Here is a 283,282-nt window from a genome sequence, read left to right on the forward strand (position 1 = left end):
TATGATGTCTGCATGTCCATGATTTTATCATCTGTTGCTTTTTGTGTCATGTTATATTAGTTGCTTTGTTTCTTCATATTTACTTGTTATGCTGTCTTTCTGCAGGCAGCACAACAAAACATTATAAGGGATCTCTGTTTTGATAAACTCCAGAGGTTTAAAATATGGCTGGACAAAAATTGTCTCAAAAGAGATGAAAAAGAGAAAAAGAGAAGAGCACGTGTCGTCTAACAGTTTACCTTTCTGCTTAATCCTGGGTGTGCATGTGTTGTCAAATGGACAGTTTACTGCCATAAATAAAGTCATAATGTTGCCTTAGTGCAGGTCAAAGGTATGATGGTGTTAAGATCACTCACCTGCCATCAACAATTGACAGCACAACTAACCGCACAGCAGACACAAACGTCATTGAATGAGTGGTTAAGCAATCATCATCTTGTACCTTAAAAGGTCTTAAAGTAGAGTTTATCTGTTTAACAGTTACATTATAGCCATGTTTAAATCTCCTGTTGAACTTTGACATCGTGTGACTCCTTAATCCTTGAAGTACCATAAAGATAGTGTTGTTACAACCCATTCCATCATATTTTGCCTCTTTATCTCCCACCTTTGTATAAATTTCCTTTGTGAGTAGGTGGTATTTAAAAGAATTACAAAATAAGGTTGTACACTACAGTATATTGTAGATAAAGGGCTCCTATTGAATTGTTGTTAAGCTCTAAATCCATTTCTTACATTCATTTTAATTTTTCAACTTAAAGCAAAGCAGAGGTAAAAATCGTGTTTCTTATCAGTTACATCAGGTTCATCATATTTACAACTGTGTCATGTGATTTTTACCTCTGTCACTTACGTAGTTGTAAATGTGACTGCTGTGGTTTGTCAGTGGTTGATTCGCGTCCTCTAAAAAGTACATGCTGACTGCACAGAGGTTAAAAGGCACTGAAACTAAAGGTTCACACAGAACTCATGAACACGAGACACTGCTCTTCTGGTTTGGTTTCCTTCACATGCAAGTAAAGTTTCAAATGTGTTACAAAGCACACTTGGCAGTCTGAACCTTTGGGTGTTAAACTGTGCTTATGTTGGTGCTGTACTGGTCCAAATACTGAATACTGTATATTTTGTCCAACACATTTACAAACTAAACAGAGGAGCTACGTGATCAGCAAAACCTTGTCATATTTTCAGTTGGAAGGCAATGATTGAATGTAACTAAGTAAATTTACTCAAGTCCTGCACTTTGGTACAATTTAGAGGTACTTGTACCTTACTTGAGTATTTCCATTTTCTGATACTTTATACCTTCACTCCAATGCGTTTTGTGGGCTAATATTGTACTTTTACTCCACTACATTTATTTGACAACTTTAGTTACTAGTTACTGGTCTGTATCAGACCAACAATTGGTCATCCCATCAAATACTTTCAGACTTTTACTCAAGTACTTTTAATATGGATGAATTTAACTTTTACCAAAATAATATTTTACCATGATATCTTTACTTTTACTTAAATATGACAGTTTTGAAGTACTTTACTGTTTCCGTTTTATGCTCCTTTATACTTCCTCTCCACCACAATTTAGAGGGAAATATTGTACTTTTTTTCCTCTAAATTTATTTGACAATTATAGTTACTTATTACTTTGCTGACTAAAAGTTCACCTTTAAAAAACAAATGATATTCTTACAAAATGCAGTAATTTGCTCTAACCATTCCGATCCTTTAAGCTTAAATCAGAGCACCTTGTCACTGTTTACATGTCTACAAGAAGAGTTCTGAGCATTTCCAGTAGAGAGACATGACATCTCCCTGAACTTCAGAGAGTTTAATTTAATAACAACATTTTAGGCCCAACAGCTAAAATCTAATATTTTAAACAAAAAGTAATAAAGGATAAAAAAGAAAAGAAAAGGTCAAAAAAAGGTTTTCTTACTTCTTCTCCTATGAGTCACCTCATAACCCCTCCCATTTCCTGTGTGATTCTCAGAAGGGAGCCCACCCACAGATTGGGAACACCTTAACGAATGGCCTAACTACATAAATATAAATGTATGCCGTATCAGTCAATGGGGCCAATTTTCAGCACAACTAGTGCTTTTACTTTTGATACTTTAAGCCCATGTTGATGGTACAATACTGATTCCAAAACAGTTGAAAGCTGCATAAAACATAAATAAAAACAGAATGCAATGATTTGTGAATCCTTTTTTGAGCCATAATAAGTGAAAACAGTACAAAAACAAGATATTTAATGTTCACACTGATATACTTTATTGTTTTTTTGTAAACATGCACTCATTATGAATTTGATGCCAGCAACATGTTCCAGAAAAGGGCCATGTTACCAGTGCGCTGCATCACATTTTTTTAATATATATTTTTTAAAGCACTTAGTTTGGGAACTGGGGCCACTATTTGTTGAAGTTTGCAATGTCAAATTCTTTCCTTTTCTTGCATGATACTATCACCTGTTACCAGTTAACCTGTTTAATAGTGGAAGGTGTTTTTGGTGAACTTAACAATTTTCCCAGTCTAATGCTGCTGCTGTTGATTGAGTGTATTTTTACAGAAAACAATAAAGTTTAACATTAAATATCTTGTCTTTGTACTGTATTCAATTGAATGTGGGTCATAAAGGATTTGCAAATGACTGCGTCCGGTTTTTATTTGTGTTTTACACAGCATCCCAACTTTATGGAATCGGGGTTGTACTTCCGTACTTTTAGAGGGTCAAGGTCAAATTTTATTTATAGAGCGCTTTAAAACAAACAGAGTTTGTACCAAAGTGCTTCACAGCAAACATGGAAACAAATGTTACGACAAATGTGAACCGTTAAGAGAGCAAGTAAAAGGTTATCAGCATTGATTGGATTTTAAATGCAGAACTTTTACCTGTAACAGAATATTTTTACATTTTTTTCTTGGCATTTCTACTTGAGTTAAAGATCTGAGTACTTCCTTTACAATGCTGAATCAACTCAACAACACTACAGCATTAGAAACAACCTGGATTGAGGTGCACAAAAACACCCACCAGGGCAAACCTACATTTTTCTACATTTCAGGTATTAACTAATAAAGATTTTTTTAAATTAATTTAAAAATCACATTCTCAAAAACAACTGACATTGAGATGTAATTCAACAGAGCTAGACAATGACTAATTTAATCATGGCCCTAATGTTTTTTTTTTTACATCTTTATCAAATTTAAGTGTGTAATAGTAATTATTTTACTGGATTAATTCACATTCTATGGTGGTTTGTATTTGTTCAGTCACAGACTGTCCACTAGTCATTGTTCCAAATGGCTCTAAATGTATTGATAATGTAACTACAAGCATTTCAAACCAACAGAGGTGCATTCATTCATCCACCTCTCACACTGACCTCACAACCCATATCCTCGTGACCTCGTCATGAGTGGAGGGGAGCCAAGGAGTGAGGGGGAGTAACAAGTGAAGGAAGCAAGGGTGTATCAATATGGAGGGAACTCAGCCAGAATGTGCTGTCTGCTCTGGGGCCACTGGATGGCGCTCTCCCCCTTCAAGAACGAAAGAAAATTCAAAGACACAAACACTGATCTTACATGTAAACAGGAGCATCTGTTGAGAACCACGAATCAAAACGCAGGTCAGAAACACAACATAACAGTCACAAATGTATTTCCAAATTTAAAGAAAAAAGAGTTGAATAAATAATGTATGCCATTATGTTTTCTTCCAAACTGTACCTGTGGTTGACGTGGTCAGCGGTGACTGGGCCTTTAACATCAGCTGCATGCTGACACACAGTGTGATGCTTACAGAATAGAATATAAGATACTGAATCTTTTCATTCATTTTGGTTTGGTGAATCAGCTTTTTAACACCTGCAGCTGAGACCAGGTTAAATTTAAGCAGCAATACATTCACTCATGAGGTCATTTCCTGTCTGACAGACAGAAGCCACTCACACCTTCATTTCTCACACTGATGACAGGCTGAAAATCATATTTTCTCTCAGGACTCCTTAATGTCAACAACAACTCCCTTTAATAACAGCATCATACTTCCGGCTGGTCATATGCACCGTCAAAATAAATTTAAGCCATTTAAATCAAAGTTGGTGTTAAGTAGTAAGAGCATCAACATGTAGAAAGAACCTCTCCGACCTGAAAAGATTGTTATAAAGACAGTTAGCCTTCTGTTGGAATCAACCAATTAACATGGGGAAATTATAATTATTGCTATTACGAACTTAACCTAATTTCTGTAATTTTACTTTCTGTAAATTACATTTTATACACAAAAGTCTAAAAAAAATTGTTGCAAAGAATTTTGTCACACTTAATGATAATAATAATAATAATAATAATAATGATAATAATGATAATAATGCAAATAATCAATTCCTAGAGCAAAGAACATGAGCAGAATCTCCCCGAAAAACTAATATGTTCATATGAGTTTTCAGTTATGCCATCTTCAAGTTTTCATATCATATCATATCATATCATATCATTTTATATCATAATATATAATTAATTGCATGATGTCATATTAAGCCCACAGAAAGTGTTTGCTGACTGATTATTCAGTTTAAATCTTTAATTTAAATGTATATCTAATACTATGCAACTGGCTTTAAGGCATGTATAAGTCAATTTACTACATTTGATATGAAGATAATGATATCTTTAAGCAATCTTAATTTATTCAAGTATGGCTTCTTGGAACTTTTCACATAACTGACTGCTTTTTCATTTCGGATATGAAGAATGAGCCTTTATTTTGAAAATTCCCGCCGGAAGCCACATAATATCTGTCTTGGCCCAGGCTCCCGTCGCTCCCCTCCCTTCTACTGCTGAGCAGCGTGTGTTCCTCGGAGGTGACGGAGACAGCTGGTCCTACCCTGGTGCAGAGGGAGCGGAGCGGGGACTGAACGCACCGCCTCCGGCCGCAGCCTCGGACTCGGGTCGGGGATGGCGTCGCTCGGCGTGGGGCTACATCTCATCCGCAAGCGGGGAGCGGGCAGGAGCGCCGCGGTGGAGAGGAGGAACCTGCTGACGGTGTGCAGGTGGGAATCCCTCACATTGATCTCTCCTTTAATGACAGGCAGGATGAAACAGCGTCTGGGTCTCTGACGGCAGATTTGTTGAGTGAGGTTATCTTGACTCCATCCTGATTTAAAAAAAAAACATGATTTAATAAGCATTTAAAACATAAAACAGAAGAAAGTGCATTCAAATATTAGAGAATGCATAAGAGATAATACATATCGTGTGTGTGTTTTCTCTTTCATTCATTCACTTTCTCCTACACACATTGACGCCCAGCAGCAGCAGCAGCAGCCTCATCGAGTCTTCATTAAACATTCATGCAATCACATTTCAGCTTTAATGACCCTCATAATTTGTTCAGTGTGGATTAGTCTGGGATTCTAGAAATACTGAGCCCAAATTCCCCCACCAAACAAGTGGATTAGCCATCAGAAAGAATTTTTCCAAAAAATGTGTTTTTGTGTTCTCGATTTCATGATTTGTATCTTTTGCTTTATGTCCCTAGTTGATGATCTGAAGACAGTTTTGAACCCCTCTTCCATTATACCAGCAGTGTATTTTTCAAGTAGATAAGTGCTCTCTTGTTTGAATGGTTTTGCTCCAAACTCAGATATATTCAGAGTCTGGTAAAGACTGCGTACATTTGGTGTTTTTCCAGAACAAACATTCAGGACTCCAACAGCGGTGAGGACACGACCTTGCTCCCCTCGGTGCATTCATAAATGATAAGCTGAGTAAAAACAAATATGGAGAAAGGCGGCAGCAGAAAGATGCTGAGGTGTGCATGCGCATGTCGCCTGCCTGTTTCTCCTGCTCGAAGGTGAAGAGCGCTCTGCTCTGAGTATTGATCTGTGGTCCTCTCTGTGCTGCTGGCAGATGTCACTTAACTACAGATGGTCCCTGTGGTTGCGTTCAGGACCACAGAGGAGTAGGAAGTGGTCAGAGAAAAAGGGAAGAAATGGAGGTGAACTTCAGAAAGCAACCTGATAATGAACCACCTGCTCCAGCTGGTGTCCGCTCAGCCTTTCTAGGGACAAGCCGTGCAGCATGCTCAGGTAGTCTTACTTCCATTACTGTCATTTAAACAGATGTAAATGAAGAGTAATTAGACGCAGGTGCTGCTTGCTGACCAGTCTGGTCCTCTCCCGTCTGTTTCTGCCTCCACACCAGCCATCAACTCTCGGACAGGCACAAGTGGAGGAGGGAAAGAGTCAGACGAGCGATGGCAGACCGGCAAAATGAAGGAAGAGAAGGTGAAAGCTGAGAGAATCAACTTCTTACATCCATTTTCACCCCAGTTAGGCTGTAGCTCTCAGGTTGTCGAGATCAATTATTGGTCAATTGCAGTTATTTCCTAAGGAATATTGTCTTATATTTACTTGTTCTAGCTTCTCAAATATAAAGAATTGAAGTTTTTTTTGATAATAAACGATGTCTTGGCCGGACAACACAACTGAAATATCAGGACAAGACGTAACAGTGAGAGAATGCTGGTGAGGTTGTGATCCTAACCTCTCACTGGAGTAACGTAGTGCAGAAACAAGACGACAGAGACACCATTCACCCTATTATGAGACGCTGTGCAATCACAATGATTCTGGAGCTGTTATTTTAAGGTAGAAAAGTTACAAGATGTTGCTTTAAACTACACAAGATGTGTGACACTGGGAGAGAAAGCCGGCCGCCTGCACATTTGACTCCAGACTCCAAATTCGCGCGCTGTATTTCGTATCTTTGGGAACTTGAGGATCTACACTTAAAGTTCAGTGGTTTTGAATAATGCCTGCCTGCACAGTGTGAGTGTGTATCGACTGGTTCATTAGCAGACTGCTGCTTGTTGGTGGGAGGGTTTAAGCTTTTGGAAAAGAGTAGATCTCCGCTGGAAGTCGACTGTAATGAAGCTGCTGCGGTCGCCTTCAACACAACTGCACAGCTGCCATCTGAAAAGGTGCCAGTTGTTTTACAAAAAAAAAGATTCTCCCAGATGCTTCTTCTCTGTTATTCAAATGGCATGTTGTTTTTCATCTTGAGTTTAGATATCTTGTCTGTTTTTATGTGGAAGAGATTCCGATTCTTCGAACGTCTTTGTCCACATAAACGCTGAGTAGGCTAGATACGCCAGCTTCACTCTCCTTCGTAAAACCCCCCGTGTTTATTCCAACCAGGCCTGATTACATCACAGTCTCTTTATTTTTGTACACACCATCAGACAGAGGTGCGAGACACACTCATATTAATGTAACAGCTAAAACCATCATCCTCTTTGTAAGTATGTGAATTAGAAATACGTTTAATAAACACATAATGAAGTTCAGTTCAGTTCTAACCAACTGGAGGGGAGTTGCAGGCTTTTAAACTCTGTGTGGTAGTGTCCTTACAGAGTCGTCAGGGTCACGTGCAACCGGCCTTCATGTGGGCTGCTAGGGCTAGGTGATCCCAGGTGTGAATGATTGGCCCCTTCTTATGTTCACTAGTTGTCACATCACGAGTCTGCGGATGTTTGAAACGTCTCTCATTCAAGAGCACAACAAAGAAATACAGAAAAAAAAATCATTCACTTTCTTTTTCTTGTTAGAAAGGGAACAAAGCTGAAGTCGTTTATTGTTTCCAGTTACATAGCAACAGAGCTGTCACATCTTCAATGCCGGTACTGTTCACTCAGAGTTTTCACGCCGTAATCACAAAAACACAACCTGAGGAGTTACATTTGAAGCCAGCTGGGCAGACAGTGTTGTGGATGTATTGAGACTTCAAATGTCAGGGATGTCGGACTCTTAAAGGACGGCTTTATTCAGGTCAGATCACTCAGTTTGACCCAACAGTTGCATTCAGGTCCCCTCAGGTATGATAGTAAAGTTGTTGTCATCATGACAACATGTAGACATTGTTACACCTAAATAAAAATGCAACTGATGTAATGTATATACAACTGCCAGCCATGACTTATTTTCTTACAGTCCCTGGCAAGGCTTTTTAGGAATAAAACACAGAACACAACACTCTTATACAGGAATAAAAACTAGGCGTGGACCGATTATCGTCCCTGGCTGATATCGGGGGCGATATTGAGCATTTTCTGATTATCAGTATCTGTGATTTTTCTGTCAGACTGCCGATAAAATGAACTAATTTAAAAAAGTGCTTCTTCAGCTCTGATACATCATCCTCTCACACAGTGTCATGCCCACAACACTATCTGATATGTATAATGTCACAATTAATAACCTATAAATACTGAATAATCTGAATCTGCAAAGTAACTAGTAACTAAAAGTATCAGCTAAATGTAGTGGAAAGGAAGTATAAAGTAGCAGAAAATGGTAATACTCAAGTGAAGTACCTCATTATTGTACTTATGAACAGTACGTGTGTAAATTTTAATTAGATTAATTCCATCACTAGTTGTTCAAAGATGTGACACAGTATGATTTGTTGTTGTTGTGAAAATCAATCCCAAATATCAGTTTTCAGTCTCCTTGATTTCTAACACTCGGTATCAGTATCGGCCTTGAAAAAGCCATATCGTTCAACCCCTAATAAAAACATACAATACAACAGACACAGACAAGCAGCCAAAGACGAGCAATGATTGTAACAAAGATGACTGATAACAACATTTACGCACAATGACTGAAGAGAAAAAAGGGAAAAAAACACAACCTGATTGCCAGATGAAATGTTAGATAATAAGGTTTCTGCAAAAGCTCCAATAAGTAAAAATGTTGTGTTGCTTTTTGTGGCACAAAAACAGTTGGTACGGTTGAGAAAAACATCATGGTTTGGCTTAAAATACCTATTTTGATCGCCACATAAATGTCTGGAAATGTCCCCAGAGCGTTTGGCAGCCCACCATTCCCTCTACCCTCCAATGTGAAAGCCAGCTAATAAGCATATAATGATAACGTGATGTGACACCTTGGACATATCTGTGGTTTGCAGAAACGTTAACTGCAAACACGATATACTGATGACATCATTATTCATTAGTGGATATGTGCAGAATAATGTACAGGTGTTTTTTCTAGTCAGTTTATTTCAGGAAATTTCAGTCTTCTCAATTTGTGTCCATGTGTGTAGATTTTGACTGTGTGAATGTTGACAGAAGTAATAACCCACAGGATAATATTCTCTACACTGAGAGGTGAATCAGTCCGTCTAATTGGCTCTACAGAGCAGGGTTGTTCTTCACAGTGTCTGGTAGTTAATATGCATGATATGTGATTAAAGCTCCTTCTCTTATCCATGGAAATAGAGATGAAATCAATCAGTTTTGTCTTCTTTCACAGGAAGACACATTGTGGTCACTGTGCTGCTAAGCAACGAGATAGAGAGATTTGAAGTCAGATTATTTGGCTGATGTTAAGCGCTCTGCACAATTTGGCAGTATTCTCTGAACACGCACACACACATCGACACACATGGCAGCCATGTCAATTTACTCTCCTTCCTGTCTAATTAGTTGAAATCAGATTAAGCAGAGTCGGTCGGTGCATGTGACAGTCATAGTGGGCGGCGCGCCACGACTGCTTTTATCACGGGAGATTGATCGAAGCCTCTTTACAGCTGTGAGGGCCAGATGTGTTTATTTTTTGGTCTGTTCTTGTTTATGAGAGAAAGAAAGTTCAGAACGATGAAAATAATCTTCAGTGGAGTTTCTGTTGTGTTGATGAAGGCGATTCTTCTTTTGTTTGTTTGGTCTTCTGTGCATTTGTTCCAATCTGCATTACCATTTTGAGTGTGTTTTCACCTGCGACATCACTCAAGTCTGAGATCAGCAACAAAGAGAGAAGTTTATCACTCAAGGGACTCTATGTAACATTTTGTATTGATTCATATGTAGAAGTCACTTTATTATGAGCCAAATGTGAGCCTGTAGACAATTTGTTTAAGTTGTTTAGTACTGCTGGTCCGTGGATTTCTCTGCAAAGAACTCGGATTTTCCAAGATAGTCCAAAGGATGCGGTTTCATGCATGTTCTTGACTCAGTACCTCTCTCCGCTCCATTAACAAAGAGCAACAGTAGGTGACTTTTGTTTAGACAAGGTGGCCGTTAACATAAAATAACAACCAGCTTCCAGCACAACACACCCTTCAACAGGGCCCCTTTAAATGTCAGTGTAAGAAAATGTGCATATGTCCCTCACACATTTTAAAGGAAGCCCACTTCAATGAAGTTGGGACTCAGATTTAAAACAAAGAATAGTAAATATATATCCTGACTTTTTAGTATATGTCAACCTCTAAAAAGTCAGGATCCTACAATTCCCACAACGCAACCAGCAGGATCTTGTCATGAGACCCTCCTAAATGCTTATAAAGCTCCTCGCAGTCTATGAGTTGAGATAAGAATAAACCCCGGTGACATCCTCTTTACTACGTTCTCTATGCATAAAATTGGTGAAGTTGCCGTTTAAGCCACATGTCCAGTAGCTGATCCTTATATCAGTATGTGCATTCTTTTCCGTGTTCAGGTTTTCAGTGAAGACTCTGCTGGACCGCTCCTGTTTTGAGACGATAGATGACTCATCTCCAGAGTTCGTTAACTTCGTTTCCATCCTGGAGCACATCCTCAGTCATCGACTCAAAGGTAAAAACAACCCTCTTCTCATCCTCACGCATACATGCAGAAGCATAACCGGCACCAAAATTGACTTTAAACACATGTGTGATATTAAAACTACAGAATGCAATACTAGTTTTACTTTACTACATCATTTGAATGTTCAGAGCAGAGGAAGTTGTGGTTATGTGTCTTTTTACTGCTGACCCATCAGGACCCAGACATGCAAAATTTGATTGTGAAATTACAATGACTCATCTCTTAAGGTCACGTTTAGATGGCTGCCGTCATCTCATTTCCCTTTATTGAGATTAGTGTCAGTAAACGGACACTGGTGGAAAGTATTCCTAGCGTGATACACAGTGTTTTCCTATTTTTAAACTACAGACTGATACCAGGCCTGACCTGTCTTTGTCTCTGTCTTTGTCTTCAACCTAACAACCACTAAAAGAAATTAAGTCTAATGAGTGCACCATTAATATCACTTAAGTGTAATTTCTGGTTAACAAAGCCCTTCACGAGCACTATAAATGAAGACTAAAGCTTGTAAAAACCTCTGTTTTTCTCTTCTCGTCAGGTCAGACAACTTGGTTTGGCTATGAGAGCCCTCGGAGTTTCTGGGATTACATAAAAACGGCCTGCAGTAAAGTCCCTCATAACTGCATCCGCAGCATCGAGAGCATGGAGAACGTGCGATCATCAAGAGCCAAAGTGAGGATAAAACTGTCCCGTGTTCAGATTAATTAGTGTAGGCGGCAAGAAGGAAGAAAAAATGTTGAAGGCCAACAGAGCATTGAAATTAAAACAGAAAAGTTACGATCTATCTACAGCACACACACATACACACAAGGTACCGTCATGCATTGTGATTTTACCTAATTGTGCTTTATCCTATTATTGCTTTACAATAGAACAAAGTAAGCAAGTTCAAAAAAATGTTAAGAAAACACATGGTCATAAAATGTGACTGAGTCTTTCCCCGAGGGCAAGAGAGCAAACAAGCGGCGCTAATATTGTTCTGCAGTCAGGCTGTAGGTGAGAAAAAAGACTTCAGTCTCACTCACACACACGCTCAGGTCATGAACTCAGCTTTGCAGTTTTAACAGAATCAGAATCAGCTTTTTTTTATGTGCAGACATTAAAAGGGATCAGACTTCTTTGAATTTGACAAGAACAGAACAAGGACCACAGAGCTGTTCGATGTAAAGTAGAATTAAACATAGAAGTATTATGTACATACAAGTAGGTAAAACAAGGAGCACATAAACATGTATATAAAAAGCAAGAGCGATCAACAACATGTGGATTTGTATTGACATTTTGGAAGTAACAGAAATTGCTTGCTGTATATGATAAATGTATGTTGTTGTGATTGATGGACCACAGATAGTAACACAGCCCAGCTGATCATCAGAACATCAAAATATCAATCAAGTTTGTCAAATCCATTGACATTTTGTCACTCTATTTTTCAATTTACAAACCTTTCATCACTGCGATTTTTTTCATGTATTTTTTGTCACCCCTGTCCTTGAGGCCACTTTCATTAATTGATACATTTTGTGTTTTGAATGGCTTTAAATTACGTAATCTCGTCACTTGATGATAAAATATTGCTTTGTCGTCTGGTTTTTTTACTTTTTAAATTCTGCACTCAGGTTTCATTTGTAAACTAGATCTTGATTGCAATGTGACTTCCTGAATAAGTATACACAGTAAAATAACTTAAATTTTTATTTCATGACCATTTCTGTCTCTATTTTTCAGTTCAATCCAGCGCAATCAATAGGTCATGAGTCACAATTCCCATCAGCCTCAGCTGCTACTTGTTTTTGTGCTCATTAGCAGATGCTAGCATGCAAACATCCAAACATAAACATGCTAACATTTTAACATAAACATAACATTAAGCAGGTGTTATGTTTAACATCGTCATTGTGAGCATGTTAGCATGCTGATGTTAGCATTTAGCTCAAAGCCCTGCTGTGCCGATGTGTAGTGTCACAGGGCAGCTATCAGGGCTGCAGACTCTCCTAGTATTATCCTGAATATCCTGTGTTGCTGATGTCTATTTGTGTGATATAAGCCTCCACTCAGCTCAGTGACATTGGTATCTCTCTCTGCAGGGCAGGGCGTGGATCAGAGTGGTCCTGATGGAGAAAAGATTATCAGAGTACATCTCATCTGCACTGAGGGACTTCAAAACGACCAGGTCTTTAATGTTGTTCATATACTGTAGTTTCCTGTTCACCCAAATCAAATCAAGTACATGTAGGATTGGTCTGTCTCCAGCATCAGTGTGCTGCAGGATACATTTACATCTTCTTATGTACTTACCGCGCATCTGCAGCTGCACCTGTCTGCCCCACTTTGTATTTAATTCCCATTCAGTTGATTTATGGAGGAGTGTGAGCTGAATGCATAATAATGTACGCACATGTTTGTGTATGACTGGAGGAGGTTTTACGAAGACGGAGCGATCATGCTGGGAGAGGAGGCGGGGCTGCTGGCAGACACACTCATCGGACTCAACACCATCGACTTCAGGTGCCCTTCGCTATCCGCCGTTTCTAACTGTTGTTCTTCAGTCCTGCTTGCTCCGTTGCAAAGCCCGTGTTTGGTTTTCCCTGCATGAGGTGGATTTTGGCAAAGTACAATCAGAAATGTAACAATCTTTTTACCAATTTAGCGGGTGAGCCGAGAGGCTTTCATCCAAAAAGAGTTGAGTATAAGGATGTGGATGGAATGAGAAGCCGCTTCTCCTCACTGATGGAAAATCATAATAGGTGAAATAGTGCAGAATATATAGAACCTAGACGAAATACCTGAAATACCAATTTTTTTTAGACTTTGGCCGACGCCACAAGATATCATTTTGCAGTATTTCAGACTAATGCATCTGCAGATCAGTAGTAAGGTTGAGTAAATTACAGTGATGCGGGCTGGTGGTCATCATTTTCTAAAGGTTTTTAAAGCAATATAAGGCAGCTACCAGAGATACCAGACCAGAGGGTTAACACAGGTGCATCACTTGCTAACGCTGCAGAATTATGTGATGGGTCAAGAGAGAACGCCTCAAATAATAAATCACATACCCAACACCAGGAAGCTCCTCAATGGTAGATTAAACACACTAAATGGGACATTTGCTGAACACTACATCGTCCTCAAAAACAAACATCAAGTAGATTCAACATTTTTGTCTCCACAAAAACAAACCTCGTCCTCACTAAGTTGGGACAAATGTGATTGTATTTACTGCAACATGTTGATACTGCCTCAGATGAGATGAGTAGAAGAGATCTCACATTTGGTAAAGCTATTGTTGGGTTCACTTCACTAGTTTGGACATTTTTATATAACACTGGACATTCGTGGACAAATGTTAAAGGCGCTCAGGTGAAATTAACCATTCCTGGAAAAGTTTTCATGTTAGATTGTGTTACAAGATTGAATGTAAACAATGAATTGTTTTTGTTCGGACTCAGACAGAAAAAAACCCTTTAAAGTCTCTACAAAGTGAAAATTGATGATGAATATAAGATACAACGCAAAATCCTCCTTGTTGCAGCCACACAAAAAGTTGACTAGAGATCGTCTGTGTGGCGTCTGTCTTTTCAGTTGTTATATAGTCGGTCAGTATTTTGACAAAACCTCCATGAAGAAAAGAAAGTAAAACTCCCAAGGATCTCTACAAGGTGACTGGACAGTTCAGGTCAGGGGAACGATGCAAGCACACTGTCGTGTCACTGAGCATCACTTGATGTCCAGTTAAATTATTCAATGCGAATATCGAGCTGTGAACCAGCTAAGAAAAGAGACTGTGCTTTGATTTTCCATCCGGTCTTCTCTCTTCAGCTTCTGTCTGAAAGGAGAGGGTGTGGACGGCAGCTGCCCCGCTGTGATCGACTACACGCCTTACCTGAAGTTCACTCAGAGGTATTCAAATAATTCTCCTCATCGTTTGTCATCAGTGTATTGTCAACAGTTAGGTTCAGACAGTATTGTTCAATAAACATGTAACATTTACAGGCAGGTTGGAAACACATTCCCTTATGTTCTTTTTTTTATGTCACAATTTTACGTTTTTGTCATATTTGGCAAGAAAATGACTCATAAACCTGATAATGATGTTCAGGGGTCCTGTTCAGTTGAATGACAGGGCCGCTGTTGACTAAAATTTATTTTGGTAAGAATAATATAACACATCTGCGCTATTGTTCTCGTAAGTTCTTTAGACATTATGCTTAACTTGCCCTTTCCACTGCCCTCCACTCAGTCTCCAAACAACTTGAAAATAACAGCAGCTTTGCATGATGTTTACGTCGGCATGTACAGCAGATTTGTTGAAACATCTACGAAATGCCAGACTTCATCTTTTTTTTCTATCAGATGTGTAATAGTTTGCTTGTTCCTCTTGCAGTGCGGACAGCATCAGCAGCGACGAGGAGGAGATGAGGACGATGGGGAGCAGCGGCAGCGAGAGCAGCACCCCCGACAAAATGGCCACCGCCGCCTCCATCTTCACCGAGCAGAGCAACTTGGTCACCAAGTGCAAACGCTTTGAGCAGAAGTATCGCATGGCGCTGGAGCAGAAGGTAGCACCTCAGTGTGTGTGTGTGTGTGTGTGTGTGTGTGTGTGTGTGTGTGTGGGTGTGTGGTGTGTGGGTGTGTGTGGGTGTGGTGGGTGGGTGGGTGGGTGTGTGACATTACTGTTATTTTGGGATAAACAAATTGTATAGTAATATATGCCAGTGTGACATTTTCCTTGATGTCTGCATGACAATTAGAAGCTGGAATTGTGAAGTGCTGGGAGGAAATGCCAGGTATTTCTCACATATACAGCCTCTGTAATGATTCTTCCCTCTGTGACTCATTCACGGCAGCCTCTTCTCTCTGGTTATTTAATTTGCTGTGAGCCAAAACAAAGATTTCAGTTGTGCAATTCAAACAGCAGCGCCTTGACGGCAGCAAACAAACAAATGAAAAAAAAAAACAGAGGATGTGTGTGCTCTGTCCGTGTGCTTTGTCTCAGGGTTACCTGGAAGAGCTGGTCCGTCTCCGAGAAGCCCAGCTGTCTGAGGCTGTATCTCATAACAAAGCCCTTCAGCAGAGCCTGGCAGACACACACCTCTCCCACTCGCTGGAGAAAGAACAGCTTGAGTACATCGTACTGGAGCTACAGGACCAACTGTAAGTTCAGGACCAACCGTGTGTGTGTGTGTTTGTTTGTCAGGGAGTGCATGTGAGGTCGCTGATGATAAGGTGGAGAGGTCTTTGCAGCAGACCCAGCTGTGAATTTGACATTCAGGGCACAGCAAGAAGCCTGGAGATTGCAGGTGGTTTGTTATTTGTGTGTTGTCGAATCAATCACAGTCAGCGCTGCTTTTAGCCACGAGGTCGAGCTGCATCAGCGTTGTGTCTCTCCATTAAGTTTAATTTTTTACGCTCCATGCCCCAATCAGTGAGAAAACGCTTTTTCTCGGTTTCGATCACTTATTCAGAGTTGGCTACGAGGTCTGTCGAGAGGATTTGTGTCACGATCTTTGGAGATGAAGCTGCAGTCTCAAGCTGGTGTGATGAGTCAGTGTACGTTTTCAAATGCAGATCAAGAGTGAAAAGCAAAGCGACATGAAGTGTGAGGCGCTGATATAAAGAGATGCTCTGATGGTGAAAACTGTCAGAGGAACGACAATGTGATTTGACCTGTTTTCACATACGAAGTGAGTTGCCCTTTTACAAATGTAGCACTCAACAGAAGATTGTCTGAAAATGGAAATACTCAGATGGGTTGGCCGTGCAGGAGGAGGAGGACGGCTCGTCAGTGATCATGACTGTTTTGGGGTGGTTACCATTACTGAAGCTAAATGGATGTATCTGAGACTAATCAAAGAAAATGTGCAAAGGAATATACAGTCAAAACCCACTCGATCGCTCTGAATTCAGTGACCTACTTTATATAAACATGCTCTTAATCGGACATTACATGGACTTTGAACTGGAGAACTGGCAGAATAAAGTCTGTTAATTGTCTGGATGAACTGGTTCAGACATTTATGTTGGAACATGTAGCTCCTCGTGGTAATGTCCGGACAATTTCAGGCTAGTAGTTCATGTGTTACAGGGGCTTCTGTGAGTATATAGACAGGAAAGGAGGGATGAAAAAAACACAATCAATTCAAAGGATCGACAGTGACGGATATGGAAGATTAACTGTGTGGGACATCTTTCAGAAGGTTTATGATTTCGTAAGGAAGGACCAGGTAGCAGATAGTCTGTAGAGCCATACAGATGCAGCATTTTTGAGACGGAAACAAATGTCTGTGACTCCGAAAATCTGATATTGATCTATCGGCTGGTGTTCTTTTCTATTTTCTCTTACGCCAATGCTTGACAGACGAGTGTAACCAAGTACTGAGGTAGACATTGGAAAAATAACTTGTCATTGCCAACTATGTATGATATTGGTGACACTTTTCAAAACTGATGTATCTGTGATTAGCTAAGAACAGCCAATAATATCACCAAGCTGATGTGTCTGCCATTAGCTTTTAGTCTTTTTTCAAGACTTTTGTCTATGTAGTTGTTGTTTTCTTTTTACATGTGTTTATTTATTTTTTTAAACGTCTTTTGTACATATATTTTTGACGGACAGTAGTGCATGGTAGAGGGAAATTAAAATCAACCAAACAAAAAGGGTGCCACAGATACTATGTTTGTAGTCTTTGCACAGCCTTGAATTGTTGTTTTTTTATGTATTTGAAAAGAAACAAAGGCAAAAATGAAAAGGTCCTGTGTGTAGGGTTTAGTAGCATCTAACCAGCTGAATGCTCCTCACCTAACCCTCCTCTTCCAAATGAGCAGGAGAACGTACAGTGCCCCCTAAAAAAGGCCGTCTCTACATCCTACACACCGGATCTTTCTCAGAAGTCACTTCTAGTCGAAGTCTTTTTATATTATTTGAGCAGGTGATTTATCTCACTACACTGAGCAACTCCCCTGCTTTTATATTTTTTTTAATAAGAGTTTATTTAGTCAATTAATGTTCTGTAACCCTGGCCACTGTCTGTTGTCTTTAGGACGGTGTTGAAGAACAACGATTTGCGGTCCAGACAAGAGTTGACAGCCCATCTGACCAATCAGTGGCCATCTCCTGTCGCCTTGGACGCCAATGCCGTTGCATTGGACACGCTGCTATACAGGAAGAGCGTGGGGGGACAGTGGGAGGAGTATGTAGATGAGTTGACATCCTCCAGTTTCCAAATTTAGTTTGGTTTAGGGCTGCAACTAATTATTAATTGATTAATTAACTGATTTATGAAGTGCTTAGATTACTCTTACCCTGCTAAAGTGTTGTTCTTAGAGAAAAACATTGCAGCTGACTGCCACTAGATTGAGATTGGTGGTGTGTTTCTTATGTAGATATATAGACAATAGTTTACTTAGAAACTTTGGAAGCAATGTTTACTTTAATTGCAACTTTACAGATTCCAAGCTGGTGGAAAAGATTCAACATTTAATTTTTGTCTGACTCAGAGTCTGAAACCCAAAAATATTTAATTTACAAGTCATAAGAAAATAAGTAAATCATCCTTTTTGTGAATCCGGGACTTTAAATGAATTATAAACAAATTAATCCATTATAGAAAACATTTTTCTATTCATTTTCTGTTGATTAATGACCCTCTATCCCCTCTTGGCAGGAAGAGTTTCCAGAGTCTGGAGCAGCTCTCTGCAGACATGAGCATCTCCCAGACGTCTCTCGAACCGTCACACACACTGAGTCTGGAGTCCAGACCGGGGCCACACTGGCCCCATCAAGGTACGTCTCCCCCTGATGTCCAGGAGGGCCTCCACTTTGATTGTCTTATTTTAGGTCACTTTTAAAAACTCAGTATTTTAGACTTGCTTTTTAAAGATGTTTGTTTTATTCTCTTTATTTGTATTTCAAAATTTAATGGCTTTTAAAAATATATTTGCATGTCAAGTGTTTTGCAGCTTGAAAAGCACTGACGCGAGTATGAATCATGTGTCGTTCAGGTAAAGAGGAAACTCCGTCTCTAAGAGGTCTGTGTGGCTCACTGACCTCAGTCGCCAGCTACAAGTCTCTGGCCAGCCTGAAGTCTAGTGAGTGTTTGGCCAGTCCAGCGACAGAGATCAGCAGCCCAGGCATCACTCCTTCATAGGGACCAGATAATCCAGGAACTTTCTAAATGTGTGTGATATTGTTTATGTTCTGTATGTGGAGCCCAGAGCTTTAAGATGGAAGTCAGATTCGGGAGTTGAGATCTGGCGTAGCATGTGTTTTGAATCGGCTCCTTCAGGCTGAATAATGTCTTATTAATGTTCCATTACAGTTCAAACAACCTCTGACTCTTCACGGAGAAGCTCCAGCTGTAAACCCATCAATATGTTTAAATTTGTTTTGTTGTTTGTTTTTTTTTATCTGTGGAGCATTAGTTTTTACCTTTCTTGGAAATAAAATATTAGAAAGTTGATGTAAGAATTACTTTACAATGTTGAGGAGACAGTGATGATGAGGTGTTTTCACCTCTATATAACGTGTTTTTTCTGTAGATCAGAACAGAGTTTAGGAGATAACACAAAATGCTGTGAGCCTCGGTCAACGTTTAGTCTCTTTGTCACTGCGAATCATTTCCTGGCGTTGACAGGGTCTTTTATCTGCTGTGCTGTTACTGCTGCCACCAATTTTTTTAAATATAGCAATTTCTTTGATTTATGGTGGTGACTTTGCCTCCACTTTTACCAGATTGTATTCAAGATTTTGCATACCGTCTCACATTGAAGTGAAAATGTCCTTGAATCTTTTTTTTTTTTATGTTGTGCATAAATCAATATCACATGATTTTGTTCTCAGGTAATGATCGCTATAATTGATATTCATCCTTCAGTTCTGGGTTTATCAGACAGACAATTATTATTATTGTTCCCTTTAAATATTCAAATGCAGTATTTCAATGGCTAGATCTTTCCTGAAACTCTGACAAATGATCAGTGTTTCAACAGATATTTTGAGAATGAGAAACATTTATTTGCAGAATATCACTGTAATGTAATTTGTACTACTGGTGACCAGCCATGTACCTCAACACTGATCTCATGACTTTGCCTTTAGCTTGTTCCAGCAGCCATTTGCACAGACATACAGCAGATTGGATTTGTTTGCCTTTTTATCCTTCGTTTTGAATAAACTCCACTTGCTCAAACAGTGAGAATTTGTGTGGCGATAAAGCTCGAACACAGTCAATGAATGACAAGTACTCAGGTATGTATTTAAACATTTTAGATGTCATATTTTCTTTGAGTTTACATACAGTCCTCTTCCACAGTCTCTTGTAAAACAGAAAATACACTCATCGTACCACTCTTTCACTGATATTTGCTTTTTGTGTTTGCCTCTGTGTCACACAAATATTCACAGCTTGTTGGAGTGGAAGTCCAAAAACATCTCTGTGTCTAGTGGGGATACACTGACTAAGAGCGACACACAGAGGAATAAAACAGACATGAATTTTACATCTCTAAAGACGTCCAGGCACAATGCACATGATCCCAGTGACACAACAACATGTGGGACCTGGAAAATTACAACAAAACAAAACTGTGGCTGCCACCTGCTGGCTAATAAATACATCTTAAAGCATTTGCTCTGAATGCTAATGAGACAAAACATTTATTTTTTTTAATTGCAGTTGTGCGCACATTATAGCTCCGATTATAAAACCCATAGAATATTAATCTATAAATACGAATAACAATCATTTAATATAAATTTTGATCATTTGATCATTAATATCTTGCAATGCAGAAATTGGTATTTTTCACTTCTATTTCTGTGTTTTTAATTTGGCACCTTATAGGTGTGTAGTATAGCAGTAGTCATCTTGGTGTTTGGTTTGGAGAGAACATGCCATGCCAGGAAAATCAAGTGCTGCTGGTCTGCAGCGGCCCGAGAATCCTCTCCTGGTTGTTTTTGCGGAAAAAGGCTTTTCCAAACTCGTAAGTGCTGATCATGATGGCACAGGCTGGGGCCACTTTGATCAGTCTGGGAAGGAAACCTGGTGACACAAAGGCGGAGGTGACTATGTGCCATTGAGCTGGATGTAACTATAATGATTCACATAATGTCACAAAACGTCTACCTGCAAACAGTCCACCAAAGCCGTGCTGTGCCACAATCCTGCGCATCACACTGAAGGTGGAGGAGGAGACCTGACTGGATACTAAGAAGGGAAAGACAGCATGAAATGACCCATTTATGTCTCAGAACAAAGGATGTAGTTCCAGTAATGTAAAGCAGTAAACTGGTCCCAAACCTTTTCTTTCTAAAATGTCCCCACAGGGTCTGTAAGCAAGCTCATCACCAGATGTGTTTATTTAAAATTATTCTAAACTATTCAACCCCAAACCCCTTATGGAACAAGGATATATTGAGATATATTAAAAAATATAATGCAGATAATAAAATTACATAATTTCTTTCTAATATAATCATTTTCTTTCTAATAGAAACTGATACTGTGTGTAATTGTATGTATAACTAAAAAGATCGTTTACAGGGCAAGTACAATATCAAATACAGTATTTCAATACAAATTAAAATGACACTAATTTTAAACATAAGCCTGTAACAGCTCTTCTTATCAGTATTATATCTAATTACAATACTTTAGGTGAAAGTATTGTCCAAACACTATTTAATTGATACAAATAACACAAGGAACACCTAGATATATAGAGTTGTATTAGTTCTATGTATAATGAAAATGTTTTATTTGCAATAGGGTTGTTACCCTATCTGCTGTATATGTTGATCTTACTCCTTAACCCTAACATTTGGATATAATCACTTTCAACAAATCACAACGCTCTCCCTGCATGGCCCCTGACACTGCAGAAGTACAGCTATCCCTGACTGGGATTCCACTTTTGTAAACATGTGTAATCTTCAGAAGCATTTACTAGTTATACAATAAAGACTTAATGCAATAATTACAATTCTTTGCTTGTAGCTCTCCCAGCTCCACCTGCCTTCTCGTCTTGACAACATCAAATGGTAACGTTACAACGGATGCAAACTGAAAGAAATTAAAATGTGTATTAATTACTACATTAATCATTTGATCAGTTTATGTATGTTTTGTGATATTCTCGGACAGGTTACTCAACATGCTCATCTACAGGTTGAAAAGCTGAGCGCTGTGTAGTTGCACTTACAGAGCCAGATGCTGCTCCAGACATGAAGGTGATGGTAAAAGTGGGTTCTCTGGTGTTATATTGTTCACATAGCCAGCTCTTGCCCTTCTCATAGTTGTACCAGTACATTGCTGAGAAGGGCACGTCTCGGAGGAGTGTGGGCCCCAAACCCCGCCACAGAGACCACCAGCCTTCTGACTGCACTGCCGAGCGGATGCAGTCGGTCAGCTCCCGGTACGACTGTTTTTGTGACTGTAGCTTGGTACGGATCAGCTCCAGAGGGCTGATAACTGTCGCTGAACCGACTGACCAACAAAGATAAAACAAAAACAAGAAGTTCAAAACACAAACACATCTTCTCTTAAAAAAAACAGGACTGTTTCTTTATGAATTACCAAAAAGGAAATTGTAGTAATCCTTACAAACTGTGCCTTTTTTTTAAAACTCTCTTTTTAATAAATGTTCACAGGCTTCATTAAAAACAGAGGGGACCCACCTCTGGGTCAAAACTGAGGGTCGAGACATTGCTTTTAAAATTAAATCTCGTGGAGGATGAAATTAAAGCTACTGATGGCTGCAGGGCAAAAAGTGTGGCTGGCTGCCCTCGAAAAATTAATCTGGAAATTAAACCACTATCATTATCATTATAAAATATTGCATAAGTTAACCAAGCAGAAATTAACTCACGATAACACTTAAGATGCTTTTCTTTTCATACCTTTTTGTTAAAAATATATTTAAATTAAATGCAAACCATCATCACTAACTGCTGTTGATGATGCTTGTAACACAAGCGACAGATGCATGTGAGAATCTTTCTTATTTTCCCCAGTAATGCAACAGTAATGGGCTCACCTCTAGCGATAGCTCCAGCCAAAAGTGGAGCCTCCTGAGAGTAATCTCCCATCCTGACCCTCAGCGCTGCACACAGCTGGTCGTAACATGTGAAGTAGATCACTGTGGCTGGGACCGCCATAACACTGGAGATAGAACATACAGAAAACACCAAAGTGACATCAAAAATACTCCAGGCAGGAAAAAAGTCAACCGTAAGAATAACGCTTATAAATGAATGTGATTGATTGATGAAAATCCCAACATGATAAAACTTAACATAAATCAATCTTTGGTAAACAGCCTTCAAGAAAACCTTGGGTGGTTTGCCACTAATTGGTACAACTTAAAACAAAAGCACCCTTAATGAGTGCATCAGCTATAGGCTAAACGACTGTCAAACAACCACATTTGCACTATAACTGGGCTTTAAGAGGAGAACAATCAGAATGAAGTGCAACAAAGAGAAACAGAAGACTTCACACTCACAGGGTTGGAGGTAGGCCGCTCCATAACGCCTTTATTCCTTCACGGTGTACGATCTTGATGAAGGCATCCTGCAGAGATGCAGAGTTACTAGGGGGTAGAGCTGTTTGGCAGCTTCTATCACAGTATGGCTGTGCAGCTCTACTTTACACACACATAAATCGACTATCTGAATGGTGACATGCCGGTATGTGAATTCTTTACCAGTGTGCCACTGAAGTGACCAGAGGCTTTGTACCAGGCTCTGGAGTTGCCGTTTTCACATACACATATGTGGTCCATAAGCCCATTGCAGTAGACAAAGCATTTCCCTGGAAGATATTAATAAAAACACAAATCTTGTCTTCTGACATGTACTTTATAAATAAACGTAACACTAGACTAACATGGTTCAAATTTATTATACCTTTAGGGAAGGGATTTTTCTGTGCTTGCAGTCGGATCTTCACAACATCTAAAGGTGTGACTGAAAAAAGGAAAACATTATGATGAGCCACAGTGTATGACAAAGTAGATGTACTTTACCTATATAATACGCCAATATTAGAGCATGTGTTAGTTAAGTATGTCAGAATCAGAATTCCTTTATGTGTCCCGCAAACAGGGAAATGTATTTGTCACAGCAGCCAAAGGACAGTAATATTACAATAAACAATATTATGTGTAAAAAAATTTACCTCGGGTGAGGTAAAATGCATTGTTATAATTTTTAGAAGGAAAACAGATTTGTGTGTGTTTTTCAACATTTCAATCAGCACCTTATGAAATGTCATACATTTAAAACTTGATCCAGATTAATGACCCATCACAGTAAACATCAAGTGTGATAGTCTGATAGAGCAAAACCAACTACATTAATAATAATAATAATAAAAAGCTACCACATGATCATTTTCGCCATGTCCATGTTTTTTTTTATTTTCTGGGTTGGATGCAGAAAAACTAAGATGTCGGTTTCCATAATGTTGAGTTAAAACCAGTGACTACCTGGAAAGACTAGTCAACAAATTATGTGCGATGAGAAACTGTTGCAGTAATGTTACATCATATGTGCTGGAAGAAGTATAAACACCACTGTGTCTCTTTAAAACACCACACATGATCACCTGTCATGTGTTATTCATTGTCTCTCACCAAACAAAGATGTGAGAATGGCTCCGGAGCAGGACGCCACCATCTGTTGGAGTGGAGTAATGCCATTGCTGGCTGACGAAGTAGAACTTTGACCATTCATGCTGCCTTCTTTAAACACAGACACACAGTTTCAACATTAGACATATTCCCATCTGTGTGTTATTATGTGTAGAAGAAATTGCTTTGCTGACGAGCTATTTAGAAGCCACAAAAACGATGTCTTGGTTCCTCTGGTATCCCAATATCATTCCAGGTGCCCTAACATTAACATTACAGAGCTCCCAAGCTAACCTGAGTTAGCCAATCAGCTAACTTCGTACCTGCTAAAGCACTTCAGCATCAACGCAGTCTTCCATGAACTTATCCCTGTTCGGTTTTCTATTTCCCCGAAATGATGACAGTTGCCACTGTCCTGGAGGGTCTACAAGGATAACATAACTTCAACACGTGTGTACGTCCAGGGACTGTAGGTTGCACCCTAGCTAAATGCCTAGTTTACATCACAGCAAACATTACATGGTGACGTAACGTAATATCAATTTCAGCGAAGCACTTTCGTTAACTTTTCAGAATTTTACGTTACATTAAAGGCAATAATTATATAAAATATAACCATTTACACGTATAGTATTTAAAATGTTTTTGTAAATGAAGCCAATTTTAGATCTATTTATTTAATTAAATTTTTAACAGCAGTGTGGAAACGTCACATTCAAACACAACCGGGGCGTTTACCAGCCTGGCGTTTATGTTTGTCCTGGGTTGCCAGGTTCGAGGAGTTCACGTAAACCACACCCCCACTTCTCAGTTTCTTAACGGTATGAATAGGACGACGTAACTTTCCTCGGAGAAAAACAGGTTCCGATCAATTATTCGATAAGGCTTTAACGTTATTACAGAACTGTTGGGAGTTGTGAGGGATTTGATTTTAAAACATAATAGTGATTATGCGGACTGGAGTGTCAAACATGGCAACGTAAACTTCGTCCACCATTGGATTTAAAGCGGGAAACGGACGTTACGAGAAGTAAGCCGTGGACTTAAACGTTTACCACAGCTGGCTGAACAGTGGTATCCGCCTGCCCATGGATAATCTTTGAAAACAAACATACCAACGCAGCTTGTGACGTTTATTAACACAGTTTACGGAATAATGTAACTTCAGCTGAACCAGGCAGCTAACCGACAGACTGTCGCTGAGGAAACGAGCCGCTGCACGGTAACGTTAACGACGCATTTAAAAGTTACCGACAGTTACATTTGTAATATGGGAATACCGTATAAGCCCTGTCTCTGCCTACTGACAATGATAATTATCCATATATTATTATTTAGACACTTTGTCTGGGTTGCTCTTTGTCTTCTTTGTAAATAATACATTTCTTTGTTTACACACAGGGGACAGACGATCACTTCCTGGGGCATGTTGACTCAGGACAAGAGGGCAAAAACACATTTATTTCTCAATGAAAGAGAATAAAATGAAACCAAAACGCAGCCTGAGGCACTCAGGAACCGACTGGCAAGGTAATGTTGTGTTGTTGACGGGTCATACTAGTATTTATTTTATTTGCTCAGCCTGTTTTGGTGTTTTCAAGTCAAGTACTGGACTTTGTCGTGAGTTAATAAACGGTTATTACGGTATATCACTAACATCATGATTGTTTTCTCAAAGACCTCTATCTATCTATCTTCTGTTAGAAAGAATTCCATTTAATTGAAATCATATACAGTCAACTTTTGGCCTTGTAATCTGTACAACATACAATTCTCTACCCTCACCCTCAAACACTTGATTCCCATAAGGAACATTTTTATATAAAACCCCCTTAACAGGAGAAATATTAGAAGCCTAAGTAAAAGCCATTTCCAGAATAGGCAGACATGCAATATTTGTCATGTAAACAACAGACGGAACTAGCCTTGATAGAGTCACAAAACTTCAAAACAGGACGACACCATTTTCACACTTGAATTTCACATAACATACAAGTTAGAATGATTAAAAACAAGCTGCTCTTTGTATTTCCGAAGCTACGACCCCTTGAAATATCTGACTACATAATCTGCTGATCAATCACTTCATGAATGGATTACCTTGTGGTTAATCTCTTCATTGAGTAGTGATGATTTATTACACTCAGCCGAGATCACATCTATATTGCCTCTCTTATTCTGTGACTCTGCTGATTGTCTTTTTAGGGAAAGGCGTCAGTGCTGGAGACAAGGCAACACTGAGTCAAGCTAAGCCAACCTCGCTCGTCCCCTCTCGTGCTCAAGTCAAACCTTTTGCTGGCAAAGTGTTTTACCTGGATCTGCCTTCAAACAGAATAGCAGAGACATTGGAGAGAGACATCAAAGAACTTGGAGGGGTGAGACACCTTTGTTTGTTTTCAAACATGTGCTTTCTCCTGCCTGGCATGTACATTAAGTTACAGATTATTGACACATAATTACATATTTTCAACAGTACCCTCAATACCACAACACATTCTCAGCCATGAAAACATTTGCTTCACCCGTACTCATCTTTCTCCTTTGCATTTAATGAACATTGTCTTGTTGTCTTGTGGTAGCATAAATTGTTACGGACTCCCAAAATGTAGCCCTTGCACTATAATATGATTCTAAATTTTCATTATGATACTATTTATGATGATTTCAACAAGTAACCAGGGATATTGTTGTTTTTTGATTTTGGCTGAATATCAGCAGAAGTATAAGAAAATTGCCCTGGCAACATATTTATTTAATCCAGTCCAGAAATGATCTGATTTAAAAGATAACAAATAAAAAAAATACAAACTAAGACATTCATTGCCAGCTTTTGGTTCCTGACAGTTTTCAAAACTATTTGTAGATGGTACCAAAAATATATTTAGATCGGATACCCACTCCTGTAAAACTCTCTGCGGTTGATACTCGTGAAGCATTTGGTTCATAGCTTTCCCCAAAGCCTTAGACCATTTTCTCGTGTTTGCCATTCAGACTGTTGAGAAGTTCTTCAGTAAGGAAATCAAGTATCTGGTGTCCAACAAGAGGGAGGCTCGATATGTGCATTGCCTCAGGCAGGACTCTCCTCTCCCAAGCCCAGAGTCTGGACAGAGTTCACCTCACCCTCCTTCAAAGCCGCACCGGCCCTGCAGCAATGGGGAAAGCATCAAAAGCAGGTCTCAGGCCCAAACAGACACAGTAAGCTCACTTTTATTGTTTCAGCCATAGTGCAGAAATGTTTTTGGGTCAATCAGTGCGGTTCCCTTCTAGATATGTTTTACTATTTATGTACTATTTTCATATTCTGTTTCTGTTTTGCAGTTTGTTACAAGTCGAGGGAAGTCTTTGGTGGAGAGAGTAGTGAAAGAGCAGGTTTGTTAAGTCATCACTAACGAGTATAGTGAGGAGCTGTAATATTATCTGTTGTTTTCTGTGCTAATACACACTTGTTTGTTTTTAGGAGAGGGTGCAAATGAACAAGATCCTGTCAAATGCTCTGGAGTGGGGTGTGAAAATCCTCTACGTAGATGGTATGTTGTAGAGGTTATATCTGTAGAGCAGCGGTCCTCAATAGGCGGCCCCCGGGCCGCATCCGACCCGCCGGCCTCCTGTTTGTGGCCCCCGAACTATTATTCCTTCACTATGTGTTTTGGTTGGGTCAGCACGTGTATACCGGGACTTGTCTCCATGCCAACGATACACAGACAGAGGGCAACTTTTAACTTTCACTTTCGTTTTCGGAGCACTTCGCGTATTCACATTTTGCTGGTGGTAAGAGATTGAATATGGCGTGTTTCCAAGTAAACTGTTATGACAAAGTGGACAGTGATAATCGGCAACTCGCAGAAATAGGATCTTCTAAGTTGCATTTATTCTGCCTCCAACCGGGACAATCTCCACGTATCTGACAGTGCAGCGGTTTTAAATACTTCATCTTACTTTACCACCTTGCGCAGTTTGACGAGTTTTAGCTAACGTTAGCGACCTCATGTATATTCAATGTTGCAAAAAGTGTAACGGACGGGGAGTTTCTCCCGGCAAACACCCTTTCACTCACGGTGCCAAAATTTGTATCATCCTTGTTAAAACGCCATTTAATCACAGAACAAATGATGTGAAATAACCCACAACCATCTTACATATCATCTTATTCACAAACACATTCACGAACCATAATTACACCAACAACAACAGAATACCCAAGATACATTGCGCCACAGTCCACAAGTGGCGTTACAATATGCCAGGAGAAGCTGTGATGAAGATTTCCAATTTGAAACGGCATTATGAGACGAAGCATAGGAATTTTGAAGAGACATTTCCTCAAAATTCAGAGATAAGCAAAACACAAATAAATGCACTGAAATCGTCATATCAAGCTACAAGCAGGATTCTTGTCACATCTATGTCACAATGAAATAAAATAATACATGACTGAAGTGATGGATACAATGTTTGAAGGCAAACCAAAAGAGGAAATATTCAACTACGTATTTTAATTTATGTTAAAATGGAAATTACATTTTATTTTAGTTCGGATTTTGTTGTTTAGAATGAAAAGGACATTTTGTTTTGAATATTACAGTATTATTGCATGTGGCCTGACCGACCTCAATACATGGACCTCTGAGTCATTCAAAAAAATCTTTGTGGCCCTTTAAGATTTGTATTTGAGTACCCCTGCTGTAGAGGCTTCTGTTCCATTACGTCAGCTGTATCTATTTTATTTTAATGTGTAATGAATAAACAATGACTCACTCTAATTGTATTTCTTTAATGGCACTTGCAGATATAATAGCATATGTTAAGAAGAAAAAAAAGTTTGTCAGCAGCCAGTTTCCTGCTACCACCACCGTCAAAACAAGTGTAAGTTTACAGGTTAAAATTTAAATCCATTCTTTACTCATTTTATGGGATTGCTTTGTTGAAAATGTTTTATAATTGTTGTGTTTTTTAGGTCAAAGCTGAGCCAGCAGCAAAACATTCAGGCTTTCAGAAATGCAAGGGTAATTTTCTCATCTGTTATTACCCACTTTTTCTGAGCTTCTGTAGCTTTTGCCTAATTTATCTTTAAGCTTTTGAAGGCACAAATGTTGTCCATTGTCTTTGACTCCTTCTAAATACATGCTGAAATTAACCATCATTTATGTTTGTGCAGGGGGTCGGATCAGTAAACCGTTTATCAAGGTTGAGGATTCAAGCAGGTAAGAGGCAGTATAGTTAAAAGAAGCTGAAATCTACCTTACTGTCTTTGAGTTGTTTACACCTTCCTACTATTAAATGTGTTTTCTTCCTCAGACACTACCGTCCAATCTACCTCACTATGCCAAACATGCCTGAGTTCAACCTGAGGACCAGGGCTCCTCCCTGTAGTCCTTTCAATGTAGAGGACAAGGATCCCCTGGGGAACAAACCGCAGGGGAACAGGTGTAGTGTTTGTTCTCTGCTTTGCTTACCTAACTTAACCTGAGAACTGTGTTGCTTTCATAATGACTTCACTAATACAGTCTGACACATTCCTATCAAGCCACCAATCAAGCATTTTAACCAGATTGTTTTTATCTTAGTGAAGAGCAAGCACACGGCCGAAAGAGGAGAGACAAGAAACGAGGTGGCTACTGCGAGTGCTGTATGATCAAATATGAGAACGTCAAAACAGTGAGTTATCACACCTGTAAAAAACAAAAACTAACAATACAATACCATGTCTGCTTAATAATACAATAATATAAAGTAAAACCAGATAAGCCAAAAATGCACACAACACAATGCATGTATATTTTAGTTCTAGCTATTTACAAAATAAAGGTAAAGTAGTGACAATATAAACATCAAAGTCAGAGAACGCTCTTTTGTGTCTTGTTTTTTGGAAGACTTAATGAATGAGGCATTTTTAAACCCTAATTTATTGTTGTTTTTTTACCCTAATTAATATACACAAGTATAGAAATATTTTCAAAGTCTATATATGATTTTGCTCAGCAGCTTGTAAATATGATAGCAGTTTGAAGTAAATGCTAATGGTAGTAAGTCACTAACAACAGAGTGACATGTAAGATACAATTTATATGGTCCTGTGTGCAGTAGTTTCACTTTAATTCAACTGAGTCTAACAATTGTGACTTGTGGAGAAAGCCATTCACAAACACAAGCTTTGTTTCAGACATAATGGAAACTGCTTAGAGTCTGTTTTCAGGATCAAACTAACCTCAACAATGCTGGAACAGGCTGTTCAGTGATGTCATTCTCTCTGGACTTTTTTTTTTTTTATACTTTTTTTTATTTATTTGCTTGTGCGGTAGAAGAAGTTGTGTGCTCAGTATACTGTACTGGACAGCTGCAATTATCAATTATTTAACTGGGTGATTTTTATTTTTGTTCAGCATCTTCAAAGTGAACGTCACAAGGCTTTCTCCAAGAGCGATGAATACTTGGTGGTGGACGAACTGGTTTCAACTCTACAATGCAACTTCATCCCCATCAGAACTCAAGTTAAAAGGTAATTCGTCCCCATACATCAAAAACTTCCAACATATTTTAACAAATAAAAACTAAATCTCCCTATTTTTTTCCCCATCAGACCAAAGTGTAGTGTTTCCTCTCTTCTGATTGCTCCTGGACCATGTGGGAAAACTGAGCCAAGGCACAAGGGAGATCTCAACACCACAGAGATTATTAAAGAAGAGCAGAACCGGACTGTTGATGAGCACGAGGGATCTAATTCAGGACACACTCTAAAAAACAGATCACTTCCTGCGGCTGCTCCTCTGATTCACAGAGATGGAGACAGGAGGAGCTATTACACTCACTCAGACAGATCCAAGCACAGATCTCTTGCACGTAAACGGCCGTGTGTACAGAATTCTTTGACATCTTGCACTCAAAAAGCTCCTGAGGCCAAGCAGGAAACGGCTCCCTCTAGAGGTGAATTTGTTGCCTCTGTTCCCTCCAAAAATACTCAGGTCAACCCTGTGGACCAAATAACGACTGAAGACATTAACAGCTTAACCACTCACTTCCATAAAAGGAAAGAACAGAATGAAGTTTCCTTAAAAAGCCTTTTAACAAATCAACAAGACGACTCTGATAAGAAACAGGATTTCTCAGCGTTTGAGCCTGTACAAGGCGGAAACATGTTGCCAGACAAAATAACTGGAAACCTCTCAGAAAAGGAAGAGACGAGCCTTCCTACCGTCTCTCCAATTCGCAAAATAAACAGGAGGATCAGAGTTTATAAACGCAAAAGACGGAAAGTGGACACACAAGTTGAACATGTTAGGCAAAGGGACATTCCTGGCGACTCCATCCTGAGACTTTGGGAGCTTTTTCAGTCAAGTGATGACATGGATGTTGAATTCCTGGGGTTCGATGAACTAAAGGGATGAACTGGACTCATCGCCTTTTCCAATACAACACATGTATACACATAACACATTCTGTGCCATGGACTATGTTAGTCACTAAATGATTTTTCTTGTCTAGTTGAAAGACAGCAGAACGACCTAAAGTGGTTTATTTTGTTTCTTATGTTGTTTTATATCAGATGCAAGGCAGCTGCTGATGTGCTGTAGCATTTTTGTTTACAGCACTGTTTTAAGATGTCAGACTTTTAGGTAACGAGCATACGATGACATTTATAAATGTCTAAACTGTGGCTTAAAATGACATTTTCCACATTCTCTTGTGCTGCAGAAATTGATTGAAAAACATTTATTTGGCTTTTAGATTCTAAACTCAACACAATGAACTGTCACAATGGACTATATTATTCCCTTGACTATCGGCACAGTCACATCTTGGTTGCCTCAAGACTTGAAAATATTCCTATAGCTCATTTGTGAGGAGTACAGGTTTAGTAATGTAGTTGCTTTAACCTGGATTCAACAGCGGTAGAAGTAGTTCAGTGTCTAAAGTAACACACAGTAATTCATGTGTACTAGTTTAATATGTTGAAATGTCTTTGAAGCACAATGAACTGGGGTAAAATGTCACCTAAAGATGACACCCAACACAAGTCCCATCACAACATATTAATGGAACAAAACTTATCTTCTGGCAGACAGTTGATTGTTGAGTTTATTCCCAGATCATCAAATACTGATGCTTTGAGAGGGCGTCTGACCAAAAATGCCAACCCAGTTCGTCAGTATTTGATGGTCTGGGAATAAGATTCAACAATCAACGATCTGTTGCCAGGAAGTTTTATTTTGTTCCTTTTTAAAGGAACCTTATTTAAGACAGCATTCAGCAGACATTACTGTGCCAACCAGATGTATTTTTAAACAAATCCATGAAATATTTCAGAGCTTACAGTCTCTGAATGTAGTCTCTTCAACTGAAGACGGACTGTTAATTTAAAGGAGCATCATATGGACCAAAGGCAGCTTTAGTCGCACAGTAATCTGATTAGTTAAACGTGGAATGGATTATATATGTATATAAGATACATAGTGGTTGTATATATGTATTAATGTGAATGATCTGCAGGTTGGATGTGTGGTACTTGACATTATATATGACATTTTAAGATTTTAAGTGCACTTTTCATGACCTAACTTGTGCTTTTTTTTTTTTTTTTTCTCTGATGCATTAGCTGAGCTTCTCCCTTTTTCTCTGCATTTAGTGCATTAGCATAGTGCCCTTGTTCTCCCTCATGCTTTCAAATGGATGCTCTGGGTCAAATGGGAGTCTCTGTGCCACTGGCATTAAGAAGAAGGCAAGAGTAACAGTGTGTTCCAAGGCGCAAGAACAGGAATGCTGCAAATAAAAAAGGCAAAACTGAATGCTGTCATGACCGTCATCTCTGCTTCTTTCGTACAGACTATTACCTTAATGTGCTTTAATGATCGCAGAGCACAAACTGTACCTGCCTCGTATAAGCCAAGCATACACATCTGTTATCTGTGCCCATTTATGTTTCTGCAGGAGTCTGTTCACCTACTATTACAGTCCGCTTTACTCTCAAACAGAATGGAACTAGATAGCACTCAGCTTTAGGTGCTCAAAGCGCCAAAGAAATGGATTTTAAAAACTCATCAGAAACCTCTCTTTCCAGAAACCATGACAGTCACTCGAGATTGAGTGCACAGACCTTGTTGTGAGAAGTTCCATGTAGGAACTATTTTCTTTTCATATCGCTGTAAAAGGAAGTGTGCTCCTGCTCAAGGACAAGACGCAAGCTGACAGAGCTAGTTAACGTTACCGCTCAGTCAAGGATGCCAATATTGTTTTCCCCCTGCGCTGTTGCTCACCAGCAGACATACTCTTCTCTCTGCGCAGTGATATGAAAATAGTTCTAGATAAACTGCTCACAAGTTCTGTGGATTATCTTGAGTAACCAGGTCATGATCGCTGAGAGACTTTGCTGTTGAGTTTTTCAAATGTACATTTTTAGCGCCACACTCAGAGTCAGAGTCTTGTTAATCTCCAGACTTCATATAACATAGTGCCAGATTGTATTGAACTCATGCCTCACAGCTATATCAGCTCCGTGAGTAAACAATCGTTATGTGTGTGAGGGGGGAGAAAAAAAAAATAATTCTCATCAGCTCATTAATTCTGTAAGATTTGCTGTGTGGCTCTGGGGCAGTTTCACACCAGGTTTAAGCATCTGGTGTGTGCTCGCATAAACACTTGTGTAGCTCTAGCGTTAAAGGAACAGTTCTCCCGAAAATTAAAATTCAAGTCAGTGTAAAAGTGTTGTATGGATCCATTTAAGTGTTTCGTTTTGTTGGTTATTTCCATTTTAACACAAGTCACCATCTACTTCAGTTGTTTAGGAGAACGCTGCTGTGCTGGCTTGCTGCGGACCTTCAGAAATGTTTTGTGGACTACAGAAATGTTTTGTGGGCTACAGAACCTCACCTAACTTTCCAATCAGAATGGTGGCGAAGATAATGACTGAATCTTCATTTTGAATTTCATTCATTTGAACTTATCCTTTAAGGAAACATTCACTGTTTTGTTCCTGCTGCCACTGTCAGCAGTTTGAAGGTTTTTGAGGAAGCATGAACAAATTCATAGAAGATAAACAACATATGAATAAAAGCCTCCATATAGGTGGGAAACAGCTATTTGACATGTTTCTATGTGTTTTCTGCAAAAACATAAAAATAAGGCGGGACAGAAGAAGAACATGCTCAAAAACAATAACACAACACAAACAGAGGGATTCGTGAATTTTCCCATGGCTGGTCAGAGCCCTGGCAGCTGATGGAGTGACTCATGGTGGTGAAAACACAGGCAGAATTGGGCAGGAATGGCGCTCCTGCAGCACCGTAACATGGAGGAGCGATGAGGAGGAGGCGGGTGTTGATTCCATCCCCGTCGGTCCTGTCGGGCTGAGCGCCGGGCCCGCAGCTTTCCTCCAGCCCGTCTCCACTCCTCGCTCATATTTATGCATTAGGCGTTTCTGCAGTGAGCCACTGGATATTGATGTGTTTTAAGGAGGCGTCCCCCAGTCCTCTCCTCCCCTCCATCCATCCCTCCCTCCCTCCCTCTCTCTTACTCTCCTCCCTGCCTCCTCCGTGCTGCTCGTCCGGCGGGGTCTCGTTGCGCTCAGACGCGCTCGGCGTTCAGACTCGTGAAGACCCCCGATGGCCCCCAACCAGAGGGACTGCGCTAACCAGACGACCAGCCCCGGCTCCGCGCTCCCCTAGCGAAGGGCAGGACGCCGAGAGCCTGCATCCTGGAATACCGCATTGTTTTATAATTTTCCAACAGGAGACGGAGAAAGAGAGAGAGAAAAGGTGGTGATGATGCGCCCGCGATGGTGGATTTCCCTTTTGTGCGTCTTTGGATTGATGCACGTCGGTCACCAGAGCAGCCCCGATGTCCAAAATGGTAACTGATGCTATGTTTCCCCCCCAGATATTAAATCAACCATTAGACGCGTTAAATCACCATTAACAGGCCTGTGTTTATTTTTATTTTATTTTATTTATTTCATTATTATTTTTTTTATTACCCCAGCTTTTTTTTTTTTTTTTTTTCATGGTCTCCACCTTAAATATGCATGTAGCCTGTAGCTGTTTTGTGTTACCAAAAGGAAGAAAAAAGGGGACCGATCGACGTTTCAGATGGCGGTGTGTGTGTGTGTGTGTGTTTTGGTGATGAACGTGTCCATGCATCACCTCCCCGCACGGACACGGACAGACAGACAGGCGGGTAGCTACTGAAAATCGGTGTTTTCCTCTCTCTTGTTTGCAGGAGACGCCTTGTCGAGCTTGAAGGCTCTACGTGACGCGGGCAGGTTCGCGGGGAAGGAGGACACGGTGCCTCTCCGCCTTCTCTACAGCAGGCACAACCGCAGCCAGATCACGCAGGACGGGCTCAGCACCAGGGTGAAAGCCAGCCCGGGCTCCGCACAGGTACACGGCGTCTCCGGTGTTGTCAGGATGGGAGGAAGAGGTGGGAGGAGGAGGAGGAGGAGGAGGGGTGATGATGGTGATGTCTACTGTGTGCAGGAGGAGAGATGCCTTCAGGAAGACACCTCTCTGTTTCCCTGAGTGTTTATGTTTGCATTGATTCATCTCCTCCTCCTGCCCCCTTGTCCTCAGAGGGAGAGAGAGAGAGAGAGAGAGAGAGAGAGAGGGATGAATCATTAGTTCATTTGCAAACAAAACAGGAGAAAGCCTGAAACATTTAGGCAGGAGCAGGCCGCACTAATGAGACAGTGTGCAGGTGCTATGTGGGTCATCAGTGCCTGCATGTGCAAAAAAAAAAAAAAAAATTAAAACTAAAGAAAAAACCAGACCACTGCATGTGAACTGATGCATCATACTCAGCTTTTGTGGTGTTTACTCTGTCCACGCTGCACATTTAAGGGGAATCGTCAACAGTCAGCCGGTCCGACCAGGGCGATTAATAATTTAGTGATAACTTGCATCTTGTCCGTCCAGCTGGGATGCTGTCCCCCAGCAGCTGCTTCACCCACACCAGCTCATATCTCACATCTCCAGTTCGGCTGCACCTCTCGTTCCATTCATGAATGAAAAGTGACCGGAACTCTAACTTATATATCTGAATGGACGACATCATTAGCTGTTTTGAGCCCATCAGAGGTGTATCTGTGTCTGCGTATATATGTCGGCCAACATGCCGAGAAGTTGCAGTAGAGAAGTTCACTTGTGTTTAATGTGATTTAGAAAAGTGGTTCTGACACAGCTTGTCCACCAGAGGGCAAGGAGAAGACAAAGGGGAATCTGTGGTATTTTTAAACCCGGGCCCTACATGTTTTGGGTGTGTAAATGATTCATGCTTACCGAATGTTTGAGATCGGCCTCAGCTGGTCGCCCTTACACGGGTGTAATGTTTGCAATGTAAGCCTTTGGGGCAACTCCAACGTTGAAGAGAGTGCTTGATTCTGCCATCGACGGGCTGAGGTTGTGTGTCTGACAACATTATAGAAGCTATTTATATGGACATAAACCTTCGATAATAAGATCCTTTTTTGTATCCAGAAGCTTGTTTAAGGAGAATTCTTATGTTGAAATCTCACGAGAGGAGAGCTGTTGCAGGAAAATCACTGTAGAAATGTAAGTCAGAGAGTTGGAGAGAGGCGTTTTGACTGCCAGTGAGAATTTCTTTCCAAAGTCATGGCTGATACTGATTTTCACAATCAAGACGAGGCAACAAGCTCACCTCGCGAGATTTCCGAGCGAGACTTGTTTGGATCTTAATCTTTAACGTTCATGTGTTCATGTGAACAATCAAGTAATGTCCACGTGAAGTGTTGCTAAAGAATGCATTTCATTCCTCACGCAGCATTAGCATAGATTTTTGGAATATTTGGAATTGTCCTTTGTCTACATCCGTGTTTTCTTCTTCATCGTCTTTTTTGGCGCATTACTGCATTCCTTTTTTGCACATTATGCTGTCAGTTGATGATTAGAGGAACAGTGTGAAACTGAAATGTTGAACCCCACTCATAAAACACTGCTAGTGGGCAGAACCTCCACAGGGTACCCTCAAATATCCAGCTGTGGTACATCAGGTCTTGAACAGGGTTGCAACTAACATTCATTCATTGCTGATGAATTTGTCAATCATTTTCACAATTAAAGGGATATTCCGGTGTAAGTTTAATCCATGTTCTAACACACCGCGACACCGAGTAGGACCCCCCACTCGAGACATAAAGTTTGCGGACCGCTAGCTTACGTAGTTCTAGCATCCTCAGAAACGACCGCACGACAACAATACATCGCAGTAAATGGGTCCAAGTATAAAACCGCCATCAAAAAGCCACAAATAATGCACAGAACAGCACCAAACTTCAGCAAAATTAGAGAACAAGAAGCCTTCCTTGTTGTGGGGAAGTCCTGTGAGTCGATTACCGAATGCAGCAGAGTTTCGCAGCTCAATGATGATCATTACTGCGGGACTCTACTGCACTCGGTAATCGACTCACAGGGCTTCCCCACAACAAGGAAGGCTTCTCGGGTGGTGAGTTTTGTTTATCTTTTCCGACAAATACGGCAACGATATCAAATGTTTGATGCCTCGAAATATGTGCTGGGACCCTATTTCTAATGTTGCTGAAGTTTGGTGCTGTTCTGAGCATTATTTGTGGCTTTTTGATGGCGGTTTCATACTTGGACCCGTTTACTGCAATGTATTGTTGTCGTGCGGTCATTTCTGCGGATGCTAAAACTACGTAAGCTAGCGGTCCGCAAACTTTATCTCTCGAGGGGGGGTCCTACTCAGTGTCACGGTGTGTTAGAACATGGATTAAATTTACACCGGAATATCCCTTTAATTGATACATATTTCTGTTTATAAAATGTGAAAGTATTGTGAAAAATGCTCATCACAGTTTCCCAAAGTAACATCTTCTTTCTGTCATCCAACCAACAGTCCAGCAGTTGATTCAATATGATAAATCACAAAATCTGCAACTTTTGAGGAGCTTTGAGGAGGAAATGTTTTTACATTTTGAGTGTTTGGATGTCAGCTCATGGCAAGCAAAACACTGTAGACTTGTGGGTAAATTAGGCTACGCACAGGCTAAACTTTGCGCTGTAGCATGTGGGTGTGGACCACCCACCAGATCTATCATGTGACACAATTATGCAGAAAGCTGTTGGCAGTTATCTAAAATCACCGGGGGGACAGCAGCGTTGTTTGACAGGGAAGCCTACCGGAGCCGTTCGGTCTGATACAGTACAATGACAGTCATGATCACTGACTCAGTTCAGTGAAGCAGCGTGTCTGCTGGGTTCATTTTCAAGAGATGAGTCAATTAGCATTGTGCGAACCTGTCATGCGTTTTTAATTTGTGCGGCTCGGGCTTGTGCAGGCTAGCCCCTGTTCGATGCTCTCAGAGAGTGGAGAGGGCTACAGATGGTAGCGTGCAGGGAGGCGCCAACCCTTTGTCTTCCTCACACCTCAGACAGAGCTGCAGCCCGATGGGTAAACAAGCTAACAGGAACCATCTGCCAGCAGATATCACTTTAATATATTTCCCTTCTGAAGCTGATACTAATCTCCATCGCTGGTTGGTCATGTGTCAACAACTGGATTTTTAAAGCCATGTAGATCAAGGGAGTAACTTTTTGACTTTCAACATGTACTCTTAAGAAGATTTGCTGAAAGCACGTCATGCCACGGCTAAAACTAAAGTATTTATAATGCGTCATTTCTGTGTAATTCCTGAGTTTTACAGCTCCAGAAATGACTTTATTTTGCTCTGTCTGAAAAATCCAGCTTGTGGTTATCAAAATAGTTCGCTTACAGGCGATTGGCAACGGCCTCAAAGTTGTAGTCAAGCAATAAAATATACATTACATGGGAGGAACGGATACAGGACAAGAGGAGGAGGACGAGCAGGCATCTTTGATTTGATGTTTTAATGTTCCGACTCTCTCTTTTTTTCTCCAGAGAGCTTGAATCTGCTCCGTGATCAGCCGTGATGTCACTCGCGCGAGGTTTGATCAGTTACCGGCTGTTTTTAGATCAACAGCCCTAAAAACAAATCTGTCAGATCAGTTCTGAGAATGTGTGACACGCGCAAGGTTATATATAGACCTCTGTCGCGTTGCCTATTTTCAGTCTCAGACGCAAACGGCTTCAGTGATGAATGAGCGGTGGGGAGTTCAGCAAAGTGCTCGCGTTGTTTTGGTGGAAAAAAAACAAAAAGCGCTTTGAGTGGAAATCAGTCTTGAGCGTGTGTGTGTGTGCGTGTGTGTGTGTGTGTGTGTGTGTTGGTTTGTATGTTTGCCTCCCCGCCTCCCTGCCTCTCTTGTCCGAGTGAGTGTGTCTGTGTGTGTGTGTGTGTGTGTGCGTGTGCGTGCGTGCAGTAGATTGATAGCACTTACAGTCATACTTGGACGGTCATGAGTGGAAAGTCAGACTCGCTATAACGCGGAAATCAATGTCAGGAGAGTCAGCGGTGGCCTCAGAACACCGGGCCCGGCTCAGTCGAACTGGGATGTGCTTTCATTAAACACAATTACTGGTACCCCCTCCCATCATGGATCCAGTCTGCCAGATTAGATTTCATCGCAAGTGTGCTGTGGAAAGGGATTGCCCTTTGTACTTGCTCACACGCGCACACACACACACACACACATACACACACACACACACACTTATCCGCTCATATATGCATAGGACACACTCCTCCAAACAATAGAGTCTCTGGCCATTGGGGACCTCACAGGCAAAGGTCATCCTTGGGTGAGCACAGGGGCACCTCCTCAAACGGAAACAAAAAGACACACACACACACACACACACACACACACACACACACACACACACACACACACACACACATACACACACACCCCTCCTCCCCTCGTTGTCATGCAGTGTCCGGTCCGTGATGAAGGTTAGCCTGTGGGCCAGGCCTGGGGTGGCCGGGGGGAGGGTGAGCTGTGTTTTAAGCTCAGCTCTGGGACTCTCCTGGACCTGCACAGGAATGATTGTGGGGAGTTCTCGTTGACCTGAGGGTTTGTAATGAAGCCTAGTACCATATGTGCCCAGAACTGGAGATGAATCATGGACCCGCATCCCCCCCTCAAATCAGTCACACAGTAACAGAAGAAAAGAGAGTGAATTTCCGTGTTTGTTCGCGGACATATAATTTCTACCAGCAAATGCGCCGTTCAGTAGGGGTTTAAAGGTTTCAGTGAATACTTGTCTTTGTGCCACTTTTGCAAAACCACTCCAGTAAACGTAAAAATTAATAGTCACTGAAGTAAAAGCACATTATGTTGCCCACATGCATGTATGTACTGAACGTGAGTGTGAGTGGGTGTTACATAAACCGTACTTCTGATTTGTAGCTCCTGAGATCCTTTCCAAGAAATTAAAATTCAGCAGAACACAGGCCTTGATGGCTCAATGAAAGCTGTCTTATTCGCACTGCTGATTGATGCTCGAAAAAGACAAAGCCGCCATCCGTCAATGTCGATGAAAATTGATCCTTGCATATGAAAATGAGCTGATCAATGAATATGATAATGACTGCCGTTAGTTATAGTAGGCTAAATAACCCATCTACTCTGTCTTTTTTTTTAGGTGAACCATGTGGCCCAAGCCAGCTTTCAAGTCGAAGCTTTCGGCAGAAAATTCATCTTGGATGTGGAACTGAATCAGTGAGTATTGTGTTATTAAACCCTTTCGTCTGTCTAGCCAGCTTTCTGTTTTTCTGGATATCTGTCTGGCTATCTAGCAGTGTGTTGTCTCTATATGAACAAAAAATGAATAAAAGCTATCTAGCTATCTGTCTGTCAGTCTGGAGATGTATTTATCTGATTAGCTAGTTAATAATGGTGTCTATCTATCTATCTATCTATCTATCTATCTATCTAGTAATCTGTCTGGCTAGCTAGCATGAACTAATGAGCTAACAGCTGTCTTTCAATCTGACTAGCTTTCTAGCTATAAGACTGCTGACTAGACATTAGCTGTCTATCTGGCTAGCAGGCAATGTTTACTTGACAAATTTGTTTGTCTGACTACCAAGCTAATATCTGTCTTTATATCTAGCTTTCTTTATGTTGACCTGGCTGTCTGCTTGACACACAGATGGCTCGTAGACAATTGCTTTTTTCAGGTTAATGGGCTGACAGCTACCTTTTTGTTTGAAAAGCTAGCTCGCGAAATGTCGGTCTGACTGGAGAGCTGTCTCTCTCTTTCAATCTGGCTCTCTGTGTGATAAACTAGCAAAAAAATGTTAGGTCTAGCTACCTGTCTGTCAGTCTGGTTAGCTAGCTAGTACATTTTTTTTCTGTCTCTGCGATCTCTTTGTTGGGCTAACACGAAAGAGTTAGATATCAGTCTGTCAATCTGGAGTGTGTCTGGCTGTCAAACAAGGCTGTGTTTAAGTTGATGTCTTTACTGTAACATATCTGTGTTACTAGCTGTTTTTATTTTTTAAATGCTATGACATAGCAACATTGTGACAATTACAATATTTTGTAATGTCCTGCATAAATGAAGGTAGATTGCATTTCCAACTCGAATGCTCACAAAATGACTCAACTGCTTGTTGAAACGATCCCAGTAAGAGTCGTTTTGACATCCTCGGGCCTAAACAACATCTTTGAGTGGAAATCCACATTATGTTCCTGTTCAGTGTAAATCCCCTAAGCACATATTGCACGTTAATGTTGTGCTGACTCCAGTATTTTTAACTGAAGTTGATCATTGTCGTACTGCTGGACAGAGGTAATATTTTCCTGCCCTCTCAGTGCTGTTTAGTGCCTGTTTTTGAGAACGCACTCTCAGGACATAAATATCTAATGTCGGTGTGTGTGTTTATATGTTTGCAGTGGGTCAGCTATTGTCTGTGTGTGTGAGTGTGTGTGTGTGTGTGTTTGTGCGTGTGATTTAAAGGTCCATCATAATAGGAAGTGATTTACGGTAAAGGCTGGAGCACTGCCCTGTCAGACACTGATATTGATCACAGTGCTGCTGATGGAAAGCGAGCAACTCTTCTCTCTCCCTCTTACTCCACCTCTCTCTCTCTTTTTGCTTCCATCCCATACACTTTTTTATAAAACCATCCTTTTTTGGCAACCTATCATATATCCTATCCTATGCATCCTCTCTAAACCTTTCCTCTGTTTTGCCTCTGTCACCCATTGTTAGCCTCTTTCAGCCCCAAAACAGAAACCCGGTGAACTTGGCACACACACGACCCGATGCTGCCTGCTCCTCACAGTGGAAGTCACTTCCCCCGCTGAGTCAAACTGTACATCACGGGAATTCCCAGGTTTAGAGGATTTGTTTCTGTAAAGCTCACGGTTCGCAAAAAAACACAGTCATGGATATGATACCCCGCCCGCACTTAAACAAATGCACACATACACACACACACACACACACACACACACACACATGCACATATTGTCACACAGGCACATATACTTTCATCAGCACTTTGATTTGATGCAGGGTCATTATTTATCCGTATGACATTGCGTGCTCACGGCGCCCTTTATCATAATTCCTTAACTGGATGTGGGTACAGGAAGTCCGTCAGAACATCCGCTGAAAGGAAACACTTAAGTGAAGTCCTGTTTTTAGCTTTTCAGAGAGTGAATTAGTGTCCAGCCCGACAGCTCCGGGCAACAGTTTGACATGTGCGGTTCTGAATAAGAATGAGAGACTCAGATCAGTGCAGTGGAGCACTGTACTGTGTGACTTTCATGTGTTTTCTCTCAAGAAATCTTGTGTTATTTGTCGGGCTGTCAGTCGGCCAGCCAGTACAAAAAAACAGCGCTATTTTGTTAATCAATTAATCATTATTGTTTTTAAATTTTCAAAAGAAATAACAAACCTTTTTTTAGTTCTAGTTTGTCAGTTGTGAGAGTTCGCAGCTTTTCTTTGTTTTATTTCATCGATAAATGAATATGTTTTTAGCTGTTTGTTCAAGAAATGCATCGAGCAAAAAGGCCTCGAATGTTTTGTGCCTCTAAGGTGAGGATTTGGTGTTTGTTTGTTTTTTGTTTTTTTATATCAATACAACTTCAGCGTCTTTGATTTTTGGACATCTTGTCGGACAAAACAAGAAATTCTGAGACATTGTGATAGGCATTTTTGGCATTTAAGTGACAAAATGCTGAGTTGATAATTAGAATGGTGATCGGTATTGTTTAAGTTGGCATATTGACCTACAGTTTTTTCCATCTTCGTCCCAGTTTCCTGTCCTTACAGCGGCAGATCTCCAGTTTCCCCTTTGTGTCTGAATGAGTTCAGGTTCCTCATCATCATCCTCCTGGTGCCCTCTTCTGTCCTCGTCACCATCCTCTACCAACAGTCCTCTGTGAACTGATCCTCCCTCTTGACGGCCACACTGATTTTGTTTACAGAGAGCTTTCATGCCAGACAGAATAAATCCAGTTGTTGATGTGTGTGGGTGCAGGAGTGGGAGGTATTTTGGCTGAATGGGCCAACATTGTTTTTTGGCTCCCAGTTACAAAAACCTAGTTCACTCATTTTGATCAATGGGCGCCTCTCTCGCTGTGCATTTTTTTTTGTGTTTAATTGTTGCCATGAGCAAAGAGGAGAGAGAGCGTTAGCTGTCGGCTCAGTCAGAAGTTCTGCAGTATGTATCATAATTACCATTGTCTGAGAGTCTTTGCCCTGAGCCTGTTCGGCCTCAGACTGTGAATAATAGGAGAGTAGGCGTTCTGTTATAAAGTCATATGTCTTGTGAATTTGTGTGTGGGGTTTGGACACCTGTTGGTTGTTATATGGACATTTTCAGTCGAGTGCATTTACTTTCAGGGGTGAAAATTTGGCTTGATATGTGTCCCCACATTTGTTAGCACTGGCAGCAGCATGGCTCCATGGATTGTGACGTCTGTAAGACTTATCTTTTGTCCACATCGAGTTACATTTTCTCAAAAGCTGGCAATTCTCATGAAATTGTGCACAGACACTCGTGATCTCGGGAGGATGATTTCTCCTGACTTTAGTGATCACCTGACTGTTCATGTAGCTCCACAATGAGTGGAAATTTTCAGTCTCTTCACCTGAAAAACTAATGATCTTATCACCAGCCTTAGTTATGCTTTGTTCTTAGAACTGATTTTCAAATGTAAACATGCTAACATGCTAAATTAAGATCACAAACTTGACTCCCATAGACTCCCAGTCTGTATTTTCAGTATTTTTCAAGTGTTCACATCACGTGTTGGACTATCACTTTGAAGCCTCAAGTTTGTCATTGACCATATTTGAGAGGGTACAGCTGGGGAGGATCTCCTGGTTGGATCAGACTGAGAACACAAGGAAACACCGTGTGCAACTTTTTAATCACAAGGCGGACATGCTCTAAAGCGTAACCTTCTATAGTGTCAGTTTTACTCACAATGGGACCATAATTTAGAAAACGAACATCATGCTATATTGAAGAAGACTTGAAACTAGCGATTGAGATCACAAACTTTTGAGGAAACTGTTCACTGAGGTAATTAATCGAGTAAGAATTGGGGTCATTGTCTCATAAGCTTACATGCAATTGTACTTCTCTTTGCAAAAAGTGGAGTTGTCCCCTCCTGGCCGTTAGAAATAAAGCAGGAGGTTTAAAGCACTTCCGCATCAGTTTCACCTTTCAGACCTGGATGCTCCTTTTTTGATGATTCAGATATTACGTGCTTATATTTTATTTTTTTAATTTATATAAAAACTTTGTTTTCTTAGATAATCCATCCCTCCTTACAGTTCACCTGATCATCCTCTTAAGGTTATCCCAGCATGATGTTTTAGAGGTTGCTATCCTATCATAGAGCATACGCTGAGACACTTTATTTAGATAAGAAACTGGTCAAAATGAGTGTCCTGTGTGGTCCAAATAATCCCTTGACAGCACTAATGTGTGCACTGTAATCGTTAGCTCTTTCATTAACAACATGCTGTATTGACATGAGCCACCCATCTGAAACATGACAGACTATGGAGAGGAAGTCAGGAGGGGGTTGGTGGGTCATGGGGTCTTCATTCCCCCCTCGCTGTCTTTGTCCTCCTCTCACTCCTCCATCTCACCGGCCGGCTGCAATTTACCATTCATGGGACTGGAGTGAGCTGGAAATGTGGAGGGGATGGGGGGTTGCCTCCCTTTTTAATCATCCTCAGCTCCAACACACACACACACACACACACACACACACACACACACGCACACACACACACACACACACGCCCACACACACACACACACACACACACACACACACACACACACACACACAAACACACACACACTCATACGTCTCCACCCTTGATTGCCCCCTCCCTCCACACTCACTCTCCATTCAGCCATGCCCCTACTACCCCTTTACCCCGCCCCTCCCACCTGCTCTCGCTGAATAATAGATGTTGCTTTAAGATTAAAGAGGAGTGCACACACGTGTGTGTGTGTGTGTGTGTGTGTGTGTGTGTGTGTGTGTGTTTAGAACGGTTTCCAGCTTGCCCACCGTGTGGTGAAAAAGTACACATGCCATCAACTCATGCACATACAAACACATGCAGTGGTACAGAAAAGATGCTTAGTAGAGAAGCTACAGTACATATCGTGGGCTGTATAGAGCTTGTGATCAGATAAGTGTGTTGAGTCATACCACTAAGTGTAGGGTGGGGTAACGCAATCAATATCTTCATATTGATACTGTGTATTAGACAATATATGAGTCCTCTACAAAATAATATAACAGGACTCCATAATGGACCCTACATCACAATATGGCAAATGTATAAAAACGTCTCCCTAAAAATAATCAAAGTTAAGATAAATGATGAATTTTTGCCAAAAATCATTCTAAACATACTCGAGCACGACTGACGCCACACTTTCAGGGCTAACGCCGTCACTGATATTATGGGGTAAAAAATTGTGACATTGACACATTTTGGCTGATTTGCACACATTTTTTGCAACGATCCCTCAAATATGGTTATCAAACACTTGAAAGTAAGAAATGGAGGCAGAGTATTTTGCAGTTTAACAGAAGAAAAACAGCAAACTTCACAGCCAATGTAATCTATAAAAATGACCTCTATATTGCAATCTCTAAGGAGAAAGTTTTCATTACAGCGCGGATCAGTCAGCACATACGCTGATGATACAATATATCTGTGTCCAATATCGGCCAGCCAACCGATATATTGTTTAGGGTCTATAACACACACTTTACAGGGAATCAGTGAGTTGGACTAAGTGAATTTAAAACAAAGTTAGTTAGAATTGTGTCAAGCAACATGATATGATTGTATTATGATAATACAATTCCACTGACAATTGATAGAATTATTAAAATGTCATCATTACACTTGCTGGCCACCTCACAAGGTACACCTGTACGATGTAATGCAACTCAGCTGCTGTATTGGAAGTGGCCAATGATTGTTAAATACAGGCTGGTACCTATCAGCTAATATTCATCATTTTTTAATAACATTCACTAGAAAAGCTCAACACACATGTTAAGATCTATAATCATCAAACTGCGCAGTTGCTGACAGCAAATGATAACAAGCCGAGAAGAAAGTAGCATCACTGAGCTGATGTGACTCCGTGTCTGTGCAAGTGGGACACGGTGAGCAGAGAGGACAAGTGTCGTTATGTGTTCATACCGTATGTATGTTATGTACAGGGTGACAATATGTAAGTGCAGACAGAGAGAGGAAGGGGTGGGCAACCCAAGTAGGACTCGAGAGTTTCATAACCTCTTCAGTGTTATGAAATAATCCGCTGCAGCAGCAGAAAGTACGAGGGCTTCTCCCTGACCTCATGTGTGATGTTGACACTGACACACACTCAGTGTATTGTTATTTCTCTACTACTGGGCTGTGTCAGCTTTCGCTGCATGCACACAAATGCTTTATGCAAATGCATAGGGTCAATTACAGGCGATGCTAAATGCATTATTCATCTGTGTGAAGGGAGGGTGTGTGCGCACAGGGGGTGACGGTGTAAGTGGGGAGGGGGCTGGAGGAGATAGAGCACTGCTATAAATGTGGGGTTCCTTCAACTGCTTATGTTAGGCTAGGAGCTAACCAAACAGGCCATGGTCCGGTGGTTTGATGAATGGGAGCATGCGTGCTGGTGCTTCTGTGCATGGGCTGGAATGTGTGTGTGTGTGTGTGTGTGTGTGTGTGTGTGTGTGTGTGTGTGTATGTGTGTGTGTGTGTGTGTGTGTGTGTGTGTGTGTTTGAAGAGAGAGGGTTGTTCCTACTGTGGCAGACGTCAATGCAGAGTCTTTGTGTGTGTCGTCTCGTTGGGCCCCAGGTGCAGGAGAGGCACGTAAAGTGTTGTCTTAATTAGAGATAACAAGACTGGATCGAAAGAAGCAAGGCTTAGATGGAGAACGGGAGGATCAATATGTAAGATGAGGAAAATTAAGAGGATTGGGCAAAAAAAGGCAAATTATTTAACTCCGGTACTTAAATTACACTCAGTCTTGTTGGCAATGTTAAGTTTTGGATCATCTTTAAAAGGATACTTGAATTCTTTTCATCATTTTCTATGACTGTGGCTGTGTCTTTAATGTCTGTGTGATTATCTGTCAGTATGAATGTGAAGCTTCTTCCATTCTCGGTGTCAGAGTTGCACAACTTAACGCTATCCTGTGTAGTTTTCCCTGATTCAAAGTTGTGTTCACTTGAATTTTTATTCAACAGAAAGCATCACGTTTGTCGGCCAGGCCTGACAAACATTTTCCAACATTTTCCTCATTGTTTCTATTGATGATTCAACTGGGAAAGTTTCTTTGCCCGTTCAGGCTTTGGAAATTCTCTAAATACCAGCCTTCTAACAGCGTCTTTGTGTAAGATGAAAGGGATTTTTTTTTTTTTTCTTGGAACCCTGGACGACCAAAATATCTCCTCCTACTTGTTTTTTAGCTAAAGAGTGGGAGGACTTGTAGATCTGAAAGCATTTTTTTTAACCCAACAATAATCAGTTGTTCACTTGTAGGACAAACAAGTGCATCAGAATGCCGTTCAGCTGATGTCATGTTCATGTTGGCTTCACAACTCTGTCTGACTTTGAGTGGACTTTGTGACTTTGGCCATTTGAGGGCTTTTGGCCCTATGTGTAGGCGTTTGGCTGCCTCGGACCGTGAAAGGTGCTGATGCTGTAGTGTTATCGGCGCGTGTCCCAGTGTTTGCGCGTGAGTGTGTGAATTTATGCACGTGCTGCTTGTACGTACATGTGCATGCAGCCTTACATCTCCACATATATATGATTAACTCCCTCTCATGTCCCATTCCAAGACAATTTATCATCCGGCCCAGTCTCCCCCTCTCTGCACCCTGACATCGCTACAGCCCAACTCTGCTCTTCTCCTCCTTTTTCCACCTCCATCTCTGTCTCTGCTCCTCAGTTCCCAGGTCTGTAATTTATTGCAGGGAGGCGTGATCTGATTTACTGTGGACTTAATGAGAAAAACACAGAGAGGGGAGTGTTTATGTGTGCGAGGGAGAGAGAGGGAAGGAGGGAGTGAAAGAAAATAGTTAAGGATGGAGAGAAAGAAGAGGACAGAGCGGGAGGGATGTGTGGATGTCCTTCAGGCACCCTTGAGTCTTGGTGGGTGGGTTGAGTCAGAGAAGGAGATAGGGAGCGATAAAGTTGTGTTCGTGTTAGTGTGTGGTTGTGTGTGTGTGTGTTAGTGTTCATGCTCGAGGGAGGTAAGTACTTGAAAGGAGTACCCTAAAAAGAAAACAGTCCCCGCTTCTTCTTTCCTCTCTCTATCTCCATCTCCTACTTTCTGCTTCTTGTTCTCTTGCCTCTGGCAGGTTTTCTTCCTCACATCTGTGTGTAATCTGACACACACACGCACACGCACGCACGCACGCACACACAAACACACACACACACACGCACATACATTTTAGCTACCACATTGGGAGTTATGTTTGTGAGTGTGTCTGTGCAAATGCAGTCCTCATAAACATTAAATCAAAGGCTGTGTTTGTTAAGTGGCTCAGCGTCACATCCAGGTCTGTGTATGTATAGTTCAGTACAGTATGTTCTGGTGTAGAAGGGAACGAGGCGCATGTTTGTGTGTATGTGTGTGTTTTGCAGACTTTGTGGAGCGTATCAGGAAGGTGGATACAGATTAATTTTACTGAGGTGAGGGAGGTTAATTTAGAAGAACAAATAGCTGCATGGATGTTATTTGAAGGTGGGCTACACTTCAGAGGCCCTGCAGGACTTCTTGAGGCACTTTTGAGAACAGATAAACACGCTGGCGTTAAGATTTAAAGGACAGGTTCACATTTCCTGAAACAAAACTTGAAAAGCCCATGTGAGCTGTTTTCTTGTTGAAGCATAGTACATCCTTCCTGTTCGTTATTCCCAATAATCCCTCTTGCAATCTCAGTATACAGCAAGTGATGGAGGAGAAATCCACAGTGGTCGTTCATGAGGGTTCATCAGTTTGACATAGACAAATCAAGTGGGCGTCTTACAAAGAACTTCAGATGGCATCTTTGTGCAGACTGTAGTTCTAGTTGGGCGGTTATAATGTAACCATGTTCACCATCGTAGCTGAGCTTGTTAGCATGCTGAGGCGAATGGGAAGGCCATTAGTTTAGCAGGTATTTGGCCATGAACCAAACTATGAAAAATGTAAGTATCGCCAAAGTTGATACAGTTCATCCTGTGGCAAACATGAACACGTGAGAACAGAATTTAATGGCCATCCATCCAACAGATGTTGAGATGTTTCAGTCTGAAACAAAGCGGTGGACATCCTTAGAGCCGTGCAACATAGGCCCGGATTTGTAAATTGATTTTTATTCATCAGTCATTTAATTGATTCAGGATAAATTCCTTAAAATCCTGAGGTTTTTACCCAGTTTCTGTTGACACACGCCAAGCACCAAAGAAAGATTTCTCCTGTGGTTAATGGTGCACTTGAGTGTACCTTGTAAAGTCAGAAATCTTTACTCCAATGGCCATAATGATTGTTTGAAATAGGAAAGTTTCTATTTTATTACATCTATCATTACTTTGTTTGTCCTTGGCTGCAGCAGTTTTGATGATTAGATAAATAAGATCCTAATATCCCATTCATTTCTCCATGTGCAGATTTTAACCAAAAAAAAAAACTCAGATTCGATTTGATATTTAATCAATCATAAATTGAAATGAAACCTTGTGAATCAGAATCCAATGGATTTGGGAAATCAGTGGCTACACCCAGCTCTAACGCCACCAGTGTAGCTAAAAAAGTGAACCCATCGTTTAAGGGAAGAGCTTGTGTTGGTAGACTTTACAGGATGTCAAGCGTTGAATTACCGGCCTTCCCTTTTATGCTCTATCATACCATCCCTGTGTTCTCCCCTCTCCTCAGCCGTCTCGACTCAGTATGCAGGATTAGTGGAGACAAAGAGATCCAGGAGCCTCCTCTGCTGAAGACAGGGACAGAAGGGAAGACTGTTGTTCTCTCAGCAGGAAAAGATACTAATGCCCCTCTAAAGGCTATTGTCTCTCATAGATTACTCCTCTTCCTCTGTCATGCTGAATAAAAAATCAATCGAAAGTGTGCGTCACTGTCAGGAGATTAACTATTTAACAAAATTTACCACTGCGCAAAATCTGATGGAGCCGGTCAGAGGAGAGCAAATTCACACACATGGTGACTCATGACGGAGAGTAATCTCATCGGATGAAGATAGAAAGTAAACAAGTCGTGATGACTGTATGGGGCTCCAAAGGTCCGTCTCTCAGTCTCTCTTGACCCTGTTAAGATGGCGTGGAGTTCACTAATAATCCACGTGTTGTCACAGATACAGATCTGCATGTTCTGCTCTATGCCCACAACATCCTCATCCACTGCATAATTCAGGACTCAACTCTATTTGGAGTGTAAGTTGCGTGCTATAGACACGACTGCATAATGGACCCAAAACTGCAGAGAGCAGGAATATGAGCGTTGAGTTTTATTCTGCCTTTTTTGTTTTGTTTTGTTAGCATGAGCGTATCTTGATTTGTTTGTCAGTATTCCATGTGCAATAAGCGAAGAGACCCAAGTGATTGGAGAGTGAATGAATTATAGCCTGGAGACCTTTAATGAGGCCTCAGTGGGAGGGTGGTTGAGCCTTGAGAAGGGGGTGGTGCTGCAGGTGAGAGCAGTTGCAGCTTTTCCCAAAGAGAAAACCTCCACCTCGACCCCCCTCCCTCATCTCTCCTTCACTCCTTCTCAGATCTTTATTATTTCTCTCATCCACCTTTCCATCTAGCTGCAACCCCCAACACCAGCCACGTTTCCTTTCCTTTTCTCCTCCGCTCTCTTTCCTCAGCACTCCCCCATCCTCATTACGGACACCTGACACAGCACATGTTCGGTCCTTTGTGTGCCGGTGCCCTTTTTATTACAGGGTTAAATGGCAAAAATCCATATATGGAGGAGGAAGAAGTCCATTTGATGACTGCCGTGCCCGAGTGCAGATGTACATGAATGTTCTTGTGTGCTTATTTTACTGTGTTTCGGCATGTTGGGTGTATTTAGGAGGGTATTTGAAAGCAGCTAGATTTGCCTGTGTGAAAGCAATGAAAAGCCTGCTGCCCCCAACACTTGTGCCAATCCGCTCACATACACACACACGCACGCACACGCACGCACGCACATACACACACACAAACATTAGTCCTGCCAATCTGTCCTTTTTGTGCTGTTTTTCATCCCAGGCGACACAGATCGTGAGAGGAATTTTAGACCTCACGGAAACTTTGTTCGTGTGTGTGTGTGTGTGTGTCTGTGTGCATGATTCACCTCAGGAGATCGAACTGGGTTGCCATAGCAGATGTCTTCGTCCAGTGCAACTCACAACAAAATGCTTTAAAGGAAGGATGGAGTTTGATGTGATTGACAGCCAGGCGGACTCAGTGCACTGGCAGCTTCTCACCGCTTCAGTCAGTTTTTACCTCCTCAGAAAGACCCTCTTAATAAAGTTGAATAAGTCTTTTCACAGCAACATTTTCCCAGCTCTAGCAGTGCTCTTAGGTTTGTGTGTGTGTGTGTGTGTGTGTGTGTGTGGGCTGTCTGACATTAAAAGTGTGGCGAAAGCGAAAGAGGGATGTGATTATATGGAAATGGCTGTATGAAACATTGAAAGCTGCAAGCGTTGAGCGTCTGCGGATCCACCTCTGAAATCTCCTCCGGGCCTGATTGACAGCTCGGATGCAAGCTCTCAAACAGATGTTGCTGCGGAGACGGAGCCAAGAAGACTCTCTTCCAGTATAGCGGAGGATGAGGCAGGCTGTTTAAAAAGGCACTGAGCTGGGAGAATGAGGGTAATGGACACTGAATATGATGCAAAATGAGCGAGAAAGGTGGCTGCTGTCATCCTCTGTTTCAGCCACAAATCTGTCCTGAGCACCTTTAGGCGCCAGATGTCACACAAATTTGTCTGAAATTAGAAACTATGAATCCTCTTTTAAGCTCTTGAATGCCTTGATGATAAATGATAATTTATTAGGCCTACATTTACGCTTCTATTTCTGTTTTCCCTCATCCCCTCTTCCTATTTATTCTCTTTAATGAAGCCCTCAGCTTCCCTCTGATCATCATTTATGTTGAGAGTTTGCAGTGTTTATCTCCACAGAGAGAGAGAGATCACATACAAGAGCGCATGAGAGGAGCGCTCTGTTTATATTTTTTGTTTCCATATCAGAAGCTACAAAGAGGTCACTCGCAGTTATACATTTATACATAAGTGTGTATGCATGTTAACAGGAAGAAGGAGAACTATATCCGTCGGTGGGGAGATCTCTGCACTTGTGTACGTGTCAGTGTGGGGGATGGGGTTGAGGCTGAGTTTGCGTCTTTTGTCTGTCATATAAATTATTTAAATCCCCCCAACAATTAAAGCTGAAATCTGTTATCAGCGTCCTCCATTAGAGGCTTGTGTGTCTGCCTTGCTGCCTCAGTATGCTCCTCGCTTGTTCCCCCCTGTCTGTGCTCAGCGTGGAGCCGGATAAAGATCACAAGCTCTGAATCTTAAACACACATCCCAGCAGAACAAAGGCCAACAGCGCACGCCTGTGACCCAGGGACTCATGCACACACAGAACGTCTTCATCACGGGAGCGTATGAATATTTTCACGACAATCCTTTTTGATGCAAAATGTTGATAAAATGTCACTTGTGTCTCAGGAGTCATGGAGGGTTTAATTTGCACAATGTTGTCGTAAGTCTGAGGTAATGTGAGGGATGTGATGTGTGACCTGAGGTTGGAAGGTGTGAAGTGTGACAGTGGGGGTTGCGAGTTTTATAATGTGGATTTTTTTTATTTTTTAGGAGAGAGCTTAATTGCAGTGCATGGTGGGATGTCTGTTAGAGCCCTGGAGCCTCATTACAGAAACTCTCTTAGTCTGCAATCCTGTTAAGGAGAACATTTAAGGTTTTTCTGGTGTTACAGAAACATGTTTCCTGACTGCATTTGGGAAAAATCCAATTTAATATTTGGATAAGAACACAAAAATATTACGATTGACAGGCTACTGAAACTATAGCTTTAGGAAAAACAATGATAATGTGTTAGAGAAGCTTCTGATGTTAGCCTGTAGGAGAAGCTAACATCGATGTTAGCCTGTAGGAGGGTATGACACCGACTCTAGCCCGTTGAGGAAGTTGCCATTGATTTCAGCCTGCTTGGAAAGCTAACGTATGTTAGCCTGTTGGAGAAGCAACAGTAATGATAGTCTATTTGGGTTTTAACATCAACTTCAGCCTGTTGGAGAAGTTAACACTAATGTTAGCCTGTTAGAGAAACAAACAACGATGTGAGCCAGTTGGAGAAGCTTAAACTGGTGTTAGCTTGGTGTGAGTCGGCTGTTGTCATGGATACAGGCAGTGTAGGATATACTCCAATCACAGACACAGGCATGACAGAACAAGTGACGATTGAAGAACCAAGTTTTCAGATCTAGTTAGGAATTCTTAAGATGAGATATGTGGTCTAAGATAGGATGAGACACAGCCATGAGTTTAGGAATTACTTCTGCAACATGAAGATTTTTCCTATCTTCGAAACTTAAGAAAGGACAGGCAGTTGGGAAATGTTTCTGAAACGAGCTCTCTATTCACACCTTGCTTCTCCGTCTCTTTAACTTTCACGGCTGCTTTCCTGCCCTTTGTCTCATTACTCCCCCCTTGATGGCCATTCTCGCCCTCTTTCATTTTTACCTCACTCTCCCCTCTTTCCCTGCAAATTTTCATTGCTGTAGCAAAACGACCATTAGTCAACTTAGAAAGCAGCTTCTGTCCCTGTGCATGTATATGTGAAAGATGATGTCAGTTTCATTCAAATAATATATGTTATGCCTAAATCATCTTTGGAAAACTTTTACTTGCTGAAAGAAAACTCAGTTAATATTTAAAAAACACATGATGTGTCTGCCGTCAGAAGCAAGACAGTTCTCTACCACCTGTCTTGTTATGACTCATTACTGTTACAGATTTCTCTTTGCTCTCAGCAGTCTGTCCTTTTGTCAAATATCTCAGTTTTTGAAGTGGAAGATATAAAAAATCTATCTATTAATACCTAAAGCTGCTCCATCATGACATTGACTCATACATTGGACATAAATCCTAAAGCAGTGTTACCAAAATTCAACAAAAATCCACGTATGCACGAATTGATATCGCTCTTGTTTCTGTCATGGTTTGAGTTTTTGGTTCAGTTATTTCCTGTTTTATTTTGAAGTTATGTGTCATGTTTTGCTTTTCACTTCCTCCCTTTGTCATTTTCCGGCCTTTTTTCCTTTTCACCTGTGTTTCATTTGCTAATTAGACCCTGACTACATAAGCCTGTGTTTCTCTGCTTCTCTTTGTCAGTTCGGCTGTTGTTGTCATGCGTGTCCTGCGTCCCTGTTCTGTATCCCATCGTCAGTCCTGCGTCTGCTATGTTCCTTGTGTTCCCAGCGCTCCTTTAGTTTTTGTAATTCTTGGACTACTTAATTCTTGGATTTGCCTGCTTTATTTAGTTTTGTTGCCAGCCTTTTCTCGCAACAAAACCAAACGAATAATTGAATGTGTTACTAAATATCTCTAGTCTTTTTCTATTCTTCATTGAGTCCTATCAAGGCAACTAAAAGCTTAAATGTCATCTCCATGTATTTTTACTGTAAATAAGACGGTTATTGGAAATAATGAGAACTAATGTTAAAACACTAATCAGCTATTTTCTTTGCTTTGAATGATTTACTATTACATTTGTGCATTCTTTCTCATGAGTTCACTTTTTATCTGTATAATAATTGTATAATATTTTTCTCTAGTTTCATTTATTTGTATATCTCTCAACTGATGCAGTGAGATGATTTTTCATTGTTTGGGGAAAAACAATCAAGTCTCCAACTTTCACCCACATTTGACATCCGTCACTGAACACTGACACTGAAGAAGAGGCTGGTTTGTTTGATGAGCAAACTAGATGAAAATGTATCCCGCCTACTTGTCTGTTCTTGATGTCTGGATTTTGACAGGAAGTTGGAGTTGATTGATGGCTCTCTGGTTGAGTGTGGAGAGCGGCCCGCTCAGATACCCTTGTTACTGTTTTGGTTGCACATTTTTGCGTCAGATTCTGTCCTGACTAATACACACAGCAGGCATTGCAATTTAGTTGCATTGGAAAGTATGTTAAGACTCCTGATTCAGCAAATCTGGGATGAATTTAATCTGATGACAATTAGTTTGTAATGCTGATTGTTCCATTTGATTTTTATGCTGCTCTTTTCTGGTGCAGGGCTGGCGTTATTTGTTCTTACTATTTTCATTGTGTGTTTGCTGTTTTCTGTTTTTGTGTATACACGCCTCAGATTACTGTACTGGCTCTGGCACTGCTCGCTGTACAGTACATTTAAGAAATAAAAGCCAACTCCTACACTGCACAAGTGTGTGTGCATGTGCATGTTCAGGTCACCTTTTTGTGAGATAAGAGGCTAAAACTCAGCTGTGTTTTATTATTTTTTAAAAACAGGCTGAAAAAGTACAAATCCCCATTCATATGCCGCATTCCCCTGTGTGTTTGTGTGCGTGCGTGTGTCTCTGTGTGTGTGTATGTATGTGTGTTTGAGAGTGTGTGTGGCTTTGTGTGCACTATAGCTCATACATCTCTGTCTCAGATTGGGCCTGCAGTGTATATCTCCATTGGGATTCTTGGGTCTAGCTCTGCTGAGAAAGCACACACAGACTGATTTCCTCTTATTTATGCCAGTCGTCCTCTTTCTCGCTATCTCAATTTATTTCCTTCCTCCTTTCCATTCTGCCTGTGTCGCCTCTTTTACACCTTACTGACCTTCACTTGTCCTTCACTCCTCCGATAGTCACACATACACACACACACCCCAGACATTTGCTAGAAGGCTGGATTTGTATAATTGTGTTTGTGTGAGTTTGTGTGCTGGAAATAGCCTCGTCCCTGTACGCTGGTCATAATTAGCTGGACTGATGCTCTGAAGCTCTGTGCTGCCAAGACGGAACACAATCCTCCTATAAAATACAAGCACACTTGTGTAACTGAGTGACACTTGAATGAAAAATCACAAATTTTCTAACTTTAATTCCCTTTTTTCTTTTCCTCTCTGTTCCCAGTGATCTGCTGTCTTCGGGGTACGTGGAGAGGCATTTGTCAGAAAAAGGGAGGACTGTCATCACCAATGTAAGATTCTGCAAATCATCTCTCCTCATGCACACTCACACTTTCACTGTTGGACTATTTGCAGTTTAAGTGGAAGTGACAGTGTTAATGGTGTCTTAACATTACGACCCCATTAACCCCCTGACATGACATGTAGTTTGTATCTGATTCGTTTTTGGGATAAAAGCATCTTAACGCAAGTGGTAAATGTTTCAATCAGCCAGATCACATCTGGAGAAGCCACAGCGAATCATCACTCGGTTGTTCCCTGAAGCTGTACTGAACAATTTAACATATTTCAGCTTAATGTCTTGGTTTCACAGTCCCCAACTGTAGTGTTGTGGTTCACTGCTCTTATTCGAATTGTTTCCAGCTGGAGCAGACAGTTGTTCCTGTGAAAAAGATCTGATGAACACACAGTATGTTACTTTCAGCACTAAACGACAGACAGACGCATTTAGCAACTAGCTGTTAAAAATAGAGGAGTATTATAATGTAACAAGGTTTATTTTTTGGAAGTTAGAAATGTGTAATAAAATGCCAGGATGGTGTATGTTAAGCTGACTCCAAAAACCGCTGAATAGTGTTGCCTTCAACTTGCAGCAATTTCCTGCCCACCCCACAGGTTCTTCCTCCTCCCTGAGCCTTTTATTGGTTAATCAATGCGTTACTTTGCACACACAGAGAAATCACAGCCCTCCGGTCTTTGTTCAGCTAAGATTTCAGAAGGCTGAAATGAAACTGTAGCTGTGGCCTAAACCTTCAACTAACATGAAATTAAGATTGCTGTGATAATCCTCTGGAATCTGGACTTCAGTTACAGGACACCCACTGAGGAGTTCTGTTACATCACATAAGTGGAGGGAGGGTTATAATGGTCAGGATTTACTCAGCTAAGCAGCAGATTAGTGAGATATTAGATACTTTACAGAGAGTGATCCCAATTATTACACCACATATACTGTGATATGGTCTCTTGTAATTATGGAACTTATTATAAAGCGATCTCTCTGTGCGTGAATTAATTCACCTTGTAGATGAATATCCAGAATGTACTCTCTCTATTGTCATGCTTTGCTTCTTTTTTTCATTATTTTTATTAATGGCTGCTGTTCATGAAGGTTAATATGAGACAAGCTCCTGTTTGTTACTCTGCTCACAGAGGTCAATATGTCAGCCATCATAGCACAGCTGCTGCTCTGCCTCAGAATCCCCTCTGTTCATGGAGCACATAAGTAATAAAGGTAGCACGTAGTGCTCAATGTGGTAGCAGTTCTGGCTTGCTGTCCACAGTGAGATTTTATTTCACTGAATGACGGACAATTTCCAAATCCTTGTTTAGCACAAAAACTAAAGGTAACGCGATACTGCGTGTGAGAAATGATTGCTACAATAACCCTTAATATACAAATGAGGATAAAAAGACAATGAAAGAATGAACCTGACTGAAAACCTTTGGACTAATGTAGCATCACTTTGGCTTACATATTTGTTGCCAAACACAGACACAGAGATGTTACCAAAGATTAAATATATATCAGTACCTCCATAAATAGTGTAACAAAATGTAACGTTTCTATTGTTTGATGGTGTATTTTGTCATATCGCCCAGCCATGTGCATTAAGTAATTCATGAGTGGTAATTGGGGATAGACTGAGGTCATTCTTAAGCTGTGAATACTATATAAAGACTCCATGTTTGCACACGCATTTTTTTTCCTTCCTTCTTTCCGTCTTTCCTTTTTAATTATCTAATTGCTGAAACTTTCGCTGACTTTCAGAGGGCAGAGCGTCCTACTTGTTTACCAACTGTCTGACATCGACCTTTTCATTGTGCATTGTGATGTCCAGATTACATAATTAATCACTCGTATATGGGTCTAAGGAGATCACAGATCAGACAAATATAGCAACACACACACGCGCGCACACACACACACACACACACTTTGAGGATGTACCCACAGCACTGGGTTTTGGGTGTTTCTTGCTTTGATGAGAAGTGGAGCAGAAGGTTCAGGGCGTCAGGGGGAGGAGAGACGCCGGGATAGTAGAGCACAGCAGCACTTATAAATAGCCCTCTCTGTCTCTTCATTTCATGCTCACTCTACCCACCTCTCTCTCTTCATATGTAGCTCCTGTAGCTTTATTGACCTAACATGTACAACTTCTTCCTTCCCTTTCACAAGTTTATATATTCCTCAATTCTGGTTGTCTTGATGTGATATTGTAGAAACAGAGAAAAGAGAGTCAGGGTTGAGGTCAGTATGATACGTACCTCAAGCTCATGGCTTGTTTTCTTCGTCCTGTAAGAATCAGATTTAGAAATGATCGCTAAGAGTAATGATTTCGACTGAGAGTGAGAGCAAAGAACCGTAAAGTCAAGACAACAGCAGAAACAACAAAACAAATCAAACTCGGCATGACTGATGCAATTTCGCTCGTTTCATTCAATCATAGCAATTCATACAGATGAGTTCATCACAAACACACATTTTGTTACTGTTCATTCATGAGGATCCCTTTTCACTACATTAGTTCGACTGTTCATAATGAGACCGCTTAACCGCTGGGTGCGCCTGTGGAGTAGGTCTGAGCGGCCACCTGGCAGTCAGATGTAGTACATGTATAAAAAAAGTGCATTTCTGTGCCTTATGCTGAAAAGTTGAGAAAACTTTTACTATGAAAACCACAAAAAATGCCAGTTGTGCCGTACCATAGGAACACAATGGTTTCTCTGGTGACGTGTCTCAGTGTGATTGGCCACATATTCCCTCATATCCTCGAATAGCTTTTTAAGGAGTGATCCTTGCCCATAATTTGTGTAATTTTGTTTGTTTTTTTGGTTTGAGAAGGAAGAGGGAATTATTAAAGGAGTAGTTCAGGTATTTTGGGAAACACATTCACTTTCCTGAAAGATGTGTGTATAATAAAGATAAAGCCACAGAGATCGTGAGCTTAGCTGAGCACAAAGACTAGAACAGGGCTGTAACTAATGATTAATTCTATTATCGATCAATCTGTTTATTATTTTCACAAGTTATTGATTCATAGTATTGTTGATCAAATTTTTAAAACTTCTGAAAAATCTTCATCAACCAAAGAGGTTTCTCTTCCCCACCCAAGAGTCCAAAACTCAGAGACCCTTCCTCTAGTATCATAAATGACAAAGACAAACAGCCAGTATTTACATTGAAGAAGCTGAAACCAGACTCAAACAATGAATTGATGATCAAAAATAGTTGCAAGAAGATTTTTTTTTTATCAACTAATGGATCGACTAATCATTACAGCTCTAGATTAGAAACAGAAGAATCAGCTGTCCAAACGTGACAAAGTCTCCTTACCCAAACCTTTTTAAACTCACTACTTAACACATTGTATCTCAATATCGATTTAACTGATTCAACAAACAAAGTGTGAAAGCAACAGTCAACAATTCACTCTCTGGAGTCTCCACTGGTTGTCCGGCAACCTCTTGGTGATGTTAAGACTGCAAACGAGATGTAACATATTGTTAAGTGAGCTTTCAAACTGCGGGGTTGGCTAACTGATTACCCCCATTTCCAGACTTTTTGCTAAGCTAAGCTAACAAGCTGCTGGCTCCCACACTTAACATACAGACAATTTCTCAACCAGTTCTCGGCATGAATTGGGATAAACGTGTTTCCCAAATTGTCTGAAAATATTAAGGCTGTGGTTATTCAGAGAGTGTGATGGCAGCCTTTGCAGTTTCAATATGACATTATCCATGTGAACAAATCCAGGTAGAAATGGTTTTAAATTCTAGGGTGGAAGAATTTGGCTGGCTTGCACAATCCTGACCCTAAACCTATCTAATGACCACATCAGGCGCCAACCTCACCAACCTGTGAGCAAGTTCCTGCCGTCGTGAACCAACATCTTCAGGTTATAAGTACTTTTTTTCAACGTAGTTTAACAACAACGACAACAACAACTCCATACATGCATCTTCCCCAAAAACCTATAAGACAGACATGGATTGAAGTAAGAGCGGACGAAGCAGTGCGTTGCTGCTGTGCGCAGCTTCAGACTGACGAGCAGAAATTGATCCTCCGATAAAAGCTAGGTTTCCTCGGGGAGACCGGCTTCCTGCCTAATGGCTGTTAGGCAACAAGAAATGGACCAGGAAGAGATGGCCTGCAGAGCACTTAGACACTTAGACATCATACACGTCTATAGAAAATAAATGTGTGTTTACGCTCGCAGAGAAGGGAAGAAGCACACACACACACGCACACACACACACATACAGTATATATAGACAGATGAAGATAGAGGGTGAAGAGTTGATGGTGAGTGGTGACAGAGATGGAAAACTTTTTTTTACGAGTGGCTGATGCTGTGGCTTCCTATCGTGTGGGCAGAAGTTGTAATGGAGGAAGGAGAAGTTAAAACACAGATGGTTGGATGTGACTGAATTAAGCTCAGAGGGCAAAGTACCACACACACACACACACACGTACACCACACACACACACACGTACACCACACACTTGCACTCTGTGTGTGTTCGCAAACGAATTCTGTGTGATTGATCGCTCTGAACTCATTTCCTGATGGAATATGGTAATAAAAGCAGTGAGTGGAATATTTCTCTTGAGTGTGTATGAGACATTTTAGGAGGAAACTGTGTGTGTGATGTCAATCTGTGGGTGTTTGTGTTTTGCTCACAGGGAGGGGAGCACTGCTACTACCAGGGGACGGTCAGAGACATTCCTCACTCTTTTGTGGCTCTCTCCACCTGCCATGGATTACAGTAAGTACAAATATTATGTGTTTATGTGACTTTTTCTCCGCAGCCAACATTGCTGCTCGTGTTTGTCCAAGTCCTGGGCTTCGCTCCCGTTCATCCATTAAGTCAGTGTAATTAGTTTTTAGCCAGCCCTTCTCTGTCTCTCTGCATCTTTCGTCACGCTGGTTATCATTCATTCGGACAGGAGCTGCTCAGACGCCTTCTCTTTGTTTTTTTTTTCCCTCGCGTCGGTATTTTTAGAGTTTGTGCTCCAACGCAGTGCTCTGTCAGAGAGATGGGTCGGACATTAGGCCTGCTGGGAGGAATGCATGTACACTGTAGATGCTTGTTAGGGTATTTGTGTGTATGCTTTAGGTGTGAAGCGTGCGAGCAGCCTTCCTGCAGGGCAAATATGTATCGTGCTTGCATAAAACAGCACCTGTGAATAATTAGGTGTAACACATGCGCATGTATTACAGTTTTTCACAGGTGCTTACACACATTTCCTGAGACGAAAAACCCACAGTGCTTTACCCCAGACTCTTAACAGACGGCACTGTATATTTTGTGCTTGCCATTTTTTTTTTTTTAAACATTAATTAATTAGGGGTCTTTGGTAAGTAATTGCAAAAAAGTAAAGAAAGCAGAATTTATAGCACTAAAATCTGTAAACAAGTAAGAAAAAACTACTAGAAGAAGCTCCTTGTCAGCCTGATCCATGGCTCATTCATTAACAGGAATCCGTATATTCATGATGTGACTCATCATGCTTGTTAGTGTTTGGACCTCTGAGGACTGCATTTAATTAATGTTAAGTTGTAATGACTGGACATATTTATACTGGGTAACAGGGATTTCTCTACGGAAACAGAGAGATACAGCTAATAGCTTTAGTTTTGCTTGCAAGTAAAAGAGACAGTTTCACCAAAAATTCATACTTTTCCTCTTACTTGCTGTGCTAATTATCCAGTGATGGAGTGTAACTCAACTAGTACATTTTCTCAAGTGCCGGACTTAAGTACAATTTTTAGATACTTTTCTTTACTACATTTATTTGAAAACTTAAGTTCGGTGAAGCTTCTTGTCCGTGATGCACTTCCCTCTGTGTGGTGGTGTCTGCTGGGTGTAGTTTGGTTAAAAGAAAATAGTTCCTAAAGATTCTTGCACCAGGGTCTGTGGATTATATCGACTTACCGAGTCATGATGTCTGGAAAGAGACATTGCTGTTGAGCTTTTCAAATGTTTATTTTGGTGCTCTGAACACCACAAGAGTGCCATCTTGTTCTAGTATGTTTGAGAAAAGGCAGACATCTCTACATCAACAAAAACATCATGAAGACTGTTGCTGAAACCGTAGCGAGTGTATACAATCATTCACACCTGCACATTCTTGACAGCATATACGAGAACATCCAATTATTATTAATTTTTTTTTTTTATAGTTGTTCCTGAGAGCGTTGTTATTCCTTCTCGATCCATTACACCTTATTAAGGCTCGATTCAATCCAATATATATCTTCCCTCAATATAACGTTGGGCTAAACAAACCAAATAATCAGTGCAGGAAGTAAATTCAGCTAATTAAGGCAACCAGATTGATACTTGCTGAATAAGCTGAACTGAGCTCCGGCTTTTAATAACGTTTGCATATTTCATATGATTGTGGCAACATGTTTGTCAGCAGAGCAAATTAAATAGCAGCGCTTACAAAATAATATAAAGTAGGGCATGAATTAATCGAACCCGAATGAGGTAAATGTGTTGCACACATGCAGACCAGTCACATTTATAAGACAGAGTAGGATATAATGTGACTGAGTAGATTCAAAGTGTTTCCTGCAGACTTCCTGTTATTTGGCTAAAGGGTAATGTGTTACTGCCACTCAGTTCAAATGTGACTATGTGTTTGTATTTACTTGATTGAGGCCTCAGGTTTTCTGGGCTTTAAATTATGATTGTCTTACTGGAAAGACATACGCATGTTGACATTATATAGGAGACAGAGACACACCAATCATATGCCCCTGCATGTGTGTGTGTGTGAGTGCATGCGTGCGTGTGGGTGAAAGAGGAAGGGAGTTTAGGGAGTGCATAGTGGTGTCGAGGGGTTAGACATTAGAGGGAGAGTATTTCCCTTATGCTGAGTCAGATATTTACCATAATATACATCCTGCTCCCTCCTCTTTATACACACACACACACACACACACACACACACACACACACACACACACACACACACACACAAAGAAACTTTACCCCGCAATGCAATAGGGTTTTAACTGTATACAGAGGGATAATGCCCTCAGCTTAATCCATCATGTCGCCATTTACCATCACATGAGCTGTAAACAGCGAGGCGTTGACTCAGGTTTCCTGTTTCAGCCAATCCTCATACTAATTAAGAAATTTTCAACCTGGGCATTTCACCACCTCATTTCTTAAAAGGACATAACTTCAGATTTTAAGCTTTTTAATTGAACCATAATGGACTTGATGGTGTTGCTTTAAAGCCCTTCACATCTTAAGTGAATAAGATAATTCGGATAAAAGAAAATATTAAAAATGCAGTAATCGTTTATTTGGCCACTTGAGGTCATCACCTTTGTTGAGTATTCATACAACCATAAGTAACTGAGAAACCACTGATTGTATCAGATGATAACTCTCTGTAGATTCATATCTATTCATTGATATATTGTCGAAGATATTGATTATACCTTCTTTACAGCAACCTATGTAATTTTTGCCCCTTTAAAATAATAGCTTTGAAATCATTTTGATGGTTCAGTTTCTTGCAACAGGGTGAATGGTGTCTCTGTCTCATCTATCACTTGTTTCTGCACTATGTAACTTCAGTAGAGGGTAGGATCACAGGGTTACATACATGTTTATTACAACATACACATTTTCAACACATAAGAATTGAGTGTTGTTTGATTTGTGTGTCCATGCAATGCAGAGAAAATTAAAAGTAGACACACGTGCAGAACAAAACGGCTCACATGTGTTTTCTCTCTTTTTTTCCGTGTGTGTAATCTGCTGTAAGTGCAATGTTGGACGAGGATGACGAGTGTGTTGAAGGTGAATTCTGTGTGTTGAAGGCAATAAAGAGACAGTTGGAGGTGAAATACAGATTGTGAGTTTGACCCGACCAATCTCCTAAAAGCTTCGGATAGACTTAATTAACGGATCATGTCCGTTTTTTTTTTTTGTGCACATGCGCACAGTCAGGCGGGCAAAGACAAGGAGACCTTCATCTGGCCGCTAAATGAGAAATTGATCTCTGACTTTTTAAAATGATTACTTGGTCGAAATGACGTGCGTGACATTGCCTCTTTCTCTGGTACCTTCATGTGCTGAATGTATTTCTAAGTGCATGTGATGTCTTTACGTCTTTCAATAAATGTTAGAGGATTATCAGGATTTTCTGCTCAAGCACACTCTTTTCAGAGATGCTTTAGTCACTGCAGGTTATGGTCAACTCTTAGTCATTGTTCCACAGATAAACCTTGCAGTAGGTGACCTTTAAGTTTTTGCTGTGTGGGGGGGGGGGGAAATCTCTCGCACGATTGGATGACCTTTTGTTTCACATTATCCTCCACCCCTCCTAAGCCGCACATATGCCAAATACAGCAGTCAGGCCAGTGGAGGAGTCTGTCCAAAACTGCACCTTGTAGGAGTGCATTACAGTTATTATTCTGACAAATGCTCCAATAATACCATAACCCCCCTGTGGGCAAGCACAGAAATGGCTTATCTATCACACTGATCGCTGAGGAGGAGTTGAATTCAGATGCATTATTCCTTTTAGTAATGAATAAAACAACAGAAACTGGTTCTGATCTGTGCTCTTCTCTCTCCCCCCTCTCCCCTCCTCTGTCTCGTTTTTCAGTGGGATGTTTTTTGATGGCAATCACACCTACATGATTGAACCTGGAGGACAGGGCAGCAGAGATGTAAGTACTCTAATCTACATGAAAATGTATGTACAGGCGCTGGTGTGAGCTTCTCACAGAGGGGTTTATTAACTAATTGATTTAATTATTTCTCTTCGCCTGGCTGCCTCTCATGTCATGTTGAATTGAACCCTGATCAGTTATATCGGTGGTTCCCAACCTTTTTCCCACACAGCTGCCCACTGCCCGACATCTTCCATATGTGTTCTTGATGTTAAACTGGATGTTATTTACACTATTATACTGTGAGTCAATTACAGTTGGTGGACAGGAGCTTCACTGGCAACTAGTTTGAATATCGTGATCGGAACGTGATAATAAACTTTATTAATGTAGCACAACAAGGTCACAAAATCCTTCACCAAAAGGAAAAGAAAGCAAAACGAACAACAGCTAAAACAACACTAATGAAAAGCAACACACGCTAAGAATACAACAAAAGGATAATAAAACATTGTGGGATAAAATAAAATGAGTAAGAGTAAAAAGATAAAACCCAGCAACCTATTTAAGAGTTCATGAATGTCATTCTATAAAAGAAGGGTTGAAGAGATGTTTTTATCACGAATCAAACAAAAAGGCCAAACATTTGCCAGGATTTGATGCTTTTCCTTGAAACATTGGTTATTAAACCTAAAGGAGACCTAATATCTTTTAGCGTTTTATCCTTTCCGTCAGTTTTTGATATACTGTTTGTTCTTGTGCATGTAAAAATTCTTGAAAGTTAGAAGAGTGAAAGTCCACAGAAGACGCTGCTCCTGATACACGTCAGCAGCAGTATATATTATAATGATATACACAAAACAAGACATATGAGGAAGTCAGCTCGGGCTTTGGGAAAGAGATTTACATGTTTCAACATTGTTAGGATCGAGCAACTAACCGATTAATTAGGAAAATAATTGACAGATTAATCAAGAATGAAAATAATTGTGAGTTGTTGCCAATTTTGCGTGTTTGTTTGTCTTCCAAACCAATTTTTTTTTTATAAAATCCTGAGCACTACTTTACTTACAATCTATAGATGCACCTCCTGGCAGCTGCAGACATACGCCCCCTCTGGCAGGAAATCATTGCCCTACAGAACAGGGTGTGCAGCAGATAATGAGTGAGAATGAGTTTTCTGGTGTTCAGGATTCACACAGGGGTCAGTTATTGTCCTGAGAGGTGGTTGAGACAAAAACCGAATCAGTTACGGATCACATACCAGTCGCTGCCACCCTGAGTACGGCTCATGGGTCTCAGGACAGGGAGATTTGCAGGATTACAAAGCCTGCAGACAGCAGAAAAGCCTACAGCCAATTAGATAATAACAATTACAGGCATTATAGTCAGAACAAAAGGACAGATCTGAGATTGTCTAAAGACGCCTTGAGCATGAGAGTGAAAGAACAAGCAGCTAAAACTGTGTGTGTGTGTGTGTGTGTCCTTTCTGCTCTAATTAAAACGTCCACAAGAAGTGTGTGTCTGGTGTTAATCAGTGAGGGACGAAAAGGAGACGTGATAAGAGAGGTCAGGGATTTGTGTCTGTGTTTGTGTCCATATGTGTGTGTGTGTGTGTGTGTGTGTGTGTGTGTGTGTGTGTGTGTGTGTGTGTTCTTGTGTGAAAGTGTGTATGTGCACCTGGCACACAGAGCGACTTGAGATTCTTCCCGGTATGACAGCTTTAGTACCAATGGTGTTGAAGAAGAGGAAATAAGGAGGATGGACATTAAGATCGGACTGAAAAGAGGAGTGTGGGCTGAGGATTAAGTGGTTAGGAGGAGGCGGATACACAGACGGAGATGGAGCAACAAAATAGCAAAAAAACGGAAAATTGTTTTGTATTGAAAAGTAATAAGATAGCTTGTTATTGTATCTTTTGCAGGGAAACTTTGAAACGAGAGAGACTAATTGGTTTAAAATGTAAGTTGCCATACAATTATGAAAGAGGAGAGGAAATCCAAAGTTAATGAAAGCAAAAGAGCATTCTGAATTATTGATAAAAGAGCAAAAATGAGAAACAACGATGCTTCAAGCCCTCTAGGTTTATTGCACTGTTGTCAAAGCTCTCTCCTCCCTTCAACATCTTCTTTACTCCCTCCTTTTCTGGCATCTTCCTCGTCTCCCCTCTGCCTCCATCATTCCTCTCCATGTTTTCTGGAGGGACTGAATTATTCAAGCAATGAGAGACACGGAGACAGAGACAGAGAGAGAGAGATCTTAACTCTGAATATTGCTGCAGCGCACGTCTTCAGAGATACAGTATCTGACTCGGTAGCCCTTTTTTAGATCATTCACACAGACACAGTGACGTAAAATGCACATAAAAATTCGAAGAGGCTCTCTTCTAGTTTAGTTTTTATTCGAGTGGAAGGAAGAGCCCAAACACTGGTGATAAATCTGATGAACTGACAAAACCTCTAGATATTGCCTGTTTTATTCCGAACATTGTTCTCCCTTCTCAAAACATGGTGCCTACATTACCCAAAATGCAACTTAGGGTTAGGGTTTGCTCCACCTTGATCAGCTAATGCCAAAATACCTATTGATGCTCAATGATAATAGTCTTAAAGTATATAAGACTATATATGTATTCACATTATGTTGCCTAATGAGTACTTTTACTTTGACACATTTTGCTGATAATGATGTTACCTTAACATGAACTGGCAAATGTCAAGTATTTTGACTTTATGTATCATTATGAAATAAATGTTATTACATAATATGATGACTATAGAATAAGGTCACCGCCTGTGTTTACTATAAACCTCGCCTTTACTGTGCAGTGTTGTCTGCCACCAGACACGAAATCTTCTGGGAAAATGAAGGCTGACTGGGGATCCAGTCCGACTGGCAGCCTGACACCATTTCTGTCTGCTTTCACGTCTTAATTATAGCCAAAATGAATAAATAAACTCATGTGTTGTCCCGTTTTGTTATCTGTGACTCTGAAAACTGGAAAACTGAAACGATCCAGCTGTCTCTGTGACAGCAGCGCCAACAAAGCCATCACTTGGTGTCTGTTTCTACGTTAAGTAACATCTTGAATGCAGGAATTTAACTCAGCGGCTAAAGGAACTTAATTCTTATTTGTCACTACACATTGGACACATTGGCTGTCCCCTTACATTGTGAATACTATATTTTTTAGATTAGATTTTTATTTCCACTTAAACAGATACAGGTCAGTGCAGGAATATTTGTGTGTCTCTCTGAGTCAGCTTATAATAAAATGTGATAAATACACACCAACGTGTAGAAACATATACACTTAATGAATAAAGTACAGTACAGTACGTGTACCCTATGAATTATATACATTTACCATAATGATAATAATAAAATACTAAAATATTACACTGAATAGAACTAATATATATCACACAAGTGACTCTGTATGACAAAGATATTGTGTACTTTGCAGATCGTAACTGGGCTTAAATATCTTATTTTTGCCTAATATTTGGCACGTAGCCTCTTTGGCAGTGTTGCTTTTGGCTTGTCAGGTGGGGGAATCCTGTCTGCATAACAATGCCTTGTACGGCGCTGCCCCCGAGCCGCCGGTGGCTGTCAGTCTGTCAGCACTGAGCTGTGGATGTGTGCTTCCCGTGGGCGGTGGTCCTCACTGACTGTCTCGTCCCCTCTGCATCTCTGGGCTCCTCCCGGTGTATCTCTTTCTCCATTTCACTCTCAGTCTGTGTGTCTATTTGAGAGTCGTCTTGGTCTGCAGGTCGTCACGCCGACACTCAGCTGCCAGCTGCTGTAAAAACCTGATTGGTCTTCATGTATTCTTAACAAACACATACAGAGAATAATGTGTGTTTGACTTGATTTTAAAGGTTGTATGCTGAGTCGTGTTCTTGTTACAGCCTGAAACAGCTGCATACATAACACTCATCGGTTAGAACGGTATTTAATGTAGAGTCTTCGTGTCCTCTGTTGAGCCAATATTTGTAGCTGTTATGATCTAGTTCAAAGTGATGGAAAAAGACACGGGGGGACAGGGTGTGTGCTGAGATCGAGAGTCGGCAGGACTCCTGTCGACCATATGGTAAAGCCCATCTGCCCTTCCTCCGCCAAGGCAGAAAAAGTTATGCAGGACATTAGCTAAGTGTGTCCTGAACAAGCTGCTCTTGTCACCTTCTGTGGCTGAACTGGTCTCAAAATGTCTCATCGCGTTATGTAAAAAGGCGTGTGAACAAGCAGACTACAGTTGTGAGCGACACAGAGTGCCAAAATTAAAGTTCACAAGCTAAGAACGTGATGTACTCGGGTGTTACGTGGCTGATAAATCTTGCACTTCTTCAGTAAGTGTCTGTGTGAGCGTGTGCGTGCAGACGACTCGGAGTGAGGATGCGAGATGCTGGCTTGCATATGCAGAAAACACCATATGTAAGGCCCTCTTGTTGTTTTGGACACCTTTCCAACCTCACCTGCACCTCAGGGCCTCTGCGGCTCCGTCCTGACAGCTCTTTCTGTTCGCTTTCAGGGAGGAACGAGACAACATGTTGTGTTTTTTTGATGGTGCAGTGACCATGAGTTCGGCTCTGCAGCAGCTATGAAGGCCAAAGAACAAAGACAGAGCAGTTTTTTTTCCTGCTTTGCATTTTTTTCTCATTGTTACATATTTTATATGTGATGAAGTGATCACTTCATCGATTAGTGGATTGACAGAACCATAATCACAATCTTTGATTAATTGCTTAAATCATTTATCAAGCAGCAAGACAATGTGTCCCTACTTGATAAGAATTCTGAGCAGGATTTCAGCATTTTAGTTATAGTGTATTGGCCCTTTTTTTAAAATAAAACAAGTAAAGCTAGATAGTCAATAAAAGAAAATACATGTGCAGGCGAGACAGAAACCCATTATGGGCTTATCTAAGAAAAAAAGAAAAAAGAAAAACAAAACATACAAACGTAGTTGAGGACACCTGCACTAGGTTAAATATTAAGGGGTCACCAGTCATCCTCTGAGGACCATAAATGTCCGTCTCCTTCAGACAGTTGTTGAGATATTTCAATCCGGACCAAAGTGGTGGTTCAGACCTATTTTGCCATTCATGTGGCTAAAAATGACTTTCCTCTGATGCCAGCTTCCCAAATGTGAGGATTTGCAGTTTTTCCGCTGTTTCAAAATGATTTCAAACTGAATATTTATCGGAGACTCATAGCATCTGTGTTAAATATTCCCGTTCGATCCTAACTGGTTTGTGTTGTAACGGCTGCGGTTGTCACATTCCATGTGGCGACCTGCAGTTATAGGCTGAGGAGAGGAGGTTGAGAGGGTAACTGAGGAAGAGGGGGTGGGGAGTTGAGGGAGTGATGGAGAGGGTGTGATGATGGGGGTGGTGGCAGGTTGCAGGGTGGGGGTGTTTGCATAAGGTGCCAAGAGGAGGATTTCTTAAACCAGAATGAACTGGGAGTGCAGCTCAGTGATGGGATTAAGAAGACGCGGGTCTCCCTGTGGCCTGAAGCCAACCTCATATTGCTAAACCTGGACCAGTTCATTCACACATGCATAGAGAGAGAGAGAGAGAGAGAGAGAGTGAGAGGGTGAGACGCGTGTTACCCCTCCCTGCTTTATATTCATAAGCCAGCAGTCTGTGTCTGAGGTACCATCACCCTTGGCAACCCAGGCTCCGCCCCCCATCTCTTTGTAGCACAACATATGAAAGCCATCTGTGTTTAGACCCCCAGATCTCCATCCATACACACTCCCTGCCGAGTCTATATGCTGGTGGCGATGATCCGGGGAACAAAGAAGACGCTGGTCAAGAAAAAGCTTTACTTCAACAGTTAATTCAGGAGCAAAGGAGCCGCTCCGATAATGATGGATGGTGCATGTGCTACACACAATACAAAAACAGACACATGTCAGACACTTCCATTAAAGTCTTATTAATCATCAGCTGATAAACTCCCAGTCAACATGAAAGTGTCACATCAAAGACGGAGTTGGCTCCAATTATGACTGCTGCTATTAAGGCTGGTGGCTGTTAATTCAGATGCTAGGTCCACGAGGACTACATCAAAGATAAGACAAAACACTGGAGCGCTAAAAGACTCATTTTAATAGAGTGCTCACTGTTCTTAATTGGGTCTGGGATCTCTCCAGAGCCTACGAGGTGATAACTTCAATATCGACGCACAGAGCAGATCACGGTACGGGACAAAAGTTTTATATTCTCAGAAATGTTTTTAAGTGCAAAGCAGAAGAGTTTTGTTTTGGTCACATATTAGAACACAGTGTGTTAATGATCAGTCGAGCAATCGTAGCAATTTTGACAACCGATTAATCATTTAGGTAATATACAAACTCCACTATATGTTTCTAGCTCCTCTAATATAATTTTTAAGGCTAATTTGTCTTAAAATATTTGGGTTTTAGAGTGTCAGTCGGACAAAACAAACTGTTTGAAGACCATCTTAGACTCTCTTTGTTATTGATTATTTTTAATGTACATGCCGACCCAAGACAGCAGTTTTTATACCAGGTAGATTATCCTAAACATTAATTTTATTCTGTAAAGTAATCCTCATAAAAGGAGTACAGTAAAATTACCTTGAATTGTGAGAGCCAATTTGAACATTTTCTAGTACTTTGTTGGTAACATTTTGGATTAATTATTTATCCTATAGAGGACTATAATGAACCTAAAAATTAGCTGACTGCATTTCATTTTCACTGAAAAATATAAATGGGTAATGATGATGTGATTTTTTTTCCAGGGCCTGTACCAAACAAGCAGGCTCCCTAACTCCCTAACCTATTGCAGTAACTACTAGCCGCTGTTAGGGAACATATTTACTGCAAACACCTTTAGGTCCATTTATCACGTACAGATTGAACAGGTCTACAGCCTGACTGCTTCGCTCGCGGGTCAAAGCTGACACCTGCACAAATAAAACTCCTATCATAAACCTACACAAGAATGTGATTTATATATAAAGTGTGAATGAAGCTACCAACTGATGCAGTTGTGCAGTATTATGAAAACTGTTCTTTGGAATTGTTCTGTATAACAGTAAGCTGCAGGGAGCAGCAGATGAACACTAGTAAAAACACAAAACAACCTTTATGAGTGTAACTTTTAGTCGGAAGTCACCTAAAGGCACAGTCCCTGATGCAAATATAAAACAAACCAGGACAAGCTAGGTGTGGCCTCAGTATCACTGGTACAGACTGTCAATGACGTATGAACAACTTTTATATCCCTCACTGAAACAAGCCATCATGAGGGAATAGAAAGGGAGCTGTAACATCTTTATGACCTCACAGGTCACCGATTTTATCCAACAATTTATCAATTAAACTGTTACAAACTCTGTTTGTATTTCTGTTTGACAGATGTGATGTTGTTTTATATTTTTGCTGCAGTTACACATTATTAAGTAATTTCAAGCTTTTAGTAAATTGTTTCTATTGTTACACCAAGACATCGAAAGGCAAACAGATGCATTGTGATGTATGTTTTAATAAAAATAAAAAATAATGCCAGTGTAGGAAAAAAAAAACATCTCATTGACCTCAACATTGTAGAATAACGATAATAATGATTTACACATTAGATATGTGAAAACATATTGATCAGTGCTCATTATGCAAAACATAAAAAAGATTTAAGCTGTCATTTACATTTGGCTTAATCACAAGTATTACCACTGAACAACCTTACAAAATTACCTTTCTAACGAAGTTGGCAAAAGTTGAATTATCTGCATTCTCATTCCTGAATTTTCTTTTAGTGTTTTTAACATTAGCAAATTTCTTAGTTCCAACTTTTTTTTGACAAAAACACTTATTAAAAGCACATGTTGCAATAAAGGATTAAGTAATATGTTAGAAAATACTCAAGGCTAATAAAGTCAGTGAACAAAGGCAATGTAAACTGGCACAGTATTCACAGAATTAGTGCATTAAAAACATTAACAGCTGCTCTTCATGGGGCACTGCGACATTAAAACAATACAATAATAACTTGTGTTACACATACAGGTTAGTGATTCATTCAGAACAACAGCATTTTTAAGTTGGTGACAACCAGTGTTAAGTTCAGTAGTGATAACAGAAGGCCTGCGTACTTTACGCTTTACACAAGCAAAAGTGACTTAAGGATAAATGTAATGTGTCCAATGTAAACAAATGAAACAGAAATAAACTGATTTAGCTGACTAGCTGTCAGAAAAGGCTTCTTTAATCCAAAGTTAAAGTGGATATTTACATTGAACCACATCCCAAATGCTGGTAACTATTCTCGTCTCTGTCAGGTTGGTCCGTTGGCCACTTAAGAAAGTTAGGAGCTACTGTTTGATGGTCCTACTCTGCTGGTAAAAAAGTGAAAAAAGCTAGTCTGTTGAGGTGTCCTTCAGTAGTTTGGCTGTATTATCTTCCCTTTCAACAACTGAATACAGTGTTTTTGCATCAATGCTTTAGTGATCTTTGTTTAGGAGAAAATCTCATCCTTCATATAGTATTTCCAGGCTCTCGGCTTCTATAATCTGCAATTTACAGACCTGGACTGACTGACTGAATTCTCGAACCTATCACTCTATGGGCTGTAAATAGCTCTCATATTATTAACTTTCATCTATAATACTCTATTAGTGTTGTGGTGCCTTCATTATGCTGAGGATATCAGCTTCTCTTCTCCTACTGTCCCTGTGTCAGCACAGGAATGTCGATCTCTATGGCAGACATTCGTGAGCGGCTGGAGTAGCGGTGGCCTGCATAGGTAGATGTGTAGCCCTGAGAGGGAGCGTAGCTCTGTGAGGGAGCGTAACTTTGTGAGGGGGCATAGCTGTAGGCCTGGGTCCCTCCCACCTCTGAACCGTACCCGTCTGGAGCAGACATCTGAGACATGTATACCTGTGGTGGTGCAGGGGCGACCACACTTTGTGCATAGCCCTGGACAGGCAAATACGGCTGGGTGTCGATCACTGTGGGGGGATAGGTCTGTGGTGGGAAGGGCTGAGGACCATAAACTGGGGAAGGAGGATATCCGTTGGCGGTGAGAGGCTGGGCAGATAGAGAGGTAGGCATGGAGGGCAGAGGCAACCAGAAGGGTGAAGGCAGCTTTTTACACATACAGTACCACATTAACATCAGCAGGGAAGCGAGCATCAGTCCTCCAGAGCAGCCGATAGAAACATACACAGCAAAGCCGTCAGAGAAGATGTTGTCGTATCTGGTGTTCAGTTCCTTGGTGCGAAAGAGGAACCACACAGAGGGCATGATGGCGATGGCTCCGCCGAGGAACAAAAACATTGCTGCCACCAGATGACAGCCTGCGCTGTTTACCAGGAATTTGAGGGTCTTAATGTCCGGCTCAGGCTTGTCTGAGCAGCAGCAGGTCTTACACATCCCTGCCATGCACAGCAGCAAGGCCAGAGAGCCGAGCAGCAGGCCTATAGGCAGGCAGAACTGCAGGAGCCGCAGATCCAGCTGGTCCACCTTAGAGTACCACTAAAAACACAAGAAGACAGGATTTCTGTGAGAACAGTTTAGGATATTGAATAAAAAATCAAAAGGAAGAGAGAGCATATATCTCAAAGTGATACCTCTGAATCATAGTAGTAACATCCTGAATAGCCATCCTGCTTCACACATTTAGCCCACAGCCCATCATACACGCTGATATTCTTGGCATTGCGATTGAAGGTGACGAGTCTCGTTACACGCCACTGTGGGATTAACGCTGCCACAGCAATCCCTCCCACAGACACAATTGCAATGATGAAGGCAAAAGCGTTTGTAGCGTGGATGTCCCGGCACGACATGGTGGGTGCTGACAGGAACTAAGGCCACAAGGAGAGCTCCTGTTTTAACAGATGGAGAGAGGAAGTCAGACAGAAAGAAGTGACTGGTGGAAGTGCAGTGGAAAGCAATGGGGCCGTATTTTAAATATAATTTCTGTTCACGTAACTCCTGATTATAAGAAAACAGGCATGGTTATACAAGTTCCTCCAAATGGCCCCATTGCTATTGAAGTACGCTAACTGTGCCACAGACTGACCTAGCTATGGGCAACCCCCCTGTATTTATATTCACCACAGCGTAGTTGACCCAATATCTGCTGTCCCCGAGAAACAATGCTCTCATTTCATTAGCAAACAAAGTGAGAATGACTCCAGGGCTGAGCTTGCACGGCATGAGTGTCTATACTGCAGTGCATTACATAGTCTGTACAGCTAAACAATGAGCAATTGAATTACAGTAGTATGCTTGGGGGATCTTAACGTGACAGCGTGCAGCAGAGGCTGATTGTGGTTGTAAGTGAAGTTTACTTTGGGAAGTTCCTATAAACTATTTTCTCATCACATTTAGCTATTTGCAATTTGTTGTATTTAGACGTGAGCCAACAAAGTAACATGTGAAACAAAATGTAGTCCCTCAGCTTTGAACAAATTCAAAGAGACAAGCTCAGAACAGCCCTGTTATAGCTCTTCACTGGTCATCAGACAGATCTGAAGTTGATTTAAGATTTAATGCTTGTGTGTAGAGCATCCTTTCATTAAGCTGGCTTAATGAGAGGATGCTGCATCAGAGCCAAAGTAGCACAATTTTTAATTATTTTATTTTATCAGCAATTCGACAGAAAACATTTCTGGGCTAGATTTCAGCCCCAAAATTGGTCTAATTGTATCCATTGTATCCCATACTAGCTAAAGTGAAGCCTCACAAATATAAATAACAATAATAATAATAATAAAAAAATTATAACATTTGAAATATATCCTAGTTCTAATTTAAAGGTGAACAGGCTTATGCAATAAGGGCCCCCCAGGTCTGTCATTTGTCCAGTGACAAACACAGATAAGGCTTACCAGTTTCCGTTTAATTTATATTGTTTTTTCATCCCGATTTACAAATGTACATACAGTCATCATGATAATAAGTGACCGAAGACATCAGCAGAGGTTAATGATGACTGCATCAACATAGTAATACTGGCAGACAATACGCTGACTGAGATGGCAATATGCACTTATTATATTTAGCAGTTTTACATAATAACCGAGTAATAACAGGTATTTAGGAAGCTGTCATATCCAACAGCTTTCCAGATGACGTTAGCCTGCCAGGTTAATTAGCTAGCTTACATCGCTCTTTTAGCCCGTTGGTTTGTTAATTATAGCTGCATATCTTGTTAGCTGAATCGACACATTTCTTTCGCTGCTAGCTATCGTCAACATATGAAGATACAAACAAGAACTGTGAGGTTCGTGTGAGCTGACTAACCACTTATATTAGCCACAAAGCTAGCTAACTGATAGCTAAAAAAGTTAGCATGACAACAACCTGTTGCGCCCCGAATTCCTCAATGCGAAGCTCAAACACGATACATACATTAAACACAGACTACGGTACCTTATATAATCAGCAGTTAAATCAAGTTTAGATCGATGGGGGAGGCATTTCAGCCTGGTCTTTCTTGACACAGTCGGACCTTAAACACACCAGCGCCTTCTCGATGAAGTACAGTAGAGTGAGGCGAAAACAGGGTGTGTGAGGTATTTCCTCCCTCAGCGTTGTCTCACAGGTGGTTCGCGCATGCGTCGTCGATATCTTTGTTCATCAAAATAAGTGTTTTTCCCGAAATGATTCGTCAGACACACACACACACACACACACACACACAGCATTAAAACCATAGAGATGATAAGATTAGATTGCATATTATGAGTAGAATAATCATCAAAAATTGTTCAAGTGAATAAATAAAAAAAAGATATTGCCCAGAAATAGATTGATAATATGGAAATAGTCTCTATGGTGTAATCTGCAAATCATATAAATTGGTCTGCTACTGACATTAACATTTGTTATAACAGAAACCATATGTGGTTCTGTCCAATTATTTGTCTGATAATTCTCTTGGGTACTCGTTGCTCTCTTGTTGCTCTGAGTCTGACAGACTAAAACACAGAGGCCCCCCTGGGTAGGTCTGTGAGTACAATATTAGCAAAATTGACAGTCCGATAAGATTAACAAAGGCCTTCAGGTCATCAATATGGATTAGACAGAATCAAACAAGCTGCATGGACATGTAATATAATTTCCAGATGCTTTACCTCAGGTGAACTTGAACGCAGCTGCTCAACTCCCATCTGTACCTCAGACACTCGGCTGTAATCTGTGATTGATTTGCTCTTTTTTTGTCTTTCAGGGAGATGTCCACATTCACATTATCTATAGATCTGCAGGGCAAGATGGATTTAGTGATCTCTTTAATGGTAAGATCATGACCGAAGACATGAGGAGAAGTGGAATTAATTTAATCATGCATTCTTGTTCATTCTCAACAGTGTTTGACTGTTGGGTTAGTTGATGTACTGTGCATTATTATTGATATCAATGAATGTGTATATTCTCTAGGTGATCTTCCAGAGCCGCCTTTTCCCAGCCCTCCGTTTCCAGGGTCGAAAGTGGTTCACAGGAGAAAAAAAAGACAGGTATGACTCCTCCTCAGGCAAATTAGTTTGGGAATCATCATCATTAGCAGATGGATGCTGATGGACTGAGGTTGACTTCACTTTATGGTGTGCACATTTCTGTTAGTGTGAGTGCAAAATAAAAAGATGATTATGCTCTCAGTACTTTTTCTCCAAACTTATTCAGCTGCCTGTGTTTCTTATGTTAATTCACAAAGCTGAAGAGAGAGCCCTGTTTCCTTGCTTTCCTCCCACACAAAAGCTCTCCACCCCTCTCCCTTCTTCTATTCCTCTTCTTTGTCATGAAATATTTACCTTGAGAGTGGAGGCTGTTTCCAGCTTGTCTTTTCTCAGACACAGTCAGATGTCTGCAGCTGCCTGTCTCTCAGGGCTCAGAGCTGCTCTCATCTTTATTTGGAAATTGGCAAACAGACAAACCTGGTTTAGCTTTGCAAAGTTCATCCTTATTGATTTGTCGCGTCTTGTCTTTTCTTTTCTCTGTGACGCAAGGGACATGAGTTGATCTTTGTGTTTGCTGTGTCTGTATGTTCTGAAATTGTCCTTGATGTCAAAAAGTTGGTGTCTATCTGTTTTTATTTGAAGACTGTGTGTTGTTTCTTCTTAGGCTCCACATGCGTCACGAAGTGTGGCTGATGAGATCAAGTACATTGAGCTGATGGTGATCAATGACCATTTAATGGTAAGATTTTTACTACGCAGATATAGTGTGGATGCACAATTATTTTACAGTGTATGAGTTTAAAATATAAAAAGATTATCATCTGAATGTAAAGAAACTAGTATTGACATTGTTTCAGTTATTTTTTTGCATTGTGTTACAGGGATACCTACTGTTAGTTAGCATGCTAACCAGCTAGCCACTAGCCACATTCTACCTCAAGAAGTGATAGTCTGATAATAAACAACACCAACAGTAAGACGGTGTTAGAGCTGCCAGTTTGGTCAAAATAGGATAATATGAGCTTACAGTGGCACAGAGAAGAGAAAATTCAGCCCAGCTAAGACAAAGGCCAGCGTATCCCTCATAATTTTCTGTTATGTAAATTGATTTTTGGAAAGGTTTCCTCCTTGAATTTATGGACCTGTACATCCTGGGTGTTGTCGCTGTCTAGTGTCTTGAAAGCTTGTTCGGGCCGGGCGCCATTTGGCACAAGAAACTCAAACAGATCAATCTCTTATATTACACATATCTATATATAAACTATAAGGCTAGCATTATATAGTATTCTTCTGACCCCCATTAAAAGACCAAATCTAGGAATTAACAATGTGTTAGTCCATCTAAGTACTTTTCAAATCTCATTAAGCCTCAAGCATGTTCTTTAAGAATTGTCACAAATATGTAGTTTTACTTTTTATGAAGACTAAACAATTTCCAATGACACAGAGGAATAAGCTTCACCTGGCTTTGGCTTCACAGGCGATACTTGATAATAAGAACTTATATTTGTTTTGGGTCTTTTGATGGGATTTGTTGACAATAAAAACAAAGTATAGAAGAACACTTCTCATTTAAATTGCTGCGAGCTTGTGTCAGTACAGGATGGTGGGTGAGCTGAGAATCAACACTGTAAATGAAGAACTGTAAGCTCTTGTACTCTTGAGACGCTCCAAATACGACCTTTATTGTGCATAAAACACAAGTGCCTGACTAAAGTCCACTGGGACTGAAATGATTTTAAACACAATAAAGGCAATATTTGAAACGGGCTCCTTTATAGATTTGAAAGGCTTAAAATGAATTTGTTCCAGATTATAAATCCCTCTTTTATTTGTTTCCTCTCCATCCCTCTGTGTCCCTCTCTCTGTCTCTCTCCTCAGTACAAGAAGCATCGGCTTTCCGTTGGGCACACGAATAACTATGCTAAGTCAGTGGTCAATATGGCTGACATGGTAAGAATTGTATTGATCCTCTTCTTGGAAAGCTTGCCACAAGCACTCCCAGGTATTGGAGCTGAGTGCACATAGCACTGATTTCTCATTTAACCAGCCTACTCTCTACATTTCGAACCTCTCCGGGCCTCATAATATGCTGTGAGCAGCCACTAACCAGCCAGTCATGAGTTTTCAGGTTTCAGAGGACTGAAACAGCAGTGGCCCCCTGACAGTACTGAGGCCGATATTTCTATGTTTCATTATTCGCAGCCACATCTGTGTGCTGTGCAACGGAAATCTGACCTGGTACAGGGTCATGACTGTAAGCTGATAGGCCGCTGGAGCTGGAGAAAGGTCATGCTTTTTTGTCGTGTCCTTGAAGGGGATCGTATGAGGCAGACTCTATTTGGGACGTTCACATTGATTTCCATGTGTGAGCATCGTTGCCTTTTTTCCCAGCTTATGCCCTGCTGCACTCAGGATGTTTAAACAAAGAGCCACAATCATTAAAAAGAGCAACTTTATAAATTATACTCAGTAAAATGTGTCCTTGCTTGGAGAAAAAGGAGAGTTGTGGTCCTCTTCCCAAACCAGTCTCCACCCACTACGCAGGAAACATCTGTCTCCATGGATACAGACAGATGCCAAGCTCATTTAGCTGATAAGTGACAACACATTTTGTACTATAACTATATAACACTCCCAAAACAATTAGCATGCATTTTGAAGTTGATAGTGCATTACCTTTCAATTGAAAAACAAATATATTTAGTTGGTACAATAATAATGAATACATTCTGAGTCACACAGCTTAACATCCGAATATCCCAAAAAGTCATGCCTGAAATTCATTTTCAAAGAAAGTTGTTTGACAACACTCACTGTTGTTTTGAAGGCATTTCCAGAATTATGAAAGAGTTTTCAAACCATCTGAATGAACATTTTTTCTATTACCTGCACAATAAGAAAAAAGAAGAGTTTTAGGCAGGCAACCTAATACCACTGAATCCAGTAAGCCAAGCTGAACATACAGTTTATCCTCACTCTTTTTGTAAACTCAGAAATGTTTTTCAGAAAATCAGATGCTTTGCTCTGTGACTCAAATGCATGGAGGCACAAACCGGGCTAGGGCTAGGGCTTCATGTGCACAAACCGAGTTGGAGCGGGTTGGGTGGGGTTGCAGGAGCACTCCCACTCTGCTCTGCCAGCTTCGTTATGAGACTATTGGCATTTAGCTTAAAACAAAGAGGCTTTGCTCCCATCCTCTTCTCCGCTGTTTGTCTGGTAACCTGAGAGATTTCCATCTCATAAAAGCTAACATTATTATTTGCCATCCAGTTTGCTCTGTGTTTGTCCTTCACACTCTTGCCCTTGTTGCCTCCGTCTAGCCGCCTGTAATGTGCTGCTGACTGGTGGCAGGATCATATCGATCACACCCACTGTTTGACCACTGCTGTTGTGACAGAACAGCTGGAGATGTTAATGAGAAGGAAGCCTGTCAGTCAGTTTCAGTGTCAGGGGATTGTCATTTGATGTTTTTTTTTTTTATTGACACTCACACAAGGACTTTGCGACTTTCATGAGATAGTTACATTTACATTTACATTTAATTCTCCAGATTTTCAAGGAGCAGCTTAATACCCGGATTGTGCTGGTCGCCATGGAAACGTGGTCAGCCGACAACAAGTTCAATATCGACGACGACCCCATGGTGACCCTGAGGGAGTTCATGAAGTATCGAAAAGACTTCATCAAGGAGAAATGTGACTCTGTGCACCTCTTCTCGTAAGTCTGACTATTTTACAATGATTTTCTTTTGTTCTCAGTGCACCGGCCTCTTTTTTTTCATTAAACACAAACTTTTTATTCTGTTATCAGAGGGAATCGTTTTCACAGCAGCTGGGGAGGTGCTTCTTACATGGGAGGAGTTTGCTCCCTGACCAAAGGAGGAGGAGTCAATGAGGTGAGTGTTGAACCATAAATCAATGATCACAGATTTTACAAAACCTACACTGAGCAGCACCAGCCTGTGCAACTCCTGTTTGCTCTTAATACATAAGCATATTGGAATATTCAACATGTGCACACTGAGCATATATTAATGTTATATCCAGTAGTTTAACGATTTAGTTTTAATGCCTTTGCACAGTCCTCTGTAACACTATTTATGTTCTCTAAACTTGTCTGAAATGTTGTTTATTTTCTGTTATCTGTCTCTTCAACAGTACGGCAAAACAGATGAGATGGCCATAACGCTTGCTCAGTCTCTTGGACAGAATATTGGCATCTTCTCTGACAAGAAGAGGATCCTCAATGGTACAAAGTTAAAACCTTAGAGTTAAAATTAAGGTTCCTATTTGTGAGAAAAGTTGATTTTTGAGTCTCATTCACAACTCACAGCTCACAACCTCTAATGACTCCTTTATTTCTTGCTTTTTCTGACACACATTCAATTGTAAACTATCTTTTTGTGCGTATGAATAAAGTAAATGTTTTTCTTTTCCAGGCGAGTGCAAGTGTGATGATCGCTGGTCGGGCTGTATCATGGATGATGTTGGGTAAGTTACTTTTACTGTGTATTTCCTCATCACGTTATGAACCTAAAGCCACAACAGAGGCAGACAACAGTTTCAAAACAAACAAACATGGTTCATTTGAATAGATTAATGTTTTATGAATGTCATCAAAGTTTTCACAGCAACATCAGTTGGGTGCAGTGCTGCACTTTTTTAATGTTACCATCGAATGAGGATGGGTACTGTCACTGAAGAGAAAAGAAAACTGACCCAGTTAAAAGTTAATAATCAGATTAATTGCGGACAACTTTATTTATAATTTGAACTAGATAATATTGTGTGTCTCCAAGCCCTCTAAAGTTAATTACATGTTATTATTTATGTAAATTAAGTAACATTAGTGTTTGCTTGTAGAAGGTTTTTATTAATTCAAGTTATTTGGAAGGGACTGTGTGCAATATTAAAAATGTGATGTATTGCACCAGAGTCTTGCTTGGCAGGTCACTCATTAAAATCAAGATACAAAGTTACACATTGTAGCACATCACAAGCATGTACACACACAATGTCAGCAAGAACTGTGCTGTTAAAGAAATTATTAAGAGCTTTAAAATTCCATCAAGATGCATCTATGTGTCAGCGTATGTGCTGAGATCCTCTGGAGTGTTATTGTAGTGTGATAAGTCACCACTAGGTGTCAGCCTATGTTCATCTTCATAATGGCTTGTTTATATAACTCCTCTGGGCTTCTTCCAGCAGTAATCTGTTATATAATCTGTTGCTCGCTAAGATTAGAAAATAGGTGATGATTCCGTCTGTGTGTATTCTGTTTTTCCAGTTCCATGCAGGAATCATGACAGTGTTTGTCTCAAAATGTGTTTGTGTACATCTGCAGTGTTTACTCTATACAAGCTTGGCATTGTGCCACTGTGAGCACACAATGTGACTGTGTCTTGCGTGTGCAGTGTGTGTATGTGAGTGTATACCCCTCTTCTTAAACACCTCTCGCATTCCCCCTCCTATCCCGAATGGGACAGCAGGTGAGCAGAAGCTTGGCTAAAATGTTGCCTGTGCTGTTTTTCGAACCAGCCGGCTGCCTCGGAGGGGTTGTCAGTCACCACAACCTTTCCCGTTTCATCCAACAGCACTACAGCCGCTGTGGCCCCAGCTTTACTTTTTATTCAAATGATGTGAAAAAATACAGTCTGATGTCCCTTTATCATACACTGGCTATATTTTTCATAATCATTTTTGTACAATTTCACATGTACTTCATGTGTACTCTTCAGTTTTTGGCCCGACTGGTCAACCAGGAAAATGTTACAATTTGATTAGTCTAATTATTTAAAAGCTCCCGCTCCTTCCTGCCCTCTGACAGTCAGGACTTTTCATCTCTTCCTTTTGTCCATGTCTAACCGATTGATACAGTCTGCAATGTCATTCTCATCTTAGACCAATATTTGTCATTTCCCTGTAACAACAGTACACCCCCTCTCTAACACGTCCAGATTAATAAAACTGATTTATTGTCACAAGGACAGGTGACTCTGCACTCTCGTGAGTCTGTCACCTGTGAATGGCCCAGATGTGTATTCTCTCAAATCAAGTCAATGGTATTTCAGACGCTTGTATTCAATGAGCAAACTTCAGTCATGTCCATTGACGGATTTCTTTTTATTTCCCTGCATGTCTGATCAGCCTAACCTGACCACTAACTATATTCACTACTTTTCACAGGGTTTAGCTATTGTGTGTGTGTGTGTGTGTGTGTGTGTGTGTGTGTGTGTGTGTGTGTGTCTGTGCTTGTGAGTGTGTGAGTGTGTGTGTATTGAATATATTTGTTTTATAAATATGCGTTTATTCATATGCAGTATGTGTGGCAGTGTTGTCACGATACTGGATTGTCTAACATTAGTACAATAACTTGAAAATGTAGATATTTGTTTCCGTGTTCGATACCATAAGGAATAAACAATATGGGCATAATATTTTCTATTTTTATTACAAGAAAAATAAAGCAAAGCTTGTTTACCCTGGCTTAAGAACAAAGCATGTAAGGTTATGTATTTAGAGTAAAAATCACTGCTGGTATTGTTGAATAAGCTATTTTTTATTGTAACGGTGCAACTGATGTTTATAATACTTTATGAATGGTTAATGAATACTGTGTAGTTTATCTACAAATATTTTTTAGATGGCCATTGTTTAATTGTGCCTGTTTTCAAATCTTTATTGTTTCTTGATAAAGCATCTGATTGTTTTAAACAACTATAGGCTAGTTTAATAATCTTTAAACTAACCATTTATTAACGATGGTTTCTATAAATTGTTACTGATGTTTTTTTAATATGTTTTGCCGAGAACATACCAGGACAAAACCTGACCTGTGTTCAATTGAGTATTTTCAGATTTAATGATTTAATGAATAAAAATAGTCTGAAACAGACTGTAACAAGGACCTACAGACAAAGCTCAGACACTGCAATGTCTCCTAACCACCACTAGGTGGTGAGAGGCTGACTGAATGAATGAGTGGATGAATGAATGAATGAGTGAATGAATGAAGAAAGATTCTGGTAAAGGTAAAATTAAAAAGATCTACACACTACAGAGAAATAATCCTGTGGTATTTATGTTTTAATCTTCAGAAGTGTGTATTTTCCTCTCATGGTCTGAGATGATAATAAAATTTGTCCACATGGTAATGACTGTACTGCTGTGACCAGTGAATCATTCAAGCACGTTCCATCTTCTTTTCAACCCCTTATTACAGTTTAATAGGGGGAGAAACACTACAAGATTTTGACCAAATTAAGCAAATTTCAAAAATCCCACATGCTTTTTAAACCTGATTATTTTAGGCAATCTACCTGAAATATTGTAGTGTGCTTCATCCATCATCTAAGCATCATTACCGGCTCCTTGTACGGCCATTATCCCTGTAGGTGGCTCCATTTAGTGTCATTTCATATCAAATAATGAGGACCTCTCACGGCCCCCTGCTCTCACTGTGTCTGTCTGTTATTGCATTGTCTCCTGTTTTAGTCCTGATGAGCCACACGACCAGACATGCATAATCAGCATTAAGCCTGATTGTGCAGCTGAAGATAATAACATTTTAGTGCCGTGTGAAGAGCATCAGAATGAACGCACGACATTTGATTATAATAGATATGCTCAAGTAGTCAGATGCTGATTGGGCTCCAGTCAAACAAACATCAGACTGTGTTTGATATTTTTTACTGTAAGTGAATCGAAGAGATCAAATGGAGTATTTATTGATCTATCCAGCTATTTTCTGCTCTCTGAGTGTCTCCTGAACACTTGTTTAGTATTGATGGGACTGTTTAAAGTTACATGATAATGCAATAACTGCTCAAAAGTGAATCGAGTTAATTTCCAGGGCAAATCCCCACATTCATCCTCCTGTAGAATTCATTTACATCCTCCACGTATCTCCACATGATCCTCGCAATCTTAGCTCTACTGTATGTCTACCTCCATGTTATAGTAAGGATCTCCTCTGAACTGTAAGTATGGTGAACCTGTCATAAAACCTAAATTAATCACGTGTCCGTAAAGTAATACAAACCTGTTATGGCATTATTTATAGATGTGAGGCATAAAAAGTCTAGTTGTGTGAGTAAAAATGTTTAAAACATATTTTTTCCACCAGTTGTAAAAGGGTCCCCCCCCCCCCCAACGCTATAATCTGAGTATGATTTGGCATTTACAGTTTCTACCTGCCCAAGAGGTTCTCTGACTGCAACGTGGAGGAGTACCACAACTTCCTGAACAGCGGTGGAGGAGCCTGTCTGTTCAACCAGCCTCTGAAGGTATGCCACACATATATACCTATATACTATATACATACACACTCATATACTGTATCTACACACACGTATTTCCTCAGTAGTTTGAATGTTTATTTGGTTGTTTTCTCTCCTCAGCTGTTGGACCCCCCAGTGTGTGGAAATGGCTTTGTGGAGCCAGGAGAGGAGTGTGACTGTGGCAGCCCAGCTGTAAGTTTTAAATATCAATAATGATAATAATAATAACTTTATTTATATAGCTCTTACCTAAACAAGGTTGCAAAGTGCTTCACATGATATACAGTTTAAAGTAAGCTTCACAGAATACATGAGAGGAAAACAAAAGTTAAGAACACGGACCACCATTGTTATAGATAAGAACAAATAAAAGTCAAACTACCGTAGAATTTACAGATCAGCCGTTTAATCACCTTGCTAATAAAGTGACAAAGACGACTACATCCTTGTTCATTTTGGAGTCAATCCATGCAAACTCACTGAGGCCCTCAAATTCATGTAAGGGATAAAAAATCCAAACCAAACCCCAAATCCTTTTGAAGATATGAATTACTGAAGTTGTGATTGTTGGTTTGTATTCTCGGCCTCAACACTTTCTCATATTTTGTCGGATTTTTTTTCTTCTAATTTGTCCTGAACATCCAAGAGACTTTCAGGAAACTTGGCATGAATGTATTCATTGAAATTGTGCTTGCAGAAAAGTTATAGTAATCCAGTTAATAACAATGAATTGTTTTTTTTTTACGCAAATGAAGAATCTTTCATTTTTCAAAAATTAAGATCTCCACTGTATTGCAACCAGATTTTGGTTCTGTGCAGTATTAATATAGTTCTATCACACCTAGAACGTAAATGTTCCTGCATGAAACATGGAGTACCACAGATCTTATTCAATATAGATTTGGTGCGGAAAGTTCACTTTTTTAATATCTTGAATGTAGATTTAGCCAAGAATGATTGTTTTAATTTCCTTGAAACTTTTTTATGAATGTGTTAATATTCATTGCATATATGAATTATGTATTGCACATAAAGATTTTATATTACTTCTTACATCTTTTATCATTTGTTTTGCCCATTCTTCCTCCTTCTCTCTCAGGATTTAGCAAGGTCCCATGTATTTAATAGAAGTTTTTACACACACATTTTTGAGAAAGTCTATGACATGAACTAAAGTTCTGAATTCTGGGTTGGTTGGCGTGGAATGACCTTTTGGTCAGCTGTAATTTGGGTGAGAAAATCCTAAATAATTCAATAAATGGCTCTGGTTTGATCAGCCTAGTGGAAAGTTTCAGATGAGACCTGATGAGTGCTAATAGGGAGATTTACGAGCCTAAAGTAACTGGATAATCATCCAAAGTCAATTACCCATCAAAAGAGGCGCCTGCTGTGTCAGACTTTGAGTTAATTTAAAGTAATGAAGTAATTTCATTGGAGAATTACAGGCGCTGGATAAACAATGTTACAAGTTATTACATGATCACAGACATCTGTTTAAATGGATTAAACTTGTGTGAGGGGATAATGTGTTACACAAAAGTCACAAGCAATCTGCATCAAATCAGAAGAAAAACAACTGAGAGCACTTTCTTGTTTGTCTTTTAGGAGTGTGCCAAAGAGGGGGGAGCCTGCTGTAACAAATGCACCCTGACCCAAGGATCCAAGTGTAGCAACGGACTCTGCTGCAACAACTGCCAGGTACACAACAGATTCATCCTCTGCTGGGGTGTCAAATGCTAACAGCTCATGGCAGCAGGCTGAAGGAGGAGCCCCCTAAAGAATATCACTGTTTTGGTCTTCAAAAGGCCATTTTCACTCAGATTCATTTGAATTCCATTCTTCTCTGGTTTTGAAGCAGCCAACTAAGACAAAGTGAATGAATAGACGAATGTCAGTGGAGTCTGTTTGACCTTTATCATATGCTCCCTCAGATGGAGTTCATGGGAGTGGTGTGCAGAGATGCAGTGAATGACTGCGACATCCCAGAAAACTGCACAGGCAACTCCAGTCAGGTGAGCATCAGCTTCTCCCCCACCGGAGCTCTAAACTTAATATTGGCTCATTCAGTATGTCACAGCATCTCTTTTTTTCTTTGCTATGCAGTGTCCGCCGAATGTGCACAAGATGGATGGCTACACTTGTGAAAAAGACCAGGTCAGATGTATGAAAAGTGGTTCCCGGATCTCGCTGAATTTTATGTTTAAACTAGAAAAAAATGGTTTACTTGTGCGCCGGTGATATCTGTAACACTGTATTTATCTCTGCAGGGTCGCTGCTTCAAGGGAAGGTGCAAAACCAAAGACAGACAGTGCAAGTACATTTGGGGAGAGAGTAAGTGCAATAATCCAATGTGCAAATCAGTCCAGGATTAACTCCCTGTGCTCGATTCTGAATGTTCACCACATGTCTTTGCGTCTCCCTCAGAGGCGACAGCGGCCGACAAGTTCTGTTATGAGAAGTTAAACATCGAGGGGACGGAAAAAGGCAACTGTGGGAAGGACCAGGACACCTGGATCCAGTGTAACAAACAGTGAGACAGTCCTTTCTGATCCCTCTACCTGTTTTGTTACCATTGAGTTTTGCTCTCCTTGACTGTAGGCTACGTGTTTGTGTTTCAGGGATATTCATTGTGGTTACCTGCTGTGCTCCAACATCTCACCTGCCCCGCGACTGGGAGAGCTGCAGGGAGGGCTGACCTCTTTCTCTGTAGCCCGACACAGTGCTTCTCTTGACTGCAGGTACAAATCACTGAGGAGAAACACTTCTCAAAATACTCAAAGCCAAAACCACCTAAAAAAACTACTTTGTGTGCGATGTATCTTTTGTCTTACGGAAGTTTTGTTGCCTGGGTGTTTACTGCTCACAGCTGATATCAGTCACTGTCATAGGAAAGCTCATATCTACTGTGCTACAACATCCTCATGCTTTTTATTCCAGCATTCATGTGCATTCAACACAGTCTTACTCTCGTTAAATGAGCCGTGTTGTTTGTTTTCCAGTGGTGCTCACGTGGTGATCGATGGAGACACTGACCTCGGATATGTTGAGGACGGAACGGCCTGTGGGACGGACCGCATCTGTTTCAATCACAAGTGTCTCCCCATCCAACAGTTCAACTTCAGCACCTGCCCCGGGACCACCGACAAGACCGTCTGCTCCGGACACGGGGTACACAGACATTTATTTCTACTTTTTCCAAATATGTATAATGTAATGTTTACAGAGAATATTCAAGTGTTTCGCTCAGAGACACAAGAGTTTTTTTCTTGTAAATGTATGACTTTAACCTAGATCTGAATATTACACCTGTCGTCCATCTCTGCTGTTGTTGTTTTTTTTTAACTAGTGTCCCCAGTGCGCTGTCATATTATAGTCACACAACATTTTTTATGTTGTCCGAGTGTCTTGTGCCACACTTGATTTTAAAACTCAGAAATCCTTTCAATAAGTCAATAACGTCATAATTTAAACCTTGACAAGGTTTTATAACCCTACAATAGCCCTTTTAAAACTCTCTTGACCCCAGAATGTCACAAATTTAATATATTGATTACACAATTTAAAACATTAGCATTACTTCCTTAAACCTCAAACTAGGTACTGAATGATATACCAGTATTGAGTTGTAGCATATTATTTGTTTTCAGGAAGTGAAGCACTCAACTTTTTCTTTAAATATTTTGGCAGCAAGGCAATACAAAGTGCTATCAAGGGAATTTAACTGATACATGTTTTTATTTCAGATCATAATTTTATATATTTTTTGATTTTTGATATTGGACTTTAAAACGTTTTTTTAAAAACCTGAGACCTCGCAGTTATGAGGCAGATGATGTGTTGAACCTGGTCTCTCTGTGTTCACGCTGTAGGTGTGCAGTAGTGAGCTGAAGTGTGTGTGTTACCTGGGCTGGGCAGGAGAGGACTGTAACTCCACGTCTCCTCTCAGTTATCTCGTGGTCGGACCCACAGCCTCAGTTTCAGGTACAGGTGTCGATGCTCTCTCTCTCCACACCTCCTCTCTTCATCTGCACCTCCTCTCCCTTTTCTCCATTCATTCTTCTCAGCTGTCCACTTCTCAGCTCTCTCCACCACTTCATCTCTTTCAGTCCTTCTTTTAAAATCCCTCCCATTCACAAATGTTCCGTTGAATATTTCAAGCTTTATTTTTGTGCTTTTTTGTTGCATTATTCACCATTTTAGCGTCCGCGTTTCACGTCTGCTCATTAAAACCAGCCGCATTTGTATTCACTGAACCATGCATGTCATTCTTTTTGTTTGTCATTATTTTCACACTCATTCTTTGTCGACAGGCTGATGTCTTTGACGGAGTGACTTGAGGTCAGATTTGAGTTCCTTTTCATTGTGTTAGTCCTGTCTTTGATGTCATTTCCTGCTCCTCTTCCTCTCTCACCCCGACTTCAGCTCACCTTGATCGGTTAATTCTATTGCTGAGTTGAAAAATATCAGATGTTTTTAATGTTTTTTCCTGAACGGGAACCTACTGCACATGTAAGTTCCCCTCAGAGTCGTGCTGAGCTTGTTCTCAGTTTGTCCCCCTTCTTCTCCTTTTACACCTTTCCTGCTAAATGTACTGTGTTTTTGTGCTCTGCTGCAGTGTTTTGTGGTTTGTGTATCCCCTTGTGTCCACGTGACTCAGGAAACAAGAGACGCACATCAAATTAACACACCATTCTGCTCCACACTGTCCTCTCTTCCTCTGTCTCAGGTATCACCAGTACCAACATCATCATCGGGGCCATCGTCGGCTCCATCCTCTTCCTCGCCCTCATTATGGCTGCTACAGCCTGGTGTTACAAGTGAGTGTCCCTGTAGCCTGCACGCGTGATGTTTCATTTTCAAGCGTTGTGACTTGTGAGATGTTTAACAGGATGCTAGTGAAAAAAAGCATGTTTGTGCGAGACAAATTGTTTCTTTTTCAAGACTTTGCTTTTTTATGTTGTGAATTACACAGTAGTTTATATTAAGACTCCAATGACCTCTAAAAGTGATTTAAACAAACCCAAAGAATTAAATTATTTAATGATTTATTGTATTTGGTTGAAGTGTTCACAATAAACATGTAACTGTACAGTACAACTGTGCTACAGTTGGACTGAGGATACTCCTTCTTCTCTTCACAGGACCTACAAACAGAGACGCTATGTTGAGTCGGAGGTTCATCGACGATTCTGCCGGTTGGCTTGCTTTAACTCTATTTTCAATGTTTTGCACTCAAAGAACAAAAATGATTTGTCCAACATCAAACATATAGCGATACAAATCTTGTTTGGATTTTTCCCGTAATATATTGTTCTTTCTTTTCTAAAAACATTCTTCTGTATGTCCAGGCAAATGCCCCCAGGCGACTATGTCACAAAGCCTGGGGACGCAGACTCGTTTTACAGCGACATGCCTCCGGGTGTCAGCACCAATTCGGGCTGCAGCTCCAAGAAGAGGTCAGCCTGTCTGTCGCACCTGCAGATTTGCACCCTGTCCTTCACCCCCTCCATTCCATCCATTTCTCAGAACATCTCACTGTTTGGCTTCAGGTGTGCCATCTCATCATCACTCATTCATTCGCTGGATAATTGTGTGTGTATGTGCTCTCTGAATCACCGGCGTGTTCATGTGCATTCATATCATGCTTTTTTACCATCATGCCTTTCATTATGCGCCTCTCTCTCTCTCTCTCTCTCTCTCTCTCTCTCTTTCTCTCTCTCTCTCTCTCCCTTTCTCTCTGTGAACATTTTTGCACAGAACCAAAATGTTCATGACAGAGAATGGAGCAGAAGATGCCTCAGTGCTGCGTCCTCATATCATGTCACATTCAGCTGTCATGGTTTTGTTACATGGCTCATAACGTCGCCATCTGCTGCGATGGTTTCAGCGTCTCCTTCGTCTCCACCAGTGCAGCGGGAGCAGAACAGCATTTAGTGATTTGTAGCAGCTTGGAAGAATGACGTTGAACTGATCATTTTCTGTCCATGCCGTCCGTGTGTGTGTGTGTGTGTAGATCTAACGGCCTATCCCACTCATGGAGTGAGAGAATCCCAGATGCCAAACACATCTCTGACATCTGTGAAAATGGGAGACCGCGGAGCAACTCGTGGCAAGGTAACACACAGATCCCCACTCGTAGATCATTTTCTCAATAAGTTAATTTATTGATTGATTGTTTGAAAATTAAGTGCTGCCTCTTTTTCTTGATATATAGGATACAAACACATTGCAGCCCAACTCATACATGTCCTCTGTTGCCCCATCAGTAAATATTCTGCACGATATTGTATGTGTTTGTATTTGAAGTGTGTGCTCATGTTCTGTCTCTCTCCAGGGAATTTGAGTGGTAATCGTAAGAAACTCAAAGGAAAGAAGTTCCGCGCTCGCTCAAACTCCACAGAGTAAGTTCCGTCTGGCGAGTCGGTCGTGTCATGAGATCAGTGTTCGTGTGATATGCACATAAGGAGCAGCACTAGTGGCAAATAGACTAATCAGGATGAAACTGGCTTTATTCTAGGTTTTATGTATTTTATGTCAACAAACCACATGAAAAGACAAAACCAAACAATGTTTTAGTCTCTCTTTAGTTCCTACCTTTTCTGTAGCATAAAAGAGCCAGTTGATTTGTGCTGAAGACGCAAATCAGTAACAAACATGTCAAAAGCTCAGCTTCCAATGTCCTTTACAGGAAGGAAAGAAAACAGAAGGGTCAATCTGGTTTAAAAATCCTTAGTATACCAGTTATACCACAAATTGTTATGTCATATATTTTTGAATTACACTTTGGAATTACTGTAGATAATCAAATGTACATGGTACCGTGATGACTGTACTTTTTCATACCATGGGCAGCAATCCTAACCTATATTGAATTGCTTTGTTTATTTAAGTGTCCTGCAATAAATAGTGCCGTCCCACAGGCTGACAAGACACAAACACAAAGATGGCCACATAACATCTCATGATACACAGTTGCACAAATTCAAAATTAAATGCATTAAAACACGTTTATAGGAAGAGACTCAAAACAGACAATAGTGCCTGAATTAATTCCAACATAATGTGTTTGAATCGGTTTGAATAACAATTCAGCTCAGTTGCACAGAGGAGTAATTGAGTCTGAGTCAGTCTTTGGCTTTACAAACAGCAAGTTCTAGTTGGATCAATTGCTGGTTTAAGTCTTTTTTTGAGATTTGTTGACAATAATAAAATAAAGTATATTACTGTCTTTATCCTTTAGAGGTAAGGCATAAAATCCAAGCAAATGCTTGTCTCAAATTTAGCATCAAAGATACAGAAAGGTTAAAAGAGTCACAAAACAGTGAGATCCCATCGTCTCTTGCAGTGTGAACTCTGTTTTTTTGCATACAGTACATGCCTGTTGACTGTGAATGAACAATGTGCATCGGCTGCCGCCCAGCCTGCCGTGTCGGTTTGTTTGTTTGTGGGTTTGACAATAGTCTGCAGTGCCCCTGTTCTCGTTACGAGCATGAGACTGACTGAGCAGCGAGATGCTAACTGCTTGGAATGACGTAACTTGTAACCAATATGCAACTGAGCCTGTGACACACGACACAGTTGTTTGTGATTTTCATGGTGCCGTTTTCATCTGAAACCACACACAGGTCTGTCTGCCATCTTTCTCACCATTTTCTCAATTGCATCTTGGTGTTTGTTCAGAATATCTTTGCTCTGCTCTGCTTTCCTAAAATATTTCCTCTTCCTCTCTCCCCCTCCTCCAACACTTACGCTTATTTCTGGAGATTTTGTCCCTTTTTTATTTATTTATTATTTTTTTTCCTTCCTTCCTTTTCTCTCTCCTCCCCCCTCCTTGTGTTGTGTCTATCACCCCCCTCCTCCCCCTCCCACAGGTATTTAACCCCTCGCTTCAAAACAGAGTTTTATGATGTAACTAAGTGGGTAGAAGATGTGAATAAAAACACTGAAGGACCTTACCTTAGGTATTACCTCAGACCATGTCCTGTACCCCACACGCTTGTCTAAAACCCCCCTCACTTTTGGTTTGATTTGTTCGCTTGGTCAAGGAAAGTAACACTCAGCTCCAGTCAGGTGTTTTTTCTGTGGACGTTTAGAAGTAATACTGTAGAGAAAGAGTTAGTGACAGCTGGCATGTTGCGACTTGACTTTTCCAGAAGGGGTTCATGAGGTTTTTCTGCTTCACATTACAATGTTTCCTGATTTTTTGTCATTCTTCCTTTTAGTTTGAGTGAAAACTAATTTCTTTTCGATCAGCTGCACTTTACTTTGCAGATTTTTCTTTCCTGCTGTCTTGTATTGATAATGGCTCCGACTGCCTGTGCTAGTGTTACACTTACAACACAATCATGTTCCTCCTGATTTCTCCTTACTTCCTTCTTTGCTTCTCCCACTCAGTCTCTTGTCGCCTCTGCATGTTGTGTGTTGTTCTGTCACCGACTGTCTGTGTGTCTTGCTCGTTCCCAGTGACCTCACGTGCGCCAGTGTGATGTCAATGCCGCGGCAAAATTTGCGGGCTCGGCGCTGGCATCATCACTGTGCCGCTGTGAAAAATTGTAGGCCCACGGTCGACTAGTGTTCAGAGTCTACAGATGAACACAAACTCACAAGGTTTTCTTGACAAGAACAAGGAAGCTGTAGTGCGCTGGTCCCATGTCAACGCAGCAACTGTTTCTTCACTTTTGCAAGCTCAATGTCACTAATCAGCACTGTGATCTATAGACCTCCACTTCACTGTGGACAGGAGCACATTCCTGTCCTCCCTCCCCTCCGCCAATACCAAAGGACAGAAACAGTCCGAGAGAGTGGAGACAGAACTGAGAATAACATCTCACAATGTTACATGACATTCAGCCTGATCATTTTCAGCACAGAATGCTCCTCCTCAGTCTCTCCATTACTTGGACCTTTTTAGGTGTTTCCAACCACCAGGCAGCAGTGGTATAAACAGGCTGCTGCACATGGGCCGGGCTCTCTGTGGCTACTTCACTGAACAGGACCTTAGTCTGTAGTTCTCACCCAGCTCCGGTCTGGTCTGTCGTCCCAGTCGCCTCTTCACACTCACTGCTCCATGCATTCATCATTTAAAAACACACATGGATTCAACTTTTAAACCAAGAGTACACACCGGTTCAGCTGGCAGCAGAAGTTACCTTCACCAGCAGCTGAAGGTGAATTGTGTGTCGGTGTACGAAGATGAAACAGTGATGCTGTGAGTAGCAGGAAACTATGACTACATCCACACCGCTGCTGGGAACAGTGTACTGCTCTATGCAGAGGTTGCCCCTAAAAGCTGAGCACAGTTTTTTTTTTTTTTTTACCAGATTTCATGTTCTCTTTGTCTCTGTGCTTTTGGTAAACAGCAGTAAAAGCTTTTAAGATCAACCTCTCTCTGTAGGAAGGTGAAAACTGAATAATTAGAGCAGCCGAAGGAGGATGTTGTGCAAAGCCACAGATCTAATATTAGCTCAACTTCCTGAATCACTCACCTCATTTATCCATCTGTGTCTTTGGCCAACATAATCCTGAACCAACCACTACATAAGAGCCGGTGTTTTAATACTGTCCCTTCCTCTTTTCCTCAGGACGCTATCCCCTGCCAAGTCTCCCACCTCGTCCACAGGATCTATTGCATCCAGCAGGAGATACCCGTACCCCATGCCCCCTCTCCCAGACGACCAGAGGAAAGCCAACAGGCAGAGCGCCAGGGCAAGTATCAGACAGGATTACATTACACCATGATGACTTATTTTTAAAACAGTGAAGACTCTACAAAGTGGTTCAGAGTAAAATCTCCTGCTCAAGACTGAGCTGCAGACCAGCTGAGGTTCAGTTTTAGAGAAAGATGTGGATAAATCTGAACCTGGATCTGTAGCTTGAGCTGGTTGCTGAAAGAAACGTCAGATCTACATGATAAATTTGTCATTTGAGAAGGTAATTTTGTCAGATAAGCTGATTATAGAGTCATCAATTGTTGTGATGATTCACGAGGCAGATTGCACATATGTACTGTTGGACCCAAACCGATCAAGGCTTTCAGTTTTTCCAGACTTGCGTGTGGTGATCTGTAGATGCTGGTATCAACTTCACTCTTCATCCTGACAGCACCAACTCTGAATGTTTACATTTTTCTGAATGAAAGTCAACTTGGCCATGAAGGTGGATGCCAGTCTTTAGAAATCGTAAAAGTCTTCATACTTGGTCAGTGTATGGCAGTGTGAAGGATACTAAAACACTGCTAATTGTATTTAAATAACAATCACAAAGATTTTCAGTTACTGGAGAATCCTGGGGGGCAGTAAAACAAACTATTATCAGGATGTTGTTTTTTTCCATCATCTGATTTTTTGCCTCACAAGCATCAGGACACAATAAAAAAAATCTTTTTCTAGATAACAAATGGATCTGCTGTTAAAAAATGACAGTTGTCTCATTCTGTAAATGTTTCTTTGAATGAATGAATGAACAGCAGCAGCAGTTCAGTGTTCAGCTCACTGACTGCTTTGTTGCATTTCCTGTGATCACTACATGATTAAAGTCAACTCGTGTTCCACCAATTAAATGTTTTTAATGGGAAGCTGCATTAGGAGGAAACGTTCAGTTTGAATTAGCAGTAACCTAATACAGCTTTTTTCCAGGAATGTTGAGACCGACAAGTCTGTAATGCTGCAACTGTATAAATATTTCTATACTTTCATCAGCAGGCTGTGGTGTGACCGCTATATCGGCACCAGACATTCACTTAAGTTAAAACCTTAGAGATTTTCACTTTAAAGAATGAGGCTGACATAAGTATGTCCTTTATCTTAATACCATCAGGCTCGGTCTACAGAGGAAGTGACTGACCCACATTGAACTGTGGCAAATATTAAAATGTCTTTTCTTTCATTTCCCCCCCCTCTCTCTTTGTCTCCTCAGCTGTGGGAGACGTCAATATAACAGCTGTTTTACCCACTCTGCAAAAGACCTTAAGGAACTACACTTGTCTCTCCTTTTCTATGAATGAAAAACACAAAAACGAAACAAAATTGACTCTAAGCGTTAAAAGAGAAAGAGAGAGAGCGCCCCCCACTGGAGTGGAAACAGGCTAAAGGTGTGTGTGAGTAAGTGTGTACAAGCATCTCCGAGGCCGCCCTGCCAGACGGCGTCACTCAGTGTCTCTCTACAAGACGATGCGGAGTGCCGACGGAGAAATCAGCTCCACATCCACTCCGGACTCAGCTGGAGCTCAGACTGAGCTGTTCCCGTCTGCTCAGGCCTCACCTGTGGGACTGGAAAACCCAACCACTCCTCCTCCTCCTCCTCCTCCTCCTCCTTCCCACCCCACCTGTCCTCAAACCCTCCGCACATCCTCCTCAGCTCGGCTCTGATCATACTCACGTCAACGCCACCTTCCCCACCTCTTTTGAGTCTCTCGGAGCAGCGGAGTCGGGAGCAGCTCATCCTACACGTCACACTGCTGCATTGCTCCATTTGTCGGATCATTTTTCTTGACGCACGTGAATCACTGTAGAAACTCCGACACTGTATGCATGAGACAACCCTGTCTATCAGTGACCTCCTCCTACTGAAAAAGAACAGTTGTCTGATCTGAAAGGAACGCATGCGAGGGGGCAGTGATTTTATACCTTCTGTAGGCTTAGACGCTTCCTCTCCATTATAGGTAACCCATATTGTATCACCATTTATAGCCCATAACCCCACGACATGGACCCTCCCCTCCTCTCCCCCCCCCCCCCTCCCTCCCTCCCCTCGGTTTGTTTGTGCGTGTGTAAATATGTACAGTAAGATACACACAGAGTATGTTTCCGCTTTAATTTTGAAAAGAGAGCGACGCCTCCTCTCTCTTCTCTTCTCTTCCTGTTGTGTTGTGTTGTAGGCAGAAGTGGATTTCTGTAGATTAAGTGTAGAGACGACCCCGGCACTCGTCCTTCTGTCTGTGTTTCTATTTTTCCTCTCCTTCTGGCTTCTCCTTCTTTTTTTTTTCCTGTGTGACTGTGACCTATATAGCTTTCTCCATCCACAGCAGAATGTAAAAGTGTTTTTTATATTATCTGGGTTTCATCCATCTCTGGGAGAAATACAAACACGGACATCCAGTTATGACTGAGGAAGTATTGGTGAAGATTTTTTGGAGAAAGATGCGGCCGTCGACGAGTATTATTTAGGAGGAATTAAGATAGTTTTATGTGCCATTCCTGAGTGAAATGGATGGGATGTGTTTGGTGTAGTTATAGACGTGGCCACTTTTCGACTCATGTGGAAATATCCCCATTGATGATAAGACGTATTTAGTTTCCACCTGATTCTACACTTGAGATGAGAGAACACAAAGTCAATAACTCGAGAATCTGGAAAAACTGTGATTTGAAAAATGTGCATTTTGGATTTAGCTGTGATGATTGAGATATTTAGCCTTGTAAATGATTAACTATGCTGTACAGTGCTTGCTGTTTGAGCTTGTGAAGACCGACAGCATGACAGTTCTATATCAAATTATTTCTCTGGTAGGCTATTTGTGAGATCATAATGGGTGACGAGCATGCCACTGAAAGACTTTTTTTCCCCCTCATTGCCCGTTTGCCGTCGTCTAATTGGGTTTGTGACTCATGGCAGGAAGTCACAGGGTTTCAAAATGATTGAGAGAGGAGTTTTTGCGCTTCGACTGACGCCAGTGTAGCTATTTTAGGTGGATTTACTTAGGAAACTGATCCCATATCACTCCCTAAAAGCAAATTGTTTGTACAGTTACGACTCATCGCTCTACCTTGTGTAGAAAATTGTTGTCTTAAAGGCCTCCTGTTTGTCATTTTACTGTTTTCGTTCCAGTGTGGGCACTCATTTGTAATTCATGTATGCATTAGGTCTGTATAGGTAATATGATCTTCACAATATTGGACTAATATTGCTACTAGTATCTTTTTTATTAAGTACCTTTGTAACGTACACTTTTTTCTCAGCATTATGTACAGCATCGATTCAAACAGTAATTAAGTGCATTATTGTAATTAATGTGTGTTGATGAGTTTGAATGGAGACAGTTTTTTTGAAACACATTTGGGGCCAATAGAAGCGGTCGTTCCTCCGGCATGTGCTAATCTGTATCATATAACTTTTTTGGACACATAATGTTGTAAATGAGATCTGTATGGGCTCATGATTTGCCTTCTACCAGAGCCTTCTTCTTTGCCCTGGTCTTATTATAAGTATTGGTAAGTGTCGACTGGCTCAGACATCTTTCCTGGGCTAATAAAAGCTGTGGAGAGCATCCTCTCAGAGCCCTTGAGTTACATTTTTAACATCAATCTGTGCAGCAGTGAGACCTTTGTCACGGTGTCATGGATGTTGCCCTCTTGAGGACTCCCCGCTCAGGATGGGACCATGCAGGCTGCAGTGATTTCTGTGATTGTACAGCCGTCAACCTTCCAAACATATCTGCTGTATCTGCTTGCACACGCGGTTGGACCGACAGATCCTAACAGGGCGACGACACGTCCCCGCAGATGAGCTGTCTGTCTCTGTCTGGCCAGAGACTTTGAATGTATTCGTGTACTGGAGCCGACCAGCCGCCCAGTTCTCCACCATGTGGTCCCATCCTGCCAGACACATCAGCACTCTGATGCAGGAACCTTTGAAAACCCCCCACTTGAACGAGTTCAAATCGAAATACTGCAGTTGCTCTCTGTTTTTTTATTTTTTAATTTTGCCTGTGTCCTGTACAGACTGATGATGCAAAAATCAATCCCCATATTTTTTTCCCTCTTAATCATTCAGTATTGTAATATATTTAATATAAAATAAAACTTTCATCAACACATCTGCCTATGCTGACATTTTCTAATAGCTTCTGGTTTTTCCACTTTAGCTCACTGGTTCTGAGGATCCCCAATGTCCACTAGGGGTCGCCAAAGCCTAATGTGAGCTTGTGAGGCCTTAAAAAAATGTATACATAAGCCCTGTATCTCAGTATTTAATTCATATCTGTGAAGGAAAACTAAGTTAAATTGTACTTTTTAAGTTTAAATCATTAAGTGAAAATGGAAAACTTTTCAAAATCCCCTCCTGAGCATTTCCCCGTCTTACATCTGTGTCACTGTTACAAAAACAGTTACATGGCTACGGCTGGCAACAACCATAACAATCCAAATTTGACCTACAAATCTTGATCTGAAATTGGTGATATGAAAAGCATAGACACCAAGCTGTTTTAATCAGGACGCGGTTTTGTTACTTAATGATGAAGTAGAAACGGGTTTGAACCATCTCATGTGACAAGGGAACACCAGCAGAGTTCTTTTTCTTTCGCGGTGTAGTTTTCACGGCTCTTCCAGTAGGTCAACTGTAACCAGGAGATCGCAACTAGGGGAAAGCAATGCCTCTTCCTGTTTTGGTTGCGCAATATCAGATGCGCATATTTCTACAGCCATTGCACTCCAGGAATTGTATAAAAGGTTCCAAAAAAAAATCCTGGAAAATTCATTTCAGAGGCAAAATTCCCAGGAAATAATCTGCTCATTTTATGCAAAAGCGTCCGGCTGTTATTGCATTCACTATTTGTCTTAAATGTACAGATTATCAGTTTTTCTGTGCTGTTATCAGTTATATTGAATATTATATGAAATAATATCCATAAGATATGTCACTCAGTCAGGGGTTGTCAGTCCCTTGAGCAACGGGGTCACTTGGGAACCACAGCTCTGACTTGAAGAGGAAACGCAAGTCTAATGGACAACTGCCTCCATTTATTACTTGTTTTGTGTACCAATACAGTCAATAAACAACACACTTGAGATGCACTCATACAATAAAAGCCTTATTTAGTGAAAAGGGTCTCAGCCAGCTGCGACCGATCGATACAGTCTCACATTATACGTCTCAACGGTATTATAAAGTTCAGTGTTTCCGCTATCAGTTACATTCAGTCACGACAGGCTGCAGACTCAGTTTGGTGTGTCACACAAATGTCTGGCCTCATGTTACCTTTAAGAAAATGACTGTTGTGAGTTTTTCTCAGGAAACCTACAGATTATAAACTTAAGGGGAAGAAAGAGCACTGATATCGGATAGGTACTGGCAGACATATCTGGCACTGAGATGTGAGAATCGTTATCTGGTGAGAAAAAGTTGGATTACTGCATCCCCACAACACACATCAATAAAAATAAATACAATCTTAATCGCTGTGAGCAACCAGATCAAACAGAAACTGCACAAATAGTACATATGCGCCTCTGTCTAATTTAATGAATCTGGCAAGAAAGCGACCAACATCTGTTCACCTGTCGATTTGGGATGTGTAATTTCTGCATAAAGATGGACCCTATTACTGTAACAGCGTCTTATATTTTGATAACATCCTCTGACCAAACAAGCGACGATTCACAGTGTGGTTCAACTCGAGCAGAACTCCTGGAGCCTCGTGACAATGGCTGTGAGAAAGTCATCTATGGCCAAGGCTTCACCGACACCACAGAGTTTGTCTTGTTGCAGGTGTTTCCTCAGTGGATGATGTTCATCCGCCATTAAAGTTCCCCAAGTTTGAAGGGTTTTACTTGGCAGAATCACCTTCGATCGTACACTGTAGTTTCCACTTAAATGTGTGACACTTTCTGTCTATCCCAAATGCTCATGTCATTGGTGCCTCAGTGCCTGCAGTCTTTCTTGATGGATGGCTTTTGTCGCCATTTCCGCATCTTCATCAAGAGATTCTCGGATGCAGCTTTTCAAATGTTCGATCCCAAACCCAGTGGAGGCAGAGACGGGAACCACGTGTCTGAAGTTCAAATAGTTCTTCGGTATCATGTCATCAGGCAGCAGATCAGAGAACTCTGCAGGAAGGAACAACAACAGACTAAATATCGAAAATCTAAATATTAACAATGTTAACATATTCACAGCAACACAGATGTAATTCTTTGCATGTACCCTTTTTGGCCTATTGATATTTTGGTTAACCCGTTTAATTGTTGCATTTAGTCCCTGTTGCACCTCTTCATCCTATTTCATCCAAATTGGAAAATACGACAAATATTACATACAAAAAAACCTAGATGCATCGAAGTAAAAAACAAATGTCCAGATTGGATAGCATTTAGCATGTTAGCACAGTTTTGCCACTACAATTGATTCTGTGTCTTATAAGATGTTTACTCGAAAATCTAAAAAAGTTTAAGGAAAGATTTGCTTTAGTTTTTTCTGAGCTCAGGTTATAAACGTATTTACTTAAAGATCCACTTGAATTAAAACCATTTTTTTTCTATGCGGGGAATACCTTCAGTATGATTTTGGACACCAAATTTTTACTGAAACAGGCATAATAATTTGTAAATATCCGTCAAATTTACCATCTGGGTTTTGTAGTTGCTCCTTTAGCTCTTCTAGTTTTCCCTCAGCATCAGGCAGGTCCATCTTATTCACCACCAGCAAAGCAGGCTTCAATACGAGCTCTTCTTTGTACAACTCCAACTCCTTAAGACCATAGTGAGTGGAAGAGGAGGAGAGGATGAAGATGGTACATTCAGAGAGAAGACTGTGAATAAGAACCAAAATGTCACAGTCATATCTATCAGTCTTACCTTGGTGAGAAGTTGAACAGCTTCAAAGGCCGACCTGAACGGTGTGTTATTTGCCAGCTGGAAACCGCAAACATCGACCTGCAGTCAGACAGATTAAACTCTGTTATCAAATACAGGCATCTTTCAGCTGGTTATTCTGACACACTCAAACATAAATCCTCAGCTTGTGTTACTACCACTACTCACCACAAACAGCAGCTGCTTAGTCCTCTCCACATGTTTCAGGAACTTGTGGCCCATGCCTTTGTTTAAGTGAGCTCCTTCAATCAGTCCAGGCAGATCAGCAACAGAGATCTAACAAAAATAAAAATGATAAGAACACCACCACTCGGTGAGGGGAAACCGCATAAATAATGCAATGGTCCCATACCTGCTTGTAATCTTTGTACATCAGTTTGCCGATCTCCGGCTTCAAGGTCGTGACTGTGAAATAACAAAAAGGTTTGTAAAAAAAAAAAAAAAAATATGAGCATATTGACCATAATAATTATTTAACTCAGACAGAAAATAATGAAGTGTGTAGCATTATATACTCACAAGCATAGTTGGCTATCTCAGGTGTGGCGTTGGACAGGGCAGTCAGGAGAGAGGACTTTCCTGCATTTGGGTACCTGACGATGAAGCCACACAAGAAAATCAGATATTTAGAGAAATATTTCAGCCTCAACTGAAATTAACCAACGCGTTCATGTGTGTTTCCATTCTCACCCAACAAGGCCCAAGTCGGCGATGAGTTTGAGGTCCAGCCGTATGTTTCTGACCTGGCCTTTACTTGGCTGGAAAGCAGAATGCATGGAGCCACCAAATCCTCCTTTTGCCACCATCAAACGATCACCCTCAGTATTCAGGTCACCTTGGAGGTGGATAAACATGAGGTCAACTTTTCACTGCAACATTAGGTATAGGTATACCATTCCACTTTGATTAATGATAATGCCAAAAATGTAACACAAATTATGTTTGTTGACCCATAAAAAACAACTATCCTTTGCTCATATTTCAAAGACAAACTCTGTATTAAATTTGTGTTGACACGTATGTGATAACATTTTATCAATGAGTGCTGACCACGCACTGTGCACAATTGAGGTATAAAAAATATGTTTAACATACCAAGTGTTTTTCCTTTATCAGTGGTGACTGTGATACCAACAGGAGCTAAGATCTCCTTGTCCTCCCCCTTCTCTCCTTTCAGCGCCCGTACACTGTCAAAAAATACAATTCACGCTCAATTAACAAAATTGCTCTGACAGACATGAATCTATTCTGACTTGGCACTTGACAGGAAACTTAAGATTGTCTGTTTGGGAACAAACCTGCTGTTGGCTCCTGCTCCACCTAAGAAACGTTTCTGGGGGTACTTGTCCTTGATCCTCTTTAAGGTCATGTTCTTCGCAGCCACCACCCAAACATCTCCCCCATTTCCTCCTTGTCCTCCGAGACGGGGTAAACCCATGCCCCCACTGCCTCCACGGACATACAGACGGAGGTTATCAATGAAGTTTCCATACTGCATGAGGCCGAAAAAAGGCATAACATTGATCTGAAATGTGTCCAAGTAACTTCACAGACAATATTTTAAGATTTGCAAACAACATTTATTTACATGTGGCAGATTTGTCAGAAAGAGCTTAGCGCATATGTATTGTCTTGAGGCCGTTTTTAAATTTTTTTTAATACAACACACTTCATTTTCTTAACATAGATGTTTCCTCTGCCTCCTGGCCAAGGACTACAGACGTAAATGAGCTTATAGCCAACTCTGGAAGCTGTTCCCTGTCATATAAACAAACAAATACTATGAAAATAAAGTGTATTCACTCATCATATAAGTAATAATGTAATTTAAAAAATGTTTTTTTGTGTGCTTTATTTGCAATTTGACTTGGACAGTTTTTATTAACAGTCATTTAGTCGTGTCAATAATTGTTTTCCATGTCAACAGATGCATCCTCAGGAAGACTAAAAGTCAAGATCAAAAATAAACTGGTACAGTAAGTGGACCTTGAGTTGGGAGTGTGAAACTACCTCAAAGAGTGAGAATGAACCGTCTGTAACGTTATATCCTTGTGGTCAATGCATTTAACCTACACATTTAGTATCATAACGCTGTGAACACATAGTAAAACTAAGGTGCAGATATCTAACATCAATCACAGTTCGTTCTTATACTGTTCAGTCACATTTGGCCATAAGCTTATAATAATTACGCAGATAAAAGACTGTCATTGTTGATGTTTTGTTAGTATTTAGCAAGAGCCTGTCCCACAGCTAGCTAATAGTTAGCTTACCTGTGCAATGTCAACATTATAATTGTTTGCAAGTAAATCGCTTTCATGAGATTAACATTGATCCTCTACAGTGCTTACCTTCCGGAAGCAGATTCTACTGAGCTGAACCATCCTCTGTGGCGTTTATTGCCACTTTTTGTGTTGTTTACTGAGCTAACGGCTAGCTTACATGTGTTTGTACGAAGGACCGGAAGCGGTGGTATCCTCTCAGCTCATTGGACCATGAGACAAAGGGGCGGGACTCCGCAGCGCTGAGTGACAGCTGCTGGTCTCTCCAGTCTGCAGTCCGACAGAATCGAAACGTGCTTCCACTACGGTGAAACTAGCGTCTTTTTTGACATATAAACAAAGAATAAGACCAATAATACATGAGGTTATAGCATATTTGAATACAGAAGGAGTTCATGAGCGCTTAAGATATTGAATCAAGATAAAACCTTTCTTTTTACTGTTCTTTAAAATCAGTATATTGTTTGAAAGGTGTGCCTATTAACTGTTTTAACTACCCACCAATTAATTACTTTGGTCAGCTGTGAAATATCAAAATCAGGTGTCAGGTGTAAAACAGAGTAAGTTAATTTTTAAAGTGGCACCATGTAGTTTTGGAGACGAAATTTAAACTTAAAACTAAATTGACAACATTAATGAGGTAATAATACAACCTCAAAAATATCAATTTATTCCATAAGTGAATAAACGAGTTGTATTTAGAGAAAAATAAGGTCCCCAAAACACAATTTGAAGCTGGAAAGTTGGCAGGGTCCGCCAAATGTTTGGAAACAAAGAAAGTATGCTTATTGAGTTTTTTAGGCCTTCAAAAAATATCGATCAATGAAGATCTTTCTCTTCTGATGAATATGTCTTCCCCATAACTACACAGCGCACCTTTAACAAGATATAATATTTAGTCAGTTAGTAACTTAATGGTCCACAATGTGGAAAAATAGTCCTTGGCTTGGCCAAACTGTGAAGCAGTTAACAGAGACAGACAGTGGGACACAGCATCAACACACCACATAACTTTTAAATAACATAAACATGGTTATAAAACAGAGAGCGACTGTGTAAAGATTAACCTTGTAAAGAGTTCAGTTTCAGTATGGGACCACACAAGCTGAAAATACGCAAAGCGCTTTGTAATAACTGCAACACTTTAAATAGGTCATCCATTTCAAGTTAGACGAGCTGGTAACTGCATTTCTATGAGACCAGTGACTGAACAGTGCAGCCGCTCGTACTATTTAAAGCTCAGTAATACTTTCCTCTCACCTCTGAATCTCAACATTGGCCGATAATATTTTCTCTTCAGTCAGTCATTTGCCTCATTGTTACCTGGCTGATGCAGCAGTTCTGTGTTGGCAAACCTATAAATGTACTGAATGGTCTCACAAAGTTGATCAATTAACAAAGAGCACTACTGGGAGAAAAAACTACACTGAAATAATGTTGGAAAGCATCATGGTAACAACATCCTAACAAGTATATTTCTCAACACATATTAAAGGATAAGTTCACTCAAAAATTAAGATTTAGTCATTATCTGCTCACCATCATCACTCAACAACTGTCTATTTTAAGAATACATAATACACCTTAAAGGGTTAAGTACAGGAGTTATGTATTCATTCTCTGCATATTTTGCCCGAGAATATCGATAACCATGAGATGCTTCAAGTATGGAGCCATTTAATGTTTAATTTAGGTTTTTGTCACTTTAAAAACAAATCCTGGGATTTTTCCAGTGTTTATTCGGTTAATTCTATCCAACACTTTTACAGTATGGGACATAACACACAGTCTACAGGAGTAGACCACAGCAGGGGTTTATCTGTTGGTTTCTACAGCAGCGAGAAGCACTGCTTGTCCTGAACATCACTCCGATTTGAGCAACACATTTCTTAAAATAAGAGCCTCCACTTGAAGCCCACTCAGTGAGCAGCAGAGGGTCGGCGGTGCTGTGAGGATGTGAGGATGATGATGGTGTGAGGATGATGATGATAACGTGAGGAAGATGATGCTGCTGTGAGGATGATGATGATAACGTGAGGATGATGATGATGATGCTGTGAGGATGATGATGATAACGTGAGGATGATGATGATGATGCTTGAGGATGATGATGATAATGTGAGGATGATGATGATAACGTGAGGATGCTCTTCTCAATCTTCCGGCTCTTTTCTTTCTCCGTGAACGCGCTCACGCCCGCCGGTGCACAGTGAGATGCGCATGTGACGACAAAAGCAAACGCAGGACCCGGTTTCTGCCTCACTCTCTCTCTCTCTCACACACACACACACACACATACACACACACACACACACACACACACACACTGACATAAAGACACAGAGAAGACCTTCCGCTCAGACGACAAACACTGGCTGATCAGACCTGAATAAACCAGGTCCGCGCGGATTTAACCGCACGGAGGTGAGTGAGTGAGTGTGTGTGTGCGTGATGACGAGAGAGAGGTTGGCTTATTATCTCATGTAAGACCCCGGACGGTCGGATAGGTCCTCCCACCGGTGTCTGCCTATTTATACGGTTAGGAACGCCGCCGTGGGTCGTGATAAGAGGACGCGACTGGGAGACAGAGATCCATCACAACGCGGTAAGAGATCCTGTTCTTGGCCGAGTGTCGCGGATGACCGTGAGTGTGTGCTTGACCTAAATTATGCAATGCTGGGTGACACTGGCGCTGTCGCATGTGCTCCTTGATGGATGCGGACTGCTCAGGAGACAGGAGTGTGGTGGTGGAGGTGGTGGTGGGAGGTTTGAGCCATGAGGATGATGAGGATGGTGATGATGACGACGATGATGATGGGCTGCCACATCATTCTGTTGCGCCACCAAGCTCTTGCTGCAGCAACATCCACAGAAAAAAATGTGCACCCCCAAGTTAGCACATTTTGTTTGATAACTGACCTGTGCAAATGAGCCCACGTTGCAGGGATGAGGCTGTAGTGTCAGGCCTGCGGAAACCAAACGCTCCTTCCAGTCAGAGCACATCCTGATGGGGATGGAGACGCATATTTTCCTAAATTATTATCTGTTAATTTTTTTTTATTTTAAAGTACATTTGATCACCCTCCTGAGCACACTGAACATAAAATGCTAGCAGTGTCTTTGTTTTCCATATATAGCCCATAATACTCAGTACACCACGTTCTAGAAAAGTATGGTCCCTCCTCTCTTTACATGGGGCACAGTGCGCACATGTAGGCGCCTGAAAGGGCAGATAGACAGAGCGACACACCGCCAATGAATTCAACATCACATTTGAGCTGTTTTGTGTTTTTGCGCCCAAGGCTTCTCTGAACTTAAAAACACATTCAGAGTTTTCCTCCCGCGATGATCCGCACTAACTTTTCACTCTGATATCGATCTAAGTTGAGTTAACGGTAAAATACAGGTGCTCTTATGATGCTCTTTATTTACTCTTTGCCTTTTTTCCCCACAATAATGTCAGGAATGTAAAATGTGTTGTGAATCAGGTGTAATCAGCACATGATGCAACAACAGCAAGGTACTGTTGTTTGATCATGTCGTATTTACACCTGTCAAGGCTGATGAAAGCAAGCTGGAAGACTGAACCATCATGAACAGATACTAAATACTACTCTGTGTTTATATTGTCTTATTCCATTTGCTGGGAGATGCAGTTAAAAGCTACTAATTGGACATTTGAGTTGAAATAATTTTGTCATTTACGGTGTCTAGAATTAACTTCCCTACTGAACTACATACTTCTGTTTTGTAAACAATATGGGGAGATGATAGGATCTTTTTTTTAACTGGTGGGAAGGTTGCCAGATAACATTGTTATCTAAAGTTACATATTAAAATCTGAAATAAACTCATAGCAAGGGACTGATCATCACTGATCGAAGGGTGTGCAAAGCAAAAATCATCATCCAAATTAGCTTTAGAGGCCAATTATGTGTGCACATACAAGGAATTTGAATCTAGCTTGCATTGATGTGTGTACCACACATAATTAGACATACAGACAGGAACAAGGAAAACAAAAACTGTTCAAATAAGATTAAGAATAAAGAATGAAGAATAGTGCAGCAAAGTGATTTACAGTAGTATCTGCAAAGAAAACAGATGGCGAACGCCATAAAAAAGTAAAGAAGTCAAAAGTTCTGGTGTTAACAGTAAGAAGGAAAAAGAAGCAATAGAGATAGTGTAAAAAATTAAAGATTAAATATTGGATAAACATGTGTACAAGGGGTGGATGGATCCTGTACGTTATAAGCTTGTTGACATGTATAATTTTTGCATGACTTATATTGACAATTATGTACTGCAGGCAGGATATATATTGACAGTGACAGTGCATGAAGATAACACAAAAACAAAAATATAAAACACACACACAAAAAACTTTATATGACTGTAAACAGTGTGGCGTTTGGTCCAACTGGAGACACCAGTATCCGCTTGCCAACTGGGGGCACGAGATTGGCCAAACAGGGCAGGCGATGTGTGGAATCCCAGTGCTTTCACTGGAAAGGGTAAACAAGCCAGCGACCAAAGACAACTGGTTGGCCTACAGACACAGGTCAGACAGGGGAGGGAGGGGTGGAGGGAGGGAGGGAGGGGGGAGGCAGAGAGGGGTGCTCGTGAAATGAGGCAGACTGTATTAGCAACAGGGAGACATTGAAGTTTTAAGGGAAGCGAGCCAGGGTTTTGGGATGTAACACAAAGGCAAAGTGGGCAGTGTTTTGGATATTATGAAACTGGGGCAAGTGGTTTGCTATGGCCAGTGGGTAATGTTTTGGCGGGAGTGTCTGCGAGTGTGTAGTGGTGGTATTGGTCGCTGGTGGATATGAGAGGGGGAGGAGGAGGAGGATCTCTGATAGTTTGGTCTGTCAGCATGCCAGCACCACATTCTCACCCTGCTGCTGTTGAAAGGGTCGGTAAAGACATAAACAGGCCCAGTGGGATTAAGCCCCACTCGGAGGAGTGATCAGGGGGGATTTGCTGCACAGCGGGCACACAATGGCACTGTCGCGTAACACACAAACACACACTACACATGCTCAACAGCAACGTTTCACAACAGACCCAAGCCTACATAAATCTGATTAGAACTCCCTTTTGTTTGGGAAGCGGCACCGGGGTTAACAGAGGCTAGCCTCGCCGCGGGCCATGTGTGATAGGACAGGGGGTGTATGGACGTTGGCGGGACGGCAAAGAGAAAAGCTGGGGGCACGTTGTGTTGTGGCGGGGTGTTTCCACGTGTGTGAAGCCCCAGACAGACAGGGAGGGTTCATGGCTGTGTGTGGAAGCACAATAACAGGATGAATAAAAGTTTTTTTCCCCGTTCAGTGTCTGTGTCTGTGTCTGTTGGAGTCAGCTGATGACGGTGGATGGAGACAGGATCTAAGCTAACATGAGACAACAACAACATTGGCAGACACAAAAGACAGCAAGCCGGTTTGAACCTGTTCAAATAATCTGACCCAGAAACATGGAACCAGTGGGGAGACAAAAGCAGGAATGGGCCTCTGCTGATAGTTGAATGTCAGATAGACGGCGACAGAAATGTCTGGACCTCTCTTCACATTTCTATCATTCCCCCTCAGTGCCGGCTCTGGCCCAGGCTACAGCCATGCCTCTTCTGGAAGAGACCGCTCTGCCACAAGAGCACCCACCCACTGTCCCCGTGGTCATCATAGGTAAAAGTTTTGCCCTTTGGGTCAGGGTTAGGACACACAAGATTTTTTCTTAATCTAACTTCTAATTTTGTGATGCTTATCCACCATTTCTGGGTCTGTTTTCAGGCAACGGGCCATCAGGTATTTGTCTGTCCTACCTGCTGAGTGGATACAAGCCCTACCTAGATACAGCAACTGTCCACCCAAACCCAATACTCTACAGTAAGCTGCAGGAGACCAAGCACCTACCCATCACTGAACAGGTAAAAACACCTAGCAATTCCCATCCTGTACATGCATGATCCCGATCACTCATCTAACTTTTATTTCCACAGGATCTGGAATATTTGAGTGAAGGTCTCGAGGGGAGGTCGAGGAACCCTGTGGCTGTGCTTTTTGACACACTACTACACCCCAATGCCGACTTTGGCTACGAGTTCCCTCCTGTCCTTCAGTGGAGGAGGGACAAGCAGCAACACATCCCACATCTGGTGCTGGGGAGGGCAACACCGGGAGGTGCCTGGCATGTGAGCTACAAGGTTTAGTCTGATCCGTATTTTCTGACAATCCCTTTGTTTTTCTCCTTCTCTGACACTGCATTTTCCTCTTCTCTCCTCAGGCGATGGAAGGCTCCATGCTGACTATTAGTCTTGGCATCTGGATGGAGCTTCCTGGGGTTAACTACAGAGACTTGACGAATGGGAAACGCAGGTACTGGGAGAGGACAGTAAAGACAGGGCTCAAGTCTCAGCTTAATTCTATCCTACCTCATTCCTCATCGTTTCTCTGTTCTCTCTAGGGATGTAACCAGTGACAGAGCCACCCCAGAGGAGATCTCATCCTATTACCGTAACTATGTGAAGCTAAAGGGCCTCCAAAAGAATTTTGCTGACAACACCTACGTGACCTCTGTCCAGAAACTCTGCCGGGGTCACGAGGGGGAAGGTCTGGAAAATGGACACACTGATCAAGGAGATGGAGGGGTGGGAGATGGTGGGAATGAAGGCTTTGAGGGAAATGGAGTTGAGAGTCTAAACAGTGGAGGAGGGGGGGCTCTCTGGGAAGTGAGGGGATACCAGCAGGTGCAGAACGACACTCATGTCCCTTTCTCTCTGTTTGCTGAGAATGTGGTTCTGGCCACCGGTGCGTCTGATTCACCAGTTCGTTTGGGTGTAGAGGGGGAGGATCTACCGTTTGTTTTCCACAGCATCTCAGACCTGGGTGTGGCTGTTAGCCGGAGAAAACTGGACATGAACTCTGATCCGGTTTTAATCGTAGGTGCCGGTTTATGTGCTGCAGATGCAGTTCTGTGTGTATGTAACAGCAACATTAGAGTGCTGCACGTCTTTCGTAAGAACGTAGACGACTCAGACCTCATTTTCAAACAGCTGCCCAAGACCTTGTACCCAGAGTACCACAAAGTCTACAACATGATGTGCTCTCAGACCCACACAAATGTGGCTCCCTCCTCTGCTTCAAACAGACCCCAGCCTGTTAGTATTGCCTCTTCAGTGTGTGCCAAGATGTGCCCAAAGCCCCAACTCTCTGCAGGTAACGTGGCCAGTAACGCCAGCGTCAGTCTGTTTCCTGACTACACCAGTTTCCCTGAACACTGCGTGGTGTCCTTGCAGTCTGACATGAAGTGTTTGCTGCAGGGGAACAACTCCCTCAAGGCATTCAAGATCTCCATGGCCCTAGTGCTGATAGGGACCAACCCAAACTTGTTTTTCTTGAAGGGGCAAGGCCAGTACCTGGGTCAGGATCCAACAAAACCCGTCTCCTGCAAGCAGAACCCCATTGACATCCACCCCTACACTTTTGAGTGTACCAAGGAGCCAGGTCTGTTTGCCATGGGCCCGCTAGTGGGAGACAACTTTGTTCGCTTTTTGAAGGGTGGAGCTTTAGGCATCGCCTCCTGTCTGCTGAAGAGACTCAAGAAAAAAGGGAAGCTCATCAGCAATGGAGGCAATAACTTCATTTGAAAATAATGATGTGGAAAAGAGCCCTACACGTTGTGTTGTAGGGTACAGATTTCAAGTCCTCTTACCAAGTGGTGTAAATGGTAAAGGGGAAAACAAGATTTTTAATATGTTTTAATCATTAATGCAGTGTGTTTCCTCATCAAAGCTAAGGCATTTTTACAACTTCTTGAGACCAAAAAGACAATGGATGTACACCAATTCGTTTCTAAAGAAACAGAGCTTTCCAGAGTTTCGTCTGACTTCATAAGAAGTCCCCAGAAGTCCAAGCTACTGTGTGCCAATGTTTTTTAGTCAATCTGTAACCTCACAACTGAATGGGACCTTATTTTCATCAGGGTTATTTATTCGTTCACCATGTGTCTTTCAATCCATTTACTAACAACATTTAACTTCTATTGTATTGTATTGTATTGTATCTTTCTTTAGCTTAGCCTTTAGGAGAGGAACAATCAAAATCAGAGGCCACTGCCCTCACTCTCCATGCAACTTATAGTTAAATGACAGACTAACGCAGAGCAATCTGTTGCCCCACTTACAAAAGTTACCATTATCTGAACGTAAAATCCAACAAGTTCATGGATAAGCAATTTTAATGTTCCTGAATATTCTGAGCCTACCATTTTTTCTTTTTTTTTTTTAACATTAGAGGATTCTTCGCTTAGCTGCTAATGTAGGTAGTTTGAGCCATATACTTAAAAAAGTTGACTGAGTCTACTAAATCTGACCTGTTGCTTTGGTTACAGCACTACTGAAAGGCTTTCTATGCAAATATCTTCACTTGCAGGGCTGAATGTATTCTTGGGAAACAGCTACTAATTTCATTGTTTGGATTCAAGTATTCTGGCAAACAATATGGTCATTAAAGGATCAGTCTGGTGTTTACATTTTTCTTCTTGATTATATATATATCTCCATTTTCAGATAGGTATTCCAGTGAACAGTGAAAATGTTGAGATTTTTTATTTTTAAGGTTTAACATTAAGAACAGCAAACTTCGTAGCACAAAAGACAATTAAATTCACATCATCTTCATCCCATTGATAATGTTTGTTTTAGGAAATATTATGGATGTTTCTGCCAAAAACGTATCATCAAATCAACCCGTTCTTTAAACTGTATTGCCTCATACTGATAAATTTAGACGTAATGAAGATGGGCACAGTGTTCATTGTGAGGGGGTTGAATAGGATTTGTAGAAAATAAAACAAACACCAGTGTGGTCCTTTAACTTAATAATGTTTTTCTTGCCTTCAAAACCCCTTATCTAGACACTTTGTTAATTTTAGCCAGTTCAAATGAAGCTAAATCTATATACTGGAGATAAACATAGAGAAGGGGGTTAAAAATGAAACACAGACGAGCACAGTTGCTTAATATCCATTTCTAAAATAATACCATCCAAATAGTTTATTTTTGTATTGTTAGCCAACTAAATCTCAGCATCCACATGTATTTTTATAACAGTTTGCCATTTTGAAGAAGCTGTGGCTATCCTCATGAAGGCTAACATCTAAACTCCATCTTGGAACGACAGACTTACTAAGTAACCGGCTAGCAAGTTTGTTTTGTCTTCTTTTGGTTTTATTCATAATTCCCAACCCCACATTCGTGTGTACATACACACAATCCTTCTTCCATTTTCTAACGCAGCTTCACAGTAAACAGCTAATATTGTTTTGTTAAGTGCCAAACAACAGCTGAGACAGGTTGTGAGCAGTGACAGTAGCAATCTCTTCTTCATTACTGCTCTATTTTCTCTCCTATCAGTCACCGTCTGCAGAGTGTGATACATAACTCTTTTGTGTGCCGCTCACGCACAGCTCATGGTCTGTTTATTGTGATGTGAAACTTTTCTCCCAGTGAAGGGATTTTTTTTTTCTTTCTTCTGCCTCCTTCAAAACTATACAGTAGTAAGAGTCAGTGTTGGGGGTAATGCATTACTAAATAACACTGTAGTCACATTACTTTTTCCACTAACAAAGTAGTTTAACACATTGCTATTTAAGTTTTGGTAATATAACAGTTAACTAGTGGAAATGTTGTTACTTGTGTTAAGTACTGAATTTCAATTATTCCTTGATGCTTTTTTCAATGACTTTTTTTGATATAAATATTAAATATATGCATGCAGGCACGAACCATTGCCTAGCAGCAGCTGCTGAGAGCAGATGACAGAAAAGTGCTATGATGCAGATTTGGGAAGAGTTTGAAGCCGGTACATTGAAGGACTGCAGATGAGATTGGGTGGCTCAAAAGTGGAGACAACTCTTGTTATTTCTTTGAATTTACTGAAAGGAAATATGAAAAACGTGACCCTGTTAGACCCTCGTTGGACATTACTGTTCACCACTGCAATCTCCAAGAGCAATCTGCTTGCTAAATAAAGCACCAACAGTTTTACTGTGTCCATCCATGTACTTATTACATATTAGTACAGATTTGAGTCGATTTTAGGAAGCAACTCGCAAGTAGTGCTAGTTAATTTGCTTTTATAATCAAAGTTAGGGATGCACGATATTGGACTTTTGCTTATATCCAAATGACGATAATTTGGCCGATGCTGATATATGCACATGTTTTTAATTACATCAAGTCTTGCCCTTAATGGCAAAAGATATTAATGTGCTTATCTTATTGTAATGGCCCTCTGGCAGATGCAGACAAACAATGCTTTTCACATTTAGTGGAGAAAATAAGGAAACTACTTTGTCAACATTTGTGTTGCATTTGCATAATTAAAGCATAATCTTACAGAGTGCTGTAGTAATGAGTCTTAAAACCTGGAAATTAGTTAGCATTTGAGCACTGCTGGTTCCCTCGTCTCAAAGTCTGTGAGATGTTTAAATTGCATTTAATAAGGTCTGTGGTTAGCACAGGCTTAAATTACTTACTCATTTAGTTCTACAAGATGAAATACATCACTAACTGTCCCACAATTTGATTATAATGCGCTTATGTGTCTTAAAAACAGCGGTTGCTGACAAGTGGCTAAATGAGACTGAAGAAGTTGTCGGGGACATTAAATGTCATCACACCAAGCACTGAGACTCATCAGCTCACTTGTTCGTCTTTGCAGGCCGACTTTAGACACAAATTGTTCCAACTCTAACTTTGCAATTTATACATTGATCAAGTGACAGAAAACTTGTGTGTAATTGTGAAGTACGATGCTTAGTTTAAGTCATGCAATGGCAGTTTAGTGTCTTCATAGCCTAACATTAACTTTTTACTTCTAGAGATTTAATTTACGCTTCAAAAATCAGCAGTGTTCATCTGAGAAGATTATCTCAGTCTGTGTAAGTATTGTAAACTTATGTTTCTCACAGATCTTATTTTAGGTGATAATCCAAAATCCAATTAAAAAATCCCACAGGCTTTTTGTCAAGGCAACCAGAGTGATGCTAACTTCCAGGTTAACCTACAAATATAAATTACCCCTACACCACTCTGTTGGCCTGTCATATTTGTAGAAATGTTCATTTCGGGCCAATGTGATATTTAACTTTAAGATAACAATGATGTGTCGATATGGTTGTGCATCCCTATTCAGATTAATCCCACTTCTGGAAAAGAACTGTGTTAAAAAGCCAGTCTCCTTCTTCCTTTTGGCAACCTGATGCCATGAAAAAAAGATTTGTTATCAGCACAATTCATGCTGAATGCTCAGTCGACTCTCAACTTATACATGGCACTTGCCTTGAATGTGAAGGGACAGGTGGGCTTCCACCATCTCCACAGAAAGAGCCATGGCTGCTTTGGCATGAACAGTTTCAGATCTGTAAAAGTGCCTGTGGGGTTGGCTCATCGGAGAGCGTTCAAGAAATGGCAACTTGAATCCTATTTTAAGTTTCTCTTTGAGCTAAAACCAGGGAACACATTTGGTCTTAACTTCAAAACTAAGGAAAAGCTGCTTTCAGCATGTAGAGTTCAATGCTCTCTTGTACAACTGAAGAGTTTTTAATGTTTTGTATGCCGCATTTTTTTATTATTGACAAATAAAAACTTTAAGAAACATTTCTGAACATATGACTGCTTTGTTACATTGCTTACTGTCAGTGGCTTAGTTAGCATAGAGAGCATGAAGACATTTACAGACAGAACAAGAAAGAACAGCAGAACAAAACACTGACAAACATTTTTGATTATTTTAAGCAGTTAACTTTCAGTCATCAACATAAAAAAATTTAAATACAGGGATCAAAATTGATCAATTATCAAATTACTTCTGGAGCCGTTTTCATATGTTGTAGATGGAGTTTGATGTACTACACGCGCCAAGATGGAGGCATTTCATCTTCTCTTGATTACTTTGCTGGGGTTGTACCTAAACACACACACACACACACACACACACACACACACACACACACACACACACACACACACACACACACACACACACACAAAAAGACGTTATCTCACGGGTCAGTCCATGTCAGTGAGGGCTTTTAACATTCCTCATGGATCATTCCTCAATGTCCTTAGAGGCATTTTGAACAAACAATAAAAACTGTCCAAATTGAGCGCTGTAAAACATGGACAGTGTTTGAACAGCTTAAAGCAAACAGCCTTCCTATAAACCACGTCTGGAAACTTCGTTTAGGCCTACCAAAAAAATACCGGATTGTTTTCTTAGTGGCAGAGTCCGTTCCCCAGCTACGCATGACTGACTGAGCATGACTCGGTGATCAAACAGCTCAGCCTTGACACACACACACACACAAAATCAATCTCAGACTGTCTCTTTTCTGCTTAGTCAAAGAAAACACAGCAGAGGCGGCAGCGCCAGCTTACATCACCGCTGTTCCCCTGGCAACCGCTGTGACGAAAGAATTACTACGTTCCGATTGGTTAAACTGGAGCTACAGAGGCCCCATATCCATAAGTCCCTGATAATTATGTTGTCTGTACCTGATTCCAATAACTGAGGCTGCACAGACAGAGTTTTTCACGACCATGACTTAATATATACAAAGTGAGGGGCCATGCAAGTCTAATGCAAAAGACACACTGCAAATTTAGGGCTTCATTTACCCATATTTCAATGTCCAGAAGAAAAACAGACCTCTTTCACTTGAATATGAACGCATTCAACACTTAACAGCGCAAAGTACTGCAGCTCTTTCTAGTCTCTCATGAACTGAGGTCAGCTGACAAACAGACAAAAGGGGAAACATTTATACCTGTGTAGCCAAACAACAAACACAATAAGAGGGTCAGAGTAAAACAATACATTACATCAATCCCGAGCAGGTCACAGGGGAAGTGAATAATGTTGATCATCTCCTTACAATGCACTGTTCTGCTAAGAAACCCTGGGACCTGGCACGTGAATGCCGTTTGACAGAGGGGACGCAGGATGTGCCCAAACAAGTCGGATCCACAGAGGCCCCCTCGGTAGATCAGACTTGTCTGACTGTCAAGGCATGGACATAGGACCCCCTGAGTGCGTCCTGTGGTGTCTGGCACCAAGGCGTAACTTCTTTGATTCCCATGGGTTGCAAGGTAAGGCCTCCATGGATTGGACTTCTCTGGCATGTCTCATGAATGTTAGATTGGATTGGGACCTGGGGAATTTGGAGGCTAGGTTGATGCTTTGAGCTCTTTTTCATGTTCCTCAATTTTTGTGGTGTTACTGAATAGACTTAAATCTATCACTATAAAGTAAATGTTGGTCACACAATGTAATGAATATGGAGTAATAAATCCATCAGCGGTTAGACTGGTTCCCCATAAACCTCGCTATCACTACATCTGCCACCAGGCACGTAGTCAACTGAGAAAAGGAAGGTTAATCCATTTCTATTATAGACTAAGTGATTGAATCAACTTTTTGTCCTTTGTTGTTGTGGAAAAACGATCCAGTTATCTTTGCAACAGTGGCACCAATAATAATACAAATTGGAAACTACAGGGGGGAAAAGTTGTCTGTTGCTACTTTAACTGTAGATGGTTTCTCCGTTTAAACCACCACACTGTTTTGTTATGTAGAATTTTAAACAGAATTCATAACGGAGATGTACCTTAGTATTATTAGTAGTATAGTGAAGAATGTATGCAAATAAATTAATGATATTTTGGGCATTTGATTCACAGATATTTAATCAGTTAGAAAATTATTATTTTATGTCTTTGGCTGCAGACTTTTGTATTGTTGGTTTAAGGAGGTGGAAGTAACATTTATTTTAATTTTTTTAAGATGCAGACAAATGATTTTTGGAAATCACTTTCCTTGACTTCACATCCACAGTTTCATTATATTTCTGCTTTTCGACTGCTTATTCGCTGAAAGCACACCATGCTGCTGCCATGTTGATGTTATCTCTCTTTGGGTTTTTCAGGTCGACCATATTTTGGATCCAGTCAAACTATGGGGTTCAACAAGGTCCTCACAAGGTCTTCAGAGGGTCCAACATTAACATACATACAGACCTCTACTGATGAGTTGTGATGACCACTTACCGAGACCTATTCTACTACTATGAGTCAGTCATGCTGAGAGTCCTTTCTTTTTCAGGACACAGGTACCAAAATAATAAAGAAGCTAAAGCAGCAAGAACAACTCATTTCTAATGGTCAATAAAATCAGAATGATATATGAAGGATCAGCTGTTCTCCTAATGACAAAACAGAGGTAAGATGAAACTCAGCCAATGCACATGTGAAAAGTCTTCACATATTATCAACACACCTTTTCAGGAAGCTGTGAAGGGTTAACAAAGTTAAGACTACACATCTCACCGGAAATGAGGTCTAGTTTCTCACCTAAAGAGGTCATCTCCTACAGCCTCATCCCGCTTGCTCTGACGCTCCGCCTGAAATGAACACAGACTCAAATCATGAATGCGATGCTCAGACATTTCACAGGCAGATATGGGAGACAGAGTGAAAAGTAAGTACCTCCACCGCATCTTTCAGCCATTCATCCAGATCAGAGTTCTTGCCCCTGTTGTGAACCAGCAGAGCCGACCCTCCGATGACGTTGACTGAGCCCCTTGCACCTGGAACGGAGAGCTGTCACATGCACACAAGCAAATGTGATAAAAATATACAAATAATCATTTTTAATCAGAGCATACATGATCATCTCTTAAAGGGATGGCCCAGGTTTTTTGAAGTGGGGTTGTATGAGGCACTTATCCATAGTCAGTGTATTACCCATAGTACATGGCAGTCAACACAACCCGTTTGGAGAGGAGGCAGGAGTGCCAGTGTAGGAAGCTGATATACTGCTGTGGATGGGGGCAGCAGCAGTGTTTGCTATATTTAGAATATTTTCACAGCTTTGTCTTGCTAACAAACAGCCCTTTCTGACGGGGGACAGAAGCTTTTATATTGCTGTCTCGAAAACTGCCAGACTCCTTTGACGAAAACATTAATTTACCTAACAGAACGAAAGAGCGACTGGTCTGCAGCTGCCTCGATCAGTCAGTTTATTCGTGTTATTGTGTGACCTCGGTGAATACGACAAACCGAAGCAACAAAATCACACAAGAACACAAACAAACTAACCGATCAAGGCAGCGGTGGACCAGCAACTCCCATGTTCTTCATGGTAAAATTACTGTTTTCTCAAAGTCTGGTGTCTTTGAAGAGAGCACAGATGGATATAACAGCTGCAGTTTCTAGTTGGAAGGGGCCATCTGGCACTAAGGTAAAGTGGTGAGAATATTCTAAACATAGCATACACTTAAACTGATACTGACTTTTTTAGGTGTCTTTAATGTGTTTTGCTGCTGCTGCCCTCCTCCACATGAGTACATCGCTTAGCTTCCTACACCAGGACTCCTGAAGCTTCTACTCTATTCTACATAATAATTTGACTCTGTTCCTCACACAACCTCACACAAACTAAACTTTTAAACTTACTCAAATTTAGACGTGTGTCTGGCAAATAATGAAACATTTATAAGAACTACTTACTTACTGGTGTGTTTAGAGGTGAAAAGAGGTCATTTGAAAAGATAAAAATATGCCTTTATCCATTGATAGAGTGTAAAAAATCCAATTCTGAGCTTTTTTATTTGAATCATCCACTTAAGACACACAGGGTATATGGGTGTCCTACAAGGTCAACTCACTACTTAATAATAATCTGTGAAAACAACAATGAGAGTTTTTGATGCGATCAATCTCGTAAACATCAAATCTATCCATGGATGAATGCACATTTTGCCCTTTTAAATGTCATGGAAATTTTAATTGTTGCAAGTTGAAGCTGAATAAGCGGTTTCTCTTTAGCGGAGGACAAAATATTTCAACTACATCTTTTAGCATTCACTGTAAATTGCATTGTAGTCTGACCTTGCGGAAACACTTGAAGTTCTTCCCGTTATTCGTGTTCTGCGCTTTCTGTGTTTTGGCTTTGGGAGCAGCAGTCACAGTGAGAGATCGAAACTCCACTGTCACCAGCTTTTGAGGAAGGTCTTCATCCATATTTGACTCCTGCAAACAGCACATTGAGAAGTACATTTTTGTCTGCTAGGTGAATAATATTCTTTCTAGGATAGATTAATGTTCAAAGAAGACACAATTTTTTGATTTAAACAATAATAGCATGGGGCTCAGGCAGTTAGTATATTTTGCTCACTAATAGTGGTTTCTTGGGGCCAATTCCAACAGAAATATTTAAGAATTGAATAATTTGATAACATGTTTGCTTTTTAAATAAATGTATAATATAAATAATTATTTTGATAAGGATCTCTTGAATTTGTACTCAAAGAATTGTCACCATTGTCACATTGTCAAGATATGTATATACAGCAATCTCATTTCTAAATTATCTCAAAAATCTTAAGCGGCACCATTCTCAATAAAATAGTATGCAGAAAATAGTGTGGTAACTGACATTGGAGCATCCAAAGCTTCCCATCTTTGTCAAGCTTTAGAACTATTGAAAGCTGGAAAGGTCAATTCTTACAAATAAATAAATCAAAAAAAGACATTTAGGTATAGCGAGAAAATTAAGCTTGAATCTGTATCATTAAGAGCTTTTTCACAGGATTTACCTGGATCTCCTGCTTGACTTTGACGGTCTTCAAAGGGGTCTTAGTCTCTTCTTTAGGCTGGCAAATGTCTACTTTGAGTAGTTCTAAATCCTATAAAAACAGAACAAAGGGGCAATAATAGTGAAACATAATGATTAAAAACCTGAGATGTAAATGATTTGTGTGTTCTGAGACAGTTCAGTTTTAATTTCCTTTCTCGACCTTGCTGCATGAGCAAATACCAACACACTGACCTCGTCATCCTCAAATGGATCAAGGTTTTTACTCCTGCTTGCAGATGACGCTTGTGGACGTTTGCTGGACTCATGATAAGTTGACCCATATTCCAAATCATTGTCCAGCTCTTTCTTGACGGAGAAAATGTGCTTTACAGATTTCTCGCTTTCGTTCCTATGGGAAGTCGACTCTTTTTCCAGGCCCACCTGTGACCATTTGTTGGTCACATTTTTTTCTAGTTGGACCCGCTGCCTCTTGCTCGAAGATGAAGCTTCCACATTACCTAAACCTTGTTTTATTGGCTGTGCTTTATAATCTGAGGGCTGCTCATCAAAGCAGTCAAAATCCTCAGACATGATAGACTCCAGTTCATCAATCTGAATCTCTGCTTCCATCTCCTTCCTCTTTCTGCTCCGTTGCTCCTCCTGGACAGGGTGAGAGACCCTGTCTGACTGAGCCCCTGACCGTCGTTCAAAAAGATCGACCGCTGACCCCAGTGGAGTCTGGGATGTTGCTGAAGGGACTCTGTCTGAATGCGAGTATTTGTCTTTAAACGGGACTGAGGTGTTCGGTGCCCGTTCACTGATGGATGATTCAAGCAGAGGGCGTTTTGGCTCTGACGTGACAGCAAAGGGGTCGTCATCCAAAGGCCTTGGTGAGATGATGAAAAAAGAGGGGTAAAAATTGAATTTCAGACTAAACAACAAAGTTTCTCCAAAAAATCTGTTTTGGAATAAATCTGTAATTTCTTATAGTTTGTGAGTACCATGTTGAATTTTCCCAGCATGCCCACAGCTATTCTACTGTAGTATCACTGTTCTCTTTTCATTTCAGTATGATTTGAATGTGAGAACACACATCTGAGTTAATGATCCATTCATCTTGTAAACGGCTTATCCTGTTCCGGGTCCCAGGGAGCTTATACTTATTATTTATGATCATCTGGGAAAGCAGTTGTACAGTTTGTCCACTATATAACCACCAACATGCAAAAACACCATTATAGTCAATGAGTGAGTGGAAACAGGTGGTCAAAGGCAGAACAGAGAACCCAGTGAGGCCAGGCTCTGTTCGCTTTGTCATAAAAGCAAGACTGAGACAGAATATCACCTTTTATCATACTTTGAGGAATCTGGAGATCTGAGAGACATTTTCTTAAAAAAATATATCATAAATAATATATATCCTGTTTTTTTCCATCTCCCTGATCCTTAGAAACTGCCACATCTATGTGGGGAGAAAAGTTATGTGTGTGCAGTATTAGCCGCAAAATACATTGATTATTGTCAAAAATGAAGATAAACAAACAAGAAATGTTTTAAGTAATTAAGTGTTTGTGTGTGTTTAAAATGTATTTGTCATCTTGCGGAAATGTATTTAATTTACTTGAGTGAAATATAATAATTCAATAATATGTAATGTAGTTTTGGCAATAATGTAACTTAAACATTCATGTCAATAAAACTTATTTGAATTTGAAATTTGAATCTTGGTCCTGTTTACCTTTTCTTGTTGACTGGTTGAAAGAAATTGGTCAGAGTTGACTGTTTCTGAGGGGAAGCTTGTGCTGAGGTCCTCGGTTTCTGAGGAGACGGCTGCTTCCATGGGAACGTTTTTGGGCCATCATTGGTCGTGCGAAATGGTGGCTGGGACCTCAAACCATTACTGCCTCCACCTGAATCTGGAAACACATTGACTGATTGATTACAGCATCACAGGCATTCAGCTCATGATTAAACATTGTGTGAAGTGAGCTTACTTGTTGAGAGCTAGATTAAATGATTGATACCCCTCTCACATCTCGTCACTACACTTGCAGCAGGTTAGCTTATCTTAGCTTAGCATAGAGACTAGACACAGGGGGGGGGGGACAGCTAGCCTGGCTTTGACTGCCTACCAGCACCTCTACAGCTCACCAATTAACATGTCATATCTAGCAAGTTACTGAATACGTATATTTCATACAATGTTGAACTGTAACAAGCAACTAGACGACACAGAAATATGTGTAAAACACAATCAAATCTGAAAAATGGAGCCAAACACATTGTAGGCATGCACATATCAATTATGCCAGATTGGTAGAGTCACTAATACTGTGACCTGATTCACAGGATCGGTATGGGATGGATGTCAAACAGCACTGGTTTGAATGGATTTGGGATGAAAAAACAATCATTAATGCAGCTACCTGTAAGTCTGGATGCCGTATTCTTCCTCTCAGAGTCGGTGTTCTCTACAGTGTTGAACGATGACCTCATTGTATCCGCCACGACGCACTGAGAGGCCGTCTTCTGAGCTTCAGGTTTGGACCCACGAAGCTGACTGGTGTTCTGGTATTGCTTCTTCTCAGGAGTCTCCCCTACTGCTGTTATCCCTGTGACTTCCCTCAGCTCTGTCCTGATAAATAAGTATGATTACAAATATTAGACAAACAGAAAAATGGCAAGTTTGGAAAGCTTTAACACATAATGGATGCATGTCTGTGAGTACTTGTCGGTACCCCTGTGACTGCTCTGTGTTGACTGCGTAAGCCGTGATGTTCTGAGACGCTGCAGGTAGAACGGTCTCGTTAACCGCCAGACTCTCGGACAGCGACGCACTCGGTATTCTGGGATTCACCTTTGGTGCCGACTCTAAACCAGAAACAAAGATAAAAACAAATCAAAGAAAAAAGTTGACAGAAGAGAAACATTATAGAAAAATAAAGATAAAACAGCAATCGGTGCTTTTCTGTGTGGTCACCCACGTGAGTCCACTGTTAAATTGGATGGATTGCAGTACTGGTCGCATGAAGCATAGATGGCAGCCAAACCAATCTCAGACTCTGTGATTACTCGAAGGCACTTTCTGTGTCAGGGGGAAAGGAGTTTTAAGTGTTCAATTACTGCATTGACAAGTAAATTGCCAAAACAAACTCAGTGATTTTTCTGAAAGAAAACAGGAGTTTGTGCAAACCTTTGAACAATGTTCTGCACAGACTTTGCCCACTCTGTGGTGGAGGAGGGAAGCAAGGCTTGGGAGCTGCCTGTTGTTACATCGATCACACAGCTCTGTGGAGACTCCAGCAGGTCTCGGGGCAGAGAGCCCTCCTCCAGCAGCTGACTCCTGCCACCTCCAAAACTCACTGCTGCACTCAGACGCTTCAACTGCAAGCAACATAGAAGAGCAGCAATTACACAACCATGACTGTTTATCTGTGCAGCAGGTCCAGTTGAAGCTGGAGACATAAATGTTTTATTTGCTGTAAAAGCATTTGTTTCAGATGAAATTCTATACAACATATTCTGTACACTTGTAACTAGAAGCTTGGAAATTACAGAAATACAAAAAAAGTTTTTTAAAGCTTTTTCAGAGTAAAAGTCAAGCACCTTTCAAGCACTTTCAAGGTAACTAAGCCATAAATTACCAGACTCTTGAAGCCTTATCAGCGCATTTAGAATTGTTACTATAAATGCAGTTTGCGTGTACAGAATTGCAGGCCCACATATTTGTTGTTTGTCATATGTTTTGATCATGATTATTTAATGTTTGCTGATTTAGATGCCAGCAAACAATATATCATATAACAACAGGGTAATTTCAGTTAAGATATTAATATTCAAACATATTGTTAAACTTGAAAACATAAGGACTTAAATTAAGCATTTTCCAAACTTTCAAGACTTTGTATAAACCCTGTAAAGACCAAAAAAAGAGAGTAAGTCATTCAGAGTAGATCAAAAATCAACCTTTAAATTTGAATGAATGCGTCATCTTGCATCAGAGATGTTTACGAACATCCACAAGACTTCACTTACTACTGTTGTGAGCACAGTGATAACAGTTGAGTGTTCTGCCCCTGATAAGGTTTAATGACCTTTATAAGCTCGCTGCCACACCTGCCCTCATCTGAAGGTTCAGATTTTTATGCATTTATGACTCATAGCTGTGGCATTCGATTGCAGCAATTGTTAATTAATAACTAACAATCGGTCGATTGATGCTTAGTTGGTTATTGTTAATAATAAATAGATTTTTGTTAACTGATCAGAGTATGTAAAAATATTACAATAAACTGGTGCCCTGTAAATTGTAATGGACATTATTGTCTAGAGCAGAGCAGAGCAGAGAGAGCAAGTCAGATACATTTAGAACTGATTAACACATTAAATTCTACTTTTTCATAAACTAAATAATTCATTCGGAAAATATCTCATCTAAAGTGAAAACAATCATTAGTTGCAGCTCTTGTGAAAACCAGGAAGTGAGCAGTGAGTCTCCCAGAGGATCTCCAGACTGCTGACTGCCTGGCAACCGATGCTCACCTGACAAACACGAAGCTGGAAGATCATATTACTCCTCACAAAGAAAACAAGCACTAAAACCTAAAGGCCCGGATGGGAGGGCTAGGAAGAACCTCTTAAATATATTATTTATAGTGGACTATAACTATAGTATCTCCCCATCAGATGACTGAAACCAGACCATTTTAAATACAAGACATGGACCAAAACAGTTTGGGACCTTTATCAGATGGTGAAGATTTTTTATAATACAATTAGCTGTATTACGTCATCTTAATTATTTTCTTAGAGTATTTTGTAAGTTATTGTGCCAGTATTTTAAATATGCTATTGTACCTCGGAGTGGATTATTGCTGTTATTGTGATGTTTTTTTATGTTTGTATATATTTGATACTTGAATATAATGTGTACAAATGTTTAAAGCGGTTACAATTAATCGATCAGTAATTCATTACTTGACAAATATTAAATTATATTGCCATCTATACAACAACATTAATTGGTTTGTGCAATTTTTTAGGAAATAAAAAAAAAAAAATTCCAGCTTCTTTAGTGCTAATATTTTCTGATTTCTTTATTCCTCTCTGACAGCAAACTGAATATCTTCGTGTTGTGAAAACACAACACATTTGAAGATGTCATCTTAGAATTTTTTTCATAATTTTCTGACATTTTATAGATCAAACAACTAATCAATTAATGGAGAAAGTGACAGAGATTAATCGACAATGAGAATAATCATCACTTACTGGGCTTTTACACATGCTATTGTACTTTGAAGAGGACAAATTATTCTAATCACTTCATCATTTTGTTTGTTTACATATTTATCTATTTTTGGAGGGGATATTTATGTTGTAATGTATGTAATGGGACTTACTTTGTTGATAAAAACTTAATTAAAAAAGGGTGACTAAATTTACAGAGCAATTAACTTTTCACCTGACGTCTGACTTTTTACTGACTAAGTGGTTTGCAGACCATGTAAACGATATGATGTTATCACAAACTCACAGGTAGACATACCTGTTTGGCACCAAGGAATATGAAGGTCTTTCCAGAGAAAAGCTGTTTACGAGCTGGAATCGCTCCAACGTTAACATCCTTTTTACTCAAGCTGGGCTCATCAATCTCAGGGACAAAACTTAAAAACAATGAACAACACAGATGAGGTGATACTTGATCAGCTCAGCCTCAGTGTGAATGTACAAACATAAAGACAGACTGTATGGTACCTCTCAGCTTTAGGAGGGGCTAACTTCTGCTGAGCGGCTTTGCTGAGCTCTGAGAAGAACTCCGGCTTCACGATGGGACGACAGCACAACAGAGCACAAATTGTCTAATTAGGAAAAACAGAAAGCACATCATCACATCATCAGGTGCAAACATATCAACATACGTGCTGACGAGGATAGAAAGTCTGGTCCTGACCTTGACGGTGACTTTAACAGTGGGCATGACCAGGTGGGTGCACTCCTGAGTCCAGCTGTTAACCAGCTTTCCACCCAAAGCTGACAGAACGTGAGTGAGCGAGGCCTTGCCATCATTGTCCAAACATGACGAACAAACCACTGGCTTCTGATGGTCCACACTGAGATGAAGCAACGAAGCATGTTGCAATAAATGAAATTCGCACAAACTTTAAGTTACATTAAGCATTCTCTGAGTTTGGGGTGAAATAAAACTGGTTTAGTATAATTAAAATGTAAAACAAAGTCAAGGTTCTGTGACATAAAGCTTAACTAATCAGGTCTTTTTTCAGTTACTTACCTGAATTTGCTATCAAAAACACCAAATGTAATTTTGTCTCCTGACTTCAGGTTCACTGTTGTGTTCTCTTTCAAACGCTGGCTGTTGACGGATGTACCATACTTGGAGGTGTCTTTCAGAGTCAGTATCTAGGAATAAAATTGATAAACACAACTCATGAAACCGTCCATCAGTCAAACAAACCATCGTACATTATTCTGTTCAATTATCCACATCATAATGAGAGACCCAACCTTTAAATTAGGTCTTTGATGGTGGCGTATTCATAAGCACAGAAAATCAATGAAACTATAAATGTAGCAACAAATTGGGACTTTAACCTTGTATACATGCAAAATACAGATTCTCAAGCGTGAACAGATTACTTTTAGACACTCTTAAGGTAAAGTAGGGTTACGCATGAATCAAAATGCACACAGAAAACCGAAAGACAGGAATTGATTAAAAAAAAATCATTCCTGACAAAAATCAACTATAAGGGTTTGGTGATGGTTTTAAGTATGCATTGCATTAACAACAGGAAAAAAGTTAATACGTTTTTCTCTTATTTTTAAAAAAAAATCAAACATGTAAATACTCAGCAAAGGCTGCATGGTTTCAAATAATCCAACAATAATGAATCCATTTAGTTCTTTGTTATTTATGTAGAGGGGTTTGCGTAATACTGATTAAGTTCAGTAATGAATTCATTTAATAATTCATTTAATGGTTTATTCCTCATTATACGATTTATCATAGATCACTAAAGGCTTAATCTAAATGAAAGTCCTTAATTTCTGATGATCAATCATCTGGTTAGATGATTGTATATAAGAAAAAAAAAACTGCTGTTGTATTTGTTTGACAAATATCCCTGTTAATGTTTCACCACCGCAACTTTATTGTTGGTCTCCTTAAGGTAAACCTGTATGTGCATGATACAATTAATAACATCTAACTACTAACTAACAACAAGAGATGTTAAAATATCTGAGAAGTCCATTCTGTACAACTGAACTGACCACAATTTAGTAGTTGGTTTCTATTTTAGTTATGTTGGACTGGTGCAACAGCACCACCTTCTGTTCAGAAGTGTCATCATACAGGCAAATATTCTCAAAATTAAATGATATTACTCGTCTTGGCACATCATTAGAAGGGTTTAGTGATATGTTCACATGTCTAATCTACTATACATACTGCGTCAACTGTAACTCTTGTATGAGAAAACTAAGTACACCGCACAGACTTGCATGGTAACAGAAAGTTATAACAGAATTATTTTTTCACCATTTCCTCTTACTAGGTCTTTGTTGATTATCAATAATCATTTCAAAGCCGTCACATCATCAGGATGTGATCCTGTTCAAACACAGGAGGTGGTGAGTTATTGCTTGACGTGTTATGTTTACATTTGTCTTTAGTCATGAGCCTTTACACACACACACACACACACGTGAACGTACGTACACACATATGCACGTAAGTACGTACGTACGTACGTATGCGCGCGCGCACACACACACACACACACACACACACACACACACACACACACACACACACACACACACACACCTTGGGCAAATGTTATGGATGTTTGGTGTTTGTTTTTAATTCCACCATACCCAAGCTCCTACTTTTAAGCCAAAAGGAGGTCAATTTCTGGAAGCATTTCTCTGAAATCTGAGAAGAAAGTGGAGACAGACCCCCTTGAGGAACTTACGTGGAAAGAGTGTCACTGGTCTTGACAATCTTAACAATTTGGTTATCTTTTTTAATATTAATGTACCGTCTTGCATAAAGAATGAACTTCAGCTCACAACGTGGTCAGTAGAAGTTTCTCTTTGCATCTTGACATAAAGTCCAGCTACAGTGACATGTGGTCTTCTGTATGTTTAGATTTAGTGATTTAACTGTTCAATAGCATGTGGAATGACACAATATAAATTCTACTGGTTGTTGTGCTTCACATAATCATGAAAGTACGGTAGCCCTTACATGTAAGACACTATTCACAGGATGGGATCAGTAATTTGTTACTGATGAACACATTAATTCAATTAAATAGTGAAATATGTACTGCATGATAACTCTTCCTCTCACCTGGTCAGTCGCAGTGAAATGAGCGTGAGCCCTGCTGATAGACTGGTCATTGGGAAGGAGGATGTCACAGTTCTTGCGCCCCACCACGTAGTCTTTACTGGAGAGCAGATAGTGGGTCTCACCTGTGTGTGACAGGAGGACATGTAAATTCACGAACACAAAACCTAACTGTGGTTTTACAAACGTATCAACTAAAATGACAAGGTGAAAATTAATCTAAAATTAAGTTTATGTGAGTGTTTTTTTATGTATGCCAAATCAGATCTTCTTTCCATATGTCTATTTCACATGAGACCTGATCAATATATCAATATACGCAATTGGCTTCCAATGGTCTGGAGTGCTGCAAGTCAAGTTCAAACCCTTTATGTTCAGGAAAAAAAATACGAACACTGAAAGACAACATTCAATTAATAAACAACTGTTGTAGAGACGCAAACATTGTGGTAATTTTAAGTAGGGAGACTTGCAGTGTGAAAGAAATGTATCCAACTGTATATTATATTCTGGGGAATAAGAAAACAATAAAGCATTACTGCTGGTTTTAAACAAGATAAAAGAAAATTCTTATATTCTAAGATCAGTAGGAGTGCAGCCAATGATTAGGTTAATCATCCATTAATTATTTGATAATAAAAATGCTCATCTCAATTTCCAAGCTGTCCAGAGTCCAAGGTGACACCTTCAAATGTATTTTTTTATCCAAACAACAGTCCACAAGCCAAATATATTGAGTTTACAGTTGTAGAGGAAGAGAAACCTTTACTTCCTCACACTGGAGATGCCGGAAATAGAGAATTTTGAGATTCTTTCTTAAAAAATCACTGATTATCCTGATAGTTGTCAATACATTTTGTTCTGACATATAAAACAAATTCTATGGATTAAAACAGAGCCAACATTATATCACTGTGGCTGACAATTATTTAAGATAACATGTCCTGCACTTCAGTTTCTATTGTATGACATTACTTGCATTTATGTAACTGAACACGTAATACAATATGGAGATACTAAATATGAAAGTAACTATGTTGTTACTGTTACTTGTGAAGGGAAAGCAGATATAATGTACTCTTTTTGCAACAATTCATCATCCACTGGCATGTTTAAGCAACCTTCAGCTGAACATGTGTCTTTGCTATAACAACGAAAACACATCCACAGCCTGAACACGAACTAAATGAAACCTAATGACCAAAGTTCATCAGACATTAAGTCTTCACCCAAAAGCACATTAGCAATGTTAATTGACATTTCTTCAACAAAGCCATAAACTCTTTATATATACAATCTATACCAAATCTTAGCAAACAGCTCATCTAACTGGATCAAGGCGTCAACTTTAAGTCGTTAGCTGTGTTTTAAGCTAGCATAAAAATGTCAACAGCGACGAAGAAGTTACCTCCAGGCTGCAGCGGTGTCAGTATCCACATTTTGTTGCTTTGTGTTGCCTTTTCGGTAATTAAAAGTATCAACAAGTCAGGAGAAACGCAACATTTTACAGTTACAAATGCATTTAAGGCAAAGTTATCAACAATGTGGACACACACAGCGCGCCACTCTGTGACGTTCAAACCCTGCGACACTGCTTTCTTTTCAAAATAAAAGTCATGGTGAAGTGAGGTTTATTTCGGTAGGAATACTTTTGTCTCACAATTATAAATGCATGACTGCACTTGCACGAGAGTAATTATACTCTGCGGTAATGTTACATTTACTAAACTACTGGTGTTCTCACCCATGGATGCATCATAAAACATCCAGTTCAGACATCCAGTTCATTTGCAGTATGTAGTTTTGGGGAAGACATTTATTGACTGTTTTTTTAAATTTCTAAGTAAACAAACCCTCTTTCTTTTCATGACTGAATAAACAAACTGGCCTTGAAGGACAACACAATTTCATACTGTTTTACTTTGTGTATACGTGGCAGACCCTGCCACCTTTCTAGCCTCAAATAGTGTTCTGGGGATCTTAACAACAGAACAAAAAAAACAAACTATATTTATGATGGCGATGGAGATCTGGGGATATTTCACAAAATAAATTCTGTTTTATTATATATTACTTAACTGTAGAGCAAGCAAGCGTTAGAAATAGAAATAAAATAAGCTTCGTAAATACCAGATAACACGTTCAACAAAACCAGAAATAACACATACATTTTTATTTCATCTTAAAACAGTCCTCAACAACACACATTGACAGCACAACTATAAACTGTGAAATAATGCATATAAACAGCATGGACAGATAATTCCTCTGCTATTAGGAGATTTAGTAATAAAATTCACTACAGCTTCGTCTCTCATGATGAAATAAAACTTGGTGTCTGAATCACAAATTAAACATCACACATTGTTATATTGCTGTTAATTTCATTAACTGCTAAACTCAAAATAAAGGATCATTGTCAGAAATCCACGGCTGGCCTGCAGCTGGTCTGAGACGACCTCGTCCCCAGAGGCAGGGCAGTTTATGATTGACTCTCATCACTGCAACACTTGTGCAGGAGTCTGGTTTACGGATGATCTCGCACCAGTCTGGATAGTCCACAGGTTTAGATTCTCTGTGGGGAGGACCAGAGTAAGAGTAAGTATAATACATCCAAATAATGTTTGGTTTATTTTTGTTTTGGTTGGGAATTTGAATTTACAACAAACTCACTGGTCACAGCATCCGACTCCAAAAGGCTCCATGCAGACACACTGGTAACAGTCACTGGTTATCCAGCTCTCTCCTATCCCGTACATCTGCCCCTTGTGTTCACAGCTCCCTGGAAATACAAAAAAAGTACTTATTGTGACATATACAGCAGTTGACAAATTCCTGCATTAACAGAATTATCCTTTTGATTCAATGTGTACGCTACAAATTTGCACGTTATATTATATTTTCACTGTTACTGATGCATTAAGCAGCATTTACATGTAAATGTTGCAGCAGGTCTGATTTATTTGATTACCTTACATAGCATTATTTAAAACTGGACAATATATACGATATGTACATATTGTTATTGTGATTTGAGACTATATATCGGCTTAAATTTGTGGATATCGTGACATCATGATATGACATAAGTGTTAGTCATTTTACAGGCTGCATTACAGTAAAGTGATGTTGTTTTCAGAACTGCTCTACTTATCTGATACTAACCTTTACCAAGTCATTATATTCACATTACTTATGATTGATTATTGTTATTTTTTTATGAAAGTATTGGTTGTCATCCAAACAATATTGCTGCAATATCAATATTGAGGTGTTTATCGTAGAGGTGTCAAACTACATAAACTGATCACATGTTATGGATGAAAAATCTGACTTTGCAAAGTAATTATAACTCTCAAATAAATGTAGTGAGGTAAAATGTATAACCTGAAATACAGTACACTGAATAAGTATTTATAAGTATTTCATAAGTACTTCAAAAATTGTGTTTAATTATGCTGTACAACTGGAAATATGATTGGATCAGTGATTTGCTCACACACAAATCATTTATACACGCACTGTACCTTTCGTGTTGAAGAAGCACTCTCCACTGTTATACACAGACAAACATGGCACACTGGAGTTCAGCAACAACAGTAAAGCTAAAAGCACTCCTCCTGCCGTGTTTGCCATCTCTGATACACAAAAAAGAAACAGTGCACATATTTAACAACTGCCACCAAAAACAGGACAACCACATGAGATAAAAATCAAAATCTTACCCTTTTTCTGCTGTGTGATATAAAAACCTTCCTTGCAGCTCTTCTTTTTCCACTCCTCTTTCATTCATTCACCCTCTTGTTGTTCCTCTATTCCCTCTTTTCACCTGTTCGGTCTGTGTCTCCTCCTGAACTGATGCTCTCTGGTATTTATACTGACTTAACTCCGCACTCATTTCTGCGTCTTTCTTCGTTGCCGTTTGTCCACCCCCACGTGCCCCCATTCATTAAATACCATTCTATATCTGCACACACACATTATGCAGACACACAAACACACACACACACACACACACACACACACACACACACACACACACACACACACACACAGAAGTATTATTACTACAACGTTCATCATTTGCCTTCTTTTCACTGCTACACAGTAACGGCCCTTGAGTATACAGTGTGCACTCTTTCAGATAACATTTGTCTCAGGGGCTGCTGTTTGACCCTATCAGCAGATCTCACTGGTGACAACATCCATAAGACAAGCAGCCAGTGGCTTATTGTCCTTTACAGGAGCTGGATGTGAGTGAACCCTTGACCCCACGCTAAACATCCACACACGTATACTTATTTTCATTATTCGATTTTTTTTTCTTATATCTATTGACAGTTAATGAAAAGAATTTGAATAGGCCACATTTTATTGTTTTTATTGTTATAATCAGATTTTTAGACAGTGGTGGAAGAATAATCCACAGCTTTACACACTTCAGTGGAAGTAACAGAGTCTAAACCTCTACAATCTATGATATGTATTGCTTTCATTACCAACGAATATGTGTGAAAGGATTTACAACTTGTTTTGAATTATATATTGTCTCACAAACATTTCCGCAAATGATACTGGCATTTTAATACCATTTTATGCCAATGATATAATGATATTATTTAGTGGCGTAATAATGCAAATGTACCATTTCAAAGCAAGAACTTTTAATTATTTTAATTCATTTAACTTTGTAAAGTCTTTCGAATCATATTGGACAGAATTTTAGGAAAGTGTACTAGGGGGCCTTTTAGACATTTATTGCTGGTGCTTCACCCGAATCTTACAATGGTTGGGAAATCCCTGTTTGTTATTCTGGCATCATGTTGGATAAAATGTTTTACACATTGCTGTACAACCCCCCCCCCCCCCCCCAAAAAAAAACAAAAAACTAAACAAAAACACAACAATGGGCAATACTGAGGTCAGCAAAAGTGATTGAGGCCATGTACATACATCAATAAGGCGATAAGATAAGAAATGGCCATAACCTAAATATCCTGACCAGTTGGAGCCTTTTTCAGATACTTCTACTAGTTAGTACTGCATGATATCATGTGTTTTTTTTAATGTCCCTCTAAAATGTATTGAATTAAAGGAGAATCAAATGGAAATGATAAAGTACACGGATAACAAAATGTACTTATTTTCCAGCATTGTCATATTGTATCTAAAAAGAGCTCCAGAGGAATGTTTGTGATAATTGTTTTTCTCTTACAACTGAATATAATCAGATTCAATGATGCACATCAGTTGCTTAATTCCATGTCATATAATTTTGTTAATGAGTCATCAAGCAATTTACATGATTGTGAACATGGTTTTACATGATCCACTGAACCTTAATTCAATTTTCCTATTAAATGTCTCTTTACGTCACTGTGCCTTTTTTTGTTGCTGTCAGGAGCAGAGGAGGGGGCGTGATATTTGAGGGCCTCTCAGTTGAATCGTAGGTTATTTTCGTGCTGGAGGATGGGTTTCATTGTTTTTTCTTCTTTTGCGCTGGGGGTTGTTTGAATAAACCATCCTGAGACCTCTGATAACACGCATGCACACAAACGCACGCACAGATTTGTTTGACACTTAAAGGGAGATTTCGTTGCCCGGGGGCTTACTCTCCTGTTGAGCACACATTCCATTCTAGCCCGCACTGAACTGGATTCTGCAGTGACTCCACTCTTTCTCTCTTCAACGGGTTTAAAATGAAAACCTGAAATTGGTCCTCAGATGTGAGTGCAGGTCAGAGGTCACACACTGATCCCAGGCGCCCTCTAGTGCTGCAACATTCACTGTCCTGAATTTTTTCCTCTCTGTGCTGCACTGGTGTGTCCACAGATTGTCTCAGACGGTTTCTCTGCACCTTGACTCGTTGACAGTTTCCTTAATTGTGGTCAGAATTGTTTTGGCTGTTCACTTTCACAACACGAGGGATCTTGAGTTAACTCTTTAGTGGCCTGGTACTCACCTGACAATGATGTCACACTGATTATGTATGTGTATGATACCTGATTGTTGGCTGCGCTCTACTCTTACATAGTGACTCATTTGAGCAAAAAGTAAAATTATTTACCCACATTAGCGCAACTGTTCTCCCAGCTCCGGCAGGCTTGTGCACATTAGGATGCGACTTATTATGCTTCCTTAGAAAATGGAAGTTTACATTATCAACTGCCCTTTTGAAGAATTCATTGACTGTGAGGGAGGACGTTTAATTAGCCCAAAGCCCAAAAGCATGTTCCCTCTATGTAAAATCAGTTCAACAAAGTATAAAAATAACATATGGAACATGTAGCTCGCCATGTCTGATTCAATAGGACGTGAATCAGAGACGTGGAGACAATAATGAATCTCTGCAGATGACGTTCACACACCGCCAGGTTTTATTTATGTCCTGCATAGATGAAATCAAAGTTGATAAGAAATGTAAAGGAACAGTTCTCCCAGAAATGAAAATTCAGGCATTATCTTCTCACCCCAATGCTGATGGAAAATCTAGTGAAGGTTTGGTGTGCACAAAATTTCAGATTTTGTAACGTTTCTTTCCCCAGTTGTTTTGTCCCTATCTACTTTTTCGGAGACTGCCGCGACGCTGTTTTAAAGTGAAGCTCCAGGAATGTTTTGTGGACCACAAAATTTCCCCGTTCCAGCTGATAAATAAAAAGGGCTCGTCGAGCCAGTTAGACAACATGCGCTGATCTCTTTGCCTGACAGCTGTTATCAGGTTTGGCTTTGTCGTGATCTGTGATGTCAAAATCCAGTGCCAGTAAAACACTTGTTTGCTTATTGAACAGGATACACTGGCATACGTCCTATTGTAAAAGAAAAGACTGCAATTCCTCATCTGTCACTGTTGTTGTAAAGATTATTGTGTATGTGGGTGTGTGTGTGTTTGCGAGAGAGCATGAAAAGAGCAAGTCAACATTGAAAGTTGATATTCAGGTTCACTTTTTATTCAGTATAGAAAGACATTTTTAATAATGAATCAATTTATTGTTAATGTTTCACTTTTTGGGTTCATTTTAACAGTAAAACATATTAATACTAATACTGTATGTTAACACTTTCTTCATAGAAATCAATAAAGAAATTGCAATTAAACTGAGGGAAATCAAGCAAACATTTACAATATTTAGCAATACAAATGCAAAGTTTAGGTTGTATTACCTGAACATCTGTCTATTTTGAAGAGACACAACAAGGGGACAGAAGTCAGTGCCAGACTCTGTAGGAATATGTCTGATATTTAGTTGACAGGATCAAGCACAAGAACAACCGAATATCAAACATATCACACAGCGCCGAGCCGGTCAGAGCCTCAGCAGAGTGGAAAAGCCTGTAACAGACAGGAGAGACAATGCAGTGAGAATAAACAAGGGGGCGACAGACTTACTGCAAACATCGGAGTCAGTCTGCTCATTTCAGACTGAATGTAGGCCACAAATGATACAAGAGAATACGTGAAAGGTGTATGAGATGGTGAGGAAGGACCTGAATGACCCGTCCAACACAAGAGGGACATGACAAGGCCTAGAGGGAGAGAGCCACTAACACAAGGAATCAGAGATCCTGTTGGCATTTGAGAGCACATATCAGTGGCTCTATTTGCTTCAGGACAGGCAGGTTTGATGGCAAACAGTCAGAGAGGCAGGATTCACAAAAAGAAACCTCCACACCTCCACTTGAGCCCTCAAATGCAAATGTACATGCAAATACAAACACAGAGGAAGATACTCACCAGTTCCCTTTTTTCCATACACAGCGTCCCATCAGAAAACACCTTGTTAAAAATCGAGTCAGTGTGTGTGTGTGTGTGCTCTATGATCTGTGTGCATGAGCGAGTGAGCAACCCCTCAGTGGGCCAGCGTTTATATACAGAACCCTGGGAGTTTGGGGGGGGACCACCTGCACTCACTCTTTCACTCAGGGCCCCATCATGTAATTAGGGGCATATTGATCAGCTACCGTGGCCTGCAGCTTTTCCTCCCCACATTAGCCTGATCAATAGATGTGATGTTCATCCTGTGGTGAGCTCCCCTCTCACACACACAAAACACACACACACCGCACATGCAAAGTCAAATAACTTTCAGTTATTAGTTGGTTATCGCCTGCAGGGAGGACAAGCGTAAGACACATGATGGTCAAGTCACTAGTCGTGCCCTGTCACTAATATTTCCTCAGTTCAAACAGTTCAAAATGGATATCCCAAATGAACACCATTACAAATACAGATGTATTAAATAAAGGAAAGAAAACTGGTGTTGCCAGCAGAGTGGAATGACAAAAAACATGCAAAACTTATTGGACACGAGACCGTCCTTTGAATTTTCCAAAGTGTTAGTCTGGCACAGTATCAGAAGATGTTCTGGATATTACCTTTATTCTATATTCATACAGTGGATCCCACAGGGAATCACTTTTTGTGATAACTTACTAACCCAAAACTGACAAGAATCGATGGTAAAGCCTTGTGATGTTTTGATATTTGTCTTTGTCGTTTTTGTTTGTTTTTGGCAGCAGTGAAAAGTTACATGTACTCACTTTATTACAATTTACTGCCAAGGTACTGGGATGTTACTTCCGCACTTTATCTCAACTACATTTCAAGGTCAAATATTAATATACTTGCTTTTTTCACCCCAAGGTAGTACGACCCTAACGAAAATGTTAGAAGTGAATTGACTATTTTCACATGTGAGGTTAAGTTTTAACGTGTGAATTACATGTTAAAATTTAACAATGTAAATTCCGCATTTTCACATGCTATTGGCTATGTTCTACATGTGAACAAAACATTTAACATGAAATAAAATCATGTAATTTCTCATGAGTGATTGTCCTGTTTCCCATTTAGTTTAGAATTTCCACATATGGAAATAATTTATTAAAAACTGTTTTGTGTTTAGAGTTAGATTGTTGGCCTAAAGGGAAAGTTAGACTCTACAGTATCTTCAACCAGAAGGACTAAAACTATAAATATTTAGAAAGTCAAATAAAAGTTTAAGAAAATATAGGATACTTTTGAACAACGATACCAGTTACACACAATTACCAAATGTCAGTCAAACGGATATTGGGTTCTGCCAGTCAATGTAACCTCTGGCTGTCAGGATGACCTCTGGTTGTAAAGATGGCTGGTGATGTTATTATCACTCATCTGTGCGGAGCAGTGTGGGACTGTAACATGTGTTGACTTCACATCATCTGTCCGGCCTGATGGTTAATGAAGAACACAACACTTTTACCTGCAGGTGACTCAGATCAGCAAGAAGTGTAGAATTGTTGTAGCTCTAAAGAAAAAAAACCCAACAAAACAAACATTGTGAGAAAGAGAATTTATTCCGTATCCAGAATACAGCACATAATGCAAAGAGACAGTCAGTATTTGTCTTAACAATGTCATCAGTGACAATTGTGACAGTGGCTATTTGCTATTTTTAAAACAAAGGCACATTACGCTCTATACCTCTGTATGCACACACACACACACACACACACACACACACACACACACACACACACACACACACACACAGATCAGACAGTACATTTCATGAACAGCAGCCCTCGTTCATGACATCAGTCATACCGACTGTCCCCCCTCTGCTGTCTCTCTATCCTCTCGTGGTATGATGCCGACCTTGTGCGCCTATTGGGGCGGAATGATAGTCCTCTGATTGCCTAATTGAGAGCCTGGGGGGAGTATTTTAATCTCCAACAGATGGAGGGCAGTGTGAGGCAAAGTGAGAGATGACAGTGAAAAAACAATAAACTATTAAAAAACTTAATCCTGGGATGAACAACACACGTTTATGATTCAGTTCTGAGTCTTTTTATAGTCCTACATCCTATTGTGCTTTTTGACTCACAAATTGATGGTTTAAAGATAAATCAGAATGATCTAAAATGAGACTTTATTCAGCCGACATATCAATCAGATTGACTGAATCATCTTGACATCAAGAATGCACGCATTAAAACATCCATACCTAATTTTACAATTTATTTATTCAAAACAGCAATGTTCAAGTCCAGCCAAGTTAGGATTTCACATGTGGTCAGTGTGGGAAACATTCTGTACAGAAGACGAGAGAGGGAAAAAAAACATCATTACATGCATTTTTGCACAACAAAATGACCACAAACACAAGCAGAAATATTGTCACAATAATACCAAAACACTGATTATAATCATTGTCAAAAGAATGGAGGGAGTTGCATCTTATCATTAAGAGGGTTATAAAAAAGGAACAACACTGCAAAAAAATACAAACTCTTTACATTTTTCTCTTTGTTGAAGTCTGTGTTTGTAAGAAAGATACAAATGCTTCTTTTTATTATTTGTTGGAAAACCAATAAAAGGCATTAATCATTAATCTAACTTAAACAAATATGATGTAATGAATGTGGAACCTTACAGGAAGTGGATATAATAAAACACACCACATGTCCAGCCAATTGAAACTGCCCTTGAACCCTGTGTTATTTTGATTGATTTTACATGAAAATATCCCAGGAGGACGAAAATATGTAATATGTAATATAATATAACTATCGACAAGAAAAACTTTAAATCTGCTGTCCTAGCATCTGTCTATGAGTCATAAGTGCAGTTCATATCTTTATATCCGATAAAAGATTGCTCTGTATTGTAAGTATTTAAGTTACTAACAATACAGCATGTGAACAACTCAGACATAATATTAAACATTATTATATTAATATTTCATTCAAAACTCACACACCAACAGAAATACATGAGGAAGCTTTGAGCTGGAATACAAACTGCACAGCCTGAGATAAACGTAGTGAGGTTTACAGAAAGTGACAGACAAAGGCTCTGTGATTCTGGGTTCACTCATTGGTAAGTGCTCTTGTCTCTCTCTCTCTCTCTCTCTCTCTCTCTCTCTCTCACACACACACACACACCCTGAGGCAGGGTCACTAAGAAAAAGAGGCGGGCAAGGTTAACAACGGTTATTCAATACCTAGCTCTGTGTTTTCAGCGGTGGAGGTAGAGAGGAGTTTTCTAACAAAAAGAGAAAACAAACACACTCGAAGTACACTAAAGGCCGAAGAGCGTAACGCGCAGATGATGTGCAAGTTAGTGAAACTGAACAGAGAAGCATTTTGAATCAGAATCAGAATCCTTTTATTGTCATCGCACAGTGTACAACGAAATTCTAACAGCATCCAAGTATTCACACAACACAAAAATAGAGTAAAAAGTACAAGGCAGTAGCGTAATATAAGTAGAATAAGATAAATAGATAAATATGTACAGTGTTTCACAATTATTGCACATTGTCCTTGCGTGGTGTGTGCGTGTATGCGTTTCTAAATCTGTTTGTTCTGGTTCTGATGGACCTGTTGCGCCTGCCAGAGGGTAGCAGGTTGAACAGGTGATGTGCAGGATGGGTGCTGTCTCTTATGATTGCCTCAGCGGGATGAATAAATGTCTTTGAGGGAAGGGAGGGGGCATCTGATGATCTTTTGTGCTGCCTTGACCATTCTCTATAGCCTCTTCCTATCTGTCTTTTGTGTCTCTCTCTTCCTGGTTTTAGTGTCATTTTTGTATTTTCTAGGCATTCTAATGTACATTCATTCAAATAATGATTTGCTTTTGTAGGCCTTTATTGACAGACTGCTTTGAGGATCAGCTTTCAGTAGATCTGCTTTTTATTGCTGATAAAAGCACTTGACAACACTATGTGATGTATTGCCCTGTGTGACTCTCCCTCAAACACACACACACAAACACACACACACACACACACACACACACACAGGATTTGAATTAATCGTTATCTGTGTAACCAGAACAGCAGTTACTTCACAACAATGTGTCTGGCAAGCCCCACACCCTGACTACACAATCAAGTTTGTCATGTTGGCCGCATTGTAGCACACTGAGTGTTATTCTGTTAAATTCTTTACTGAAGGAGCGGTGACGGGTGTGGGCACAGTGATGGTGTGTACAAGATTGAGACAACCTGCTACAGCTGATCCACACATGGACACAGTTCAGCAGCACTCTACACAACATATCACAGAAAACCCTCAAAGAAGGCCTGATGTACAGGTTATGTTTTCTGTATCCACTGTACATTGAATGTTACTATAGGGTTATATTAAATAAACACAATAAAACATACAGGGAAAACAAATATTGCATTGGATCTGGTTGACAGATATGCAGTAGAACAAGACCCCTAAAAAGAAAGGGATCAGGACATCCCTTCTTCTGTATTAGCTCTGCCACTTTCAAACAAGAAACTTAAATAAGTTACTTCATAAAGTTGCTTCAGCGTTTCCTTTGAGTTATTTGTGTAAGCTGTCAAACTTTTTCACGTCAAGAACCAATGAGGTGATACAAATTGGACCATGGACCCCCATCTGTTTAAATGCTTTTGGATGTTTTAATACAGAAAGTACATGACACCCATGCCCAAAAAAGTCAATAACAGTCTCTCATTGTGTTACTTATGGATGGACTATATTTTAGCTGGAAGCCCCCTCAGGGATCTCTGGGACCTCCGTTTGAGAACCACTGCTTTACAGGCCTGAAGGAATAAACACTGGTGGACCCGATGTGGTGCTTTTGATCCAAGCATAGTACAATGACTTCAATGGGATTTGATGTACAGGTTTGCAGGGATGGAAGGTAATTAAGAACACTTATTAAAGTACTGTGCTTCAGCGCAACTCTAAGGAATTCAAACGAGTATATCCAAGTTATGATACATTACACGTCCCACATCTGGGGGGAAATATTGCACTTTTTACTCCATTAATGTTATTAACTTTAATTTTCTAGAGCCATTTTTTATTTACATTTTAGTACTTCACTGATTCTTATTTACTCTGACTAGTGCAGTGCCTGTAAGAAAAATGTATTCCTATAGAAAAGTGGGCGGTTTAGTAACTTTTTCATAGATGGCCAAATGAGGCTGTGTTTGAAGGTGGGACGTCAGGGATATTTAGGTTTGTTGTGAAATCCGTTATTCCAAGGTATAATTGGCCGTTTTTGACTATTTTTGATTTTGCCATTATATTTCACCTTAAAAACTATTTACTTGGTGTCATTATTTTCAGCACAACCTCACATGTGTGACTGTACAGTTATTTTTTTATTTTGACATACCGTATTAACACAATAGACATAAAATCACAAAAAACCCATAAAATCTGAGTAGAAAAAGTTAGATTTTTTTAAGGTGAAAACCAAAAAAATGTGTAACAAACAATTTTTTATTACTTATAATGCAAATATAAATTGTTGTTTGCTAAATATGTGCATACATTTTAAAAATGTACAAAGTTATATGTAACTATTTACATTCAAATGCAGGAAATGCTCATTCAGCAGTCTCCTCATTGTCTTGACTCATTAAACAAAAAACTGACTCCACTACACACTAAAAACACTACACCAAACACTACATAACACACTAACTATACACTCCAAACTCCGTCGTTGCCTCTCATTCATCTGCTTCCGTCCCTCCAACAACTTCCTGTTCCTCAACAACCAAACTTGCTGCTTGGACACTTTCTTGACAAAAGCCCGTTTTTACGGTTTCTTCCTGCACCAGACACAAAGCAAACGTGACGGCAATGTTCGCGAAAAAGCGTAGCGGACATTACTTACCCTAAGTCCGGTTTTGGACGTGCCGGTGGGTCCGGTCCGTCGACTCGGGAGGTGGGCCGCGTTGGTGGGCTAGCGGCTAGCAGCTAGCTACACACGAACATCCACAGATTCCGATTCAACTTTGTTGTCCGCGCGTCTCCAGATCTCCTCAGACCCGAACAGACTCGGTCCGGACTCGTTTAGTCTCATTAATCCACAACAGTCAGTTTAGATGCACAGAACAGAACGGGACCGAGCTGCCGGCAAAATCCCGGTCCAGCTCGCGCTACTGCAGGTATAAATCCGCTTCTTTCTTAAGGTGGGGGGTGGCGGTGGGCTCTGCAGTGATTGGCTCTAGTGTGCACTTGGCTACTGTGGTGGCTCCGATGGACAATGCTCTCGGAATTTGTAAAGCATTTATGAAATAATTTATTAACGGTATCATTGCAGTCCAAACAAATGCGAAGTCCCACACCTTTGAACCACGCAGCAGCCATGTTGAAAGTCTCAGTCTTTCTGATCCTGATCCGCAGAGATCTTTGAGGAACACACACATACACAGACAGACAGACAGAGATTCCTTGCTTTTATAGAGAGATGTCTTATACAATTTCTGTACATTATATATATATATATATATATATGTATATATATATATATATATATATATATGTATATATATATTAGGGCTGGGTATCACCAGGTACCTCGCGATACAATACTATCACGATATTTTGCCCACGATAACAATAATATCACGATACAGCGATTCTGCGATAATCGATATATTGCAAGGAATTTCATCCACGATACATCTCGATATCTGTGTCACTGAAGAAATTCAGAATTTATTGACTGCACTGAATCCATTTCACAGGAATTACAAAACATTGTCAATCAATTTCACATGAATGACAGCCAAGTAAACAAAGAGTATATTGCACAGTGTCTCTTCTTAACACACACACTGACTACAACTATCATTAAATATCTATATGTGTGGGTTTCAGAGCTACTTAAACCATTTTTTTTATTTCATTTGGTTGTATACCTATGTTTGAATAAAGATAAAGCTGTCCTCCGAAGAGGGGTGGTGGTGGTGGGCCAAAAAAAAAAAAAGAAAACATTTATTTATTTTTATTTTTTATTTTTTTTACATTTTTAAATATCGATATTTGGCACCAGTGTATCGATAACGTACCTCAAGACGAAATATCGTGATATATCGTAGTCTCGATATTTTTGCACACCCCTATATATATATATATCTGTAGTTTGACATTTCTATTAGAAGGAACAACTGTAATAAACGTTTACATTATTTCCCTCCTTATTTCTGATTTGCCACCTGTAATTACTTTGCAGAGCTATGGAATATGCTCATCCTAAAAACGGTTTAAAGCATTTTATAGATAAGCTACACAACTGACTTCATATACAACAATTAATATACTGCACCTTATCACCATCAGTTAATCCTTCTGCACCTTTACTCAAAGTAAAAAAAAATTATTTGTAATTGTGGCATTTATACTTTTACTAGCGTCACCACTGACTGCTTGCTGGTAAGAAATACCAAATGTCTTCAAATGGAAGAGATTTATGTTGAATGGTCATGACAATTTATTGGAAAATGTTTTATTCCAAGTTCGATTCTTGACAAGATACTTTGACTTTAAGAACAAGAGTTGCTTTACAGCTGTGTATTTATTTAATTTGAGCCATAAATCCAAACTGAATTATGCCAGACAATCACTGTTGCTGAATACATTAAGCAGAGGACAAGCTTTTTCTTCTCACATTGATTTTCAGTAACATACTTGAGTGAACTCTTGACCCTAACGGCATAAACTATTTGCATTGTGACAACCTGTTTATACAAAACATTTCTCACACATACTGTACAAAATATATCTTCATTCTTCATCAAGTTGTTGCATAAAAATAAATAGCAGACTGAAAAGAAATATATTCATCCCACTGAGCAGGTGTGAAACCTGAAGAGTCAAATGTTAGGTTCCTACTCGTGCAAAATGTGACAGCGACCCAGTAAAACAATGTCCTGGACTGTGTTTTTGTTTAACAGATGAAGTTTTGTTAGAGTGTCTCTACTTAGGAGCCTCTGCTTTAGGTTCCTCTGCTTTAGGTTCCTCTGCTTTTGGAGCCTCTGCTTTGGGTTCCTCTGCTTTAGGTTCCTCCGGTTTCGGAGCCTCTGCTTTAGCTTCCTCTGGTTTCGGAGCCTCTGCTTTGGGTTCCTCTGGTTTCGGAGCCTCTGCTTTGGGTTCCTCTGCTTTAGGTTCCTCCGGTTTCGGAGCCTCTGCTTTAGGTTCCTCCGGTTTCGGAGCCTCTGCTTTGGGTTCCTCTGCTTTTGGTTCATCCGGTTTCTGAGCCTCTGGTTTAGGCTCCTCTTTTGGGGCCTCCTTACCTTCACACAAGTTGCTTTAAGCAAACAGTAGAAAATGAGGTGAATGCATAGATATAATGATTGATGATCAACACACTTTGCAGAAATATGAATTTATTAAAAGTCTGGTAAAGTAGTAACCTTACCCCGCTTGGGCGTCCTTTTTCAAATGGTCACAGACTGAGCTCCGTGCTGCCAGTTGACTTTTCAGTGTTTCCACTTCTGTTTTCCAGTTGCTCTCCTCTTTCCCCGTTTCAGCTGCAGGTTTTAGAAAATTACAAGGGGAAATCGAAGTGTGTCACCAATTAAAATCGTTTTTTTTTTTTAGCCAGAAGAGAAACAAATTAAAATGCATTTGAACCAGTATGTGCTTGATTGCATCGCCTCTTTCAATAAATGTATACGCGACACATGACCATGAGGCCTATATATCAGCACCTACCTTTGAGATTATTCAGTTCTGACTCGACCGCTGCCAGCTCATCTTGTACAGCTTTCTGCAAGTGGAAGAGAGAATTCTCAGCTACACAAACCTGAGTTCGTCCTGAATCCATACATCTTTAACTTTGATGCAGCAACTTCCTCCAAAATAACATTTCTTTCATAGCATTTATCAGAGTTACAAGATTATCTTTCTAGCCCCTTAAATCTTGTTGATTCCTCGGACATTACCATTGCACTGGAGGACTCTTTTAAGGATGATGTTTCATTGGATGATCTGAGGAACTCTGGTTAATGAAGGGAGGTGAATGGGAAGAGAACGACCGATTGGTATCTAAATGCAGATTCCAAAAATAACCACACATAGCTACAGTGTGATACATTACCGACTTGCTCCTCAGTCGTCTGATTGTTGGACACAGCAGAAGAACATTTGCTAATGCACTTTTTTTTTGCATTGTATACTCTAGCAAAAACAATATCTATACATATTTTAGCACAGGAACAGTCAAACCCAGAGACGTGAGGGGATGGATTATATCTCTCGTGTAATAAATGTGTATTTTTTCCCTGAAAGAATAACATCATTGAGAAAAAGAATTGGGTAGGGAGGGTAAAGGAAATCAGCGTGTGACCCCATAAAGGTGAAGGCCTGCCATAAGCAGAGGCTTTGGATTTCCATCATTCAAGCAACACATGACAATGGGAGAAAATCTGCATTCTTGAGAGTTTTTTCAAGCCTGCAGGCCTTTTAGTCGGCCTTTTAGTCTGCTCTAACAGTGGAAAAAAAAAGGCCTGGCAGGTGCCGATGATGTGTTGTTCCTGAACAGGTGAAACAGGTTATGCGTGTTGTGTTTTGATCATGGCCACAGGGGGCCCCACTCAGTCAAATCTCAAAGACAGAGATTACATCGCAAAAAAAACATTCCAGTGTTGTGCTGCCATTGTATAAAGTAATTCAGTTCTTTTCCTGATCACCGATGTTTACCGGCCCCCTCATGTCTCCCAGGTGTACGGCTCTATCACATGGTTTCCTCTCTCTCATTTATGCTCACCTTGGCACTGTCGCACGCGTCCACGCCGCCCTTCGCCCCGTCTGTTTTGGTCCGGAGCTCGTCCGCCTCTTTCTCCAGCTCCGTCAGCTCAGTATGGGTCGTCTTCATCAGATTCTCAGTCTCCGCCAGCTCTCGTGTGTACTCTCCCAGCACATCGTTGGTCACCCGCAGCTTGACATTCTCGAAATCTTCCTTCTTGATCTCCCTGTTGCTCTCCTTTTCCCGGATTTTCATGACACCCAGCAAAGCCGCAGACAGGACTAGAGACACAGGGAGGATCACCTGCACCTTCATGCTTTGCGGGAGCTGTGAGCCTTCTCTGTTGGCGGAGGGGAGGAAACGTGTCCTTAATGAGGTCTGGCTCTTCTACAGGTGTCACAGCACAACTTCCCTCACTTCCATGTGAGAGTCGGAGTCAGCAGGAGTGCACAGCCGCAATCGTCACACCTCTGTGCCAAGGGCAACCAAACATGGAAGCTGGCTAACCTGCGCGTCTGGATTGGACACATGCTCAGGTGTGTCGGGGTTGAGCGCAGAGGAGAGGACACGCCCTGTTCTGTTCTGACGGACAGGTTGACCCTGCAGACCCTGTTATGTGCTGCTAACCTGTATCAAACTCCTCTCTAACACACCACATATGAAGGCAGATAAGCAGGCTGGAATGTTTAAAATCTGTGTGGATATACAGGACAGATTTACGGTGAGCCCGAAATCAACATTTCGGATACCGAAATACTTTTTCTGAAATGTCATGTTTTCTAAAATGTTGTTGTGTTTTCTGAGATGTTGTTGTGTTTTGACCCACAGAGCCACCGTACCAAACCAGCGCTCCTATGACAGCCCTGCTACATTTTAGCCAGTGACAAAATATTGGCATAACGCACACATCTCATTTTAGTGCACCATCTGAATGAACTCTATAGTTTTAGAGTGTTCAAATAGTCAGTTATATGTATATATTTTTTCACTGGCCAAAGTGCTGCACGACTGCAGAAGCTCAAGTTTTCTATGGTGGCCCAGAGGGTCAAAACACAAAGACATTTAAGGAAACTAAACAATGTATATATCTAAGCATGTATACCTATATAAGTCAAACTGAATGAACTCTATAGTTTTAAAGTGTTCAAATAGGTTACTGACCCTGTTTTATACATTTTGTAAAAAAAAAAAAAAGCCCAAAATGTAGCCGTACTAAAGGAGCTCTGGCTAGTATGGTGGCCCTGAGGGTCAAAACCAAACAACAGTTAAAAGACAAAATCAATTTTCATAAAACACACCAACATGTTCCTCAATCTGAACTTTCATTGTGTTTTGAGGAAATGTTGTGTTTGCTGAAATGTTGATGTGTTTTGTGAAATGTGTTTTGTGAAATGTGTTTTTTGAATTGTCATGTTTTCTGAAATGTTGTTGTTATTTTGACCCACAGTACCAAACCGCAGCTCTTATGACCGCCCTGCTTTATTTTCCACCAGTGACTAAATATTGGCACAATGCAATCATCTCATTTTAACAGTCCAAAAGGATGGAGTTAATTTAGTTTGACATGAATGAACTTGAATATAAGTTTACATTTCATATAGGTGACTGTTAAATTTAGTAACAGTAGTAGAGGACGTATTCAGGTATTTCTCATGCGTAAAAACGTGTAGCAGTACACCACAGTTAAAGCAACATTATAGCATTATTTACAAAATGATAGGCCCCTATCAGAGTATTATATTGTAATATAGCCTACTTTGTTTCATTAGCACATTATTTATGATGTGCATTAAAGTAAGCAGCATGTTAATGATGATAGATAGATAGATAGATAGATAGATAGATAGATGCTGTATGATGTCGGTTTTATATATAGGTGGTAGCCTAGTTGTTGTTTTTTTTATATGTATCATTATCACTATTCTGGATGTGTGATGTAACTATAGTTCTCGAATAAATGCAATGGAGTAAATGTAGGGAAGCTTCGGCAACAACACGAAAGTGAAGGTGTGCCTGCTCAGACCACAAGCGTGTCACAGGTGGTAGCAGGTGGATGGTCCCGCCCAGCTTGTTGAGCAGGTAGAGCAGCTTCCCGAGGCATAGTTGCCACGCACGGTCGCACCTGCAGAGCGCCGGAGAGGTAACCTACACCCGGAATGAGCAACAAGTGACCGGCAGCCGTCTCCACCAGTTGCCCCCCCGTCGTCGTCCTTCTTCATCTCAACCACGATGAAGATCGCCATTATCATAACCGGCCTGAGTGTGGCCGTGACGGTCGTGCTCATCTCCCAGGTCTTGCGCCAGGAGTACAATCTTCATCACACGAAAACCCGCATGTTGGAGGAGTCGGCGGCTATGCGGACGAAGGAGGAAACCATCGTCAAAATAAAGAACAAAATGAAGGAAGTTAAGACGGCGCTGACGTTCCTCAACACCAAGGTGACCGAGCTGAAGAAGCAGAAGGCGGATGATAAAACTCGAGGAGAGGAACTCGAGAAAAATCTGCAGACCTGTAACACTGAAAAGGTAAGTGACAATGTTTGTCCTGCTGCACAGCTACATTAACTCTGACCTCTGCATGTCAGCATCAACATGTCCTTTACATGTAAGTTTTATGTATTAGGTGTACCTTTATCCTCCTCACTCATTCATCTCATTGCTGACAAATACTTTCACCTGCGCCCTGAATAGACAGATGCTGAGAAGAAGAAGACAGAGACCACAGAGGCCATAGCTAAGCTCAAAGGTAAGGCAGCCTTTTGTTCCACCTGTCAGCTCTGGGCAAATAGTAAAAGTGTAGCCTGCACTGATATTGACCCACTCGAAACTGATCCACATCCAGGAGAATGTGACAAGGTTATTTATTATTTTACATCTCAATCAGGCTTTTGATTGGCCTTTTAAAGGAAAATGATAAATTGAAGCTGCTGAGACGTCTCACACAGTCTATACAGGCCACCGAAGAAGCCACGCAACGAGATACTCTGGAATAACTTCCTTGTATTCAATTCGAACGTGCAGACAGTGTTGGAAAAGTTGCCAAAATTCATACATAAGTACTGTATATGGGTCAACTTATTACTTGCCTGCCTGATTGACATATATTTTAAAATGTTAGTTTTAAAGCAGACTTGAGTATATCAGTCTGAATTCTTTGATTCCTGCTTTTTAAATCTGAATCTTCTCTGGTTGCTTCAAACTTAATATCTTTGGGTCATTGTAAACAAAACAAGCCATTTAGGGACATCACCTTGGGCTTTGGGAAACATGGCCAACATTTGTTTAACCATTTTATAGACCAGACAACTAATCGATTAATTGAGAAGATAATCAACAGGTTAATCGACAATGTAAATACTCATTAGTTAAATCTTTAAAGTTACAGCAACTGAAGTTATCATATATTGAAGTAAAAAGTAGCCAACATTATTTGCCTCCAAATGTATTGGAGTGGAAATATACCATAGTACCATAAAAATGTAAATACTCAAGTAAAATAGGCCTACAAGTACCTCAAATTTGTACTTAAAAGGTAAATCCACCAGTTTTACACTCTAAAGTGAGTTTACAGGTCTTTATAGTAATACTGCATATGTGAAAAAAGTAGTGTAAAGTCGTTTGTGGCTCCAGAGACAGCTGCATGTAATCTGATAAAATGCCTCCAGTGATGTCACTCAGTTGCATTTTGAAAAGTACACTGCACTCCCATAACACCGTCGGACAGTTAAACACTAATGATCAAACTTGATACAGCAGAAAGAGAAATATTGCCTGTTTTATTTGATGCATTCTTCTTCCTTTTTACGAAAGCTGGTTCCTATATTACCCACAATGCAACTTAGCCACTGAGTGACATCACTGGAGACAGTTTATCAACCATACAACTTCCTCTGGAGCCACACAATGTCGTAGTACTCCTAAAGACCTGTACACACTAAAATGTTAATGTATAAAATTGGTTGAGTTACCCTAGAGATACAATACTTCACTAAATGTATTTAGTTACATTCCATCACTACCTGTGGAACTGGATGTGACAGCCCTTACCTGCAAGGCTCCAGGCAGACTGCTCTTAGTTCAACCCAGCATCACAGCAGCTCACATGGGTACATTTTTCCCTATTTACTTGTGACATTCAAGTTTAAAAAGGAGAATTTGTATCCATGTACATGCATCTTAAGGATTACATTTAGTCACTAGTAGACAAACTGATTGTTAATTAATATATACCGTAATCCAATAAATTCAAGTTTTTCTTCTTATTTTTTTTTTAAATATCTGTCCATGTAGATGAATCATGTAGATTTCATGACAATATCACAAATTGCTCTGATTGTTGCTTGGTTTCAGTCTCTAACCTGCACACAGCTACAGTAATGTTTATTAATCTGAGTCCAGCAGAAGAAGTAGCTGCCGTTATCATTTTAACGCCTCTATTTGTTTTCAACCTAAAATCAATCCTTAAATGGTGTGTTAAATCTTTAAATTCTCATTTCATACACGCTCGGGATTAACATTTTGTTTCCCTCTTACATTCTCTGTCATTTCCGCAGCGGATCACGAAGCGGCTAAGACAACAGCTCAGACGGACATTCAGAGTCTGAAACAACAGATTTTGGATCGAGACAAAGCTATTTGTGCCTTTGCAGATACGACTAAGGAGGAAGCACGGTAAGATTTTTAATGCCTCCATGCATCCTCCTGAAAAAGAGCAGTCAAATCCATTACATCCATACATCGTCCAGTACAAAGCAGAGGCACGCAATAAAGTCATTGCTGCGAAAGTAAAGACTTATGGCACACTTACTACATCCAGACATTGCAAACTAATTAGCATTGTGTTTTCTTCCCTTCATTTTGCAGGAAACTGTGCGGCGTCTCTGAGGCTACAAAATAAAAGTCATGTCAGAAACACTCAACATTGACTGTGAGCTTTTATAAAGAGAAGCCAAACCTTTCATACAAGGCTATGTTTTATAATATTCCTGACGTGCAGTTCTGCTAGTTTTTTAATGTAAAAAATAACATCCCCAAAAATGGTGGGATGAATGGCTCAGGCATAGGGAGCGGGTAAATGTTACGTAGTTTCATTTAATTTTGTAATGTGATGATGTTGGTTGGTCAGATAATTTGGTCTTTTGTCTGTAAAACACAGTCAGTGCGTTTACATGCACAGCTTAGTCAGATTACAGCCATAGTTCGACTATGCTGCTCAATCAGACAACTGCAATTGTCCGAGTATACATGCCGGTGAGAAAATCGGATTATTGGCCGGAGCATGTCATACCCCGGTACGATAGGTGGCACTGTACCCATTTCAACTAGTGGTAACAGCGCCTTCTCCGGCTGACCTCTTTACGTCACCAGCAACAACAAACTGCCTCGGCATTCAAGAAAGATGGCGTACGAAGAGCGAGACGAAGCTACATCTTTGTACATTTCATATGGTGTACATGATAATTACGCAAACTAGATGCACAATGGCGCTCTTTCTCACGATTCCGGAGGAAAGACGCCGCCGTCGCCGTCCTTCTACTTCCGGCTCACAGCCCTGGGAAAGACATCTCACGCCTGCGCAGAATGCAAAATCCGATCCGATCTGATAGAACGTATACATGCAGGCGTAATGCGACTATCAATCTAATAATCTAGGTGTTTTAGTTCGACTATGAGAAATCCGATCCGGTCCGATTTTAGTCAGACTAAGGTGTATACATGCATCTTAAAAATCCGACCATAGTCAGACTAACACAGTAATTCGGTTTTCTTGAGTGTCATGTAAACGCACTGACTGATGTTTGTAATTAGAGCCTACGCAAATAGATACCCCGACTCGTGTAGTTGTTATAAAAGATGGCTTTGCCTCATTGAACAGGTAAAACCACATTGTGTTGCACCTGACCCAACCTGCCTGAGGCGTTGACAGTATGTCCTATCCAAGAATGGGGAAAAGTTCATTCCATAACTAACATAAGTTAAACCAGTGTTTAATCATGTAGGACAAATTGCATTATTCCAAATCATGTATCATCAGAAATCAAATGATGATAAAACACAGTTGAGTGGCATGTTCCTCTACCTCCCCCTAGTGCAGAACCGAGGATAAAGTTTAAAGGTCTCGCTGATTTTTCAGTGATGATTAAGAGCTACTTGGCATGCGTAGTTTATCTCCCATTTCCTGCTCTACCACTTCAGCTCAATCTATAAAAAACAAAAGCTCTGGGGTTGTTATGTCAGCCAGTCTGTCTGCTTTGCATCTGAGCTGTCAAAGGTTGCCTCCAGCATGCTACCAAACAGTATCTACTGTTAGTTATCTGTTTGGTATCTTCCTACCAAACAGTAGATACTGTTCCAAAGGATGGTATGACAAAGTTGAAGTCTCCTGAATAGGCGTCACATCTGATAAACGGCAAACAGACGTCTGGTTGAAACTGTCCTAGTCAATTTTATTACCTCTTCCAATGCACTAACGTTAACTCAAGTGGTGTTGAGTGAAATGTTGTCTAATTGTGAAAACTTAAGTGTAACAACAAGTGCAATGAGCAATCAGGTCTTATTCAAGGGATCACATTTGGAGAAGGGTTTATAAAATGTGGCAAGACCTGTGAATAATTGAAATGTCTTAGACTGCTGACATCAAATTATATTAATAAAAAAGAGGATACTATTTAATTTATTTTGCTTCTCTTTTTTTTTCTTGGTGTTTCTTGTGCATAAGATTCTATTACAATAAGAATAGTGGCAGTTCTTTACTGCGTGGTTTGTCCTTTGTTTCAGTATATTTTATGTTATGGAAGTTGCTAAGAAAATCTGCATGATGTCACCCTAATATCCTCTCTTGCTACACATCTGGGAAAGAATCTTTTTGTATGCCTGATCTGAGCTGCACGATATGTCGTTTGAGCATCGTCATCGCGAGGTACGTGGGCGCAATAGTCACATCGCAGGGCCTGCGATGTAGGAAGCAAATGAACTCATCTAATTTCAAGAGTACCTGACACACACACTGCATGCACAGCGCTCCACCAATCACATTAGTTCTTATTCAGTGTACCGAAGCAGACCAGGCCCCTGCACATGGTGTGAGTTGCTGGTAACGACATTGAAAAATTAGCAACGAACAAGAGAAAATCACAGAAAACGAAAACTTGGTGCCAAAAAGAAAAGAAGTCAGTTATCCTAGAATTATTTCGGCAACAAGAAGGATGATATTGACCAAACACGTGTAATGTGTCGACAGTGCCTTGCATCTGTTGCCACAACCAGAGGTAAAACAACTAATTTGTTTGACCATTGACGTCGGTACCACAGCTTGGTACGACAAAACGAGGTAAGATCAGTGCAGGTTATTGTCCACAAGAAAGCAGCAAGGCAGCGTAACGTAAAGTGCTATTCAGGTCATCTAATGAAAATTCCTGTATTTTTAGGGTTAAAAAAATCGCAGTGTCAGTTTTTTCCAATATCGTGCAGCCCTAATGCCTGATCTGAACCATTCCTGCAGTTATATCCAAATGTAAGTCCAATCTACTATCATTTTGTGTAACATTGTATTTAAACATCTGCAATATGATATGATAGAATTCTGATGGTTTTGTTTGAGTGTGAATAAATAAAACTTAAAAGACGTGGTCAATGAATGCATTTTTTTGTCAAAGCAATGAAAAGTATCCCACAGTTTATGACTGATTTTGCTGTGATTGTGTGAAGATTCTTAAAATGTACTAAATTCTTATCAATTCAAGCTACCCCCCAAAATCTTAAAACAAACCCTCTCATGACCCTCAATATGAACTTCCAAACCATTCTTTTAGGAAAAAAAAAGAGAATTCCATTTCCTTAATGCATGTTTATATTTAGTACTGTAAACTTACAAACAACACTCAGATCATTTTTTATATCAGATCCCCTGAAATGAAAATACTTTTGTACACAGTCTGGGAGTAAGTTTGTTTTTTTATTTCATAACAAAATGTAAGACATTTTTAAAGAAATGTATAAATACTGTATATGTTTATAAAATTGTTTTATATTACTGAGAAATTGCTGAGAAAATTCACATCTTCAGAGCTTTTGTATTTCTTGTGATGATGAAACATTGTGTAACCCACCAGGACTCAGGACATAATGGTTCCTTTAGGTTTTAAAATTGCTGTGATCTATCCACTTGACTTGTATCATTCTGACTGTATTAATGCATGTTGCATACATTTTGGCAGAGGTGGTTATTTTTATTTTTATTCTAACCTTAATTTTAACCTTAGCTCATATTATAGGTAAATGATAAACTGTGTCTATTAGAGACAGACAGCTAAGACTGTTGTACATACTATGTACCATTAAACCTACTGACCCACTGTCATTACAACATAAAATCATCCCATGTTTTTAGGCTTTCATTCTGTGGTCCTGGATGATTTTAATTTATTTATTTATTTTTGACTATTTTTCATCTTGTGTCCTATAGGGTGCATTGCCTCTTAATAAAACTTAACCCTCATGCAACTGATAAAAGACCATATTTAGTAAAAAAAAAAATATTTTCCATGTGATATCATGTAACAAACTGGTATTAAAATCCTGAAAACGAATGCATATTTGGTAGCTATCATCAGGGGTGATGTTGGTTGAAAAGTGTAACCGATTGAAAGTTGAAAATAATATTAATAATAATAATAAATACTCAAAGCATCTAGTACAAAATGTTTTCATGTCAAAAACTGCCATAAAAATACTCTATATTAATATTATTTTCAACCTTCACTGGGTTACATCTTCCAATCAACACTGCTCCTAACACATAATATTCATTCATTTTCAGGACCGCAACCGACTGGAAAAAGTGAGGCACTGTTACGGTGTGCCCCGCAGCCAATCACAGTACAGGGAGTAAGTCATGTGACCTCCATGACGCTGTACTGAAAACCTCGTGCCGGAAGTTGACAACTGGCTGACCAGTTTGATGACACATGAAAGTCACCGGTGAAACAAGAGTAGTGTGTCAAAACAGGGCGTATTTTAATTTTCATGGACTAACACAAACATGTGTTAAACATGTTCCGTCGACATTATATAGCAGCTGATTCTTTATTACAACGTTAGTGCTGTCTAGGTGTTAGCTACCGTTTGCTAGCTAAAGCTACACCTGCTAACTGTTACAACATCAGCTTACTACCTGAAAACACAGGCAGTTCTGTGAGAGACAGTGTCAGCGAAGGTTTCCCTCCATTCTCGTCAGTGTACAGATGGCGAGAAGCCTCGGTAGAGTATTTAATGGCTTCCAACGCCTCGGCTCTCTCTCTCCCATGAAGGCTCACCTCAGCCAGCCGTCTGCTACCAGCGTGGCAGTCAGGAGCACCCTTGTACGGAGCATGGGGGTATGTAACGTTACTGTTTGGAAGAAAGTGCGTGAAATTACTGGTCTGAAGATCTTTCTGAATGGGGTTTCATCTGCCATGTAAACTCATTCTCTTTTCTCCCTTTCCAGAGTTTTCTCTAGTTAGCCTCTAGTACAGTGTAAATAGTGTAAACAACTCGGGTTGTCAAGGGAAACGTAAAATACAACTCAAGTCAATATTGCCAAAACATGTAAAAATGTTAATTTTAAGCCATGTAGAGTAAAGGCATTTTTAGTCTGTTGACATGTATTTTATGAATGGGCCTATAGCTAAAATGTAAACCACTGAATATGTCAGTTTGTATTGTTATTATATTCTTACTCATACGCACTAAGTGGTCAGTGTATTTGGTACCCTGTTAAGAGAGGTGATCATCTATCTGTTTGTCACTGGGGATGTAGTTTGTGGTGTTGTTGTTGAACTGGAATGTATTATATCTAGAGGTGTTTCTGATGTTTTGCCCACTACATCTACAAACACAAGAATTTTTCAAATTAATTTTAATATAAAGCAGTCTAGCAGTAACACCTCTGACAACCTCAGAAACCTCTCTGACGGCATGATGAATAATAAATCACTCTGGTCTGTTTACCAAAACAGACTATTTATTACAGTTCTAGCATAGATAGAAAACAAGGTCATACGGAGGGGAGAGAACATATCTCAAGAAAGGTCCTCTAATCTTTATGACTGGACAGGCTGAACCTTCTCTGATGTTTAAGGAGCATTATGTCGTTCTGGACAAGAAATTCAAACTAAGAATTTGAGTATTTACAATAATAATAAAGTAATGATACAAACATAAATATTTATTTTCATAACTGCATAAACTGTTCTCAGAGGAAATTAAGGTCCCCAAACACTGTTAGTGAAGTAAAACACTATGAAACTGAGTTGTCCTTTAAGATGGTATGTTTGTTCAGTTTATTCCGTCGTGAAAATGAAGAGAGTTTGATGATTTAGTTATTTTTTTCTTAAGCATAAAAAAACAGTCAATGAAGATCTTACTCTTCTGATTAAATTACACTGTTACCCTTCATTTACATAATTTATTAAGACATTTAATTCAAATGCATTACTGGGTGAACCTAAATTATATGCATAGGCACCTAAATGAAATATTTAGGCACGCCAGTTCTACCAGTATGAAAGCTAGTCTCTAGCCCTGTAAAAAGCCTTTTTAATCCCATTTACAATAACTAACTGGATGATAAAACATTTACCTCTGCAGCTGGCACTTCCATCACCCTTCTTCTCCAAACCCCGGGACTTCAGCCTGCCTAACTCCTCATGGAGCTCAGAAATGAAGCGGCTGTACGAGCATTATAACAGCCAGTGTGAGGTGGAGACGGAGGCAGGAGAGAAACAGGAAGGGCCTTGGAGGAGACTGCCGAGCTACAATCGCCTACTCAAGTATGCTACAGGTAAAAGTGCAGACGTTGAATTGGATGTTTGTCTGTGTTTTTGTTTTGTTCATGAAATTGAGTTGGCATAGTGCTGGTGCTTGAGTTATGAAAATAATGAATGGATTGAGCTCTTAGGATTGAACTTAACTTGAACTTGTCAGACTTTAAATCAACTCTTTCATATATTTATTTAATTACAACGTACCAAATGGCAATATATGTATTTGAACCACAGAATAACCGTATTCACCTATTTATATTTTTGATATCACAATATATTGATTTCCCAATTCCTTGTTGGTATAAAGAGGAATACAAGTACGCTAATTTGACGTCTGGATAAAACATTAAATCATAATTGAAATATTTCATGCTCTACGACCTTTGCTTGCACCTTTCTTATGTTATTTATTTTATTTCCTGGGATGCTCTGACAGTTCACGTGTATGTTTTTTTCCATCAGGTGGAGTGTATCTTAGTAAGATAATCCAGTCACAAGCTCGTCTTTTTACCCGGAACATCAAAGAGACGGGAGCAGCATTTGAGTATGTGTTGTTTGTTAACAGTGAGGAGAAGAAGTGTGTGTGCATTTTCCAGGCTGGACATCTACTGGAGGGGCCACCAGGGTGAGATAACTGTTGATGTTGTACACATTTGTGTATAAACTTATCGCAAAAATGCCCACAAATAAATATATCATTAAAAAAATAATTGTATGGAAATGGACGACTTTTAAATCTGCAAGGTTCACAAAACCACTTTTCAAATTTGGATTTGTGTGTGTTGCCAGACATGTCCACGGGGGGGCAATAGCTACCATGATTGACACTGTGACAGGAACTCATGCAACAATACTCTCTGGACCTGTAATGACTGCCAACCTCAACATCAGCTACCGCAGGTACACAAAGAATATATTTTGACTTTAAACAGTTGATTTGTTGTGGAACAGATTGTTTTTTGACATGTAGTCCAGCAGATTTAATCTTGTTTGTTTAATTAAAATATTAGCCAAAATGTAAATGCTGCTTTATATTTTTTAGCATTTAGCTAAACATTGTTTTTTTTTGTTTGTTTTGTTCATTTTACCTTCGCTTAAATATTATATCCTGTTGATAATTTTATGATCTCATCTCAGTGTTAGGAGCAGCCTCTGTGTGTCTGTGTAACCTCATTTGTTTTAGTGGAAAGTTGTGCATTTTACCATGTGCAGGGTGTATGTTTCATTGTGTTCATATCAGGCATTTCATTAGAAGTAAAATAAGTGTCAACCAGGTCTGGGTTGGTTTAGTGTGCATTTACAGTGATTGAATACACAAATGAAAGATACATTTCAGTGATCTGTGTAATTTTAACACTGCTGTTTGACTGTAAATGTACTGGTTTGCATTTTGTGTTGAGCCAAGGATTATTAGATATTTATTTAGGACTGTTTGCGTTGAACATTTAATTAATTCCAGATGTTCACGGATATAAAAAAAACTATAATAATTTTGCCAAATTATGACTATCATCATCTATGGTCAGTTTGCCCTGACTTAACACACTTGTCTTGTCCACAGCCCCATCCCACTGGGAAGCACAGTGCTGCTTGAATCCACTCTGGACAGGAAGGAAGGCCGAAAAACATTTATAACATGTAAAGTGACCAGCACCGACGGCTCCAAAGTCCACACAGAAACAACAGGTAACATACATCCCATGTCTGATGGCCATGATGTCTGATGAAGCTTGTGGTTGGACACCTCTCTGCTCTGCTGTTTTGTCACTGTCCTGTTTCTTTCTGTGCAGCACTGTTCGTGTCAATCAACATCGGCCACTTACTACTGGGAGGCTGACACAGATGCACCATCCTACCACCAACTAACACTGTCAACGAGTCAAGACCACAAAGTGTGTGTGTGTGTGTGTGTGTGTGTGTGCGTTTGTGTGTGTGTGTGTGTGTGTGTGTGTCTGTGAGCGAGCGCGTTTGTGACTGTCTTATAGATTTGCAGTATTTTTGGGGGAATGTGTATTTAAGAGGGAACTTCTCTGAATACAACAGTGTTGATCTTTTATTATATCCTCATATTCACCAGTCTCTGCTGACCTGTTGTTACTGACGAAGTGTACTGGTTGATGAAGTACCTTTACTTGACTACCTCTTCTTAGTATCACTAACACATCAACAGTACATATCCTAACATTATTTATTGAGCTTATTGTTGAAGTTTATTTATTCAAAGTTCAACAATGTTGATGGTTTTATAGATATAATACTTGGGCCTTTTGAAGTGAGGTTATTGCTCAAAACGTACTGTACATTAATACTTTGTTTTCTCTAATAAAGCCTCACTGATCGGTATTGTATAAATTATACAAACCATGTGTTTAATTTATTTGTCATCAAGTGAAATTGTTTGCAACGGGGAACTTTTTTGGTTTATATACTGAGGGTTTTTGCTTCAGACCTTTCAACAAAGAATTGAGTGGATCCCTTCAAAAGATAATGTTGAGTTTTTCTTTGTATTATCAAACTATACCTAGCACTCCAAACTATATTTGTAAACTTTTTTAATCAGTCCCTTGATCCGAGTTGATAGTTTACCTGTCAATATAACTGGCAGTATATCTAGAAAATGTAATAAGGATTAGTGAAATTGCTATAATTACATTTACATTTTTGCATTTTGATTTTGAATTCGAATTATTTTAAATTAATTTGAAAAATTTGCTCAAGAAAAATGCAGAATGTCATGCTTTTTGTCTCCAATGCAGTATGTATTGATTTTATGGTTATTGTGAAACTTGAATCCTCAGCTGTCATTTTAATAAACTGATGTAATCAAAGAGATTAAATGAAGCAGATGCATCGTTTGTTCCACCAGCTGAAAAGTGAGAGATTAATGCTTCATTCTAACACATTTTAATTGGATTTGAGATCATGAGAATATCTTGAGTTAAAACCCCAAATCATCATGATATAGCAGCATTTTCATGTCGTTGATAGGCTGGTATGTCACTGACACAAGTTTCAGCCTTCAGACATAGGCATGCCACAAAATGCTGTAAAAAGTAACACTGTCCACATCACAGAGATCTGTGCTGCTCTGGCAGCTGCTGCAAAACCTGATGCTAAAAATATGACAACTGGAAGCAATAAGCAGTTTTGGGTTATACAAACACTGTACTGACTATTGAGGACAGCATTGCTTTTGATTTTTTGTATTTGCGTGTAAATGTAACAACACCAAACTGTTGTTGGTGTAACACTTATAATGTTTACATTGTGTGTGACATGTTGAGGGGTAGGGGAAAAAGAAGACCTCGCTGCTTTAGACAACTGGCAGTTTGGGAACAAATTTCAAATATGTGTGTTTAAATCTTGATTTAGTCTGTGAATTTAAAGCAGAAAAATACCTCACTGTCTATAACACAAGATAAGTATGAAGGAGATGGACAAGTAGATCAAAAGTTGCAAACAAACACACCGTCTAATGTGCTGAGACACATTTATTTGCGACTTGTCGGTACTAGACCATCAGGCAAATAGTTTGTTAAAGAGAGGCCATCTTACATAGGGAGTGGCTGCGAGCCTGCAACCACAATAACAAACATCAACTTCCTCACTGAGAATAAACCAAAACTTAATTTAATAGACGCTGAAGGTCCCAAAGTCTAAACTTCAGTCAACAATCACCTCAAGTGTCCACTAAACATGAATTTCTGAATTAATTTATAGTATTTTACCTCTCTAGCTTCATGTAACCATATGGTTTGTTTACTCTCAGATTCTGTGGATTTAAAATCATAGTTAAAAAAAAAATTCTAATCTTATTTCTAATTATGTTTTGTCAAAATGCTACTCAGCCAGCCAACAAGAACCAGGCTCTGATACTTTTACTTGCAACTAAGAGTTGAGTTAATAGACTGCTCTTAATTTTTCCACAAGTCGTCAAGGTCACTGAGTTGCACTTCCAGCAGTGAAGTAATGTTGATGTTTATTAACAGAAAAAGACATGGCAATTAACTTTGCTCGATTCAAGCTAGATCTAAAATTAAAGAAGATCTTAAAATGAATCAGTTGTCTCTTTAATGTTTGCTGTCATCGCTGGTTATATCAGTGACTTATTTCGTGTAAAATCCACCGATGTATTTGAGACGCAGATCAAAATGTTCTCTGTCATTTCTCTGAATAATCACTGAAATCAATGTGACAGTTGCGGAGTAAATTCTTTTTGCATCCATTTCAAATATAGGCGCAGCTGAGTGAGTCTTTATTTCTCAGTAAATTATTGGCTATGACCCTGCATGCTTGTAACTGCACTTAACTGGAGCTCTCACACAGTTTGGTCTGGTGTGTGGTTTCTGAGTGTGGGCTCATCACAGTACATGCCCGGTGGTCTCCTGAGGGCCCCTCACATCTTTAACCTCAGTTAAGTGCAGGTGGAAACGCAACTAGTGTCTAAAATGTGTGTGTGTGTGTGTGTGTGTGTGTGTGTGTGTGTGTGTATGTGTGTGTGTGTGTGTGTGTGTGCATGTGTGCGTGTGTGCGTGTGTGGTTAATGCAGGACGAGGAAGCGGGTGGGGGGGGTGGGGGGCAGTTGTTTTCAAGTTTCAGTTAAAACCACCTGCAACAACCTCTGTCCACTGTCACACTGCTAGAACTGAATTCACTGAAGATATCAGCGTTGAAAACCCAATTTCCACTGGAAAGGATTATTCGCTGACTTGACTCGTAATCTTTCCTGCTACATGTGTCTGTTAGTGACTTTACAGTGAACACCTACCTTTCTGACTTCGTAGTGATATTGCTGTGGATCAATATACTAAACAAAATAGGCCCTAATGTCTACTTCTGAAACAGTTCTCGATTGTTTATTTTACAGTTGCAGATGTCAATCAAGTAAAAGTACTGACGTATTTTTTCATAACCTCCCTGTTTTGACTGTTGGTCAGACAGAAGGGGCAGGACAGAGAAACGACGGGCTCTGTAAGAAGTATTTTAACTTTTTGCTTCGTTTGCTGATATATTTTGCTCTCTGTGGTTTAGAACAAACTCAGTAAGAATGTTTATATGTCCCCCAAGACCGGATTACCAAACAATACAGTTGGCTATGTCACTCTTCTGTGAGCCCATAGTGGCAGGAAAGCCCCTCAGGGTTGTATCACGCCCTCTCTATAGTGGATATGAGCCGGTGACAACAGGATGGAGGTACAGGGCACCACTTTCGCGGACCTGCCTTCCAGTATAGCTTTAACAATTCTGATAGGAGGTGTGTGTTACTTGCGATTTGTTATTATGTTCTTATTTTATGGTTCCTTTATTGCTGGTGATGATGTAAAGCAGAAAACTTGTCAGTTTAATGATAAACTGACTTATCATAACATTGGATTTTTGTGGGTCCTCTTCACCTGTCGGCCTCCATGATCATTGACAGATTTCATCCCAATAGGCAGGCTGACTATGATGGGACAGAGTATCTGTTAATCACTGCCTGACATACTGCAGTGCTGTAAGAGTAGAAGTGTTAGATCTTTGACCTGAGTAAATGGAGAAAAACCACATAGGACCAATATTCTGTTTCAATGAAAAGCTATTAAAAGTAAAAATACAGCAGAATGCCCCTCTTACAGTTTTGTGATAACAACTGACATTATTATAAATGCATAAATGTCTAAGCAGTATTTAATACGAACTGCCTTGTACATATTTTAAAAGGCAGCTTCACCAGTTTTGCATTTTATAGTGTGTTGATAGGTATTGAGGAGTATTATGTGAAAATAACTTTTGTGGCTCCACAGGAAGCTGCATGTTATCTGATAAATTGCCTCGAGTGATGTCAAGCAGTGGCTAAATGGTATTGTGGGTAATGTATGGACTATGGACAATGGACTCATTGGGGACAGTTTAAAGGTGTCATACACATTAAATTCTGATACTCAGTGGTGTTTGCAGCCAAAATAAATCAACTTCCCGGCTGTGAAAATCCCTGGACCGCCGACTGAGCCAGTTAACTTACGGTTTAGTGCCCAGCTAACTTGAATGGGGATAAACGTATTTAACCTCTTTTACACTTTCCAAATGTTATTGTGCCAAATGGCTCAAATTATGACAGTGAATTGAATAATTTCAAGGTGGTTGAGACACCCAAAAGAATTACTCCACCATTTTACAGCTGATTCTTTCACAATGTGTCTATCGTTGTTTGCTCTTCTGTTACAACTGTTTCCGATGCATTTGTGATGTGAAATGTGATGTAAGTGACGTGCATTGTAACGCTTCAGATAAAAATCCCGGACAGGCTGCCTTTGCCAGCAGGAGGTGGGGAATGGGCTCAGTGGGCTTTTGGTTGAAAAGCTCTATTAGTAACTGAGTGACATCACTGGAGGCAATTGATCAGATTACGCAGCTTCCTCTGCAGCCACAAAAGGCTTAATGCCACTCTTTTTGATGATGCAGTAGCAGTCTACAAGACCTGCAAATATATTAATGGCCTATGTCAAAATGGTGGTGTTGCCCTTTAAGTCCTCCCTCCAAAGTAAGCAGTATCTCCAGCTGTTAGGTCAATGAAACGCAGTAGAAAGTACACTTGCCTCTGACGTCTAAGACTTAAGCAAGAGGCCTTTTCTTGTATTGGCTGTTCAGCATGTGCGTCTCGGAGGAACGTTCACAACAGTGATGTAAACCGAGAAGACATATCGATTATTCATCGTTTTCTTTGTGTCTGCAGTTGTTTCCCTTCCTCAGTTAAAATGACCCATTGCGTGGCATTATTAAAACACTCTCCTGCGTGTATTACACGTGCAGACCCCCTGCAGCTGGCTTGAACAAGCCTCTCGTCCGAGAACAGGGGTTTACATGCATGTTAAATGTGTTACTACCCACTAAACCGTGAGGTAAAAAGGTCAACCCTGCGCCGGAATTTCAATGTCTCCTTGTAATTTCTCGATTAGTGTGGCGGAAATTTGTGGCAGCAACATGGGATTATATTTCTCAACTGAGCACTACAAAGCAAAACCCGATCCGCTGCTATTACGTAACAGCCGGTGACATAACTCTCCACAGCCCGGGACGGTCAGGGCGCACAGAGAGCGCAGGACGGGGAGGGGGAGGCCAGGGCGCACGGCTTGTGAACGGCCGGCCGGTGCAGCTGCACTCTCTCCTCTGTGCTGCTGCTGCTGCCTCGGGGGGAATTAAATTATTTCAAAACAAGCACACAAGAGAAGGTGTACTGTTAGACAAGGCAGAGGGGGTAAAGGAGATGACGAGCGGGTTCTTGGAGCCGCTGTAAAGGGACAGGAAGGAGGCGAAGATGGCACTGCACGTTTTCAAATGCCTGCGCCGGCCCGGGCGCTAGAACGACCAACAGGTAGTGTGACCGCTCCGGTGTTTGTCTCCAACGCGAGTCAAATGGCGGCAGGTGGAGTTTAAAAACAGACTAACATAGCGAGGCGTCTGTGGTTTGTGTGTGTGTGTGTGTGCGTGTGCGTGGGTGAGAGAGTGTGAGTGTAGGGCCACCCAGTGTTTTGACAGGAGAGTTATGGAATATGAGGAGCCTGGCGCGCCCCTAGCTGACAACCCCATCAAAAGAGGTAAGAGGATCTATTACTGAGGTTTGATTCTGCACATCAGACTGCCGCACTTGAAAATTAAGGCACCTACAAGATGCAAGGCTTGTGTTGAGTTAAAAAAATAAATAATGTATATTTATATTCTAAAGTGTGATTTCATGTCCCTCTGATCTCCCAGCATGCCCTTCTCTACCCACTCCTGCTCACCTGTCCTCCACCAGCTGACTCTGTGTCTCACTGTGTTCACTATTATCTTCTTTCATCCGTCTTACCCCCCTCATCTCATTCACCGGAGTGTGGTTAAGGTGCTGTGAGTGCGTAAGAATGGCAGTAAGCCGGAGTAATCCTCAAGGATTAGTTCTTATTTCTGCTTCTGTTTTTGGTCAATGCTGTTCTATTCAAGGCCTCTCCCCGGCTAAAATCAAACCTTTGGCAGTCGCTTAGGATGAGACACCTGCTGCCTCTGCCACAGAGACCTACTGCACACCTTAACTACTGCTCTCATAGCATGGCGACACAGTGTGCCAGAGCTCACCTGCACTGCTACATCAAGGATGAACATCATCGTTGATGCTTCAGTTTGATAGATGTGAGGTGCAGAGTCAAGAAAAGACTGTGCGTGCATTTAACATAGCATTATGAGTAAACATAAGGGGATGAACGCTGAATAATATTCCATTAAACTGCCTGCATTTTAGATTTTACTTACAGACATGCAGATAGTTTGTTTACCAGAGCAATATACTTAAATTCCACTTCTATTCATTGATGTTCAAGGATCAAGGTTTATTTATTTGTCACCCTCCAACACAGGGTTTTACCACGTAATGCAAGTTATGGTCCCTTTATGCTGCACAAGAAAACAAAAAGGTTAGGATGGAGCGTTGACGATGTGTTCAGGAGTCTCACAGCCTCAGGAATGAAGCTGCTCCGTTGTCTGGTGGTACGGCAGCAGGGTGAACAGACTGTGTCTGGAGTGGCTTCTGTCTTTTAATCATTTATTTTGACAGTAATAGAAATATTCGCTGGTACTGCAGTGTAAATATAGAGGTACAGGACAAACAGAGATTATGTATTTTTCTTGAGGTGTATGAGTCCTGTTTTTGCTGACACTTGTACACAAATAAGCTTAAAAGTTTCTGTTTTATATTGTCAGGTGTATTCACGCAGTCAACTGAACGGCAAGCAGCTGTTAATGTAGTGAGAGTCGTGCATTTTGAATGACACTTGATCAGTTCGTCAGTGACAGTAACACTGAGACATGCAGATAGTTTCGGTTTTATTTTCCCCCAGTTTTGAGATGTCTGCCATTGATACTTCTGCCACTTCTCAAACCTTGAAAGAGGCATGTAACTAAATAGCTCAACAGTGGTGATATTTTCCAGACACAATTTCCTGGGAACTCTATTATTTTACATAAAAAATGAGTAATGAACAGTGACAGCAGCAAAATTTACTAGAGCAAGGCACTTACATTCTACAACTGTCTTTTCTGTTAAAATAAGTCACGTCATTAGTGGAATGATTTAGCAGTATCATCATTAGAAAGAGAGATGACAGACAAAATCAATCTTCATCAAGTATTTATTATAGCCAGTTTTGTAAAGAGTACCCATAAGTCATACTTGAGTAAAAGAAAAGATATCATATAAAAATATTACTTTGGCAGAGTGACATGCATCCATACAGATAGGTATTGAGCAAAAGTCTTAAAATATCTGATATAAAATGACTTAAGTATAAAAAGTCTATGGCAATAAATGTACCAAGTATAAAAAGTAAAAGTGGAAATGTGAAAGTACAATTACACATAAATGTACATCAGCCTGGCCAATTATTGAATCCAGTATTTAGAATTTTTCTGATTATTGATTGATGCAGATTGCAATCTGAAAAGTAACTAGTAACTAAAGTTATTTAAATGAATATGGGGGAGTACATACTTGCCTTAAAAATCTGGTGGAGTGACAGTAACAAGAAGCTTTGTAAAAAAAAAAAAATAGTACCTCAAAACTTTACTTAAGGACAGTACTTGAATAAATGTACTTCTTTACATTTTTTATGATATCGTGTAGTGGTTGGAATGTTTAAAGTGAAATGTAGTCACAAGAGAAACAGAAACATAACATAGGAGTAAGTGTGTTGTGTGTTGATAGAAAAAGTCAAGGAGATATACTCGGTTGCACTGCTGGTAAATACAGATTCTTATATATAATGCCAAAAAAACACTTACAGTCATTCAACCTTGGTGAAATTCGCGCTGTGCAACCAAACAACCCACACATTTTTTATTTTTTTTAGAGTGCCAAAGTTTCCAAATATACCAAATATGACAGGGTAACTTTGGGGGAAATTTGTCTGAAATGATCTTGAGCTGGAACATCATCACACACACGATACTGTGGAAAGCGGAAAGTGGAGAAATGCGATTTTAGCAACGTTAAAGCTTCTTAAAGGGAAATAGGATGGGTGTGAAAGGGTTAAAGGTTTGTGTAAAAAAAACAAGAAAAAACACCAGGAGCTTACTGATCAGGACCCAGAATTGCTGTGATGGTGTTTTAATCTGGTTAAAGTGGAGTTTCAGTGTGGTTGTGCAGTTTTTCATACTGCTGAGATGGCTCATTCGAAGGTGATGAGTGTCTTGGTTTTAGTGGCTGTTGTGGGTGTCTTCTCATTTATCTCGAGCGCTCGGTTTCGTCTCTGGTTCTGCTCCACATTGTTGTCCCTTTCTTCCTGTCGAGTAAAACTCTGCTCCATTCCATCAGTGCTTCATTGTTGGATACGAACTGTCTGTGGTGTTCTTCACTGACCTTTCGTCTTTTACATATACTACACATGTCATTCTGCACTTATTTGGGAAATACTGGTGCTTTTTGTAAATCAAAGTGATGTGAAGCATTTAGCCTCTTCAGCTGTCTGCTCAGTGATTTTATAAAAAGGACTGTCACAGTTCTTAAAATCCACGATTCGGTTTGACTCAAAGGTCAGGATTCGATTTTAAACATTCTTTTCAGCAGTGACAGCAATGCCATTGTTGGAAACTAATCAAGCACTGATTTGTAAAGATGGTGAAGATGGTCAAATTTAAGCATTAACATTCAAAATGTAAAAACTATATTTCCCTAGTCAATTGGGAACAAACTAAAAACAGAAACATAAAACAAGAAGTCGAGTCGATAGATGGCAGATGGGCACCTCACGACAACAGCTTGAGTCTCCTCACCTGCAAAACCCACGCTTTTTTCAGCGTGTGTGTGTGCGTAGCAGCAATCACAAGTCAGCGAGAGTAAAGAGAATTAAGTACTGGAAGAATCAGCAGACCAAAAATACTTTTTCTTACTATATTTTTTTCTTATTATTCAGTCATGTAAGTCATTGTCACATGTTCTCTTCAAAACATTCTGCTAAAAACATTTAAAAACACCTTGAAGCTGTGAGTCCTGCTGTTACTGTCACACTTTTTGTTTGTCGCACTTTGACCTCTTGTCTTCTTAAAAATCTTATCTTAAGCAAAAATATGGAACATTTCATTTATTTTCCCCTCATTGACTGCAAATGTACGGTATTTATGGATTGATTACAACTTATATCGATCCTTTTAAGTGCTGAGTGACATTTCTTATTTCTTTATTATTTATGAATCTATGAATTTATTTTTGAATCAGCACAAGAGATTTTTGTCTTACATTTATTTTGGTCTGGTTCGATCAGATTAGTAGCTCATCTGGCTTCATTGTGAACATTTGGTCTCTGTTTCTGTGCTGTATGTGTCAGGTTTATACTCAGGCACATTGGTCAGACTACTCTCTGGGTTCAGTGGTCTTCAGTGCTGTTATGTAACGCAGCAACTGTCACTTCAGCAGCCAGTGTAGAGACGTGAGTGAGATTTTGACTGATGAGCAGCGTTGATGTTCGTGCCTCCGTAATCACCAGGGTCGTGTATAGCAAGTGTCTGTTTGTGTGTGTACATGGTGGTACGTTTATGGTCTGGCTGACAGGTGTGTACGTGTCGCTGTGTCACATTTAGTTTTTACGGAAGCCAATGGTGGTGATTGGGTGAGATTATTTTTCCACCACCAACCACCGACCACAACCGTTTATTCCACCCTGCGCAGAGATCACCTTTAATACCTTAAAAATAATACGCTAATAACATGTTTCGGAAATGACATTGGCTCAGTGTGAAATTCAGTGTGTTGCAGGTGAGCTTGACTCATTGATGTTACAAAGAACAAAACCAACAGCTTTAACCTTCAAAGTGAGGGTCCAGTAATTACAAGAGGAAAAAAAAGATCTTACGAATAATTTTTTAATAAATTAACAAATTAAATGAAGGTCAATCGGCCTTCACCCCCCCCCGAAATCATAGTAATGCATTGCTTTTGTAATTGTTCAACATATTAATTTAGCTCAAAGACCCTCATGCTCATGGAAACATTTTAAAAGTTCAAAAAGTCTTGTTTAAAGTGTGGATCTTTTTCATTTTTATTTAGCAATCACCTTCGCTCGGTTAGTGTTGAAATTTCTTTGCACTTTCCGCGTGTGCATGCATCGCTCTGCTTTCATTCCATGGTTTCTGCTTATGAAGCAAAACTGATTTGATGATGGGAGGAAAACAGTAGAAACCACAGAGGCCCTGATCAGGCGCCAGACAAAGGCCGGCTAGCTCTACATCTTCCATTGATACTTATCTCACCTGCCTTCAAACCTCTCTGTTTCTCAGACACGCGCGCACACATACGCACAGAAATAAACCCCTTGGTTCAGACCCTCCACGCATTTACCCACACCGACTGCATCTTCGACTTTCTCACAATTGTGGTCAAACAGGCAGACAAAAAAGAGGACCTGTTGCTTCACAGACACCCACCTTCCTCTGCCTTCATCTCCTGCGCGTGTGTGGGTGCCTGAGAGTCACACAAACATAACACAGACACCCACCGGTGTAAATAGGAATCTTCTAATTTAATCAGTAAGGCCTCTTATCTGCACACAGGCCTTTGTTCATTGGAAAAAGTACCCAAAATGCACTGTGTGCTGCAAACCCTGGCCCAAACTGTCATTAAGGATTTGACAATGTGTTTAATCGCGGCTGAATCTGTTATAGCCAAAGTTTAACTTGAATCTGGGGTGAGTTTCTGTCTCAGTTGCTCTCCTTTAACACCTTGCGTAATAGCTGATGCAATCTAAGTACCTTTCTTGATTACACATAGATGACCGTGGAGTGATGTGCTCATTTGTATGTTTTTTTTAGGTTTTGATGTTACGCTTGATTTACAGTTCAATACCGTGGGCATGATGTTTCATTGCAAAGCTCACCCAGCTACAGTGCAGGTTTCACTAGTGGAGGAAGTATTTCGGATTACAGTAAGTAAAAGCAGCATTACATGAAAGCCCTGTTAGCGTCGCGGTGACCCGATATATAGATGTAATATTGTGAATAAACATGAAAATTAAATATTGATAATGTGTTAAATATACACTTATGATAATATAGTGTGCAGGGTGGATCTTTTGTTTCTTAGTTAAGTTTTTATTTCTTTTTGTTACACATAAAAGAGTCAGAACACACAGTAAACAAAGGTAAAGATGGATTTAACTTATAACGATTTTCTTTTATTGTGATATCATTATCATTAATTCATTTGGCCACAATAATGGTTTAATAAAAATCTGAGTCCCTCATCTAAAATTATATTTAAAGGTCCTATTTGAAAGAAAAGTTTATTTTTGAGTCATCTCCAACTAACGCTGTCCGTACATGACAAGTTGCGAATGAGACTCAAAAATCAATGTTCCTATCAAATTGGACCTTTAAGTAGCAGTAGTCCTGGGAACATAAAGTACAATTATGTAAGTAAATTAAGTATTTAAAAAAAGTATTTAAAACTACTGAATGGATTTCTCAAAAAAAACTTTCCCCCTTTTGTATGACATTTCAAGATTGGACTTTTTCCAACATATTAAATAATTTCTTGGGCGAACAATCCAAGGATGCTGATGAAAAATTTGTATTGTATTGTATTTAGGTGGCAGGTATTAATGAGTGAGTACAATTTGATCTGGTGATGTTAAGGTATGGTTACCTTAGCAGTTATGGGTGCATAGGTGGATGATGCAGGGCTATCTAGTTTGATATTGGACGAGTTGAAAGGGGACTGCTGGGCCTTGGGAAAGCTATGCGCTCGTTTACAATGTTTTATAGGTGTCAGGTAAATATAATGTAATGCAACAGAAGTGTTAAGCAGCCGAAGGTATAAATACGAGCATGTAGAAACAGTTCTTGATTAATGTGCTTCATTTTGTAAGACCGGCTGGTTTAAAATCAGATCTGACCCTCTTTAATAAAAAGTCTCACAGTGTTGTGTAATCCGGGGCTCAGTGTGGGGTTTAGCCCCAGTTTCAGTCTGACGTGTGAAGCCCACGAGTTCACTGCATCTTTATGTTTCTGCCTCTAAAATATTCACCCCTGGAGCTCATCAGTAATCCTGTTTATTGTGTAATTTTTTATTCACTTACTCCATTTCTCTTCCTTCAGGGGGAGCCGTGTCCAAGAAGACTCATTTGAGTAAGTTCTCCATGAGATTCTGCATCTGTGTATGTGTGTGTGTGTGTGCTCGTGTGTGTGTGTGTGTGTGTGTGTGCTTGTGTGTGTGTGTTTGTTAGCATGCATGTGTGTGTCTGCATGTGGTGATGACATTGCTTGTGTTTGTGCTAGATATTTGTGCATGCATTGTGGTAAACTTCATAGTTAGCGAACATACAACATTGCACCTGTGAAGCAACAGACACACACACACACACACACACACACACACACACACACATACGAGCACTGTGGTGTCACTGGAGTTTGGCTATTAGGTGCTGTGTGTTGCACCTGTGCTGCCCCCCCACCACCACCACCACCACACATACACACAGTGATGAAAATACAACTACTCTGGCTTTGGCACTTTGGCATCTGAGTGCAGATGACAGCGATAGCATCTTGTCTTTTTTTAACTTCTTTGGTTTAACACTTTCTGCCGCAGCTTTAGCACACCTGGGTGGGTTATCAACAGTAGCGATGCTGCGTTTAACACTCTGCCAACCTTCAGGTTAGGTGGTGTGATGATAAAACGAGCATAAATAATAACGACTGTATCGATTGTTGTTGTTGGCACATAAAACCAGATAGAGTGGAGTTATAAGTCAGGATTTTGTTTCGGAGGTTGGCAGTAAGGACGGAGGTCTTGTGTCTTTTATCAGTCGGGTGCTACAGGTGGAGGGAGGGAAAGATAACTAATTGTAATCACTCAAGTATTGTAAGCCAGCCCAGCAACTAAATTGTCAGAGTAAATGTAAGCTAAGGATGTTTCGGTAAATCCACAAAAAAGTGTAAACTAAATGTTGCAACGTTTGTATAGGTTGAATTTTTCTATTTCTCTCTAATGCTCTGCTTAGGTTTAGGCACAAAAAACACTTTGCTAGGAGTGAATAAAACATGGTTTGGCTTTCAATTTGTGTGTTGGTCGCCACAATAATGGCTGGAGATGGTCCGTCTTACCGTGAAAAACTGCCATTTTTGGTCTCCCAAAAAAATGGCTGTAGATGTTCCCACACACTCGAGATTAGAGATTTTTTTGTCTGAAAAAAAAAAAAAATAGGACTTTATTTAGTGACTTTCACAATCTCAATGTGTTTCCTTGTTACTGTCTGAAACACACCCATGTGCATCAGAAGATTCAGCAACCTGAATAATCTAAAAGGAAATCGTACGTGTGACTTTGAGTGTAGATAAGATCTACTGCATCATCTCTTAATCATTCCTGTTGAGAATGGTTTGACTTAAATTCTCAGGGAGAGCCTAAAAGGTGCTAGACAGTATAAGACAAATTGTTTCTCGATGTGTGGTGTCGAGTGAGGGGGTGAAGGATAACAACAAAGGTATGAGGAAAAAGTACCTTGAGAAAGAAGCCAGGCGAGGGGACAGTCCCCCCTTTTTCTTTGTGTCTCTCCTCTCTCTCTCTCTCTCTCTCTCTCTCTCTCTCTCTCTCTCTCTCTCTCACACACACACACACACACACACACACACACACACACACACACACATACACACAGACGAGGAAGGTGAGGCGGTGACTGACACTCAAAAGTCTGAATATGTGTGCTTAAGCTACAGAGTGCACCTGACCCGGCTTTGCTAGAGGACGAACGAAAAGAGAAGAAAAGATTGAGAGGACTGATAGGTGGTGTGAAGAGAAAAAAAGTGTGTGAAAAGAAAGACAAAGTGAGAGGAAAAGTGAGATTGTGAAAGTGGGACAAACGTCTAAGACGAGTGGAGGAGTGAGGATGATGCGAGGTAGGGATTAAGTTCTTTGGTGTGTATGTATATGTGTGTGTGTGTGTGTGTGTGTGTGTGTGTGTGTGGGCAGCACAATCAAAGATATTTTATTGATAAGATCAATTGCATGCTTTTTGTTTTGGCAACGTTTCTCTCCATCACACCAAGGTTTAATAGTTTGCGATTGTTTAAAGTGATGATATGACTGCGACCTGATCCTTCTGATGGACTGCTGTGTGTTCGAGACGCCTAATAATGTCACGTTCTGGTTTAAAACTGTTTTTAGCTTTTGCCAAGTCCCTGAAATAACTGTTTTCGTGCAGACTGCGACACCTGCGTCTTCAATCACGTTGCCTTCTTTTTGAACGTTATCAGGCTGTGCGATTAAGCTTCTTAATTCAGGTTTGAAGTAACACCTGGTTAAACAGTGAAACTTGCTCTAAATTTGAACGATTATGCTATTACGTCAAGCAATTTTTTAAAACCATTTTGATGTTTTAATTAAAGTTCAAGCATTAATCAACCAAAGATATTTTTAGTAGGTTCGTATTGCATCCCAGATAGCTTCTTAAAGACACACACACACACACACACACACACACACACACACACATGCTCACTGCGTTTTAAAGCATACCTTAAGAAGGCAGATGTTCTTGTTTGTTTTGAAATTCAGGTTCTCTCCAGAGTTCTTGATCGTATGACTGTTGGTTTACGTTCACATTGATATGTGTTTCAGTCTTATGGTTTGGCAACATGACTCAATTTTGAGCTCCCTTTGATGCATTTAAGATTTGAATCACGTCTCAGATATTTTAACCCGCTGTCTCACTCCCACATGTACAGTGCACCTCAGGCGACAGGCTGAGGCGACTCAAGATGCTGAGAATCAGGGTGCAATAAGTTGTTTAAAAAAAGGTTCACTGTGAAGAAACAGATGTCCGCCATTTGTGTTTTGTCTCGGGTAACTGTATTTCAATTGTAAGTCTTTTGAGTAACAAAACAAAAAAACAATTAAGACCCAAGAGGCCGGGTCATAATATGATGTTTGAGATGCTGCAAACCCTTTTTTTGCAAATACACTTCCACCGAAAAACTAACCAACTTAAAACCGAAAGAGACAGGAAAACAGGATGCCTCGCAACCGCAGTGCATCAGTTTGAATGGACTGACTCCACACACATACAGTAGACAGGATGCAGAGGAAATGCTGATAAGATTGTAGAAAATGTGATTATCAAAGTGATAAAGAATTTGATTTGTTTTGAAAAGTACTTCAGGATTGATAGAATGAAAATAGACGACACACAGAGCGGAGAAGGGCACGAGAAATAATGTCTTTGCAAGTCGCTTACACACGACCTCCCCTGCAACATGCAAACACACACACGCGCACACAAACACACACACACACACGCATACACACACACACACAAACACACACACACACACACACACAGATCTGCAGCTGCTTGTTAGATGGCGCCTAGATGAAGCATATCTCAGCCCTGCAGCTGTGTGTGGATACTATGCGCATGAGGGAGAGAAAAGCAGCCTCCCACTGCAAAATATACAACTTGTGTCTTCACCCCAGCAATGAACAATTAATGATCTAACTCTCTCTGCTGTCGCATGCCGACAGTGGGCTTGATGCCGTCAGAATTTACGCACAGAGAATTCATATGGCTTTGTTGTTGTGTTGGGGGGATTCCTGCGTTGACTATTATACAGCTTCTTTGTCACAAAGGATTTCCTTGTTCCTCTGGGTGCACAAACCTGCAGAGCACTTCCAAAAGCAGCAGAAGCATTTGGCTTCAGATCAAAGCGAACATCAAAAATCGCAGGTGACACATTCCCCTCCGAAAAATATGGTAAAAAGAACAGTTGAGCTGATTCATACCCATTGTCAAAACATTGCCTCTTTCAGACACCCCCAACTTCAGCCACACTTCAAAGTAAAAGATGGTAAATGCGATGCTTATTAGTGTTCAGATCAGCTTTGATAATTTTCTGAGACATCGTTCTGTAGGTAGTTTTTCTCACTCTGTTGTTTTCAAATAATGAATGAAACTAAGTGGTGATGAGTTCTCACAGCATTTAACACTCGTAGACCCGTAGGAAGCTGTGAAATATATACATGTCCGGAAATGTTCGGTAACTAAATATTTAAAGCAGACGAGTGCCGTCTGACTTTTCAATAGAATACTGTAGTTCGTCAATATATCATCTTTATTTCATTTTTTTTTTGTTTAAATGTTTTGGGGTTTTTTTTTAAAAATACAGATAACGGCTATTTTAATAAATTTGTAGTCTTAAATGTCGGATTTTCAGAAAGGAAATAATTTCTGACAGGCATATTTTGATTTTGTGTTGGTAAGTCAGAATCATTTTTAAAGATTTAACAGATGCAATTTCGCTTTGCACGACAGAACAGATGAATCAGGAGTTGGATTTGATACATTTACCTTTAATTTGCTGAATTTTGGATGGCAAATACAAAAGAAAAGCCTTTTATGTATATTATAATTATGTATTATAGTTTATTTTGGTGACTACAAATATTTCACAATAACGTTTTTCCCCCCATCTCATAAATTCTGATACAATAGAAAACACACGTGTGTTTATTGACCTAATGATGTTTGATCATTTATATAAAAAACAAACAAAAAACTTTGAGGTGTTTTTAACATCTTGGCTCAGCAACATGCTAAATTAAAATATTGTATAGTATAATTTATATTAATTGATACAGAGGAGAGCAACATAATCCCCCCCAAAATCTTAATCATTAACAATAATGAAATTAAATGAATGATTTAATTATTTTAAGATCACATTCTCTTAAGTTATGAGAAGGTGGTGTCGTAGATGAATAAAATGATTGTAAATGTATAAATGCAGGACACTAAATAAGCACCTTTCAACAGATGGCGGTAAATTATGCAGGTGGCTGGTGGATCTGTTTCACCCACCAGCAAATAAATCAACCGAGTGTTTGGTAAAATTTTAACATTTGTTAGCCGTTATTCAGTTGATGGAGAGCTTTTTGCGCCCTGTTTGTATTAATATAGACATATGTGTTTTTAATAGAAAGTTTGGGATTGATTAACAGTTTGTGTGTGTGTGAGAGACTAACCACCTGTTTGTCAATCTCTGTGTGTCTGTGAGTGTGTGTGTGTGTGTGTGTGTGTGTGTGTGTGTGTGTGTTGTGTGCATAATGGTGTGAGGCGAGTACACACACTTTGTTTGCAGTCTTGCTTGCGTGTGTACTAAAGGTAAGCTTCCGTCAGAGGAAAGTTGAGGTTTTTTGTCCGTTTACAGTGCAAAGAAAAGACTGCTGACAAGGTGATTTCAGGCACAGAGTGAGGAGTTGAGAGGGGCAACCTGTATCGTCCACCTCCTCACTCCCCATACCACACACCACCCACCGACACACATACAAACACACACGCACATACACAAAAGTACTCTGAGTATGGAGAGTAACTCTGTCTTGGTTGAAACTGTGAAATCAGTGTTTGATATTTGGAACTATGCTTTGCTTATTTAAAATGATGCACACTGATGACTCTTTCTCAGGCTTTCGTCATTTAACACATTAAAAACGTCTCTATGAAGAACTCTTTTTTTTATCGTCACCAAGCTTGAGAATTGGATTTTTTTCTCGTCCAGCGTTCATTAAAAAGTCATTGCACTAAAACCTCTGAACATCTTATGATTTGTGTTTGCGTTTATACGGCAACGCCTCAGCTGGTTGTGTGTCGACACGGACAAATGCTGCTTTTTAAGAAGTCATTGATAACTCGGAGTAATGATTGAAATAAATCAGTCCATCTCTGTGCGGCGGCACCTTGATATACTTTGTGTGCGGAAGCGTGGGAGGGAGATGGCACTCTTTTATTCTGTCTGACAGACCAGAATATTTCCATCTTTTGCACTCAAACCTCTCCACTGCTTATAACACCATCCAGCACATGGTTTATCGATCCTAGAATGATCTAGAATGATCTAGAAATTTTAAAATCCATCCGATTGATTTATTTCCCTACATGATCATGCTTTAACATGAAGACGTTCACACAACGTTGTGTGGTGTGTTTATGGTTGTTTCATAATGTAGGGTGTTTTAAGGACGTAGTGGAAATATAGAATATTCAGCGATTGTTAAGAGTAAGCCCTGACATAATGCAGCTAAACAAAATAGTTATTATTTAGGTCATGTTGAGCTGTAGAGCAGGCCTGCCATGCGAGCGTAAACTGATATTAGCTATTTAGGCATAAGGCAGTTAAAAAGTCCAGTTACTTTTAGTTCCAACGCACATGTATTTGTAAAACAAGCACTCATCTTCGAGCTGTATTGCGCGCTGGATATTATTGCCCCTACTCTGTCTCTGAAAAAGCCACCAAAGGGAGAAATGAAGGTAGTTTGGTTCTTTTTTTGGCATTTTTTATCTCTCACAGTCACAGACACCAGGAGATTATGGGTTTGATCGGTCAAGGCCTGTGGTCAGAGACACCCAAGTGACACAAAAAGAGTTCACAGCTGCTGATTGTAGATTCCATTGCAGTGAATTTTCCACCAGTATTATAAAAAAAAGTACCCAAAAGTCAGACTTGAGAGAAAGTAAAGCTGTCATGTTAAAGTATCACTTTGATTTCAGTCAATTATGTATTTTTTGTAGCGTTGAACACAAGTCTTCAGGTATCTGATATTGAATAAATGTACTTTAGTCTGACCAATTACTTGTTCTTTTGCTTGATTGCCAATAAGATAGATACATTTAAAGGGCATTTCGCCCAATTTTATACAATAAATTGTGTTTACAGGTCTTGGGGAGCACTACTGCATATATCTCCTGGGGTATTGATTTTTATAATTTATTCGTAAACTGTGTTACACTGTTATGGGGTGCAATGCAGACCAGTGGACTGCTTTTCAAAACCTGGTGCCTACATTACCCACAATGCAACGGACCCACTAAGTGACATCACTGGAGGCAATTTATCAGATCACATGCACCTTCCTCTGGAGCCACAAAACGCTTTACACTACTCTCTTCACATATGCTGTAGTACTTCCCAAGACCTGTAAACACACTTTAATTCAGAAAATTGTTGGAGTTACTCTTTAAAAATATGCTGCTTTGGCTCTGATGCAACATGTGATCTAGTAAATAGCAACTTTATTTGGCAATAAATGTAGTGGAGTAAAATGTAAATTATTTGCCTCCAAATGTAGTGAAGTGGAAGTATAGAGTAGCAGAAATATAAAGTACAAGTACCTCAAAATTGTACTCAAAACGTACAGCACAAGAACACATTTTTTTAGTCAGTGATATCTACTAATACACTCACAAGTGAACAAAGGAAGATTGTAGACACTGTTTTGCAGGCGTTTTTATTTTGGTTTAAGTCAGGACCTATGCTGCTTTAGATAATGTGCTGTTATCTGAGCTCAGTTGAAAATTATCAATGCTATGATTGTATGGAAAGTTGTTGAGGGAGCGGTGTGTGTGCGATTGCTGTTTGTGTGTGTGCGTGCCTGTCAACATGAACAGTGAAAGGTTGTGGGTCTCAGTGGATTTCCTGTTGTTTGAGGTTGACAATCAGAACTGAAATACTGAAAAAACAAAGACCACTCATGTACTCTCCACCTATCCTGCACTGCTGACAGAAACACAATCATAGTCGCAGCTCAGCAACTTTATTTTACCTAATAATCAATAAAATATTACATGATGCTGAGTTTGAAGGGGTGTATTTCGTCTCCCAAGGGGGCTTTATTTCAATATTTCAGTATTTTGTCTAAATTTGTAAAATCCTTATCTTGAGGTGAATCTTGAGGTTAATCAATCAGCTCCATAGGTAGCAAGTCCCAGTCCACCCAGCAGAGAGTGTTTCTGCTTTGTCGTACATGCTGCTGCTGGACAAATACATCCAAAAAGTGCATTTTACCTCAGAACTCCCGTCCTCCTCAGGAGCCTTTCAGGTGATCCCTGTGGCACCACATAAAGAGGGCACACACTGACACACTGACACACACACACACACTCGTGATCAAATCTGACACAGTTATGCACGGAAATACTGCTGCTTAATATAAGCATCAGACGTAACTGTCACACCATCAGTGCATCTGTGGAAGGAAGAGAGGAGATGACAGGAATAGATAAAAAGAGAGATAATAGCGAACAAAATCAAAATAGTGCATGATCTGCTTCCTGGATGAGTATCATCATTCATAAAAGTGTTACACAATGTGGATCACGCAGCTTGCGATGCACAGTCCCCTATCGGTTCATTGGAGATGTGTTTGACAGAACATGCTTTAAAAACTCCCGCGCGCTGAGTCGACATGTATTGTACACGTCTGGTTCTGACAGAAAAATGCCCATTTAGCAAAAAGACTGAGGGGTGTGAGAGCTCACAGAGATCAGGGGCATGGGGGTGAGGATTGGGGGGGGGGGGGGGGGGGGGGTGAGAGGGGGATGGCCAGTTACTGGCAGTGATGAAGGAGAGAGTGCATTACTGGCAGCTGTGTCCTTTATGAGCTAGACAGAGAAGGATTCACAAAGAAAGAAGTGACATGAAAGAGGGACAGTCAGAGTGAAAGAGAAGCCAGTCAACCACTTGAAAGCTCTCTGAGGTTGACACCTTCATATTCTCCGCCTTACTCCATTTGCAAATATTCCACGTCCTCAGAAGACTCTCCTCGTCATATTTGATGTTATTTTACTCTTTTATTATTAGGGCAAGAGGTGTTGGAGAGGAAACTACCTTTGGTTTACTCCGGTCACACACAAACTGATAGATGTTAAAAGGGGAAGTACAGCAGAACACTAAGTTCTCACAGTGGGAATCAATTTCCAGTTTACTTCTCTGGGTAAAAACATGCAGTGTCACTGTGATGGTGGCATATTTTACTTTAGCAGGCAAAAGCATTGCTTTATGGAGGTTGAGAGTGATGTTTTATTCAATATCATCATGATTTATGAATCAGAAATTATAAGGAATTCTTTGTTGTTAAAATCAATTCAAGAATTTTACACTAAAATAATTTCAGTTCTCTCTCTTGTCTATCCTCTCTCTACTCTGTAATGTTACGTTAATGAAGTAAAGTACAAACCAGAAGTTACATACCGTGCATTTAGCTATTGCATTCTTACACGTTATTGAGATTATACTGAGCTGACATTTGAATTAATAAATCCAAGGTGATAATTTCATCCTACAGTTACGGGAGACTCATACTCATCAGGTCAGCTGTCAGACATTTCAGCTCAAGATCAAGTATCTTTGAATTGATTGACAATGACAGACTTACTTCTTGTTGTTGTGTGTTTCAATGGTGTTTCAATTGTTTGCTGAGCTGCTTCTGAACATGTCAATAACCACTTTTACTTCTGTGTGCTCAGCCCAGATTGAAGTTATCCCCTGCAAGATCTGTGGTGATAAGTCCTCTGGAGTGCATTATGGAGTCATCACTTGTGAGGGCTGCAAGGTGAGATGGCAGCATCTGACACACATGCTGCACAAACACACATATCAGTGATAAAGGGGCAGTTTCATACTTTCATATAATTTTCACGTGTGTCCATTCAGTATGCTAGCAGACTGATAACTTGGCTTAGCACAAAACCTGCTAACAAGGGGAATCAGCTATCCCTGTTCTGTCTAAAGGTGTATAATCCTCCAACCAGCACCTCTAAAGGACAAAACCTGAAATGTAAAAATCACATGTAGTGGCTTTACACAATTTTAATTTTTATAGCTATATTTTTATGTCCTGCTAGCTAACTACATGTCCTGGTCACAACTAAAAGATATAAAACATAGCATTTCTACAGCAAAATGTCTAAAAACGACTAGACCACTATTATATATTTTGTTGAGTTGTACTTAGAATATCCCAAATGTTTCAAAAAAAATTTTAACTTGGAGAGCAAACGTAACTTTTTGTCTAAAAGTTAATAGTGGTTCTTCAACTGTGAAGACAGCAGCTCCCATGATCCTGCGCTACTTTGTGTGACATCATCACTGGTCTCATTATTTGGATTTGATTGAGGGATCCCAAGCAGCAGAAATGTCATACTGTGCGTTTAAAAAGTTATCCTTTAAGGGATCTCAAGAGTCTTTATTTGTATCTGGCTCAAAAATCCTATTTCTGTCGTTCTCTGTTCACTCCTCAGGGATTCTTCCGGCGTAGCCAGCTGCCTACCGTATCCTACTCGTGCTCCAGGCAGAGCAACTGTCAGATCGACCGGGCCAGCCGCAACCGCTGCCAACACTGCCGTCTGCAGAAGTGCTTGGCGCAGGGCATGAGCAGAGATGGTGAGAGAAAAACACACAGACACGCAGACAAACTCGATCCTTAATTCAGCATTTGTTTATTTCCGTATGTCCATTTTTTTGTCCTCCGCAGCTGTGAAGTTTGGCCGGATGTCCAAACGTCAGCGGGACTCTCTGATCGCTGAGGTGGAGAGACACCGTCAGCAGCAGCAGCAACAGCAGCAGCTACAGGGAGACACCCAGTCTGTCTTGTCCTACCCCACCAAGGCCCGTCAAGACCGTTCCCCGCAGCTCCTTCAGCCCATTGCCTACCCCTTCAGCGGTGACGCCGATCTACTGTCTTACACCGCTGAAATGCACCCTCACCTGGTGTGCTCTACATACGAGTCGCAGATGTCGGGTATGATCTACCGAGGCTCAGGTGTCTCTCCCACATCGAGATCCCAGGGAAGGGGGGATAACGGTAGTCACCCCGACATAAGAGGTGAGGCACTCATGTGTACTCACTTCACTGTGTGCCTCTCCCTTTATCCTCTTTTGCCTGTTCCTTACTTTTCTGTCGTTTCTCTTGCTCGTCTCAGGGTTTGACTCCAGACAAGCATCTCATGATATGATGGCAATTCATGCCTACAATCCTCTGGAGGACCCTTACAGCCTCTATCCTCACTCTCTGAGAAACATGGGTGAGCAAACAGCACATTGGGATAACGTACGAAAGCTGAAATCAGCTGTGCTTGTATTTTTTAAAGGAAACCTATTATGCTTTTTAGTTTTTTCCTTTCCTTCAGTGTTCTATATACTGTAGGTTCCTGTGCATGTAAAAGATCTTGAAAGTTAAAATGGTCAAAGCCCGCATGAACAGAAGCTCCCCTCTCCCACAGAAAACACTGCTCCTTAAACGCCTCGTCAGTAGCCCTGCCTTTAATTCTGTGACTTTGTTACATCACACTATGTCACAATATCATACATTTGCATGCTTTCCCCCTAGCTGCTAGTTTGGCATGTAAGAATTAATTACATGCTGTTGGTGTTAGTGGTGCTGGCTCAGTCATTTGTGAGCTGACCAATCACAGGAGACCAGAAGGGCGGGCTAAAACTGAGCGTTCTAGTAGTGACCTAGGATAAAATTATGAACATGAAAATGAGCATAATATTTCTCCTTTAATGCCATTATCTAAATATCACAAGTTAATTATTTCAATTTCTCAAGAAAATCAGTATTGTTACCTCCAGATAATGAGATAATCAACCTTGTATCATGAGAGAACAAAAGGTTGTTTCCAATTTTAACTTGAAATGTTTATCAAAGATCAGGAATACCATAGATTGTGTCCCACACTGATCAACATCAGACTGTGCTTCATTCTTACCTGTTTAATAACATACTTTTTGTACCATTGTACCATTCAAATACACAACCAGGGAAAACATTCTTACAAGAAATGGCAAAAGTACAAAAAGAGTTTATATGGTTTGCTTTGAAGATCCCAATGCCTTTTCATTATTATTATCTTGTAATGTCGAGAAATTAGCTGTTCGTTTCCACCAGATAACTAAGTGAATTATCCCGAGATTTTCATATGATAACAAACTTTATTTGTTCAGAACAATTAACTTGGCATTAAAAAAGATATTGGAAGTATGTCCCTCCTTGGCTTCCATACCCGATGATATGTGTGTTGTATTTTTAATATTATATGTCTTTGTCTTCAGATGAGCTGTGTGCCAGCATTGTGCGCTCCCACAGAGAGACCAGCCAGTACCGAGTGGAGGAGCTGCAGGCTCTCAGATGGAAGCTGTTCAGCAGAGAGGAGATCCAAACCTACCAGAACAAAGTATACCAACGTGACGGCTGTTTTTTTTTGGCTTTCACACTCCCTTTATATTTGTGTGACATTACTCAGTTATGCAGTCTCAAAGCAAAACATGCCATTTCAGATGGCTTGAGGCTTAGGCTACTTATGATTCATCAAAGAGAAAACTGAAAGAACGTGTTTCATCATTTTCCCCCTCCTCTTCTTCTCCCTCTTTGATCACACAGAATGCTTATGTTCAATTCAAGTTTAATGACCTTTTTGATCCTCAAAAAATGACCTTTCATTAGCACATACAAGTATGCTATGATTAGAGTAGATAACAAAATATAATACTTTATATTCTAAATTAGAAGTAGAGCTGAGTGGTTATGACAGAGAGGGTGAGTTTATTTGGGATGTGTTTAATTTTGGTTGATTTGACGGTTATGTTGCAAACGTATCTCACCCTAAAATCTTTTTTCTCCTACATATTCTCACTTTCAGTCAGTTGATGAGATGTGGCAGCACTGTGCCATCCGGCTCACTGATGCAGTGCAGTATGTGGTGGAGTTCGCGAAACACATCCCAGGCTTCCGGATGCTCAGCCAGAATGACCAGATCGCTCTCCTGAAGACTGGCAAGTTCACTTTACAAAATGACACCTTCACTTACAGTCTAAAATACTTTATATCTCTCTTTTAACCAATCTCTTTCTTCCATTTTTTTGCTCAGGCTCCATGGAGGTGGTTCTGGTCAGGATGAGTCGGTTCTTCAACACAGAAAACAACACTGTCTTCTTTGACGGGAAGTTTGCCGGAGCTGAAGTCTTCAAGTCTTTGGGTGAGGAATTTGTCTATACACTGAAGCACAAAGGCAGCTTGGAAACCGTTTTTGCATTCAGCACAAATTAAAAATACGGTGGTTTATCAGTGCTCTGTGGTCTCTTCTCTTGCAGCATGTGGTGATTTAATCACAGCCGTGTTTGAGTTTGCTCACAACATGTGTGCTCTGAAGCTTACTGAGCACCAGATCGCTCTCTTCAGTGCTCTTGTGCTGATCAACACAGGTAATATCATCTCAGCTGTCTCTCAATTAAGTTGCATTTTGTTCCTCAGTATTTGAAACAGATGTGTGCCAGTGGATGAACAATATATTTAAAACCTTTTATTTTCGATTTGACAAAGTCATCTTTCAGACCAAACAGTTAACATTTTGAGAGAACAGTGTTAATTGTGGTCTGAATTAAGCTAATAACAAACATTAAACATAATCCTGAAATATTCACCCTTTAAAGTCCCTCCTCCATGTTCAGTAGACAAATATCAGACAACTTTTTGATAAACACAAGTCTTTTTGCATATCTTCCATCATGTTTTGTTGCTTTCATTCCCACACAATTAGCCACTCTGCCCCCTAGTGGCTGTTAATAAACAGGGTAATATTTAAGGTCCCATATTGTAGAAAGTGAGATTTCCATGTGTTTTTTGATCCTTAAGTAGGGTTGGGTGCTATACAAATACTGTGGAAGTATCTAATCTCTTAGTCCACATAGAAAAACCACACCACCTATATTCACAAACTGTACCATTAAATAAACCCTCAAGACTTCCGTAAAGTTGTGATGTGCAAATTATGCAGTCCATGCCCTTAGCAACACCCCCAGCACAGCTGTCATTGCAAACATAGTAACAGAGCTGATGCAGAAACATGGTACGAGGGTGCCTGCTCAGGCCTGTGAGAGCTGACCAATCAGAGAAGTCTGAGCTGGTTGAAAGGGAGGCATTAAAGAGGCAGGCACTCTCAGAAAGACCGTGAACAGAGGGGCTGTAGCAATAGACAGTTTGAGAAAAAATTCTGTGTTTTTTGAGCATTAAAGCAGTTAAACAACCCCAAAAAAGTAGAAACATGAAAATGAATGTGGGACCTTTAATAGACTACATGAACCAGGACGGTTCACACAACTGTAGAGTGATACAAATAAAATTGTCTTCACTTTTCTTGTCTTTCTGTGCAGATCGTCCATGTCTGGAGGATAGAGGCAGGGTTCAGCGAGTGCAAAAAAGCGTGGAGTTAGGACTCACACACATTCTACACCGAGACAACCAAGAAAGTCTTATGCACAAGGTACATGTCTCAGTACAGATGCAGATACACTCTCTTTAGCCCTCTGATTGGCTAATAGAAAAGCAAACATTTTTAGTTGATCCGCATGTTCCTTACTGCCGTGTATAAATGTGTCTGTGTCCTCCCTGCAGCTGTACCAGAAGATGGCAGAGTTGCGTTCGCTGTGCAGTATGCACATGGAGAAGCTGCGCTGGTTCAGTCAGCGTTACCCGCTCACTGCTCACTCACTGTTCCCTCCGCTGTACAAGGAGCTGTTCGCCTCTGAGGCCGAGCTGCTGCCGGGGACCACTCACTGATGATACACACACACACACACACACATACACATGCATGCACATTCATTAAGAGAACATTTATATCTCATTATTTCTTCCTGACAGAATCTATTTTTCTAATAATGAAAATAAATGAGAAAAATCACAGCAATCATAGTGTGTTTAGAGTCATATGAGACCCAGCAGAGCTTTTTTGGTAGATTGTGTAAAAACATAGGAATTTCAAATATTTTCATAGCTTAAAACTATTTTGATTATTCCAGGAAACATGTGTTTTGTTGTTGTTTTCTTTTGACACATTGTCAGTGGGATGCGTTTTCTCTCAGGATGTGCTGTTGTGATTCTCTCCAGTTGCAGTTACAGGGTGTCACAGTGTGCTCAGACATACAGATTCAAAGAGGCGGTCAGGGACAGTCAGTCAGTGTGGTCGCTGACAACGTACCTTCGCAGTATGATACACTGACCACCTGTCGAATTAAAAGATGGCTTTCAAAAGTTGTGAATGCCATTACTTTTAATCTGCTTGATTCCATTGTTTGCACAATAACCAAAAACATAACAAGTAAAACATAATTCCAACAAGTTAAGGTGAAAGGAAAGAAACTCAGAAGAACAGCAAGTGTGCAGGCAGAGACAAAGGAAAAAAAATCCACAGGAAGCTTATCATGCTTCTCCCTTTAGAAGTAAACATAACATTCCAGGAACAAAATAAGAACATCACATAATCAATATAATGATATTATGTACACACTTAATATTATCAGTGTTCCCAGTGTCTATTCATTTGCTCAGTATGTTCCGAAAGTTTATATTTTTAACAAGGACGCAATCCTGGGGCTGTTGATAATGTGTTAAATCGCAGTAGGTCTTCATCAGGGCTTTTAATCTCGTGACCCATATGACATATGAAACAAATTGAAAATAATGACCACGGTGAACTCACGCTCTGTTGAAGCCTGATAACGACCCATTCTAATGACTTCTGTGTGTTGGAGCAGGGGAACACAGAAAAACATGCAGGACAGGATTGAAAAATGACTGTCCTACTAAATTTGTACATGTAAATATTTTTGTGTAAGCTCAGTATCTCATTTTATTCTTTTAAGTTTGTTTCAGCTGTCATGTTAATATCTGAGTCATGAAACCTCCTGTGGTTTAATGAATTATCAACCACGCTACACTTTGGTTAAGTGTCCATAATCTGTCCATCTGCTGCTACATTACTTCCATGAATAGTGCGTTCATGTGATGTAAGAATAATCAGTCAGAGCAACAATGGGGGAAAGTGAGAGAAACTTTGTTTTGCAGAGTTGACTTCCTGTGAAGCTGAAACGTGGCAGAGGAAAGTAAACATCAGGCTGATGGATGGTACATGCATATTTGTGAGATATATTTCTTGGCCGACATGATCTGTTTCCTTTGCTCTTCCTTGTCACTCAAATGCTGGGAACAGCTATGAACAGGTTGTTTAATTGCTCAGAGCGATAAAATGCAAAACATAGATGTCAAGTTTGACGAATGCCAGTAAACTATCTAACAGACAACCAACCTCAGAAACCAACTGGCTAATTAGAGCTGAATATGATCTGCGTACATATTTAATGCTCAACACGCCCAAAGAACAAGAGACAGCATGCCTCTTTGTGTCTGTATGTCTGTAGAGAAATGTTTCTCCTCAGGTTGATGTTGTCGCAGACAAAGCAGCGGCGCCTCTAAACTTTTATCCTTTGTGTTTGAATAAATCCTCACAGGCTTTTTCTTTCTTTTGAGCACTGAAAAGATGTTGCATTAAATGTAGAGAGAATATGTGGAGATACAGTAGAAGTCTCTCCCTCTGTGTGCAAACTTTTCCTTTTGTTTTTCCAAATTAAATCTGTATATGTTTTTGTTTTGTTTTGTCTACATATCTTTGAATAAAGCCATGAGCAAAGAGGAAATGATGAGAGGTTTCAGCATTAAGTACTGCGTGTCCGGATGTAGTCCTCCCTGTTCCTGGAACGGCTGTTGTTTTAAAGAAGATAATTCCATGTAAATCTTTTAATAAACTGCTGAAGCTGTGACACAGAGCGGATCTGCTAACTTTGTCTGTTTGTGAAAGAAGTGAGTAATACAGACAGTTGTGTAAGACTGAAGATGCTCCTGTTACGGTCAATAAGACAAGGAAGAAGTTTATTCTCAGTTGCAAATTGAAGAACATTCAGACATCGTCCCTGCACCGTGTAGATCTGCAGCTGCAGCATTTAACACAAAGGAAATATTAGTCACTGTGGATGACCCTTCTGTAGACTCTGGCAATGGAAAGTCGTCATCAGGTTATAGAGACTGTTGCTAAGCAAGTAAAGAGGAAGCAAATTCAAAGAGTGAGTCAATTGGATGTGGTAAATGTGACATTTTCCTACGAAAAGCCACAAAGAATTTATGTTACGCGTACCTCAAGTCTGGCCAGAAAATGAGCAAGGCTTTTATCTCCTTGTGTGCGGTTGTTTACTAAAAAGCAGCTTCTAAACAGCTTCCACATGCTGTGATTTTTTTGCTTTGTTATTTCAGTTTGGTTTGAAAAGACGTCAGACAAACATGTCTCCCTCTCATGTCGAATAGAGCAGTGCAACTGTTTATTTATTTGCCATTTTCCCACTGGTGGCAACTATTACACCCACACAAATCCAAGAAGGGGGAGCACTCTTTTAATTTCCTCTTGTGGTTTCTTACTTTTTTTTTTTTTTTCTGACGTGCGAAGATTTCGCTGTTGTGGAGCTGTAAGGTCTGCCGAGACGTAGAATTGAGCAACATTAATACAGATAAAACCAGACTGGAATTTTACTTCTGAAAGTGAAGAAAAACAGTCAGAATCTGGCAACAATCTTGTGAACAAAAACACTGGCAGTCAGTTCTGTCGACTCATGCTCATACTTTGACCATAACACCAGTTTTTAAAACAAATTAAATTTGTTGCATTCGCTTGTCTCTGTACTTTCATAATTAACAGCAGCCCTCTCGAAAGAGAATGCACTGCAGCCCTGCACGAGGTTGTTTGCTGGTCTTTACTCTCTGACCTCTCGGGGGAATTTTCTACCCGGCACAAACACTTCTGAACAGTTTCCGGACCCCCATCCCTCACAACCACAACTTTGATCCTGATATCTCACTGCACATGATGGGAAAAGAGCTGTGGGCAGCGCAAGCAAAAGCAGGATAATCCTTCCAGTTTAAGCTGTGGCCCTTTAGAGAGCGAACCGTGGAAACTCATTAAGTTACAGTCTGCAGCTGAACAGGGAGTTCTTCTTCTCCCTCCTTTACAAGAACGTGGTGGGAGGGATTCTGTGGAGGTCACTGCCAGTCTCTCGGGCTGTAATCTGCGAGGCAACGATAACCCTCGACTCAAACTCAGGGTGAGATAGCAAGGAATTTAAGGTCTTAAATATCAAAACAAACTATGAATTACAAACACGGTGGGAGAGAAGGACAGAATTCAAATAGAGGAAACACACACAGCATTCACTTATTCACTTGGACTTCACACTGATGTTGAGTGACAGTTTCAAATGACTTTAAAAAGTAGAAAATATATATTGACAGATGCAAAAATAAAAGCATTGATCAAAACAAATATATAACAACCGGTAAAAACAGAAGCTGAATGGTTTATGATCGTACCCAAGTATTCATTTTAGGGTGATCTGTAAAGATTTCCAGGGAGTCTGGGCATAGAAATAAAAGCAGATCATCCAAGTTCAGTACAAACCTGAAAGACTTGCAATGAGAGTCAGTCATTAGACCGAGCTTGATACAGTCCAGACCAGTCGAACATAGCTGTGTTATAAGATGGAAACTTCTTTATAAGGGCCGAAAAGATAGACAAGTGCAAATGTCTATGACGTCTCACCAACAGAGAAGATATTAATACATGGTGACATTTTCTTAAAGTATCTTGTGTTCCTCCTAATTTCAGCTTTGACGAAAAACTTAACAGTCAGAAATATATGTCCTGCAGCAATTAAAGGAGCATTCCATGGATATCTGACACAAAGTCCAGTTTACACTTCACAGGCTGATATTATGGCTTTTAAATCTGAAAAACAATACCTGTTTGGGTTTGATGACTACACTTTTTTTCTAGCAGGGTTACAACAGGGTTACATTTACCAGGCAGGGAAACTATAGCAAAACAGACCACTGATTTGCATTGTGGGAAATGTAGGATCCTGTCTTTTCTTGACCTATACTGGAGACAGGATATCTGTGACTCTGCTGCTTAGATTTTAATTATTCTTTTTTTTAAGAAATTGCCTCTGTTTGCAGTCCACCAACAACATGGAACCTGTGCATCACAATAAATTATTGTAATGACATTAAGGCCAAGAAAACATCTGATCAATGGTAAATGGTTGCATTTTCATAGGTTTGCAGGTCACAAAGGCCCTTGATTATTGTGGCAGAATCGAAAGGCATTTAATTTGTTGGGGAGTTCTACCATCTGGGGTAAAATTAGATGGTTTTGTTGTTTTTTAAATTAACAGACACATATATATAGATATCTTTTTTCCCCGATTGGAGTATCGGGAATAAATTCGGGAATACATGATGACAAACAAATCTAATTTACTGAATATTTACCCAGGAGTGTGTCTACAATAGGGCATCCCCTGATATCTGATTGGCCACCCCAACTGCTACCTCATTATTCAAAAGTATAGTTGTCTCTGTCCAGTCAGAGGCAGGGCCTTTTTTTTGCCTTTTTTTTTCCTATTTATTAGGCCACTCTGCTTTGACTGGTGGGACTATTTATTTCCTAAATGCACTACTGTAAATCACTTTTGGATTGAAGGGTCATCTTTATGAACGTAAAAATGTCAACATAGAAATGTAACTGACACTGTTATGTTTTTAATTAAAGAATGTGACAAATTATAAAGCACCCATTTTATACCACCCCAGGCAGAAACTCCTGATTATTAAGATACACTTCTATTTAATCCCTAAGTGACAAAGTTAGTTACACAATTAGTCAACAAATTGGAGTACTTTTCAGCACAGACTTGTTCATCAGTTTCAGCAAGAGCTGCTGATTGGATCAGTCGGCAAGTGATAATTAACAGCTGAGCTTAATGACAAGGCAATGAGTGAAGAGTTTACAGCCAGACTGATTGAAAAAAAAAAAATTGATTAAAAAAAACAAAAAAACATGGTAAGTCACAACTATGAGATAAAAAGGCAGAGTTATGAAATAAAAAATACGAGTTATGAGTTTAAAAAATCAGAAGTATCAGAATCAGAATCAGAATTCCTTTATCATTTCCGCAAACAGGGAAATTTCTGTGACAGTTCAATATAACAATGAACACTAATAACAGAAAAAATGAACAATATAATAAAAAGGTAACACAGGTTTACATAATATGTACAATATACAATATAATAGTGTAATTATAAACAGTGTGGCATCTATAGGAATGTAGATATGAGGTAGAAAGTCATAATTATGAGATTTAAACATCAATTTATGGGATAAAAAGTCATTCAAGTCGAAATATCTGGGTAAAAATATAACAACAAAAAAATATGACACAAAAAGGATGGGATAGAAAGTTGAAATTATGAGTTAAAAAGTCACAACTATGAGTTAAAGGTCCAAACTATGAGACGAAAGGTAAAATTATGAGATAAAACTACATTGGTCTATTGTTTTCCACACAGGGACCTTTAACTGAGGATCAGAAGCTCCCATATAAGAGCACCCAGGATTTTGCACGGATCACTCGTGAGTCATGTTGAAAAACTTCCTCCCCTCCCTCTTTTCCTCTCTCCGCCTCGTCCCCTCTCAGAGCCCACAACAACCATAAAAACTGTTTGCAGACGGACAGCACGGCAGCGTCTGTTGGACCAATTACCGGGCCGGTCTGCGCGCTGCCCCGCTGAGCGTGTTTTCCTGGGCGGCCTCAGCTCTGTGCTCTCAGCTCTGTGCTCTCTGCCAGGACAGTCAGCAGTCAGTCAGCACTCAGTGGGACAAACAGCAAACAGCACACACAACATCAAGTCAACAATGGGCTCCTCTCGGGCTCTGATCTGCTCCACCGCGTTTGTGTTGGTTCTGCTGAGCGCAGCGTCCCAAGGTCGGTACTGCTGTCGGGACTCTTCTCTCTTGTTGTTGTTCTCATGTTGTGTTTTGCTTCTTGGCTGGCAGCCGGGCTCCATCTTTGTTCGTCTGAGCGGCTGTAAGTGCGTTTGTTTCCCCTGCAGACCCTCTGACTCTCACCCTGTATCTGACAGCACTTTAACAAGTCTGTTCTGAATGTAACTAAGTACAAGTACTGACTTACCTAAGTACAATTTGATGCAACTTATTCTTAACTTGAATATTGTTGTACTTTATTTATTGCCATAGCTTTACTTTGCACATTTCTTTATAAGATAATATAAGATGATACTATTGACATATAAAGTAGCAAATATTTTGAATGTCAACTAACAGATAGTTACATCATATGTGTTAATTGTGTGCACTGATGGAATGTAACTAATTCATTTTACTCAACTACTTTTCCTAAATTAAATTTTGTGGTAAACACTACTCGACTACTGTAGATTTCATGCCGCATCAGAGCCAAAGCAGCAACTTTCAAACAAAGATATCTTATCTTGTCTGCAGCACTCAAGTGAAAAACAGATTCCAATGATCAGAAAAGTATTGTAGTATTGTATATGATAATGTGAATATTTGCACAATTGACTTTTATTCTTTCTTATTCACCAACATTTAATGCCAGAACATTACTTTTGATACTAAAGTACATTTCTGTACATTTCATATCCAAAGTAATTTTTTTATGCATGATATTTTTACTCAAGTGTGACATTTGGGTACTTTCTACATCTCTGATATCATGTGTAATATAGAATGATTTTCCTCTGACAGTATAATGAGTACTTTCTTTTAAACTAAGAGCACTTTTCTGATATTACTTCCAGAGTTTTACATAACATTCTAAAAGCATGACTTGTAATGTGGTGTTATTACACTGTGGTATAGCTACTGACATTTAAAGTAATCTTCCACCACTGGCTGTCTCCCAGTATGAAAGAAAACCAGTGAAGTGTTACATAACTTTATCTGGCTTTCTGCCCTTCTCTCCCTGTCTCTCCCTCCCCCTGTCTCTCTCTCTCTTTCTGTGTACAATTTTCCAGATGAGCACAACGATGAGCAGCGCGAACTCACCTTTGACCATGACGAAATCCTGCAAGGTGTGTGCATTCACGTACAAGTGCAGTATCTCTGCGAGGGCCAATTAGAACCTTGGCAGTTCAGAGTGGCATTTGGCCAGCACTCACTACTTCAAGAGGCTATTTCGGGGGTGGGACCTGAGTTTGAGATTTAAGGAGCGCTCCACTGATTTTTACTGATGAAGCTCAGTCCGCTCGTCTCAAGAAGTGATAGTTACCTTTGAAATGATCTGTCTGCCGGGGATCTGGAGGGAGCTCTTTAAAGTGTGAGAAAATAATCCTGAGAGATCTCCTTTAAAAGTATATTATGCCAGATTTTACTAAAAAATCAATGTGTAGACTCAGAAATAATCCCTCTTAATCATCACTGATGACATTTCAACATTTGTGTTAATTTCTCAGTGAATAATACATGAAACTTGATGAGAAAAAATCAGGTGTATTTAGGTGGTTGGTATCTATGAGAGAGTGGAATTTGATGCGGATATAAGGGACCGTTGGGCCTTGACCAAGAAAGATACTGGATTGTTGAGTCTCTGCTGCAGGTCCTCAAATACCGATTCTCTGGGTTGAACGTTGGTATTTGACAGCGGAGGACAAACTCACCAATCAGCCATCTTTCTCCAGATTTGCTTACTGCACCTGAATGGAGTCTTTAGTGAGTCCTAGTAGCCATGCTTTGACAGAACTTTAGTTGATATAGGTCATGTTCAAGTAAAGCAATTGATAACATTCACATCACAACAGCACTATTGCACCAATCATCTGCCCCCTGAAGGGGTTGCCAGTGTGTTGCACCACCTAACATAGCTAGCTAACTTTAATTTTGCCACCGTAAAATTCCCAAACTGGCAACCACAAAGAGTCTTGACATTAACACCACCTGATACCAACGGTGCTCTACTATTGGCTGACAAACCTTGTTAGAAGCTGGAGCCAACTGACTGAATTCATACAAAAAGATGAACAAAACAATCATTTTGGATTTTGGACAAACATGTTAAGATTAATACCTCAAAATTATATTTTAAAGATTTTTTTGTATTTATTTTAAATTGTTTTCAATTTAATTTTTATTCTGGACCTTTCTGCAAGCTCTGTAGATGGCTTCATCTGAATAAAATGTTATCAATATGACCTTTAAGTATTTGAGACTTTGGGGAATATTCTTATTTTGAATAATCTTTTTTTAATCTTTCAGAGATGCAACAACCAGATTCATTCATGTTGCAGAGACCGTTGGACTTGTCTGAGATGTTGAACCCTGAAGGTAGGCCCAAGTTAATTACAGTACTAACCTAATGATGTTATGGATAACAGGTGTGCCATTTCATCTCCTTCCTTCCATTACGTTCATGTCACAACATGTGATTGTCTCTGTAGATGTATTAATTTTTTGATTTGAAAAAAAATCTTTCAGAGATACAACAAATGATGTTGCAGAGACCGGTGCTTCCTGAAGGTATCTATCTATCTATCTATCTATCTATCTATCTATCTATCTATCTATCTATCTATCTATCTATCTATCTATCTATCCGTCTGTCTGTCTGTCCGTCTGTCTTTCTGTCTGTTGAATAATACAGCCTTTATTCTGTGTCCCAGGGAATCCCAGACCAGGATTCTCGGCACCTGCAAGACGTTCGTATCTTTTTTCCTCTCATTTGTCTCAGTTTTTTTCTATAACTTCATGTTTGCTATCGAGTAACAGTATGATTCCCGTTCTTTCCTTTAAGGCCGACCAAGTTTTCGGCCCCGTTCCTTTGGTGGTCCTCCCGCGCTGGAATATCCCGTTCAGTTCCCCCTCGCCCGGCCGTCCTCTGACAATCTCCCAGCTATCTGTCTCCATGGAGATCAGCGTCCCCTCTACCCAGACTCTTACTTTCCTCTCTCTGGTTTTGGCCAGCTGAAGCGAAGGGCCAGCGCTGTCAATAATGCAGAGTTCTGGTTCAGTTCATGTTGTCAACAGAACGAGACATGGGGGAAGGACGTTACGCTGTGTTGCGCCACACAGGCGGTGAGTTTTCACAACAGCTCCCACGGCTGAGTCAGCAAGTTTTATCCTCCCTATAAATATAAAACGAGGATATCCTGTGTCTTCCTGACCTACTTCTGCTCATCTTGGTTTATTCCTCTTTAGTAATTTTCTTCTTATTTGGCTCAACATAATTCTCAAGAAACAGTGGAACATGATGAAAGAGATGAAATTGGATCCCAAACAGGGTTTCCATCTCCACTTAATACTTCATGTAGAAGAGGAAGATGTCATATTATTATAAACATTTATGCCTTAAAGCAGCTACAGGGAACTTCAATTTTGTGTTGATTCTGACGACCCCTGTGGTCAAAAGGATGAGCAGCATCTCCTTGATTTCTAAAGATCTTCACATGTCTAGTGTGGGCATTTGATAAAAAGGTGAGTACAAGAAAGACAGCATATTTGTATTACTTTTTCTTTTTTGAAACACAGCTGACAAGAGGAATGACAGCAACAAGATCATTTAAATATTTGTGGCTTTAACGATGATATGATGCTGCAACAAATTAAACTTTGGACTACAGAACAGCTTCTTTCCTCAGGGTGTGAGACCCCTTTACAATTTTGAATTTTGTGACTTATCCAATCCGATTAAGTCAGAAACATGGACAGTCTTCTCTCTGATAATTTGCTTATGTAGGTCATTTAGAGGCATCAGTGTTAGATTGTTTCATAACCAGTTAAAAACTCCCCGTCTAATATTTGTAAAAATTGTAATCCTGACGCTGTAATTTAGTTGTCCTTGTTGTCTCATATACTTGTACCAAAAACAATCTTCTTTTTGCATGTTTTTGTATAACCCTGGATATAAAAATGGCACGAGACATTCTTCACATCGCAGAGCTGATGGTGCTTGAAGTTTTGAAACAAAGTTAAAGGCCTTGGGCTCTTCCACTTGATAAGCCCATTATATGCCGCCCTGCCTGACATGCCTCAGCATGAGCACCAGTTTAGCTGTCAGAAGACAGGCAACAAACCTTTTTCAAATACTTATAAGTGAATAAAGCATTGCCTTAATCTTATCGCCTGCCTCTTACCATGTTTGTTTTTCAGTATACTCTACATAATTGCAGGCTGGCCCATTCCCTCAACGCACATCCTCAGGTGTACAGACACTATGTCAATAAGATAAAGGATTTAATTCTGTCTGTGTTACTCTTCTGTGATTACTTCAGTGGGAGCTGTCGGTCGATTCCTTCTGTGAGGAGGACACATCAGTGAAGGATCGTATCTATGACTGCTGCAAGCACAGTGGCAGTGACAGGTTAAACTGCTTCCACAACGACGCTCCAAACCCAAGCTACGGGCCGACAGAGGAGCTGCCGGTGCCACCGCTCACCTCCACCTCCACCGACAGCTTCAGCTTTGACCCCAACACTTGCCAGGGCCAGAGGTATGAAGGGTTATAAATCCAGTGAACACCAATAAAAATGTCTTAGTTAAGAAGCATCATTAAGTTATTATTTCAAATCAGTGAAATACAAGAGTGATAATACAGGTTCTATGTTTCTTTTAGGTCCACTCAGCAGTTGCTGAAGGACACTATACACCATTTATGCTCCTATGCAGAGGACATATTCAGACGTTTCTCTAGCAACTTTTAGTATGTTGGACTCCTGTCATTGCCTTAAAGAATATGTCTGGCAATAATGTGTCATTGAGGATTCTTTTTTGTCCAGAAACTATTAAAAACATGAGACACACTGTTGCGCTGGGTGACATGTTCCTTTTATTACAATGAACATTGACACTGCAGTTTACTTTGAGTCATTCCCACATATGGTGTCTGCTGCTCTATATACTCACCAAAGCACCAAATATGTATTAATCCACCACTGAAAACAGACCTTAATAAATGCACTATTTACTCCTTTTTGAGTGACATTAGCCACAAACGAGTGCCCTGGTATCTTGTTACTTAAAAACTTTTTTTAAAAAAAACACCAAACTATATATCTGTGAGTCTTTTACATTACACAATTTACATCTTGAGTAGTTGGAAGTCAGAACATCAGATGCTATGTGATTTGTGCTGTTCACACTGTTTCGAAAAAGCAAACAGATCTGTGTCACATATGAGCAAAACATTAAAAAGAATACATTTGTGTTTACTGTCTGAACATTACAACAGGCATTAACATAGAAAACAGGCCTTGATGGCTGGTTCATAAGCAGTTCTTTAGTTGGGACAGGTCAAGGAAGTCTAGTTTTCTGTAACTGATCCATACATTTGACTGATTATCAGATGCCAACACACGCCACAGGGGTTTATAATATTATGGGGAAGGATTTTACTGCTCTGGAATGGCATTATTGTGACAATGATTATATATTGTGCATTTGCACATCCAATATTTGTTTGTTCAATGCAGACTGAGGTTTATTGTCTTATTTTTTAAGCTGGACCACCCACCGTTTGTGTTTTTGTTTATTTTGCCAGAACCCCAATCACTGAAACTGCATCAATATAGTTGAGCATTATGATGAATGATGGTGCTGCCTTTTAGGGGGATTTGATGACAGTAGCTAGGTTTCCATCACAGGAACTTTCCCCAGGCACCAGCAAACTCAGTGCATTTCCAACTCAGGGACCGGGATCCAAATTAAGTTCAGTGGGCATATTTTACCCCACAAAAAGTTCCTAATGGGGGCGAGTACTTTCAGAAAGTACAGGAAGTTTGAGTCTGGGGCATCCAGGGTTGAACATTTCTGGCTCTCACATGGGTTGATTTCCCACAGCATTTTATTTCAGCCACGATATCTAAAAAATCTGCAGCCTGAAATCTTTTTTTTTTTTTTTTTTTGGTACATTGTGTGTTGACACATCACCATGAAGTTAGAAGCAAAAAACCAACAATTACACAGTAATAGTCACACAATGAGTTATTTGCCTGATCCTCTCAGGGGTTTTTGGAACATGGTGGAAACACAGACAGTGGGCTGCAGTAACTCTTTGGTTGCTCCAAACATGTTTCCTGAGACTGAAAGTTCAGGATCCTTTGGGTGGAATACACAGCTGATGAGGCAATAATAGAATAACACCAACCTTATCCTTTCAGATGGAGATTAGGTGAACTGAGGACAAATGAGTAATGTTTGATTGTGAGACATCACATTGCAAAACACACTTATGCCTCATACTTTACAGGACTGTGATGACTCCTTATGCCGTCAGAGAAAGCAGAAGAAAGAAGATGAAGAAACCATTTACTTCCCAAAAAGTTGACATTAACTTTCCTCCTGGACGACCCACAGCTGACACCATTGAGTCACTGTGTAACAACCAGAAGCTACGGCCCCTCTATACTGTCAAGTGCCTGCCCGGGTCAGGCTTCGAGCAGCTGGCTCGCCAGGCAAAGAGTGTGAATCGTATTGAAAAGGGATTCAAACAGTGTTGCAAAAAGAAGCAGGATGCGCTCAAATGTGCCGACCAGAAGGTATGGCATCAGACATAACATGATTCATTAATCTTGATCCTTTTTGGTACCTTCTTACGTCCTTTCTCGTTTTTGTGTTTTAGTGGCGTGAAGAGCTTGACAAGTTTTGCGTGGGTGAGAAAGGCGGACAGGTGGATTTCCACTGTTGTTCCGCGGCTGAGGGGGAAAATGATCGATATGACTGTTTCCAATCAACTTCTCCCGACCCACATTACAATATGACAACCGCCACTGAGGAGCTCTCACTGAGCAAGATCTGTGACACTCACAAGATCATCAAGAAGAAGTAAGACAGCACTTCCTACAACTGCCCTTTAATCTCTTTTTCTGTTTTCTCCACGCTCCTTTAATGTTCTTTGTGTTTGGCTTGATTTCTGTTTTCTTTCTGAATCTTTTTAAGTGCATTCCTCTCTATTGTCACAGAAGAAAAAATGAATCTCAGATGTGTTTTATCTCCTGTTGTCATGGATCTAAACGTGTGTGCAATCTGTGAGCGGTGTGAGGTGGAGAGAGTAATGCTGCCACTGTGTTGTTGTAGGTTCTCTGTCGGTTTTCCTCTCAAGAGCTTTGTGAGCCAATGCTGCCCCCTGCCTGAACAAGACAAGGCCTCTTGTTTTGTGCAAACGGTGAGTAAAATAAGGAAGTGAGCAGATCCAAAGTTTGGGATGGGAACATTTTCAGTTTAATATTTTTAAAAATAACCCAAAAATCGGTGTTTTCTAATGTTGTTTGTCTTCTGTCTGGATTTTTTTCTCTCGTGAAATCAGCTGAGGGATAAGTCAGAGAAGATGTGTTCATCATTAAAGGCTTCCCCTCCAGCTGTCCGCCGCTGTTGTCGCACCTCCTCAGAAGAATCTCCACAGTGTATCTCCAAAATTCTCATGGATGCTGTCACCAAGGCAACCAATGTCTTACGTCAAAAGAAGAAGAAAAGGTGCCCTCTCTCCTAAACCCTTGGCACTGTGACCATTCAAGGAATCAGCAAGCTAGCAGCAGAAGTGGCCTAAAATCACTGAAGAGGAACAATCATTCCGGCAAAAATCAGTTTAGAGGTCTATAAAATTATTCAAACTGGACCAAATTCTAGCTTCATCTACTTCATTTGAGATCACATTGTTATCACAAGATTACATTCATAAAGAAACACAAATATTGTGAATGCTTAGTCTTTCAGATGGACTGTTGTCTATGTCACACCACTATTTTTATGGGCTGTTTTTTACACATTTGATTATAAATGCATTTTTTTTATTCCTTTGGAGCTGCAAGATCAGTTCTCTTCTTTTTATATGGGTTTGTGGTTAAGATTGTATCTACAACAGCTCTAATAAAACATTTTACAAATACTTTTTTTGGTTTACTGTCTCCTTGTATGCAGGGCCTGTGAAGTTTTACCACAGTGTCCCTGATAAAATAAGTAGATTTTGTTATGCCTAAACAAACTGAATAAACAAACTGACCTTACAGATAAACACAATTGCATACTGTTTTACTTTGTTTGCCACCTTTCTAGCTTCAAACAGTGTTCTGGAGACCTTATTTTCCTCTGAGAACAGCTTGTTTATTCAGTTATGAAAAAAAAAAATTCTCATTTTGTATTATTGCCTCATTAATATTGTACATTTTGAGTCTGAATTTCTTCTCCAAAGCTAGTGACTCTTTAATAAACTACGTTATGAAAGGGAATGTTTTGGGTTGATATTGTGACATAACGTCTCAGGTCAAATATCAACTGAACAGATTTCCACAAGGACGTTAATGTTTTCTAAAAAAGCCATGATTCTGATTATGTGTTCTGTCACATAGACCATTTCAAAATTGTTATTCCTACTACCAATTTTCAGAATTTTCACGTTCTTAACTTTGCAACACATGATTTTTAATTTGATTCTCGGGGTGCCTTTTAACATCGGAGGAAAGTAGCCTTTTTGCCAAATCTTGCCTATTTAATCATTTTAACTGTTGATTGATGGATGTCACAAAACCCTTATAAAATCAAGTTATTAAATGTATTTAATGAGCTTTGGTCTATAATTAAGAACATACAAATACCGCAGTTCCAATCCAACAAAGGACAAGAACATACAAAGAGAGAAAAAAATAGAATTAAATAAATGAATCCAAACTATACATAGTATATAACAAACAAGATCTTAAGTGTAAAGCTGAGCACAGAATGAAACGATCAAAGTTAATATAATATTAAATGTTTTTTACTACACAGCATATAAGCATATATATGAGCACATTATTGAGATACTGTTTTATTATGTGTTATTTTATGCTATATTGCTCTTCTACGTTATATATTATATTAAACTTTAACATTACATTCCAACTTATATTTTGTATCCAATGCTATATGATATTGCAGTTTGTTAATATCTATATAGTTTTTAAGCATTATGTACTACATCACATTTCAGTGTTAACACAGACAACCACCAAGTATGATCATTTTGGGGTACCCTGATATAGTAGATGGTAGCGTATTACTCTTACTATACTTTGTGGCTATTTCTACTTGAGACGGTATCAGCATTATTGCACTTGTTGGTACTGTGTTGTATGTGAGCTGCTTGCCTTGTCATTTTGAGTTTAATTGCACTTTTATAGTTTTTATTTTTAGATATATTCTTTTTTACTGTCTTCTTTGATCTTAACTTATTTCCATGGTCAACAGAAAAAATAGCATGAAAAACGTCTTATTTTCTGTGGTTTAATACGATCCTTGCACCTATTTATAAAACAATTAAGATTTTTATCAAAAAATTTACAGAAGTGGTTTTAAGAAATGTTTTATCTTCTTCTGTCCATGCAAACTTAATGAGAACCATTAGAAATGATTCTATGTGGCATCAGAGTAAAGAGAAACTGAAACTGTTCCACGTCGGTCCGCTGGGGTCGCTGTGGTGCTGCTGCGACATGAGCATCAGAGCTCAACTGTCGGCGCTGTCTGTGATGTGAACAGTCAAATCGTAATGGCGACTGCTGGAACAGCAGACTCGGGATCAACAGCCCCGACAGGTATCGAGCTGATAAACCTTCCTCCTTCGCTGTCTTGAAACCAGCGTTTAAACAGAGCCGTGTAACATTTTGTAGCGATGAAAATGGTGTTATTTTGTGACTATTTGCTTTATCAAAGACCCGGTTAGCCAGTTAGCTAGTTAGTTAGCATCGAGGCTTTCAACCTAACAAATGAACCAAGCAACGGTTAGCTTGTTTAGCTGCCTATTTTATAAACCTTACTGTTTATTTGTTTTCTGTTGATCACAAAGCTTAAGTGCGCATATATCAGTGTTTATATCGATTTATCTAACGAGGTTGATAACATGTTAATGAAAGAATATCCGTGACCACGTTGGCTCAAATGTTGTGTTTTGTTATCAAGCCGGTAATATTGTTAACGTTACACGGTGTGTCATGCTAACGAGTGAGCTTGTCGCAGGATCATTAATATGAGGTGTTATAAATATCTGTATTGTTGAGTAAATGAATGGGTTGGGATAAGTGGCTGCTGTTATCCCCGAGCCTTCCTCGCCCGTTACACCCCTCCTTTTCTTCTGTCTGTCTGATTAGATTTGTGGTAAAGTTTGAAAGCAAATACACTTTACATTTGGTACCCTCAACACAAGACCTCTATCAGCTACTTTCCAAAGCTTCACAGCTGAGTCGATGTTTAACCAAAACACATATTGATCTTATTGAATTCTTACCAAGACACAGACTTGTCATGCCTTATCTGTTTAATGAACAGGCTTGATCTCTTCTGCTGATAAGAGGATTGTGCAGTACAGATACAGATGGGTGGAGGGCAGTTCAAGTCGCATCAGAGGTTTCTTATTTTCCGAGGACAGGACAGATGATGGGCATTTTGTTAATCCGTTTAGATGTGCGTCACTTATTAGCTTCCATGTGTACAGAGGAGTTGCTCTTCTCTTTGTAACCACCCAGGCTGAATCAGGGAATAAAAATAGGGGCTTCGGAGCTCTCTTGTGGCTCTCACATGGCTGAGAGCCCTAGACTGTACACATACAAGATCCAGCTTTCTGTCTAACACACAGACACACTCACACAGTTGAGTGACAGTGACAAAATGTGGTAACTATGTTAGCCCTTACTGGCCTTGTTTCTTAATCGGGGCAAGAACCAGTGTATTTATGGAGACTTCACAGGCAGAAAATGATGTTAGGAGAGCGTGTGTGTCCCATATTATTGCCTTGTACAGGCTGCAGGCTACAAGTGAACAAGCCTGGCAGAGAGTTGTTTTGTACACAGGGAGGAACAGATGGTTTGCCTATTGTCGTAAGGCCTGTCTCTGACAAGCTTAAGTCATTGTTAAGTAATTGGGTTGGGTTGGGTAATTCCTATCCCGAATATGCAGCACAGTGTGTTATTGTCTAGCTCTACGCTGACTTAAAGAAAGATTGCAATGTGATGAATTCAGGATCTCAGTGAAAGGATTTTCATCATCAGTTAATGCCAATTATTTTCTTGATTCAACAGAAAACTGTGTTGTTTTGAAAATGTAAAAACATGTCCCAAGGCATCATCTTTAAATTACTTGATTTATCTGACCATCACACTGAAACCTGAAGAAATTAGTCATTATCAGATTTAAGGTGTTCAACCCAGACAATGTTTGAAATCTTCGGTTAAAAACTAACAAATTGATCAGTCAATTATAAAAGAAGTTGCTGATTAATTTTCTGATTGAAATGATGAATCGACTAATCATGTCCGCTCTAGAGGAAACACATTTCCTTGTACCTATATGCACTCATGCTGTGCCCAGTGTCGCTCATTTAATAGGTTAAGCTGTCTAGGATGACCGTGTCCTGCTCCACAGATATTAGGACTCGGTTCTGGAGGAGAGCGTTACAGCGAGGTACTCGCATGGGTGTGCGTGAGTGTTTCTGTGTGCGTGAGCAGAGACTGCATGAGTAGTGAAGATATAGTGTGTGTCGCTTTACATAATGAGAGGGAATGTGGGCAGAACGATGCTCATTGTTTCCCTGCGGATTGCCGTGTACATCCCTGTTAACTGAGAAGACCTGCATGGCATTCGGTGATTCTGCCTTGTTATTAACCCTCCCAGCTTTCTTGGGTTGATGTGTGTGTGACGCCTGGATTGAAGCTGCTGGCCGTAGATGACTTTTCACACACAGGGTTGTTACTACAAGTGTATAATCTTCCCAGCAGCCTTTTGTATATATTGACCCATGGCACTGCGGCATTGAAGTAGATGTTGCCATTGGTTACAGGCTAGAGGTGCGTGCAGAGTGGGCGAGATAGTAGGTTTAAACAGCAAGTTTATGTAAGGACACAGGAAATCACGTTGAATATGTCTTTTATTTCAACTGTGTGTTTATCTGACAAATCTACTGTGTGCTGCTGTTGTTATTATGCTTACCCAGGAGGACAGACCCATGTGTCTGGGTTGTGTAATTCAATTACACTGCTCATCTTTTGTTTATAAGCCAGTAAATTTTACACACATCCAGAGGTCTTTGCTTGGTGATTCCTTGAACATTCAGCATGTGGTTATTTTGGCAACAAGAAACTGCCCTTGTGCTGAACGGTTGAGTTTACTGAATGGCTTAATTTAACAAAAATATAGCAATAGTGTTAGCATATTAGAGTCAAAAGTTAAGTTACTGTTAGAGACAAAGTAGGCTGTTACAGCAAGAGCTAGAAACTGCAGTTTTTTGGTAGGAGAGTAGTGACTGACTACAGACACACATCCCCAGGTACCAGATGAATCTGGAGCAGCCAGCTCAGGGGAGAAGTAGTTCCAGTTTGTGTAGAGCTGGTGTATCGAGGGCGGCAGTCAGTAACGGTGGCCACATTTAGGTCTGGGCTCATCAGCAGCCTTATAGTCATCAGCCAAAGCTGGAAATAGCCCTGCTAATTAACCAGCAGAGGGATTCTTAGCAGTCATTAACAAATTCTTCCATGTTAAAAGCTGCCAGCTCAAAGTCTTAAGAATGATAGCAAGCATCAAATTTACACAGGCTGCATTTGTTGACACCTACGTCAACTCTGAACAAGGAGACTGGCAGAGCTGTTCCTTTCTCACATTGTAAATCCCAATGTAACTGTGTTTTTCTTTCTTTAGGGACCAGTGGCATTCGAAAGATGGCCCCTGCAGAGGTAATGATGACTGAAGTTGTCTTACTGAATTGACTCTGTGCTATGTACAGCCCCAAGTAAAGTAAATGTTGATCCAGTCAATCCCAAAGAGGGAGGGGGGAACAAGTTTAGAGAGTTCAAGCCTGCATTCATGCAGCCATCAGCAGCTTAAGAAAAAGTAAACACACTGTCACAGTTTTTTTTTACACGGGTGATAACAGGTGAATAAATGCCTGAAAACGCAGTTTTATGTGTTGTTGGAGAGTTTATCTTCACCACAGCCAGTAAATGAACCAAAAGTTGACACAGATCGTAGATAATTACTTTCTTCTCATGACCAATACTGTTAAGGTGACCAATAATTTTACATTTTGGTATTTAAAATAAAAAGTTTATATCCTGTAGTTTATGCACACCTCAGGGTAAGCAACTTGTGGACTTTCTCTGTCCTCTCAGAACCCTTGCAGCACATTTATTGCAATAAGCAATCGTCTTGTGTTCTTTTTGTAACTTTAAAAAAAACATCCACATTGGCAACACTGGCTTACTGGTCTACACTATGTGGCTCATATTGGCAAATTGCAAACCAACTTTGCCACCCAATCTTTACCTGTGTAGATGCTACACTTGTTAAGTCAGTGAAAGCAATTTGGCTTTGTGTTAATGATTCCAATAATGATAAATGGAGTGTTGTTCATTACAGATAGTAATACATGTTCAAAGTAAGATGGGCCCACATGATCAGCAGCTAGTTACAGCAGCTCTGTCTTATTTTTCTGACTCTTTTTCCTGTACTTGTAGGATCTTGCTGTTAAGTTTCCTCATTGTAGGATAAATAAAATCTATCTAATTTAGTCTAAAAAAGCAACACAATGATAATTCTACAGGATAACAAAAAATTTAAGAATATATATTGAAGGGATGTGTAATTTGATCAATAATATTGACATAAGAGAGTACAAACTAATTTAAATGTATCTGGTGCTTGATTAATTGCAGTTATTTATGAAAGTAGACAGGGTGCATAATTAATGCCCAAATACCTAATTAATGTTCTAATAGTTCTTTTGACTGGTGAGTGAATTAAATCTACCAGCTTGCATATTTTACCACCATTTGGCTTGTGGCCTAGACATAAAGCAGACCAGCTGATGTGGCTTTCACTCCTGTCTTCTGCTACACAAGTCTACCCTTGCTGAGGGTTCAGCAACTCATCAGCCGAGTTGATGGCGCTCATGTGAAGGTGTTTACTCAGTATGGCCAAAAGCTTGCATACAGCTTGCTCTTTGTCATCTGTGTTCACACACACACTCACACACACACACACACAGACACAGACCGACCGACTGGCCAAATTTATATGTTTCTCTCCCTGCCCTCTCCACAGATGCCTGGCTCTTCAGGCACAACTCAGAGTATGAAGAAGACCATCGGACACCGGGGCGTTGAGACCACCACAGGAGAGACCACCTATAAAAAGGTCAGAACTGGGGGTTGGTGGGGGAGGAGAGGGGTCAGTGACACCGGTGGTTTTGGACACACACACAGCATGAAGCAGCAAAGGTGAAAAGTGGAAAGGATGTTTGGTGTTTATATTCTAAAATTAGTTTGTGTATTCCTCTCGCTGGACACCCAAAAATAGTGAGTGAAACAGCAGAAGTCACAGAGATAAGATATCGTTTGTTCCAGCGCTTACTATCTTTTCCTCTCTGACCCCTGTAGACCACGTCGTCTGCCCTGAAAGGTGCCATCCAGTTGGGCATCGCTCACACAGTTGGCAGCTTAAGCCAAAAGGCAGAAAGGGATGTTCTCATGCAGGACTTCGTGGTGGTCGAAAGCATCTTCTTCCCCAGGTTGGTGGTTGAAATTGTAGTCAACAAACATCGTGACTTTGTGGGTTCGGATTTCATGTAGTTTTAAAGCCTTTCTGTCTTCTAACTCTCTCTCGCTCTCTCTCTCTCTCGCTCTCTCTCTCTCCATTTCTCTCTCTCTCCCTCCCTCTCTCTCACATGTTTTCAGTGAAGGCAGTAACCTGACTCCTGCTCATCACTACAGTGACTTTCGCTTTAAGACCTACGCTCCTATTGCCTTTCGTTACTTCAGGGAACTGTTTGGCATCCGGCCAGATGACTACCTGGTTAGTACTTACACCAAACACACACTGCCATGTTTCCTGTTGAGGCTATAGTCACTGTTCCTATATATAAATAGATATATATGTCTTAATATATCATTCTAATTATTATCTCTTAATAATTAGAAATAGCTCTATCAAGTGGCTCATAGTTGGTACGTGCAAGTACAATATCCAGATCTTAGAAGCTGCATTTTTTTTGATAGAGATTTAAAATATGTGACCAAACAACATTATAATGAAGTAGTGTTGTACTGCCGAACAGGGAAATTGTGCTAAAAAAATGATTATTCCCACAAATGATGAATGATATCACAATATCTTTTTTAAAACAATATAGCAGTATTTTTAACCATTTTGTGTTTTAACCGTATTAAATTCTGTACACTCAGTTTAGAGCCACTGATAAATAAGAGTTCTGGATATGCCAACATATTTCCACTGGATACTAATGCAGTCACCCCTTCCTCTTAAAGTATTCTCTGTGTAATGAGCCACTGATTGAGCTGTCTAACCCGGGAGCCAGCGGATCCCTCTTCTACGTCTCCAGTGATGACGAGTTCATCATCAAGACTGTTCAACACAAAGAGGCAGAGTTCCTCCAAAAACTCCTGCCTGGATACTTTATGGTGAGCCCTGAATATAACAGAAAGTGGGAGTGTGTTCAGTATGAGTGATTATTATTGCAATAATTATAATAACCATGAGAGTTGGAGTTCTAATCATTTCTTTCTAATTTAAGTGTGCCACATATCTAATCTTTTTTTTCCACATTTCTTCCTCCCTTTCAGAATATAAACCAAAACAAGCGCACCCTGTTGCCCAAATTCTATGGACTGTATTGCGTTCAGGCAGGAGGAAAAAATATCCGTATTTGCGTGATGAACAATCTTCTGCCTCGGATCGTCCCCATGCACATCAAATATGACTTGAAGGGCTCCACCTATAAGAGACGAGCTTCCCCTAAGGAGAGGGAAAAGGCTGTCCCCACTCACAAAGACCTGGACTTTATCCAGGACCTGCCTGACGGCCTGCTGCTGGAAGCAGATAACTATAATGCCCTGTGCAAGACCATACAGAGGGACTGCCTGGTGAGTCACAGACACTTGTTTTTCATCGTCTGATTGATTTTATCATGTATCAGTTCAATCCTCTCAGCCCACATGGAGTTACAGGAGGCATTCTTATGAAGTATTACAATACGCAAGGTTATTAATATTCACAAGCTCAGATACAATAGTAAACCAGCAGAATGTTATTATCATTGTGCCCTCACTGGATTTCAAGTCTTACAAAACAAATGTCCTGAAATATGAAAGCCATTGTAGATAAGATTTTCTTTTTTGAATCAGATTCTTGAGGTCAACGTTAAAAAAAAAAAATGGTTGTATTGAGTGTTATTTTTATTAGACAACGACTGATAGTGGATTTTTAAATGCAGATATAATAATGATAGTCTCTGACATTTAGAATACATTAAACTGAACATTAAAGTCAAGTTATTAGTTAATACATTTAGTCGAACTCTACTTTTTTACTAATGATATAGTGAGTATGTTTTACTCTGTGGTACCCACGAATGTTATAAAAAACTCACTTTTTCTTTAAAAATTCGGCAGCCATGTTGCAGCAGGTGTGAAGGTCCTTTCTTTACAGAGGCGTCTGTTATTTCCAGTCTCTCCAAAAAGCAATTAGTCAGCGTAGACAGTTGTTTGTTTCTTAATGTTGAGCTCCAACACTGCTGGCAGTCAAAGGATCATCAGAAGCCCAGTGTCGAAGAGATGACTCAAGCTCGCATGACACTGCAAACTAATACCTTGTTTACTCTGAGGGAGGATTCCTTTTCAAATGATGGAAGAGACTGGTGGCATTATCATTGCAGTTAACACGAGATGCTGGTGTGTTAAGTGTTGGTTTATCAGATGCAGGAAAGCCGATCAACTCATGTGACAGAGGCTGCACATCATTTATTCATTAAAATATCTCTTTCCATTACAGGCTAATCTGTTTTTGTGGTTGCCTTGTGGACACTGTTTCTTTGCTACTTCAGCCCACTTCAGTCCAGATCACAGTAGTAAAGGCTGACTGTAAATAATACATGCAAGTTTTCAACAGATAACATTGTTATGAATTAACGAGTTTTGCTTGTAGTCAGCACCTGCAATTGATTTGTACTTACAGCAGTGGAGTCCTCAAAAAAATGGGGGAGTGCCAATTTCTACATAATGTTGCTTTAATTTAATCTTAGAAAATAAGACTAAACTTAAGCAAAACTGTTCATGAACAGTTTTGCTTAGAACCACCACAAAGTCCTGCATGAGAACATCCCTTTCTGCTGTTTAAGGCAATGACATATCATGCACAATATTGAATAGCAAAAAGGGTTGGTACAGTTTTCTACATTGATGCCTTACAATCTACACTGTCTACTACAGACTGTTCGAACAACAGACAAATTAAAAAAATGACAAACAAGTACTCAAAGTAGAAAACTTAAAACAATGCTGCCAGGAGTCTGTAGCCAGTTAAACTGTTAAGAGACAGTTGATGGTCATGTCAACATATTTATTGTCTTTTGATGTTTGTTGTAGCTCCTGCAGAGTTTCAAGATCATGGATTACAGTCTGTTGATGGGCATCCACAACATGGACCAGGCCAGTCGAGAACGGGAGCGAGCTGGTGGAAATTCGGGGGACAGTGGGGGGTCGGAAGGAGCAGTGACCCCGGATCAGCGGCGGCCACAAGCCCAGAAAAGTCTGTACTGTACAGCCATGGAGTCCATTCAGGGGGAGGCTCGAGGGAAGGGAGCTTTGGATTCAGAAGACCAGTGAGTCTTGAAACATACAAGCTAAATTTGAACTGGTGTTTGTTTGTAGTGTGATCTTTGAGTGGGACGATGAAATGATCTGTTGTGTCTCTGGCCTTGTCCTTCCAGCATGGGTGGTATTCCATCTCGTAATAGTAAAGGAGAGAGGTTGCTGATCTACATCGGCATCATTGACATTCTTCAGTCCTACAGGTTTGTGACTCAGAGCAGCCTACGGAAGAGGATTAGGTCCACATGCGAATGTTTTTTTAGTTCTGACTTGAATCTCAGAATTTGGAGAAAAAAGTCAGAATTCAGAGAAAAAAGTCCGAATTTTGACACCAAAGGCAAAATTCTGAGAAAAAAGTCAGAAGTCTGCACATGTGAATTTTTTTTTAGTTCTGAATTTAAAGTCAGAATTCTGAGAAAAAAGTCTGCACATGTGAATTTTTTTTTTAGTCCTGACTTTAAAGACAGAAATTCGGACTTTAATCTCAGAATTCTGATTTTAAAGTCAGAACTCAAAAAAAAATTTCACATGTGGCACTTATCCTCTTCCGTAGCAGCCAAATCGATTTCTCATATAAATATTTGTTTGTCCCACCTATGTTAACCTGTTTAATAACATGCAGTAAATAGTTTTATCACGTCCTATTTATTTAGGTTTATTAAGAAGTTGGAGCACTCGTGGAAGGCCTTGGTACATGATGGGGTAAGAGCCTAAGGACTAAATGCTTCTTCTTTTTCTCCTTCTCCTTTTTCTCTTGGTATGGTGTTCTGCAGTGTGACCTTAGTCTAAACAGTTATATCGCAATTCATACAACTTTACATCACTATATCGCCCGTACGCCTGAGTGTCTTGCCGCCAGACTCTTGTGCAGAGATTTTGAAAGCTGTAGTTAAAATGAGCCCCTGACATCCTGAAATTTTGGATGGAATCTGTGTCAGCCATTTACATCAAAGTCTGACTCCGCATTCAGTCAGAAATAGCAGCCTTTGCTCCACATAAAGCCAAAGAAAAATGTGTCCCTTTTCTCCTCATCCTCTCTATCATCTACTCACGATTTGCTGGCTTCCACCACACATTTACTTATGAATGAAAACATAAAGTAAGACTTAATTTGCATCCATGTTAACTTATACAAGAGCGTGCTCATTGTTTATTGCCTTACCCATGTCAGGTATTTGCCACATTTAAAAGATAATGTAAACAGCCAAATAAAATTATTGGATCTGAGCAATAAAACCAAATTGAGCACTACGGCTAGCTGTGTGAGCATAGATATGTTTAAAACAAGACTTCTTTGAGCTTTAAGAAATTAAGATAATAATAATTTTCTTGATTTTTGAAAAATGAATGTCAATAATTGTTTATTGTCTACAAACAAATAGCAGAAGCTACTGCTGTTTGTAGCACAGTTTGGATTTCATATAAACGTGAGTGCTGTGGTGTATGTCAGGTTCTAATGACTCTGTTGCCGTTTCACTGCTTTAGGACACGGTGTCAGTCCACAGACCTGGCTTCTATGCAGATCGTTTCCAGCAATTCATGTGCAACACAGTGTTCAGGAAAATACCACGTAAGTATGCATACTGTATGTGTGTATTTTTAAATGTCCTTAAAAAAATAAAATGGGGCCTTATTGATCATTTCCACATTTATTTCCTCCATCTTCAGTAAAACCCTCACCTTCTAAGAAGAGTCGTAGCGGTGTTCCAGGAGGTCTCAGGAGGGCCCCCACACTGGGAGGTCCCACCCCACTCTCCCACGCAACAGGACAGTCAGGTGGTGACTCCAGACTAGTGTACCACAGCCACTTTAGAAGCACAGACTCAGAAGCAGACAGCGGTATGGGCTGACACATCACAGGCGAAATTATAAAAACATTAAGTTGATGGAGCCTGTCTATAACCATGATATCATTCATAACTGAGCTCAGAGTGGATACACTGGTGTTGAAATATGCATTCATTTTGTTTTGTTATCGATTCTTTGCTCTCAGGCGTGCAGTCAGGCAGACCAGATCTTGTTCCGAGGACCCCTCCGCTGGTAGACAACCTTGCTGACTGTGAGGCCAACCTGTCCACTTCATCACTAGGCAGCACAGGAGTTCCCTCTGCCTCTCCTCCCTTACGGTAAAGCTTCACACAGATAATAATACCTGACCTTTAATCTTTCATCTCACAGGACCACTAATAATCTGTGCTTTGACGTTTCTCCGCAGGTCTGTAGGGGTTGAAGTGCACAAAGCTGCAAATACAGATCTTGACCAGGGTTCTTCGCACAGGTACGCAGGGCAGTGATGGGTCATAAGATTGGACTGTATAATAAATATATTTTTTCTCTCTTGTGTTAGTCATTATGTCATATAAATTGTCTTTTTTCTGCTTCAGCATGGAGGCTGGAGGGGCTTTAGATAATTCAGGCAACCTGTCTGGAAACGAAGATGTAGTTTCATTGTCAGACATCATCCCCGAGACCAACATCTGCTTTGTAAGTCTGAACTAAGAAATTATGAATCTGTAATTAAAGGTTATTTATAATTCTATTGTTCTTATACTTCTCATATCCTTCATAATCTTTGTATTGATATTGGTTTCATCTTCACAGTAAAACAAGTGCCATCTAAAGGCGAGACATTTCTGGACGAGGTGAGGCGGGCCGAAGTAAGGACAAAGAGAGTGAGTCACCCATCCATCACAGACCCTCTAGTGCACCTCTTGTTATTTTCTCACGCATATAGTACATGGGAATCGCTGGATGAAGCAGCAAGGTGCAGTGGAGGTTGTGACGATGAAGAAGGCAGCGGTGGGAAGATCAAGGAGACGAAGACTGTGTTAAGTAGGCTTTCCGAGCCGTCAACACTGGCACTGTGTGCACACATTTGCCCCCCAATGTCCCACTTGAGTTTGAAGTACACATGGAACGAAAGGCGTATGGCCCTGAATCTGCTGCTCTTTGGCAGCTCTGGCAGCATTATATTGTTCAACAACAAAGATTTTCTTGCGAAATGACATTAACAAATTAATTTGTTGTATATTGTAAAAAGCCCCAGTCACCAGTGGATGGTGAAGGCAGTCATATTATCCACGAAAAGTCCTCCATCATGTCCTATTTCCACAGTATGAAGCAACATTTCAGAAGGAAAACACACTCTCAAAAGCACATGAAGGGCACAGCCTGCATATTTGGAGTGAATAATTCCCTGTGTTCGTGCACAGTCTAACTGGGTTCACATTTCCGTGATTCACGCTGTAGTGTTCCCATTACCGCACATCCATTTCCCCCTCAGTGCTTCTCATTAGCAGGAGCACTCACTATCAGTGGTCAGATTGTTCAAATCAACACTCTGCTGTCTACTCTGCAATCATGTATGCATTTCTTTTTACTGGTTGTGGATGTACAGTATTTGTTCGAAAATCAGCAGAGGGATGGGTTCAAACGCACCCATACGTTCACTTTTGTTTCACGTTTTGTTGTAAGTTATTCTGCTGGATGCCACGGTGGTGCTGTGAAGGTCCAACCAGATCTTGCCACTGCTGAATGTACATTACAATGTGTCTCTTATTATAAAATGTGTCTTATTAACATGGCAGGCCACATTTTTACAACCCGTAAAAATCTCCCCCTCTGATGTAACCATCTGTGCTAAAGTATAAGAGAAGAAGAGCTTCATATGACGGCAGATGCTGTCATTTGAAGTCATGCGACTAAGATAACAGAAAAGTAATAATTTTCAGCTACTGTCATGTCTGTCATGTCTGTGCCTTTACATGTTTGTCCCTTCACTAACATGCGGTGTATAACTGACATTTTTTTTTACAGGTTAGTGTCACACAGGGAAACCTGCCTTATCACTACAGCTGAAGTCAATGAACTGCCATTTGTATGTCTGAAACACAACCGTTGACAGGGTTTCAAAGATTTTAATGCAAACACTAGTACAATCCATTATGGTTATGTATATGTTGAATGTTCAGTCACTGTGGTTTAGGGATCGACCGATACAGTTTTATACCAAACCGATATACGTTTGCAGTAAAAACTGAAATTTTACTGTCAAAAACAACCAGTGATGGAATGTAATTGAAGTACAGTACTCAGTAGATACTTGTACTTTAATTAGATTTGCTGGTACTTAACTACATTTTGGATGCAAATACTGTACTTTTTACTCGCTACATTTATTCAGTAGTGTCAATAACGAGTACATTTGCAGATTCAGATTATTAAAGCTACTTCGTGGAGATTAATCCTGAAGGCCCCTTAAGAGAGAAGATGCTGTGAATACCTCTCAATTCATCCTCATCACTCTACCATAAAAATATTTGTTAAATTGTGTGACTTACCCAACCCAGATAAGTCCTAACATGTCTTTATAGAAATGACAGATGTTCTTTCTGATGGTCTTGTATGCTTATGTAGGCCATAAAAAGAGGCATCGGTATTAAATTGAGACTGTTCCATAATTGGATAATAGTTCCTTGTTTTAAGGTTAATGTTGAGTCATTATTTGACTTCAGAGCAAAAGTAGGACATTTTCAAAAACATTTCTTTTCCTTTTTTTATCGGCAATCAGTCCAAAAAACATTTATTCCAATAATCAGAAAAATTGTAAATATCAGCTCAAGTAATCGGTCGATCCCTGTGGTTCATCAGCTCTTCCAACATCAGACAGTGAGGATGTTTGTCTCTGATAAATCATTTCTGCTGGATACAGAAATGACACCTGCACACATCCACTCCTGGACCAATATTACTAACAGTATGTATAACTAATTTTTGTAATTTTTTTTCTTTGTTTGTACTCTGCTTTTACTCAGCTGTTCATAAGAATGATGCTTTGTTTTCACAAGATGTTTAATGTTTATTATCTTAATGTTTAGGGCACTAAACAAGTTAGTGAGGTGGCTAGCAGGGAGCTTTTTACCCCTGGAGATATTTCTGATAAAGAAATTTGAATCACTACCGAGTGACTGTAGCAAAACTGAAGATCGTAGACATCATCTCATGCCACAAATCACTGTTCATGTTTGTTAGGCACATGTGGTCTATGCAGCAGGGAGGGAGAAAGGGAAATGTGAGTTCTGAAATATATAATGAAGGATGACAGTTTAGGATTTAAGGACTGAGTCTTTTGTATTATAAGCCAGTCGCGGCGCCAAAGAAAAGAGTTCCTGCGAATGTTTGGGATCCAGTAAGGTTAACATGAAAATGAAATGAAACACTCCTGGACACCTGCATTGACTGACAATGTTGTATATGGTAATAACACTGGGCTGACCTGTGTTTTAAGGATCTATTATTAAACTGGATGTTTTGTTTTTGCTAAGTAATTTCAAGTATGATAAGCTGTATCTGACCTGGTCCCTGTAAAGATTTATGTTTTATTTATCAAAGAATTGGTTTACATCGTGGCCTCAGACATTTCAAGATTCAACTCCACATTCCTGTGAAATTCAAGAGAAAAATTTTCTACAAAGTGTGGTAGCTCTTAAAATTCATTATTTACCACCTTTGTCTAGTTGAGATGATGTATTTGTCATGAATTACTTGTGGTATTACGCTGAAATGTTAAAATGTTATTTCAAACAGATCCATTTTAAGTTGGTTGAAAGTCGAACAGCCACCAAAGAAAACACTCCAAGAAATTCTTCCTCATTAGAAAAGTCCAGATCATTTTCTATTAACACCTGCATTTTGTTTTTATGTTATAACAACTATGATTTGTGATGGGTGGTACTGTATAATTGCTGGATGCAGACCAGTTCTGTCGTAGTTGTTCTGTACTACACCACGGCACATGAAAAACATCATCCTTCGGTGCTTAAAGGTTGGCGACACTACAATATGTTTGAAGTAATGCAATATGAACCACAATCTGCCACCTTTCAGCTGTAAGAAGTATATTTATTATATGTTTGATTGCTGGAGGCTGAAATGATAAAAAAAAGAATTGTATTATGTACCTTAGATGATTGTACGTAAACTGTATACTGACAGAAGGATGTCTGAAACTTTATAGCGTGTGTTGCCTACAAAGGGGGACTATTTGACAATTTCACTTTTTATATTTCATGTTTAGATTGTGATATTATAGATAGATTCTCTCCATGATGATTCTGGGTTGTTAATCTCCCACGCTTTTTCTACATGAATGTTTCACACGGCTCACAGGCCAACGTTGCCGGTTGTCCTATATGCTTCAATTACTATATTTTTACTGTGTATAATATGTGTATATGTACATAGGAGTCACGGAAATGCCTTCTCATGCAATATGTGCTGCCTGTCCCTCCTGCCATGTTTCAGTTATGTGGTGGTGATGTTTCCATGTCTGATTTTAAAGGATTAAACATATTTTCTAAATCATGGTTTTGGTCCCTTTGTTTATGTGTATTATCCTACCACCTGTGACAAGCATAGAATGTATCGAACATTTATAAATTCTCCTTGACCTCACCGATACGGTTCTGAAGAGCCATTGTGGGGCTCTGTGTGGTGGCTTCACCTAACTCCTTGGTAATTCAAAAATGGGCAAGTGGCTGGAGCTGAGGTGGCTCAAAATCTGGTTGCTGACAGCTGACAGCTAGCGACTAACTTTAAGCCAAAAGAACCCTGACACACCTGGCTGAGGGTCGGCATTCAGTCAGGGAATCTAGTGGCTTTAGTTGTCGCAGTTTTATCCCACACCGTTGGCACCAGTCGGCTTTTAAATGCCCTTGTTGACAGCTTTTTAGCCGAGTGTGTAGAATCAGCGTTCGTTTCACTCAGATAGGCTGTTCAACTAAGCAAATCAGTGCTCGAGAAAAGAAATGAAGAAGATCCATGATTTCACCCTTTTAGCCTGGTTTCTCTTTATTTTTCCCCTTCGCCTTCACAGATTTTTGTCTTCTCGATTAGGAGCGGCTATATCAGCTAGTGTTGACAAAAAAATGCCTTATCCATACAGTGGTTTGTATTTCCACTGTGTTAAGTCTTTCTGGTTTCATTTTTTTTTAAAATAATAACACAGACTACTGCCACCTGTCTCACAACACAGACACGAGAGATGTGAGGCGGATAACAGTCACCCTGTATTCATCCCTGTGCAAAGTCATGAACAGGGATATTAGCTATAGAGATTTAACATGTTCAGTCTGCTTGGTTTTTTTCATTTGAGGGTCTATGTGGGTTGGCACAAAGGTTGATTGTCAGCCTCAAGTGGCCATATGAGGAACTGCAGTTTTGGTACTTGTGTGTTGGCTTCATTTTTCAGATGGGAGGTGGCCACTCAGTTAATAGGTGTGATGTTGGTGTGAAAAGTTGTGTATGTTTAAAAAAAAAAGAAAAGAAAAAAGATCTTTTAAATTTCTGTAGAGATTTAATCATGTCAAGACAACATTACATTATTTGATATGGTGAATGCTGTGGCAATTGTTCAGGTTTTTTTACACCCTGTTACATCACTTCAGACTCTTCCTCCACTAAAACCTGCCCAGTGATTTCAAAGTCCAGGCTTCCCCAGTTGAACACATTGCCCGGAGTGATATGTTGACCGTCCATGTAGCGCTTGATGTCAGCGGCAGTCAGGACATAGTTCCACATGTGGACTTTAGAAATCATACCAATGAAGGATTGAGTTGCATCGAAACCCCCGCCGTAGGAGTCCTGCTCCTGGCCCAAGATAGTTATTGGTGCTCCAGTGATGGCACCAGTCTGGATGAATCTCTTGATGGTCGCTTTGCCGTTCACCCAGAGCTGAGCCAACCCATTGTCGGAGCGCCAGGTGGCACACATGGAGTGCCAGGTGCCAGGTGATAATGACAGCGACAAGAAGTCCGTGCCCCCGTCCCGAGCGTGCATCCTCATCACATCTCCTGAACCGGTCTTAAAGAGCACAAACTCATTGCTGTGTGTTGGAGTAGCCAAAGAGAAGAGCCCGTAGTTCCTGGTGAGATCCGTCTGGAATCTGATGAGATGCACCAGCTGTTAGGAACTTGGGCAAACAATTCTTCAAACATTACCACAAACAAGCTTTCTGGTTAGCAGTTACCTGAGACAGGTGGTCAGAAAGCTGAATTTGTTCTGAGATGTCAGGAGTTTCACATGATCCCTGTTACTCTCTCTGGGAAAGACAAACACTTTGCCCGACAGATCTTCACAAACCCAAAACAGTGTTCAGAGGAGGAGAGTGAGCAAGAACACTGATTAGTGTTTTGTGATTAAAACAAACTTTAAAATATTTTAGCCGTGAAATGCTGCTCAGTAAACAGAAGCTTGTACTCAAAACACTGTGGATTCAAACAGTAGTTGACATACCTTTTGGTGTGGCGCAGCATGTTGCAAACATCACCATCAGAAGTAAGAGTTTCTCCATCTGAGATTTCAATAAGTCACTATTTTAGTATCTGAGCAGGACTATAATTAATTTGATTTAAGTTTAAACACAGCCTAATCTGACCAAAGTGCTGTACAAGGGACAAAAAGACACACCGAAAAACAATATACAAAGGGGTATCAAAACTCAGAGTTCAAGACAATATTGTACCACTCTCAGTGTTTAAGACTTCTATCTTCCTTTGTTTTGGGCTGATTTTTGTAATCCCTCTGGACTCTTTGGCCGCCCCACATCATTCTAGTGACGACTGTGTTCATTCGTGAACCCCTTGAAACCCAAGCCCCTACACACCTTCAGTTCTGACATTTTATTTACATGTTATTTGTTTATATTCTGATGTAGATTGGGCTGGCTTGAAAGCATTTTACTGCCAGTACCGCCACAACATATTAAAAGATAAGTGGGCCAGCAAGGTCAATGAGTAAAATGAGTCTTCAGCCTGGGTTCAAAAACAGAGATAAAGAGGAAGCATACATCTAACTGCAACTGGTTAGAAATAAATGTAATTTGTTAAATGTAATCCTCAATTGTTTCTCATCAACACATTGAATTACAAAACAGTGAAAAAAAGTACAGTTGTTTAAAGGTGTATAAAGAATCTTTTACCTTGTAGCCTTGCTGTGTCAGCTGCTTGTCCTGCACGCTCCAGGTTCAGATTGATTTGGCCACTTGTAAAACAAACATACTTTCATCATTGAGGACAGTGGACTCAAACACAAAGGAGGCAAAGGACTGTTAAGGTCTGAAGGGGCATACTGGGTCAGCCCCAGCCGCTTGAAACAAGCTGGCTAGCTATACTGAGCAGCAACAAACTTATTTAAATGTTTTCTCCCGCATGTCACAAACACCAACAACTCCTTCCTTACTGTAACTATGAGGGGACACACTAGTTCCTGTGCTTTCTGTTACAATGGTACAGGCTCGATGACTGTCAGCCATCAGCGATGGATTATGGTTTTGTGTATCGGCCCAACCATAGTCTGTATTGTTAGGCAATGTCCCTTTCCAGTATCCTATTACTCTCATGAACCAACTCTTAATCTTTAAATGTTGTTGTCGACCAAGCTTTTCATGTCGTCTGCAAACCCCGGGGCCCAAAAAGGTATCTCTTTTTCATGTCAGCCCTTGGTCTTATGAGTCTGTGCACACGAATGGGTCAGAACACACTACAAAATCTGTATGACCCCAGAGAGCAATTACATATTTGCGGCTAAATCTTTTCAACAATTTTTATACTTTATCATAACTTAATTTAATTAAAGGTCACTTTTATTTTATGATAAATTAACATTTCTGTGTTTTGATGAATTATGAATGTAAGAGGTGGTAAATGATTTTAAAAAATAAAATAAAATACAGTTTTCATAATATCACAACTTTTTAAAATCAAATTGACTACATGTATGAAATTACTTGATAATTTATCAATCATTTATATTTTATCATTATATTCATTCATTCATTCATCATTCCTCCCTTGTGATGTCTTTTTCCTTTTTTCATACTGTCCTTTACTGTTTTTTTGGTTTCTTTATTCTATTTATTGTCATTTATTCCTCTTACAGCTCATAATCTTTGTATCTCTTCTTAATTCATTTGATGTGATGTTGTCTTCTACCTTTCCTATTGTTTTTATACTTTTATCTATTTCTTTTTTGCATTTCTTAATTTCATTTTCTTTATTATTTGTATGTTATTATTATATTATATGTCTCTTCTCTCTCTCGTCCTTCTCTTTTTTTTGCCTGTTTTATTGCTTTTATTCCTTTTACTTTTAATAACTCAGGTATACTTTTTTTTTCAACTCACCTTACACTAGACTTTCTTGTGTCTGGTTCACTGCTGATTTTTTATTCTATGATATTGTCTTCCAGAGTTTCCTGCTTTTGCTTGATTGTCAAAGCACTTCGTAAACTCTTTTTTTTTTTTTTTAAAGATGCTTTATGAATAAATACAAGTGTATTATTATTATTATTATTATTATTATTATTATTATTATTATTGTTATTACTTCCACCCCTCATATTTGTAATAGTTACCAATCATCCCTTTCAGAGGATTGTCTGAAATTTGAAGCGTTTTATTTTTAAAAGAAAAGAAAACTGCATTACCCATAAACCACCACGATGACGTAGCAAACCACAGACATCAAGATGGTGCTTGAAAGTACTATGGTCTGGTAAGGAACTAGAAATATGTTTAAAGTTGAAATAGAACAGTCGAACTGTATTTAAAACAAGCTACCATTTGATAAACAGAATATTTGTCTCTCGACGTCGTTTGTCTGAATCACTCGAAAAGGTTCAGCGACTTGTTTTTGTTTTGTGTTTAAGATGCTCGAGCTATTCCCTGAGTCACTCCACAACCAAATGTTAGCCTGCAGGAGCTGCCAGCACACCGCTAACTAACGACTTGTAGTCCGCTTCTGGACATTTAACAAGCTATGTGTTGGCCAGCGCTCATCGGTGTGCTGTTGCTACCTTAACGCTGATAAGACTTCATTATAAAGAGTGTGCCTGAACTTGAATTATGGCTTTGTTTAACGCGTTAGCATTAGCTTGCTAACAAACCACAACCTTCTGTCATTGACAGAACAGGCAGTTCCTGGGATCTGTTGTTGCCTTTGTTTGACCGACATAAACAAAACGAGCTAACGTGTTGTTTAGTTATCAAACAGACGCTGTCTTGTTTTAGTTTTTTTCAGCACAACATAAAAAAAACCCTTTCGTTTTGTAAAAAGAGATGGGTTATTCATATGTAGCAGTACTGCAGGGGTGTTGTATTGGTCCACTGGGGCCACAACAGTTATTTTCATTTTCATTCACGTAAAGAATGTTGATAGTTATTTCATTTCATTGCGCCAGTTAAATGCCAGAAAATTGTGAAAATATTTATCTCATAGCCTGAAGTGATGTGTTAATAATAGTTGTGTGGTCCATCAAACAGTCCAGTTCTACAATTTTTAAAACAACATAAAGCAGCAACTTCTCACTTATGAGAAGATGAAATCAGTTTCTCATTTCTCATGATTAATTAAGCAATTGTTCAAAAATTGATACCAGCCATGAGTCAAAAGCTAGTTAAATATGCAAATGGATGGTAGATATCCTTCACTCACAGCCATAAAACAATGGTCATCTATTACGTTATAAAATGAATGGTGAAATCAATTACTGGCCAGTTGACGTGAATGTTCATTTTGCACCCTGTTTCCATTCCTTGTACACTACTTAATTGGGATTTTAGTGTTTCACTTAGTTGTTCATTTCTTTGACATATCTGAATTTGTGTTTTGTGGATATTTGTGGTCCTCCAAAAATAATGCGACACATTTCGTGCATTTCAAATGAACCCAATTTCCCCCTAACTAATGTTGAAGAGTGTATATGTTATACAATATTCTCATTAGAAATGCACTCATGTATTGTCATACTATCCATACTGACCTGTACGAGCAACCAATATTTACCTAATTTGTGTAATTGTGTTACTGGAACTAATAATTGTTAACATGGTTGTTATTTTTTCCTAGTGTGGACAACAGTGAGTACATGCGCAATGGAGACTTTCTGCCCACCAGACTGCAGGCCCAGCAGGATGCAGTTAATATCGTTTGTCACTCTAAGACCCGCAGCAACCCTGAGAACAACGTGGGCCTCATCACCATGGCAAAGTAAGAGGCAGTGTGTTTGCATTAGTGCCCTAACATTCAAACTATGTTAATGTGATAACACAAAGTCGTGTTATGTGCCTGTGCAGCAACTGTGAGGTGCTGACCACGCTGACTCCAGACACGGGCAGGATACTGTCCAAGCTGCATGCTGTGCAGCCCATTGGAAACATCTGCTTCTGCACCGGCATCAGGGTGGCACATGTGAGTGTGTGCTTTTGCAGGAAACCAGAAGCGGAGCTGGAAAAGAGTTTTGATCTGTGGAATTAATTTTAGTAGCATTGGGACATATAGAGAGGTCTAAACGTGGTTTAACCCAACTCTGAATGCTTTCTCTCTCATATACCATCATATGCCATCATATACAATATGTTATTAATCACACTTGTGCCTTTTTTGCTGGGACATGCCAAAATGTCTATGGTAAAAAGATCTACTGTCCTGTTTGTCACATGAATGTATTTTGTCAGTTAATTTGTCACGTTTCTTTATGTAGTTGGCACTGAAGCACAGACAGGGCAAAAACCACAAGATGCGCATTATTGCATTTGTTGGCAGCCCAGTGGAGGACAACGAAAAAGAGGTGAGCCAAGTCAATTGTTTGCATGACGTTAGTGGTTATTACCCAGTAAATACTAGGAATGCCCCAATATCGTGACTGCTATCAGCTTATTGGTAAATAAGATGACTGCTGTCTGTCTACACCAAAGCAGCATTAACACATATATCTTCAAACTTTGTTTACTTACAGAATTGCCCAACTAATGCAGAAATGTCAACTGACCCATATGTTTGCTCTGGGTTACATAAAGAATTGACCAAAACAGAAATGTGCAGACAGCTGACACCTCATTCACAGAGGAGGATAAAGTAGTCTGGATAGTAACATTGCTGCGTGTTACTAACTCCAGAAAATCTTCAAGTCTTGAACATGGACTGATGTTAAAAGAGCTGCTCTGTTTATACAGTGTTGTGTTATCCATCATTGTAATCCTGTTCTATTAAACAGCAGCCTGTTCATATCTGTGGGATAAATTAGCTTCAGGATACTAATATATTACTCAGGTGATTAAAACATGCCGGTTTTTGTGTCGACTGAAGTATTTTCGTTTTCCTCTAGCTGGTCAAAATGGCAAAGCGCCTAAAGAAGGAAAAGGTCAACGTCGATGTCATTAACTTTGGAGAGGAGGTATTTTCATATCAAATTTCCACACACACACTCAACCTCTTGAATATATAATGTGCTATTGTGCATCTTTTTGCCCCCTCTATGTTGTTGTCTGGTCCACATGTTTACCCTCACTCTTTCTCACCCCTGCAGGAGATGAACACAGAGAAGCTGACTGCCTTCATCAACACATTGAATGGCAAAGAGGGCGCAGGCTCCCACCTGGTCACAGTGCCTCCAGGTCCAAGTCTGGCTGATGCCCTGCTGTCCTCACCCATCCTGGCAGGAGAGGGAGGTGCAGTGTTGGGCCTGGGTGCCAGTGACTTTGAGTTTGGAGTCGATCCCAGCGCAGACCCCGAGCTGGCCTTGGTAAGAGAGCAGGGAAAGATGATAGTTCACAATTGTATGTTTATGCACATTTTGTTGTCTTATTTTTCTGTTATTGTATATTTCTGGGTCATTATGCTATGTGCCCTAATGTTGTTAATTATTAAGAGTAATGTAAGACTGTCATTTTGATATGATTTGATTATTTTTCCTGCTCTTCTCTCTAGGCTCTGCGGGTGTCTATGGAGGAGCAGAGACAACGACAGGAGGATGAAGCTCGCAGAGCCGCTGTTGCATCAGCTGCTGAAGCTGGCATTTCCTCCCCTGCTGCAGATGGTGAGAACAGTTCCGTCCATCTTCCTTCAGTAAACACTTTATAGGTCCCACCTCGAGTGTGTTCACACATCATATCTGTCTGTCTTTCTGTTGCAGAGTCTGAGGATGCCCTGTTGAAGATGTCTGTTCCCATTACAGACGCATCCACACCTGCTCTACCAGACTTCAGCCGCATGACAGAGGATGAACAGATCGCCTACGCTCTGCAGATGTCCATGCAGGGAGCTGGAGCAGGTTAAACATGGATTTAGAGTTTTATGATTTTCTGTGACCAGATAATTGATAACTGTATGATAGGATTCAGACTGCATCCCACCAATGATAGAAAATACACAGCAGAATGAATTTACAGGACAGAAAGATCTCCACACTGGTGCACTTAACAGTAAATCCAGCTTTCGGCAGATCGAGGTCAGTTTACATAAACTAAAATAATGGTTGCTTCAGCTTCCAGCAGAAAATGAACGTTTCTTTAAGTTATTAAGTTATTTTTCACACAGTTACCTTATTTACTTTGCTGGCTTGTGGTTTTAGGCATATCAGCAGTAGAAGAACCAGTTGTTGTGGCTTCAGTTTAGAAGTATTCTGTTGTGTTTTACTCGTATTATTTGTATTCTCAAGTCTAAAATAAGCCACAAACTCCAGAATTTAGAGCATATTTGCCTTTTATCACTGTGGGTTTGAGTGATTTGGTCTGAATATCTAACAGCTTGGATAATGATTACCTGAACATACTGACATGGGGTTATTTTCATTTGTATTGTCACTCAATGCAATTTATTATGGCTAGAGGAGAATTTATAGCCTGGGAAACAAAAAACTGTTGTCAGGAGAAGTTTTAGTTGTTTGTAGCCCATATGTAGTACAAGCATAGAATTGTCCTGATACTTAAATACAACCAGTTCTGCAACACTTAATAAAATACGAGATATTAGATGCGATTGAAAGGACGTGTTTTAATCTCCACTGTTGAATATGTTTGTTTTTTGAACAACAGCACGTTTGCGGACATACTGTAGACCAGGTTAAAAAAAATAACCAGTTGTCCATCCACCCCATTTTCTTTTGTTGAAATGTTTGCTTTATTTTTCCTGCAGACTTTGGTGCTGAGGACATGGACACAGGAGCTGACATGGACTCCAGTAAGACTAAGGTAAGCAAAACCCTTTATTAGTTCCCTCTGTCATTTTCATCAGATTAAAAATGATAAAGATGAGTTACAACATGTTATTTTCTGTGTCCAGGACGAAGAGGACTACGATGTTATGCAGGACTCAGATTTCCTCCAGAGCGTCCTGGAAAACCTTCCAGGAGTCGACCCCAACAATGAGGCCATCCGAAACGCCATGGGCTCTCTGGCTTCCCAGACGGGCTCGAAACCGGATGCCAAGAAGGATGAGGAGAAAAAGAAATGAACATCCAAAGAGAGGAACTTATGATAATATATGTTAAATAAAAAAGACCTGAGAATTACACTGCATGTGTTATTCACAGTAATGTTATCACTCTCCTCCATACAGGTTCCATTTTGTTTTGTTTTTTTGTTTATGTAGCTGTGTTAACTGTAAACAACCTTTGCCTTTTTTTTCAACATTAGGTTAATGGCCTATTCTGATTTTTTTTTTTTGTGTCAAGCAGATATGCTTACTTTTGAATCTTTTGTAACATAACTACTCGATAACAGATTTCCTCAATAAATTTACAGAACACAAGGTGATACTCTATTGGATGCTGGAAACTTATTTACACTTTTGTTGATAAATTGTATATCGATGGAGTTTGCATTTAAATCTACATGTACAAATTTGTCATATCTACTGCCCAGATAAACCTGCATTTCAAAAATATAATTATTACCTTCACCAAGGAGATGATGTACTGGATGGAGGAAGGGTCTTGGCCTAGAATAGACCCATTGACATTTGGTGTGGATGCAGTTATGCCTGGATCTTGATGACAATTATATGCAGATAAAGGGGACTCTGGGCCTTGGTGGAGGTATTCACTTGACTGAATACCGTTCTAGTTGCTGAATGTTGAACAAAACATGAATGCCAGACGATTCATGCAAGTAAACAGCTTTGGGGACAGACATTCAGACATGTTGACATAGACCTTTGGCTGATAAAACAGATGTTTACATTCCCATCATGAGGTTGAGTAAAAATCACTCTCCATCACTTTAGTAACTTTGTGTGAAACCAAAAGCATATTCTATTAGACCAGTTTGGCAGCACGTAAGTAGTTAAAAATAGATATTCGAAATAAATTTAATCTTTCCAGATTTACAGCCTTAAAGATTTAGTTTTTTTTTTATTTTGTTAACACTGAGAACTGGAAACATTTCGGATGCTTCCGGGAAGTCGTCGCATGACTTGATGACGTAGATCTTATGCGTCCAAGAGGAAAGTCAGGAACCAACTTCGCCAACTAGCAGGTAATTCAAAATAAATCCGAGTGTGAGCGAATGTTAACATGGGCTAATGCAAATACAACAAGCATTAACTGTAGTTTATTATGACCGCAGTAGCTAAGTGCTACATTGATGTAGCCAATTATAGATTTTGACCACCACTAAAGTTGGCCGGTTGACGTTAGCAAGGCCAGCTAGCAGCTAAATGCTCAGGTGTAGCTAGCTGTTAGCAGAAGGAGCCACTTGTTGCAAAATGACAGTTGAGTTTGAGACGCTAAACAGCAGCTTTATCTTACCGTTGTTATTTCTTTAGACTTGTTTATTTTCAGCAGTAAGGTCTGGAGCACCTATTGACGTTTTGTTTTAACCGAACACTCTCGTCCCTGCTCTGATACCAGCTGTCAGATTTGTATTTCATCCAGACATTAAGGTTTACCTTTCATAGTCCAGCTGAGCCAACGTGTAGACATTAAATCAACCTCATCCTAACTGTTCTGACTCGATAGGTTTTCGAGCCTTGTGCTGGCCATGGGGGACATGAAGACCCCAGACTTTGATGACTTGCTGGCAGCTTTTGACATTCCTGATATTGATGCCAAAGAAGCTATTCAGTCAAGTCCAGAGGAGGAACGACATGAGGCGAGGGCTAATGCAGATGAGACAGAGAGTGGATCTCCTTCATGCTTTCCCTGCCCTCCCGCTTTACATAGTGACCCCCCTGTGGTCAGTGTAATTGTAAAGAACACAGTGCGGTCTTTCGAGGAGGAGGAGGAGGATGAGGAGGAAGAGAAGTCTAACAGGGATAAAACCGACAATCCCTCAAGCAGTGGCTTAAACTCTCAGGTTCAGGTCAAGTTTGGTGACCTCACATCACACCTTGGCCCTAAAACACCTGCTGATTCCCCTGTGGAGCCCCAGGTTGCCAATGGCATTGAGGGATCTGTTCCTAGGGATCAGGGACAGTCCGACGCAGAGCCGTGGCCCCGTCGTTCACCACTGAGGTCCACACTGAATGAGGACGATAACGGAGCTGAGGTTGGATCGGCCCAGCAGAAGACAGATGTCATAAACACTTTAAAGCCCCTCTTCTACCCTCAGTCTTCACCTAGTGCCGGCCCCAACCCCTCAACTCCTCCATCACCACACTCTGTCAGCCCTCACCTTTCTCCTCACTCTCCTCTGAAGGAGGAAAGTCATGTCCCCAGTAAACCATCATCCCCTTTGCCACGAAATGGTAGCATGAAGGCTGGAATTAAGCGTGTTATGCACTCAGATGACGATGACTCAGAGCCAGACCTGGTGATCCAGGAGAGCCCAGAATCTGTGATGTCCTCCCCTCCCCAATTTAAACGCAGAGCAAAGGTAAGGCGCCCTGATATGTTTGGGTCTCCTGAAAATTCTTCTGCCCTTGTTTCCGATCATTCTCATCTCTCCTCCGTGGCACACGAAAAACCTAAACCTCAACCTGAGGACGAGAGATCACCTACAACCAAGAGTTCTCCTTCCAAAGCTCCACCGCTGCAGAGTCAGACCCTGCACTGCAACCCCTCTGTCAGTATGGACTCTGCACCAGTCAAAGAGGAGAAATACCCCGAGCATGTGATTGATGAGAGGGACTCGCCAGAGAGTCCACCGCCCAGCGAGACAGGCCTTCTAGTCCACAGAAGGAGCTCTGATTCTGCCCAGACATCAGATCTGTCTGCAAGCCACAAGGAGGAGCTCATGGGAAGTGGGCCTAGAGAAGAAGACAGGCCAGCTGACTCTGTGGAGCTGAGTGAGAAGGTGACTGGAGATCAAGGAAATGTAAACAAAGAGAGCTGCAGTGCTGGCACTGAGGCTCCTGTGTCCGATGGAGCTGCTGAGAAAGTTTCACCTCCACTGCGTCCCCTCAAAGTTAAAATCAAAATGCAGAAAGGCAGCATCACAAGGACTGTTAAGGGTGTTACACCTAAAAGAGGTGGAAGAACCACCACCAAGGGTGTGATTAGTTCAAAGCCTTCGCCAGAACTCCGTAACACAAGATCCAAGAGGGAGTTACAACAGCAATCTCAGATCCCTGTCATGTCGGTGCTCCAGGAAGGTCCCCGTACAGTCAGAGACAAAACCGCAATGGACACCAAGCCGAAAGTTTCTCCTACAGCTGTTAGCATCACCAAATCTGCAGCGTTGCCCTCCATCACTGTTTCCTCTCCCAGAGCTGGCATGGGCGGGATGAACCCTCGCAGCCTGGGCCCGAAAAGTCTGACCCTTCCTCCCCCGTCACCTCTACTTCATGCTCAAGGCAGCAGCAGACCAGCCTCCATAGTTAACAGCACCGGGGCAATCATATCCAAGAGTCAGACCAACCTGGTGGAAGCTTTCAACAAGATCCTCAACAACAAGAACCTGCTGCCCTGCTATAAACCAGATCTGAGCTCACCTCTTCCTGCAGAGTGGGGCCTCCCTCTACCTGCACAGGTAATCTATTATTTAGTACAGAACAGAAACAACTAGTCAATTGACATTGAAATCAATTACATTCAGCTGCTATTTTGATTTTGGATAAATAATTTTTTTTCACGCAAAAATGCCAAACGTCTGCTGTGTCTAGCCAGCCAATTGTGCGGATTTGCATTTTGGTTTTTTTTAAGTACCGTAGTAGTTGAATATTTGTATTTTTTTGGATGAAGAAAATGACATTTGAATATGGTCTTGTTAATCATTATTTCACAACAGGCTCACAGCATGGTATTAAATAGCTTGATTTCATATGAATGCATCAGTGTCTTATATGAATGTTTGACCCCCTTCAGGGTTACCGCTGTTTGGAGTGCGGTGACGCCTTCGCCCTGGAGCAGAGTTTGGTGCGGCACTACGCTCGGCGCTCGCTGAGGATCGAGGTGACCTGTAATCACTGCGCCAAACGGCTGGCTTTCTTCAACAAGTGCAGCCTGCTTTTACACGCCAGAGAGCACAAGGAGAAGGGCCTGATCATGCAGTGCTCACACCTGGTCATGAAACCTGTTCCTGTGGAGCAGATGATTGTCCAGAAGGAATCTGCAGCAGCTGGTTGGTGAAACTTGTTTCTATTGTTGAATTTTAGCTTTTTTCAAATGTTATTCCTGCCTGTGGTTGTATGTTCCTAATTGATTCCTTGATCTCTTCTGTTGTCCTCTACAGGATCATCCTATTTAAGCCAGGCTGCTACAAACCCAACACCCCAGCCACATAAAGCAAAATCCAATAAGAAAGCAGAGATGGTGCAGTACAACAGTAATAAATGTCCCGAGTGTCAGGCTCAGTTCAGCAGCAAAGAAGAGGTGGTGGAGCATTTCCAAGAAATCAAACCAGCACAAACCACTGTGAGTCTTTTGAGCGTGAGGGAAAAGAGCAAGAAATTTGTCTTCCAGTGATATAAATATGAACTCCAATTTAATTCAATTTCTTTCTTTCTTCTGTTGTTTTCCAGTCATGCACAGAGTGTACTCCTCCCATGCTTTTGTCAAACAGCTGCTGTGCAGCAGCTCATCAACGCATACACCAAAGCCGCCCGCCACATGTCTGCCCGGAGTGCGCTGGCACGGCTGAACCACCGCTGTTTCAAACTCACCTGGACGAGACCTGTTTGCACTTTGCACGCCGCATCGGATACAGGTGTGATGTCCTCTTCATGTTGGTGTTCGGTTAAACGAGATTATACTGAATGTTTCCCATGTTTCACCTGTCTTTTAACTTCTCTTTCTCTCTCTGCAGGTGTTCCAGTTGTCTGGTGGTGTTTGGAGGACTGAACTCGGTGAAGTCTCACATCCAGCAGGCTCACTGTGATATGTTCCACAAATGCCCCAGCTGCCCCATGGCTTTCAAGTCTGCTCCTAGCATACAGAACCACATCAGTGCCCAACATCCAACACTCACTGATGGACAGACCATGTATGTATCTATAAATACACACAGGAATCTGTGATTTTTCTGTATTCCTTTATTCAACTGACCACGTTTTTATCCCTTTACAGGTCGATCTATAAATGTGTGATGTGTGACACAGTTTTTACGAACAAGTCTCTGCTGCACATCCACTTTGACACTCATCTAACCAATCAGAAGGTGCATGTGTTTAAATGCCCTGAGTGCACCAAGTTATTTTCGCAGAGGAATTCACTGCTGGACCATTTCAAGGTATATGACTGCTCATACCATGTTTAATATTGAATATCTGCTGTATGATTACCACTTATTTCCCCTCTATCCATATTTTTGACCCTGTTTTCTCTGTTCTTCAGACCCATAAGACTTCAGCGTTACAAGAGTTGCCTTCACCTCCAGCTGCTGCCTCTCGTTCACGTCCTTCATTGAAGTTGGAGAGCTCAGATGGGGAGGAACCGATGGATGAAGAGAAAGAGGAGAAAGTGAAGAAAGAAAGCATAAAGGCCCCCTCAGGTTGGAAGTGTGCACCTTGCCACGCACGCTACACAGACCGGGAAGACTACATTCATCATATGGCTGATCAACACGGCAAGGTCTGGAAGTGCACCTGTCTGCCTAAAATGTATTATCTGACTGCATTGACTGTTTTTTAATGCGGCTTTAAATGTTTTTGCGCTTGTGTCGTGCAGACTCTGAAGAAGTTCCCTTGTAACAAGTGTGAGAGCTCCTTCACCACCACCTCCAGTCTGAGACGTCACATCAGAGACAAACACAAAGCCACAAATCGTGGTTTTCGCTGCCAGTGAGTTCTGCATTTTTATCCTTACCAGTTGACTTTGCTGGCATGTTGTCCAAAAGTTGAAACAGTGATCACTGATTTTATGTAAGTATGCCAAAAAAACATACTGTGGTTGTACATGTGACAGAGAGTAAAAAAAAAAATTCAGTACAGACTAGGGCTGTTGAAATTATTCAAAATGATGCTCAATCATTCTCTCCTTTTAAATAAATCAATCAAAAGAAGTAATTTGGTTCAAATTCCTATTTTTACACATTATGTCCAAAGAGGACAAACTAATACACCAGTACAACAAGAGATATGACTACTTGTATAGTAGCTGCACAATTAATTGCAAAACCCCTCAAAATCGCAATATGACTAAGTGCAATATCCAACTTGCAAGAACTGCAATTATTTTTGATTGTGAAAAATGTTCTTAGACCTGCTACAAACTCTTGATAAGTCTGCGGGTGTAACTATGTTAGTGATGTTAACATGATGCCCACTCAAATCTGTGTGATAAATCAGTGCAATCACTAAATTAGACCAGTGTTGTGACTTTTAAGTTGTGTGTGTATGTGTGTGCAGGTTCTGCAGTGAGAGTAAGAAAACGTTCAGCAGCAGAGCGATGTTGGAGAGGCACATTCAGCTGAGACACAACGTGTACGACGAAAGCCAGGACACACTGATGGTAAGAGACTGTATGTATTTCTTTTAAGAAGCCAAACAGGAAACACTTTATTCTGGGAATGTTGATGATGAATCATTAGTCGATTTAATTATCGTCAAGACTTGTAACTGATTAAAAATCTGAATTGTGTACCAATACATCAAAAAGTATCTTGTTCAAATTACACATACTTATCAGACATACGGAAATGGAAAAACATCCAACATATTTAATATTATTAACAGATAATTGATTGTTAAGGCAGTTGACTATAAATCAACGTATCTGCCTAAATGTGCATCTCTACTTCATACTAAGATGACGTCAACACAGATTTCTCTGGTCACAGGGAGGCAGAGAGGAGGCCGACAGCTCCTCAGAACAGGACAGCAGTTTGGGGGCGCGCCCAAGACGAAGAGGAGCAGTGAAGGTGGAGCAGGATGAAGAGTCCATAGACTGGGTGAGTCCAGTGAAGAAGTCCTCCTCCTCAGCTTCTGCCCCCTACTCCGCTCCTGAGTCTGGGTTCCGCTGTGCCCCCTGCGGCTTCACCACAGAGGACCAGGCAACGTTCCTGGAGCACATCATCCAGCACCGGCGGGGAGCGACGGAGGGCGGCGGTCAGCAGTGTCTACAGTGCGGCGCTTGCTTCACATCCACCTCCTCCCTGTCACGCCATCGCTTCATCACTCACAAAGTGAGAAACGCATTTACTGACAGCCAGCAGTCCCCCAGCATGCCAGCACCCTCCATTGGTAACAACAAGAACCACGATGACAAGAGTTCTCTGGACGATTCTGCACCAGCATCACCCTCCTCTCAGGGGACAGAGGAGGAGGGCAAACTGGCATGTAAGGTGTGTCGCAAAAAATTCGAAAAGGCGTCAGATCTGAATACGCACTTCAGAACTCACGGCATGGCTTTTATCATTGCTAGGAACGCAGGAAAAACGACCTGAGACACCAGATTCGTGGGGAGGGAGCAGTGTGGGTAGGTGATAAAAGAAAGAAGTGCCTTGTTTATCGTCACACCTATGCACTAATTAAACCAAAGACTGGCGGAACTGAGTTTTTATGTGAATAGATAGTAGAAAAGTGAATCAGATGCGATTTTCATGGCGAAATCTGCCTTAACCTTCTACTTGTGACTCTCAGGATCTAATGTTGTGTTCAGTGATGATGCTAATACAGTTTTAGCTATTACCTTGTCTGTGAACAAATAGTCTGACAAGTTCACTGCTGTGACCACATCCACATAATAATGTGCCTGTAGAGAATGTGAATATAAGAACCAGATACCACTGTGATCACGATGGCTGTTGGTGGTCGACAGCGACGGAATGTTTCATCCTACTGAGGAGATTTCTTGAAAAGCACCCCGGGTGTTTTTCTGTAAAGTCATTTTCATTTTTTAAGTTTTTCACGTCATGGCGTTGATTTGGAATATGTTAGCTTAGTTACTATTAAGTGAGTGTACCATGAACTTATTGCCAGCCATTTTCAAAAACATACAATAACGTCTTAGATGAATTCCTAACTTTAATTGTAGACGATGACTGCAAGTTTAGAGTTTATTTTTATGTTTCTTTGCTGAGCTGCAATAGAGGGATACTTACATGAGGGAAATCATGTTCTTTTTAACTTGAAGGACTGTAACTCAACAAGAAATACCTACATAATTTGTTTGAGGTGATGTCACTTAGTGGCTCTGTTGTACTCTGGGTAATGTAGGCGCTGGTTTTGAGAAGGAAGAAGAATAATTGGGTTAAAACAGGTGATATATCTCGTTCTGCTGTATCAGTGTTGACAATTTGTTTTTAAACTATCCATAATGAGTCAAACAGTGCTATAGAAGTGCAGTTCTAGACCAGTGAGCTGCTTTTCAAAACACAGCGCCTACACTACCCACAATGCAACTAAACTACTGAGTTACATCACTGTAGGCATTTATCAGATTACATGCAGCTTCCTTTGGAGCCACAAAATACGTCAAACAACTTTTTCCACTTATGCAGTTGAAGTCCCGAACACCTGTAAGCACCCTTTAGTGTGTAAAATTGGTGGAAAGAAAAGAAAAAAATCACATCAATTTATATTTTTTCAGGGAAAACAAATTAAAAATGACCATCCCTCACTAAAATGGTCCTGATTCAAATTGCAGTTGCAGCTGATGTGAGTGTGTCCTTTTAAAATGTCATCGTTGACCTGTCTTGTATTTATATTGTACTTGGTGAAAGATAGCAACACAATCTAAAAACTCAAACTATGCTTTGGGAAATGGTGAGCAATAAGTCGTAGTTAATGGAGTGAAACCGAAATGAACGTTTAACAGCTTTTTATGTGGAATGTACTGTATTTACTTCAGATTAACAGATTTATGTCTTCTCTGTGTGCAAGAGATGAAAGTCAAATTATGTATCATGGCTTTTTCACTTTGTTTTTTTGTTTGTTTAGTTTTTTTAAATAAATGATTTCTGTAAAAAAATCTGTATGTATGTGATCATGTCGATTCCGAATGCTTTTGTGAGAACATGTTGTATTTGTAACTTTTTCTTCAGTCACTGTCAGCGCAGATCAGGTTATTGATGGAAAGGCCACGACTTGGCATCAGCACAGAAGGACATGAAACTGAAAAAGCAGAACAGTGTGACAGAAATGTTGCTTGCTTGGTATATAGAGGTCTAAAATGTTTTAAGTGTGGTGTTCTGATTTATACACCACTACTTTTAGTGGCACCTTTGTCTCACGAGGATCCATAGACTTAGAGCTAATATTCATGCGTTTGAATGAATTTTATAAAAAAAAACTAAGAAGAGCTGTTCCTTTAATGTGCTGTAGTCATCAGTGAACCTTTTCACGCTTGTGTTTATTTTCTCAGGAGATAATCCAACGCTTTAACACACGTTGTTCTGTTGACAAGACCATTTCTAACAAAATGTTTATAAAAAGATAAATAAAAAAAAATCACATTGTCCTTTTTAACCTGTTTTTTTTTCTTCAAGAACAATCGCAATAGTAAGTGCGTGTATTAATATTCTTTATTGAGTTAAATTATCATTTTCCATTTTGTCAGCACAGTATCAAACATCCCATATATAGGCCATCCGAGTCACATATTCTTTATTCTATCAAAATAAACTTTCTTATAAATATAAAGACAGAATATTTAAAAGTAAACCTGACTAAAGGTAATAATAAAGGATCCTTACACATCTTTACCAGCTCATTTGATTATATTGTGGCTACACTCCACTACGATCACATGAGATGAATAAACATGTCCTCGTCATAAAGTAAGAATTACATGTTGCCACTATAATGATAACTTGTGTGTGTATGTGTGGTTAAATGAAGCTTCTGCTAGTCCAGCAGTAGTGTGCTGTGGCTCTCTGATCTCACAGCAGCAGGAACCCCGTGAGGAGAACCAGAAGGGGCTTCATGAAGGATGCGATCCCCTCGACACTCATCGATGGCGCTCCTGAAAGAAAGTGACACGAGGACTGAATGCAAACACTTCCACTTCCAAGGAAACCTATTTTTCTTAATATGAGTGAAGGTGTCCCACATAGAACAGTTTTTGTTATTTTACATGAGAGAATTCTGTATTCGTATTTTCACCTGTGCTCCTCTCAGTTGTGTGAGGTTGTTGGCGCTCATTTGGAACAAAACAGCGATGTCACATACCAATCTGGATTTAGAGTTATATAAATCAAAATGTGATGAAGGTTTGACGGAAACCATGGAATGTTAAGTCATATTTTTTATGTTGTTATCCAAAGATTCAAGCCTTCTGGTTAAATATATTATCATCATGCTCATTATATTCTTGGGAAATCCATCTCCACCGACTTAAGTAAATGTATTACTCTCATTCCTATCACTGAGGAGTGGATTAGTCAGGTTGGACAAAAAGCATGGAAAGAACTTGATTTTGTCTGCTGGCTGCAAATGTTGTGAAGCATGAACTAATATGTTAGCAGTATGACACACTGAAGGGATTTGAAGATGGACTAAAACGGTAAAGAATAAGTGAATTTACAGCAGTTTACACTTATCTTCTCACCTGATTCTTCAGGGGTTTTAGTTTGATCGCGAGATCCTGTCGTGCCTGGTTCAAGAGCCTCCCGTTTGTCTTTGCTCAGGGCAGCTAGCTGTTCACTGGTTATCACTGCAATGTTGTCAGGTCCAAGAGCCTGCAGCTGTTCAACAGAGAGAGCCTATAGGGAAACAGGGTGGCACAGAGGTCAAGAGGAGGAAGAGGTTCTGATATCCTGTAAATGTATAGTATTGTTACTCTTATTACAAATACAAATCCTGCATTCCAAATCTAAGTATGTAAGAGTGCATAAGCCTTATCAGCAAAATGTATGAGTACCACTTTTGTTGTAATTGGTGGAGGGGAGCTGATCTACCCCGAACAAACTTAAGCCTGTCATTTCTTTATGAAAATGATTTTAAAAAAAAAAACAACTTTAGTAGTAAGAATACAGAACAGGTAGAAATATTCCTTCTTTACTTCTTTACAGATTTTGTCAGTTGTTTTTTTTTTACAAGAAAATAAAATCGAAGACATTTGTTCCACACAAAAATGACTATAAAAGGACAATTTTATCTATCACTTAACAGTTCATCATAATATAATGTGATATAATATGATATATATAATATAATATAATATTATATAACATAATAAAACAACTACTTCTATTTATGTACAGTACTTGAGTTACTGTACTTAGTTACTTACCACTGCTGGATTCGACTCAGAGCTAAATAGTCGATGGAAGGAAAGAACAAAGAGAAAGTTACTCACCGCAAAGTTTCTTGCTGGTATGAGAGGGATGCACGACTCGCTGATAAATGAGAAGACAGACTTGTCTAAAGACATCAACTCAGTCGCATTCAACCCAGCTGGAGGAGACAAAAAACAGATGTTCAGTATTTTTTGTAAGAAGCTGCTGAAGAAAGACAAATGACGTGAATTAAAACTAGTTTCTGCACCAGTACTTTCAAGAAAATACTACAATGAGGTTTGGTTTCCTGCGGAGAGCATTGAGCAGAGGGGGTAATCTAACCAATGATGTTCTTCAGCTCAGACACTTGTGCTGATGTCCAGGTTGTGGGAACTCCAAACACAGATGCAGCAAGACTTTTAAAGTGCTCCATGACCTTGTAGGAGCACTGCACATCCATTGAGCCAACAGCGTCCCTGTGACACACATGAACACACACACACATTACACAGTTGTCACACTCTGCAGCTCATAACGAAGTCAAAAGAATTGTACTCTGGTGAATGCCTTCTCTGTGTACCCAAGTTTGAAAGAAATCTCTGTCTTACTCTCTACTAAAACTATTTAAAAATTCAGAATGTATTAATAATACTAAGAGTATTAATATGGACAAAAGTATGGTGGGCCTGAGAGGCAAAAGAGAAACAAACATTTCTGATGATCTATTTTTTAACATTTTGCCTCAGAATAACAGCTTTCAAATCATTTTAAAGGTACAGTGTCATGTTACAGGGTGAACGGTGTCTCTGTCTCAGCCGCTCCTCTCCCATACCTTGTTTCTGCTCTATGCGGTAGGAGTGGGTTGCATACATGTTTACTACAACATACACGTTTTCAACAATTAACACTGTTACAATGTAGGTACTAACTATATGTATATATATATATATATATATATATATATATATATATATATATATATATATATATATATATACATATAGTTAGTACCTATCTGACAAATTATCACAGACCTGGGATTTGTATTTGGGAAAGCAGTGTTGCACTCAGAAACTGTGTGAGGCGCCAAATCACACAAAATGCCAGTTTCTACATAACGTTGCTTCACTAACAGGCGGAAAAAAAGGTTTTGCTAGGAAAATCTCTCTTAAAGTTTTGCCAGGTGAGTTTTTTTTTGCTTGAATAGTGACTTTTTTTTTTATCTTTGAAAACAGCAGTTTTTTTACTCATCTGTTTCACAGATGCAAATGGACCAAAACATTTGGTGTATCAACAACATTTTTTTTTTCTCATTTGCCTCTTGAGTCTAGCGTACGCAAGGGAATGAGACCAGAGATAAATAATAAAAACAAATAAAAAGGGGCGAAATATATATAAAAAATCTTTCATAGATATTTGAGGTTAAGTGAACAATTTTAACTGCATTAAAACAAAGACAGATTTTAAATGCAGCCTGCAGTGCTTTGTGCTGATACCAGAATATTTGACATTGTGTTCCCTTTTCTCTTGAATGAAACTAGTAATACAGTCACTTGTAGCTTTGGTGCTTTTGTGTGGGTTTGTAAGACAGTCTAACCGGATATGAACTAATTTGTGAATTTCACAAGCAGAAGTGGTGACATAAATAAAATCACAGGTGAGTTCTGTATGGAGCACGCACGTAAAGGCGTCCCCGTCTAGCTGTTCAATCTCGCTGGAGTTCAGGCCACAGATGAACCGGCCTAGTGCCACCATATCTGCAGCATCCAACTGCTCCGCTGTCAGGTTGTTGTATTTAGCAAAGCCCTTCCACACCGGCTCCATCTGTTCGGACAGGTCATCTTGATTAGTGAACGTCATGATAATGATGTGTTTCAGTCGTGAGCATTTGAGAATGTTTTAATTACATCACCTGGGACTCATTCCAGCCACAGCGGGCCATATCCTCCAGAGCCTCAGATGTGAAGGGGAGCATCTCCAGGTCTGCGTCAGAGAAGCCCTGAGTTATACACCCCAACTCCATCACGTTAGCCTCAGTCATCTGTGACACTGGGCCCAAGACCTGCAAGAACAGAATCAGAAAACGACTGTGCTGGACATGAGATGTTGTATTTCTATGTAAATACATACAATTACAGTTTTAAAAAGTTTTGATATCTGTTGGACACCATTCTGTTTGTTAATAAAGGATACATGTATAAAGGAGGAAGTCGGTATTTTAGTCGTACCGTGAGCTACTCAGAGTTGAGTTGAGTTTTTTTTTTTTTTCCTGCAGTTTTCTTTGGTCAAATAGACAGTGGCTGGATTCACAAGATCATATGATCATGTGATCTTCTGAATCCATCTCGCCAGGCTTTAAGCGATGCGCTTTTTGCTGGACGTGCAGTGGCTGAACTAATCTTAAATACTGTGAGGAACTACTGGCAGCCACATGTGTAGCCTAGATGTGACGACCACGAGAGAAGTGACTGGTTTTAAAAGTTGTACCAATTGTAACATTAATTATGTTATTCTGAGAAATAAGAAGGGAGCATGTTGTTGTTTTATTTCAAGTTTAGTTCCAATTAATAAAGCTGGGGAGTGTCTTGCTTTGTTAGTAAGTCAGCTGTAAGGTTCAGGCGCCCTTTACTGTTGGAATGAGGAAGATAATATATTATCATATTTTAATATATTATACATTTTCCTCCCCCTCTCGCACAATGAACAGAACCAGGATCAGTGCCTCCACTCTACCTTAGCTGCTTTGTCACTGAGTACGGCCAGTTGGTCTGTGCTGTAGTTATCGACACTCCCGAGTGTTTCTACCGTATCACGGAAGGTTTCTGCTGACAATGTATCCAGCTTGTCAGGTGTCCACTGGACGTTGAACATTTCCAATTCTTCAATCAGCTCCACAGTCGGTACTAAAGTGCTGCTGCCACTGTTGGCTGTGAGAGACGGGAGAGACACAGATAGCAAGTGAGAAATAGAGAAGTACGGTAGAGTACAGTTGGGTAGCATCACTAACCAAAATTTAAAAATTAACAGCACTCAAGGATTTCTCTTCCACACCTGCTCTCTTTTTACGTTCATCGTTAGATGTTGTGGTGGTGGTGGTGATGATATCAAACATTTTCTTTCTCAGTCCAGCAGAGATTCGGGTCAGACGTGGCATCAAGAAAAAGAGAATGTCTTTCACACGAGGCTGACGGAGAGAGTGGAGAATAAACAAAAAACATCATGAAAAATTCGAACATGAACCATGGCCTCCTCATGTTGACCGTTTGATGATTTATTGACAAAAATATGGAAAAGCACAAACATGGGACATCCAATGCTGGATCCCTGCCCAGACAACAAAAAACAAACCTCATTGGGCAGAGCAGATATGGCATTATCATCCAAAAGGAGGAGGGGAGACAGATCTTCCATGGTCTCTGCCGACCAGTCAGATGGATCCCTGCAGAGGATTGAAAATAAATAACCGTTAGATTCATACTCTCTCTGCAGTAACCCCAGTATCCACCGGAGAGCTGTCCTACCCAAAAGTCTCTTTGACCAGCTGAATTAGATCCATCCAGTTGCGTCGAGGAAAGTGGCGGTGGCCAGCCATGGCCTGGAGGCTGGCGTTGAGGACATCGGGGGTCATTTGACGGAGTTGGGAAACATTGAACTCACACAAGAGCGGTCCAAAGCTGTCCACGCTCTCAGTGGTCAGACTGGATACGTCTCCCCCCTACAAATTCACAGGCAATATCTGAGGCTGTTGTTGCACAGAGAAGACTTACTATGTGATAATATTGTGTATGCAGCAGTGGGTGCAGGTTGGTGACAATTTAAAGCAAAATAAATAAATAATACAAAAATGTGACAGATGATGCTCCCACACAGAGCTCACTGAACTTTTTGGTTGGTCTGACTCAGACAGCCTACGCCAATCTCTGCTGCACTAACTCAGCACCTTACTGAGATCATATATGTTGTCTTTTCCTTTAATCTGTCACCCCTCTGTATCCTTGTGTGTGAATATCATTTACCAGGCAAGACAGGATTTTATTGGCGAGTGTGCTGCGAGAACGACGATCACTAAGAGGTAACAAGTACATGTTGGCCTCTTCCATCTTTTTGAGGAAGATGTCACACACGGAGTCAGGCAAATCCGTCAATGTCTCAGGACTGGGGGACACGGATAGAGAGTTGTTAAATCTTATTATAGAACTTTTTTTAAACATACATGATAAAGTGAGATAGAGAATGGACTGTTTGTTTACGTCAGGAAAGGAAGTAACAGTGAGGGAATCTCATCCATCTCCTCCTCGGTGATGGTTTTGAAAAAGTCAGCTCTCCGTTTCCCTAAAGTCGCAAATAGCTTTTTGGCAAGCCATGATGCCTGAAAACATATATTTGTTTTCAGTTAGAATACTCATCTACATATCTTTTATTTATATGCGTGACATAATGTACACATACATACCAGCCTCCTGGAGAGCCACTTAGGATCCTCTGTTAGCTTCTGAGTCACATTTTGAACTTCACTGTCTGGTATTTGGTTGATCATTTCACTGGTTATACCCTGAGCGAGTGAACGCAGCCCCCTGTGTTGGCCAATAATGTTTCACATGTAAAGTAACAGCAGACACTGTACGTTCAGCAACAAGACCATGCACATTACTGAAACTCCACAAAATATAATACACATAATAAAAGTTATGAGTGTTAATCTTTCATTATCTAACAAGTTAATATATATGTACATATGTATGCATTTGTTATTATATATAATGGAGACATGCTTAAGATTTGAAACCAACTTTTCAAGTGCTTAAATGATCTCAAAAATGACTGCCACTTTTAATCAAGACCTCTCCCAGTCACGATAGAAACCATTTTAACCAGAAGTTAGATGTTTCTATTGCAAGGCTTTTGTATTGTTTTGTTCACGACTGCGTATCTCACCTCATCTTAAACAGCTTTCCCATACGCATCTTTTTGACCAATAAAAGTGCCTGAAAAGAAAAGACAAAAACAGTAAGACACATGGCATCATTAGTTAACAGTTAACAATTATGAATGACTGGTTGACAGCGAAAGCATGTGAAACAGTAATAAATTGCATCAAAAGAGCAAGACATTATATGATTCAGAGCACGTTAAAAATGTAAGAACATAATAAAATGTGGCGGACAGGACGTATTCAGGGATATTACCTGAGACTGACTCCAAGTTTTATTATTCACTTCGTCTGAAGAGGTGATGTTTGCTTTGGCCAGGTATCTCAGAGGAACACTGCGAAGCAAATCGCCATCCAACTTCAGCACCAAGTCGAGGGCTTTCACATCCTTACGCATCTGCATGAAAACATTTAATAATTTTTTTAAATGATGTTCCTATTGCATATAACAGATAACAAGAAATATTTTATATATGAGACTGAGATTTGAGAGCCAAGGAAAGTGACAGATCAGAATCATTATTCGTCTTAATCAACAGAGTTAGCCTCTTTTTCCTGCCTCTCTCTCTCTCTTTACTCACCTCCTTCAGCATGGCCTTCAGCTGACACTTGCTCATCTGCTTCAGGTTCTCGGTCTCATTCAGTATTACCTCGGCTTTTATACGCTTGACGACACAGCAAGGCAAACCTGCTAGAACTGGCTGAAGGTCCATCAGTTTCGTATCTGATACCTCTTCACACTGAGGGAAAGAAGAATGAGGTATCATGAGAAGGACAGCATGACAGAGACACGCTTTCATCAGCCCTGCAGGCTTACCTTTTTTTCCCCCATCAGTTGCCTCACCACGGCACGCTGCTGGGCCACTGTCAGATTGAGTATTCTGAACAATTTAAGATCATCCCACGCGATAGGTGGCAGATTTTTGGGAGGCAACGCCCGCACACTTTTGCCCAGCTCGAGTAGTGTTTTAGCAGTGTTGGAGTTTGACATCATAAGTTTGGCAGATAACTTCTTCAGCTTGAGTGAGCAGAGGGTAGAAAAACAAAAAGCAACCGAACGATTACTTAAAACTCGTGAAATCTGTTACTTCGGCCCTGCTGAAGGCTGACACAGGTGAAGTGTTTGGATAAGTGAGTGATACCTTTTTGATTCCAGGGTTGTTGGAGTCATTGCAGGCGTTAAGCTGGGGCAGAAGTTTACTGCTGAGTTCAGCGGTCAATTTTGGAGGCTTTTTCATATGACAGATGAGTGTGCCGAGTCTGAGGAGGTTTACAGGTAAAAATGTCTTAATTATTCCATACTTAAAACTGAATCAGCTCTCTATAATGTCTAACTCATTTGTGTACGTAATTATTATTTGAATGTATTTTTTCTGTCTCTTATAATGACTATCTGTAACAATGCTTTCTCATCTGTTCACATGTGTTCCTTACAAAACCCCCCCAAAAACAGACAGCGTTGAGAGGTTCAGGTTAAACAGAGATGGGCATGAATAGATGAAAAAGTATCTTGTTAGGAAATTACAAACACTTGCTCATCATGTATCAAAACAAAATGAGAATGAGAAAATCATATTCAATTAAAGGTGCATTATGTAGTTTGGGGGAATACATTTTAATCAGAGGAGAGAGATCTTTACCGACTGAACAAACAGAACAAACAGCACAATTTTCATACTGTTTTACTTTGTTTATATGTGGTGGACCCTGCCACCATTCTAGCTTCAAACAATGTTCTGGGGACCTTATTTTCCTCTGAGAATGGCTTGTTTATTCATTTATGGAAAAAAATAAATATTTGTGAGATTGTATCATTACCTCATTGATGTCGAGAATATATAAATTCTGAGTTTGAATTTCTTCTCCAAAATTTACATATTGAGCCTTTAAAAGTATTTTAAATGACATCATAAAACATTCTACACAAACTGTTGTTCATCAGATTATAGGAATTTCGTGGCTTCAGTATGTATCTACAGTAAAATAAATGATGATGTCAAGATGCCAATCTGGATTTATCTTGGAGGTGCGAGGCTGTGAATCCAGGGGTGCATGCTGGGTTTTTTCTGTCAAATAAACCGACCATTGACTTCCGGAGTGAACAGCCAATTGAAATGCAACTCTGGGAACTAGACAGTTTTGCCCCTGATGCACTTTCTTTCAGAAGACAATGAGATTGGCAGATGCCTTCTTGTACAGCGATAAATAAAGTGCAGTGGAGGAAGTATAGTTCTCATATCTCCAACTTGCAAAAGACACAAAGCAGTTCCATCAGAACAGAGTATGATACAGTACAAAAAAGTGAAGAGAAAGAGTGATACAAAGCCAGAAACTCTGATTAGCTGAAGTGCTGTAACAGTATGTAACGCATATTTTAATACATTTAATGGAAATACTGTTCATCTCTGAGTAAACTGAGTGGAAAACAATCAGACACTGTTAGGAAATTATATGACACAAGTGAGGGATCCAGTCTTTTTGTACACTGATGTACACACATTCTCACGTAAATACAAACCTTTCCAAATTATCTTCAAAATCTTTCTGACTTAAGGACTCTTGTATTTTTTGGAGAAACCTCTTGGCCAGGCTGGGCTTCATCTCAGAATCCTTTCTGAAGGCAGATTCAAGCTTGCCTGAGCGGAAGCATTCAAGCAGCTAAAATAGAAAGTGGTTGAGAAAAACCAGCAGAGCAATGAATGAATTATTAGTTGTTTCTAGTTTAAGTTGACTCTTTATGCTCTTTTGCAGACACCCCTCACCTCTTCTTTGGGAGAAGAATCAACATCGTTTGCTTTTAAATGCGGGAGGTATTGTCCAATCATGTCCATCGCTTCACAGTTCAGCCACTTCAGTGCAGGTCTACAGCGCGGCATTTGCTCTATAGAATTAATTAGGCTGTTACAAGTCCCATTCATACTTAACAGTAAAGCGATAACAGAAAGGAGACATTGAAGGCATTAAGGTTTTATGGGTAAGCTTGTTGTGCAGATACACATGTACTAATAAGTATCAGTAATGCTGGAGACAGAGCACACACATTTGCAAAACATACATACTGTGGCTTGCAAAATATGAGCACCACAAACACATGTAACAATTGTGGTTTTCCTGTGACACACGTTTATTCGTGGCTGTTTTGTTATTTAATGAAATGAATCTCCATACGCTTTGCATGATTTTCATATGAGAGGCTGCTTTTTGCTCGTCTACTTCCCGCTCCTACTCCTGGTTCTTTCTTAACCCGGGTTACTTTCATCCAGTTTGCTTTAAGTTACCTGCTTAGTTCACTCTTTTCCCCCACTTCATTTTTCTCTTCATCTTTTAAGATTTTCACCTGTACTTGCTCCTGTTTTTTCTACCTTCTCTTCCCTTTCTTTCTACTTTTGTCTTTCTGCTAAACAGTGTGAATTCATCTGATTTTCCAGCTAATGGTGAATATGTGGGGTTTTATTGTAGAAAGCTTTTTTCTGACTTGATGTGCCTAACTAATTTCTTACTTAATCTCGAGTCAGATGATGGCTTCATTGTACAGTTGAAGTTGTTCTGGGCGATCTGCTGTTTTATCCAATCTGCCACCTTTTTCCTTTTGTCTTCAGACATGCGCTCACGCTCCTCCTGCATCACCATCATCCTGGAACCAATGACCAATTTTACAATTTTAAGAAAAGCTATCTGAGAGACAGTGGAGGACGCATTTTATAAAATTCATACTCACATTTTTTTCACTTTTTGCCGAGTTGCTGTGACTGGAAGCCTCATTTCTGAAGGAGGCATATCCTCCAGCGCCGGTTTGGCAGCCCAGAGCAGCTCGTCATAGTCGTCCGAGTCCATGTTGTCTTCACTCTGTGTGGTCAAAGCCTCCCAGGACTGAGGGGCCACAAATGCACGCATGTAACATGCAGATGCCTCCTGAGGAAATTAGAGAGATCACAGGAATCATTACACATTCAGAAAGCAGCACTAGTTAATGGATTATGTTTTCTTTTCTCAAGATCTTGGCAGTAGAAGGGAGTACAGACGGAAGAGTTCCTCATCATCTTAATCATGGTTGTAAGATCGGTGCAATTCCACATCTTGTTTGGCTAAAAAGAGAAACAGAGAAAATAAGCAATTAATGTGTGCTGGGTGAAACAGTTAAAACAAATAATGAATAAACATGACCATCAACCATTAAGATCACAGCATACAGCGAATAATGATTGACATTATCTATATGCGAAGAAATCTAATGTGGTTTAGGTGATAGACCATGTGTGTATTCACACCTTTTTACCATCCATGGGGAATCTACCGAGCGAGTTCTTGACAGGATAGACTGAATCCAGGACCTTCATAAAAGTAGAGAGGTAGGTGTTCGATTGGTCGGAGTTTCTGTCCATCATGGGCGAGTCACTGAGAGACAAATAAGAGTAGTAATGACCTTAAATATTAAATGTTGTGTTTTATATGTTCAATCTGTCATTTTTGCAGCTTGGAGCAGATAAATGTCAAAAAAGGCGACAAAATGTTTGTTCAAGCCTAGGGGAACATATACATCATGTTACTTTAATCTCTTTCACAGAAATACCTGCTATTGAAGACAGTTCTCAGCTGATTCATCTTTGGCAACGGATATCCTGTAACATAGCAACCCTCCATATTTATATGTTGCATGGTTGAAACACATCCGAGCTGGTCTGCATTTTTGCCAGTGTTGTTCATTTAAAGCATGTGAACATTATACATGAAAAATAAAAGTATGAACCAAAAAAAATGGGACCTTTAATTAAATGGAAAAAAAAAAGTGCACTGAGAATTTGCTCACCCTGCTCCTGGCACTTCCTCATCTGATAAAACAAACAAATAAAAACAGTATTATCATCAGATGTTTAGGGTAATATATTAGTATTAATCGTTTAAAATCTCTGTTTGTAATTAGAAAACATTCAAAATAAATGTGAACAACAATTACTTATGGGGTTTTCTATATACTGTATAGACAATATATGAACAAGATTATTAAATCGATGGTAGCTGTGTAAAATATGAAAATGGATCCAATTGTAACAGTCATAGTGTAGAATAGACTAGACTATTGAAATTGTGTAGAACTTAATAGATGTTATTCTGCATACTACTTAGATTAAAATCTCATTCAAAGCAATCAAGTATACAAGAAACTACATACCAGTTTTTTGGCCATGTCTTTGAAATCAGGGCTCTTACCTGGACAGGTGATACAATAGAAAATTACTGAATAATCATTAAAAAAAGACACATTAAGAGTGTGTACACATAAACAGCTTGCATGCATTTTTCCAGTTAAAAGAGGAGACGATGCATGTGATGGTGCTGATGCTTACCCATGGCTGCACAGGCCACAATGAGTAGAAGGACCAATGTTCCTCCTTTTGGAGTCATGGTGAAAAGACTTGCCTGCCTCCCTGCCTGTTGAACATTATGGCATAATTCAAAGTGTGTATTAATACAAACAGATATTACGAGTGATTTGGATACAGATTTGCGTTCTTTTCAACAATTCTCTTTCTGTTATAGCAGAAAGTTCTCTTGAGCGGGCAGCGATCTTGTCATTAGATCTCTAGTTGTTATGGAACCCGTCTCTGTGCGTGCTACCTCCAGTTTTTTGGCCATACTTCCTCCTCTGAGGATTTGTGATCATACTTCCCCTAGTTACCATCTTTGTTACTCATCCTGTGGGAGGCTCCATGGACTTTGGAGGATAACACGCAATGATAAACAGGTTTGGTAATGTACATGATGTACTGTGGAATATTTACAGCCTCAGCCCTATTGTCGTCCTCCATCATCTCTTTACGAACAACTTTACACTCCTGATCTCTCAAATGGAAGTTCTTGCCCCAAACATTTGCATGTTGAGATTTTGCCTTCATTCAATTTGCTTACTTCTCTTGAATTTGACTTCTCATTTCAATATGTCAGATGATCATCTTATCAGGTAAAAATAAAAACAATAACAGAATAAGCTACTTTTTAGCAGTTTTTCTTTCACTTTAACAAGTTTAATAACACATTGTCCCAAAATGTTGAACAGTCTTGCGTAAAGTCAGACAATATCTTACTCCATAACTGAATTATTTGCTCTTAACATAAATCATTTAGAAATATAAAACTTTAAAACATACAAAAATACATATGTTTTATTCTGGTTCATGTTTCGAAAATGACACTGCGGCAACAAGATTTCACACCTGAAACTATGAACACATCACGAATACTGAAAAATTACTAACTTACTGATTTAGGCACAAATTAGTATTTACTCACAGAATCTGTAGCTGCTCCCTGGTTGATTATATGAACAAAGCAATTTAAAAATGTGGAGTGAAGACGTGCGTGTTGTTCCTCTTCCCTTCTCGCACTGGGATGAGCTGGATGGGTGGTTATGTGTCCTTGACTAAGTCAAAGCAGGTGCATATTAAAAACAGCTCTGTTTGTGTGCTTTTGTGTGTGTGTGTGGTGGATGTGTGCGTGAGATAGAGAGATTGTGTGTGTGAGTGTGAGAGAGAGCGAGAGAGAGAGCGAGAGAGAGAGAGAGAGAGAGAGAGGGGTTGTGAACCTAAAATGATGTCTGATGCATTCTGATGTCAACCATGACATAAATATTTTCCAGCCATGAACCCAGAAAGTAAAATGTCTGCTAATCAGACTTGAAAATCTGATTCAGTGATACACAATGATGAGGAATGAGCTTTGACTGGATGAGCAGTTTTTTTTATTTGAAGGTTCTGTATAGAAAGGATTGATTTTTCCTCAGATCCATTCTTTCAAATGACAGCTGAAGAAATTGGATGGGCGAATTGAATCCACGCACTACAACCATAACATAGCTGCATGTTACGCCAGCAAAACAGACAAATGAATAAAGCCGCAGAATAAAGAGCTCTATTCACACACTCATGGAGAGTGATGGTAAACAAACAGCAGAGCGCTGTAACCAAAGCAGGTATTTGTATCCAAGACAGGATCTTTACCTAACCCTATACAGGGGTTCTTTGTGCCCACACCTCATTGGACCCTAAGCACATCGTTGTCACAACATAAAATTGAAAACTGAACCTAAAGAATGATAAAGTTGCAACAAAAATAAATGTAAAGTTCCAGCATATCCATGCCTTTGGAGAATTACTACCAACCTTTACTACGGCAGTTGGATTGAGATAATACATGCAACATGGAGAGTAAAAAGTCAAACCAGACGATTACAGCCAGCAGACTTTCTGAACAACATATAAAGTTCTCATTCATGACATTTCCATTTCTATACATTTGTGTTTGCGTCTGACAGTTTCATTATCAAGTCTAATTCTATGAATTTATAATTTATTCATTTTTTAACACAATATTTAAATTTACCAAGGGCACAAAAATGAATATATATTCTATATCATAAAAATAGGGAAAGAAAAAGATTAAATGAAAGCCATGAATTAACTTCTTTTAAAGAAAGGAATTGGCTCAGAAAAACTGTATGCAGCTTCATCCTAAAATTAGTGAGTGTAATAAACACTGTGGCTGGACTGTTCCGTGTGGTGGAGTTCATATCTGGATCTACTCAGACTACAGTATGTCCACTCAACAACAGGGCCCACAATGCAAACCACAAAGGGTTTGACCACTCTGATGAAAAGGGTAGTTAGTTGCAAGCATATAAACGCCAGCTCCAGGGTTCAAGAGGCCCATCATGCTGGGGATGTGACAAAGAGCACGCAGTACTATATGATTAATAACCACAGGACATCCTCTTCTCATTAACCTTTTATCACATTCATTCAGAATGGTATTCTTGCTAGAATGGTATTAAACTATTAACTGGCTTCCTTGATAGCAATCTGCTATTATGACAATAATATAAAGAGTCATTAGATATGTTGTTCTGTACAGAAAAAGACATGCAGGAGAGGCACAGTGCTGAGTGTTGGGTGTGTTTCACTCCATGTCACTGTTTCCTTCTATTTTGGAGGCAATAACCGCATGAAGGTTTGCTTTGGTGAAGTGATCTGAAATCGACAATTGACACAGATTAATGGGTGAGATTACACATTTGTTGGATCACCATCAGTTATCTCCTGAGCAACAACAACTACTCTTTCTGAGGTTTTAAAGAATAAGGCTAGTTAATTAAATGTTTACCTTTTTTCTTTTTGTTGATAAATCCATTCAAAGAACAAAAATCTGCAACGCACAAGTCATCTCTCATATTTTATGAAGTCATTCCCTGTTAGTGGAATAACGACATAATCCTATTTGTAAAATGGGCATTTACATTTTTTGCAATTACAAGAGTCAATAGCTCATTTGTTTGAAACTATTTCATCTACTTCCAACGCCTTTGATGTACTTTTTGATGTCATTGTGTAGCTCATGGATATGTTAGTTAGTTAGTTAGTTGTTTTGTTAGTAGGCACAGAGACATAAACTGTATCAGTTTTTTGGCCACACAAACTCGTTTGTAGGATCAATTGTTGTTTGGTCCTGATGTTTTCATTATATTTTTTGGACACTAATAAATAACAGTAGGGTACATTTACTAAATGCGGAAAAAAGTAGAATACTGTTAGAATGTACACAACTGAATTATATTATAACCAAAAGTGTGACATCATTAGAATAAAAAGCTGACTGCGTGTGTGTGTGTGTGTGTGTGTGTGTGTGTGTGTGTGTGTTTCTGTGTGTATGGCAGTGTGGGCAACTCACCTGCTGCAAACTCACGGACGTCAACAGGCCTTCTAAGAAGTACATCTCTATTGGAGGATGAAAGACATAAACAGTAAATATGCAACCACAGTATGGTGACTATCACAATGACATTACTGTGCTGTATGACAATTTCTTTAATTTTATGTATATGAATCCATCCTATCCTAATTGATTTTATTAGTTTTTTGCTTATTAATTTGAAGTGTCATTCTAGTGCTAGTACTCTGAATTGCTTTTGTGTTTGAAATATGCTGTATAAAGCTGCCTTACCTTATCTTGAGTGTTTTAAATGTAAACATTCTGAAAGCTTGAGACTAGTTGACCTAAAAGCAGCTTACATTTGTAATTTTAATGTAACAATAATTGTAATCATTGTTGCCGTTGCTGTTGCAACAGAACAACCGGATTGTTACGTTTTCCTCAGAGCGGCAAATAATGACAAAACAGGACAAAATGCAAGTTTATTCTGTAATTCACTACTCAACTAGTAGATGGATTTTCAGCTAAGAAGACATTCACATATATGAAACTCTCCATTTTGGGTGGAAACAGTCCAGAAAATGAGCTGGTAACAGTCTTTCACTATAATAAATAAAGGTTTGGCTCATGAATACAGGCAAATTCAGACCCTTTGTCATGCTTAAAGAAATTACTAAATACAAGCAAGACAAGCTCAAGGTCACCAGCCAAACTGGAATAGTTTGCCTGAAGACATTTAACTGTCAAAGTCAGTTTGAATTTTCTTTAAAACATATTTACATTAAGTTTAATTTGAGGCTTTAATCAGAAAATAGTTAAAGCACACGTTTTTAGCTCTGATTTGTTTTGTATTTGACATGTGAATATCTCTATTTAACATATTGTAATCGAATATTGCCATGCTTTTGTCACATGCAGTCTGAAAACAGTAATTTAACTTACTATATCTTATTTACTTTAGATCGCCTGAATTGCTGGTTTATTTGACTATATCTAATATCAAATGAAACTAGCAATAAAAATGAGGATACACAGTTTCACTAATATTAGGAGCATATTTACAGAGACACATTTACATTAAGAAAGGCTGGCCTTGTCCTGTAGTGGGATTTGTTTGAGCTCATATAAAGAAATGAGACGGAGCTTCTTCTTCAGGCAAACAGGAGCCTGTTCTTGTTGTCTCACAAGAAACATCCTGAACAAAGTTATCGGACACTAAGGCTAATCTGCTGACTGTTTCTTTGACAACTTACCTTAAAAAGTCGCCTATCAATGCGTCTACTTCTGGATGCGACCTCAAATACGTCTCGTTGTCGATTCTTGTCTTGATCTGGAAAACGAAAGACATTTTTCTTCACCTCAGGCTGCCCAATATAAAGAGGCTAAACAAGTGAGGCTGCAGTTTGTGGCTAACGTTAGCTCATACAGCGTTAGCTTTTTAGCTCGGGAAACTACTTACCTTAAATTGTCGCAGTTTCTCTTGCTGCTCAGCGCTTAACACACCGACGTCTAGTTTTAACAAACCTTCTCTTCCAGCCATTGTTTCTCTGCAAATGGTGGACCAGTTATTTTTTCTGTTGTGTATCTGTTAGTACAGATAAGTCAGAAAATGTTTGTAGCCGTATCACGCAGAGAAAAACAGTCACCTGTTACTGACAGAGCCTCTACACCTGTTACTATGGAAACGACCTCCAGCAACTAACGGCTGCTTCCGCGAGGTGGCAGCACAGGACAGGATGTAAAAGACTTTTATTTTTTATTTATTTCATTTTATTTTTCAATGTTTATTTTTTTATTTATTCTATTTTATTTTGTATTGTTATTTTTATCATATTTTTAATTTTTCCTTTTATTTATTTATTTATTTATTATTATTTTTATTTTATGTTTCCTTTTTTATTTATTTTTTATGTATCTATTTTAAACATCGCATGCCACATACACAACTCAAATTAATTGGGGATATTGGGATATTTTAGTGTTACACTTGATTATTCATTGACATATCTATTTTTTTCTTAGGTTTCTGTGAATGTTTTTGGTTACTAAAAATAATGTGACACATTTTATTTGTCTTTTATTTCATATCCATGCACATGCACATATGCATCCATATGCCTAACTAATATGATAACCATATGACTGGTGTATGTCCACACAAATCTTATTTATAAGGTTTTTCCTGATGAGTCTTGAATCCTTTTCCAGATACTGTGTAACAGGTGAAGTGTTCAATTCAGCTGTTTTATATTTTCATTAAAAAAATTTATTAATAATTCCCAACATGCCTGGATCAAGTTGCTAGAATAGGCCTGCCCCTTTCACTCTTTGCAATGCGTGCAGTGTTCCCATGCCTCCTATGCCAGAAAGCCATGTGGCCCCGTATTTCCAGTAGTAGTAATCTGATTTTATTCAATTAATTTCAGAAATATTCAACATATATGCACGAAACTGAGATAATGATGGTCTTAAAACTATATTTCGGCAAAGACCGTCATCAAGGCAAAGCCTCAAGTACACAAGTATTTTTAATAAAACTCCAACTCTTTCAGTTCACTTCTAGTAGTTATTCTCTTTCAGTTCAATTCTAGTAGTTATTCTAGTTTTCTATTGCTACTTTTAAGTTTACTGTTCCCTTTTTTGGTTTGACTGGTTGTGAAGCATGTAGCAAAACATTATCACTCAATTCTGTGTTTCACCTTGTTCACTTCACTTCACTCCAACTCAGTACCACCAATTTACACTTATTTTTGGAATATATGGTAAACAGACCTCATTTTATAGAGGAAAAAACTTAGTTTCACAATTCTCATGAGTTTGGATGTATAAAATCACATGTAATCCGAGGTTTTATTGTATTTTTCCCTAAATCTTTCATTGTTGGTGTTTTTTTAAACAGTTGCAGCCTTTCAACATAAAAATAATACATGAAAATAAGTGTATCTCTTTGGCATTAAATATAAGCTTTTTAAAAATCTTTGCATTGTTGAGGCTCTACAGTTATAAAATAATAATAATGATAATAAGAATAATAAGAATAATAATATTACATTTTATTTATCAGCACTTTCAGTAAAACTCAAAGACACTTTACAAGATTATTGAGAGCTTTGTAATTGATGTGGAGGATCTTGAAGTGGATATGCTGCTTTATTGGGAGCCACTGAAGTTGTTGCAGGATGGGTGTAACGCATTTCTTTGAGTACCGTAAATTACCAAATAATAGTCGGGTTTCAATTAACCACAGGGCGGTTCTAAACCAGTTTTAATAGGGGGGCCAGGTTGGGGCCGGCTTTTTTGTTAGGGGGCACATACAGCCCGGAAAAAAAGATAAATCCCTCATTCAGACAATACAGTGTTTACAATTTCAGCAATTTTGACTGGGTAGTAAACTGCTAAGACATTTTATTTCTGCCTTTCCCTTCAAAACAAAATCATTGCAAGAAATCTATCATTGTATTATTGATGCAGACTCCCTGACGGGGGGGCCACAGGGGGGTCCAGACTCAGAGAACCGCCCCTGGGTCCCCTTTAAACGCCGGGTGCAGGTGTATATTTTCATATTTTTTGTATATTTTCGGTTCCAAATAAATTTTTTATCAAGGAAGAAGACGCTGCACGTTTTTCTTCTTCTTTCGTGCTTGCTTTCTGTCAGTCACTATCACATTGATGATCGCCATGGCTCCGGTGCAGCAAAACAATGAAAAGTACGACTTGAAATTAAACATTTCTTCGTAAAATATGCAGAGGAAAGCTCGGGAGAAGCAGCCGCTAGACGTTTCTCTGTCGACCCCAACAGAGTGAGAGATTGGCGAAAAAATAAAACTGAGCTTCAGCGTCTGTCCGAGGAGGACAGCAACAGGGATGCCTGGTGGAGGGAGGAAGAAGGCTAGCGAGGAGCTGGAGATAAACATGCAGGAATGAGTTATCAGCAAACGGGCACGCCACGAGAGAGTGGCCCGCAAAATGATCAGGGCGATGGCGAAACAAATGTACGCCACCGTGAGTGACAGCAGAGATGAGTCGTTTCCTCCGCCGCAACAACTTCACTTGCAGAAGACGCACAACTGTTGAATTAAACGCCTGTCCCAAATAAACGCCTGGTCTGTTAAGTGATTGAAACAAATAAACGCCCCGGCTATTATTTGGTAATTTACATCCTGGCTGCACCTAATTACCAAACACATACACACACGCAATCACGTACGCACATGGACACCGATTCAAACGTTAATGTAAATGAAACCTCTGATATTACAATCCCTCTAGCGGACGTGACCCAGGCAGAAAAAACTGTTTACAGTGGCAGATTAATAAGGACTCCTAGGCAACTAGCAGACCGTTGTGCAAGCAAGATAGAGTGACAGCGGGGACGGCCAATCACACAAGAAACGGCAGAGCCAATCGAGGAGCTTATGGGCGGGTCTAAACGCAGGGAAACGGGCTTCAGCTTGAGCGGCCGTTTTCCGCTTGGTCCTAGTGCTTGACGCGTCTTTGTTAAATATAGCGTAACATGGTTTTTGGACGGTAAAAACTGCAGGGGACCAAAACGGCCTTTTGAAAAAGTCCCCCCCCCCAAAAAAAAATTACGCCCGTGACTAGAACCACACATAATATTAAATGATGAACCACACTAACTAGTATAAAACAAGTGATATATTTTATAAACCTTAACAATGTTATATACAAACAGGACATGAGGTGGTATCATTGACATTTCATTTGGCCAACATGTAATCTGCAGTTTATTAACACACTTTAAATTGACACAGGCGTACCAGAGAGAGTGTAAAGGCTGCTCTTAAGACAACTACAACAACAAACAGTCTTTTAGAGGTATTTTAGGCATTCAACAGCGTTAGAGAGATAGAACAGAAGACAGTCTGTACAAGCTGCTCCTGAGTTTGCTTCAAGCTTATTGGAGAAACAAAAACTTATTGGCTGGCTCTGAAGTGAAAAGCAACGATCTAACAACACAAAGCAGTTAAATGCTCTGCTTTATCACCCCTTCTGCATGGTCATCACTGCTGCTGGAGGAAGAAATAACTTGTGTTGTTGAAGTGCATGGCTTCAGTCCTCTCGTTCAGACACTGCTCCTCTTCGTTTTCTTCTTCTCCATCTTTCACTTCGCCTGGTGGAGGCTCTTTGAGAAGAGGAGGGCTGAAAGTCACCAAAGCCTGCACTTCTGGAGCTGTTGGGGCAGAGGGCGGAGGCTGAGGCTGAGGTGAGTCACCATACTGGGTGAAGACACTCAGGCTGTGGAGTTTAGACATAAATCTCTCTTTGTGTCTGAAATGACCAAAAAGAGAAGTTGAGTGAAGTAATTTGCTGAGGTTTGAAGTCTGGCATGCATCCACCTGCTATTATTTAATACATGTCATAATTTCTGTTGTACATAGGGTTGGGTAGCAAGGGATAACATGTAATAGCTAATCATCAGATTACAAAAATGTAACCATAACCAGACAGTAATATATGTGAAAAACGTGTAATTAGATTATATAAGTTACAGTATAGGGAATTCTTATGACTATCTTGATTACATCTTTTTTTAAATTATGAATTTGTTTTTCATGATGAGAAAAACTCAACATAATTTTCTTCTAGACTTCAGCAACACCACCTTAGTGTTTACAGGTGTTATTGTTTTTTATCAATTCATTAATTCATTAATGTATTTATTTTATTATGGAGTTTTAATTACTTTATCAACGTGGAATATGGAAGAACATTTTGAGTAAGGGCTCCTCTTAAATTACAAGAGCAAAGTCCTCCATGTGACCTTTGGTTAAAGACAACACAATGTACACCAAAAAACAAAAAAACACTATTCCACATGTTGTAAAATGCACATAACATAGCTGTCGTGTGTGTCTTTACTGTTTATGTTAGATAATATACTTATATTACATAAGTGTAAATGCAGAATATGCAAAATCCATTGTGTTTGCACTGGAAATATTTTGATAAAACATGAGTGCTTCCATTTTTAAGCGCAAGGTTTTATGTTTTTAATCTTTGATTCTGAAGTAAATAAAATAAAAGGTGTTCAGATTAGATTACTTTTTTATCGCTAAGTTAAAAAATGCCATGCAATTTGCATTCTGCAACTGACTTTCAAAGTAATGCGACACAGTCATAGTTGTACAGCAGGAAAAAAGACATGCAAAAATATATCTTATATGCAGATGTCACTACCTGAATATGTAGGCAGCCAGAATGATTAACAAGAGGGCAAAGGAACCAGAAATCCACAGGACGTGGGCTGAGACCTCATTTGAGCTTGAAAGAAGTGCAGGAGGAGCTGCAGTAAAGAGAGGAATGAAATCCTTATAGAGATCAATACATCCATGCAAGTATATATTTGTGTGTGTGTGTGTGTGTGTGCGTGTGTGTGTGTGTGTGCATATGTGTGCATATGTGTGTATGTGAGAGAGAGAGAGAGAGACAGAGATAGGTGTGTTGAGCCATGTTTCCTGTGGCTTGTTTCGTTGTTGAGCCTCAGTTATTGTGATGACATGTCTTCCTGTTAAAACCCAGTGGGGCAGAGGGGATTTTCAGCACTAACAACCTTTGAGAGTTCCCTCTTTCTCTTGTGTTCTATTGTCCCATCTCTCTCACCTACACAAACCTCACTGATCATTATTAATAAAGATATTTCACTGTCTGACAGATATCTTACGTGTGTCCTCCATTGTATAGTCATCGCCAGAGCTCTCCGGGTCTGTATAGACTGGATGCTGTAAGTTAGAGACAAGACAGTGTTAGATACTGGAGGTTGGAAAACAGAACAAAAACAGAGAGAATGACGGATTTTCTCATGAACAACAACACTGAGACTATTTGAAAAGGAGAACGCTTGTTATATGGTTACATGGTTACATCATGCAGGCTCGAGGCTATCAGAAATGTGTGTGTGTGTGTGTGTGTGTGTGTTTGTGAAGAAAATTTGAGGATGAATTAATGATGAACGGGATGTTGTCTTAATCAAACTGTAGTATGGAGAAAGTGTGTATGTGTTATCCTCTTTTCACGCACACATTGATAGTCTTACCAGTGTTGTCGTTGCCTCTGGAGCTGTGGAGAGAGAGATCCAGACAAAGGACATGTTATCAAAACTAAAAAAGATCTTGCACCATTATCTAGGTTGATATTGCCCATCTGGGGATTTGGAAGTCTACTATGGGTCATATTATGACCATGACCTCGATAGACCCTTCATCAACATTTGTCTTATAAGACAAATGTTGATGAAGGGTCTATCGAGGTCATGGTAATTGGAAGTGCTATATCGCAGGCGACTTGTTTCAGTTTCTTGCAGATGCTTCATCTCTCATCAAGAGGCTTCTTCAGTTCCAAATAACTGGGAAGGTTGGAGGCTTTAAACACTGTGTGTGAGTGTCCTTACAAAGCTGTTAAGGTCATTTGTGATCTCATGAGTTTCAGGGGCTTCAGGGCCACTTGTGAGAGGTGACCGGCTTTCATGTGAGTTGTTACAGCTAGGTGAGCTCAGGTGGGAATGGTTGTTAAGCTGTCTGGGGAGGGAACTCGGTACAACATCATAGGAGGGTGATAAATAATGTCTTAGGCCACCTCCTCTGTTCAAAGATGGTCGTTCCAGGTTGAAGTAGATGGATTCTTTTATGCCTTGTTCAAACCATCTGTTATCTGTGAGAAGTTTGTTGCTACTGAAAAAGTCTCTTGGCTGAGAGGTGAAAATCTTTGAGAAAGTGAAACAAGCCCAATTGCCTTGGAACGAGCACTTAGAGTCATGAGACAAACTTAAAGGGTACCATTAAAATAAGTTTACAAGTGATGACACTCGGTGGCTAAGTTGCATTGTGGGTAAAAAGCAGTCCACTGGTACGGTATTGTACTCATTATAGGACAGTTAAAAAAACAACTGATCGAAATTGATACAGCAAGATCAGAGATATAATCGTTTTTATTCCTCACATTCTTCCTCTTTTTTAAAACCTGGTGCCCACAATTACCCACAATGCAACTTAGTCAACAATTACATGCAGCTTCTCTGGAGCGACAAAAGCCTTTATACTACTTGTTTCACGTATGCTGTTGTCATTCCCAAGACCTGTAAACACACTCTAATGTGTCAAATTGGTGGAGTTACCCTTTTGGAGGTTGCATGATGGTCAGCATGACAGGAACAAGAAAAGGCACATTCGTGTTACTCAACTCCTGTTTATTTCAGTGTAATCTTTGCTCTTTTTCTAGGGAACTATTTGATGATAGTTTTACTTCCTCAAGCGTCGTACAATAAAAAAAGAACATTCTTCTTCATTTGAACTGGTCACAGCAAGGCTTGCACAACCAGTACCATGGGGTAACAAACACACACTAATCATCTCATCTAAAGGGTTGTCTATACCTGGTATTACCATCTGTCCTGTGTGAGCTAAACACAGGCAGACAGCCTTTTGAGCGACTCCTGGATATTTCCAAACCACTGGGACTACAATTTATTGGCTGCTGCTGCCTTATTTCACATTTTTTTCAGAACTCCGTACTTTCAGAATGAAGCCTACGTCAACCTCGGTGTAATTATGGACTCAGACCTGAATTTCAGCAGCCACATTAAGACGGTTACAAAGTCAGCCTACTATCACCTTAAGAATATATCCAGGATAAGAGGACTTTTGTCTCGGCAGGAGAGTAGGCTCGACTACTGTAATGGTGTCCTTACAGGACTCCCTAAGAACTCCATCAAACAGTTGCAGCTGATTCAGAATGCTTCTGCTCGAGTCCTAACACGAACCAAAAAAAATAGATCACATCACTCCAGATCTTAGATCTTTACACTGGCTTCCTGTCTATCAAAGAATAGATTTCAAAATCCTGCTGTTGGTTTATAAAGCCCTAAATGGTTTCGGGCCAAAATATATTTCTAATCTGCTGCCACGTTATGAACCATCCAGACCTCTGAGATCATCAGGTACCGGTCTGCTTTCAATCCCCAGAGTCAGAACTAAACATGGAGAAGCAGCTTTCAGTTACTATGCGCCACATATTTGTAACCAACTCCCTTAAAATTGCAGGTCTGCTCCTACTCTCACCTCTTTTAAATCAAGACTTAAAACATTTCTTTTTGCCACTGCTTTTAACTGAAGCAATTCAAGACTTTGAACTGCGTTATGACTCTGACTCAATAGTCTTGTTTCTTTTAAAGCTTTTCTATTTTAGCCTACTTGTTTTGATGTTTGTTTCTTAATGTTTCTACTTGTTTTTATGTCTTTTTAATGCAATTTTCAATGTCTTTTTAATGCAATTTTCAATGTCTTTTAAATGAAATTTTTAATGTAATTTGTATGCGCCTGAAAAGCACTTTGAGTTGCCTTGTGTCTGAATTGTGCTAAACAAATAAACTTGCCTTGCCTTGCCTATAACTTTTTGCCAAATTTACAATAAGGACCAAATAGTTCACAATTTATCATAGACAGTGTTTCACATATTTTGCAAAGTTTCTCCTAATTAACAACTCACAAAATTGAGTGATTTTCTCCGGGAGTCTGGTGACTTTAAACACAGTCCATAAATAAATAGCCTATATTGGTAATTTACTGTATTTGTAAAATTTGACATGTTTAAGAAATGTGTCAATGGTGAAATCAGCTGAAACAGTGTGTTTCAAACAGCTGCTTAATGTTGGCAGGTAAGACTATCTTAAGCAGACATGCTGGTACAGCGGTGCCAAGCAAACTACAATTGTATGTATTGCATTTAATGTCAAATTTACAAGAAGACACAGATGATTTAGAATCTGTTGTATCCGTTTTGTGAAGTTTTTTTTATGTTTCTTCTCACTCAACAACTCTCATTATTGTCTCATATGTTAATCCCTGGGAATGACTTCGATATCGCAGTCACTGGTTTAAAATCAGTTGAAACAGACTCACAAGAAAGCAAATAAGCGTATTAATTAAATAATCCCAATATGTATTTATTTTTTAATGAAAACTTGCAAAGATTACATATCGCAGAAATTGGGGACAAATAAATTTTAAGGTGTTAAGGACAGGAATATGTTTATCAGGCAAACATGAAAGATAGTTAGATAAAACATTTGCATGAAAAAGGTTTCACTTTCAGGTTAAAATTAGCATTTGTCACTTTCATTCATTTAGAATACTGTAGAATACTGTGTGCATGCTGTGCACAATGAGTTAACTTCTTCAGGAAGACACAGAAACTCAATTGGACAGGTTAAAAGTACATATTGGAGGATGTTCTTGTACACAGCCTCTTTGGAAAACCCAGTCATACGGGAAGGAAACAGGAGTCCTGCCTCCTCCTGTTGTCATGACTACTTTTGTCTGTGTCCAGAGTGGATAATATCGAGTTCAGCGATCTACCAGTCCACTTCTACATCACTTCCATTTCTTTAAAACCATAAGGCAATATTTTCTGGCTGCTGGCCCCAGAGCACAAGGAAATATCAGAACATCTAAGTTTGAGCTGGCTTTTTGTGTGTGTGTGTGTGTGTGTGTGTGTATTTACCCGTCCAGGTGGTGGCAACGACAGGATCACTCCAACTGCTCCACATGCCATCATATTGCTCCTTAGTTCTGAGCTGTATCACGTACTCAACACCAGGCATGGCATCAGTGATAATGTCAAAGCGTTTGTTTGTAACCTCATGTACCTACATAGACACACATTACACTGTCATCAACAAAGTGTTTTATTGTTTAAAGGCATAAAAGCCAGCAGTGCACTGAACTTCTGAACTGTGAAAAGCACACACACACAGTGACAGGCTCAAAAACATGGGCTACCCGGCAGCTTGTCTCCCAGCACGCACCTGCTCCTGATGAAATGGTGATATGCACGGCCTGTACTTCATCTCATGGATTAGTTCATAAAAGTTGTCTACAGACTTCCAGGAGGTGGGGAGATTCCACACGACCTTCAGCCACGTCTCCTGTCCTTCAATCTGCCGGACTGTCACATTTAACGGAGGGTCGGGCTTTACTGAGGGAGCAGGAAGGATTATAGTGAGCCTCAGAGTGATTTATTTACCTTCAGAGATGTGGACTTATTGTGACTCGAACAGATCTGAAAATGACTTTGACGTGAAAGTTAAAGACTCCTGACTTCACTTGACTACAGACATGGTGACTCAAGTGTCTTTTTATATTTTATGACCCACTTGATTTATACTTTGTATTTCTTCATTACAATTATTTAATCTACATTAATGACAGTAGATACAATTCACTGTCATTCTTTTTGAACAGATTTATTAAATTGCAGATAATATGGTTGTTAGTCAGGTAATAATACTTTGTCTTTTCTCTTTATGAAAGCTGAATGCTGCATGTAAATCCGTAGTGTTTCAGCTGGGGAAAAAGGGACTGACTTGAAACTCCCTCGAGACTTAGACCTAATAACTTGAGTCAGATCTCCGCACACACCCACTTACCTATGGACAGGGGGTGGAACTGCACCACGCTGCTGGTGGCATTGCCTGCGATGCTCGTGACACACAGGAAGGCCATGTGATTGTTCCTCCGCTCTTCCTCATTGTGGTCCAGGGCGCACCAACAGCGGGACGTCCGAGAAGAGTACGAGCACTGCCTGCGAACGAATGGCTGCGCACTGTTGACCCAGGAAAAGAACCTTGTCACTTACACAAAGATGAATAACATGTGAAGACATAGAGAAGTCACTGCCAGAACATTAGAACATCAATTGATATGCAGTTGTAGTTTCGGCCATCTGAATTCTCTCTTTCCCCTCATTTCCTGTCATCTCTCGCCATCCCTCTGTCAGCTATCAAAATAAAGACATAGAAATTAACTTTGAAAACAATGTATTAATATTCAACGAAACAAACTGAACTACATCTATGAAATAAATAAATGTACAATCCCCAACAAGTTGTCAAAGACTTGAAATAATTTATTAGATATATGATATAAAATGATTTAGTACTGGGACCTGTGAACACTCCTAATGTGATTGTCAGCTGAAAAGAAACATCTATATCATAGATTGTAATGTTGATAAAGGTTTGTTTCATACAGTACATAAACCAGTTCATGCTTTATTGTGTTGTACACAGGTATCATTTACCATCTTCAGACTATGTATAAATGATTCATTGGGGATTTCTAGTTGTAGTGTGTGTGCTTACTTTTTACTGAGTAGGAGGGAACAGTCAGGCCGGACAGCGTTCGGCTTCTGAGGTGTCGACTCACAGCGAATCTTGCTGCTGGGTGACTTTTTGTAGCAGTCTAGGCCGGGTTTCTCTGGAGGATCTGACATGTACAGGTGATCAGTCACAACATTAAAAGGACAAACATGCGAACTGAATAGTTACTGATTACAACCCAGTGATCTGCTGGGAAGCCTTTGGTCCTGGCATGCCTGTGGATACCACTTGACCTGAACGTCCTGCACAAACAATGTTGCGCACTTACTGTGTGCTGTGTTCCAGTTAAAGTCAGGGGTTGGAATTTCCTTGTGGAAATGTACAACTTCCCAACTCTGAGCATTCCAGGTGTACAACAACAAAAATGGAACAAAACATGTGCTTGACTGTTACAAAATAATGTCTCTTTTTCAAGTGTACACACAATTAAACTATAACATTGCAGCCGCCTTGCCTATATAAACAAAATAGGAGATTAAATTACATATACCTTTATTTTACAGGACTTTCATTCCTGAATATATATTCCATTACCACGCCTAATACAGATACAAATACACCCTATCCTTTCTGTTGTACTGTCTTTTCCCAAGTTGTCTGGAATGCAGCATAAGGACATGCCCCACATAGCAACAGCAGTCCTTTTAATACACTGTAAACCCAAATGTTCAAAGTAATTAAATAGATTAAGTACTGTATACTCAAAGTTTTAAAAAGAAGTTCTACTTACTTAATTATGTCAAGTTGGTGTAACATGTTGTTCATTTTGAGTAATTTTGACTAATCATTTTTTATTAAATGGAACTATTTTATATTTAAGTGAGCATAAATTAAAAACATCACTTAAGCACAGCCTAATATAATGAAGTTATTACATGCTAAGAATGATAACTTCCTGTTATTTCTATGGTTTTAAATAGGGATGATTTAAAAATAAACTTAATTCATATAGCACATGCGAAAATACTATAAAATCTCAAAGTGCTTCTCCAAATAAATAAAATCAGTAAAAAAAACCAGTAACAATTCGATTGGGACAAATGGTCTGCAATGCATTTGACATTAGTGGAGGACAAAATGTATCTTATTTAAGCATCAGTTTACTCTAGCCTATATGTTTTTTTTTTCTTATTTAAGTGTTGAGCAGCTGCAGGGATGATGTTTTATTTCGAGTTAATCTCTGATTCAACCTTACGAAGCAGAAGGCGGAGCTAATGTGCATACTACACTGATTCCTTACCGCACTTTGAAAAAACACAGAAGAAGAAAAGTTTGAACTGCAGAGATGGTTGGCGGCTGGAAGCAACAGAAGGCAGAAAGTTCAACCTATGTGGCAACAGTCAGGACTTACTGTAAGTTTTGAAGTTGAATATTTATTCACTTTTACTTATTTAACACCATGGATTGTATTAAACTAAGTTTACAGCAGAGGCAAAACTCCGCTGGCCACCATGGTGCTAACTAGCTAACCAATTTCAACAAATGTAATGGTTAGCTGCTAGAACTAGCGAGCTAACATTAGCTAACCTAGGTTACAACCTGATCTTTCAGAGGATCCAAGCTCACAAACAGTATATTTTGATATGTGATGAATGTATTTCCCATCATTGCATCTCTCTCTTCCAGTTTCAAGACTTAAAGACTTAAGAGTTGAGGAAGATATGACTGGAGATGTGATAAAGATAAATGATATTTCATCTGTTCTGTTCCATTTGTTAGTTTGTGATTAGTGTCTCTTTTTCATCCATTCAGGACGAGTTTGATGAGCTAGAGCTTGATGGTGTTGCCGTGGGCCTCCTTACTGTGATCAGTGACCATGATACAAGTCCAGTTCACTACCACCCTCTGAGAATCTCTGTCGTCATTGAAAATAATTACCCAGGTCGCCAAAAGCACTTTTATAGCTGATAACAAAGGCTTATTTCATTTGTGTATTATTTATTATTATTTATTATTGTTTTCGATTGCTCAAATTATTTTCCTGACTATCTGATTAGTTGTTTGGTCACTAACATACATTTGTGAAAAATATCTATTTCCTAGGGCCTTAAGTGACCAGGAACACATTTGGAAGGCTAGAATCAGAGAAATTTGAGTTATATGAGAGATATATTAAGTTTGTTAAACTCAATCTAACTGAGGCAATCAATTGCCTCAAAATGTTAAGTTTTGAATCACATGTAAAGTAAACAAACTCAACATATGTGACTAATGTGTACTTAAAACAATGACAGCACAAACTAATAAACATTGTGTTTTCTTAACATAAGATGGTGAGGTTGTGTACTTATTTTTTAAAGTTCTGTGAACTTATTCCAGAGGTTTTGAAAACTGGAAACTGTAACTCATATTAACTGAAAATAATTGAGTTGCCTTAACAGAAAACTTTAAGTCATTAACTGCACATTTTTGAGTTGAGCTAAATGAGCACTTTAATTTAACGGTTATCAGAAGGTACAAGTAGCAAGTCATCCAACCTTTTAAGGTCTGGAAAATGTTGACTTTTGAGTTCATCAACTCAAAAAAATTGAGGCAATCAATTGCCTCAGACATTTTAAGTTTGGAGTCACATGTTTTTAAGCAAATAAACTCAAAATACATGACTAATGTGTACTTAAAACAATGACAACACAAACTAATAAACACTGAGTTTGGTTAACATAAAATGGTGTGGTTGTGTACTTATTTATTAAAAGTTCTTAGAACTTATTCCAGTGGTTTTGAAAACTGGAAACTTTAAGTCATATTAACTGAAAATAATTGAGTTCAACTAAATCAGCACTTTAATTTAACTGTTATCAAAAGGTACAAGTAGCAAGTCATCCAACCTTTAAGTTCTGGAAAATTTTGACTTTTGAGTTCATCAACTCAAAAAAATTGAGTCAATCGATTGCCTCAATTCTTTTGAGTTCTGGTAACTTACTCGGGTTTACAGTGTACTGCTGCTTAATGCATATTAGACATGATACTGGACAATAATTAAGTCAGTCAGTCATTTGTTGTCTTTACAAAAAATATCTACAGTTCCTCAACCACAGATCACTGTCTATCACCTTCACAAACACATTCACTGGTACGATTCGGGCAACAACCGACAATGTCAATCAATTTCGGATTAGTTCTTTTAAGAATAATGACAAAAACTGTGCCAGTTTCCAACATAGCATTTTCAAATATTTGTTTTGTCCAACTTACAATCTAACTCCATGACAGAATAATGTCTGTCAATGAAATTAAATGAAATAATGAATGATATGTTATGTGAGGGCCTTCTTGAATACCTGGACTGTCTCATTGACCCACCCCTACATCAGTATTGACTCACATTTTCACAGAAACATAAACACATTTTTTTCTTACATTCAGAACGTGGGGCTAAAGGAGGAAAGGAGGATCAAATCAAATTGACACATCACTTAACATAACATCAACCATCCAAAACGTCTTCGTTGAGACTCACCTGCTACGATCACCTTTAAGGAGAACCTCTCCCTGCCTCTGTGGAAACACGCATACGTCCCAGAGTCTGTCAGTCTTAATGAGGACAGAGACAGTGAAGCTCCACTCCTATCAAATGTGATTCCTCCCTGATCTCTGTCTCCTTTTCCCAAGGTCCTCTTGTTCAACTTCCATTGAGACCTCCATTTTATGCCCCTTGTTACCCTGCTTACTTCTTCCTCTTCATAATCCACGCCATCTGTCTCTGCAGTGTTTAGCAGTCTGTGCACACTGGTTGGCTGGCCCATGTGAGCTGTGGGAGAAGCTGTGTATCCTGTATCTGTATGTCTGGGGCTTCTGGTATCTCTGGCCTGAGTCGGGTTAGAGTGATACCCCTGACCTCCTGCATTCTCTGTATTATGTGTGTCACTTTTCATCTGAGCTCCAGGGCTGGTTATGATGTTTACAGTGGTTGGGGTTGCAGCTGAAGAACTGCCTACTCGGTTGGTGTTTGAGCCGTTTCTGACCTTTACTCCATTCACTGCCACATGGCCACTGCAGGTCAACACCAAGTCACTACCAGGAGATACAACCAAGGCACCAGGGGGAGGGTCTGCACACAAAAAAACCCCAATAACATTAGTTACAGACTTAAAGGAACTGTTCACCCAAAAATGGAAATTTGATCTACTCTACTGCATGCTGTTGGTAAGTTGGGGGAAGTTCGTGGTCCATTTATTAAGCCGTTTTACACTTATTCCCAGTTCTTTATTTACATTTTAAAACAAGTCCCCATCTACTTCAGTTGTTTGGGAGAATGCTGCAACACTGTTCTGCTTCGAAGCTCCAGAGATGATTTGTGGAAAACAAAACTTCACCTGATTCTTATCAGCATGTGGTTGGGTGAACTTATCCTTTAATTCCTTGTATGTGCTGGTGGTTTTGAGTTTACTTTACATTCATACTATATTTGGTGCAAAATGACAAGCTTTGCCTTGAGTATTGGTTACGGTCGACTAGACGCAGCACAGATAGGATATCACGTTATGTGGCTAAAATTACCACCTCCTTCTGAACTTCCTCTTTTAATATGTCCTTCACCTTCTCTGTTTCTTTTTCTGTCCGAAAACATGCCCCTCTCTGTGTCATCTCTCCTTAATTTACATTTTTTGTTGTTCCCTAATTATTCAGATTTTCTGATATAGCTCAAATCGTGACTTGAGTCATGATTTGAGCTGTATTTGTGTTCAAAGCCTCCTGTTTGGAATTGACTGGCACTTGACGTCAGAAGTCCATTAATCATGTGAAGTGCAAACACACACTCTTCCACTTTCTCCCACTTAACCTTTTATTTCCTATTAATTAGATACAGAAAGAACACATCAACTCACTGTCTGTGGACAGATTTATGGTTTCATATATTGACTTATTTGTACTTTTTTTTGCATTAAGTTAAAAGGAGTTCTTTCAAAGTGCCATAACTCCCTCCAGCAGTTTTAGTCCAGTACAACAAACAAAACCAAGGTTAAAAACACATAGTACATTATGACTGGAGAGTAAAAACAGCTCATACAAACAGTAGAAGCTATCCAAACACGCTGCCAATGTAGAGTTGAGGCTGAACTTTATGACAGAAAGAGGAGAAGGACGAACTTAATCCAATTACAAGTTGTAAATATACAGTATAGTTTTATGGGGACAGGATGAAACATATATCTACAAAATGTTACAAGACAGCTGTTTCAAAGTGACAAAACCACAAAACAAATCATTTAAAACAGTGTTTTGTGTTCAAATTAGAAAATCATACAGAAGTTTTTGGAAGTATCCTGCGGTGGGATGTAACTAAATACATGTACTCAAGTACTGTACTTTAGTGCAAATTGAATGTACTTGAATCTTTTCCTTTAATGCCAATTTCCAACTTTACCACATTGAAGGACAGAAACATATAATTATTTTTTTTACTTTGTCACACTTTATTTGTAATAGTTTTGTAATATTGGTTGGACAAAACAAGCAGTGTGAAGATAAGATTAGATAAGTTAAGATGTACCTATATTAATTCCCCGTATAGGTGAAATTCAATTTATTTATCTATTTATTATGGACCACTTATTATGTACACATTTTTTTATAGCTTATCTATAAAGTGTAAACAAAAGTTTTGCTTGTATTTATAATGCAAAGGCAATAAGTTATCTATCTATTTGACAGAGCAGAACAGGAGAAAAATTAGCAGTGCAAAAGTAGTACTAAATTCACTATTAATAATAATAATAATAATAATAATAATAATAATAATAATAAAGTCAAAATGAAAAAGATAAAATAGATTAAAATTGCTGCACACACTAGATGGATCTGTGTGGATCTGGAAGGTGTCCCATACAAATAGCTAAAGTTTTCAGTAAATCCTGCTTTTGTTTTGATGCAGTAATAATAATCTAATGATATGAAACTGTGTAAAAACAATTAGTTTAACAGGCACAGGGACCATGTTTCTGCATTTTTACTTTTCTTGATTACACGTCAGTGCTTTTACTGAACATTTTCAATGCAGAACTTTTACTCGTACAGCAGAATATTTTTACAGTGTAAAGTGAGTGTCATTTTAACTGAAGTTAAACATCTGGACACTGTGCTGAAACTGCAAACACATCGGCCACAGTCACAGTTTCATCGGTTGCTGTGATTCATCTCCAATCAGAACAAATGAGAAGACTCTGAGTCACTCATGTGGGTGACAGACAAAAACACCCCCAACCCGCTTTTAAACTTGTTTAAACTTGTTCTGACCTCTGCTCAGCTGTCACTAACTGAGCGAACTGTCTCACAGGACAGGACTAACTAAATGTGTTTTGGGTTTCTTACCTTTTCTGAGGCAGGTTCCGTCGAAAATGCTGCGGGCCACCGATGCGCACACAGCACACAGCAGAGGGAGAAAAATCCGCATTTTTGCGCATCAGTCTCCCCTCACCGAGTCCTCCGACACGCATGGGCGTCAGGTGGAGGTTGTTGTGAGTCCCATCAAAGTTTTCAAGCGGACAAGTAGTCCTCCTCCACACAGATACCGGCTTCCTCTGGTTGCGGCAGTCTGTCGTACGTAAGACCCGTTATTGTGTAATCCCAACTCTCTTCCCCTTGTTCAGCCCGTTACACAGAGGAAATCCTCCTCAGCGTCAAAACAAACCCCCCGGATGAATATAGAAGCGCTAATTTAATATTCATGTCTCAAACAGGAAGTGCCTTTATAATTGTAAAATACCCTAACAGTATTATAATGACTTTATATCATACATGGTGCACAGTAAGGTCTAATTTCAGGGATGTAATGTAACTAATTACATTTACTCAAGTTCTTAATTTGACTTTATAAGTCCACTCTACCACATTTTGGAGATAAATACTCTACCTTTTTTACTCCATTACATGTCTTTAAATACTTTAGTTACTGGTTACTTTGCAGATTACAGGCTGCATCAGAGCCAAAGTAGCACATGCTCAAATCTAAAGTGGCATTCCGTAGAGCGCATACCCACACCAAGACCCAACAGTCCCCCTTTAATTCATTCAAGATAAATTCAATCTAAAATAAAACATTTGAATTCGCTACACCTGGATTTTTTTTTTATTTGGACTTGTGTCAAATTGATACTATTTTATTTTTTTTCATCAGTTTGTGAAAATGTAGAAAATCACCAAAGAACGTGAGACAAAAATCTTGTATTCGCCACTTCAGCCAGATCTGAACCAGAAGCTAATAGGTCGATGGGTTCAAGAACGGGCAGTCATCCCACACAAAACAAGATGAAGTTGCCCTTCCAGTGCCCTTTCTGTGTGCGGATGCCATTTCTATTTTTCCACCACTGGCCCTCAAACATCCTGTTGACATGGGTGACATGATGTATCTGTATGTAAGTGTGGGGATGTAGCTTGCAAGTTGTGTTTTTCCTTTGAATTACCGAAGTAACAAATCGTATCTTTTTGATATGGACACAAAAAATCTTTCTCTCCAAATTCTGTTCATATTTTCACCTCTGCCGACAGAAACTGATAGTTTACCATGATTAACTAGACCAAAGGGTATTTTTGCCACAAAAAGTACCACAAAACTGTTTTGTGTCGCCCCCCAAAAAAAGGTGTCGGTTATTTTTCACACTACCTCATTTCACAGCCCACCACGGTAAAGTCATTTCCACCTCAAACTGTGGTTGGTGTTTCAACTGACATTTGCATGGAGACGGTATGTTTTTTTGTTGTTGTTGTTGTTGTTTTATGTGAAAGAGATGACATGTTTATTGACCCTCATTCAACAGCTCCATGTTCAGGAGTTGACCCATGTTTAAACAATTCATGGAGCCAAACACCGTACAGTACATTCATTTACAGCATTGTTTTTGCAGCTCGTGGTAACATTATGTTGTGTTTTCATTCTTAGATTGCTTTGATTTGGATTGTTTTACAAGCACAGATACAAAAAACAGGTTCATATCTACCCTCTGATCACCCTGTACTTAATCATTATCTCACCCTAATCTGGGTCACGGGTTCTGAATTTGATAGGTGCATTTACTATAAAACACAGATGGGATGTTGAACTTGAGCAATTTATCAGGAGCCAGAAATGTCGTCATTGTTAAGGCATGATTATCCCCAAACACCTTTTGATTTATTCAGCACAAAATAAATATGTAAAGCACTTTGCTGAAGTGTTCGGTATGCATACAGTGTAAACTGTCCGCACAGAATGACGACATGTACGACTGTGGATTTGATAAACCGCCTTTAAATGTCCATTGCTGCCTCGAGTTCCTTTGCTCTTTGCCAAGATTTAAAGAAAAGTAAGCCAGCGGCAGTTTCTTTCTTATGAGACATCACATCAGAGTTACTTTAACATGATCTGAACATGAAAAGAGGGGGAAAAGCACTGAGAGCTTGCTTTAAGGTACAACTCAACTGGGCCATTATAAAACACATCAATATGATGCAAAGAAAGAAAGGAAAAACAAGTCCAACGAGTAAGAAAACGGATCAATGAGACAAAAGGGACACGGGTTTTGCAACAGTCTTGCAGCGCTCTGTAACTTAAAGGGCCGTTCTCACTGAGAACTATAGTGAACACAGAGGCTCGAGGATATTTTTTGAGGCTAAACTTTCTGAAGTCGAAAAAACAAACCTTTAGATCATTAATATTAAGTTTTCTTGACATCTGTTTCTGCTCCTGCTGCTTTGCCCTCAGTTATTTAGCGTAAATCTCGAGATGCTCTATCAGTCATGAACACAGTTATCATTCAACACATGCCCGTGCCATCGGGACATCCGTCTTCTTTCCCTCGATTTGGATTCATTTGCTTTCAGTTGGGAAGCAGAGAGAAAAGCGTTTTGTCTGTGTGCTCTCAGTATCTCCTCACTGAGGCACCATACACCTCCTGCATGATTGTGCAAACATGTGATGGACAGTAGTGAACAAGTAAATCCTCCATTTTTTTTTAATGTTTCACACAATCTGGCTGGTATCCTTGGCAACAGATGGTGGGCCTGGGCTGTTTGATGCAGCGGCACGACTTTTCCGACCAAACAGCGCTTCCTGTTGGAGAAGAAGAGTTAAAGGAGTGAGTTTATGCAGATAGAGCAGACGAGTGTCAGTCAGTGTGTGTGATCTAAGATAGGTTACAACAGCAGCTCACCTGTACAGTCCCCAGAGTGGCCGCCCAGCCTCCAGGTGAGTCTCCCACATGAGTCCTCCCTGCTGTGAGGGTGACTGCCTGGGCTGAAGCCTGGGGTGCAGCTGCTTCTGAAGCTGCTTGGGTTTGTGTGGATGAGGTGAGATCACACTGTGCATTCTGGGCAGGTGGTGTGCCCGTTTCTTCCTCGATGGGCGTATCCTGTGAGCCGCCCAGAACAGAAGACGAGTTGGAGAGCGGCGGAACTGACCCAGATATACAGCTGGGCGCTGGGCTGCACTCCCCGGAGGCGCTGGGGGGAGTGTGAGTGTGAGTGTGTTTCTTCCTGCGGAGCGTGTCGATCCAGCTGGAGCTGTGTCTAGAGGCAAAGGTGGCCAGGGCCAGAGACGAGAGCCTCATGTTCTTCCCTGAGGTGATCAGCTCTCCAAACCCTTCCTGGTGGGCGAAGGCGTAGCCTGACCTTCGAGAACCGCCGCGAGCGCCCAGACGGCCCTCTGACACGCTGCTCGCTCCACGCCAGGCACCGCCCACGCTTCGGCCTATCGGCTTTCGCTTCTTCTGCCGCACCAGCTGAGTGTAGCGTACCTGGGGAAGAAAGGAAGGAAAGAAAAAGGGACATCATGAGTACATGTTCTGTATGAGAGCTTCATGTTGAACTAAAAAGATCAGAGTTAAAGTCATATGCTCTCCACTCTGACATGCACCGCTGTTGTGCCCACATAGCCCCACCTCCTCCAGAAGTAAATAAACTTAGATGCTGCTCAGCTTTACAAGCAGCACACACTCCTTGTTATATCTCCCCGGTTTTTATCATCAGACTGAGCTTGTCTTATTTTGCCGTTTCTAGCATTTCTGCTATGCTAAGCTATTACCTTCCCAAAATGGGGAACTTTCCTGTAAGGTTGCTTGATTATAAAATGTTTTCTTTCCACCTGTGTGCACTGAATTTTGTTTTCTGTAATATGTTTTACTTACATAACTGCACTTTTCCTTTTGATCCTCAACCTCATCAAACTCTTCATACTTGCAACTTTGTTTTCTATTTAATGGTTTATTGGCATTTTCAGTTGTAGTTGTCTTCTTTTTTCTTTTTCTTTTCTTTAATTGTATGTTTTGATGAGTTTAGATAAGATTCTTGTTCCACACAGCTGTCTTACCCTGTCTTTTACCTACATATGTCTTTAATGTATCTGCAATGTTTTTTTTGACTGCAGCATGGGGGAGAAGCTAAATCTAAATTTCCCACAATGTGAAACAATAAGGTGATTTTTAAATCTTGAATTAATCTTATCCCCACATTAATTTTATCTGTAGAGAAACCCTTAACCCTACAAAAATATCAAAAAAGAACTTCTTCACTCCTCTCTGACAGCGGCTTGAGTTGGACGCCCAACTAGTTAGAGAAGCACTGACTGACAAGGACACAAGCCGAGCTCATGCACTTAAATTGACTTGTGTCATTAGGTCACTGATTATGTCAATATTTGCAGTGCATGTGTTCAGTGACGGTAAACATGAACACATCATCACACACTCAGATGAGCAGTTAATCATTGGCTGGTACCAGTTTTCGGATGGACCCTCTGGGAATACGTGACATTGATGCATGTTGCAAGGAAGGAGATGGGCACATCAGTGTTTTCTCACCGTGTCTGAGAGCTGAGGTTTGAGGTCCACCTTGAGGAAGCGGAATGCCAAAACTGGAACTATACATATTGCTGTTGCCAATGCAATAGTTAACCACACGACTGGTTGCAGTAATGTGCTCTGGGCGCTGCCTGTACTCACAAACACACATTACACAAACACAGGTGGAGTTGACACGGAATTTATAGCATTTCACAAACACTGTAAACACACAGATATTAGACATCTTTACACAATGATCTCACTGCTGGTGTGAAATGACTTTAGCAGGTGGCTACAGTTAAGAGGGATCAGATATTACTGGATTGACCAATTCCTCACTTGAGTGCAGGCTATTACTATGTATTTACAATTGTGTCTGAGAGTGAGTGGGGAGATCATGGAGACCAACCATTATAACCAGTGAGCTCATGTTATTGTCAGACTTGGGCTTATCACATACATAATATCAGGTAGCGGTGCATGATTGTTTTATTTTTTTTTATGTGTATTTGATTGCATTTTTCTGATTCAATCTTAGAATGCTGCAGAAATGAGACTTAAAACATGGAATATGTTAGCACTTTTGCACTTATGGTTCTCTAGTCTGGAGGTTAATGTTTTTGAACAGGTTAGATGCCTGAAATAAGGTATATAGTTTACAAAAGCTTAAAGGTGCAATATGTAAGAATTTTAGTTAAAAACAAACAAACCAAAAAAAAACCAGAATGAGACGAAACAACAGTAATGACATTGTGGCATCTGTTTATGGTGTTGCAGGGATATCCACTTAAGTAAGCATGCTAACCAGCCAGCCCCAACCTGCCTCCCTGGTCCAAAGCTCCTGTGATAGTGGTTTAAACACCAACAATAACTGGGGTTCCAGTCTGGACCGCTGGCTACATTGCTAACTGAGCGAACATCAACCATAGTTATCTAACTAGTTACTAGTTACAAGTGTTATGCTGCACTAGCAAAACACTGAAGAGTATCTTGTTGACAAAAAATTCAAATTGGCTTTTTTTGGAGGGAACTAGCATGATGCTAACTTCCGGGTGCATCATCCCTTCATTGACATTTCTGAAATATCTCTCTAATTTATCACAATTATTTGACATTACCTGAGGCATACTCAAATTAATAAATTCTTGTCTTATTAGACTGTATTGATATCTGCTACAAAAGTTCAGTCAGCCTCTATTGTGTGTGTGTGTGTGTGTGTGTGTGTGTGTGTGTGTGTGTGTGTGTATTTGTGTATGACAGAGAAATAAAGAGAACAGGGGACCGACCTACGAAGTGGAACTGATTGGGAAAGATCCTGAAGAGGGTCTGACTGTGCAGAGCGAACATGATGGTGAAGTAGGAGCCCAGAGAGCCCCACACAAACACATGGTTGATAACTGTCCAGAAGCCTGTGTCAAGAGCGATCTACATAATCGTGCACAGACACACATGCAAAACACACCAGGGGTGCACAGTTAATACACAACGATGGGACAGACAGTAGTTTGATACAGAGGTCGTGAGGTGTAGGAAAGATAACAGCGCTCTGGATTCACTCACCTGAACGCTGACCACAATGACCAGAGCTGTGGCCGTGGTGACCGCGAAGGTCTGGTAGTCAGCGAGGGGAACGCCCGTGCTCTGAGTGGCGTCGGACAGGACAGCGAAGGGGACAAAGAACAGCACGACGGATGTGTAGATACCCTGGGCGATGCAGATGAAGAACTCTCTCTTGTTGAAAAGGAGGTTGAGCTGTCCAGGCTCGTACAGTTTAGGATACTCCAAACTCCTCTTGTCAGGAACGTCCTACAATGAGAGAGCAAGTTAGAAGATGGATTAAATAGAACCGTCCTGCAGAAGTTGTTGAGATATTTTTAGTCTGGTCCAAACTGGTGAAATGACTCGCTAGTGTAGTAAAAATCTGGCTCTGTGCTTGGTTATAATTTCAACAGACCTGGTCAAATATCCCCATGGCCAGCACAGGGAGGGACGTGTAGACAATGTTGTAGAGAGTGATGAAGTACTGATCATACACCGTCTGCAAGAAAGACAAACGCAGGCAACATGAACATCATGATCACAATCCACCAACCTCAAAGAAATGTCCTCGAGGACCTCTACCTGTGCAGAGAAGCCACAGAAGAAGCCGAACCAGAAGTGCACCATGGTGAAGGCAAAGTTCTTGTAGAAGAAGTAGCAGAGGAAGCGGCACATGCGCAGGTAGGACCAGCGGCCGTGCACCAGCAGGAGGCGCTGCAGGAAGCGGAACTGGGCAAAGGAGTAGTCACTGGCCAGCACAGCCTGTATCCCCTCCTGACCTGAGATACCAACTCCGATATGAGCACCTGAGGGATTGGAGAGAACAAGAAAGAAATGTCTTTATTAAGATGTAATAAATCACTCAACATTTCAACTCAGTTTGCCCATGTTTCCAGTCGCTATGCTAAACTAAGATAAGCTAAGCTAAGCTAACTTGGCCCTGAACCTTGCCTCAGCTTTACTATCCAGAAAACTCATCTAACTTGTCTTAAGCGAATAAGCATAGTTCACAAATTATTGACAATATTGAACTATTCCTTTGATAAGAACAACTTAAAGGGTTTTCAGGCTTGTTTTCAGACTCTGCTTTTCGTCCAGCATGATACTTGCCTTTGAAATCAAAAAACGGGCTCAGCTCAAATCTGAATTATTAATGGAATCCAACAAGTGAAAGTAACACTGAAACAGGCTCAAGAAAAAGGAGAAGCTGAGCATCAAAATAAATCTCTTGATTAGGATAAAGATTGCTCAAGCAGAAGGACTAAATTTGAAATGTGAACTGAGAATCTATGGAAAGAGAAACCAATGGGAAAGTACAAGAGCACTGGAGGTATGTGATAGAGATGCAGAGAAAAAAAAGGAAGGGGAATGAATGAAGAGGAGGTCAGTAGTCACTTGAAACTTGGTTCTCATACAACAGGACAAAGTGGACAAGTTCACCACCCCGTTCAACACAACAATCACACAAAGCTGTGAGTAAAACCGGAAAACAAGTTGTAGAATGTCCAACAGGAACGTAAGGAAATACACAGTATACATGAGGAAACATCAAGAGCTGAGGACATTGTACCTGACCTGGACACACACACACACACACACACACACACACACACACTTATGTTACAGTCCAGAGTTTGTTTAAGTGACTATGTTTATTTCCAAGAAAGAAAGGATGTCATGTATAGGGTTAGATAAGAAGCACTGCCAGTGAGCTAGAATAGGTGAGGTGGAATGGAAGGAGATTACAAGGAGACCATGAATGTATTACTTGGACCTGGATTCAACAGTGCTGTGCAGACTAGCTTTCAATGATGCCCAATGGTGACTCCTCAAACTGCAAACAAAGTCAATTACAGCTCTTTCCAGTATGAATTTTGATCTGTGGTGTTTTTTCTAAAAAAATGTCTTAAAGGGACCAGCTGGAGAGACACCACTGCGCAGGTTCAGTGAGCTGCAAACCAAGGAGGCAAACCCAACAGCTAGAAAAATATTTTTGGCAGGTCAGCAGTTCTCTTTGGATGTAATAGGCACTATCTTTGGGTCCGGTATGTAGTTCTATTACAAATTTAAACAGAGGGCATGCAGGTTCATAATCAGTTGTTTGGATAATAAAGTAAGTTAAAGTAATCCCATGATTTTGGCTGAACTGTCTAACTAAGTGTTGACACAGGCATAAACACTCATCAGATTAAAGACACTGAGACCAAACTTGATGAGGACATCACATCTGCTGCAACACACTCCTGCGTCATTGCTAACACCCTGGAGATAAACAACCTCTACTACGACGCTTCTGCTGAGAATTTCCATTGCCTAATGGCAGGCACTATAACCCACATGGCTAACCTTTTACTTCTCCTTTTGTCTTTCCCCTCAAAAATAATCCAGTCACACTTCCTCCTCTCCATCCTGCATGTATTGATCCTGCCTGCACAACTCACTTTTGATCATGCTAACGTCGTTAGCGCCGTCTCCTATGGCCAGGGTGACGGCCTTCTTGTGCTTCTTGATGAGCTCCACCACCTGGGCTTTCTGCAGTGGGGTGACTCTGCAGCAGATCACCGCTTTGCACGCACACGCCGTCGACACAAACTCCGTCTCCATGTCTGCTTCAAGTGCATGGGCCTGTCAGAGAACAGGGTCAGGGTTGAGAAGTTTAAGGATCATTGGTGAGGGGGCCGAGTGTCAGCTGTGGAAAAACATAAACTTTAAGAGGAAGGGAACGTTGAACACTGGCGACTCATTATTTCCTGACATTTTAATTTTTGTATATGTGTGAGTCTGGGGGAGTGTTATTCATACCAGACTGTGACCGTTGATTACGAGGGCAAACTCTCCAGAGATGTTATCCATGAGGTTGTTGGAGGGAGGTGGAGGTGGAGGTGGAGGGCACTGCAGCTGTTTCCCTCCTCCTGCTGCTGCCGCTGCACTATCTCCATCTTGTCCTTCTCTGAACCCGTTGCCCATGAAACCCGCCTCTGCCCATCCCTCCATCCCCTCCTCCTTCTCTCCATCTCTGCTCCGTGACAGCTCAATCATCCTGTCCCTCGCCCTCCTAGAGGGGAAGACAAACAGACTCGACATCAACAGGGGCTCGCCAGCACCGCGGAGACAGAACCAAAACACAACATGACTATAGAAAAGAGAAAGAAGGAGAGACGAGAGAGAGGAATTGTAGAGAAGTGAGAGGAGAGATAAAAATATCAGAGTGGGAAAATTGATTAAGAGCAGGTTAATGTCAGAGATATCAGGTGACTGTGGTCACTGTGCCTCTGGGTTCAACTGTGCGTCACAAGAAAAACAAAACGGGTAGCACAATATGTTGAAGCTGTTTGACCTTTCAATGGTAAACCTTCGTGCTCAGCTTTGTTTAAAATGTTTTAATCATGTTAACATCTCATTAGGTTGACGCGGTGGTTGTCGCCCTGTCTTCCCTGTAGCACAATGAGCACACCGAGGTAAGAACATTTGTTGCCAGGGCAGTAAAGTTTACTCAACTACACTCAACTCAACCCTTTTTTTGCAATTCACACAAGGTACGGGAACTGTAGCGTGCAATCGTCAGGACATTTCCAACTTTTGAGAGCCACGTATGACGGAAATACAGTGTGTGCTCATACACCGTGCAGTACAGAGGAATTCACAAGAGCATCCATCAAAACTTGATTTATGAGTCACGGAACTCATTATGGAGTCAAAAAATTCAAGTTTGGAAATAAAATTGTATTTCTCTGTCTGTGAATTTCACTCATTTTAGTTAAAAATCCAAAAAGGGCAGGATTTTGCAACTTGATGCTGGTTTTCAGCTAGAATTAGACGATTTTTCTCACTTCCTAATAGAACCTAATAAACTGGCTTAATGAAATGTGGTGATTTAACTACAGTGGCTACATCAAAGCATCACTAACTCTTGTACAGTAGTGGAAACACTACTACCACACCTACTCACTCCAATCATGCATACACTTTGCAGTTTCTGTCTAAACCAACACCTGCCCACTGTGTTCTTTGTCAGTGTGGATCCCCAAATGTAGAGAAACAGAAACACCAGAAAGACGGACATGCAGCTGTCCGGACCTGTGACCTGACCTGAGCTCCTGCCGTACGCTCTGCACGGTGTGTCCACTGATGATGAACACCTCGGTCATGTCGTCTGTCAGCATCTTGCAGGAGTAGCCGATGTTGACAGCTGTCTCTGTGTGGGAGAAACAAAGAGGGTTATAGCAGTGGTGTAAATCATTTGAGTTGATATAGAGAGCAGGTGACAGACTGAGAGCAACACATAGAAGATCACCGTCGTCTTGTTTTTATGCGCCAGAATTCCCCGAAATTTCCAGTGTGTGTTTGCGATAGAATCGTTCACAGAGACTGGGTTTTTAAGTGCTTTTAGCTGGTTTCACTGTTAACCATCTTAGGCTGCTTGTGTGCTTTCTACCGGTGATAGTGACGATCGCCTCCTGGTCAGGGAAACCAACAGTTTCAATAAGCTGGTGAACATATTTTACTTTTGTCCAAGGATTTTAATATTGCTTTTCTACTTCTCAGTGGGCGACAGTTTGGAGGTATACTACAGGCACTGGTGGAGGAGGTGCATGTTGCCCCGTGTTAAAAAAAGTACCCTATAGGATGCCTTGGCACTGTACAACTGAATTAGGGCTGAAAGATTCGGAAGAAACATCGAAATGTGACTATTTTGACTGATGTTGCAATTGCAATATGGTTCAAAATATTGTAGGGAATTCATCATTATTCGTATTCTCAATAAAATGATGATGATGTGATTTGTACGAGGATCTGTGACAAAAAGATTTTTCTTAGGTCTGTAGAATACGATTATTTAGGCTGGGACGACTGCAGCATCACAGTTCTTCAGAAGTCAGAATGGTACCTTGACTTATTAACAAAAATTGCCGCTTGTCCCTTTTGCGATTTTGATAAAAAACAGATTAATCGTTCATCCCTAAAGCGAACGTGGAGGTTTGCCTGGTTTTATGTTGACCATTTGGGTGAATTTCAGGTGTGTTTGGGGCAAATTAGTTCACAGTGCAAACAAGAGTGTCAGAGTGCAGCGTGCAGGGCAGACACAGCCAAAGGATAGTCCGTATGCTGAGTTACCCTTTAGTGTGTCGACACACAATTATGCAAATTATGGAGCTTTTTTTTTTTTTTTTTTTTAAACAACTGCATGTAAACTAAGTTCTGGAGTGTGTGTGTCTCACCCTGCTTGTCTCCAGTGAGAACCCAGATCTTAATGTTAGCCAGGGAGAGGACAGCAATGGTTTCTGGGACGCCTTCCTGCAGCTTGTCCTCTATAGCTGTGGCTCCCAGGAGCTAAACACACACACACAGACACACGGAGACACACAGACACACAGACACAGACACACACACACACACACACACACACACACAGTTTCAGTTCATTATATCAGCTGGAAATTTTAATTTGTCTATAATTAACCATCATTTAACAGCATCCTGACATCTTCATCAGGAATTTCCCTTCACCAATCAGACTAAGTCACCACTAACTAAGTTCCCTTTCTTAGAGTGCTATTTTAAATCAGTTTGCAGAAGGAAATTGTGAGACGCAAATGGCGTAATGTTCCATGCAAATGAAAATGAAAGTCAGACACGCACACACACACACATAGCCACACACATGGACACACAATCTCAGACAAACTCACTAACCATCATGTCTTGTTCTATCTCCTCATAAGCAGCCGCCAGTCGGTCATCTCTGCAGTTGGTGGCCTTGTCAGCGCAGCGGTGGCTCTCTGACCACGTCTCCCACTCGTCCTCTGACACGTCCCTGTAGGCCAGCGCCAGTGTCCGCAAACCATCTGCTGCATACTCCTGGAAGCAAACACACACAGACATGTCAAAAACATACTGACACATTCTGACACGAGGAGAAACGACGTCCTGTAGGTTGATGCCACTCTATTCTACGATTATTAGGTCTGAATATAGGCAGAGGAACTGTCAGTGTCTGCCTCATGTCAAGGTGATAGACATGATCTGATCAGGAAAACTAGATATGAGTCAATGCTTGGATGTGTTTTTGAGTTTGGGGACACTAGATGGCAGCAGAACTCCATCCATGCGTCCAAGTGCTTGTGCGTTTACTCACATTGAGGTGGTCTGAGGTGATGTTCATCAGTTCCTGGTTACAGGGGTGGAGTCTCTCTAGCAGCACAGTGTCAGCTCCTTTACAATACAGACGGATCCTGCCCTCTGGGTTACGCACTGGAGATGATGAACAGAGTGCAGTGATGACAAAATTCTCTATGGAATCGATACGACATTAACCGGACTCTTCTCTGTCAACGACAGTGAGTGGGGTCACACAGGCTGTCTCTCTGAATACCGTTTTGGCACTGATGCATGAAATCGTGCTCAGCGCCTCGTGGTCCTGCTGCTCTGTTGCTAGACTGAAGTTGTTGCTAAGGAAAGAGTGATTTATGACCTGTGATTTCTGGCCAGATTTCCAGCACCTAAAAGGATGACCAATCACGGGACGCACAGTGAAATCTCACTGAGGGAATAAACTATGACTAAAAGCCCTGTTCGCCTGTCAGTTTGTACGAGTGTGGATCAAGATTTAACTTCATATTTGTGATTTAAACATAAAAAAGATCAATTTCTAAGATGAGTTAGATCTAATGATTTCCTCTGCAACAACAGAAATCAGTTCTGGTTGTGTTAATGGAACTCAAAATGTATAACAGCCCAAAAAGTCCAAGATCACAGATCTGTTTCCAGAGTTTTCCTTCTTTTTTGCTACTTGTAGACTGAAAATGATGATGCACACCTATAACAGACATCCTCTTGCGTATGTTGTTGAAGTCCAGTATGGCGAGCAGAATGTAGGTGACAGGTCGTCCCATCTCTGTCGTGGTTATCGTCCCGGGTGTGCGCGAGCGGAACACAAAGCCAAAGTTTCTGGCTGCCGTCACTAGAGCGCCCTCATCTGGAGACTGAGCCTTATAAACCAGCTCTCCTAGTGCGACAGAAGAAAACGATAATGAGTAATGGGCAATAAGTACCAGACTGATAGTGTCTCGGTGTCCGTATGCTCACCCTCGCTCTTCTCCTCACTCATGACGGTGTGACAGAGGGAGAGCAGGCGGAAAAACTCATGGGTGTGTGAGTCTCCCACTTTCACTGATTCAAGCAGTGTGTCGTCATAGAAACAGAAGTCCTGGTCCGCCAGCGGGTTGAAGGGAGTGAAATCCAATCTCTGAAGACAAATGGAGAGTTGGGGACTTCAGTAAACTAGGAGAATATAAACAGTATACTGTATATAACATATATAATTTGTGTGTACCTATGTGTGTGAATTTGTGGATTAATTAAAAAAGGCTACTTACCGTTGGCTGAGGTGCCAGTGGGTCTGTCGCCTCACCTGAAAGTAACACAAACAGACGTGTGAGACTATGCTGTCTATTTTATGTGTGTGCATGTTGATTCTGGACAAATGTACACTCAGTGAGCATGAGCACTTTGTTAGGTACACCCCATAACCCCGATGTATCCCTGTACAGGTTTTCTATTTTTAAGACATCTGTAATGTTCAGTTTTTGTTGACAGTGTCATAAAGATCTGTCATAAACATCTGCCGATAGTGTTGTACTAGAGTGTGTTATTTTTAGAGGTGTATCTTATCTAATATTCTTGTCCCCTCATGTACGTAACAGAGGAGGACAAAAAAGTAGAAACACCTTTCTGTATAATGTAGTTCAGTAATGAACCTCATTAATCAACGTATATCTGCAGAGCGGTTTTATTGTACTGCAAATGACTCTACATGTGTACCTACTTAAGTGCCTACTGTGTGTGTGTGTGTGTGTGTGTGTGTGTGTGTGTGTGTGTGTGTTTGTTGGGATAACCTGCGTCACTTTTCGGGAACTAACGTCAGACTCAAGAACAATCAACAGCGGACAGCTGGTGCAATTGGGGAGCACAGCCGTTTCCCCAATTGGAAAAAACCTGATTTTGACCTGAAGGTTAGGATTAGGGTAAGCACATTTGTGCATGCGTGCGTGTATTTACTCACCATAAGTCTGTCCATTGATGGAGCACTTATTGAAGCTCATGATGTTCTGGGTCAGAGTTCCAGTCTTGTCACTGAAGATGTATTCAACCTAAAGTAATCGAAAAACAAACGTACACACATGTTGAACATGTCAAATCTAAAATGACAGGAACAGAAGAATTTAAATATAAGTAATA

General features: G+C 40.1%; 21 protein-coding genes across 32 annotated transcripts in view; 10 read left to right on the forward strand and 11 right to left on the reverse strand.

Annotated features, from left to right (window-relative positions):
* The first annotated feature begins 4,801 nt into the window (after positions 1-4,801).
* rundc3b (RUN domain containing 3b) lies at positions 4,802-19,833 on the forward strand. Of its 2 annotated transcripts, none has more exons than XM_030393062.1 (11): positions 4,802-5,063; positions 10,518-10,633; positions 11,184-11,317; positions 12,733-12,818; positions 13,064-13,153; positions 14,465-14,545; positions 15,030-15,204; positions 15,642-15,799; positions 17,686-17,835; positions 18,310-18,428; positions 18,647-19,833. In XM_030393062.1, the coding sequence occupies exons 1-11, from the start codon at positions 4,969-4,971 to the stop codon at positions 18,790-18,792; spliced, it is 1,350 nt and encodes a 449-aa protein (XP_030248922.1). In that variant the 5' UTR covers positions 4,802-4,968; the 3' UTR covers positions 18,793-19,833. The 2 variants fall into 2 exon arrangements, with proteins under 2 accessions (XP_030248922.1, XP_030248923.1); XM_030393063.1 differs by having other exon boundaries at positions 13,067-13,153.
* A 62-nt stretch (positions 19,834-19,895) lies between these two features.
* slc25a40 (solute carrier family 25 member 40) lies at positions 19,896-24,822 on the reverse strand. The gene is made up of 10 exons (XM_030393068.1): positions 24,598-24,822; positions 24,278-24,385; positions 23,550-23,609; positions 23,348-23,454; positions 23,147-23,214; positions 22,679-22,803; positions 21,845-22,128; positions 21,624-21,705; positions 20,770-20,850; positions 19,896-20,685 (listed from the first exon to the last, which is right to left on the reverse strand). Exons 2-10 carry the CDS (start codon positions 24,375-24,377, stop codon positions 20,552-20,554), a joined length of 1,041 nt encoding a protein of 346 aa, XP_030248928.1. The 5' UTR covers positions 24,378-24,385; positions 24,598-24,822; the 3' UTR covers positions 19,896-20,551.
* Positions 24,823-25,067: 245 nt separating this feature from the next.
* On the forward strand, positions 25,068-33,054 carry dbf4 (DBF4-CDC7 kinase regulatory subunit). Its single transcript, XM_030393059.1, has 13 exons — positions 25,068-25,496; positions 25,676-25,804; positions 26,480-26,649; positions 27,266-27,469; positions 27,593-27,643; positions 27,732-27,801; positions 29,061-29,137; positions 29,229-29,277; positions 29,430-29,475; positions 29,570-29,698; positions 29,839-29,929; positions 30,655-30,770; positions 30,852-33,054. Exons 2-13 carry the CDS (start codon positions 25,744-25,746, stop codon positions 31,654-31,656), a joined length of 1,869 nt encoding a protein of 622 aa, XP_030248919.1. The 5' UTR covers positions 25,068-25,496; positions 25,676-25,743; the 3' UTR covers positions 31,657-33,054.
* Positions 33,055-34,766: 1,712 nt separating this feature from the next.
* On the forward strand, positions 34,767-97,993 carry adam22 (ADAM metallopeptidase domain 22). The gene is made up of 31 exons (XM_030393056.1): positions 34,767-35,113; positions 35,480-35,640; positions 40,796-40,872; positions 56,831-56,897; positions 61,574-61,656; positions 65,528-65,591; positions 77,747-77,813; positions 77,956-78,032; positions 78,637-78,711; positions 79,854-79,925; positions 81,526-81,692; positions 81,786-81,870; positions 82,133-82,223; positions 82,414-82,465; positions 86,160-86,259; positions 86,374-86,445; positions 87,859-87,951; positions 88,185-88,265; positions 88,357-88,407; positions 88,521-88,584; positions 88,678-88,783; positions 88,872-88,991; positions 89,253-89,421; positions 90,123-90,234; positions 90,980-91,070; positions 91,395-91,448; positions 91,602-91,709; positions 92,267-92,367; positions 92,588-92,654; positions 95,835-95,958; positions 97,168-97,993. Exons 1-31 carry the CDS (start codon positions 35,026-35,028, stop codon positions 97,186-97,188), a joined length of 2,760 nt encoding a protein of 919 aa, XP_030248916.1. The 5' UTR covers positions 34,767-35,025; the 3' UTR covers positions 97,189-97,993.
* cldn12 (claudin 12) lies at positions 73,035-77,136 on the reverse strand. The gene is made up of 3 exons (XM_030393069.1): positions 76,948-77,136; positions 75,138-75,395; positions 73,035-75,042 (listed from the first exon to the last, which is right to left on the reverse strand). Exons 2-3 carry the CDS (start codon positions 75,354-75,356, stop codon positions 74,230-74,232), a joined length of 1,032 nt encoding a protein of 343 aa, XP_030248929.1. The 5' UTR covers positions 75,357-75,395; positions 76,948-77,136; the 3' UTR covers positions 73,035-74,229.
* Positions 97,994-100,969: 2,976 nt separating the features above from the next.
* gtpbp10 (GTP-binding protein 10 (putative)) lies at positions 100,970-107,087 on the reverse strand. 3 transcript variants are annotated; one of them, XM_030393066.1, is made up of 10 exons: positions 105,285-107,087; positions 104,141-104,334; positions 103,938-104,029; positions 103,533-103,677; positions 103,362-103,435; positions 103,195-103,247; positions 103,011-103,118; positions 102,825-102,902; positions 102,594-102,717; positions 100,970-102,077 (listed from the first exon to the last, which is right to left on the reverse strand). In XM_030393066.1, exons 2-10 carry the CDS (start codon positions 104,278-104,280, stop codon positions 101,881-101,883), a joined length of 1,011 nt encoding a protein of 336 aa, XP_030248926.1. In that variant the 5' UTR covers positions 104,281-104,334; positions 105,285-107,087; the 3' UTR covers positions 100,970-101,880. The 3 variants fall into 3 exon arrangements, with proteins under 3 accessions (XP_030248926.1, XP_030248927.1, XP_030248924.1); XM_030393067.1 differs by having other exon boundaries at positions 104,141-104,287; positions 105,194-107,087; XM_030393064.1 differs by having other exon boundaries at positions 105,194-107,086.
* An 81-nt stretch (positions 107,088-107,168) lies between these two features.
* osgin2 (oxidative stress induced growth inhibitor family member 2) lies at positions 107,169-116,780 on the forward strand. 2 transcript variants are annotated; one of them, XM_030393060.1, is made up of 6 exons: positions 107,169-107,729; positions 110,713-110,805; positions 110,911-111,047; positions 111,120-111,311; positions 111,404-111,495; positions 111,584-116,780. In XM_030393060.1, exons 2-6 carry the CDS (start codon positions 110,739-110,741, stop codon positions 112,764-112,766), a joined length of 1,671 nt encoding a protein of 556 aa, XP_030248920.1. In that variant the 5' UTR covers positions 107,169-107,729; positions 110,713-110,738; the 3' UTR covers positions 112,767-116,780. The 2 variants fall into 2 exon arrangements, with proteins under 2 accessions (XP_030248920.1, XP_030248921.1); XM_030393061.1 differs by having other exon boundaries at positions 107,169-107,548.
* nbn (nibrin) lies at positions 114,646-131,739 on the reverse strand. The gene is made up of 17 exons (XM_030393058.1): positions 131,541-131,739; positions 130,136-130,257; positions 128,051-128,178; positions 127,712-127,871; positions 127,516-127,619; positions 127,307-127,424; positions 124,952-125,142; positions 124,743-124,843; positions 124,497-124,629; positions 124,185-124,393; positions 123,497-123,674; positions 122,011-122,644; positions 121,778-121,867; positions 121,071-121,211; positions 119,667-119,780; positions 119,532-119,581; positions 114,646-117,090 (listed from the first exon to the last, which is right to left on the reverse strand). Exons 1-17 carry the CDS (start codon positions 131,569-131,571, stop codon positions 117,057-117,059), a joined length of 2,538 nt encoding a protein of 845 aa, XP_030248918.1. The 5' UTR covers positions 131,572-131,739; the 3' UTR covers positions 114,646-117,056.
* A 508-nt stretch (positions 131,740-132,247) lies between these two features.
* Positions 132,248-134,064, reverse strand: LOC115567836 (prostate-associated microseminoprotein-like). Its single transcript, XM_030394684.1, has 4 exons — positions 133,858-134,064; positions 133,660-133,770; positions 132,806-132,914; positions 132,248-132,707 (listed from the first exon to the last, which is right to left on the reverse strand). Exons 1-4 carry the CDS (start codon positions 133,919-133,921, stop codon positions 132,533-132,535), a joined length of 459 nt encoding a protein of 152 aa, XP_030250544.1. The 5' UTR covers positions 133,922-134,064; the 3' UTR covers positions 132,248-132,532.
* Positions 134,065-145,381: 11,317 nt separating this feature from the next.
* Positions 145,382-148,156, reverse strand: LOC115567983 (pollen-specific leucine-rich repeat extensin-like protein 1). Its single transcript, XM_030394967.1, has 4 exons — positions 147,660-148,156; positions 146,606-146,660; positions 146,310-146,421; positions 145,382-146,198 (listed from the first exon to the last, which is right to left on the reverse strand). The coding sequence occupies exons 1-4, from the start codon at positions 147,951-147,953 to the stop codon at positions 145,868-145,870; spliced, it is 792 nt and encodes a 263-aa protein (XP_030250827.1). The 5' UTR covers positions 147,954-148,156; the 3' UTR covers positions 145,382-145,867.
* Positions 148,157-156,536: 8,380 nt separating this feature from the next.
* them4 (thioesterase superfamily member 4) lies at positions 156,537-160,801 on the forward strand. Its single transcript, XM_030392513.1, has 6 exons — positions 156,537-157,012; positions 158,265-158,457; positions 158,903-159,065; positions 159,230-159,340; positions 160,002-160,126; positions 160,231-160,801. Exons 1-6 carry the CDS (start codon positions 156,881-156,883, stop codon positions 160,275-160,277), a joined length of 771 nt encoding a protein of 256 aa, XP_030248373.1. The 5' UTR covers positions 156,537-156,880; the 3' UTR covers positions 160,278-160,801.
* Positions 160,802-165,523: 4,722 nt separating this feature from the next.
* Positions 165,524-188,875, forward strand: rorc (RAR-related orphan receptor C). Of its 3 annotated transcripts, XM_030395095.1 has the most exons (13): positions 165,524-165,791; positions 165,920-166,014; positions 172,532-172,561; positions 181,738-181,823; positions 182,512-182,653; positions 182,745-183,095; positions 183,193-183,294; positions 184,325-184,446; positions 184,912-185,044; positions 185,140-185,247; positions 185,363-185,473; positions 186,422-186,531; positions 186,663-186,827. In XM_030395095.1, the coding sequence occupies exons 2-13, from the start codon at positions 165,963-165,965 to the stop codon at positions 186,825-186,827; spliced, it is 1,512 nt and encodes a 503-aa protein (XP_030250955.1). In that variant the 5' UTR covers positions 165,524-165,791; positions 165,920-165,962. The 3 variants fall into 3 exon arrangements, with proteins under 3 accessions (XP_030250955.1, XP_030250956.1, XP_030250957.1); XM_030395096.1 differs by having other exon boundaries at positions 165,524-166,014; positions 186,663-188,875; XM_030395097.1 differs by lacking the exons at positions 165,524-165,791; positions 165,920-166,014; positions 172,532-172,561 and adding an exon at positions 174,147-174,337 and having other exon boundaries at positions 186,663-188,875.
* Positions 188,876-192,614: 3,739 nt separating this feature from the next.
* On the forward strand, positions 192,615-200,846 carry ecm1b (extracellular matrix protein 1b). The gene is made up of 11 exons (XM_030394858.1): positions 192,615-192,916; positions 193,989-194,045; positions 195,226-195,294; positions 195,445-195,486; positions 195,630-195,665; positions 195,761-196,041; positions 197,238-197,455; positions 199,211-199,499; positions 199,583-199,785; positions 200,038-200,125; positions 200,267-200,846. The coding sequence occupies exons 1-11, from the start codon at positions 192,847-192,849 to the stop codon at positions 200,447-200,449; spliced, it is 1,536 nt and encodes a 511-aa protein (XP_030250718.1). The 5' UTR covers positions 192,615-192,846; the 3' UTR covers positions 200,450-200,846.
* A 1,577-nt stretch (positions 200,847-202,423) lies between these two features.
* pip5k1ab (phosphatidylinositol-4-phosphate 5-kinase, type I, alpha, b) lies at positions 202,424-216,946 on the forward strand. The gene is made up of 16 exons (XM_030394415.1): positions 202,424-202,526; positions 205,618-205,652; positions 207,019-207,111; positions 207,354-207,484; positions 207,651-207,768; positions 208,242-208,394; positions 208,557-208,856; positions 210,357-210,592; positions 210,701-210,784; positions 211,235-211,283; positions 212,067-212,151; positions 212,250-212,420; positions 212,575-212,707; positions 212,797-212,859; positions 212,966-213,065; positions 213,183-216,946. Exons 1-16 carry the CDS (start codon positions 202,481-202,483, stop codon positions 213,183-213,185), a joined length of 1,800 nt encoding a protein of 599 aa, XP_030250275.1. The 5' UTR covers positions 202,424-202,480; the 3' UTR covers positions 213,186-216,946.
* A 967-nt stretch (positions 216,947-217,913) lies between these two features.
* LOC115566838 (serum amyloid P-component-like) lies at positions 217,914-219,631 on the reverse strand. The gene is made up of 4 exons (XM_030392857.1): positions 219,559-219,631; positions 218,874-218,931; positions 218,608-218,710; positions 217,914-218,523 (listed from the first exon to the last, which is right to left on the reverse strand). Exons 2-4 carry the CDS (start codon positions 218,929-218,931, stop codon positions 218,013-218,015), a joined length of 672 nt encoding a protein of 223 aa, XP_030248717.1. The 5' UTR covers positions 219,559-219,631; the 3' UTR covers positions 217,914-218,012.
* Positions 219,632-221,054: 1,423 nt separating this feature from the next.
* LOC115568133 (26S proteasome non-ATPase regulatory subunit 4) lies at positions 221,055-226,177 on the forward strand. Its single transcript, XM_030395236.1, has 10 exons — positions 221,055-221,131; positions 222,485-222,625; positions 222,712-222,826; positions 223,119-223,205; positions 223,743-223,811; positions 223,944-224,159; positions 224,345-224,453; positions 224,550-224,687; positions 225,551-225,606; positions 225,698-226,177. The coding sequence occupies exons 1-10, from the start codon at positions 221,106-221,108 to the stop codon at positions 225,866-225,868; spliced, it is 1,128 nt and encodes a 375-aa protein (XP_030251096.1). The 5' UTR covers positions 221,055-221,105; the 3' UTR covers positions 225,869-226,177.
* A 632-nt stretch (positions 226,178-226,809) lies between these two features.
* On the forward strand, positions 226,810-235,198 carry znf687a (zinc finger protein 687a). Its single transcript, XM_030393794.1, has 11 exons — positions 226,810-226,890; positions 227,373-229,323; positions 229,659-229,914; positions 230,026-230,207; positions 230,315-230,499; positions 230,599-230,775; positions 230,859-231,021; positions 231,126-231,362; positions 231,459-231,571; positions 232,139-232,241; positions 232,570-235,198. The coding sequence occupies exons 2-11, from the start codon at positions 227,395-227,397 to the stop codon at positions 233,173-233,175; spliced, it is 3,951 nt and encodes a 1,316-aa protein (XP_030249654.1). The 5' UTR covers positions 226,810-226,890; positions 227,373-227,394; the 3' UTR covers positions 233,176-235,198.
* A 38-nt stretch (positions 235,199-235,236) lies between these two features.
* Positions 235,237-249,512, reverse strand: otoa (otoancorin). 3 transcript variants are annotated; one of them, XM_030393796.1, is made up of 29 exons: positions 248,168-249,512; positions 247,225-247,309; positions 247,050-247,087; positions 246,687-246,708; positions 246,450-246,498; positions 246,148-246,274; positions 245,902-245,964; positions 245,598-245,791; positions 245,380-245,513; positions 244,642-244,760; positions 244,398-244,537; positions 243,022-243,139; positions 242,697-242,897; positions 242,461-242,619; positions 242,136-242,276; positions 241,885-241,934; positions 241,403-241,523; positions 241,200-241,318; positions 240,966-241,104; positions 240,471-240,664; positions 240,298-240,388; positions 240,001-240,133; positions 239,683-239,876; positions 238,862-239,011; positions 238,631-238,773; positions 237,292-237,425; positions 237,030-237,127; positions 236,280-236,433; positions 235,237-235,694 (listed from the first exon to the last, which is right to left on the reverse strand). In XM_030393796.1, the coding sequence occupies exons 2-29, from the start codon at positions 247,280-247,282 to the stop codon at positions 235,612-235,614; spliced, it is 3,366 nt and encodes a 1,121-aa protein (XP_030249656.1). In that variant the 5' UTR covers positions 247,283-247,309; positions 248,168-249,512; the 3' UTR covers positions 235,237-235,611. The 3 variants fall into 3 exon arrangements, with proteins under 3 accessions (XP_030249656.1, XP_030249655.1, XP_030249657.1); XM_030393795.1 differs by having other exon boundaries at positions 247,225-249,512; XM_030393797.1 differs by lacking the exon at positions 235,237-235,694 and adding an exon at positions 235,717-235,904 and having other exon boundaries at positions 247,225-249,512.
* A 133-nt stretch (positions 249,513-249,645) lies between these two features.
* Positions 249,646-252,290, reverse strand: riiad1 (regulatory subunit of type II PKA R-subunit domain containing 1). The gene is made up of 5 exons (XM_030393799.1): positions 252,226-252,290; positions 252,039-252,126; positions 251,833-251,909; positions 250,598-250,644; positions 249,646-249,900 (listed from the first exon to the last, which is right to left on the reverse strand). Exons 2-5 carry the CDS (start codon positions 252,117-252,119, stop codon positions 249,830-249,832), a joined length of 276 nt encoding a protein of 91 aa, XP_030249659.1. The 5' UTR covers positions 252,120-252,126; positions 252,226-252,290; the 3' UTR covers positions 249,646-249,829.
* Positions 252,291-255,217: 2,927 nt separating this feature from the next.
* On the reverse strand, positions 255,218-269,279 carry il6r (interleukin 6 receptor). Its single transcript, XM_030395202.1, has 10 exons — positions 269,064-269,279; positions 266,212-266,802; positions 262,734-262,857; positions 262,020-262,195; positions 261,399-261,568; positions 261,095-261,239; positions 257,634-257,656; positions 257,262-257,319; positions 256,778-256,883; positions 255,218-255,868 (listed from the first exon to the last, which is right to left on the reverse strand). The coding sequence occupies exons 1-10, from the start codon at positions 269,143-269,145 to the stop codon at positions 255,601-255,603; spliced, it is 1,743 nt and encodes a 580-aa protein (XP_030251062.1). The 5' UTR covers positions 269,146-269,279; the 3' UTR covers positions 255,218-255,600.
* A 1,159-nt stretch (positions 269,280-270,438) lies between these two features.
* The window catches only part of atp8b2 (ATPase phospholipid transporting 8B2), a 29,155-nt gene continuing 16,311 nt past the window's right edge, over positions 270,439-283,282 (reverse strand). For 3 of the 4 annotated variants that reach the window (XM_030395139.1, XM_030395138.1, XM_030395140.1), the window contains 17 exons: positions 283,107-283,194; positions 282,421-282,455; positions 282,131-282,290; positions 281,862-282,050; positions 281,181-281,296; positions 280,739-280,903; positions 280,264-280,375; positions 279,134-279,239; positions 277,847-278,099; positions 277,486-277,669; positions 275,627-275,850; positions 275,460-275,543; positions 275,066-275,311; positions 274,792-274,930; positions 273,524-273,654; positions 271,880-272,461; positions 270,439-271,779 (listed from right to left, as the gene is read on the reverse strand). In XM_030395139.1, coding sequence (XP_030250999.1) covers positions 271,690-271,779; positions 271,880-272,461; positions 273,524-273,654; positions 274,792-274,930; positions 275,066-275,311; positions 275,460-275,543; positions 275,627-275,850; positions 277,486-277,669; positions 277,847-278,099; positions 279,134-279,239; positions 280,264-280,375; positions 280,739-280,903; positions 281,181-281,296; positions 281,862-282,050; positions 282,131-282,290; positions 282,421-282,455; positions 283,107-283,194 — 2,904 coding nt within the window. In that variant the 3' untranslated portion in view covers positions 270,439-271,689. Of the gene's footprint in view, positions 271,780-271,879; positions 272,462-273,523; positions 273,655-274,791; positions 274,931-275,065; positions 275,312-275,459; positions 275,544-275,626; positions 275,851-277,485; positions 277,670-277,846; positions 278,100-279,133; positions 279,240-280,263; positions 280,376-280,738; positions 280,904-281,180; positions 281,297-281,861; positions 282,051-282,130; positions 282,291-282,420; positions 282,456-283,106; positions 283,195-283,282 lie in introns of those variants that run through there. The other variant, XR_003981326.1, reaches the window with a different exon arrangement.

This window comes from Sparus aurata, chromosome 17 (genome assembly GCF_900880675.1).
Source record: "Sparus aurata chromosome 17, fSpaAur1.1, whole genome shotgun sequence".
NCBI lineage: Eukaryota > Metazoa > Chordata > Actinopteri > Spariformes > Sparidae > Sparus > Sparus aurata.

What these genes read in the sequence shown, in the direction of transcription:
- LOC115566838 (XM_030392857.1), bottom strand. Translation starts at nt 218,931, where the DNA reads ATGGAGAAACTCTTACTTCTGATGGTGATGTTTGCAACATGCTGCGCC. An exon ending in ATGCTGCGCCACACCAAAAG is followed by an intron (nt 218,711 to 218,873) that starts GTATGTCAACTA and finishes GGGTTTGTGAAG; the next exon opens with ATCTGTCGGGCAAAGTGTTT. An exon ending in TTTCTGACCACCTGTCTCAG is followed by an intron (nt 218,524 to 218,607) that starts GTAACTGCTAAC and finishes GCATCTCATCAG; the next exon opens with ATTCCAGACGGATCTCACCA.
- LOC115567983 (XM_030394967.1), bottom strand. Translation starts at nt 147,953, where the DNA reads ATGAAGGTGCAGGTGATCCTCCCTGTGTCTCTAGTCCTGTCTGCGGCT. An exon ending in ACGCGTGCGACAGTGCCAAG is followed by an intron (nt 146,661 to 147,659) that starts GTGAGCATAAAT and finishes TTCCACTTGCAG; the next exon opens with AAAGCTGTACAAGATGAGCT. An exon ending in AGAACTGAATAATCTCAAAG is followed by an intron (nt 146,422 to 146,605) that starts GTAGGTGCTGAT and finishes TAAAACCTGCAG; the next exon opens with CTGAAACGGGGAAAGAGGAG.
- rundc3b (XM_030393062.1), top strand. Translation starts at nt 4,969, where the DNA reads ATGGCGTCGCTCGGCGTGGGGCTACATCTCATCCGCAAGCGGGGAGCG. An exon ending in TGCGATCATCAAGAGCCAAA is followed by an intron (nt 11,318 to 12,732) that starts GTGAGGATAAAA and finishes CTCTCTCTGCAG; the next exon opens with GGCAGGGCGTGGATCAGAGT. An exon ending in GCCACACTGGCCCCATCAAG is followed by an intron (nt 18,429 to 18,646) that starts GTACGTCTCCCC and finishes TGTGTCGTTCAG; the next exon opens with GTAAAGAGGAAACTCCGTCT.
- otoa (XM_030393796.1), bottom strand. Translation starts at nt 247,282, where the DNA reads ATGACTCCAAAAGGAGGAACATTGGTCCTTCTACTCATTGTGGCCTGT. An exon ending in AACTGATGGGGGAAAAAAAG is followed by an intron (nt 242,620 to 242,696) that starts GTAAGCCTGCAG and finishes TCTTTCCCTCAG; the next exon opens with TGTGAAGAGGTATCAGATAC. An exon ending in TGAGCTGAAGAACATCATTG is followed by an intron (nt 237,128 to 237,291) that starts GTTAGATTACCC and finishes TGTCTCCTCCAG; the next exon opens with CTGGGTTGAATGCGACTGAG.
- nbn (XM_030393058.1), bottom strand. Translation starts at nt 131,571, where the DNA reads ATGTGGATACTGACACCGCTGCAGCCTGGAG. An exon ending in GCCCCTCCTAAAGCTGAGAG is followed by an intron (nt 127,425 to 127,515) that starts GTACCATACAGT and finishes ATTGTTTTTAAG; the next exon opens with TTTTGTCCCTGAGATTGATG. An exon ending in TACGGCATCCAGACTTACAG is followed by an intron (nt 123,675 to 124,184) that starts GTAGCTGCATTA and finishes ATGTGTTTCCAG; the next exon opens with ATTCAGGTGGAGGCAGTAAT.
- LOC115568133 (XM_030395236.1), top strand. Translation starts at nt 221,106, where the DNA reads ATGGTGCTTGAAAGTACTATGGTCTG. An exon ending in CTTGAAAGTACTATGGTCTG is followed by an intron (nt 221,132 to 222,484) that starts GTAAGGAACTAG and finishes ATTTTTTCCTAG; the next exon opens with TGTGGACAACAGTGAGTACA. An exon ending in CCGGCATCAGGGTGGCACAT is followed by an intron (nt 222,827 to 223,118) that starts GTGAGTGTGTGC and finishes TTCTTTATGTAG; the next exon opens with TTGGCACTGAAGCACAGACA.
- il6r (XM_030395202.1), bottom strand. Translation starts at nt 269,145, where the DNA reads ATGCGGATTTTTCTCCCTCTGCTGTGTGCTGTGTGCGCATCGGTGGCC. An exon ending in CACCATTTCATCAGGAGCAG is followed by an intron (nt 261,240 to 261,398) that starts GTGCGTGCTGGG and finishes GTGTCTATGTAG; the next exon opens with GTACATGAGGTTACAAACAA. An exon ending in CTATACAATGGAGGACACAC is followed by an intron (nt 256,884 to 257,261) that starts GTAAGATATCTG and finishes TCTTTACTGCAG; the next exon opens with CTCCTCCTGCACTTCTTTCA.
- osgin2 (XM_030393060.1), top strand. Translation starts at nt 110,739, where the DNA reads ATGCCTCTTCTGGAAGAGACCGCTCTGCCACAAGAGCACCCACCCACT. An exon ending in TGTCCCCGTGGTCATCATAG is followed by an intron (nt 110,806 to 110,910) that starts GTAAAAGTTTTG and finishes GTCTGTTTTCAG; the next exon opens with GCAACGGGCCATCAGGTATT. An exon ending in CACCGGGAGGTGCCTGGCAT is followed by an intron (nt 111,312 to 111,403) that starts GTGAGCTACAAG and finishes TTCTCTCCTCAG; the next exon opens with GCGATGGAAGGCTCCATGCT.
- slc25a40 (XM_030393068.1), bottom strand. Translation starts at nt 24,377, where the DNA reads ATGAATGGTCAAAGTTCTACTTCGTCAGCCAGCAATGGCATTACTCCA. An exon ending in GAAAAATCCCTTCCCTAAAG is followed by an intron (nt 23,455 to 23,549) that starts GTATAATAAATT and finishes AATATCTTCCAG; the next exon opens with GGAAATGCTTTGTCTACTGC. An exon ending in CTGGAGCAGCATCTGGCTCT is followed by an intron (nt 21,706 to 21,844) that starts GTAAGTGCAACT and finishes AATTTCTTTCAG; the next exon opens with TTTGCATCCGTTGTAACGTT.
- znf687a (XM_030393794.1), top strand. Translation starts at nt 227,395, where the DNA reads ATGGGGGACATGAAGACCCCAGACTTTGATGACTTGCTGGCAGCTTTT. An exon ending in GCCTCCCTCTACCTGCACAG is followed by an intron (nt 229,324 to 229,658) that starts GTAATCTATTAT and finishes GACCCCCTTCAG; the next exon opens with GGTTACCGCTGTTTGGAGTG. An exon ending in AAAGCCAGGACACACTGATG is followed by an intron (nt 232,242 to 232,569) that starts GTAAGAGACTGT and finishes CTCTGGTCACAG; the next exon opens with GGAGGCAGAGAGGAGGCCGA.
- rorc (XM_030395096.1), top strand. Translation starts at nt 165,963, where the DNA reads ATGGAATATGAGGAGCCTGGCGCGCCCCTAGCTGACAACCCCATCAAA. An exon ending in TCACTCTCTGAGAAACATGG is followed by an intron (nt 183,295 to 184,324) that starts GTGAGCAAACAG and finishes CTTTGTCTTCAG; the next exon opens with ATGAGCTGTGTGCCAGCATT. An exon ending in TCCAAACCTACCAGAACAAA is followed by an intron (nt 184,447 to 184,911) that starts GTATACCAACGT and finishes TCTCACTTTCAG; the next exon opens with TCAGTTGATGAGATGTGGCA.
- pip5k1ab (XM_030394415.1), top strand. Translation starts at nt 202,481, where the DNA reads ATGGCGACTGCTGGAACAGCAGACTCGGGATCAACAGCCCCGACAG. An exon ending in GGGATCAACAGCCCCGACAG is followed by an intron (nt 202,527 to 205,617) that starts GTATCGAGCTGA and finishes TTCTTTCTTTAG; the next exon opens with GGACCAGTGGCATTCGAAAG. An exon ending in GCTTTGGATTCAGAAGACCA is followed by an intron (nt 210,593 to 210,700) that starts GTGAGTCTTGAA and finishes TTGTCCTTCCAG; the next exon opens with CATGGGTGGTATTCCATCTC.
- them4 (XM_030392513.1), top strand. Translation starts at nt 156,881, where the DNA reads ATGGCGAGAAGCCTCGGTAGAGTATTTAATGGCTTCCAACGCCTCGGC. An exon ending in CCTACTCAAGTATGCTACAG is followed by an intron (nt 158,458 to 158,902) that starts GTAAAAGTGCAG and finishes TTTTTCCATCAG; the next exon opens with GTGGAGTGTATCTTAGTAAG. An exon ending in CTCAACATCAGCTACCGCAG is followed by an intron (nt 159,341 to 160,001) that starts GTACACAAAGAA and finishes TCTTGTCCACAG; the next exon opens with CCCCATCCCACTGGGAAGCA.
- riiad1 (XM_030393799.1), bottom strand. Translation starts at nt 252,119, where the DNA reads ATGGCTGGAAGAGAAGGTTTGTTAAAACTAGACGTCGGTGTGTTAAGC. An exon ending in TTGATAGGCGACTTTTTAAG is followed by an intron (nt 250,645 to 251,832) that starts GTAAGTTGTCAA and finishes ATCCTCCAATAG; the next exon opens with AGATGTACTTCTTAGAAGGC. An exon ending in CGTCCGTGAGTTTGCAGCAG is followed by an intron (nt 249,901 to 250,597) that starts GTGAGTTGCCCA and finishes TGTCGATTTCAG; the next exon opens with ATCACTTCACCAAAGCAAAC.
- LOC115567836 (XM_030394684.1), bottom strand. Translation starts at nt 133,921, where the DNA reads ATGAAAGAGGAGTGGAAAAAGAAGAGCTGCAAGGAAGGTTTTTATATC. An exon ending in TATCACACAGCAGAAAAAGG is followed by an intron (nt 133,771 to 133,857) that starts GTAAGATTTTGA and finishes TTTGTGTATCAG; the next exon opens with AGATGGCAAACACGGCAGGA. An exon ending in GGAGTCGGATGCTGTGACCA is followed by an intron (nt 132,708 to 132,805) that starts GTGAGTTTGTTG and finishes TCCTCCCCACAG; the next exon opens with AGAATCTAAACCTGTGGACT.
- gtpbp10 (XM_030393064.1), bottom strand. Translation starts at nt 105,226, where the DNA reads ATGGTTCAGCTCAGTAGAATCTGCTTCCGGAAG. An exon ending in GGAGCAGGAGCCAACAGCAG is followed by an intron (nt 104,030 to 104,140) that starts GTTTGTTCCCAA and finishes ATTTTTTGACAG; the next exon opens with TGTACGGGCGCTGAAAGGAG. An exon ending in TGATAAAGGAAAAACACTTG is followed by an intron (nt 103,678 to 103,937) that starts GTATGTTAAACA and finishes TCCACCTCCAAG; the next exon opens with GTGACCTGAATACTGAGGGT.
- adam22 (XM_030393056.1), top strand. Translation starts at nt 35,026, where the DNA reads ATGATGCGCCCGCGATGGTGGATTTCCCTTTTGTGCGTCTTTGGATTG. An exon ending in CCAGCCCGGGCTCCGCACAG is followed by an intron (nt 35,641 to 40,795) that starts GTACACGGCGTC and finishes CTTTTTTTTTAG; the next exon opens with GTGAACCATGTGGCCCAAGC. An exon ending in CCAACAGGCAGAGCGCCAGG is followed by an intron (nt 95,959 to 97,167) that starts GCAAGTATCAGA and finishes TTGTCTCCTCAG; the next exon opens with CTGTGGGAGACGTCAATATA.
- ecm1b (XM_030394858.1), top strand. Translation starts at nt 192,847, where the DNA reads ATGGGCTCCTCTCGGGCTCTGATCTGCTCCACCGCGTTTGTGTTGGTT. An exon ending in CACAAGATCATCAAGAAGAA is followed by an intron (nt 199,786 to 200,037) that starts GTAAGACAGCAC and finishes GTGTTGTTGTAG; the next exon opens with GTTCTCTGTCGGTTTTCCTC. An exon ending in CCTCTTGTTTTGTGCAAACG is followed by an intron (nt 200,126 to 200,266) that starts GTGAGTAAAATA and finishes TCGTGAAATCAG; the next exon opens with CTGAGGGATAAGTCAGAGAA.
- cldn12 (XM_030393069.1), bottom strand. Translation starts at nt 75,356, where the DNA reads ATGTCGTGCCGGGACATCCACGCTACAAACGCTTTTGCCTTCATCATT. An exon ending in GTTACTACTATGATTCAGAG is followed by an intron (nt 75,043 to 75,137) that starts GTATCACTTTGA and finishes TTGTGTTTTTAG; the next exon opens with TGGTACTCTAAGGTGGACCA.
- dbf4 (XM_030393059.1), top strand. Translation starts at nt 25,744, where the DNA reads ATGAAAGAGAATAAAATGAAACCAAAACGCAGCCTGAGGCACTCAGGA. An exon ending in AAGGTTGAGGATTCAAGCAG is followed by an intron (nt 29,476 to 29,569) that starts GTAAGAGGCAGT and finishes TTTCTTCCTCAG; the next exon opens with ACACTACCGTCCAATCTACC. An exon ending in ATCAGAACTCAAGTTAAAAG is followed by an intron (nt 30,771 to 30,851) that starts GTAATTCGTCCC and finishes TTTCCCCATCAG; the next exon opens with ACCAAAGTGTAGTGTTTCCT.